The sequence below is a fragment of the Platalea leucorodia genome (genome assembly GCF_965183815.1).
Source record: "Platalea leucorodia genome assembly, chromosome: 5".
NCBI lineage: Eukaryota > Metazoa > Chordata > Aves > Pelecaniformes > Threskiornithidae > Platalea > Platalea leucorodia.
In genome coordinates, this window is record NC_138827.1 from 75,763,122 (window position 1) to 75,995,328 (window position 232,207).

Here is a 232,207-nt window from a genome sequence, read left to right on the forward strand (position 1 = left end):
CAAACCCCTGATCTCTTACCTCACAACTGGTTGGTTTCTTTAATAGCCTCTTGTGCAGGCCTCGTTAAAGGCTTTTTGAAAGTCCAGATGAATGAGATTATTCCAGCTAGGTTCCCTCCTATATCTTTTGGTGGTTCCTATAATTTTAATTACATCTAAGTTAATACTTCTAATTCTTACCAAATATTTATCATATAACTAAAAATGAGGTTAGTCATTCCCCTAAAGACCCTTGATACAATTTATACAACTGACAACTTGAATTAAAGGATTAAATGGTTGAAGAAAAGATGAAAATCTTTCCAAGGGGATAATTCAAGGACTTCAAGTTCAAATACATTTTAAAAAGGTATTTAAAGGGAAAGGTATTTAAATGAGTAAGATAAAGAGACTGGGTGTGAAAAATCCTCTCCCTTGTTGTGGCTCCAGGTGGTTGAGCAGCTTTCTCTGAAACTACTTCAGGAACAGCTAGAGTTTAATTTGTTTCATGCCAAGGACCAAAAAAAGCAGTGAAATAAAATATTTTACTTATTGAAACCCATTTTAATCGCTTGAACTGCTTAGTTCAATCACAAGTAGACATTACAGAGCTGCTGTGTCCCTGACTTGCTACAGCAGGTGACAGAAGCAGGAGGAAGCGTGAACACAGTCCCTCTGGGTTTATTAACCCACCGTCAGGCCATGTGTTACCCCAGACGCAGGGATGCAGCAGCCTGGCACGCAGCACAGGGAGAATGTCACATGCAAAAAGGCTTCAGTGCAAGGCTGAGGACAGCACTGCCACATCTCCTTTGCTTGCCCTCTGCCTTCCTGTGTTGCTAAGTGCTTGACCAGGCCCTTCTCCGTGCCCTCCAGCCAGCTGTACCGATGGCAGGACGAGGGGACTGGCTGGCAGCTGAGTGAAGCAGACTGCTGGGAAGGAGGGCAATGCAACCCAGATACAGCCTGGTGCTGGAGCGCTGCTCCATGGCACTGGGTCCTCCTCAGCTCCTACCTGATGCAGCCCTGAGGAGAGCATGCGGGAACCCCCGGGTTGACTGATACAAGCTCATACAGGAACAGGAGACAATCTCCTGGGCTATAAACTCCCTTATTGTAGACAACATTGCATACAACGTGCTCTATTTAGGTTACCCAAGTGCTCCTCATGCACACGGTCGCTGCCGGAGGAGGCCAGAGCTGGACAGCCAGGGCTGGCTGTGTCTTCCCAGTCTGTTCTGCAGATTCCTCACTCTCTTCTCCATACAGAGTTGTAAGCAAATTCTCTCATCCTGCTTTATACTATTTCTAGGTCCTAATCTTAATGATTTTTCTTAAATAGGGCTGTAGTTTACCACATGAAACAGCAAAATACTGCATATGTAACTTTCAGATGTGATTGGTGTATTTGGGGTAGAAACCAGGAAACATGTTCATCATTGCAAGAGACAGATATCCACCACCACCACCCAAAATACAGCCTGATTTCAAGAGGAGAGGGGAGGAGATCCCCCAGTTGATACCAGTTTTACTTTTAGAAGTAGATAGGGCAGAGAAAAAAGGATTGAAATATTTTTTGTCATAGCAAAATTCGGGGGGGTGTGAGCAGACTTTTTGTTAAAGACCTGTATTATTCAATCAGGAGGGACTACCTGGTGCAAGGTTCACACAGAAACTCCAATTGCTTTAATCAGCTGAGAGCGAGGTACGACTCTGACCTTTGGCCAGAAGGGACGATGCTGCCCTGCCAGCCCACGCAACAAGCGCTGCCAACAGGCAGCGACCAAGCTGCAGCTGCAAAGAGCTCCTGAGAAAATAGGGGTTTTTTCTTGCCCGTCTAGTATTCCTCATTCTACTGCGAAGAAAGAATGAATGCAGGCTCCTAGGGGCAGCCCGTCTCCCTGCTACGTTTGCTGTCGTGAAGATTTTAAGCTCCACAGGGAATCGGTGGAGGTTGTACAGTTTTGTGGGATGATGGCTGGCAGTAGAGACAGTCATGTCATATATCGTTTCCTTTGCTGAGACACAACAGCCTGTCTGTGCCATGCAGTTGCCAGACTGTCACATATTTTCAAAAGAGCCAATCTCCTGTGCCTACTGGGAAAAGAAATATAAAAAGTTATCCCTAATGAGCTAAAAATTGTGAGACACAGGGACTTTGTGTAGGTGTAGATCTGAGCAGAGCATCACTTTGTCTTCGTCTCAGTCTGATCCCAGAATTAATTCATTCATTTTTATGGCTGTTTCCAATAGGGATTTCTTGTTATAAGAAAGTGAGACTATCCAGTGTCTTGCTTGATTCTTTCCTATTTTCCTATGTTGTGCAAATGTAAAAAAAAAATCCTACTGTTTTAATATATCTAGATTGTTTAGTGTAAGGAAGGTTGTTTTTCATTTTTGCTGAACACTGCTGCAGCCACAATTGCTGATGTCCTGATAAACTTACTCATTCATTTCACCTTTACGGTGAAGTAAGAGGGAAGAGGGAAAGAGTGAGTGCACATGAATCATTTGGTGAAATATCCTGTAGGTTAATAGCTCATTTACCTTAAGTTATTCAGATTTCATTCAAGTCATTTCTCAGCATAATTACAGGGTGGACCAACTTTGATAAAACCTCCCTAATATATAAACTGCATTTGTTTGTTTGTAGATAAATGTGTATCTGTGCACTGAAGCATTCTCTTATCCACGTGGAAAGCAGAACATTCATTAGTGTTCCCCTTGGAGCTTCCATCAAATGGACACGGTAGGAGCTCAGGGGGAATTTGTTTCCCCTTTCTGGCACAGGCAGTAAATCTGGTACCAAAATTTGCACATTCTCCAAAACCTATAATAGGCTTTGAAAAGCCCCCAGAGATCCCCGCGCCTTACCATTATCCCTGCGACCGCTGCTGTATTCCCTTACAGCCTGTCACTGGTACTCATAACACCCAGGAGAGAGATTTGTTCTACAGCCAACAGGGGCTTCATGAAATAGAAACATTGTGATATATTTTTCACTAGTTCTGAGGAAGCACAGTGCCTGGCACATGTTACAAACCAGCGCCTCAGGCCTGCCATGCCCTGCAGAGGTCCCGGACCACAAGGGTGCCTCAGCCCCGTGTCTGGCACGGTGATGGGAAGGGTTTCACAGAGACCACCTTCCCTCTGCTCCAGCAACGTCATTGCTCTCTGAGGAGCGGTGTGGTAAGAAATCCACCAGTACAAGATTAGGTGCGGCTTTTTTTTGCAACTGTAGTCTAAGCAATTTGCTTCTGAGATCCGAGAGCTTCCCATTCTGCTTTTTCTTTTGACAGTGCTGAAGCTACGCTTTTTTTGTACATGCTAAGCCTCCTGTTAGAGAGAAGGCAGATCCCACAGCAACGCAGATTTTACCTTGCACATGAGGTTTCATTTGCTTCTCTGTGGTTACATCAGATGTAATTTGGTTTGGTGGATCCTATTTTGGTGACTGTTCTTTTTTTGGAACTGCGTAATCATATGGAGGCAGCTTTTGATCTGTTTAGTATATAATTAAGCTGTATCTATTGCTGTCGTTTTTCTACAGAATGAGCAAGTAAATGAATGAATGAAAATCTGCTGGGGAAAAAAAACAACTATTTTTTCAGCTGAGTTATAAACCCTGAGAAAATCAGATGTAGAATTGAAGTGTTGATATAATTTCTATTCTATCAGAATTATTCTCCTCCTAAAATCTTCATGTACAGGATCCATACAAACAATCTAAGGAAAGATTCATTATTTAAAAATTGTTGTGGGACTTAGTGGCAAATACAGTAATTGTAGGGGTATAATTTTGTAAGGCTGTTGGGTTGTATGTTTAATAAGCAGCTATTCAATTATACAGTGTGTTGGGTTTTTTAAAAATATACAATATAATTACGAGGCTGCGTATTGAAATTAATCTTTAAAATGAGGAACAGATCTTAAGTTTCCCAAAGTTATTGTACTGTATTATCTGCCAACTAAAATTCAGTAATCACAATATTACTCTTTAGCCAATAGTATAATCCAGTCTCGACACTATGCATGAAATCACTGTGCGTTTTAAAAATGGTATGTCCACATAATATATCCATCCCTCCAACTGGTTAAGCAGAAGTAACTTGCTGGAACTCAAGTGAATATATGTACGCAGGCATAAAAAACCTATGAAAGTAGGAAATCAGAATAATCTAAATCTTGTTCTTGGTCACCTTTTGTTTCTCATTCTGTGCTGTTCTTATGGCACAAGCATGCTCTTGCAGGTGTCCAATTACTGTGCCCTGTAGACTGCTTCATATGACTCATTCAGTGTGTCTAAGAGACATCCACCCTATCGATGCAATTTCTCACATTTCTGCTGAAATTAAACAAGCACAGCTGCAGCTTGTCCTTTAAATATCCTTAGACCTGGTTTCCATTCAGATTTTGTATGGATGTAACTAAGTTAGGTTTGGGTTTTGTCCTGCATTTTTCTGAAACAGTTATCTTTTGACAGAAAAAGAAGGCTTAGTACGGAAAAGGAAAATTTTCAATATGACAGAGAAGTCTTGATATGCAGTCTGTTTGCTGGCGGGAGAAGAAACAAACCAACAAACCAGTAGTCAAATACTTATAAATTTTCAGAAATGATAGTATGGCACACAGTGTCCAATAACACAGGTAATGCTGGTACAATCTTCCGGTGTGGATCTTTATATCGGTAGAGCTGATGTATATACATATATCCTGGTACAATAATGTACTTGCATAGCCTTCCTATACTGGAATATGCTGCAATACCAGCATAAAGCACCTAATAGATATGTCTACACCCATACGTAGAATTTTACAGCATGCTACACCAGTTCAGTTAAATAGCAAAATAATATCACCTGTGTTGCCAAATTTGCACTGGTAGTCTTGTTTAAGATACAGACATAACTGCAGTTAGAGCCAAATCCTATTCCTGTTATCACAGAATAATTCTCCCTGGGGATTAATTAGAAGGACTATTATTTATTTTATAATTCTGAATGATGCATCGAGAATTCATACTGAATAGTGTTAATTCAAGTACTTGCAATCAAGGATCGCAATGTATTTTCATAATGGTTTCTTTTATTCTCATTGTTCAGAGAAGGTCCTGAGGCTGTTGTAAAGAGAAGACTCTGTCTTTCACCACCACCCTTCTTATTTTACCTCACACTAATTCTTCCAAGGTAAGCTTTGGCTATGTAAAGAATAAAAGATTACTCTTATCCTTGGTACCTTTTTCAATCCACAGCACATGATAGAAGATGACTAGTTTCCCATGTGATCTAAACCACTAGCACCTACATTGGATTTTGTATTTCATAGTTTTCCATTAGGGGAAACGTGGCAAAGTTATGCTGCATATGCTTGGCTTCTTGCCTGTCCTTGAAGTGGCAGATCTCTTAGAGAAGAGACCGTCCCTCAGCTGAAGAATGATCTTTTCAATTCAGATTTTCTTGGAATCATAGTTTGTTGCACTATTTTTACATTAATGGAGAAATTTCCAATATATAAGCATACACGATACATCATCCTTGATTTTGACTCGGTGACACCAAAGAACAAATGCGTTAGCTCAAATTCCTTACACTGCCTTTCTCACAGTTCCTCATCTCCTATGCTGTGCAGGTAGTAGTTATTATTTTTAAAAACAGATGGGAACTCAGGAGGTGACTCTGATCTTTCACCTGTACTTTACAAGAGAAACTGCCTAGTTCTTATCTGGAAATCCCTGGTGATTTTTAATGGGCGCTGGTTTAGGAACAGTGAGGGGAAAAAAATATTCTAATTGGTTTTGTTTTTCAGCTGAAGAACAGTTTGTTTCTTTGTTAAATGAAGTAGTGAAAACAAATAGCATGCCATCTGGCTAGCCTACCTGGGTACTTTACCAGGAGGTTTTCAGATGTTCCCTGTGCCCGTTTACAACTTCTTAAGTCCTATATTACTAATGTACGTACTTTACCCAATTGTTCATCCCTGTCTAGGAATTATCTTATTGCTTGAACTGAATTAGAATTTAAAAAATCTGACTCTCTTTTGCAAGGATTTTCCCTGTCTGTTGTTGGAATTATTTATCCTCTAAATTACAAAATCTCTAGTGTTTCCAGCATTCATAGTAAATCAGTTATGCAGAGGAATAGGCCTCCATGTTATCTGTGAAGCTGATATTCTCAGGGGACAGGATAACATTGAATAGTCTTAATATGTACCAGTGAGCTCTCATTCTTAGAACAGATTGTGACTGAAAGGAAGGGTTTAGCTGCTTTTCAAGTGCTTGGAAAGATGTCATATGTTTTTCTTTAGCTCACTTTTTTCTGCTTCAGTTTCTCAAAGGAAGAACATCCTGCAAAAAGATAAAAACATTTAACATAGCTGGGAAGGTAATGAAGTACAGATGAAAAATATTTCATTAAAACAAAATATTTATTGCTGATTTGCAACTTTTAATACTGTTTTTACTTAGTATAAAACACAAACATTTGTTCACAAGTTATTTTTGAAAAGAATTGTGAGTATATAAATGAAAGCAGATTTGTGAAGAAGCATTCATATGACTACCTGGTTATTCTGTTTGTTATTTATTATTTATATTGAATGTGCACATACAACTCTAATCATAGCTCATAGGTGTGGTTTTCTGAGCACGACGTAGACAGATAACAAAGAGAATTCCTTGTGCCAAACACCTTACAGTCTAAATCCATGTAATTTTACTCAACATGCAATCAGGAAATAGATATGCTATCATGGGAATTAACTGACCTGTCACACAGTATAAATAGCATAGTTATGTAAGACTGAACGGTTGGCAGATAATTCATAAAGTATATTCGTATAAACAACTTATCAAATAATTTTGAATAATGCAGATAATTTGAAGGCACCCTCCCCAAGCTAAATTCATCAGATACTGAGCATTCTAGCTATAGCTAGCAGACACAGGTTTAAAAAAAGGGTATCTTTGAGCAGTTAAGAAGACAAGTGGGACACTTAAACACACTTTAAAAACACTGGGAAATTGGAAATCTGTGGGGAAAAATGAAAAAAGCAGTAAAGAGTTAATAGCAAATTGCAAAAAGCATCTCAAGTAAAAAGGACTCCATCAAACATAGATGCAAGGTAAAAAAGAACAACAAAATAAATCATTGCCCTACTTAAAAAAATAAAGATAGATTGGTTAGCAAGTAGCAGGGCAGCTAAGTAGTTTCTTTGTCTGTTTTTACAGGGGAGGCAGATGGAGATCTACTAAATCTGGGATTGTTTCCCCAGAGGCAGTAACAGGGAAGCTAGAAAATGTACAGGCATATAAGGTATCTGGTTATAAAATGTCAGAATCCCTTGGAGGAACCGAAACTCAAGACATGCATACAGCTGTGAATCTTAAATTGAGTAAGGAAATCAATGAAGTTTCAAAAGTCTTAAAAAATACTTGATCCAGCAACAACACTAAAGACCTTCTTTACTTAAAAAACAAACAAAGAAACAAACAAACCAGGCAACAAACAAGGAACTGCATGCCAGTGGGAACAACTCTTAGAAAGTCTTTTGAAGCAATATGTTGTGAGAAAATACCAGGAAAATCTCAGTTTGATTAGGGACAGGGACATGGATTCAGGCATGGAAGGTCATACTTCAGTCATCAGAGGGACTTTCTTCACCATACTTTTTCCATGCATGAAAGTAAGTCGTTACATTTGTAGCTGTGTTTTATTAAAACTCTGTTATCAGACATTAATTTTGAAGACCATAGAAATGGATGGAAATCTTCAGAGAAAAAAAAAAGCAAACACCTCTCAAGTTTTTTCTTCACATCTACACGGCAACAAGCCCATTACTGTCTTGGAATGGGTAGAGTGCAAAGCAAACATAGGCGGCTGCCTATATTCAGTTAAAATCAAGAGAATATGAATTTAGAGAGTCTATGCCAATTACCCTGGGAAAGAAGACATGTTGAGGTAATCACTTAGAAACATCTCCCATTATAAGAAGAATCGGTACTTAATGGAGGGGAAATGTTGAACTAACTCTACCTGTAGTCTCCCTATATCTGGTCTCCCAATTTCTGAAGTCTTTTTCTGAAACATTTCTCACCACTAACATCAAATAGGTTACTGGAAAAGGCAGATGAAAAGGATTATTGGAAACACTTGGGTTTATTTCCACAAAGGGAGACTTGCGGAATGTGCATTGGAAGTATTTATTCTTGTTGTTCCTTGTGTTATGTCTTATGGGATCACCAAAGAGGCAAATCCCCATTTGGAGCATTAGGATGCCAATTTCATATTTTGCATAGATGACCAAATGAAAAAAAAAAAAAAAGGTCTATATTCATACCTCAAGTGGTGCTTAGAGGCAGCTTATTTTCAAAATGGACCATAATAAAAAATTCTTGAGCCTTAATTCTCATTAAAAGTACAACAGTCAAGTAAAGTAAGACATCCTCAAAATAAGTAGTAAGCCTTTCATGTATACAAAATTGGGTAGTATGGAGAACTCAGCAGTTGCCTTGTTTTCTGGAGGAAAAAGTTACTTAGATTTCATGCTCTATAGCTCTTACAGGGTGAATCACATCTGTGAGGGCTGCTTGAAGCTTCCCAGGGGTGACCTCTCCTCATAATCTGATACAAAATGTCATCCGCCTTTAATATTACTGCTCAGTTTGGCTGCAAATACTTTTCAGCTCTTGGGACTTCCCTAGCTGATTTGGGGTTGCAGGCATCCCTAATAGGTTTGCTTGCACACACCATTCTGCATAGATCTATTCCTTTCAGTGACAAACTCACGTTACACTATATCTATTCTCTATGACAGCTGTTTTAAAAAAACAAAACCATCTTAAGTTTATTTCGGTAGAGCAAAATTTAAAGTTCTAAAAAAAATGAAATGATAAAATGTGATTCTAATTCATACTCAGCATGTCTTCTTCCTACTCTGCATATTCTTACTTTACTCAGGATAGGATCCCACCTCCGTTTCCTCCACCTGTTTTTATTCTTAAGTTGCTTTATGCAGCTTTCCAGTGGAAATGCAGCAAGTAGCAGCCTCTCCTTTCCGTGAGGTTCCTCTGAGTTTACAAACCAGTTATGTCCTTATAAGCTCTCCTAGGTTAAATGGTCTTCCTGTTGCTCACACTACTTTTACAGCTGTTTTGATATTCTTCAACTACTAGGAAATACTAATTGTACAATAATTCTGTAATTGCATAACTTCTAGTGTGCTTTCAGCATTTGACAGAGATGAAACGTGACACTTTTTGATAACACAGATCACAGGGCATTTAAAATTTTCCATCTTTCCCACCTATACCATCTTCTAGAGCACAGCATTCGATAGGGAGCTGGAGTCCAGAATAGCGGGTTGCCCGGTGGAAGACTTAACTGAAATGCTTTATAAAGACGTTTACAATTATGGGCTAAATGTTGCTGTTTCTGATGAGAACAGTTCTTTCGAAGACAGATCCAAGATACACTTTCACATAAAGTGTTCAAAACCGTATACAATTACCTATCTGCCATTACATCTCTCTGTAGGAGGCTGATGGTTAGCATTCACTGAAATGTCTTTTTTTTTTTTTAAAAAAAAAGTAATTCACAATCCTGCTGAACACAAATGTATTTGTTCTGAAAAATGTTATAGTATTCACAGGGATTCTTAAACATTTTCATCTTAACAGCAAATATAGTGCATGGTCATTGTAGACCACCTTCCACCTTGAGATTGAATAACATCTCTATGGCAACTACAACAGCTGCTTATATAGAAAAATAATATTGCATGAACATAATATTCTTAGTTCTTTCCAATAGGACTTAACAGTTGGATATGAAGAGAAAATTGCTGATTTTTTTTCCAGTCCTGATGATAGATATTTTGAGATTTCTAAATGTATTCTGGAGACTGTTGTTTTAGATTACAGAAAGTTTGTCTTGATAAGGGCTAAAAGATAGACAAAAGATAATCAAATATGAAAATGCTGGATGTTGCAATCATACGTGGATGTTCCTTTTCAAGATAATCAATTTAGTGTCTGATTGACCCCAAATCCTGCCAGCCTGGGTCTTTTTTTTTTTTTTTTCTGAGCTGAGTTACTGAAGTGGTTGTGTACACTCGCAATTCCTCTACCATTGATCCAATGTTCCCAGTTTCAGTAGTGGATTCTTCCTACTGTGTCATCTATTCTGCCACTATAGATTCAGACAAACTCAGAATGTCTGGGAAAACAGAAACGTGTCCTGTTTTCAGCTGCTTTTTCGCTCCGTAGGAGACATCAGCAAATACTTCAAAAACACTTAGTGATGCTTTAGAGTTCAGAATTCTTCTGAGCAAGAAGTTTGTGGCAGGTAAAGCACCAGAAGAAGGGCTATATTCATGTTTTCACAGGATGATTAATTCAAACTCTGAAAATTTCCTGTCCTGAATTATAAAAGAACTTATTGAACACAAAACTGTAAACAAGGTATGATGCAATTCTTAATGGTATTAAGTAGCACTGCTCTTCTCCAAAACTTGAAATTAAAATACACAAAGAAGGTCTTCTCCAATGTTAAATGTTCCTGTTTTCCTTTCTGCAGAGGAACAACAAATTAAGTACTGCAGGATTTCCCCCATTTGCATTATGTTCTACGGGAGGGATATTTGAATTATAAAAGCTGATATTATAAAAATGTTTTGTACTTAAGTTTGTATTGATTTTGATATTTCTGTCATTTATAATATTATTATTTTTCTATTAAGCACACTTCCAAAAATTGGTGTTTTCTAGCATAATGATTATATTCAAGATACGTTTTTGTACAGTTTACAAAACAGAAGTTACTAATAGTGCTTATTGTTGTGCACCGCTGACAGGTGGGCCGACAAAGCCAAAGGCTCGGGAGTCTCACCAGCCGTTTGTTTAAATTTAGGACACAAAGAGAAACCCCTGACGACCAGAAACTGACGAGGAGCAAGAAAAGCAGGAGGCAGTGTTTCAGCTGGGTGTTTTTTTCTTTTTTTTTTTGAAAGCTGTTGCTTCTGGGACGTGGCTGTGGTGCTTCTGGCACGAGAAGTCCCAGAGGAATCGGGAAATACCGAGGTAACAGCGCTCGCCATCTCTGGGTTCGCCCAAGGAAAATATAAACGCGGTGCTTGAGGAGGCTACTCCCAACAGCGGCCGGTTTCGTGAGAGACGGCCGGGGCCCCGCTGCGCGGCGGGACCGGGGTGGCGGCCCTGCCGGCCCCTCGCCCCGGGCTGGCCCCTCAGCGGCGGGACGGGCGCTGCGGCAGCACCCCGGCGACGGAGCGGGCGACCCGAGGGCAGCGCTCACAACTTCGGCCAGTTCGGCCCTCAGCGGAGCCACCCTGACGCTGCGCCCGAACTCCCCGGCGGCGGCGGGGACCGAGCCGGGGCCGCCCGCGGTGAGCTCGGCCCGCGGCGCTGTCACCGCTCGCCCCTCACCGCCGGGGAAGGGACGCGGCCACAGGTGCCAACGGCCTCCCCGCCGAGGCGGGAGCGCGCAGGCTCCGCCTCCGCTGGCGACCCCCGGCCCGCGCGCCCCACCTGAGCCCGCTGAGGCGGGGCGGCGGCGGCGGCGGCGGCGACGGGGACGGGGAGGGCCGCCGGGGCCGGGCGGACGCATGCGCCGGGGCGGCGGCAGCGGGCGAGCCGCCGGGGTCCGGCGGAGTTGGGACGCGCACGCCTCGGTCCGGCCAGAGCGGGGCTGCCGCGCCCGCCCGCCGGCGCCGCGCCGCCTCCCTCCCTCTCGCCGGCAGCTGAGGTAAGGGGCGGGCGGTGTCCCGCGGCTCGGCAGGTGCCGGCGGGGACCTTGCTCAATGTCACGGCGCGGCGGAGGGCGAGGAGGAGTTGGGGCGAGCGCTCTGCTCGCCGGGGATGCCCGGCCCGGCGGCGGGGCGCGGGCAGAGCCGGAGCCCCCGATCGAGCCCGCCCGCTCCGCGCCGCCGGGCAAACTTTGCCGGCGCTGCGGGCGCGGAGCGGGGCGAGCCGCAGGTGGAGGAGCCGCAGGTGGAGGAGCCGCAGGTGGAGCCGCAGGTAGCAGGTTTCCCCGGGGGTTCCGCCTGCCCTGGCGGAGGGGGGTTAGCGGCGTCTCTCGCAGCTCTGCGTTTCTTTCCAGAAAAGATAAGGCGCGCCTCTAAATAGGTCAGGGTCTTCAGCAGTGCACGAGATTTGCGTAACGATTTTTCTTACCTCGGAAACGTACGGGGCTTCTTTCCTGGGCTTCCAGGCTGGACGGAGCTCTGTTTTCCTTGCATACTGACTGACTTTTTTAAAAAAATAGTTGCATGAGCATAGCTTGGCTTTCTTGTTTTATAAATCACGACGGCTTTGGGAAAGGTAAATTTCTTCAGTAAAGGAGGAATTAACCTACATGAAGGAGTCATCCTTGATGAGCTAATTACCCATGTTAAGTGTAAGTGCTTGGCTTCACAAGCTTCTTTATCACGAGCCCGTGGATGGTGGTGGCATGCTTAAAATACTAAACTTTAAGTCCTGGTGACGCCATGTTTCAAAGACTGTAACGGAGAGGTAGGTGCAAGGTTGTGTTTTCTGCAGGTACAGACAGGAAATATCCTTGTTTCGGAGGAATTGTCAGAATACTCATGCATGTGTGAATGCTCATGTTTGTTTTCTGCTGACTTTTGACTCCTAAACAAACTAGGGAACCCTTTTCATTGGTTTTTAATCTTCTGGGCACTAGGTCTTTATTGTTAAGCTCGAAGGGAAAAGTCTGTAAATGGGAAAGTTAGAAAAGTGTGGCACTGTGGCCACTCAAAAGCTTAAATAAATCTTCAAAGTGAACATCTAACTGCAGCTAACTACTACTTAAAGGAGGAGGGAGGTGATAGTTTTATTTCCCATTCTCCTTGCTGCTACTTCAGTGATATCTTTCACAAAGTATAAAAATGAGGTGCAAAACAATTCCTCTATTACTGTCAAGGACCTGTAAGTTTTCTTATCTGAATGACACGTAATATGAAACAGTAGCGTAAAAACTTTAAGTTGATGAGGACACGTCTGTGTGATTGCAATAGATGTAGATAAAGCACTGCTACTGGGGCTCCAGAATGAGAGGTGACGGTAGGACACTGGTGAGACGCCCAGGCTGGCGAATGCAGGGAGGACGTGCTCTTTGCAGCTTCTGCCTCTTACGGCAGCATCCTGCTCACCAGTGGATGCTGCCGCCCCCTGCCCTGTTCCTTCAGTTCTGAAAAGGAGAAAAAGGTGTCCCTTTGCACAGTCCAGAGCTGATGCTAAATGGGTTTAAATGGGTTATGCTGCTGCTTCTTTTCCAAATAAGTAATCTTACTGCTCCTTCCCACTCACCAGGTCAGTAGATTGCTTACAGGGCGGGATGAGGGATGTGGTTTTTCTTCTTTCTTCTTTTTTGTTGCTAAGATGTTCCTCCTTAGCCACAAACTTTTTTCTGGTGTTCAGTCTCCCCAGATGGGTTTTCTATACCTCACACCTTTTCCAGTGAGCAGGGATTGATGCGATTGTGTGAACCCTGAAGGCGGAAGAGAAACTGGGACTTGTGAAATTGGTCACGTTACTAACTTCTTTTTCTGTTGTTTGATTAAATAATCTGTAAGGTAGTAAGAAATTAGAAAGGAAACAATCCTCTTACACGATATCTTCACTAAATTACCAAGTTCCTATGTTTTTCCCTGATGGATAATATAACGGATGCTTGGTTAAGCTTAAAAGCGTTAACAAAAACTAGCTGGTATCAAGAGATTTTGCTGTCCTGGCCTCTTCCCGCACGAGCGGGAGCTGTCCATCGCCCCTGTGCTCTGCCTGCACTGTGCGCTCTCTCACCAGGCGTGAATGTACTCACACCAGCATGAATCTCTCTTAACCAACTGTTCTCAGATGCCTGCATCTTTTTTTTTTTTTTTTTTTTCTTCTTCTTTCTCTTTAGGACTTCTTCAGCTAAGTTTTAATTGAGAGGCTGTCTTCCTACTTGAATACAGTTGCTCAGGGATAAGGCGGTATAAAAGCAGGAAGAAGCCCTGTGGAAGATAATCTTTCCGGGGAGTGTAGGCTTGTTAGTTAATTAGTTCTTCAAGTCCTTGGATTTCAAACAACAATGAGGATTGCTGCATAAAACATAACAGATGCTTAACCGTCGTTGCAGTCTTTGCTCTTCAGGTTATCACAAGGGACTGTGGTTTGAGAATATTTGCTCTAAGAGTTTGAGGAATTTATGAAACGAGGCATTAGTGTTATTTTAAAAATGAACATATGGTACAGCTGTGGTAGTCTCAAATCCTGAAATATTTGTCAGGCTGTTTTGGGATGTAACTGAGTACGGAACTGGAGTGCAAGGTTCTCTCTAGTGTACTGAAATACACTGCAAAGCTTAGGTCATCTGTAATTAATGGGAAGAAAAGAGGACTTTGCAGTCTGAATAGCTTGCTTTCTGAAATTCTGCTATCACTTCGTTATATGCTTTAAAACCATTGAAATTCCTTGAATGTCAACTTGTAGCAGATAAATATTTCAGTCCTGTAACTTTTGCATTTCATTCAGAAAACCATAGTACTTAATACACGTCACCCATCAAGATACAAGCGTGAATATCTTATCAGATGTGATCCTGTATTACCTCTGATGTTGGGAAGGTAGAGGCAGGTGTTAAATGCCATAATATCCCAGGTAACAGAAGGGAAATTTATCCAAATCCATAGACTGCACTTGCATCTTTTATCTTCAAGCTGATGAATGCACAGAGTGTTGAAGGAATTACAGGAACTTCACTCTCCTGTGTGACCGTAATATCCCTCTAGCTGCATAGGTTGGTAGATTTTCACCAGACGCCCTGCTTGGCTAACTTCACAGGTGCAGTTCAAATGTTGGTTGAAGGGCTATTTTCTGTTGGTTTTTTTCCCACGAGTGCAAAATGTATAGGTTCTTTTCAAAGGTATAATTTCTCTTTTTACTGCAGCTTCACAGAGCATGCATAATCATACTGTAGGAAGTTTATGGTTTTTATTATTTAACAAATGGCAATGTTTTTAAAACATCTAAAACATTTTGAAAATTTGTCCCCTAAGGATTTTTAAAAATGTTTTTCATAAAATTAATCTGTTTTCTGATTTTACGTAATCCACAGAGCAAACTGGGGAATTATGACAAAAATCATATGTGCACAATGCAGTCATTTGATGTCATTCGATGTTGTTGGAGAAAGTGCTGCAAAACAGTAGCTAGTATTCTAATACAGTTACATTCAATGGAAGCATATAGTATTAAGTAAGCATTGCTTAATTTATGGCATCAATAGTATGTTGGTAAAAAGAACAAAATACTTGGTAATTAGTTTTGGCGTAATGTGGCTTTTAATGACAGGAGATCAGGGTCTTACTCTGTTTGCCAAAAAGCAAGCTTTTTCTTCTTATGCCCTGCAATACATCACATTTCATGAAGTTGAGCGAATATTTCCGAGCGTGATGAATCATGCCCATTAACTTTCACAGTTTTATTGTGTTTCCTTTCTAGGTAAGTGTTCTCATCAGATTGTCTGCAATAATTCTTTTGAATCTCTCAAATGTAAAGTGTAGAATCTTAACACGTATGATGTACATTCTGCATGCAACTGTGATTTTTCTTATGTATGAGCTAAAGCTGACATTGCTTTCTATAAACATATTAATTGACATGTTAAAAATTCATTAGAGAACCTGAGCTGCCAAGGCTTGTAAAAATAGAAGCCTTGTAAACCGATCTAACTGTATCAGTGCAGTTCCAGTCCTTCTCTTATCAATATTGGTACCTTACCAATTTGCTGCTGTCAAACTGCCAGATGGATCTTGTAATGACAGGTGATGCTAATACACATCTAGGCATGCTAGAACTGTGCTGTTTACATTACTGATGATTATTTGGATATAAGCAAGTTTGGCTGTTACAAAAATATTGCTGATACTTCATTCCTCAGTGAAATTATCCAATAACAGGTTTTTTTATTGACAACTTTTTTGGTGTTAAATATTTAGAATAAGGAATTTAAGGGAGGGCGTTAGCTAAACATGAGTACAAGTAGAAGATTTAGACACTTAAAGTCCTTTTCACCTCATGTTATATACCTAAATTCTTTTCAATTACATAGCGTTCTCTGTTTAAGTGTTTCATAGGTCTTAAAATGTTGAGTCTGCCTTGAACACAGAGACCGCATAAATAGGTTTCAGTTTACAGATAGGTGAAATGCACTTTCTTCTGTGGCAGAATAATTATGCATCTTGGTTCACAATTTTCTAAACCTTTTCCTGGTGATTTTGCTGTGTGACAGGATGATGGGTTGTGGTATTGGTAAAATGCCGTGATTCTGAATATATATATAAAATATACTGAACGGCGTTTCATTACTCTTGACTTGTTATTGGCGAACTGTTTGGTGCAGACATGCCAGTGCTGAAAGTATGGAGGACTTGGGGCACACCTGCAACTAAGTCATTCATTCTGCATGTGAACTAGTGTAATCTTGTCTCCTACAGCTCACTGAATCATACTGAGAGATGTCTCACAAAGTCTCCCCTTGCAAACAAACCACAGAGCTCAAAGCTAGTCCGCTCTGTGATAATATGATGATGTTCACCCCATTACTTTTATCTGTGTGGCAGGGAAGGCAATCCTTATAAGACTAAGGTAAGTCTTGTGTATAAAGGAAGACTGTGTAACTGCTTACTACAGGTACTGAAGAACAATTCTCTACCTGACGGAAATGATATAGAGTTAAGGTCAGGAGAGCAAAGTAAAATTAACTGAGGTGAAGCTTGAATCATATTGTGACATTAAAACATACCTTTTTTTTTTTTTTTTTTTTTTTTTTTTTTTTTTTTTTTTTAATGTGCCATAGTATTTTTATGGTTTGTGAGGCTTTTGGTGCAGCATGGCAGCCAAAATGCTGCCATTCTACAACCAGTGTCTTCTCATGCTGCGTGGTTTATAGATGACTGACTTAATGGTGGCTGGTGTAGCGCTGATTCCCAGCAGAGGATGCCACCTACTGAATCTTTAACGCTACTCAGCACTACTAAACTTGTAAGATCTAATGAGTTTATAGCACAAGTGGCTATGGCTGTAGGCCACGTTGTTCTCTCTGTATATACTTGTGCAGGTACCAGGAAGTTAAACATATGGTAGGAGATTTTGTTTAACAGCTCATGCTGTTGAGTTTTGATTTCTCAGTACACTTCTCAGTACATCCCATTTAAATACAGTAGGCTATCAGGTCTCCTTAGTCCTATTACAATTTGATACAATTTCAAAGATTAATTAGTTTAAGGATGAGTGATGTGACAGGCAGCATTAGTACAGTATGCTTCAAAATGGGAGGAGAGGAAAAAAAAAAGTATAATGCGATTTTTATGTAACTTGGTTTACGCTTTACAGTGTTTATTTGGCTTTATCATAATTTTGAGCTTTAAAAATGAGCTTGTTTTCCTAAGCCAGGGGAAAAAAAAAATTTGAGCATACTCATAATCAAGACATATCCCAGAGAAGATGAGTTTGGGTAAGATATTAAGTAAACACTCTCAAAGTTCTTACTCTGCCCTGTGCAGCAAGCCTTCCAAAGAAGCTCTAGGAACCTCCTAATGGGATTTTATAATGGAAATGCTAATACAAGCTAGCAGAGGAGTACCTAGTCTCTATCTTTGCATGACTGCATATGACAAAAAAAATATTGCATGATCTTTCTTCCTTTGGCCACCTGCTAATAATTGGATGGTGAACCTTTGACTTGGAATTGCAAATCCATGTAAGTGCCTAGATGCACTTCATCTTTCTTTTAAAATGAGATTATTTAATATATGTTACTAATTAAGAAAACCCCTTATAAATCAGTGTCAAAGCTTTATGGAAAAAGATTCTGTCTTTGCCTGTTTCTGCAGTCTGTTATCTGCAATGCAGGTACAGTCTGTGCCAGAAAGCTGCGTATTTGGTAGATTGTGGGGCCTGTGCATGGTCAATACCATGTTTGATGCTTAACTTGGTCCCTTGTTAATCAGAGAAACAAGAATACCCATGTTATAGACATCAAACAGCATTAAGACAGCTTAAAAGTTACAAAGTTAACTATTTGAAAATTAGGAAATGCCAGAAAGTGTTGTCTATACAACCTTAACTGAACCTGTTGGCGTGTATAATCATGAGTCTTTTTTTTTTTCTTTTTTTCTTTTTTTTTTTTTTTTTCCTGTGGGACTCTCACCAACCTTTGTGCACAGGATAGGTAATGCTTGCTTACTGACAAATGACTCTTCCTGGATCTCCTGGTGCATGGCTTGTCACTTGAACATTATTCTGAAAATGTGGGCTTTTCACTGGTGCTCAGCCTATAGTAGCTGTGTGCTTCCCAAACAGTAAAAAAAAAAATAAAATAAAAAAAAAAAATTAAGCTTTGCAATACATAAATGAATGGCCTTCTGACATAGAGGGAAGCTTCAGCACAGAGAGAGGTCTTCAGCAATGACGATGCTCAGTTTGAGAGTCTTGGGGACTGGTACGTCAACACTTGGGATGATGTAGTGCATGTTCACAGCAGAGCTGCTGTTGCCTTGCATTGCAGCGTGAGCATTCAGCGCTTTTATAAACTAAAGCTCGTAGTTATCAAGTTAGGCTCCCAGAAAAGGCATGCACAATTAGTGATTGTGGAAGGATTGATGTAAGCAACTTGCCTACCATTACTAGCAGCTCTGTGGTAGAGCCTAGGCTACAGATAGATTCTGCACTGCAGCATTCAAGTGCCTTAACCTTGAGAAAATCCTTTTCTATTGCAGTCTCCTGCTTTTCTTCCAACTTCTACAGCAAATGAGGTAGTTTTTTTCAGGAAGTAGCTGTTCTTATGACTTATGTTGATTGTCTTGATTCATCTCCAGTCTGTGAGGAGAGGGAAAACATGATCTTGTAATTTAAAGAGCCTATTAGCTTTTTTTTTTAAAAAAAAAAAAAAAACAAAACAAAACCAACCCTATGCAATCCATAAATTCTGTCCTAGGGAATCATGGTAAATCTTGAATTGTTCCTCAGTGCTTTTCAAATGTTTAGATCCAGAGCCTCGCTTCTGGAGCTTATGGAATGATTGAAGAAATGGACTTTGTACTACTATGTGGAGCAGCATTAGAGGCTTGATGCGTGCTGTCCAAGTTTCACTGGTATTTGCTCAGATATTTTCAAATCCCAGTCTGGAGAACTTCAGCACATTCTTTTAGACAGGTGGCATCAGAAGCAGCAGAATCTTATTACAGACAGTTTTGGGCAGCCACAATGGAGTTATGACACTCCTAGTCCCGTAAGTAATATGAAAAATATGAAGTACTCTAACATATGGGTAGGGATGTTTGGTGCTATTGCCTTATTCTATGTAGTATTAAACTGCACAAAATTAATATATGTTGTCTGCAAATGTATAAAATAAATTTTGAAGATGGAAATAACTCTTCTCTTAGAAGTATCTGAGACTGCTGTAGCTTTACTGATCTAGGTTTGAATGAGACTAAATCCACTGTACTTGGGACCCCTTCTCTACTGCAGGTAGGTGATAGATGTTCTGCAGCAAGTGATATTCCTGAAAGGCTAGACTAGAGCTGCCTACACTGGCGTTTTCTTTCTCTTTCAAACAGGTTTGAGAAAACATTTCAAGTCAAATTCTGCTGTCTTTCCTTGGCATGTGGGTTAGTCTCACCAACTCAAGAATGCTACAAAAATACCATAAGAAACTAGACAATGGAGCTTTACAAACTTCAGCAAGCATTGAAGAAAGTTGCACTGATGATCAGTAATAACAAATGTTGAAAGAACTAATGTCAAAATTTGATTATATTGTCAACTTCATAATTTGGTTATATTGTCAACTATGTTGCAATGCCCTATGTTAACTCTGTAAATTTGATGAGTCTCAATTGTCCTGTTCATAATTACAATTTATTATGTAACTCAACTAGGATGGGGAGGAGAAAGTGAGAGGCAGACAAAAGAGGAATGCTGTAATGTTTGTTTTGAATTATTTCAGTGAATTTGCATTAGCCAATATTTCTGCGTATAACTTGGTGGCGGTTTGTTGTTGCAGTTTAAAAGAGCTGGAAAAACCTCTGCCCTTGAAGGAACTCCATGGATCTCTTACGTGTTATTTGTAGCTCTCAGAAGCTCCTCACCTTGCTTCCTTAACTGTAAATTAGAATATCGATCAAGTTTCTGTATAGCAGTTTTGTAAGAAAGGATTTGAATTTTCTTCTCCATCTGTAAAGTGGGCATCTAGATCTTGAGCAAGGGTAGGAAAACTTCCTTCTTGTTCAGAGGAAAAGATTTATACTAATCTGATATGGTGAATGCTTAAAAAAAAAAAAGCACATGCTGATGTTAAACTCCAGATGACATGAGACAGAAAGGCTGCAAGGAGCCTGTGGCTGACAGGAGCGTGTGGGGTTTGTAATCTCTACGTGCAGAACCGTGGCTGCTTCCTGCCTCGTGTGCTGTATGCAGTTGATCAGAGGGTTATTTTGCCATGTGGTTGTGATAACTATGGGAACTGTCATGGGGAGTTAGGAGTCAACAGCATGTTTCATGCTGAGTGTGGGGGTCTTGGCAGATTTGCTTTTGTACACTACTACCATATAAATGTGTTTGTAGTATCGACATGATGTTTTGTATGGAGTTGCTCTTGTTTTTACAGAGCTGGAGATCACATTTTGTGTGACACTGCATGAAAGTTTCGAATGTTTCTGATTATGTATTTTTGACTATATATATACATTTTTTGAATCCATTCCTGTCATTTATTGTTATGTTGCTGCTGTCATGCTGCTTCTTCCATCTTATGAGAACCCTCAAATTCCTTTCATGTCAATGACTTGTTGCAAAAACCAGATATATTTTAAAATTACTTATAAGGTTGAAGTAGCTAGCATTGGGCCACGGAAGTATTTTATGTTGTTTAAAAGGATCATTTCAGCTTGCATTTCTGAATGGGCTAGTTCTCAAAAATGGGCATTAGTGGTTTTTTAAGCATTGTCAGAGTCTCTCTAGAATGCTTGTTACTAGGATTTGTATTTTATGTTTTTTCAAAAAGCCATAGGCAGAACTTAATTCACTTATCAGAGTACTGCCAAATGCTGCTTAGAGTTAGTAGGATAGCATGAAGATGAAAAACTTCCTCAAGATTGCTTGGGATCTTTCAGGTTTGAAGGTCATGGGAGAGTGAGCTGTGGCTTCGTGGGCTGACTGCAGGCAGCCCTGCCTGGCCCCTGCTGCTTGTTGCTACTGCTCCTAGTCATTCTCCACACCTGCCTCTTTGTTGTCCCCTCAGGCAGCTTAATGCCTTGGTCTTTGGCCTTTCCTTCAGTAGTTGTACTTCTTGGCTTTTCTAATTTCTTAACCCCTGCGTTGGCTTGGTGAGCTTAGTATTTGACCTAGTTGTGTATCTGATTCATGTCCCCCTTCCTGATTGCAGCCTAGCTTTACAAATTGCAAGAGTGGCCAGCAACTTGCTGGGATACTTGGGATACCCAAGTAAAATGTGAATGTTCAGATGGATGCTGCCCCATTTTTAATAGAAATATTTTCAAGCCTCTTTTCCAGTCAGTCAAGCCTGAAATAAAAGTATTTTTTGAAAAATTTCACATACTTTTTTTTTTCATCTTCAGCAGAATAGAAGAAGCATGTTCTTTATTTTTAAAGCTTAGTTGTCAAACCTGTGTATACATTTAGAGTGGAAAAACGTTTGTTCTTCCTTGTTTTAAGGTATTTGGTGGGAAACTAAAGTTACGAAAATGGAGTCTAAGACTGCCATGTAAACACTTGACTAGTCCTTGCAGTTACACATTATTGAGACTGATGAATATGTATATTTTAAAATGTATATAGTTAGTAATTACTCTGAGATTCATTTTCTTGCATATGATGAATTGCTTTAGTAGCTACAATTATTAGGTCACTAAAAAGAAGGTGAAGAAGGAATAAAAGTAAAACATATATCCATATCTTTATAAAAATCCTTTAGAGAAAAAGCTCTTGGAGTTAGAGGATCATCCTCATGCTGTATTTTTATATGGCCTTGGTATAACGGGTTTCTCACCCACTAATGGATGCTCTAGGTGTCACAGCAATATTATGCATACTTGAAAGCCCTCTTGAGTTGTGAGATAGATATATATATATATATATATATATATTTTTCAGTTAATATGTCTGCATCAGATTTACCCCTAACCCTTCAAAGAAGATCTTCTACCACATAATTGCATTGACTGAGAAATCTGGTATCAGGAAATAGATTGTTTTTTCTCAAGTGAGCCATACCTTTTTGGCAAAGGGATCCTGTAAATAGCCTGAAGTGCTCACACTTAAATTTAACTGCATTTGATTAATGCGTTGCCTTAGTGCATGTAGCGATTTCTTGGGCTGTGACTTTCTATGTTCAGAAGCACAGGAGTTTGCTCTAATTGGAAAAAAAATTACTAAGTTCAAAGACCATATACAAGATTGCACCGCAGCACATGTGTGCAAGGCAGAGTTAAATCTGCTATTAAAAAAGAAAAAAAGGCTGACTCGTGGTTTCATGGGGCTTCCATGCTAGGAAGTTAAATATCGATGTCTTTCAGATAGCAATGCCCACCTCTTAGAAGAAAATACCTATCTTCTTGAAATGTCTTTTAATATTTGACAATATTTTATACAAAACATGGCCAATTTTAGAGCTCTCTGATATGTAACAATGCAAAATTATATGCTTAGCTGACCCTTTAATTAGCTCTCATTCTGTCTCACATGATTTATAGCTCTATGACTCCTATGTAAAAATGATATATGACTTAATGAAGTGGAAAGCTAGAATATGGGTTCACGCCTCTAGTTGTTTAATGGTTTCCCCTAGCTAGGTGACTGGTGTGCTGGAGGAGAAGAAAGCAACTACGAGCATCTTCTCATTTATTACGGCAAGGATGTAAAAGTCCATGTTGCTGTGACTTATGGTTGTTTGCTTCCTTGTCACATAAACAATTCATTGGAGCGAGGAGAGAATGTGGCTCTTCCATAAAGCATAAAAATAGCGGGTAAGAATAGAAATGCAGATGTAATCTTTCTTGCTCAAACTTAGTTTAATGCAGCTGTTTCACATATTCAGAATCTAGCTCTAACTTTTTCTTGATACTAGAGAAATAGTATTCCAGCGTGATTTAATTCCAATAATGGGGTGGAAAACCTTTGGCAGGCCAACTGTTTTTATTAGCTACGGGGTTTTGGGGAGGGTTTTTTCAAATGGCTACTTTGACTACTTAAGTAACTTTTTTGAAGAAAGAGGTAAATGTTTGATGTGTTACTCTTACACCTGAAGTTCCTCTAGTTATGTTTCTGTTAGTTTCAGAATATTTGTCTTTACAACATCTTTGATATGGTGGTTCTGATACTCTTAACTACAATACTGTAAACTCAAATTAGTTAATTCTGGATTCTTAATCATTTAAGTGGTCTAAGTGTGTCTTCTGGAGTGGGGAGGGGAAAAAAATCAGGGATATCACAGAAAGGAACTGACTTTGGCTTTGTTTTGATCACCAGAAATCATTTGGGGCAGCCGCTTTCAGTAATCGCTGAAATACAGGAGTGGAATGAGAGGTCATTTTTATTTTGCTGTACAGCTGCATAGCTTAAGTTAAAGAATTATCACCTTCTGCCAAGAGTGCAGTAATATTACAGGTACACCTGTTTCTAGCATCTGTGTGGGGGACAAACACACACATACTTAATTCTGAATCTGTTGTGATCTATAGGCATTACCTATATATTCCAGGAAGTGTCCATTCCTTATTTAGTCTGTAGTCCTATCTCTATGGAGCCATGAAGGCTCGAACCTTTGCTGGCTCGCATCTGAGAGTTGTGGTCTGTCCTGAAAGATCTGTAGGTCCATCCTTTTTCTTTTTTTCTTTTTTTTTTTTTTTCCCCTCCTCTTGTGAAGTTTGGGCTTACTGCTATTAATCTTCAAAGAACTGTGTGGTACCTTTGCAGTTTATGTGATACTATACATGAACTACTGAGATTGTAAGTGAAGATGGTTACCTGCTCCCATGATGGGCAGTATAGTTTCTGACATATGTTTTGGGGTTCACAGAGGGTAATGTTTTGCTATTGCCAGGTGTTTATTCATTAATTAAGTATTTAAGGATTTGTAGAATTTGCGAGTTCTTCCTTCAAATTTCTGATCACTTTCTCATATTCATAAATATTTGTTCAGTGTTTGTGGACTTTACAATCTCTTTTGGAACCAGCAGTCTTTGGGACAGCTGGTCCAGGAATTTTTAGGTATCTGGGAAAAAAATAACAACACTCCCCCTCTTCCAAGTGTCCTCCAAGCACTGGCAGTGGGTCTAATTGTGCAAGTGGGCTGTGTGGGTCATTGTTGTATTTGTATCTTTGGCTTCTGGGTACTGGGCTCTTGTCATTCTTTTAAACATCAGTAGAAGAGAAACTGTGACCTTCCATTTTACAATTGCAGTTTGTGCTTACTTCATGATTGCAGTTCAGATAACAGAAATACAGTATTCAAGGAACTATGCAACTTGCTGAGGTTGTGGCAGAGCTTGAGAAATTAGTGAAAAGCAAAGATTACTGCTCTTGGAAAGGTAGATCAATCCTCTTAAACTCTGTATTTGGTGGTGTGTTAGCTTGTAATTCGAGAAGTGAATTATAGAAGCTTTCCCAGCACTTCTGAGATTGTTGCAACTTCTGGGAAATCTCAAACAAGCTGTAATTTCTGCTGGACCTTTCAAGGAGGCTGTTTTGTAATATGTAACAGGGATCTTGCTCAAAGTACAAGGGACATCAAAAGAGCCATTTCCAGAGTACAGTAAGGAGTATACGTGCCATTCACTGAATAATCCTGGAAGTACTCGCTGCCAGAACGGCAAATTTCATAGTGGAATCCCTCTCGTGCCCTATGTGCTGCTGTATAAGACGATCTGCCTCACTCCTTTCAAATCTGGATGGAGGCTTTTTAAAGGTTTGTGTGTCAGGCTTGAGTCTCAGTTGTAAAACAGAATTTTGACAATGGTAGTGGTTCCTGATTTCTCTCTCTCTCTCTCTCTCTCTCTCTCTCTCTCTCTGTGTGTGTGTGTGCGTGCGCGCGCACATGAACAAGGATACCATAAGAAAATGGATTTTCTCTTTGTAGTTCAGGTAATAACTAGGAAAGAGTTCTAGTTAATATGAAATATAAGCAACTGTGCTGAGGTATTGGAAGTAAACTTGTTTAGATTTGTGTAAGGTAATAGCGACAGATGCTATTAAGATCATCCAGCATCTTAATTTTTCTTTGGGAATGTTTCATCCAATTCTGAGTAGGCTCATCCTGGCTTAACTTGGGATATGATCAGTTATATTTTACAAGGTGATACGTTTTGTAGGGAGTTGGAATTTTAGTTACACGTTTTTCTAGGTAAGAAACATATGTTGGTGAATATATGAATATAATAGGGTAACACTGATAATATCTTTATGTATGAAGGTGTTTGCATACTTGCTGTCACCAGCAAGTCACTGTTATTACTGAACTATTCAATTGTTCTTGTTCCTGACTCTGGCATTTTTCGAGGTACAGATACATTGATGCACCTGGCTCCAATCATGCAAATATATCTGCATCTGTGGGTCCTTCCTTTTCTAGGGAGATTGTTGCATGCTGACTGATCCACCTGTGCAGAAGCATTTGTGAGATGAGAGCCTAAGAGTATTACTGTTAAATGTAATTAGATGTTAGAATCGCACTGTAGTGCAATTTCTTCCAAGTGTCACCCAAGATTAACTGAAGAACAGGAATGATTGAGGACACTTTAACTGCTGAATCGTTGGAAAACCATTCTGAGGAGGCAGTTGATAACTGGGGACTGTGGGCCATTACCATGTGTAACTCCTTGCTGAACAAGGAGTTTTAAAATGTTCCTCCTTGCTTAGTCTACTTTTAAAGAATAAATATTGTTTCTTGTGAAATAATTTGATCAAAAAGTAGTATCTAAGTATTAGTATATTATTTCCTGCTGATTTTGTATATCTGAGTGATAATGTTTGCTGATGAATCTTTCTTCTTTGTCTGTATAAGAAATTTGGAATGAGTATCTAAAAGGCAGGGTCAGTATGATCAAATCAAATATTTCCCAACTTGAATGAAATATTCTATTAAAACAGCAAACAGTGGATGCTGTACTGGCACTGTTTAGGCTTGCTATGTTTTAGGAACCTTGGGATTAGTGTTCATCTGTCCCATAAAGGACACAAATCATTTAGATTAGAAGTAATCTGATTGTATTGAAGTACAAATTATAGCACAAAGGCCATTCAAGTGGGTTAAGTGACCAGGGTTGGTAAACACCATATGACTGCTGATTGGTCGATGAAAGAGTATTAACTGAAAGATAATGATGGATTTTAATCCAAATCTCTAAAGCACAACAGCTGTAGTTCCCAAATGAGTTCACTCTCCGGCAGAGTTTTAGGACACCCATTTATTTGTTCCCAACTATTTCTCTTGCACAAGAATTAATTTGAAATATAATTCATTATTGCTATATAGAATATAGCTATTCCATACAGCTTTCTTTGATTAGATTTCTATTCTACTTTCAGTAAATGAGTTCACTATGATTTTTATGCACATTGGAGAAATTGCAGTGTGTTTATTTCGGTGTTCTGCAGTATGCTAGGGTAAATTGTTAGTGTGATTTGGTTTAGGAAAATCAGCTGATGTTCTTCCTTGTTCGTGTCTTTTATCAAGAGAGTATGAAGTCTAATTAAGTATTTAAAAAAAAAAAAAAAAAGGGCAAAATGAATAACTGGTATTCCATATGAACTTGTTTCCAGAATGCCTTGTTTCTATTAATGCCTAAGAATGGTGAGTGAATGCTTATCACTGATAATAAATTAAATGAATTTGTGTAGCGTGCTTTATTTCAGAGCATCTATATGTATTTTAAAAATGGGAATTGCATCACATAACAATGAATTTATGATATCCTGAGTGTGAGAAGTGGCAGCTGTTTAGGAGTACAATATAACACTATTTAGAATGTGAAATGGAAAATTTAGGCAGGCTGTATTTACTAATGACCTCAGTGTTGGGGCCATACTACTTTTTTTTTGATTGTTGTTGCTGCAGTAAGAACTTTGCGAAGTTTCAGGTTCTCTCTTAAATTTTCCCCCCAAAATTTGTGCTTACCCTGAAATATGCATGTTCATTAAAGAAATCAGCTGAATGACTGCAAAAGGAAAGTAATTTAGCTTTGTGGTTCCCTGGACCCTCTGTCTATTTGGTTTGGCAAGGTCAACAGGAGAACAGATGAAGTGGTCCTAAATTGTTGTTAACAGTCCAAGCAGTCAGACCCAGGAAAAAGAGTTAAGTATACTGCAGGTGCTGTCTTGAGAGTTAAAACTATTTGAGTATTGGCTTGTGCACTTGGGTAACAGGATGTCTGTTTCACTACTGCTTCATGGAAAGGGTAAAGCAAGAGAATCTGACAAGGTGCCCATATATGTTTTATATACGTGTGTGTGTGTGTATGCTTGGCCCAGCAGTAGCAATGGAATATAATGGTGTCACATGTCATACTTGCTCAAGGAGCTGTGCAAGAACTTTGGTCTGCCCAAAGTTAGGATAGGAGATACAACAGAGTAACCCGTTAAATTTTGTTTCTTATGTTGACAGACTAAACGTGTCTTATAGCTTTTGACGTTTTGAATGTGGTTAATCCATAGGTGACTAGCTGTGTGAATTTCTCAGTCACTGGAGTTTATGAAGCTGGGCAAACCCAAAGGTGGACATGAGATTGCTCCCCTTCTTTGTACGCTCCAGTTACCTTTGGGAATTTTTGCAGTGTGAGGAATGTAAAGCTGGGCCACAAGTATGCAATGAGAAACTCGATAAAATGAAAATGGTGACTGTCCCATGCCTTTTTCCTGAGAATTTATTGTGATCCAATGTGAACCTTGAATATCTTTAGAGGTCAAGAGCTCCAGGTTGATCAATACCAGGATATTGTTGTACTGTGGCTGAAGGTTCTGCTATAGCATCTGTAGTTGCACTGAGTTACAGAGTTAGCTCTTAAGATGCTTCTTTCTCCCTATTGCCTGGTTTTTGCTTTGTTTTGTTTTTTTTGCTTAATTTCTAGAAGAGATTTTTCATATATCAAAGGGGGAGAGCGGGGATTAGGATACAGCCCCATTTCCTGAAAAATATTTGTTGGATCTTCTCTAGCACAGCTACAGCTGCCACCTGAGCCATGCCCCAGATCAAAACATGAGCAGGATTGAGGAGACTTTCACAGTATCAGCCTAGTTCACAAAGGGTCTCTGAACTGAAGACCTTGTTGGTTAAAAGTGTTTGGAAACCAAAGCTGCTACCTCACTTAACTTCTCAGTGTCAATTTTGATTCCTGCTCTAAATTCGGGGAAAAGTCTTTAGATGTTAAACACAAACAAAAAACCCTTTGAAAGTTGCTTCTGTAAAATTTAGAGTTCTTAAGTTTTCAGTTTTTCCATTTGTGACTCTTGTTTAACAGTGCTGAAACGGGTGCTCGTGATGCTATTTAATGACTATGCAATTTCTGAAAATAAGATTTTGACTAAGTTGATTATTTTCTAGAGAAAACTTTGGCTACAAAACAGGATTTTCCAAGCGGAAGTAGAAAATGTAATTGGAAAACTTGCAGCTGTGTATATTTGGAAATTTCATCTGGAAGCTAAGTCCTTAATATCCATTCCTTTGCAAAGCACATTTTGTGGGATCTCTGAACTCTAGTTGCTTTCACATGTGGTTTCCTCTGGCAGATGACAGTCTGTTTCTGCTGAGAGTTGAACTGGGTTTTCTTTGTTCATGTCTTAGCTAAGGACTGATAAATATTTAAAAACAATAAAGTGGCATTTAATTGACCATTTGGGTTACTGATTGAATTGGCCATTTAGCATAAGCTGAATGGATTACAATAGCTGAGAACTCTCACTGATACTTGCCAATTATTTAATTGCTATACCTAATGAAACATGATTAAACAAATACAAAAATTGATTTGTATATTGCTTGTAAGTATTTTATCAAAGGAACTAGTGATGCCTAACCTTCCTGCTTTTTAGGGATAAGGAAGCGTTAATGTTGCAATTGCAAAACTGATGAGTCTCCATCTGGAGTTCAAGGAACTGGTTTGATTACTGCTTGTGATGAGTTCAGACTTAGACGGGTGCAGAGAAGCGTTCTGGTGGGGGAAAAGGAGATCCTGTTTTTTTATGGGGCTTCCTTAGTCTTGGAAAATAAAGGCTAAGGGAAGGGGGAGGTTGTGGGAACATGGGGGAAGAGGAAACACCTGCCTTCTGATGCATTTATGGACTGCACACACCAGGGAAAGAGAAACTTTAAACGAACAGCCAGCGTTGGCCCAGAACAAGTGGGTGGAAATCACCCTGGGAAACCTTGTATGGCCAAATACAGGTCTGATTGTTGGAGCTTTGTCCTGGCTGAGGTACACATGGACTGAACTTGAAGGTCTCTTTTTTTTTTTTCCTTTTTTTTTTTTTTTTTTTTTTTTTAAAATCTTGTGTTTCTTACAGTGATAAAGCATAGCAGCAGTACAGGGCTTTATCAAGTGCATGGCTGAGAGAACATCAACGTTCCTACCTAGCTGCCAGAAATAATGTCAGGTCTGAACATTCAAAAATCTTGTCAGGTCCTACAAGAAACCTGAAATTGGTTTCTCTTTAATTCCCTTGTAGTTTTTGAGCCCTTTGGGTGCATATTTTCAGTCATCTCTGGAGGGATTAGAGGGATATTTAAAAAGCTACAGTTCCTAGGGATTTTTATGACTGCATGAGCCAGGCTTAAGAAAAATGCCTAATACTGCAAGATAGAATTCTGAGAGCTAGCAGCCCTGAACTGATGAGTGGAGTGTCATAAACAAGAGAGACATCAGATTGATAAATTATTTTTTCTTAAGTGAACCTTTCCAAATATTTGATGTTTCAAAATGTCATGTTTGTGATGTCAGCACAGGAGGCATATTCAATCCACTGGATCTTTTAAGGCAGTAAGTGTGTTTAAAACTGTCTTTTAGCAGAAATTGTGTTCAGTTATCAGCTATTCAGCAAAGTGTAACTTGAGCACAGGTCAACTAGGTAAGCTAGTGTGAGAGAGCACGGTCTTCATTAATCAGGGGATCTATTAGAGGAATTGTTTATCGCAGGATGTTTCACATTATGATGTCAACTGGGACACTGCAAAAAGAATAGTTTTTTATTTCTTAATTAATAAAATGTTTAGGAAGTTGAAAAACCACCGAATGTCTCCAAGGAATGTGACAGCTCGGACAAGGGAGGGAGATCTATTGAAATAAGGTCTAAAAGTCAGCTTTACTGCAATCTTAAAGTTGCAAAAGGCTTTGAAAAGTGAATGACCAGAGAGAAACGTCTCATGAGAGTAAAATGGGCTTCTGAAGGATAACTTCAGCTGCAAATGCTAAAGTGAAAGCTTCTTGTTGTGCACCTCAGCATTTTCAAGTGTAAAAAAATATATATTCTGCTCACACTTCCATCTTACTGGGGGTTATATTTATTCAGACGAGATTAACGGCCAGTGTTCAGTGTGACTGCCTTCATCAGAAGTTTATCCCTTTCAAAATGACGTCTTTACTTTTTATGGGAGCAGTATGCATGAATTTCTGTGAAGACTTCAGATTCATAGTTGTAAAATGAAAGGTGGAAAAATGTTTGTATCCCTAAGGAGATGCCAGAATTGTATTCCCGGCAGGATGGCAGTATAAGACTAACTGTGACTTGTGTAACTTTATTTGTCAGGTCTTTGTGTTAAATAACTTTATTGTGATATTGAGTTTTAATTACATTTATGATGACATGGACATTTAATAAAGCCGTGTGTCCTACAGATAGCTGCAGTAGGATGCATAGATTGGTATTTGCGGTCTCTGCAGTAGAGGAAGCAGTCTGGGATGATTTAAAGCAACTGACGGTTGTACTAACTCTTATTTAAGGGACAGTAAGGAAACTTTTTGTTAGGGAGCATGAAGAAACTCTGCCTTGTGCCCCTCATTGCCTCTGGTTGCTTGGGGGGGGCGGGGAGAGGAATGACAAACCCTTCTCTCTGCAGTGCTTTTGCAGATTTTCTTTCTTTAGATGGCCTCTACTTAAGAGCTAAGCTGTCATTTGGAGGTGACTGTTGTATTCTGTTCTTCTGCCCTGCCTCTGCCCCACATGGTGTGAATGCTGGAGGAGGTAAAGCACTTGTGCTGGCTGGAGGCGTCTTCTTTCAGCATCCGCTGCCGGGCTTCCAGGAGGATCTCTGCTGACGCAGCCGTGTGGCGTGGGCTGTAGCACCAGGGGCTCTTACAGTATTGGGCCCCCGCAGAGACCTTTGCAACCCCTATCTCTCATTACCGTGCAGTACAGACCTTCATGATCTCTCTCCTTTGTGACCTGTTTTTCTGATGTTAATGATTTAAAGGCAATTTGGCCATGTTTTGAAATTCCACTTCATAAGGGGTGAGCTTAAGCAATACTTTTTTTTCATCTGTGCAGACAGTGATGTAACCTTTACACTTGTGCAAGGGTTAATTCCCTGCCTCAGTGAAAGGTTTTCATGTACCTGGTGATTTAGAAATGTTCAGAAAAATGCACCGGTGGATGTGTTTTTCTGTTTTCTCTGCTTGCTTTAGATCTTCATGAATGTACAAAAAGAGATTTAATTAGAAGATTTAAGAAGAATGTGTAGAATTATTTTATGTAGTTTGAGTGCTTAATGGCTCCAGATTGGCGAAATTGCTGTATTCTCTGTTAACCATCTATAAATGGATATGACAGATAAGCGAGTAACAGGAAGTTTACGTGGTTTGTGAGGCAGGCAGAAGACGTCACACTAGTTCTGCTTTTTACTTGACTTTTCTTTCCTCTATTTGTATATAGTATGACAGCAGATGAGCAGGAGGATGAAAAGAATCTACAGAGATATGGGGGTAGGAGAAGAGCTGGGGCTGGGCAAGAAATCATAAGATGGAGAACAGCTGTGAAAATGATAGCAGTAGAGAGATGCAAGGAAAGAAGGCAGAAAAACGTCCTGTCAGCAAGAAAAAAAATTCTAGCATTTCTTCAGGCCAAAGAAATCTGTAAGTTCTGCGGAATTTCGTCTTGCTTCTTGGTCTCAGGTTCCCTGTGGTTCCCTCTGAGCTTGTGGGCTGTATGAGTCTCTTGCCACCAACCACAGTGAGAATCCTTCGCTGCTCTCAGGGTGTTAGAGGTGGGCCCAGCAGCACATTGTAAGGTGTTCTTGATTTACTGCATGTCTGTTATAGTGCAATTTACCCTTCTTTTATTGGGCATTTAGAGATGTATGGCCTCCTGACCTGTCTGATCTAAAATAAACTAACTTAGTAGGTCTCAAAAAATCTTATAAACTTGACAGCAGATGGCACATGCTTTTTGTTTAGCCCTGCATATACTATCTTGGTGGGTGGTAACTGCCTTAGGACAAAATCAGCATCCCACCAGTCACCATCTGGGGTGGCAGATGATATGTGGGACTGTCATGAATAAGCATTCTGATGTTTGTAAATGTCCGAAGGAAGACACCGCTTGTTAGCGCGGCGGTTGGTATGCAGTCAACACTGCGAGAAGCTTACTTTATGCAGTAATCAGCAAAAGCTGAATTGTGTGCCTCAGGTCCATCTCTGTAATATGGGTGGGTGTAAGGTGATTCTTCCATAGTTTGTTCATTTTGATGGTGAACTTGAATGGCCCTTATTTTGGCAGACCTTTAATCTTTGTTGGTGCTTCTGTGATAAAAATAATTCTTCTGTTTCTTAGGTACTGTGTCAGAGGTGATGTTTAGATGCCTCATATCTGATCATACCTGATGCCAATAATGAGCACAAATGCATGCTATAAAATGTGCCTTTGCTTTGACAGTGTAGTCTGAGTTGATGGGTGAAGGGAGGGGGATAATTTGGACACACAGGTGTAAAATGACTTGCAAAAGAGCAGACCATGGCTTTGTTGCAAATGCAGGAGTGGAAATGCACATCTCCTGGCCCTCGTCTACTCCCATTTTCCCTTCTCCCAGGTGGGGGATGCACAGACAAAGGTGTGAACCATGAAGATACCCACAGGCCACTTTCCTCACCTTCTCTGTCCCTGGCTCCATGCACTAAGCCTCTCTTCCAGACATACATGCTTTGTGAAATACTATGTAGACCAGTTTCTGTTGGAAGGGTTGCTTGTCATTCATGTGGCAGGGTCTTTATGTAGAGTATTTTAGATAGTAAAGCTGGTCCCGGAGGAAGCTCTGGGTTGTATCAAGTATAAACATCTCAGAAAGGAAGAAATCTGTGCATCTATCATGCAATTTGCTTTATACTGCTGTTAAGACATCTGTTTTGTTTTAAAGCATGTTCTATTCGCACTTAGCTGGTCTGTGTATCTGCTGAAATGGGTATGAAGCAACAGTTTAATGAAATGGCATCTACTTTAGTGATTCGAATAGCTGACTTGACTATTCTTTTTCTCATACCTTCAGGATACTTGGTGCAGAACATCTACAAGAGTGTGGGGTTTAAAATGTTTATGCAGTTTAGTGCTGTTGGAATTGCCAGTGGTTCTTTGGCATGAAGGTTTTGGGGTAAGGGGAATATACTAAGTCTCTTCAAGTGTTTTTGCTTCTTAAGTATGATATGCAAATAGTATACTGATTTTATACAAAGGAATAATAAAAGGGAAGAAAACCAAACAAAACCTCACATGAATTCTTAATTCAATTTCAGCTTAAAATTAAAATGTAAAGGTTAGAGGTGTGTCCAAAAGTTTATCAAACCCAAATTAGATTAATGTAATAGTATGATTACACTGGCTGGAATGCAAAGAAATGAGGAGGGTTTGTCTGTCAAATTTGTATGAGCAAATGCACTCACTCAAACAGGCTCTTAATTGAGGGGAGAGCAGGGTGGATTATCTGCAGCGTGGAAGCACATGCGTGTGCTATTTCTGGATCAGGGTGTGAAACGTCAGCAAAAACAGTGAAAGGCTGCCTCATTCTTTATGAATGGAAGTGTGTATTTTAATGTGGAATAAGATAGGTATTCAGAATGGATTTTGCAGGCAGCAGTTGCTTAAAGCCTGAGGTGACTGGCAGCTCGAGTTCAGGAGAGGTCTGTGCAAGTTTGTGGATAGGCAGGAGGAATTAGGGAGTGGCCGTACTTTCGACTCTGCCAGAGGCCTCTCTAAGTTCAGTATCAGCACAAAATATGCTTAGCCATGGTTCCTTTAAACAAGGAAAACGGGAAGTGAAGGGTCACATTCAAGGCAATGCCAATTTTAACCTGGTCCGTTCCTGCAGGTGACTTAAACTAGGTGATCCACTTGCCTGTTCTTATGGTCTGTCACTACCAGTTGGATAATTCTCTTATAACATGATCATAAATCTTAAGTAGTTAATAAGACAAACCATATGTCCCTTTACCTTTGTACTATAAGGGAACATTGCTTTCAATAGCTTTTCTGTTCCAAAAGAGAGTCAATAGTTTACATGGATGTTGACAGTCTCTTACAGATGACTAACCTTGGACCATCTTTTTAGGAGCACGTTAGGATTGATGTTCACTGCCCACTGACCATGCTTCCAGGTTTCAGCAGGTTTTTTCTCTTAGAATTCTTAGTGCTGTCAAGCAAGCTGATATGTCTCAATCTCATGCTATTTCTGAATGTAGCTTGTTCTTTGTTCATGCCCAGCTATTCTTTTCACACAATCCTCAAAGTTCTTGCTCTTGTGTCCAAGAGCTCTTTTGCAGCATTAGCAGGCTTTATCCTGAATTAATGGTTTCCAGTACAACTTATATTCAGCTCCTAGCATTGTCAGACTTAGGCTATGTGAACAAGAAGGCTGTCTACTCTGCCTAGCTTTCCGTTGTGGCTTTCTTTTATGCTCAGGTGAATTCTTGATATTTTTAAGAAAGGTAGGAAATGATTTTTGCTTCCTGAGACCAAAGCTTTATGTACTCCTCAAATGTGATTATGCTCAAGCAAGATAAAGCAACAGCCAGGTACAAATACCCTGTGGGAATCTCCCATTATGTTGTGGGTTTTGATGTTTCTTCACACAAGTTCATGCCTAAAGCTTTCTTTTATAATTAAAATAGATGCTTCACTAGAAGTACCTTACATCTTGTACCAGTTCTTCAATTAGTTAAAAGCCATTTGCTTTATAGTGGGTATTAAGTTATCTTATATTATAAGAGATGATTCTAAAACATATAGAAATAATTTGTTCTTAAAAATAATTTTTTGTGGTCCTTTTGTGGTTGAAGGCAGGTTCAAACTATATCCTCTACATAATTTTCCTTTTATAAGTTTGTTTTCAGCTCCTCAGAGTTCTAAAATCTGGTGGAGACGCATCTAATTAGAGCTTTATGTTATTCAATGTAGATGTTTTTTTCTATGGGAATACAAGAGGAGTACGTTGATATAAAAGAATACTTGGATACAATACTTTGAAAGATGCAAGTAAAAAACTCAATCTAGCATCTTTGTAGAAGTCTAGAGATTTAGGAGATAGTCTTAGAAAATGATCCTAGAGATTTTATTAAATTAGCAATTGATAAGACGGTTCCCTAGTATCAAGCAAGCAGATTGTGAAAATGGGCAGAACTGGGAATACACTTCAGGAAACTCACTTTGTTAATTTCTACTTGGAAAAATTAAGCTTTTTTTTTTTTTTTTTTTTCTAAATTGTGATCTACTCTTTGAGGAGTTGCTACTAAAATGGCTTGTACTTTTCACATGTTTAACCTTTTAAAAGCATCCCACCTATTTTTTTAATTATTATTATTATTTGCTGACTGCTTGGCATTTTGGCATGTGAGATGTTTTAATCCTGGCTTTGTCCAACAAAGAGCTCATTTAAGTCTGTCTATATTTTTGTGGGTTTTTTCCTTCTTCCTGGATGTTGCTTTAGAATTCCAGAATATTTGGGGTTGAGATCTTTGATAGAAAACTGGTGTTCCTGGATGAAATAAGATGTAAATACGACCTGATACTGGCAATCAGTGATGTTTGGTATGTTGTGGACTCTTTTTTTTTTTTTTTTTTTTGTTTGTTTTTTTGTTTATGAGAACACTACAACACAAAGACTGGACTATGTGGTACCTGGCTGAATGTGTTGCAGATAACACACCAGGGGTGGCAGTGTGGTTATCGGGAATGTTGTATGGATTTATACAACAGACCTGTTGATGGAGAAAGCTAAGGGAGCTGAGTAGCCATTTTCCTGGCAGGTCTAGTCTCTCCGATAGACTTACGCACGTAGTAGGGGAGGACAGAAGTCTAAGATGACATATGTAACCATCCATTGGACACTTTGGGCATCTACGTGTTCTACAATTAGATAAGAGTACTTAAAGTAGAGTGCAAGTTAACTGAAGGTAAGTAATGGCTTAATGACAGATTCCTGAGTAGAAGGCACCAACTGGTCAAATGGTTCATCAAGCAAAATAGTGTTATGATAATGCTAGAAAGGTATCTGTTCCTCTTGAAGCATAATCCAAGATAGCTGTCTGGACTCCAAAATTGATTAACTTTCTTGGCAGCAATCAGATATGTTATGTCAGGTGAGGATATATCTCTTTGGCAAATAAGTCTATGTGTAAATCTATTCTTGTTAATGTTAAGCATGCCAGAAATCTGTAATTACAGGGCCTAAAGAGGAAAGGATCAACCTTGTAATTAGAGCTAGCTACAAACATGGGCACATGCAACCACAGTCTGTGATAATCTAAGTCAAGAGTGATTTTATTTACTCCAGTTTAGCTAAGCTCACAGTCTAGTACAGTAGGTCTAATTTTAGGTTTCCTTAACATGGACTACTTCAAGGCTGGCAGAACAAAGCAAAATACTAGCTACTTGAATGTTTTCAGTTTTCTGAATTACCTTGTACTGAACAGCTAATGTTTGTGTTGTGAAACAACCATCTGTTTTTGTAGTTTAAAGAGAATCTTTTTCAAATGTTAAATATTCTAAAATGTGTTAGTGAAGAGGCTGTCAGCCATTTGTCATACTACACCATTCAAAACTTTTCACGCACAGGAATAGCAAGCTGACTTCTTATTCCTCTTTGCATTGATAAACCAGCATCAAAATACAGTCTAAAAAAATTACGTAACCTGGTTTGGTCAGTGTGCCATGATTAACTGATTATTCTTTATCTGTCACAAGGAATAAAAATGTATTTACTTTTCTCAACCATCCAGTTTTTACTGTAACTTTGAATGAAAACATTCTATGTGCTTTGTGAGCAGAGATGAAAGAAATAAGGAAGAGTTGATCAGATGTGTATGGATGGGTAATAAATAGTTTGACAGGTGGAAACATTGCAGAATATGATGCCTCCTTGAGGAATTTCCAAACAAGATGAAGATTAAACATGGCAGTTCTCTGTTTTGATTTGTACTGAAAGAAAGAGGAACACATCTTCTGAAAGGAAACTGGTCCCTTAAACATATGGGGGATTTTTCAAGGTTGGCTTCAAAATAGTCTCTAGTGCTTTTTTAGCACTGTAGGATACTGTGCACCAGGCACTATGCATATGCTGTTCACCACAGTATCCCAATAGAACTTGTTGCCCAGATGGTGCAAACCATATGCCTCTCAATAGTTTATCTATGTTTGGGAAATAATGTCTAAAAATATAAGAAAGGTCATAAGACTTCTGAAAAGCAGCTCTAGTGAGTTTCTTTTAAATAATGCTCTGGAAGTGTTCAAGCTGGGTGGGTTTTTTTGTTTTGTTTTTGGCTCCCCCCCCCCTTCCTTTTTTTTTTTTTTGTGTGTTTGTATGAGTGTTTTATGGCAGAGATGAGGAACTATGGAATCATACTTGTTCCAGTGCAAGACCACAGCTCTTAAGACATGCATGCAGACTTCACTGGTCCATCTGCATAGTTAGTTTTTCTCCATAGGAGGTGCTTAAGAGGTGTACAGCACAAGGCTCAGTCTTGGGTCTCTCTCTTTTTCTCTTTTCCTCCCCAGTTGTCTGAATGAGTCTTTTTGGAAATGTAACAATATAGAAAGCCAGTTAATTTTTATATTTGTTCCTGGGTCTTCGTAATTTGTTTGACTATTTCCAAAGGCTAAAGGAGAAAATTCTCTTTGCCCATATGTACGTTGTTTAAGTACGTTCTCTATTTTGCTTACCTGGCAGAGATCCACAGAGGGACGGCAGTCTAATTACATTTCCAGCATAATGGTTCTTTGAAGTATCAGCTAATTAGGAATAGGCATTGCAAAAGTTTTGGACCAGCACTCAGGAAGAGAATGCTTCATGTAACCATCACTAATTCATTAGGATAACCAAAGCTTATTTCCTTTGAGTAAAGATTTGCACATTCTCACCTACAACAGTGTACTATATATAATACTTCTCTGTAGCTCCTCTGAAAGCACAACTCCGTTTAAAAGTAAATTAGCTAAATTGAAAGGCAAATTGCCTTGAGTTTCAAGTACAAAGGATGTCCATGCTTAGATTTCTTTGCCAGCTGCAAGAGGCTGGGAAGATGTGGTTTCAGAAATCCTAACAGGGTATCTCATGACACCTAAGAATTTTAATGTGGTGTCATAAATCACTAATTTATTCTTGCTCCAGTATTGCTTGCAGAATCTATTCAGATAGATCACAGTTCTGTGTACTGGGGAAGAAACGTGACAGGGGACAACTTGTTTAGTCTGGTAACAGCTTATGTCAAATACCTGAAAAGCTCTTTTACTTGCATTGCTTCTTCTCATGATTTTGATCAGAGTAAAAGTGAGTATATCTGGTTCAAAGCAGAACTTACTTTTGCAAGAGAAAGAAGCAGACTTTCAAGTACCTATGAAAGATGAATATGGCATACAATCCTTTTATGGACTTAGATTTTTCTAGATCATTTCAGCTGGATGTTTTCTAACATACTTGAATGCTTTTCTTTGTTTCCTGCTTTTTTTCCTTCTCTTCACGTTCTCACCTTTCAATTTTTAATTTGGTCTAGTCCTCTAAGTCATTGAGTAAATACAACTACAGTGACACAGCACTACCTTTGTCATGTGTGTGTCACTCCAGTGTGATCACAGAATCATGTCCTTCTTGTATGGGACATTTGAATTTGTGGATATTGTTATGTATCAGCCGCTGCTGAGACTTGGCTTATGCTGTGCTGTATCCAGGTTATACAAAAGTGGGAGCTTGCAGGATTAATATATTGTATTTTCCCCATATGATAATTTCCATCCTTTCTCCCTTTTAATGAACTCATACTCTTGTTTTCAGTCTTAAACCTACTTCTAAATACTTCACAATCCCATCTATAACTCTTACTCTTCACAATCCCATCTGTAACTATTACTCTAAATGATTTGTTTGATTTATCAGAATGTAATGATCATGTAACTTCTCTTTATTCTCAGTTCACTGACTGTAGTTTCACGTAGCTGCTTCTGTTACGTGATAATGTTATTGAGCTATGTGTAAGCCTGAGGAACGAAATGGCCCCATTTCATATCTGACTCCTGATGAGTGAGAGTAAGTACCATCCGGAACTCTTCAAAATCTGTCTGCAGTGAAAAGCTCTTTTTGAAGAAAAAAGACACTTGCCAGATGCTTGCTTGCATAAATTTGAGTGACTAGGAAATGCAGAAAATAGGAAGAATGCTCAAGTTTTTTGGTTTGTGGTTTTTTTGTAATTACAATTTAATATGTATGTACAAGTTTCTTTCATAAGCGTAAAGCATTCAGATAGCCTTCTAAAGAAAGGTTACCTCTTACAAAATACATCTGTGTTCATGTTGAGATTCTTGCACTGACGCAATGCAGAATTGTACTTGTTCTGTATATTCTAGAGCCAGGACATTTCAGAAGGTATTTTTAAAGGTGTGTTTTTTCCAACACTAACTTTAAAGAAGAAAGGAAGGAGACAGACTTTTAAAGACAACTGGGACCTTTCATGTAATAACCTTTTTATTTTTTGAACAAATACATACACCACAAAAAGGGATTGTTACGATAAAAGCTGTATTACTGTGTGAAAGATGTGCATCCTGTAAAATCTCGGTGGATGTCTGCCATGAACATTGTCGTCTTAAACACTCTAGAAGGGACTGGACAAAGCTTTTCAAACACAGATGATTTGCCACACCAAATGTTCAGGTCTCTGAAATGTCAGGAAGACAAGGGCTGGGACTTCTGCATGGGAGCAGGCAGATTTCTGAGGGCTAGCATGGTTTGGTTTCTGGCTACAAGCATACAGGTCCTCTCCAGGGTCAGACCAGTAGGAGTATGCTGCTGCATGCCCTCCTAAAGCCAAGGTTTAAGATGCTCGGTGTAGGTGTGTTTTTTGGAAGTGCTTTGCATCTGGTGTTCCCAGTAGTTGTTGTGAGGTCAGTGCTGCTTATAATCAGGTCACCTTTTAATTTAGATGCAGAGCTTCAGGCAATCAGGGTTATTTTAAAATTTCAGCCTGTGGTTTTTAATTCTTAAATTAATAGCAAGAGATTGCTTTAAGGACATTTGGCCTGTGTTAATGCAACTAAGACAGTACTTTGTAGTAAAAGTGAGTTTAAAACCATTCGGTTTGTAAAAACAAAAGTGAAATTTGGACAGTAGTTTCTTTCTGTTTGTCTGAAGGTTAATTTTCTTCTAGGCTGGCAGCTGGGATGCTGCCTTAGGGTGTAGGTGTGGTGTTTGAGTCCTTGCTATGCTCAGTTGTTCTTTCCGGGTGTGTCCATATTAAAAACATTTTTGATCATTTTTGGTCAGGAGTGCACTTCTGAGGCAAGTGTTCTGATTTTTTCCCATTAACCCTGCTTTGGTTTATATTTGAGCTGTCTCAGACTGTACCAACTGAAAGGCTTTGTTCCTTTGGATGAAAGTAAACCAAAAGAAGCAGTCCAGGAGTGTATGTATCTCGTGCCTGTCAGTGATAATGGGCTAATGCAGTACCAGACTGGTATTTTGCAAAATAAACCCACTTTCAAAAGGCTCTGGTGCTGTTACAGGTACTCAGCAGTAGCTGTCTGCTCCATCAGTCTGCCTTCTGGTCCACACAGCTTCCTAATGCAGATGTTCGCCTCTGCCACTTCTAAATGTAACCAAACCAACTGAGTTTCATTAAGATTTTAGATTACTGAAATAATTACTGAATTATATTTATTATAATTAAAATAAATATTTTAATTATATTATTTGTTTTTTGCAAACATATAAGATTCCTGACAAGCCAGGATTTTTAAACTGTTACCTATTTTATTATTAAATAATTATGTTTGTATGTTTATAGTATCTAAAACAATGTAATATAAAAATACTTTTGTTTCAAGACCTTTTACTTCAGGGAACAAAAACTACAACAGTGCTGTTGAAATGAAAATATACAGAAAACAAAGGGAGTAGGACAAGTTAGTTATGGTTTAAAAAAATACTTTGAAAAGTAACAAATACCAAAGCTCTAAGCAGATTAAATTTTCAGATGAAAATGTTATCTAAGCTCAGCTGAGTCGAGGATCTTGGTTGCTTGCCTTGAAACATGATACTTACGCTTAAATGATTTAGTGTGACAGTGTCTAGCCTAGGTTTTCAGGATCACTAGTATTTTGTTTTTAAAAGCAATTAGGTACCTGGACCCTACAATTATTTTTAATAATTATTTTTTGGTTTAATATTTGAGTGATGTATATCTTAATGCATTGTTTATATTTTTTTATTTGATGACAGAACTGTCAGTTATGAAACATATATTACTACAACTGTCAACTCTGTTTAGAGTACTTGATTGGTGAATCATTCTTGAGGAGGAATTTGTACAAATATTAAAATTTTAAGCATGGGCTAGAGTTAGGAATGTGATAAAATACTCTATCCCACCATATAAATGACTCTTTAAATAACCTATTTCTGAAGTTGTTTCCACTTACATACCTGTGCCAAAGAACCAGACTTTCTCCTGGTAATATACTTGTCTGGGTAACAAGAGGAGTATTCTAGTATTGCTTGTGAATGCTACACTGTTTTGGGGAGGATTGCTACGACTGCTTTCATGTTTTGTTTTGTGTGCGTGGAGGTGTGGTCTCTCTCATTCCTCCTGTCTAGCAGAGTGGCAGGTATGCACAAAGATCTGTGCTGCTCTCGTTCCCAGGCTGAAAAAGGGACCTTGCATTTGAAGCCTCTTTGCTTCCGAAAGCTGCATATAGGTGCATTCTTGCCTGGAAAGAGCTCTTCTGCACAGCTCCCTGAGCCAGCCTTCGGCTGATCAAGAATATTTGGGTGGTGGTGGTGAGGAAGGAATAAAGTGTAAACAGCAAGTTGTTTAGCCAAGAAAACAGAAATACTTTCTATTTGAGTTACCCTAGACCCTTATCCCCCTTATAAAGAACCCTCTCTGCTTCTCTACTGGTTTAGCAGCATACCTTAAATAAAACACACACCTACATAGCTCCCTCCGCCCTAATATATAAAACTGTTCTTTGTGCAGCTTGGTTCATTTATCATGATGAGGTTTTTATTCTCTAGGGACAAGTGCATATTTCAGGTTCTTGGATTGTTGTCCAAGGACTGTCATTTACTGTGTATTTGCATAGCTCTCAAAAGACTAATTTCTAGCTAGCGTTTCTCTGTATAATAGTTTTAATTGTGAAGGTATTGACAGACTACTATAGACAACATCTTAATGCTTGTTTGAAGGATGAAGATTTGGGTGTATATAAAAGTGGAAAGTCTTCAGTAGTCTCACTTGAATGTTCTACTGTCTTCTGATGTTTCAGTAATATCTCTCGTTGGCATCTTTTTTGTTGAATAATTGTATTTGGGGTAGTGGGTACTGCTATGGGCATTGGAAAGTCAAAAGCTCTGGAACCAGTGTTTAGTGAGGCGGAGGAAATGTATTTGAAAATAATCTTAACCTCTGCTAGAGATGCAATAATAAACCTGCTTTAAAATAGAGAGCTTGCAGAAGAAAATAATGAGTTGTTAGGAGTTGTTGTGCGCAGACTGTGATATATTGCCAACTTATTATTTCTGAGCTCTGCGGTGTGTCACAAATGCGTGTATTTCTCTATTAAGCGACGCCTCTGCAATTTGGAACCTTATTTGTTGGAACTAGTCTTTGGTTCATGTTGTATAGCATTTTAAAAAAGAAAATGCTGATTTAGTAGTAAGCATTATTGGCTGGCTTCTAGTAACAGTTTTGTCTGTTTGCTTTGTAGGTATGAAGCGTCCATTAAGTCCTGACCACGTCTTTGAAGATGGGATTATGAATCAACCAGCTGTTCTATGGGGCTTTGAAGAAAAAGGACTGAGGAATGACAGACAGGACTATCAATTAAGCAAAGAAAAAAAGAAGATACTGTTTTCCTTCTGTGAAGTGTGCAATATACAGCTGAACTCTGCAGCACAAGCTCAAGTTCATTACAATGGGAAGTCTCACCTGAAACGAGTGAAGCAGCTAAATAATGGAAAACTCCCTACAAGTACAGCTCCTGGCACTTTGTTTGCAAGTACAAGCACAGGTACATGATTAGTATGAGATGTTGAATTTTGGTCAAGAGGTCTGAGGAAGCTTTTAAGCTCTACCCTCCCCACCCAAAATAACGATTAAACTTAATATAGATTAATACTAGTAGTTAATAATATTTTGCCATGTTCAGAATTACTGGTGTATTTCTTTTCCCATGAAGCCAACTTGTATTAAGGCACTATTGCATTAATGCAAATTGACGGCTGTGTTGGGTCTTGTGTAGCTGAGATATGGTCCATTTAAAACTAGCTGTTGTGGGTTCAAATAGTCATGTATTTTGTCATCTGCTTTTGTTCCCAAAACAAAGTTCTGGAAGGATGCTATGGGTACAGGAGAAACTTTTGAAAGAAATGTAGTGGTGGGAAGAGGAGGAGGAGAGCTGGAATTTACAGGCCTGGCCCTTTCATTGTTTCTGCTTTCAGTGGTCTGGGTTTTAATTCCTCTGATTCAAGTGAGAAGTAATTTGAAATAATACTTTTTACTTACTGGGCAAAACAAATTTCCCAAATGCTTGAGGAAAATGCATTTAACATGCACAATGTAAAGGTGCAAAGCACATAATGTGCTTTTTTGTTGGGTTTTTTTATGTCAGTGTTAGACTCTGCTCATAGCTATCCTGAGAAAAACGTGGTACTTCCTTACTTCTCTATGCATATAAGAAAGTGAACACATGGAACAAATGATTTGATCCTGTATGGTTGTAAGAGTAAGGATGTTGTGACTCTTCCTTCCCTTCTTTAAGGGGTCCTGGTATGCCATATGGTCTCTTGCTTTGATGTTCATAGTTTAAGGATTTTGCTGCAGGATTATCCTTTTTCTGTGGTGTTCCAACAGAATTGAAGAAAACGGTAGAGCACTGTAAGGATACTTTTCTTACTTTTTTTACTGATAGTTGAAATAGATACTTTATTTCTTCCTTTCCATTTATTTTGTTAAAGAAGATTAGGGGGTTTTGACATTCTGTAGAATCCAAAAGGGCCAAAGTTGATCTTAAGTATTCTTTACATCTCAAGCAAGTATAGCAAGTCATCCCTTCTGGTTCTGAGATAAATAAAATGCTGCAGGTTTAAGGAATTATTGTCTAGAAGATGCAAAAGTTGCTGCTTATTAACACTTTGTATTGATGAAAGAACAGATTTCAAATCTTCATGAAAAAAGTTTTATTAATTTTATTAGGGAATTTTTTATTAGCCACATGAGGGGATTTGCTTTGGTATTGTTTTTGTATAGAAACAGTTAAACTGCATTAAATTGTTAAGCTTCTTTTTTTTTTTTTTTTTTTTACTGATTTTGATTTTCTTAAAGTCTATGGTATTGTTTTGTTTGGTTTAGAACGAAGTAGTGTAAGGGTATCACTTGGATAAGGCCAGTGGTCCAAAAGATTAAATTCCTATTGAGTAACACCTAAATTACTTAATTGTGTGCATTCTTAAAATAACTTAATATCTGTGAGACATTCTAATTTAATTTAAATTCCTTTGTGTGCTGATAGAAAACATCTGAAATGTTTGCACTGTATGTTTTCTGTTGCTTTTTGTTAGCTGGACCCCTGCACCTGATGTCTTTGCAGTCATTCCTGGGGATCGCAGCTGATGCTCTGGCACTGTTGCTCAAAGAATGCTCTGATGCTGAGAATATTTCATGTCTGCTGGAACACGTGCTTTGGGGTTACTGTATAGCTTAGGAATTAAAATTCATGTTTCTTTGTGCTTTGTTCACTGATCTCTATATCAGGCTATATCCTAGTTATTTACTAGTTATGCTGGTCTATCCAGTGCACGTTGAAATAGGCATTCTGTTTTCATAGCTGAAGGATGTTGGTTTCATAACATTTAAAAGAAAGAAATGCCTTGCATAGGCAGTTTATTATCATTATTGCATAGACAATTTAATATACTGCTTAAGAGCCAGTAGGAGAACAAGATTTACTGGAATGTAGTTCTCAAAGAACACTTTCCAAAAATAAGTACAAATTAATTTTCTTATAAATTGATGTTATCCAGGCTCAATTTTAATCCATGTCCTCTGGAGTGTTACTACCCCTTGTAATGCGAGTCTGCCTTTCCCATTTCTTTGCCTAACATTGTAAACAGAATTAATTGTGAAGATGGTAAGAGAACAATTATATTCATCTCACCTCACTAGTGAACAGACTTTATTCCACCTGTGAAGGAAGCAAATAGCTCCTCTCATACTTCATTGTTATAACTACATCCCCTTCTAATGAACCGGGTAGTGAACAGTTCAGCACACGTCAGGAAGCTTTCTGCAAAGGTTCCTGCTAATCTGTGGTGGAGTTTTCCTCTGTCTTCATGAGATGAATGTGAAATTAATAATACTCCTATTGGAAAATAAGGTGACTGTAAAATATACATGACTGTAAATATTCATTGACAGTACAGAAACCAGGATTACAGGCCTGCCAGAACTGGCTTGATCCTGTGTGACAGAAGTGATCTTCACACCATCACTGCCTGCAGCCTCCTTGGCTCTTGATGGACTTTCTTTCAAATGGGGATGAATACAAAGGAGTCATGAGACATATCTTCATATTCATCCTCTTCTGAGGTCCTCTCTGTGATAGGTGGCTTCAGGTTGTTATAAAGCATCCTTTGTATCATTGACTTCCACTGTGTTTTACAACTATAACCTCAATTTGTGGCTTGTAACTTTCAGTAATAGGTAATGGTCCTTGTTGTACCACTATTGAAAAGTTTACTAACATTTGATAACGTGGAATTACAGGTCTTGTCAATAACACTCTACAATGTATAGATGAGGTGTTTTTATATATTTAAAATCTAAATATCTTTTTAGAGGTAACTTTAAAGTTACTTCTTTATATTTAGAGTAAGGGTATGATTGTCATAGAATTTCAAAAGGTATTTAGCAACATATTTTTCGAAAAAGCCTACTCTGTTTCTATAGACTCTTGTTTATTTCATCTTCTCCACCCCATTACTGAAATCTAGAAGCTATTTTGCTATTGTACCTGTACCTGCAATTTCAGTTACTTCACAGCGAGTAAAATTACATATAAAATAAAGCTTACAGCTGCTTTTCTTTATATTCACCAAATTGAGAAATTAATTGACTAAATTAGAAGGCTTTGGTGATTTGATCCACTCATGGAACTCCTCATTTTCTTTAGATTGGTGTTAAAAATTATGTGTGTGAAGAAAACGGTATTCTACTGGAAAAGTATATTTCACACACTGTTAGAGCCTTTGCTGTTCCTTATGTTAGTGATTGTTCAATACCATTAATACCCACCCTGTCTTATTGCAGCTCAGGCTGAAGTTTGTCAGGGATGCCGTTCCCAAGGGCCATCCCTACCCTTGCCCCAGGCAGATCTGATACACAGCCAGGCTTCTGCCAGAAGGAAGTAAATGAAGTTTCAGGAAAATAAGAAAGTGTGTATTTGCTGCTGCAGCTTGAACTGGAAATTATTTCAGTTGTTTCCTATAAGCAGGAAAAGAAAGGGAAGTTTCTTGCAGCCTTGGGGAAACGTATTTTGCAGTGGGCCTGTTAAAATCTTTTCAGCAGCACGTCTCGCTGGAGTCCGCAGCGGCGACAGCCATGGGTCAGCTCACAGCTTCTCGGGGTACCTGAAATCCCACCTGCCGCCCCGGACACGAGGGCTAAGGTGTTTGCTCTTCAAAGGGGGAGGAACCAGTTTTGAGAGCATGGTACACACTTGGCTAATTTAAGATTGCTTGCCTCCTTGTCCGCTAGCAGATAGCTAATGAGTTCCTTGTTTAGGGAATCAAGGTAGGAGCGGGGCAGCATCTTGCAGGCGGGAAGGGCAGGGGCGGCTGCGGGATCGCGAGGCTTCCACGAGATGGTGCTGCAGCCCGGGCGATCGAGCAGAGGAGCCACGGCTGCGGGTTTCGTTGGCTTGTTCTGTTCTGCTGCTGTTACTTTCTTAAGCCTTTTTTATTAAGCAAGCTATCCGTGGGGATAACGGCAAGTTGTTTGCTAATATATGCTGCGGCTAGTTTTGTGGAAGACTTTGTTATATTCCTCCCAGTTCTCATTTGGAGATGACACCGATTCTGCTCCACGAATTCTCATTACTTGTTCCCTGGGGTGGTATCTCGTGGTGAATCTCCTGATTCTCTCTCCTTTGCCCCCATACTAACATGGGAATGGTTGGTGTAGTTTTAAGAGTGAGTGTACTAGAAATACCTATCATAGTCCAAATTTTAGAGATCCCTGGAAATGGGTAGGGTAATTTCATTTCTGTTACAGAAAGTGCCCAAATTCTAGAAGCAGGCAAAGCAGAATCACTTTTTCCTGGGTCCTAGGCTGTATTAAACAGCAGATGTGCTTTAGGGTCCAGATTGCCACTCATTAATGCCCGTTTGAAGATCTTTCTGTATGTTTGGCTGGAAGTGAGATTGGGACATTAGTCCTCTGGCAGAGTATTCTGGTAGCAGCTTTGCCTTTTTGCTCTTGAAATCTCTGACCTTGCAGGACAGTTTTGAAAATGCTGTGGGCCCCTATGCTGTGATTCTTTGTAGGGAACAGTCCTACAAGTTAATGTGTTACCCTGTGATACCGAGGAAATAATCACAGGATGATTTCTTGCAAGATTATCAACACACAGTTGTGTGATCTGGCTCACAGCAATGACAAGCAGGGATTTGTTAAACTAGCAAAATACATAAATGACTGGACTACTGTTGTGTTCAGGACTTAAATCAGGTCACAAAAAGAGCCTGGTAACACTAGTGCAAGGGAGAAGGTAAGACAGCAATCTTGGACATGGGAGAAGAACAAGAGAATATGGAGAAGGCAAATTTCCTTCACTTTTGGCAATAGAGATTAGAACTGCTCTGCTTCCTTGTGCAATGCTGTATTAAGTTGGAAGTCTAGGCATCCTTTCAAGTTAATGGAGGCAGGGAGGCTTACAATTAAAGTGCTCAGAATTATCCTTCAAAGGATCCATGGACTATATAGCTAACTTGCATATTAGTTTGCCAAATGTCTAGAGTTAGGAAGTGTGAATAGTGTCTTCAGCTATGTCAAATGAAAAGGACCTTCTTAAACATCTAATTTAGATTAATAATTCATTTTCTAAGCATTTGACCTTTTATTTCTTTCAAAAAGTAAAACTGACTATTGGTAGACGTAAAGAAATTTTTCTGAAAATATTTCAGATAGCCTTAAATCCACATGCCCACCTTTGGCCTGGTGCATATACGGAAGACTTTTTTCTGGTGGTTTTTTTTGTTGTTGTTTTTTTTTAAATGAAACTGTAAAGAAATTACCTTGCCAGGTCAGGTGACTAGGTCAGTGCAGGATTAAATTATGGTCTGTTACAACAGAATGAAACTGCAATGCGTTACTCGGATTTCAGTGGAGTTTTTCCGTGGTTTTTAATTGTCAGAAGAATCTGATCCTAAATGGAGGTCTTTGTATGTAGGTTTGAATCCTTAGCTGGGCCAAGACTAGCTTTCTGACAGGTAGCTTAGTTGCCATCTAAGACTGCTTTGTGCCAACTTAATGGAGAACAGAATTTTTGCTTCCTTTAAGCCTCTTGATCTAGGTCCTCAAATTCCTTATCAATGTTTGTCTTTCATTTTTCTAAAAAAAGAACAAGGATAATCTGACTTTTATTACAGAAGATCTTCATGAACTATTCTACCAAGTACTCAGAGGAATGCGAAGCAGCAACCAAAAGTATGTTGAAAAAGTTTGTGAGCTGAGTCCTACTAAAGGCATGCATGCATGCATAGCTATAGAATTGGTGTGTAAGACTAGAGAAGAGGAGGAGGAGGAAGATAGTAGAAAGCACTGTGAGCTTACTCTTTCTTGTGTTATGCCAAAACCTTTTTTAAACTTGTAGAAGGTCAGTGCTTGTTCTGCCTTCCACAACTGCTGCCCACAGCCCAACCTTTTGGAAAGCAGTTTGAAAAAAGCTGCTGCTGTGGGGGCACAAAGCGGAGCAACGCCTCGAGGCTTTCTCCCTCTGCCCCCCGTGTGAAAGCGAGGTTGCTCCCTGTTTTGCTATCCTGTTTTGATAACTCTATTTGGAAAAGATTAGATTTTCTTGCTAAAAAGCAAAACTACTACCTTTCTCCAATATAATTAAAAAAGAAGTTACGTTCCTGTAATGCAACTTAGATTAGTGAGCTGTTGAAAAACTGTTAGTATTTCACTTCTCACTACAGGGTATGTTGACTTTTCTTATTCAGTGGTCTTTGGACAAGATTGCATTTGGTAGATGGTTCTGCATTCTTTCCATAACTTGAGTATCTTCCACAACTTCAGAAATATGTAATGTTACATAAGTTAATATTTTTCTTACAATATGCAATGTATTTATAAGTGATTGCTATTTTTTTTTTCACAGCAGTCATGACTAGGTGCTCTGAAATTAAGGGGATTTATTATATTGGTTTGGTGCACTTGATACTCCCTACAAAACGATGATGAGAGTTAATATCAAGGGACAGAACTGACATTAAAGATGGTTTCTGGTTTGCTAATAACTACAAACTGTGTCTATAATACTTTGTTCTGTGTTTGAGTAGCTGCACTGTGAAAGTACTGGTAAAATTCATAAAAATGATAAGTAAATGATATGCGTACTTACTGGTAGTCTTCAAGAAAAAAAAAAAAGGGAAGATATTGTTTCATTGAGGTTGTTGGTTTTAAGTAATTGTCAAGTTGCATTAGAGAAAAACATTCAAAAATTCCCTAATAGAAAAGCCAACCTTTTTTTAAAGCTGGTAAAGGTTATCAGACCAGTTATTCATTTGTAGCCTCCACTTCATTCTCTGGGAGGTGGGGAGCACAGGAAAGGCATTTGTAAGCAAACAAATGGAATATGTGGCTAATACGGAAAAAAGCGGTTTATAGGGGGTGGTGCTTTGGGTGGAGTGGGGAAGGGTTTCAAAATAAAATTGACTACCACAGTTGGCACTCTTTGCCCCTAGTTTGCATAAATATATTCTTGTATCAAAATTCTCTGCAAAACTCCTTCTTGGAGAGTTTAACCTGTCTTCAGGGGCAGTGATGCTGTAGTAAAGGATGAGCATTTAAGGCATCAGATAATCAGATGTTCTAGAGCCTAGGACCAAAAATACAGCTGCTCACCAGCTGTGATTTCAAGCTGAGAATGGCTGCAGAGGTGGTGATGACACAACTTCTGCTCAGGTTGAGCGGTCTCCCTTGTCATTTAAACAGCCCAGGCAATGGCCTGGAGAGCTACTGAAATCAGTTGAGTTCAAGTTGCTGCAAGGATTTCTTCACTGTCTCTTTGAAGGATGTGATCCACAGTTTACAGGTGTGGACAGCTGAGATGGAAAGGGATCTATAAATGGAGAGTCATTTTTTTTCCATGTGCATTTCCAACAGTGATTTTTGTATTAAAATGACTGAAAAAATAATAGTCAGATTTGTTTATTATTTTTATCTTGCAAAAGTAAATAAGATACTTTCTCTGTACAGTAAGTATCCTCATCTGGGATCAGATTCTGCCAAAATTTCTCTCATAGTTGTCTCATGACACAGTAGTATATTGGGATAACTGTGCAGGTATTATAACTCTGGTGTCTTTATTTCTTTGCAAACTTAACCTAGTTGTGATTACATCTGATTCTTATTATACTGTGTATCTCTGTGGGCGTGAGTATGCACAGCGACACATGCCCTCTTACCTTTTTTGGGAAAGAAAACGTATGAAGTACCTGAAAAGACAAAAAGATTTACATAGTGGGAAGTCTGTGTGGGAGTAGGAAGAGCATGAATTTAATAAGCCATGGAGGTTTTTCATAGTAAGTAGTTAAAAATTATTGTTGTTTTTGAAAGACAAAGGCATTGGTCATGTAATGTCATGCTTTTAGTTGTTGATTTTTTTTTTTTTTTTTTTTTTGGTTCAAATACTTAATCTGCTGGACTGTACAGATCTTTCCTGGGTCAGTATTCTAAAATTTTTCGTCCAAATATTTATGCTTCTCTTTAATAGACATCATATGTGTTTATATATAATAGACTTTGTCTGTTATGTGGTTAAAAAGTACTTATTTGTTCATTTGCATAATTGTAAATTAATCTTATTTAGAAAAGCTGTAAGGAATCATTAATTTTTATTGCTGGATTTTTTTCCAATAATGAAGCTCATCACAGTACAGGCTACTGATTCTCCTCTGTCTCGCATTCATTGTAGAAAAGACAGAGCTATTTTTAACATTTACACAGTCTAGATAGATGATTTTTCGTTCTGTGTGGTTTGGAGCTGAATCTGTAGAGCCTTTCATAACAATATCCTTTTTTTTAATGGTTTGTTTGAATTTGATCACTGTAGCTGATTCCATGCATTGATAATGAAGGCTTGGGTTGCCTGTTTCTCAGCATAAATTCACCTCAGACTTCTACTTTGACAGTGCTCTGTGTTTCGGTACGCATGAAGATACAGAACTGAAATTGCTTTGCTTTCTTTACAAATGACTCAGAGTGTGCTTGTCCTTCCCTAAAATGTTGCCAGCGTGTGAAGGATTTTCAATGAGCAATGCAATAAGCTGGCATCTGGGAAGGTTTGAGGCTGCACTGGTGTAACAGTGTACTGTCACACAGATGATCAGGGCTGGAGCCAAGTCTCGGTAGCACCGTAGATCATATTGGTCACATACTGGAAGTTTTGTTTATGTAACTTGGTTGCTGTTTAAGCTGCTTAAATAATATTGCCATAATGTGGAGTGGACTTCCCAGTAGAGGTGAGCATGATTTTTTTATTATTAAACTTCACTGAATTGCTTTGTGATATGATATTAAGAGTGGATGCTTACACGTTTGGCATTATTTCTATGTGCATGTCATTTGTGTTTTAGTTATTCCAGTGGAAAGGATAAGAAAAATGGCAAGGCATATAATGCATATTTTTCTTCTCTTCTTATTTCAGTATTAAAAGTAACTCTAAAAATGTGGCAAGCTCCCTTTCCTTGCTTGCTGTTTGCAGAGGGCATCTTTCCAGTAGGTGACTTCCTATGCATTTTAAATGTTTTTGGAACATGTCAGTGATGCTGTATTATTGTTATAGAAAGAAGCTAATTAGAAGTGTGACTAAATGCCTCTTACCAGAGCTTGCTTTCTGGCTTGTTAAATCTGAAATTATAGTTATAATGATATGTAAAACACAAGAGCTGTCGGATTCTCCAGATAAACTAAGAAAGTAAGGAATGAAATAAATTGTATACTGGATCTGACATCTTGCATATGTCTGTCATTGTTAATATTAAAAGTTATGACCTGTCATGCCCAATATAGCTTCCAGTAATTCATTTGCACTGACAACTTGCTTTGAGAAGGGTATAAAATTACTGTCGCTTCTCCCTAACCAGTTAAATTTGAGATTTAGTGCAGTAAGTTTTATTTAAGGGAACAGATAGTGTGCTAAAGGTAGCCTGTGAAGTTCTAGTAGTAAATCTTTAAGCTTAAAAGAAGCATTATCGCAAACTAAATAGACTTTGTACCTATGTGTTTAAAAAAAAAAAAAAAAGTTTTTAATTGAAAATTTCACCTATAGCAGAACACAAAAAACTAGTTCCACTGAGTTACTTAGTAAGCATTGCTGTTCTGTTAATATGTTTAGTTTCTGGTGAGACCTGCTATGATTATATTTGCATTTGCTGATAGTAATTTTTTTAATAAAGGAAGGAAAGATGCTGAAAAATACTTATTAACATGTTTTTCGTGTTTGCTATAGAAATGTCTATGCTTACTATGTAAAGACTGCTGTGGCGTTTTTTTTTTTTTTATGAGGAACTAGGACAGCTCATGCGTTTTCCTGCTAAATATATTTATGAGGCAGCTGTTTTATAGCTTTCAGCTCTGAAGTTATAGATAAGTGTGTATTTGTTTGACAGAAGATTCGAGAATTTCCATTTACTGCCAGTACATGTAAAGCTTGGCTAAGCAGACTGCATCAGGAGCACACACCATTTGTATTAGCCAATCTGTCTTTGCAAGTCCCAGGGCCACTATCTTGCTAGAAGCCACTGTGTGCTTTTGAAAGCATGAAATTAGTTTTATACTGAGCACATGGTCTCTCATTTAGCAGTTCTTTTTATGGTAATGGTCAATTTATGGTTCAGTGCCAGAATTTTGGTGTTCTGTCAAAGCTGATAGCTTCTGCTAAGGTGTTCTTTGGAGATAAAAACAAACAAACAAAACCCAAAACAACACCCCCCCACCCCTCACCCCCCAAAAAACCCAACAAAAATGCAGTTTGTGGTGGGGATCTAGGGAGATCCTAATAAAGGAAAATTCTCCCCCATGACGTAAACTACTCATTTTTCTGATAGCATTTTGGAGTTATTTTGTTGTAGTCTTTCAGATAATGTTTGTAAGCATAGGTTTGTCATTCGTGACATAAAATTATTAAATTCATTATCACCTTCTCACATTTCATACAGAGTTTTATAATCACTTTGCAATAAGCTTTTCTTCATGACATGGAAAATTACTATCCCTTGATGCTAATTTGCTCTGTGTGCTTATTTAATGATCAAGGACAAATTACACTTGAAAAATGTATATGAAGCACCCTAAACATTCAGGAGAGACACTTTTTAGAAAGCAACTTTAGAACAAGTTACAGACTTCACTCTTTCTTTGGAAATCTGTAGGAGTCAAAATAAGTTGTTAGTAAATACCTTTGTAAAACCTTCTTTAATACATATAATTCATGAATTGATGAGCCAGCTTTTTTACCTGCGTTTCCTTCTTGGAAGAGGGCATTCTAACTGCCAGATTGCTAACTGTTCCCGCACTAGCAGCTACCCTTCGTGAAAGGTTAAGCTGGTTAACATCATACACTATTAGGCTTCACTTGGATTACTTTGTCCAGCTTACATTAATCACTCTGGTATATTAGGTAATTTTAAATTGAGCTCCATAATTCTGACTTGATCCTGCAATAAGCATTTTTTTATGATACAATATTTACTTCTTTGCTAAGTTCTGTCTGCAAGGGGCAAAATTTAACTTTGCGTTTTCTATGGAAGATGTGGTAGGTTCTAAAACTGGTAATGTTTCTTCTCTAAGTGCTGAGGAGGGATCCTGATCAGATACTGACGTGCCTTCCTGGGAAAGAAGCAGCTGGAGGCCATAGCTTCCAGAAGCTTACTTAAGAAGTAAACTTAAGCTGGTGTACCAATTTTTTATGATTCCATCATCATGGAGGAGGAAGAGAAGTAGAAGCTATGGAGACTACTGCGCTTTGTCAGACGCTTGGAAGGCGCAGCAGAGTATCACCTCAACAAAGCTGCTTTCTCAAAGCTGTGTTGTTTGGATCATTCTGTAGTCATGAAATAGATGCAGACTGACAGCTTGGTTTTTTTATACAGCTTTAAAAAAGAACAATGATTGCTGTTATTTTAGGACCTTTGAATAAATTTGCTTGCTATTCTTCAGCATGTGTTTAAAGGCTACCAGGCAGAAAATATTGTTACGAACGTTTGGAAAACAATGTGTGACATGTCACTACCATGACATATAAAACTTGTTTTATTTCTTTAAGTCCTTGAGATAGAATGCCTTTACTTGTCCTTATATTCTTTTTGGGATTCTTTTTATCCATGCTTTTTATCGCTATAAATACAAGCTTGTCACATGTCAAGCTGGCTAGTTCTTTGTTGCAAGACATTGTTGTTTGTAAGGTGCTTACAGCTTCAGAGATCTTGCATCCTCTTCCAAGTGTCTTTATTGCTGTGTATTTCCCCTCCTGCTGTTTCACATTGGTAGGTAGGTAAAGTGAGAAGCAAGATCTCGTGTGCTAGCTACACTACTTTGCTTCCTGGTTAGGGGCTTTACTGTTTCAAGAGCTGTTTCTGTATCAGATTGCCAATTATCACATGGCACCATAATTTTAATTTCTTCTCCTTTAGAAGACATCAGTGCTAATGTATGGTGATCTTCTGCAGTTTGAGAGCATTCGGGGGATAGCAGCTTCACTACTGCAAGGTTACTTACAAGGAGATTCTGAAGGAGAAGAGGATACTGTAAGCTAAAAGGAAAAAATGATTGGGGAAGTGATACAGGGTTGTGAGCAATTCCATGTTGATCACTTGACTTTGGGACCCAAGTCTAGCCAACCTCTTCATGGAAATCTTGAATTTGCCTTTTTTTAGTGAAGGTCACTGATGATTCCTGCCAGAGGAGCAGAGTAAACTGAGAACTGTAGTTCACTGTGGCAGCCCTGTTGAAGCCCTACTGCTGAAGCTGGAGTTTAAATATGTTTTTCCTCGTCTATAGGCTAAAGAGCCAGAGATGTTCTGGAGGTCTCACCCAGAATGTTCAGCCAAGAAATTGTGTGGTTTTTCATATGCTTTCTGTTCTGTTGGATTCTGAGCCGTGCTCATAACGTGTCTTTGATGGGAAAATGAACTGAGTAACTTCCCTCTTTCATGTATGCTTTTTGTTCCTGTAAGGATATTTTTTTTTTTTTTTTTTTTTTTGGAAGTAAGGAAAGCAGGGTACTTTTTGATCTGTATGGCTGTAAGGAGAGTGCTTTTGTATTGACACCAACAGTTAGGGCAGATGAAAGGCTAAATTCCTTAGTCTTGGGTAGGTCCAAGACCTACCCTGGAAAAGTTTATCTATGATTGCACAGTGCGGATCTCGTGAGGAGATGAGGAAGTCTTTTTAATATTCTGTGAATACAGAAATACAGCTTCTTTAAGGACTGAGATTTTCAAATTCATGTAGTGTGTTATAGGAGCTACCTGAGGGAAAGGATATGACTGTGAAACCTCAGTGGGCAAGACCTTTCCTGGTAGGCAACTTGTGAAAGTGTCAGAATTTTGACTGGACAAGACTTCGTGGCATGATGCGTTTGGTGGTACCACTTGTTAGTGTATGTGGTTGCTCTGGATGGTGTATGAGATCTGTGTTCAGATCACCTGTGTTCAGGTGATTAAGGGACGTTTCCAGGTCTAGGGACTTCTGAGGTTATGGTGGTATGTTCTTTTTTGGATTTTTTTTGTTTATTTTGTTAGCTGTTTGCTTGGGTAATATTTATACTTTTACTGAGCTAGAAGAAGAGATGGAGAGAGCAGGTCTCTAGTGTGCTGGTTTCCCTTTTGCTCTCTTCAAGTGTTCTGTAATGACATAATTAGAAATCAGAACATATTGTCTGAAAGTTTGTGACTTCTGCCCAGAGGCCTCCATTTTCTTTCTTTAGGGTACTTCATAGCAGGGGGAGCAGAGAGAGGAAGGGGAGGGAACAAATCCATGCAGGAAGTTCTTAAAATTGTCTGTCTTTCTGCTCAAACTGGATTCAAAATTTTCACATATGTGCAATCTCCTCTCGCTCAGTCTAGGGTGTTTGCAATGATGACATCCCGAAATGTTTTGTTTTGTAATAGGTAGAATGAAACCATAGTTCTGGGACTGAACATTTAAATGTGAACATAAAAGGAGCCTTTTTTTTTTTTTTATCAGCAGAACACACTTGAATGGAACATGGAGAAAATAAAGAGGTGAGGAAGATCTCTAGGCTTTAGAGTGGCACATCTGGATAAAGAGTCACAGAAATCACTTCATCAAGAAAAAGCAGACTAGTTGGAAAGAACTGAAGTTTATTGTTAGGAATTGCAATTAGTGTATTGTGGCCAGCTTTGTTAGCGGTACCACTGAGGCCTGATGTGTCTCTAGTAAGGTTCTGAATAGCAAAAAATCCATCCTCTATTAAGTAATCTCTTTTTAAGGAAACATAAATAGCACTTGGCACCTGTGTACCCAGGTTACTTTTGAAAATAAGATTTAAGTTATTCAGTCACTTTGGCTGGTGAGCAGGGTACAGGCTTGCAGAAAAGCCAAAGCTGGAACACCAGAAGTTTATTCGCTGGGGATTAAATCATAATGAAAACATCCTCAGGTTTTTTTTGTAGACATGATTCTAAAGAATGCTTATATGAAAGTGGTGTAGTACCAGATTTTTTTGTTAATAACTGTTGACAGAAACAAGGAAAAATCTGGCAGAAACAAGTAAAAATATTGTTGTCTGTACTTCATTTTGTCATTTGCAAACATTTGCTCATTCTAATAATTTATCCTCTCTAACAAGTATTTTTCCTTCGAGGGAAAAATATTTCCCCCACCCCACTCCCCATTCCTCAAAACAAGCAAGTCAAATGACTTTGTTTTAGAGATTACTTCAGAGTACCTTTGCTGGAAAAAATAATTTGAGTTGACATTGTTCTCTTAGTTGTGTACTAGACTTCTACTCTGGAAGTTATTGTTATTGCGTGGTATCTATGCTGTTCGTATCCTTCAGTAGGTAATGTTTCTCAATCAGATAATTAATGAAGTTTAAATCCAAATCAATAAACTAATAGTTTACCAGCAGCTAATGAATTAAGTCTGTAATCTAGTTATGCTTTGTAAGGAAATATTTACCCATGAATATCTGGGTGACAAAGCTATTTACTTAGAATACTTTATAAATTCCCAAATTTTAGAAGATTTTGGTTTCAAATAGTCAGTGTTTGGTACTTAGTGTTTCATATTGTTCGCTAACAGTTATTCAGTTGAGGCAGAAACAGCCTGTTGCTTGGTAAGTATATCAGGATACCCACTAGGAAAGAAGTGGTAAAAATGAGAAAAGTATAACTTATGGAAAAATTAGTTTGAAATATGTATTCAAACTATTAAGTAATTATGAAAAAAAAAATTTGAATTGACATAATTTCATATGTGATTTGCTAAGTACAGCTATATAATTGTAGGTTTTAATTTATAAACAGATGTTGGATTTGTCAACATTTGTCACATAGTTTGACCAGCTTTTACCCAAAACTATTGTGTTGTTCACATGATATTTACTCATTGATCAAGGCCAAGTTTACTAGAGTCTTCTCAGAAATGGGACAAACGGAATGAGCTATTGCAAGAATGGATAAAATCCTGCTGGGGATTTCCATGTTCTGCGGGTGCTCGGCAACCTAAGCACATGGCTTCTGCTGCTGTTCTCTTTTGTGCACATGCTCACTTGTTGGAAAGATGCTAGTGGGCTTGGTGGTGAAGAGGGAGAGATTTGGGTTAGAGCTTAACTATGATGTGCCAATTAACTCAAGAAGTAAATTAAAATAAGAGGAAGGAATTTGTGAGAGCAGAAGGCATTGCTGGATCCTGCTGCATGAAATGAAACAGCAATGTGGCTGGAGTCAGGGTGTTTGAGACTTTTCAAAGGCCAGCTGCTCTCAAATGTGCGTTTTATCTGAGACTTTAGTGGTGATTATTCATGCACCTAAGGTTAAATGTTTGTGTAAGTGTTCATAGGTTGTTGGGTGTGGATCGCGAATAGGAATTTGAATTGGAGCAGAAAAAAATACAGCTTCTGACCATTGAAAATTCCATCTTAAAAAAGATTGTATTAAGAAGTAACACTTTATATTTTTTGACATAGGCCTAAAGAAATACTACTTGAGGAGATGCACACTGGATTTTATTTTATTTTTTTTGTTATGTTTTTCACTTTCTGGCTGCCAGTTTGATCAGTTCCCTTATTTTCCTGCCTGCAGAAAATGAACCTAATGCAAGGTGTGCAGCAGTGCAGTACTCTGCCCCAGAAGCTGGGGGATGCTGGGGCATCCCAGGGTTTTGCCCCCATCAACTGTGCTTGTAAACTGAAGAGGCAAATGACTAGACAGTGTGAATTCTGTGGTGTGTTTTGGGGGGTTTGTTTTGTTTTTTAATTTAAAACATTTTGTAAATCTAGGAAACCTTCTTGTGGAGAAACTTTGTTTTGAGGTAGTGCACAATTCATCAGAAAAATAATTCTGAAAAAATGCACAAACATTTTAGTTTAAGTATTTCATGTTGCTTTATATTTTCTATAGCAAGAGACTAGTATTTGAATAAATAGGGTGTACTTCACCTTTTTATCTGTGTTTAGAAACACAATTTAATATATCAAACTTTTTATCATCAGAAGTCCATTTTATGCATAATAGGCATGTTATTAAAAAAAGCAAAATTCAAAAGGTAAAAAATAGCTGCGTAAATAATATTTTTGTCAGATGATTTAATTTTTATTATCATTGTTTCAAGTAAAACTTCCAGCCACCTTTACTGAAGCCTCTTTTGAGAAGAAGCTTTGTTGAGTTCTTTAATTGTTGATGTAGGTTTCTTTCGGTGGTGTTCTGTATACAAGAAATACATTTGAAGGGCTGTTAATCTAGTGAATACCAAGCATCGATGAAATTTAAAGACCTATTTGAAATTGGAGTTATGTATTTCAATTGCATTTTATGTCAAGACTCCAATGGCAGAAGGAAAAAGCAGGTTTTAGTGGATAATAATCCTGTCTGCACGTTATTGCACTGGACATCTACCCTGGCAAAGACAGGCCATGTTTACAATCATAATGTGCTTATTTTTTGCTTAAATTCTTGGGAGATGGTGGAATGACAGACACATACTTTCTGTCTTAAACTAAATGCAGTTATTTTTCCATCTTTTTACAGTTTTGCTTCAGAAATATTTGTTACGATTATCCAGACTTGAAGTCAGTAGATGAATTGGGCAAATAAAGCTATCTATACTTTTAAAGTATTTCTACTTTGTACTGCTTTCCTCATTTTGAAAACCTGGGGTTGCTTTGATAGGTAGCAAGCGCGCTACCCTAGTTGCTTCAAATCTTCCCTTTGCAAGGTTGATGCGATGCATCAAAGTTACTTTAACTCCTTTAAATAACTAAGAAGAATCCTAATCACAGAAGTTGTTGTGGATTAAGTGAATAACTACGGAGTGGAGAGCAGGAATATATTCTTTCTGCTGGCTACCGATTCGCAGGCTGTTAGATTGCTCGCGAGGGGTTGTCATTCTCAGAACCGGCAGCTGCACACTACGCAGAAGGGAGCTGATCCAGCCCCTCTGAAAGAGGACGTGCCTCGTTGGTTCAACAGCATTCTCTCTGTGGCAAAGGCACACTGCTGGAAAAACATGAGGCATTTAGAAAGACTGGATGAGGAGCCCATGTATGAGATAGGGAGCATGCATGGGATCTGGGTGAAAAAATGGCAATTTTTATTCTGTCCTGAGTGGTCAGAAACATGTAGCTAGAAATGATATATCCTAAAATGTGTCAAAATAGCAGCTTTTAGTAGGTAATTCAGTGGTGATAATCCTCAAGAAACTGATATGCTACTGTAAACATGCTACCTATCCTGAAATTGAAATCCCTTTGCTTACTACATTATTTTCTAGGCCATCTGTTGCATGAGCATGTTGTTTATTGCCTACCTCTAATAGAGTTCCAGGGTTAGTAGAAATGGTATTGCAAACTCAAGGTTTCAGGTGTTACATAGTTGTTAAAGCAACAACCAGTAACAGTGCAGACCTGCAACGGAGGACTCTTTGAGGAACCACCATCTTGTGGGAATGCTATCTTCTTCTTTTTTTTTTTTTTTTTTTTTTTTTGTCTCCCTCCCCCTCCACCCCCTTTTGATCTTGTTGCTGAACATTAGTGGAACATGACCGCACTGTTGCGGAGTGGAGCAATCAGCTGCCAGAGTGAAGTCAAGTCTGAAGGGACATCTACCAATTAACTGAAAATAATGAGAAAAATCTTCTTGTTACACTAATCAAAGCAAACTTGTTACCAAGAAGTTTGGAAGTCAACAAATTTCTAAGCCATGTATGGTCTAGCCTCGCTTTTCTGCTATAAACAAAATCAGAATCAGTGCATCCACTGGGGCTTGTAGACTCTGAAGACCAAAGGAATCACTGAGTACAATACTAGACAAAATAATCTCAAGCATTAATTCCTTCAGTAGAAGAAATTGCTTTCCCTAACATGCCAGTGCTTGCTGTTAAGTCCAATAAATCTGTAATTGAACTAGAACACATTATTTAGAGAGACATCCAAGTTCAATATAAGGACTTCAGGATGTGATGAATTTACTTGTTACACTGTTGAATTGTTTAAATAACCCCATGCCTTTGCAGTTAAGAACTGCATGTTACTGCCAATTTGAATTTTCTAATTATGAGCCAGGTGGTGCCTTTTCTTCTCTACTATTAAAGAACTCCTATTATTAGATACATTCTTTTTTTAAAATGGCAAGGTAGCTTGATTTAAAGTCCAGCACTGTTTGTATTAAGTGTGCAAGTACAAACACAGATCATGTAACATCTAGAAAGAGTATGTATTACTTCTTTCTTTTAATAACATGGTTCACATCAGTGGTCTCAGTGACTCTCAGATGAATCAGAACAACAACTTTGCCTCCACAATAGCGGACTGGTGGGTCCTGGTTTTCAAAGTCTCCACAACATACTCTTCACAGTAACAAATACTCTGTCAGCCAGAACAGTGTTCCTGATGCTCTCTTTCTTAGCATTGAGTTAGGAGCATGATACCAATACTTCTCAAGATTTTTCTGGACTTTTGCTGTCTTTTCCTCTTCTCCAGTTAATTTTCAGCTGGCAGGATCAAGCTTTTTCTCAGTGTGCACTTGTGAAAGGACAGTTGTTTTCCAGGTCAAATCCCTTGCTTGTGGTATACACTGCTTGTTTTGCTCTTCTGTAGAGGTTGGCCTCTGTTTCTAAAGCTGTATATTAAATACTGAAAGGCAGCTATGCAGCAGCTGTATGTCCACTTTTTTATACCATTCAGCATGTGCAGTGACCTTTGTCACCCAAAGTTATTTTACTGATTGTTTGGGTGGGTTTTTTTGTTGTTTGGTTTTTTGTTTGTTTGTTTTCCTTTTTTGCAAATGCATGAAGCTTAATATCAGTGGGGTGGTGGTGGTGTAGTTTTAGTCTGATTTCTTTTCTGTGATGTTTGCTTATCATTTCACCTAATTTTCTTGGTATTAATTTCAAAGACTTTGTTTATCTAAAGCATACCTTCAGTGAAGACACAGAAAACAGGGAATACAGAATCTTCTGCCTATTTCCTAACTAGCTTGTAAAGATACTGCATATATGATTTGCTTGACAGATGTTTTCTTACAGCTTTACCTGAGGTTTTGGAACTAAGAATATCTGTAATCTAACAATGTAAATAATCTTGTTGAGTCTTTATCTTTTTTGGTACACTAGTGCTGGTACCTGACAGGCATGCCCATTAGCTGTTGTCTTTTTCCCACTTCATTGGGACTGTTTAGGGACAATGTCATACAGTGTTATATTCAGACTATTATCCTTGGGATGTCTTTAACTCCTTTGGAGCGTGTCCCCAGCACCCACATCCATCTATCCACAAGGACTTCTTTCTGTAGTTTGTGGTAAGAGTGGAAGGACAGCATAAGCATACTGATTTATTTGGATGACTAATTCCTTCCTGTTTTACTTAAGGTAAAATTCTTACAGTTTAGTTGCACAAAACTGTCTTGACAAGATGTCGCTGTTAACAGTCTTGCTTTTAAGCCTGTGACTGTAATACATAATACAAATCTTTCTAATACCTTGCAAGCTGGTGTTCAGGATTTCTGACTCCAAAGAGTGTGCTGCCAGAATATGTCTTTTTTTTTTTTTTTTTTTTTTCTGATACCAAACTTTCTCCCACAGAAGTGGGAGTGAAAAAGCTCTATGAATGTAAGTATTGCTTGGAATTTATTTCTGCAATTTTTGTATCGCTTGCAAACTTGACCTTTATCTAAGCTCTTCTCACTTCTGTGTCAGGATGACCCCTGATCCATATGTGTACCTGTACTAAGGATTTCAAGTGCTGTCCATGAATAAATCTAAGAATATGTTGCAATTTTGTATTTTAAGAACTGAAGATCACAGCATGGTTTGAATTAAAAAAGGAAGTTGTTTTGTAGCAGTATCTAAAGTGGAAACACTTAAACTAAAACAGAAGTAGAGTTCTGCTCTTCTGCACATCATTGAATGTCTGCAAAGGTTGGTCGCTCCTGAATCGCCTGCTTTTTTTCCTGCTGTGTGAGCCTTCCCTCTACTTCCCCCTACTGAAGTTACGTAGTTACCCCAGGTCAGTTACTTTTTTTCCCCGAAACATCTTACACTCCTGTGGTCTAAATGGAAATGTTATGTAATTACATGGTAGTATTTTCTCCCCTTCTCTTATATTTTTCTTTTAGTGTCAGAGTTTATAACTGTTTTTTCTCTACAGTGAAGTAAAAATGTGGTGTGCTTTCCTGTGACTTACTTCCCTTTAGCTGCAGAATTAACTTAAGTTTAACATGTATAAAGTTTGGGGTTTTTTGTTGTTTGGGTTTTTTTTTTTTTTAATAAACAACTTTTCAGCCCTTCTTTTTTTTTTTTTTTTTTTTTTTTGACAAACCTAATGTTGCCTGTTCTGCTTCATATTTCAGCTCTGAGAGTATCTGAGTATTTTGAAACACAGTTTTGGAAGTTGCTAGTAACAGCTGAACAAAAAGACTTCTCTTTTGGTAAATAAAACATTTGTAGAATCTGAGAAGTTGGAAGAAAAATATTTTCATCTAAGGTAGTGAGCTTGGCTTGGTTCCTCTAAAATGACAACACATAGAAGTGTTTTTCCTCTTTTGTCATCCATCAGCCACATGTACATCTAAGGCTTCTGATCTTTGGCTTAAGCTACTGTTTTCATTATAAATGTGCCACCTACTGGAGCAAAAGGCCCATCAGCAAAGATTTATTAATGTTATCTTCTCCCAGACACATTTGCATAGTAATTTCTTGCTAGATTCCTGTGCTTCTGGTTGTCAAATCTACACTGCTTCTTGTCAGCCTCACCATAGGGTATGAAAATGGTAATAAGAATTGGAGAGGATGTGGAGCATGGAGGCTTAATAAAATGCCTTAAAAAAAAATTGATACAATGAATTATAATGAAAAATACCTGCCTGCCAATGAATGTCCAATAAGGGAATCTTACGTACGTAGGTACTGTATGTCTTGATTTCAAGATGAAAAAAATCATGTAATTGTTCAATATAGCTTTGTAGCATAAAGAAACTTTAAACAAGATTTTAGATTATACTGTGGTGGTTTGTTTGTTGTTGTTGTTTTCAAAACAAATATTCAGCCTTGTCTTAGCATAGGACTAGTCATGATCATCCTTACAAATGAGAGGCATTTTGCTGAGAGCTTGTTGTCTTTTATGTTACAGTAATTAACTGAATGATTATTTGTATTGTGGGCATGTCGTAAGATCCACAGTTTTATTATGCTAGATTTGTACAGAATTATGGGAAAGACTTACCCCCAAAATTGTAAAATCTGCTTTGAAGCATAATGCATGAAGACAGTAGAGCAAATTGGAAGAAGGAACGATCTAGAAACAATCACTCTGCTAAAGTCAAGTGAGATGTTTCTCATGAAAGTGAATGTTTGTTTTGGCAACACTTCATTATATCATAGTAGAAAAATGGCTAATGTATGAACAAGAACAAGCAGAACAGCTTCCTGAAAATTAATCTGTTTTGCTGCATATTAAATTTGTGTGTTCCTGTAGGACAGTCTTTGGCTTGGACAGGGTTGTCTTTTTTTTTTTTTTTTTTTAGTGACCTAAGCACAATGCAGCTGATATGTTAATGATACAGCTATAAAAATTTGGTGTTTTCCATTATACGAGTTGCTAGTTGTTTCTTTCCATGCCTTGCAAGTAAAACTCAGCCATGAATCCATTTGCTTTTGAAAAGGAAGAATAAATCAATGAACCACCCTCAGAAAATGAGTACACAGTCTAATGGGCTATGAAGAATGAGATAGGAAGAGGTCAGAAACCTCCTAACTCCCTATCTCAGGTTGTGATGCATGTTGCACACGCCCAGGTTTTCAGCAGCCCAATTCCAGGTCCTCAGTGTTAAATGCGGAGAGTCCAAATTTTATGCTTGCTGAATCTTAAAACTTCTGTTATATTTCAATAGACATATAAATATGCAATTGCATAGATTGAAGGTTTTTAACAGGTATTTGTACACTGCCTGTTCATGCTTTTCATCTGTCAAATGCTGTTAAACTATTTCTTGATCTGGAGATGTTGGGATGGTGTTAAACATTTGGTCAATATGTCATAGATAAATGGAATGTAAATATCTTTGAGAGACTGACAAGGAAGTTGGAATGACCGCTGATAGAGCTATGTGGTACATCTGGGATGGCACAGTAATTGGAAGGAGCTAGTAGCACGATGTTTTCCTTCAAGTTTGGCACCTATTTCTCCGTGCTCAAGGGGAAGATTGAATTTCTTAGTCATAGGTATTTGTTGCATGAATTCTCTTTTCAGTTGTTTATTTGATAATTGAATGGCCAATTTCATATTGCTGGGTGAAGGAAATTTGCTTTGTTAAGGTGTTTTCTGATTTGTGCAACTGAACCATTTCCAAAACATTAATTTTTTAAAATCTATTTTCTTGGCTTTATGTGCATCAAATTTGTAAGCAAAAGCTTGCACATTCATTTTTCAGTGCTACATGAACACAGAAAAGACATGTTGAAAGGCTCAGTGAATTAATGGCTTTAAATGACTTGGAGATACTTAAACGAAAGGTTTTACAGAAATATACAGATTCTGATTTTTATTTTCCCATTACGGAACTATCTTGGCCTTAAGCCACTTCCTTGGAGAGAATAAGCTTTAGGGTTGTTTTTTTTTCCTTCTCGTGGCTCACCTGGTTTTATGTTGAGTAGTCCTGCTTATGGAAAATATAAATGACTTCTTTTTCTTTGTTAGGCGACTGAGTGTAGTCTTCTACAGTTCTGTGAAACAGGCCAGGGTATATGTCTGGCTTTGCTCCAGGTAGTGAGCACTTGGAGCGGGCTGGGGCAGTGCTTCAGGAAACATGCAGCTTGCAGGAAGAGGGCTCACATTTCCATTGGCTGGAAAAGTAGGAACATCAGCTGGAGTCATTAACATCGTTGTCTTTAGGGGTGCCTGTAGCTGATCTGCCTGCTTTCCCAGAATAGGACACTGAGGCCAGTAAATAAGGCAATAAAATGTTTCACAGTTAATAAATCTCATACACCAAAAGAAAATAAGCTGTTCTTAGAAGAACATGGTTCTTTCAAATGTTAGGAGATTGAGGTCGTATAGAAAGGGCACGGATAAAGAAAAACTCTGCTATTTTTATAGGAGGTGGTAAAGATTGTATCACAGGAAACTTCTGAAATGCTTTTAAACATTTCAATAATGAAAAAAACAGAAAAGGGAAGTAAGTCCTAAGTGATGTCTGAAAGTGAAAACACTTAAAGTACGTGAATGTAACTCAAGGAAATACCTGAGTGCAAGAACATATCCCCGGGAGATATTCAAAATAATCAGAGTACGCTATTAAAGAACTGAAAAATAAAAAAACTCGAGTTTTGCATGCAGTTTTATGGGCATATGGAACTGATTCAAGGCCTATTTCTTCATAACGGGGCTTTCAAGGATAAAGAAATGACCTAATCTATTATTAAAACCATTGTTCAAAGCATGATTTGATTTTTTTTTCAGAATGATTTGGTCGTTAGTCTTTTATCTAGTGGGTTAAATCAGCAGTGTTTCAATTTGTAATCTTTAATAGGGATTTATATGCTTGTATGTAGTATATGCACATGCAGAATTAAAAAATAACTAAAGATAATTACAGAGTACAAAACTGAGGTGGGCATAGAAGTGCTATACTAGTCGTCTAAGCAGTGATAGATGATTTCAGTGCATTGCAATTAATTTAAAGTTGTGTGTATTCGTAATGAGAGCATAAATTATTTGGTTCTCATTTCAGTTTATTTCCTGTTATGTGTAAGCAGAGGAAATATGCTTGGGAATATGCGGAGTTCAGGACCACAGAATCTAGCAAGAGTGGAAAAGACATCCTAGTTGAAGTCACGAGAGATAGGTAATACCTGGATGTCTTTCATAAAATATTGTGGCATCTTAATTACAGCTGTTCAAAAATATGGCAAGCTTTTTGTAACATTAACATAAACTACTAAAAAATAAATATTTCTGGAGGAACATCTGCAAGTGTTCTGAAAGTTAAAAGTTTGGGTCTTTGGCTAACTCAAATTATGGTGCTTTCCTAGGGTAACCTCAAAATAAGCAGGTTTTTTTCCCAATTGTATATTGTAACCATAAATAAAACTACAATTTTATTTGTCTGCTAACCAAGAAGAATTGTTTGCTAGTTATTTTTCAGTTGGTGATATGTAAGCTAAAGAAGTGTGCATAAAATTATAATATATTCCATTAATGATATTGTACACTCCTTATCACTGTCATACCGAATGCCCTTGGAATTACTTTGAGATGTTTTGAGCGTTTTTTGTGTGCGGTTCTTCCTTCTTGTGTGCAGGAGGAAACTGCAAGGAAGGTTTTTATGAAGCATAGGCATGAAGTTATATGATATATTGGGGGGTGGGGGGGGGCGCTTTAGGTATAACAAATTCGAGTGTGTCTGCATCTTGCACTTACGGCATTGTGGTTGAGTTGGTTTGGTGGGTTTTTTTGGTTTTGTTTTTTATTTTTTCTTTCCAGCCTAGTAACCTTTATGGCCCCCATCAGCCACTGAAGTCACGTCCACTTTTGTCAATTGTCAGCCAAGATGACTTGGCTATGGTTGTCAGCATCTTGGAGGAGGTTCAGACTCATATATGCCATTAGGAAAACTCCTTCCAGATAGTATTCCTTGTGAGCAAAGATGGCTTCAACTGAAGGAGTGAATATTGCTGAGTGTTTTCATGGTGCCTTTGTAGTCTGAAGGACTAAGGTGGTCCGTAGCTGCATTTGTAAAGGCAATGACTGCCCTCCTTGTTTAGTATGTTAGAGAAAGGCTTTTCTGCATCTCTTCAGGTGCAAGAGATTGCAGAGCTCCTCTCCTTATGTGAAATGACCTGTGTTTAGGTAACTCTCTTTTCCATGCTGCCAAATAAAACCTCTATCTCCATCCACTGTTGTAAGTCGAACTTTCTCTCTAGATTATTTGTTTTGAATAGGTATTTTAACATTCTGTATAGTTCACAAAAACAAACTGAGTTTTTCTTTTGTCTTTTTCAAATGTAGCAGTTAAGCACCATATTGCTGAAAACAGAAGCTAGGTAGGCTGATTTGCATCCATGACAGGTGTTGCTGTCTATTCCTCAAATGCTTTTTCTGGCCTGTCATTAAGCTTAGCCCACCAATGGCTGGTTAAGGATGTGCACATGATTAGCACGCTGTGGTGGTATTGCTGGTACTTAGTCCGTTTATAGGGAGTACCACCATTCTGAGTTTATTACAGATGATCTGCTCTTGTTTACATAGCTTGTTTGTATTTTGTACGTGTCCTGTATAGTTCCCTCCAGATATTCACTGTCCCTCAGTTATCTTCTCAACTTAGCAACTGATCAAAGGAGAATTACCACTTGCAAAATTAGATCTGTGATAAAATGTTCCAACGTAGTAGCGATCAAGTTGCCGTTTCATGAAACCCAAGCTGAATCACTCCATGTTTATTATACAAAAGTGGTGTGCTCGGCTAAGCTTTTACAGAATAACAAACGTTAGACTATGCTAACTGCCATCATTAATTAGTTTCTAAGTTCCGTCTCTCTAAGATGGAGTTGCAAATCCATGTGTCCCACACCTAGAATTCTGCATTTCAGCCTCTGAGACTTATGAGAGATTTGTAGAATTGCCTGTTGCCAAGCTGCTTTCTACTGAACACACCTCTGGGAAGGCTTCTGTGGCTCACTTGTTTTATCCAGTAGGAGTCTTGAAACAGTTTCCACTCCAGAAATGTGTTCTTGATTTCCCTGTTCAAGATGGTAGTGTACAAAGAATTGAGTTGAAGAGCTTGAAACTTCTGCTTTTAGCCAGATTGGACTGTCTTCAAACACATGTGGAAAACATTAAGCTATCTTAGTGTATGAATATTAAATTGGCAGAAACCTGTATAATGTGAAATTATACATTATGGTTTAATTAGGTCCTGATTTTTGAGTCAATAGGTATATTCCTTTTTTGGTAGACTACAGTAACTACTAATATGATAATCTTATCAGATAAATGTGATACCACAGGGTATGTTGGATTGCAATCTGTGTTTAAAAAACCCTGTGTTTCTTGTGTAATAATACGAGCCTCTCTTTATCTATTAACGTGCAATGCACTTACTTCGTTTTTTTCTGAAAACTGTACTTCAAGTTACTGTTTCGGTAAAAAAAGTATTCACTGAAAACCTTTTGAAGATTCATATCAGCAATATGGATATTAAAATTAGAAAGGCCAGGAAAACTCATGGTAAACTTGTTCATCCTATGCATAACAGCTTAATGGTTACACAAAGCGGCATACATTTGGGTTTCAGCAAGGACTTAATCTGGCAAGGTGTTGAGTTTGCAATCCAACAGAGCACTTGAGAGCTTAATTTTAAGTTTTTAAGTAACTGTCTTGCAGATTTGTGATTAAACATGGATTTCTCTTCAGTGACTCAAAGGCAGTAAAACTAGTGCAATGCCTTGTACTCTGGAGCTTCACCACTGGTACTGGGTACCACTGGGGTTGTCCATCAGAGCAAGGTCAAACACTGAAGCAAGTTCTGTGAGCGAAGTGTGGTACTCCAGCTTTTATTGGCAAATCCTCAGTAAGGTGTGGAAAATTTGGTGTGTTCAATGTGTCATGCTTGGGGACCACTTGGAATTGTTGTAACTTTGTTCAGATTGTAGCACTCACATCAGTCAGCTAATTCTCTTCATTTTTGAGCAGTTTTATGTGTTTATTGCTTTGATAGACTACTTATGTGGTTTTAAGTAAGGCTCTGATATGTGATTTTATTGAAACGTGCTGTCATCAATAACTATATGAAGCGGTATCGATATGATTAAGCTCTATACAGTTGATGGAGAATGACTTTTAATGTGTTTCTAGATTCGGTCTATTTTCATTTACCAAAGCTGCTTAAATAAATAAAGGCTAAAGTAGTAGATTGAATTTCTACAGTAGTGTAGAAGATTTTGGATTTTTAATATTTAATAAACCTTCACTTGTATTAGTGTGTTTAAATGTATTGGCAGTACTACTCAAATTCAGGCAATATTTTCTCTCTTCTTTAGTTACATACAAGTTTTGAAATTAGGTGATAAAACCTACAAGTTTATAAACCTAAAGCTTTATTTATCCTAGCTCTATCCAATCTTATTGCATTGAATAATTTCAAAAAAAAGACTGGAACTGCAGTGCTGAAGTTTGCATTATATGTTGAAATAACAAGTCTTATGTCTGCTCTGAATTGATGTGAATGAAGTATGTAGCATTGCTGCATGCTTCTTTTATCATTGCACCTACGCAAAGATACACCAATATCTACGTACCATGTGAGAAATTCTATTTGCACACTTTCTAGAATATGTCCTAATCATCCTCTTTTCTCAATAAATAGCATTCACATTTATTAAAAGTATACATTTCTTAGACTAACAGCTTCCCTCCCCTCTTCCTTTGAAACCAGAACATTCGTAAAGTTTTGAATCCTTACAATACTAGGTGCATGGTTTTTGGGGGGAATTTAATTTAGTTGGTGAACGTTTTCAGGCTTTATGATTATGGTACTGAAATTTAACTCATTACTTCCATAACATTTATGTAGTCAGTTAATATGTGGCTGATTAGAATTACATATCATTTAGAAACATTCTTTGCCCTTATTCCTAAAAAAATCTACAACACATTAATCCAGATTAACCAAAGGGGAGCTAAAAGGTTCTGTATAGTACTAATCTACTTAATTATCATCTGTGTTTGAGGTGCAAATATTAATAGGATATTTCCATTCATTTACCATATTTATAACTCTAATACTCTGAGAGTTTCAGAAATCATAGGTTTGTCATTTTTCCAGCCAGCATATATAATACATGCACATCTCTCTGAATTAGAACAAACAGCTAAATTACTTCCATAATTATTTAAAAAATAAATTTTGAAAACATGATCTTTTTATACTATTTCAGTTGTGTCCAAATGTGTTTTGGGGGATTGTTCCCCTTGCAGTTGTTGCTGTTGAAAATCAGTTTCTTCCTGGATAAAACACAAATGTTGCTTTTATCACATTATATACATTCCTATATAAATAAAATGTGAATTTATTCATATGCATTATGCTATGTTTTCATTTGAATTTCCAAAGATTATTAGTATGCTTTGTGGAGCACATTTCCTGAATTCTTTTACAAGCACTTAAGTAAATGAGATTAAATTAAGCAGGCACTCTATTATTATAGGTTATGTGCTATTGAAAGGATGGGAGGACTCCTCAAATTAAAGAAAACAACTTTGAGTTAAATAATGCAAAGTTTGTACATCTGACTGTGTCTGTTAAATTTTCCATTTTTTTCCTCAAATTCTTATTTTTGGTATCTTTTGTTCATGGCAGTAACTTCAGTATCCTGGTAAAAATGTTGTGTGTCCTTTTTGCATTTTGGCAGTCAGGGTTGTGTCGTGGTAGGCTCCCCAGTGGTAGAGGGCACAAGACAGTACTGATTTCCTGATTTACAGGGTGCTTTAAAACCGGGCTCAGCAAGTGTGGGATCACAGATAGAGGGAAGGAGCATTATTATAGGCCAAAATAAAGAAGATTATGTAGAAAATACCTGATGTTTATATAGCCCAGATAAGTAGCGCTGTTGCTTTTTTACAAACTGTACAGTATAAATAGGTTAAATACTAGTCCCCTCATGAACCATCTGCCTAGCTACAAGGAGGTGACAGTTTCTTCAAAATAATCCATTAAAAGGTTTGTGATGGCAAACAGGGTGACGTTAGCCAGAAGTTTCTAGTGTCAGGGGTGGCATGAGTGATCTGCTTGCGAGAAATGAATGAGTTGATGCTCGCATTATCGGCGGAAGGATTGGTGAGGGGGGTAGAGACACTGCTTTGCAAAGGGCTTTAAAAGTTACTGTTCAACATCTAAACATAAGCTGTGCTAGTGCTCGTCATCGTCTGATGAGAGCTCTCCCACCACTAGCTCATAGCAAGCTTTCGTGGCGTCTGGAGTCCAGCCCCTCCTTCAAGCTGCACGGTAGGTTTGTTCAGCAGAAGTCACCACTGGCTGCATTTTGAGAGAGTCCAATTTCTGCACTTGTGTTTAATGAATTAACATCAAATGTAATGTAGACTTTCATTCTGGCTTATAATGGTGGTCATAATTATAATATCCAGATGCTGTCTTCCATTATTTGAGCGTTATTTTCCCATTTTCTTCAGCAAGCCGTGCATTACCCAGGCTTGATTGGGATGTTGTGTACACTGAGCAAGGCCATACAGCAGCGCAGTCCCACCAGGATGCAAGAAATGGTGCCATAGTCAAAACCAGAACACTGACACCTTACAAAGCAAACCATAAGTTAAATTACAACCAGGGTAAATATTTGAATAAAAAGGAACCAGTGTGGAGAAGAATATGCTGTACAGACTTACTAGCCATATCTGAAAAGAGCCCAGAAGGACAATCCTATTGATTTTTTTTTTTTTTTGTTTCTTATCTTGATGGCCTTGTAGTTTGAGTTAATGGTTTCTAAACTCGACTGAAGAGTTTGCAGGACAGTCCTGTTTGTCTCCAGTCAAGGAGAAAGGAAAGTTACGTAGAGCTGAAAAACAGACTCTTAAGATTCTGTTCATTCTCCAAATCTTAATATGTATTTTAATTTGTATGGGTGTTGAATCAATGCAAACATTGTATTCATGTGATCTAGACAAGACTGAAATGTAGTTCATCTATGTTAAATTATATATTTCTCCTAATGATCTGGAAGTCATCTGGAACTACAATAGGTGTACTTACTCTTAGCTAATAGAAATTCTTGATGAAGCTGCATTTTGAGGAGGAGGAGAAGGAGGGGAAAAAAGGAGTGGGGTCTTATTGATCTAAAAGCCAGGCTGTTTCTCACTGTGGCATTCATGGTGTGGCTTCTAAGGCAGAATACGTTTATGCATATCGGTGGATACATTTATCTAGCGAGAAAGCCATTCTACTTTTGGGAAAGTAGGGCTGCAGAATCATCTGAGGGAATGATTCTTGTGACAGATCATTAATTGATTTTAAAATTGTCTCAACTTCTGTAAATCCAGACATAAAAGCTAGTATGCAGCATTTCCTGTAGCTAATGTTAAGATACATCCCAATTTTCATTTCCCACATGGCATGGTGTACTTCACCTTCATACATAATGTTGTTAAAACTTGGATGCTGGGTGTTTTATAGATGAAGAGGTTGTTGCTCTCATAAATGTTAACTATCAGAGCAGTTTGCATAAGATCAAGAGGCACCAAGGGATAATGTAATTGCAGTTTTCCAAACAACTGTATCTGTTTCAGAATGAAGATTCACGATAAGAAAAAATAAGACAAAATAGATCTCGTAGTTTCAGCATAATTAAGATTTTTGCCAGTGGCTATTATGGGAGAACTTTCTTAAATATTTTACCCTTACCCCTTTGAAAGATTTGATGTTAGATGAGCATGTTTTTAATTCAGCAGCTACTTTATTAAGCAAAAGTAGCTCTGATTCCCAAACTCGTAGCTGACAAAAAGGACCAGAGCTGTAATTACCATATTAATTACTTTTTTTTTTGTTGTTTTCCTGATGGAAAGCATCTCAAGTCAGTCAAGATGAGGGGAAATTACGTTAAAGCACAAAGTGTTTTGTTCTTACTAAAAAGTAAAAAACCCAGAAACTACATAATATATAATTATATAAAATATAAAAAAAAATAAAATTAGGTTTGAGCATTGTGCCTTATTTGTTATGGATTTAAGCTATGTAAATATGTCTGCTCTTGGGAACTTACACATTAGTATTCTCTTCAGCAAGGTGGTTAAGCATGCTTAAGCATGTCCTCTGTTTTGTACAGGCAAGGAACAAAATTAAAACAAAACAAAACAACAAACTTATAGAAGGTATGAAGGGGAAGAAAAAACCTTGTATTTTTACAGTTATTTTTGTTTTAGTTCAAGTGAGCTTAATAATATGTAGAGGCTATTTAAAAATTCCATCTATTATGAGCAGTATTAAAGCTCCATTTTAACAATATTGACACGTAAACATTTGACCTCTTACATGTTGCTGTAGTAGAGATGTTTGAAAGACAGTCTTAGCCTCTGCTTGGTTCATTTCTTGAAGATATCGAAGCAGCAGGCTATGTCTAGATTGTAAAGGTATATTCTTGTATTAATGGGCTAGTCTCATTTCCTAACTAGTATCATTTAACACAACTTATTTTTATGTGGTTTTTTTTTTGTTTGGTTGTTTGTTTTTTTGTTTTTTTTTTTTTTTTTTTCATTTAAGTGCTAGTGCTAGCTCTCATCTGCATAGAAAAGAGTTAAAACCATTTGTAGAGGTCTTGGAGAATAAGCTGTCATTTTATTATGGTCTATTTTGTCATGATGTAGCTTTATCTTAACATGTTACAAAGAGGAAATGATTTAAGTAAAACCAGTAACTAATATTGCAATAATAAAGTTCACATGTGTAAAGTAGGGAAGAAGAAGGAACTTGTGGCAGAGTAATGTATTATACTGAAAATTGATAATAGCTTTATTCTGGAGGAGTAAATTTTTTTTTCTGGATAGACAACACGAAAATGGGAAGTACAATATGAGTGAAGGATTTGGGATTTGACCTTTCTGTTTGTAAAACTAATGAATACATTTCATAATAAGATACTAGTCTTACACGAAATGGTAATGAGCCCATTTCCAGGTCAGTATTGACTGGCTCTTCTTATCTGCTACAAAAAATGCCTCCTCTGAGGAAGAGGAGCACAGAGCATGCAATGTTAGGTGCTATTACAACTAGTTATAGTCCACAAGCACTTTCTTGTCAATATTGTAATGAGAGAAAATAAAACCTGACGGACTGGGTGGGAGGGTGTGTGTGTGTTTCCCCTCATGTTTCAGAACTGAAGCTGAAGACAGGAAATTGCCATTTCATATTCACCTTTCCAAACCCTGATATTATGTGTAATTTTTTTTATTTGAATATAGAAGTGGATTTCCTATGTTACTTTCACACTGAAGCTTCAGAGAATACATGGAACAATAGAGGTCTTTAAAAAGCCTCTTAACTAGATCATTCTTGGAATTCTTATATCTTGAAAATTTTAGGTCACAGTATTTCAAGTTGTGATTATTTAGTCATAAGAACAATATTTTTTCCATCTCTCACGGTTCTGTACAACGAATGGACTCTTAATCATTTCATGTAGTCTACAGGGATTTTGGCAGGTGGCTGTTAGCAATATAGATGGCCACTTTCCCTTGTAGGTTGATTTCATGAGTATAGATTTAATGAGATTTCTTGATGTTCTTTTTATGCTCTAGAATTGTATGTTTACATACAATTACATACAGTACAATTTACGTCTGTTACTAGATAAAACTATTCATCTTCAATGGACTGTGCTATGTATAGCAGCTATGATGTGGAACTTGCTTAAGCAAGAAACACCGTACAAGCAGAATCATGGAAAACATCAGAGTTTCAATGGCTGTTTTGAAAACGGATGAACAAGAGATAAGCTCTTTGATAATATTGTGTTATGTTAATTTAACGTCCTTGTGACAGATTTTTTTTCACTACATTGATTTTTTTTTTTTTTTTTTTTTTGGGTAAGTCTTTTGCTATCATCAGCATATACATGTATATTTGTAACCTTTATCATGACATATTCTTGCAAAACTGGTTAATCATAGTATCGGAGAACAGCCCAGGTTGGAAGGGACCTCAAAAGACCGTCTGGTCCAACCTCTCCTGGGAAGGGGAGCCTAGGTGAGATTATCTAGCACCTTATCCAGTCACATCTTGAAAACCTCCAGTGATGCAGACTCTACCATGTCCCTGGGGAGGTTGTTCTGGTGAATGAGATTGATCTCACTGTAAATTTTTTTTTTTCCCCTCAGATCAAGATGAAACCTCTCCCAGTGTAACTTGTACTCATTGCCCCTTGTCTTCTTCATGTGGTTCCTTGTGAAGAGAGAGCCTCCATCCTCTTTGTAGCTGCCCTTTAAGTACTGAAACACTGTTATAAGGTCCCCCCTAAGCCTTTTCTTTTCCAGGGAGAAAAGACCCAACTCCTTCTTCTTTCCTCGTAGGGCAGGTTCTCCAGCCCTTTGATCATCTTCAAGGCCCTTCTTTAGACCCCTCCAGTCTGTCCGCATCTGTCTTGATTTGTTGTGACCGGAACTGTGCACAGTACTCCAGGTGCAGCCTGACAAGCACTGAGTAGAGTGGGATGATCACATCTCTCTCTCTGCTGATAAAGACCCTGTGGATCCAGGATTAAAGATTAATCTTAATTAATTAACATTAAACATACTTTTGTTTCATACTGAGACTTCAAAAATGGTTGAAATGACCAGGGCTTTGTTATGCTGTTCTGCAGTGTCTGTTTGGATTCAGAGACAGTAATGTCAGACGTGGTTTCTATTTTATTCTGTTCTTTATATGTGGCTTCTTATTGCCAGAAGATGTCCATTTCTCTGTAAGGAAAAACTAGGATATTGATCTTCCTCAAAAAGTAGATGTGAGGTTGCAAGATGATGTATTTCAGTGCTAGTCTTTATGTAACTGTGTTACTGGTCAACCTTCCTATATAAAAATGAAAGGTTGTATGAAGGATTGAGACAAAGCTGCTCTGGCTCTTCTTTGCATCTCAAGTTTCAGTCTAGATCCGAATCTGGCTCTGGTACAGAAGCAACGCTGGTCTCATTGGTCAGTTTTTCTCTTGTCAGGGGCCAGCAATGCTGACTGATACAAATGAATGTGAACTGTCTGGGAGGGGTAGACAGAAGAGAGCTTGTGTGACTCTGTTCAGAGATGTCCAAGAGTAAAATACTCAATTATCGTTTTGCTGATTTCTTAATGTGGAAATACTCCTATTTCACAGTTCTGTTGCTGCTATTCTTTGATGTTTATTTAAACTGAGGGGACAATTGCTTGGCTGCAGGTCCAATTTATTTCCAAAGGGGACAAAAATTTTCTATAAGGGTTCTTTCCTAGGTTCAGGAAGTACGCACCTTCCGCAAATCCGTCGTGAGAAAATGGCTGCCCTGTGCAGGTTAACCCACTGAAGAGAGAATATACTCTGGACAAGACTGATACTGGCCTGTGTTCTTCCCACTGGTTTTGAAGGACATAAAATTCTTGGCTTGTAGAATTTGAGGACATTGAGTTAATTACACAGGCTTTTCCTTTCTGTGAGTTATTTTTTATACATTTCTTTTTGCTTTGTATATGAACATCTTGAAACCTATACTTCTTTCTAAAGCAGTTATTTTCTCGTATACAATGTATTTTTAAAGATTTGAGATACCAAATGAAACACTCACTTGCCTCTGTGTGTGGTGTTTAGATTTTCTTTAGAAGTCCAGTTTTTAAAATAAGAAACCAAAATCAGTTTTACTCTTTCTTGAGTTTATCTCTAAGGAGTGAATTTTTTAAAGAAAATACTTAAGAAAGATGTTATTTTTATCCAAGGAATGTGAAACTGGGAAGAGGAAATCTAAGGCTAAGTTATCCTAAGATCAACCATTTTTGCTTGTCATCCACTAAGTCTGCTTAACTACTGTGTACCCATTAAATTTTCCTTTGAAATCAGTGAAATGAAAGAAGATACCTGACATGCTCAGTAAAGCAATGAGCATGGAGACCTATATGTGCAAAACACAGAAATAGTAAAATAATATTCTGGTGCTTAAATAATTGCAGATAGGTCGGGAGCAGGCAAGCTTCTTTCTCACACTGCCCCTTCACTAAGACATTTGTTAAGGTACTTATTTTGACTGGCAATACTATAGTGCAGACAGCAAGCCCAAATTACCCAGTTAATCCATTCCCAGACAAGTCAGATATATCTGTATATTGCAGGAGGATGTGAAAATGAGATTAAAAATAGAGTCCACCATTATTCATCTGCCTTTGAAATGAAAGAATGTGACCTAGCCTTGCAAGCTGCTCTGTGCAGCCGTATTTCTGGACGCTCATCATGTCTGCCTAGCACCTGAGGGGAACATCCTAGGTAAGTAGAAACCCACCAAAGTAGTGACTTGGCATTGTCATAAAGTAGTGCAGATCACAGAATAGCAGGGCTGAGTTACAGGTAGTTGCTACACCAGTCAGAAGGTTTGGGGAAACAAGAAGCAGGTGACTTTTCTAGCCCAAATTCATACGCTAAAGCACACTTAACTTCTTCACTAGCCTGACTTGAAGAAAAATGTGAAGACAAGTGAATGCAAGGCTTTAATGTCACTCTGTTAGGTTAGTAGGTAGGTGCTGCCTCCATCTGCTGCCTGGTAGGGCTTTTAACAGGTCCTGTAGTCTCATTTTTGCTAGCATCTTAATCTTGGTGCAGTAATTGATTTGCATTTGGATGGCTGGGGCTGGGCGTAAAAGGGTTTTTCTCTGTTGGGATCCTATCAAATGCTTCATGCTGGCCTGAGGATTTTTGGGGCAGTTCATAAAAACAATATTGCAATTTGTCCATATTTAAAAAATAAAGGAGGGGAAGGAATTATATCATTTTTTGTTTGTTGCTAGAAGAGATATGGGAGTTAGCTTATTGTTATTTTAAATACATTGGTAATCATTATGATGTAAGTTATCTTCTCCAGGTGTTTGATACAGTTTTACAGCTGTCAAAATAAGCAGGCTTCAAAAACTGACTCATTCACAGAAAGTGGTCCTCTGCTCAAAGCAGTTAAATTTTTCTTTCTCTAAACTTTAAGCTTTCTATTTAAAAAACCAACTATTATGATTTTATTAAACTGGAAAATATTGAGTGATCTCCATCACTTTCTTCCTGAGCCCAAGAGGCCAAACATAACCAGGGAAAGTGAGGGATCTAGGAATAACTTGGTACCTTGGGAAAGAAAGAGATGATGACAGACTTCATCTGAATGTTTGATTTATCCAGAGTACTTTTTCAAGGACAGAGTCAAAAAAACCTTTATATGTTTAAAAGAAAATGTAAATTAGCTCTAATTTCCATTAAACTGTACTTAAGTGCAGTTATGCATCTAAATGCTCAGTGGCTAAAGGAGGTACTGGCTATACTGGGGAGTTCATCTCATTCAGCTGTTTTTGATCTGTTCCTGCATGTTTGTGTTTCATTGTGTGGTAACATATAAAGCTTCCCTAGCGAACTGCCTTGCTCAACAAAATCTGTCTTGTAGTATCATTTACAAGTAGGACAGATGTAAGCCTCATCCATGTTAGTAGGTCTTGCCTATATTTTTATTAGGAAACTGGCCTAGCATGGCAGCTTAAATTAGTACTGTATAAGCGCGTGTAATTGTAGTTGTGGTTCAGTACCATTCATTTAAAGAGAGCTTGAGTTGTGATTGCTTTTAAGGGTACCTCAGGCTCTAAGTGAGGTGAAGCTGAAGGACTGCAAGTCCCAGAAAGAGAGCTGGCCCAGTTTTCCAAGCACACGGTATCTGCAGTTTCTTTTGGCTTCTGTGTAGTTTCAGAGGCTCGGTGCTTTTGGAAACTAGGTTCAGTGGCAGATAATAGTGAAATAGCCCTCAGGAATGATCACCAGATTAGGAAAAGATTAGTCAAATGGCTTTACGCTTCTGGTATTTCTATTTAGATAATAATGTTATTGAAATAACCTAATTTGAATGAGATTTTTTTATTGTAAAAAATGCATATGCATGTCTGTTGTATTAAAAAAAAAAAGTTGTGCTGCTTATCTGTTTTCCGTATGACAATTAAAAACTCAATTATGTTTTTATGGGCATAAATCTGCATCCTGTCATGCACTGCAGTATGTTGGTACTATGCCAAAAAGGTAGCAGACTGCAGTGCTGTGAATCTGTTGAAGAACATACAAATTTATTTCAAGAAAATCTGTGAAAATACATGCCATTCTCATTGAGCAAATCCAAATTACTTCAATCTATGATTAATTAAATTAGGTTACTTAAAAATTCGTAACAGGTGTCTGGAATGGCCTTATTTAATGCTATCCATGCTTTAAATGTCTCCAGAGAACTTGGATTAGCTGACTGAGTACCCTTTTAAAGAAAGGATGTCCTGTGTGAGCAAGTTGTCCCAAAGGGATAAAACTGGTACGTCTCAGATGCACTGGAGGAAATACATACCTAAATGCATGTGATAAAAGGCAGCTAAGGTATCAAATAAGAAGCTTAGAGGTTAAAATTGCGAGATTAGTATTTTATCCAGATTGGAAAGAGAGGATGTCATGTACACATTGCAAATAACCTATGAGGAAAGCTTATCAGATGTAACGTGACTCAGAGATAATATTTCAAGATGAAGTAATTGCTCTGAGATGTTGCTGTGATTTTTGGGCTGTAGCAACATACCCTACACAATTCATGTGATTCTTTTAGAAGTGTTAGCTTTGGAAGCTGCAGAGCAAACTGATGGAATTTTCCATCAAAACAGTATAGGTGGAGGTCTGACAGTGAAGCCACTGCTGCAGCGCTGTTCCTGGAGTCGGGGAGGGGAGGGTTGTTTTTCTTCTTCCATCCAAAGCCTGGAAATTTTCAGCCAACCTTCTGTATATCTTGCACTTGTTCATACACAGCTTTGGGAGCATATGCTTGTATTCATAGTAGATATAAATACTTATGGAGTCTCACAAACATTCAGACAACTCTCTGCATCTGTGAACCTGCAAACCTTTTGGGATGGATTTTAAAAGGTGTAAATCTGCTTCTAGTTCTGATGTGCCTGTCCAGATGCCATCTCTGCAAAGCCCATGCACACAATTCAGTGAATTCATAGAAAGAGAAGGCTGCCTGCCAAGAAGAATTAACTCTGTCTTGTGTCAGTTAAGCAGTTTAATTGGCTTTCACACCTAAGGCTGAAATAATAACGAGCTACTACTTGTCACCATGCTCTGAGAGACTGGTCTCTTTGTAGAGTAACACACATGTATCTGCTTCAGAGGGAATTTATTACAACAGAGTGTGTCCTACTACACTGGAATTCAGCTGCCTGACCCCAGAAATGGTCCCCCCCATGCAGTGCAGAGCCCTTGGTCATCTTCTTACACACATCTTCCATGTCCAAAATAACCTCGACATGGATTCTTGTGTGCTGGGTGGCTCTGTTCCTTACAGCTATCTTCCTTCCCATGATCTGCAATGTAGCTATGCTGATGCAAGAGTGTGCTTTCTTTCCAGCTGGCTCTGAAGTGGGTGTCATTGATCTGGTGTATTGCAGAAATACAGGAATACTGGAACAGAGGCTCCAGAATGAGATATTGTGCAAACCCAGGAAAAAAAACAGCTGCTAACTCAAGAATCACCAAAGAGGAAAAAACAAGTGAAGAGAGGCCAGTATCACCATAGTAAAGATGGTAAGTAGAGAAAGGATAGATGGAAAGACCAAGAAAAGACAAACAGAGAAAGTGGCAGAGAAGAAGGACTGAAGAGAAGGGAGTCTGGGGAATGTGTAATTCCTCTCCAACTTGAAGAGGCTGTGTGGGAGAAGACTGGAGCCAACACACAGTCCACAGAAGAACAGACATCTCACTTCACATATACAGAGTATGGGTGGAAATTGCGTTTCTCAGATTGTGCCAATTAAGCAACTCAGCCCCTAAAGGCAGGAGACTTTTCTCAGCATCTGTTTTACAACTCTGGATTAACACAAATGCCAAGAGAGTTGCACTGTGTCATACTTGAGTCCTGTTGAAACACCTGGGTTAGGACTAGACTGTACAGCTTTCCAGCCCTGCATTTTAGCAGAAGTGGTTTTATCTGTAGAAACTTCCTGTTGTGCCCTGCCATTAAATGAGAATGTCCATTGGGGGCAGGGAGGGGGGTAAAATCTCAACAGAAAGAGATATTAATATCTCAGATAAGCCTGCCAATAAGATCCCCTAATAAGTGAGCCTGTGAGTCAGGGATGGTATTTCTTGGCATGGTTTCATTTCTTTTTCTGTTTCTTCTTGCATCAGGATGTTACTCTTTTCATAACTCAGCACTCAAATATCAGAAGGTAATTTGGGGCCATTACTAGCACAAATTTGAGTCAGTGGCTCAATGCTGTCATCAACTCTGAGTATTATTTACAAAGTAGGCCTGTCCTGCCAAAAATATGAACTTTATATTGATCAATGTGTCATTATCTCCTTAAAAATGTAAATGAAACAAATCAATGCATCAGATGTTTTTTTCTTTGCTATGCTGCTGCTTCTAATTTAAAATTTTGTTTTGAAACACACCAGGGAGAAGGAAAAGGACAAATGAATAATTTTTATGAGATGGTTCTTAAAACAGGGAATTAATGCAGTTTGAGTTGTCAGCCTGTATTATAATATACCTCGATGTGTCATTATTTTCTTATGGCTTCATTCTCTCAGTAAAACTGTCTTGATAATTCCTGCCTATGTTCGAACTTTTTGGCATATTAGTTCTTGCAAACAGTACGTATGGTTTTTTGGTTTTGTGTTTTTTGTTTTTTTTTTTTTTTCCCCAATAATTTCTAAGCCCCTTTGAGTCATTGGAAGTATTTGAATGTATTTTCAAACTAAATAATGGCTCAGAAGGCTGTCTTAAACTTAATTTTTCATGTCAGTGCAAGTGTCTTTCTCATTTTTTATCATGAATCTAACATTTCTGTGACTGTGACCTACTCTGCTTCCATTTATGTCATATGAATTGATGATTGGTTTGCTAATGGCTGTTATCCCTTAACAACAGAGAGACGCATGTGGTTTTAAAAACAAAAAAATCTGCATGGAGCTTTTATTGCTCCTGTCCCACAGCCTTTACTGTATTTTCATATTTCTGGTGTCAGAGGGGTGGCTTTCAAGGTAATTAAAGAGTTTCTTTCAACGTATTCGTGATAGTGAAGTCAAATACTTTCCTTAGAGATCGGACAGTAGCTCTTACTAGTATCAACATATGCCACAATATGCTTCCCCTGCCCAAGCCGCAGAAAGTTCTTTCAGCACCCTGAATCCCTGTTCCCTGCTCCCTTTTCCTCTTCCCTTTCTCCCTGAATGTGCTTATGCTTTTGCTCAAGCACAAAAGCTTCTCCAGCCTGGCCGTGCAATTGTTTGCACCACAATTTGGGAATCTCTGGAGCATGAGTGTTGCTTCTTCCTCAGTGACAAAGTCCTTTGCAAATGGCATTGGACTGTTAAGCCTTTGTGGGTTGGTTGGTTTGTTTAATGGTGTGTCATCACTTTCTGAAAAAACTTATTGTATTTCAGGAGTAACGTCACTGGGATTTATCTGTTGTGATGGGATAACTGTTTTCCAGCTCTAGTAAAGGTGTCTGAATTAAAGAAAATTATCAGAACGGCACATGCTTAGTAGAGAAGATTTGTTGTTATAACGCAGGGCATATCGCATGCTTTCTTTTTGACTTCAGGAAAGTCACAGATGCTTTAATTCATTATACATAACACTTGATGTACTTGTCACATGTATCTTTTTTTGGTATTGCTTACTTGAACTGTAATCTCTTAGGTCAGGAATTCTTTCTTAACTTGTATATGTGGAGCTTGATGTTATTTGACACCTATCAGCATTACTGTAATACATATAATTAAAAATCATCAAGGGATGTTTTATAGAATTTTTTAGACTAACTTGCAGCTGCTTAAGTTCTGCGATTCCCCATTTTTCACATTATTTAGGAACTCATTAACATTATAAAGAATGTATATCTATTTGAATTTTGGAAGCAAAAGCTAGGGAAGAAATATATACAACTGTTAAAGTTTTGCCATTTTCAAATATACTGGTTTTTCAGTTCTACATTTTTTGAAGGTTATACAGAAATGCAATGCAAACAGAGTTCGAGAACTGAAAGGTGATGAGTCTTTCAGAATCTGTGTGCTCATGATAAAGAGGAAGGGCTAAAGGGGTCTGATATACTGCATGGGAAACATCCTGTTCTCCAGTGCTTGGGAACACAGGATCCAAAGCAGAATATAAGTTTGTCGTTCTCTTTTTTCCAGCTGCAGTGAAGTAATTACTGGGATGGCTTCTGTCATCTAGACCTTATAATGACAAATTCTTGGGTTAAAATAGCAGGTGGGTTGGGGCAAAAGTGATTAATGGCTTGAACAAAAATAGGTTTTACTGTGCATTTATAACTGAATTGGCATGCTTTCGATACTCTCAGCAGTATCTGTTAGGGCCTTGAGGGCTGCATACCTGTTGGACCTGTTAGGAGAGAAAGATTTAGGAAGATCCCTGTCTTAAGAAGATCCCTGTTCAGGGGTGAGAATTAAATTGACACTAGGTTCTTATGGCTGCCTCATCCCTTGCCGTGACAAAGGTGCATGTCTTAAACAGCATGACACCTGGTTGCTAAGTATGGGGAGACTTCTGTGCTCCATAAAAAGGTAAAATATAGGGGAATATATTTGTCATCTCACCTGTCCTAGGAGGAGTTGTTGAAGGCAAAATGTCATCTTCGAGGGTGCACTGTAGGTCAGATCTCATGATGGAGTGTCATACCAAAGGGCAACATTAGGATCTAAGGAGCTGGAATGTAATGATATAATTATATTTTGTTTTTCTGAATATTGTAAACTGGATCAGGAATACTGTTTTATTATTTCATTTAGCATGCAACAGAGTACAGAGTGCTAACTTCAATGGGATATATTGGCACACATGAATATAGGTGTGTTTGATGCATCTGTGTGAAGTAGATATACAGACAAGTAGCAATAAGCAGAGTTTACTTCATGTGAGCACAAGTAACACGATACACAGCATGAGCTGGTAGATTTTAATAGTCCTTTCATATGCATTTCAAGTATGTGTTTACTATGAGAGAGATGTTTTATCCATAAACTGGGGCAGACTTAAATGTTGCTTTTCTAAATCCTCCTAGAGCAAAACTTCTAGTGAGGACTGGATCCAGTGCTCTCTATGACAGGAAGAGGAAGAGCTGTAATTCCTATATGACTGGATGTGCATATGCCTTGGTGGTGGTTATGATTTGAGAGTTTGAGAGAGGACAGTTGCTTGCCTCTGCATTGAATCTGTGCCTGCATGTACCACAACTCACTGTAATTAACCTGATGTGGAAAAAGACTCAGAGGAGAACTGAACTCCTTTGATTCAATAGTTTTCTGTTCTGAGAAATTTCTGAGAAGCCTTGGGAGTTTGTCATGTTCCATGAAATTTATCTAGTGAGAAAGGGATTTAACTGTTACTCCCTGGACATGTGCTTGGTGATGTCTTCTGCCTGTTCCTGTGTGTCTGTACGCTAGGGTCAGGTTATTCTACCTTACTTCTGACTTCTGTTTTCCTCTTTCAAACTGAGATGATTCTTAGGGATTGTATTAAATGCATTGGATTAAAATACCACTCAAGTGTGACCAGCAGATTCCCCAGCATGTTTGACAGGACTTCAGTATTCTCCTGGCAAAGTTTCCTTGCCTTTGCTTTCATTCCTGCCTTGAATTTTAAAAGCAAAGTATGAGTGATTTGGCATTCCCTATGCTTAGCAAAATTTGGATTACTGGTGTGAATCCTTTATTACAAAAGGTAGGATAATTGTGGTTTTTTTGAGCGAAGGTCTTTTCTTTCACATATTAGCCATTGGTTTAAGTCAATGTCTCTGGAGAGTGCTTGTAATTCATTAGTGCGGTATTCATGGATTTGAAAATATTTGGTGAACAAACTTGAAGATTAAGAATCTCGATGGGTAGTACAATAACAATATGGTCAAACCTTAAACTACTAAATTTTGTCTTTTTCTTAACTTTTATGTTATTACCAGATGTAGTAGCTATAGCTCATTTTTCGTAGACTGCCCTGTTGTGAAAAACTTCTGCAACACTTCTGTATGTGACTAGTATATGGTGCAGTGCACATATAACCTTGAGAACAGGTACAGCAAGCCTAAAGAGTTGTTCGTGCATGAAAAGCAAAGGACCAAACCTAAACGATCCAAGCATGGCTGCGCAGAGAAGCCTCTTATGGGTTTGACAGCAGGATGCTATTATTGCTGTTTGACACTAATCTCTACAGAAGTCCGAAGTGCTGAATTTTGGACTTCTGGAAGGATGATTTGCTCTGTGCTCAAGCTGAAAATACAGCACATCTACATATACTGTCCTTTTTTTTTTTTTTTTTTTTTTTTTTTTTTCCAATCACTTACTGACAGTACAATTCTCCAAGTTTCTGAACATCAGCCAAAATATAAGCATGTTATATTGCAGTCTTCTGGGGAGACTTGCCTGTATCAAAGCAATCTGGGGACAAAGAATGGATGTAGAAAGAATGGAAGTCCAAACACCATGTTTTCTGTAGGCGTTGATGGATTCTATGTGACTTTTGTTTGTTATTAAAACTTGTTAGGCAGAGATAATAAGTAACCTATTACAAATGCTCAAAATGCCACTTCTCTAGCCTTTACATATGAGAGAGATGCTAGGAAAATACAGGGGAAAAAATTTTAAAGCATGAACTTTGGTTTAAAAAAAAAGAAAAAAAGACATCACCTGCGCATCTTACTAGTTGAGCTGTATGTCAGCTCTTCATTCTTTGACTACAGGAGCTGCTCGTGAATAAGACCCGAGTGCACTTGCCCTCAGGTAACGTGCTCAAGAGGCCTTTCCTTTCTTGTTACTCTAGTATGCATGCTCTCATGCTCTCTCTCTCTTCCCCTTAATGAGATTTGTGGTAGTAGGTACCACACTTGCAGTGGATGTTGTACCACCTTGTCTTCTGGAAGGTCAGCACCTGATAGCTAGCTGGAGAAAAAAAAAAAAAGCATTCTATCTTGTCATATTTCATTTACCATTGTTCTTTGCCTCTTTTACTTTCATTTCTCCTTAATGTTTTTGCTTTCTTTTCATCTTTCCTTCTCTGCCTTCTGCTATCTTGTAATAACATTTTGCCCTTTCATTCCATTCTTTTCACACATATTATACTGTGTTTAAGCCCTTTTTTTAACCTTTCTCCTCTGTATTCCACTGTTTCTCCTTTTTCTCTTCTGGCACCTATCCTTACCCTTGTTGCTTCTTTAGCTCTTTAGCACCATCTATAATGCAATAGCTGCATGATCTCTTCAGACTGGTGCTCCAAAAGAAAGTGCTGTCCTCCTGCTTTCCTCCTCACCCACATCGTCTCTGTTGTGCTTGTACCTGTTGTGCTTGCACAAGTGTATTGCATGCTCTTGTAGCCAAAGAGGCCATCATGCTGGCAGTGTGGAGGGGCCATCAGTGCTGTAACAGCACTGATTATGGATCTCTGAAGGGACCTTCTTAGACAAAAGAAAAATCAAGCGATCTCCAAAATCTTTGGACAGTGGGTGTTAGTAGAGTAGATGGGAGTTAACAGTTGTTTTAAAGGGAGGGGAAGAGAGGTCTGTACTTAAAACTGTAACTGTTTGTGTCCTGGAGATCATAGTTTAAACGTGAGCTAGAGGGCAGGCTAAAACATTAAAACTGTGATTAGTGAGTCCTAAGACCTTGTTCTGCAACCAAAGAGTGGTCTTCTGTGAGATAGGCTGGTACATGCTGTTAAGAGGGAGAGGGAAATAGGAGGGAGCTACAGTCCATCGAACCAGCTACATGGTTAAACCTGAGCGTGCTAGTGCATTGTAATGGCTTTAGCAAGGAACTATCAAACATTGCCAAAAAAGAGACATTACAGTCATTGAACAAGTGGAGGGAGTGGGGGAAGAATGCCTGCCAGTTCAGCGGGGGATATAGTCCTTGCCATTTTGTCTTGCTATAATGCATAAACATACTACGTGCTTGTGGAACATGTGAGACACTTCTGCAGTTAGCAGTGAAATTAAAAAAAAAAAAAAAAAAAAAAAATCCTTCAGACATCACAGAAAATACTACTAGTAGTAGTATTGTCAGCATGAGAGAATGTAGTATTTACTTGGGAATACTGGTCATCTTGCTAAGTCATCTGAGTCTATATAAAACCCGCATAAAGTTTCATAGAGGTTTGGTGTTGCCAATCCCAAGTGTGTAATGAGAATGAGTCACATCTTCCAAGATCACAAGATTTGCTTAAAAATCAGAGAGGTTTATTTTTAATTGGGTTTCATTTTTATTTGCCTTTTTATGTCAAAGCTGATTCATTTTTTCCACTGTTTTTCTGTGACCACTACTGCTAGCAATGCCCCCCCTTTTTAAAAAAAAAAAAAAAAAAAAAAGGAAGGGACTTTTAACAAGAATACCAAATATTTCAGGACATGTAACAAAATCATGCAATTGCTGCCAAGTCATGTTGGCAGGTAATTATCGAAGTAATCCCCCTTTTAGTAGAAAGAAAGAAGAGTAGGAGCTTGTAAAACAAAATAAGGTTAAGCTGAAGTTTCATATGTGCTGTTTTGAGTAACCAATAGTCACACCCTAGAGAAGAGTGTCGTCACTGGAACAATATGTTTTATTAAGGACTGGATGCAAACTTAATCTGTTCACAAAAATTTTGTCTAGTATTCTTACGTATGTGGAAGTTTGTTCCAAGTAGTTTGCTTTTCAAAGTCCTCTTATACCCCACCTCCCATCCCTTCACTTTCGTAAAAAAACAAACGAGGATATCAAGTAGATCTTAACTGTATACATTTAAGGCAAAGCACTGAAGTGGAAGGGTTATATACAAGATTTCTTCCATAATCTTCAGTTGCTTCATGAGGAATGATCTGACACTACTGCAACTGCAAATTGCATCAGATAAAAATCTGTCCCTAGTGCTCTTGGATTTCTTTTTTTCTTTTTTCTTTTTAATAAAACTCTTTCTATCAAGTATCCTTACTGGGATGCTCTTGGAAAAATTCTTTTGAAGAGTCAGAAGTTCTGCGCAGACCCCAGCTGTGGTGTACTGACACAGCACATCCCAAAGCAAGGGTCTGCAGGGCATGGGCACCTCTTTCGGTTAGGAATTTACGATTTGAGTCCCGGCTTTCAGATGACGTGCCTTTTGCTTTTATAATAGGAAGAGGGTTTTTTTCTTCTCTTCCTAGCAGAGGTTAATTTTAATTGTGCAAAAACAGTCTGTGGTGGATTTTAGTGGGCAATAGGTACTTACCATGGTAGCAGCAGCATTCTAAATGTTTTTATTCCATGTCCAAGTTAGTCTTGTAGATGACTTTTGAGCTAAACAAAAAATCCCAAAGCAGCTTCTTGCTGGTAGGTCTTTAAAGGAAGTCTTTTGTATCAGAGGAGACAAATTCAGCTGTGATGTAATCAAGCACTAGGGAAGATGGGGCATTTGCTTTTGCAAAACTTTAATTTAGCCTACCAGTTAGATTTTCCTTGATACACTGTAGATCTGTAGGGAGCTTTTCCCTTGGTCAAAGATAGGCAACTAGTTTAAAACCAATTGTAGGACAGATATATTAAAATATGTAACTTTAAAACTTTAGTGGAGTGACGACTTTTTTTTTTTATGGTTTTGTTACTTCAAATTAAGGTGGCACCAGCTACCGCGTGTCTCTGCATCACTTCTACATAGTCTGAAGAGGTATCATTCACCAATGAGAGTGAAGTAAAGTGTCCCAGCAGCTTTATGGGGCAAGGCATATTTCTCAGCAGCTCGAGTTCAAACCCTACTCAAAACTTGCACCAAGTCAAGAAGGAGCTTGTGGGAACGTTCTCTTTGCTAGATCTATTGTGCAGAACTTTCTATTCTGCTGAACTGACTGTAGATGAGAAACATGCTTCTGGGTAAGTAATTCCATGTGGAGGTTGAAATCTGTCTTTCAACTAGCTGCATAATAGAACACTGTATGCTTGCTCCAGCTGTATGGATGGAGAAATACATGCACTGTTTTGCTGATTTATTTTTAATAGCAATCCATTAGTGAAAGCTGTACTTGTTTGCCGTAGTTTAGGAGCTGAGTAGTCGAATTAGGAAATACTAGCACTGTGGGTGCCTGTGATCTATTTTTTAGATACTTTTTATCTTTAGGTAAACTGCGTCAGAAAAATACAAATGCCAAAATCAGCATTTGAACTTTATCTTTTTTTTTTCCTGTTCAGATGGTAATCGTGACATTTTCTGAAGAAAGGCTATAAATGAAAATTCTTGTTAGTAAGCCCATTGGAAGAATGTATTTCTTAAATAGTAAAATAAATTTGTTTTTTATTTGTGAGGATACTGATGGCTCACTGTGCAAATTTACTGCTTGATTAGTATATGTCTTTAATTTCCTTTTAGCATTATGCTGCTAAATCCTGTTGACTGATATTATGTTATATAATAGTTTCAATAACCATAAATAGTAATAGCATTTGAAATAGGGAATGCCTTCATGTGTGTTTTAAAGAACAACTTCAAATTATTGAGCCTATGAAATGTTACTATGTTGCAGATTACACTATACTGCTTAGCTGCAATGTTAAAAATGTGCACGATGCATTCAGAAAGTTCTTAGGATGCCTTGTTAGGTTGAAAACATAAATACTCTCCTTCTATCCTCAAAGTCCTGTTTTTATAGTTAGATGATTAGCTTGTAGAAAACATTTTTTTAATTTTTGTTTTTTCATACAAGGCAACCTTGTCTGGAGGAATGTCATTGGTAGCTTTTTCAGATGTTGAAGTAAATACTAATAAAATGCTCATTTGCTGTGAATGGAATGTTATAAAATACCCTCTGCTCTGTGTAAGTATGATCTGTGGCAAATTCCATTTCACAGGATTCCATTGCTTTTAAAAGTACCTCTTTTATCTCTCTTTTTTTACTAAAAACAATATGTATCCATTGACCATAAATTTTGGTTACTTTCACCTTGTTTTAACTTTCTAAAGGCATGAGAATGGCCTGGGGAGATGTTTTTGTATTAGAATTTAGGATTTAGAATTTAGTATTAGTGCAGTGTTTTAGTCTAGTTAAATTGTTCAGATTTTAGCAAATTAAGTTGCATGTTTGTAGGAGCTTCAGGACTGCAAATATAGCTATTTCGTAAGCATTTATCCCTTGTTCTCTTTTTCTCCATGTATGTGTCTGTGACATTGTGCTTATGTTTTGTTTGATCATAGTTTTACAGCTTGGGTGCTGAATTCTTTGTGGTAGGGATAATGCTCTCTGATTTTTATAGACCTTTGCTTCTCTGTGTCATTTTGTGTATTCAGACGTAGTCGTGATGATAATTTGCTGTGTTGCAAAGAAATACGTGTTGCAAAGAAATACATGTTGCAGAAGGTTTTAACAGAGAAGTCTGAGAGAAATCTGGTGATTTGGTTGTTCCTGTTGCTCACTTATGTGATTTCAGCATTCTGCATTTAGGAATGTATTAATTCTCTCTGAACTTGCAGCAGTCCACACCTTCCATGCCGCCTTCAGGATGCTTAATTAAACATCACTAGTCATAATTTCCCTGTGCTACCATTATCATGGTAATGTCTAGATTCACATTTATCTTTGGTTTTCCAGTGTGATTCATCTGACAGCCCACAGAATGGGCCAGGCTGCCATGCGTTGTCCACAGCAAACAGCTATTGGGCAGTGCAGACAGCCCAAAAATCTTGGGCTGTTCCTGACTCCTGGGAGAGAAGAGACAGGCGATGGGCAGTCCACGCTGGCCAGGCATCGGCTGTCTGCTGCTCTTGGCCAGTGGATGACAAGCCCAAGCTGACACTGTCCTGGCAAAATGGCTTGAAAGCTGAGGGAGAGAAGTGAGTCCAAAAATTGGTGTCAAGGCTTTGGGGACAGGTGCAATGTGGTGAAAACAGTAGAGAAAATTCTGTCTATCCAGAAAGCGTGAAATAAAAAACCAAACAAACCTAACCAACCAACTAACTAAAAAAAAAACCAGTTTTAACTCATCAAAACTGCTTTATGCAGAACATGCAGCTCTGTTAAGCTGAGAGAGATATTCTGTTGAGAGGGGGAACCTAATAAAAGCTGGAAGCTTGTGCACCAAAGATTACATGAATTTTGGCAAAAGCTGAGCAACACAAATGCTGCCAGATGAGGAAAAACGTCTAACCCTTGCTGGTGGTAGTGACTACGGCTGACCCTGCTTTTTGGGAAGCAGGCACAGGGCTCTGAGTCACAGGGGCAAGAGGCAGCATTGGGGGTCAGAAAAGGTCCTGGAAAGGGGGTGTTTGAACAGGACTCTCAACTCGTGGGAGGTGTCTGGGTAAAGAAGGGTAATTCAGAAGTACAGAAGTACTCTACTGTCACTTTCCCAATGATATTTCCTAATAAGAGTAATTTAAAAAGCTTTCTTTGTAGGAAAGATGAAACCGGCTTTATAAGTAAGCAAGAATTTCAGTGATGGGCACTGGTAATGGGCAGTGCACAAATAAAATTTACGTCATAGGTTTGTGTTTAGATAGGTGAATATCCCAGGTGCATGTACAGATTTCTTGGTTTTGCAAACAGATATTTGGGTTTGTTCAGTACTTGAAAATTTGGCCTTTGAGGAAAAGATGCTTTTATGTGCTGTAATACTAAAATGCTTTGAGCAACGTTTAAAATCATTATGTTCTATAGCTGTAGAGAACATTGAGATCTTTTGGAATGACTTATTTAAATATCCTTATAGTTGATGGTGTATTCCTATTTGAATAAATTCAGGAAAGATTCATCCTAAGCTGTTTCTATCCAGTGCTGCTTTAAAGAAACAGGAAAATATAATAATTTCATCACTTAAAGCTGCTTAAACCTTCAGGGGAAAAAGGGTTACTACTTAAATTTCAGATGAAAGGAGTGTTTTGTGAATTCATCTGTGTCATGTATTCATACCTGAATTAAAATGAGCCATGATGTACTGCACTTTCTCAGGGACATTACATAAACTTCCTTGTTCTAAACCACACACAAGTTTGAAATGTGCAAACAGAACTGAAAGAAACTTTGCAGTAGTTTCTCCACAAGCAGGAAGCCTAATATTTACACAACAATCAATAGGGTAATGGACACAGAGACAAGCAGTACTCTCTGCTACAAAACTTGGTTTAACTGGTAAAAGAAGGTAGGATCTATCTGAACAACAACGTTCTTTTTCGTTAGACATGTACGGTTGGGGATGGGTTTGGCTTGAATTCTGCGGAACCTTGTTGGCCAAGATTCTGAGTTGTGTGATTAAAACAAGGGATTGTTTAGAAGTATGTTGTATTTGGAACAGTTTTCTCCTGCTTTAATTTCTGGGATTTTGATCAGGTCTTTCATTCGCGTTTTCGTGAGACTCTAAAGAAGATTAGTCAAGGAAAAATCTGATCCTGATACAGCTTGCTTTGGCATAGATAAGGAGTTTCTTTATGTATGATTTACTTATACCTTCCTGTAATTCTTTGCTGTGATATTTATTTCTGTTTGTCCTGTGTGCCTTTACGGAGAAATTCCGCCTCACTGTGGGTAGACAGGTAAAGGGAAGCAAGAACACAACTCACCTCAGTGCAACCAGAAAGGGACAAGAAGGGACAGGGGACAGTATACTTGTTATTTCTTGTTATTGTCTGATCTACAGAGCTAATAATATTCTCTGACAATAAAAGTTGGCAATTTTCAATTCAAGCAAAACGTTGCTGAATCCAGGAACTTGTAAGAGGAAGCTAAATCTGTTTTGGTTCCTCTTGTTTCCAACATCCTTCTTGCGAGGACTCTGAAAAATGTTGTTGTTCCCGAAGTTCTGTAGGTAGGAACAATTGCTAATTGCATGTGCTACCTGCAAAGAATGGTTGAGAGAAAGGCCTGCCTGTCCTCGTACCCTTGGACGAGACCTGTCCATTGGAAGGAGAGGAGGTAGCTGGAGTATTGAGACACTGTGCTAAATTTCCATTCTGAGAGTGGATGTTTTGCTCCCTTACCCTGGTGGTCTTTTTCACTTCTCTAATGGTTGTAAGGGACAAGTGTGTGAAGGTTGTGGGCATGGCATGAGCCATGAAGTAGCATCGTCCTTTCTGAGGTTGGTCAGAGTTTGTGATAGGTCGTTGAAATCTGTCTGGGGCAAACTGATGATTTTTAACACTTCAGAAGGTACATCAGTAAATCAAATATTAGGTGGACAGGCTTAGGAGATTCTTCCAAATATCAACAGTCAACAGAAATGTGAGAAGTTCCCCAAAAATTTTAAGAATGCTTCACAATGGACAGCATCAGGTAATCCTAACTGGGTGACGTCTACCAGGTTTTCTTTGTTCAAGTGTATATGCCCTCCGGTTATTTATAATAGCCATTCTCAGAAGTGACTTGAAATTTAAAACAATAATAAATATTTTAAACTAGGCAAGGAAAACTTCAGCTAATAGACCAACAAATTATAAGCTACTGAAAAAACATGGTCTTACAATAAAAAGTATTGTGCAAACCTCCTAGTTATTCTAAATGTGTTGCCTATTGTAGTAATATAAGCCAGACAGTGAAGTTCAGCTTATACTATGAAGCCAAATTTAATTTTGTTGTCTTTGTGACTGCAATCTCTGTTTTATTAAGTAATTTCATTAACAGTTATTACCAAAGAGAAATTAATCTCAGACTTGCACGTTTCTAAGGGCAGTGCTCCCCAAAGAACTTTTATATACACTCTGCAGGCATAGATCCAAACCAGCGTCCAGTGTTCCCTGATAAAGCAGATTCCTTTATTTGAGGAGGTGATGATTGATACAACAGTGATAAGTGCAGTTATCCACAGGTGATGAGGCATCTCACCAGCATTTACAAGGTCCTTCCTGTATGTTGTTTTCAAAACCCACCTGTTGGCTGACTCGGATCCTCATGTCTATGCAGAGCTCCATTTGGTATTGCTGTCTTATTTAGCATCCTGCTTGTATGGGTGTGCTCGTGTGGTACGATAATAAAGAGAGTTTGACGTGTAGCTACATTATATTCTGAAGTAATTTTTAATTTTTCCTCTGTTTTCAGCAGATATTTAGACAGTAACTAAAATGTATGTCCTTGGTGATGCTGTACTTTGTACTAAACTGAAGTTGATGACTAAAGAATCAGATTGTTCTTTCTAGATTTTATGAGGGATCTGAAGAAAGAGAGAGCTTTCAGAATGGAGGAAAGAAAATTTCTTTTTGAGCTCTTCCTCTTTGTCATTCTACAGCAATGCAGGCATTGCTAAATGTCAAGACATTTCCTCGACGCAGAAGAATGCTCAAGTTCATCTCACCATATCTTGCTCCTTGTTACTTATATTTCTTGTTCTTGCTCAGGAAAGCAGGCAGTCGTATCTTCTACCATATTACACAAAAACCACCATATTGCTTAACAACTTGGATGGTGTCTCTGCTAAGCCTATAGAATAGCCTGTTTTGATTGATTGAGTAAAGGCTAAGAATAAAAGTAAAACCCCAAACCACAACACTGCCCCCAAAAAACCCTAAACTTGTTATATACCTCTATAGTTGTGTTCAATTTAGAATACTTTGTTTTGTTCATTGCTGTAAATAAACCAAAATATAATATATCCTTGTATATAATATACAATTGTTAAAATAGAATTATAACTATTGCAGACTCTGGAGACTTGAATTACTTTTATGTTGCTTGAGATTACTTAGGTATACAGTTCTACAGTGTTCTTAGGAAAGTAGTTCTTGCTGACATATATCAGGAGGCCTTCAAGAAACCAGACTTAGACAGAATTAAATAGTTACGGCAAGAGGCTAATGAGTCAGCCATAGGCCAGCTTTTCCTTCAGAAAGTGCAATATATTTAAAAAGCAACATCCAATGATTACTTTAAAATAAAGATGTGAAAAGATATAGTATTGTTCTACATTCCTTGATTTTTTTTATTTTTTTATTTTTTTTTTTTTTTGGTAGCTCATGTCTTAAGGGTAGATACCAAATTAGAAGAATTCTGAAAAGGTAGCTGATTCATAGTCCCAGAAAAGTAGCTAAAGCATCTAAAGCGTTGTTTTTCCCCAAATTCCACCTTTAAAGAGTTTGAATATATTTTGGAGGTTCCATGCTACTAAAACCAAATTTTATTCTCTCTTTTTTAAGATTGAATTTAAGAGGATTATGTAGATTAGAGATTGTATTTGGCAATAGCTTCCAGGGCTATTCTTAGGTTGATTCATGTGTTTTGTCTCCTGTGTAAAAATTAATCAGTTTGTTATATTAACAACTGCTCTTCAGTGCCTTGAGATACCATATATTAATGTCTGTCAGCACGTCATGGTGGCACAGCTGAAACTTAGGTAGAAATGACAATAATAGGTCTAAAAATAGTTCTGAAAAGTTCTTTGAAAAGCTACTGCCAACTTCCTGAAATGACAGGTAGTAGCACAGCAGAAGAAGAAAGCAGCCCTGCCTTGTGGGTGGGTGAGGTTCTCTCTGACACAAAGTACTGCATGTATGAGTAAATCATAGAAAAATCATGACTGACTAGAAAGCAGGGTTTTTTTGTCCCTTTTGAGGGCTGAATATGAATCTAACTATAGGACATTCACTTATGAACTTTTAAAACTTATTCACTTATAAAAAGAAGGCTCCAAATCCTAAAGAAATTGCAATAGTTCAAAGAGCTTAATTTGGACATCCCTACACGTATTGCATAGCTATTCAGATTTTTGGTAAGTACAAAAAACATCACAGGAAATCATGAATTATGTCCTGAAAGGTAATGTCCATACCTAAAGCTCTTCCTAAATCCCTGCTCTCTCCCTTCCCATGTTCTTGCAAAACCAAGAAGCTTCATTTAGTTTCATCGAAAAGCCGGTCTGTTTTCTCTCAGGTAGTCCCAAATCTCTAAAACTACAGGTAACTTGGTAAGGTGCTTCTCTGTAAATAGAGGATTTATTAGTTTGGGTGCCTGAGAAGAGAGGCCATATTGGAGATGTACATTTTCAAACCTCAAGTTACAGGTAAGTGTGAGTCAATAGCTGGGGCTGAGAAGGAAAATTGTATGAGCAAAGTATTTGCAACTTTTTTATTTTTAATGTGCTGTCTGAAACTTAAGGGAGGAAGAGACATCAGAACAGGTAGGGAGAGCATTGTGGTTGAGAATTACAGAAGCAGTGGGGTTTCTGGAGGAGGCGGGGGGGAACTGGAGGATACAGTCAAGATCAGAGTAGGGATATCACTAATAGTGGGAAGAGAGACTTTGCTCCAGGCTTGCTTAGAACTATAGGAAACGAAGGGCACTATAGACATGAAAAGAGAGTAATTCAAAGTGTTCAAAGCTTTTGAGGAATAAGGATAGATTCAATCCTATGATTTCACTGAAAAAGTAATTTCTATACTTATGTGATTTCGATGGCACTGAAAGCGTAGCTGTTCAGCCAGCAAAGATACAGGGAATACTTTGAGGTAAAAGGAGTAGGGTGTCCATCTCTCTTCCCCAGTGTTCTTAGAGCTTATGGCATATGCTGAGCTATAAAGCTGAGCGACCAGGTTTTACAAGATTCCCTGTGAATGTTGTTCTTTACCCTTAAATTGTTAGCTTGTAATTCTCATTTTGTTGGAAGTTCTGCTGCTCACTGCAGTGGAATGAGGAGTTGGCCTCTGAAGTGGTATATTGTATTTCTGACACGCTTTAAAACAAAAGGCTGATCAGCATCTCCACTGCCTATCAGTTGCCTAATGCACTGCCGGTCAGTCTGTCATGGGGCGTAAGCTTCAGCTGAAAGTGTCTTGTGGCTGGCTTGCTCAGTCTTTATTTTTTACCCATGTGAATCCTCTGAGGCTAGTGGAATTAATGTAATGGACAAGAGCATATGTGAGAGTAGAAATAGGCTCAGCAATCCACAAAATGTGGTCTTTGTCCAATTTAAATGAAAGGTAAGTAAAACCTTAGAAGGGGGAGCATTTTCATTTCAGGTCTGCATCTTGAGTGCAAAGGAGTCCATGGGGAGTGATGTGTGGTTTCTGCTTAAGTAGAACTCCAGCTATAGAAAAAAATCAATCAGCTTTTCACTGAGCATACTCAATAGTAAAGGATATACTTTAAGATCAGCAATGTTAGAGACTACACGATTACTCTGTGGCTCTGTGCTCTTTAAATTTTAAAATTATGGTAATTATCACATTTAAAAAACATTTTGTAAGTTTTAGTATTAAAAATACAATTGAAACACAAGTGAAACTGATACTGAAACATGTGAAGATAGGCTGCGCTCACTAATTTCGTTACTTTCTGATCTTTCTTTAGAAGTCCTAACCTATTTGGCTTTCCTGCCTTTCCCATGGGACGCTCTCCTTTTGCTTTACTGGATAGGTTGTTTTGGATATTGGTTTTGCCAATATTAAGCCTTAGGAATACCATTCATTTCTTCCATCCCATCATTCCTAATTATGCTCCAGTGTATCAAACTAAGGGACATTCTTTGGTTACAGTATTTACGCCTCAAACATTTGTGGTGCAGTAAGGGGTACAGATAGTAATTTCCTTTTAAATCAGTGCTAATAATAGCAGTAGGAATGGTGTTCTATGGTTGCATTTAAAGGTCTTAATAACCTCTTTAAAATATTTATTTCAAAATTGTATGTATCTAGTCAACTCATAGATACCTTTTGAAGAGTGCTTTCCCTGCAGTGAGTTAGTCTGTGGTTCCTGTCCTGGTCACTGGGTTCATAAAGGTGACATCTGGGATTCTACCGTTTGGTTATTGCTGTTCCTTTGTGTGCAGTAACCTTGGAGTTACTTTTAGTGGCATACTCTGTGCATATGTGGTGCTTTGAAACATTTGTTAGATTACATGAAAGGTCTTTAAGCCAAATGCTTACTTCTAGCGGCTGTAAATGGTATCAGTTTACTGTTTTAGTTGTCTGCTCTTGGGACACTAAGAACAGTATCATTTTATTTTTTGAGTCCCTGCTCAAGTTTGGCCATTGAGAAATAGTATCAGGTAATGAAAGGGATGGGATCCTAATACAGCTTAATAATAGTAAAACAAACAAGCAAACAAACACAACTAAATAACCCTTTGTCTTCAGGAATCCAATTAAATTAAAAGTAAAGACTTACTATACTGTAATGATACTTAAGAAGCTAGTAATAGTCTTAATGTTTCAAAGATACATACTGGGATCTGAGTAGCTCTTTGAGTTAAAAGAAATGAGCAGCTTCTGTGGACTGGGAGGGTGAGCTGATTACAGAAAAACTAACCACAGAATAAACAATAAAACTTTCTGATACTTGGTCTAAATAGGAAAGATTCATCCAGATACATTTAACATGCTGAGTCTGTAAACCTAGGGATTTATTTTGCTTGTAGTTGGAGGGCTAGGTGTAAAATTTGGGAAATCCTTCTTTTACAGCTGTTTGAGAAGTACTTTGAGATGTAGTTATGCAAATATAACAAAAATGAGGATCTCAGCACCATCTTTGCTTTTTAAAATTAAACAAAGGAAAGACTTCTACTTGAAAGAGGAATTGCTTCTTGTAAATAAAAACATCACAGATTTGAAATCCTAGACCCTTAGAGCAAGGAAAGTGTAGGAAATACTAAGAAACATAAAAAAGTTTCTACCAAGTCAGTATTTTATATCCAATTGTGAGTTATTAAGTACTTAAAAATTACATAATACTGTCAATTATGAATACAAATCCAGGGGGAATTTTAAGACCTTTCATCAGAATTTTAAAACCCTGAGACCCTAAGGATTAATTCCCTAAGGAAACATGAACATAAATAATGAAGTACCTGATACTGACCTCTGAGAAAATACGCAAACTCCTACCAAATTGCATCTGGAATGGTTGTTCACACAACAAGAAACAAAAGGATGAAAGATGGACTTACTGCAAGGGCAGCAAGGTTTCTTAATTTGAGCTGTTGCAAGGACATTGCATTGTGGCTGTAACAGCTTTGCCATGCCTCGCTCTGAGCAGCAGTGCAGCTTCTCTCTGCCAAACGTCTCCAGGGAAAGGCTTCCTGCATCTGCGCCTTCACACCAAGGAATCCCTCATCTCACTGACTAAGGTGCAGCGAGGAGGTGCTAAGCTGATATAGCAAGATAACAGTTAAGTCTGTGCTTTTTGTGTTTATTGCTAGAAGTTGCTAGGTGATCTATGGGTGTGTTTGCCAGTTTCTGCATCATTCTTCATTTTCATGATTTGATTGGATCTCTTCTAAAACTTTATATGTTTGACCTCTATTTACTCTTCATCTTAAATGCATTTCTTCCTTTGCACTTTAGTAGTCTGAGTACCCTACTCCTCCGCCCCCCAGTTAATCCAGATATTGTCCTTCTTTATCTAAGACATTTAAAATAGAAATATAGGAGCTGAAATCCTAGGCAAACCTCTACCACTGCAGGTCAACTGTCTATAATTTATCTCAGGGCATTAATTTTCTTTTTTTTTTTAATCTAGTCATCATGTGAAAGAAAGACTTATACTTTGTCTGAGGAAGTTATATGTCTGGGTTTTTCTTAGGTGTCCTTAAATGAATTGAGCTAGACTTCACATAGATGCTAGTACAGTGTCTCTCAGAAGGAATTTGTGTGAATAGCTATTAAGCTTTAAATGCACACCCTTTCATATTCCTCATAATTTCTGAATATATGGTAATCTTCAAATACAACTTGACCTTGAAGTTATCAGTTTCTTGCTTTATTGCTTTTTGAGTTCCATCTGGAATTTTTTTCATTGAACAATCTTTTCTAAAAGTCTTCCCCTATAAAATGGTCTTTCCATATAACCTTTTAAATTGAATCCTTTTATTTCCTGCCGCGTCACCTGCTTCTTTAAATTGTGTTTCAGAGAAGATTTTTCTCTCCCAAGGTGGGAGCAATTCCAAACATATTTGATAAAAATGCCAATGGGGCTGAGTTGAGGCTGCCACTCAGCTGTTTTCCTTTTCCCTTTGAGTTCTACCTAGTGTCATGGTGCGTGGTCTTATTTCCCTTCCATTTAGGCTTGACTGTGGGGGCACATGGATCAGAAACTTCATCGTTTTGTTAGCAGATTTATCTTCTCCCTTCATTCCCCACTTTTAGAGAGATGTGGAATTGGGCTTGGCAACCTGTCAGAAGTGATGTGCCAGGCTGCATTTTTCTGTCCATAGCCAGAGACCACCGTGTTGGCTCAGACTTGTCAGAAACGGGCAGCTGCTGCAGTGTTGGTGGGGAGACGCCCAAGTCCCGGTCCTCCGCTGGCCCTGATGGATGCTGTTCCAAAGAGGGGGCTACATGCTGTTGTCGGGCATCCCTGTCATGGGCTGTTGATGCCTCTGAATAAGATGCCGTAAGAGGAGAGCACTCTTCTTTTTGGAATGAGTTCCTGTCTTACTGGGCATCTGCCCAGGTGGCTTGCTTAAGCTGTGCAATCTGCCTGTGATTGGACAAGTCCAGAGCAGGACCTGCTGAGGCAGAACTGAGGTTGGAATACTGAAACTCCTGAGAGTGGGCAAGGAGCTTACTTAAAATATTGTCTTGCCCTCTTTTCGATGAAGTTGTTCTTATGTTTTCACTCCTCTTTGTTGTTGTGATCATTTGCATCATGTCCCTTAGAATTTAGGATTGCAGATGAGTGCTGTCTGAGATGCTGAATTAAATAACTGTAATAAAAATTCTTTCATCGTTGTCTCTCCTCTTCTACCTCAAGTAATAGAAAAGTATTTGCTCAAAAGAACAAAAAAGTAGTGTTCGTTCAGAATTTTATTTCCACTTTAAGCACCTTTGCTATAGATCAGAGAATTTGTAAAACTAGGATCAATCCGTGTGTTTAATTTCAGCTTACCAATAGAATGTTCTCCCTCAGCCGGAACTTTCCAAGCTCGAGGAACCGACCTCCGCTGTCACAGCCTGCCTGTTCTTTCATATATTAACATTTAATATTTTTGCTTCTGTGAGCTCCAAAGTCAGTTCAAGGCTTCTTAGCAAAAGCAGATTTTGTCCAACGTGAGTAAAAGATCATAATCCTCAGTGTGAAGTGTTCTTTCTGAAGTGTCAACAAAATGTATTTTGGCACAGAGTCTGGGTTGTTGAAAGCTGTGGGTTCACAAGAGGCTTCTGTAGAGGTAAAAGGAGCTAAAAGTGGGATGTTAGGGCTGTGGGGAGCAAAGGCAGGGAGGGCAGAGACAATTCAGTGACTAGGAAAGGGCACGCAGGAGTCTTTCAGCAGGGAGGTCTGGTGAGGAGGAGGAAGAATCATCTTTATCTCAGTCTTCCTCCTCCTCTTGTGCGTTATCCCCTACCACTTGCTGTCTTGCTAGAATATTTCCTCCTGATTGTATTATCCCGCACCTCATGGGAACAGGCACGTCAGGGTCTGCTCACGGGGCAGGAAATTGAGGGGCTAAAGCTGCTCCTAATGCCGGGGAAGGATCAGGCAGCAACCCCTGGGAATAGGTTTTGTGTTCTTGCTCCCGTTGAGGTGTTGGGAGAAGGGCAGGAGTGTCAAGTGGAGGGTGAGGGGAAGGCTCTTGTATAGGAAAATACTCCTTCAGCTGTCCCTGACAGCTGCTTGCTTTGTGTACTGGTGGGCTTTGCAGGACAAGAGTCTGCTTTATTGCATTTTATCTCTGATCCGCTGTACCAAACCAGGGATAATCTGCTCTTTATAATGATCTTTAGAAATTCTCTGACTCACCAACAGGATTTAAGGTAGAAAAGTCTTTAGGTGATCCTCATTTTGATCCCATGCATTCTGTCTGCTCAGGAGCAGGAGCTGCAGGGAGATGGAAGGAATTAAACATCTAGGACTGGAATCTGAAAGGCGCCAAGTATCCCAGGGCCGAGTGCCCTCAATTCCCATCATTTGCAAGTTATACCGTAATGTGAGTTAATGGATTATGAGCAGAGAGCAGCAGGATTCAGCTGTTAGTCTGAGCTTCTACATATACTCTGTGTAGGAAGAGTTGTGCTAGAGAAAAAGCAGAACTGTATGGCTAGAGGAAAAAAATTCAAGGAGAGGATCCTTGATTTTTTTTCTTAGTTTGTGTTGTGTTTCTGTGGATGGAGCAGCATTTTACCTGAGTTGGTGAGGAAGATGAAGCATGGAACTTCCTTATTCTTCCCATTTTGAGGTTATTTGCAACCTAGAGACACATGGAGAAGAAAATAAGGTAAGCATCTTGGTGTGGTGACTGTTGTATCCTTCAGGATATGAGGCTGGAGGCAACTTCTGCTGTGCTGGTCTCTTGTGCCACAACAGGGAGGTGGTCTCCTCCACCTCTGTTCATGACCAGTAGAACTAGGGTGGGTAGGAAGAAACACCAGTCTCTCTTTTTTTTTTTTTTTTTTTTTTTTCTTCTTCTTTTGTCTTTTTTTGAGCGAGGCTTTGATTCAAAAGTTACTATTTATAATAACTTCCATTAAACCCTGAGACTCCATACTGGCAAGTAGCATCCTATTACTAAAGAATAAGCATTTCTCAAGCATTAAAATTGCTATTCAGCTGTTCTTTTGTCTCCATGGCAACTTTAAGCATAACAACAAAGCAGTAGGTGATGTTGTCAGCCAAAAAAATCTGTAATGCTCAAGTGATTGTTGATAGCAACAAAATGAATGCCAGTGCAGGGTCACTTACAGCCAGTAATAGATATTGCACCTATGGCTGAAGTATTGCATGTGACATTTTAAAGCAGAAAACATACCAGAAAAAGTAAGGTTGATGGAATTGGCAGTTTTTATAAATTATACATGAGGTACCGTTTTAAAACTCAACGGGAAACTGTGGTTTACCTTCTCTAATGGAATGAGTTGCATGAAAAGCGAAGAGCTCCTTGTATATACAATACGAGCCACCTTGAGAGAGGAGCTCAAGCTTTTTTCTCAGTTTGTTGATGGATCAGAGAACAAACCTTGCTTTTCTAAAGTGGGGTCAGTTCCTAAAGTGGGTAAAAGTTAAAGGTTAAAGTTCTCATCTAGCTTCAGTGTTGATCTGAAAAAGGAAGCATGTTAAAAAAGGCAATGCTTTTCTTACAAATAAATAAATAAAATAAAAGGGGGTTGGGAGGAATTATCATCATTTTTTGATCTTAACCCCATGGTGCCAGGGGCTTGGATATTTTACTGACATGTAGAATTGAAAAATCGTTCATGGGGAGAAAGCCTTGAGAAAATCAGACTGAACACTGCTGAGACTAGTGCTGGAAACTAGCTATGAGAGGAGAACAATTTCACAAAAAGGTGTTTGATGTTAAAGCTGGGAGAATAGGAATTAAAGTAGTTTTTATGTAGTTGAGACATACTAAATGAGGAAATCCATTCTTAAGCAAAAATAGTGACAGATGAGTTAATGAGAATAGAACTATATTATTTTAAGCAATTTGTGTCCAATATTTGACAAATCTCTTTGAACTGTTGGTGCTGGATGTACTGTGGGAATTCTGCCTCTTAATATTTATGTATGGTGTCAATGCAGCATGTACCAAGACACCTTTTGGAGTCTTAAATTGGTTGAATTGGAGTGCTGCTTTCTCCAGTTAATGTATCACGTTAGTGCTATGTATCTGTAAAGGTGTCACCTCATTTCTTGAATCCAGGGTTCCTGATTGTTTGAGCAGTCTGTTATCAAAGAAGGCTTTTCTCCTCTATGAGAAAGATGGAGGATGGAGATTGCAAGCAGTTGTTATTCAGTGTCTGCCTTGACAGCATCACAGAAACCCTCTTTTAGTGCGGACAAACAGAACAGCTTCATACACTGACAACAGCATGAGATACCATCTGATGTCTGTTTTAGACTTGGGCAGATAACAGTCCTCGGTTACTCATGACTGTAGTTACACCTGTTTCTGTCCCTCCTAAATGAAGATAGCATTAGTATATTTTCTTTAATTTGTTTTATTCAAATAATTTAGCCTGTTTGCACTATGAAACACATCCAACTCTCACTGTTTCCTTGCCTTATGGGGAAAAAAATATTTCTTGCTGTTTTTGTGGGAGGGAAATGCTCATAAAACAAGACTCTCAGGGCTGCTAGTGTCTCCTCTCCCACCCAAAAAGCTTGATTTCCTTATTTGTTTTCATTTGTCTCAGATACAAAAGCTTTCTGAAAACTCAAAGCATACTTCTAATTCAAATAAAAGAGCACATTTTTTTGAAGCTCCCAGTTGTATTAGACTTTCTTAAAATTCTTAATTAAACTGAAACTCTAACCTACATAGTCCTCGACTGTTCATAGGCCAACCTGTTGTGTGAGAACTTTAAAACTTAAGCTGAGATCTTACAGAAATTATTCATTTGTTTACTTACAGCTTCTTCTACCGTACAGTTTGAGACCAGGTCTGCTTAAGGGAGTGATACAGCCACTGCTATGGTTAACATAGGAACTGCAGGTTTCAAAGGAGAGCACTGTTACAAGCTATTTCTTCCTTGGTGTTAACAGCTCCATAACTTTCTCATGTAAAGTTTGGGATTAGTTTGAATGAACTAATGAAATTTTTGTCTTGGATATTTTTTCTGTATGTTTTAAAAGCTTATACAGATGGGTACCCTTCAAAGGGATCTCTTCCAGATCAGTGTTTGAACATACTTTATGTTAAGCAGCAATGATGAAAAGTGGAATGGTCTACAGGAGCAGGCTTTCAGGACAGCAAGCCACCCTGGATGGGGTGGGGATGGGAGCTCAAGGAAGGGGCTCCTGCTTTGTTGTGAGAGCTATCACCAACAGTAGGCACATGGTCCTGAGGAGAGATACCAGTCAGATGGGGAAAAAAAAGTCATCTTGCATATTCTTACCAATTCTGCTGTCAGCTCATCGGTGTGATGTTGGGGAAAGCAACTAGGAAAACTGTTTTGACATGCTTGACTGTCAGCTGAAAGGCATTGCAAAGAAATTCACAAATGTCAAGATCTCTGTCATTTTTTACTTTTCACCTTTGGATGGTGGACATCAGGGTAAAGAGCTGCCACCTACTCACTTGTTTGTCAGATACATTTAACTGTTCATAAAGCAGTAAAAGAGCAGAGACGGAATGGTGGGGATCTAAATGAAAGTGAAATAAATTTGGGCAAATGTGCTTGATGAGATTAGTTGGTACGAGTCAATGGAAGTGTGGGACACTAGTTGCCAGGTTGCTTAATAAAATGAGTTGTATTCTCATGAGAGACAGGACAACAGCAGCACTTGAGACTGACAGGCTCCTTTTCACAGAGTGGTTATAACATTAGTGAAGGCTTTTCTGTACCTGTTTGCTCTCATGAGAAGTACAGTTACACATGTAATAGTGCCAAATGTGACTGTACATCTGTCATAGGAGGAACCAAAGGCTACCAGCTGACTCCAGGCTGGCCTCAAGCCAAGGAGTGCCCGCTTAAGTCAGTATCCCTTCAGGCTCGATTCTGTACCTTCTCTTAAAGTGAAATTTTGTATCCCATTTCAGCCCTCTTCCCTTTGTTTGAATCTTTTGGGGAACATTTCCCTTCTAATATGTTATGTTAAATCTCACTGATTCTCAAGTTGCTCAACCTATAAGCAAAGCTATTAGTACCCCTAAATCCAGACCTATAAACTCTTCTGAAAGCTGAAAGTTGCATATGGTTCTTTTTTGCTGTGATTTACCACCAATGACGACTTTTTTTTTTTTTGCAAGCCAAATATGTATTTATACTTTTGTAACTGTAAGTTTCCCAGTGTAAGCAAAACTTTGAGCAGTGGGATTCCAGACGTTCAAGGAAAGATCACTTAATATCTAGTTGCTATTGAAGGATGAACTTTGAAATGTTATAACTCTGTCAATTAGTCTGCATAATTAACAACTGTAATCAATCTGATTATTTTCCTCTGTATTTTCTTTCAAGTAATTGAAGTTCCAAACTATGAGCAAGATCTCGACACTTGTCGTTATTTGCTATTTACTCTGCAAATATCACATAATCTTGCTGACCCTTCTTTTAAATGTGAGCCGTATTAGGGATTTTTGTAGTTTCTAATTAATACCTCTTTACAGTTCACTAAGATCTGTTTCAAAGATCTGATTTTTTGAGCTACACACGTGTGCACAAAATGCACCAAATTCCATGGAGCCAGTAGCAGTTGTCTTTTTTTCCTTCTCCTGCAAGCTTTTCACTTACCTTTACTTCTTTTCCCTCTGTTCTGAATGCTTTTTATAGTAAAGCGATTTTCAAGTAATGTGGAGTTTGACTGACACTGTAGATTTAAGGTGGAATTCTTGCCAGATTATCAGAAGGTTTAATTTCATGTAGATGGATTGGATGACTTGAGACTGTCTAGCCCTACTTTCCATGATTCAGTGACCAGCTTTTAATCAAAATGCTTTGATGTAGCTAGTAATAATGGCTGAAAGTTGCCCTCACCCTAGAAAAAGTGTAAATTCTTTGATAGATATCTTGCTTTGTTGCAACTTGCACAAATCCTAATGTCCCTAAATGAAAGCTGTCTCTGCTTTTCGCTGATTCAGCTCACAGTGCTTTGCATGCAAGCAAATTGTTATGGTAGGTATAAGGGATGTGGCAACTAGCAGCTGTGCTTGGGGTGTTTTGTTATGAACTTTGCTAGAATTGCATTATGGAAAATTAACACTTAAAATCACATACAACTTATATTTGGGAATAAAATTTTGAATCTTTTATTCACTGCACAGATAAGCAAGCCTGCTCTTGACTATGACGCATGTTTGTCCTTAATATGAAAATAAGTGTTCCATGAACAAAAGTTCCCAGTTTTATTACAGCTGTGGAACTTTCCATTTCATGTACGGTGGTAGCACGACTCTGTACAAGTTGCTTTGACAAAAATAGTATTTATATAAAGTGGAAAATTCCACTTGCAGAGTGAGAGGGAATCTTAGCAACCTTCTTTTCCCAGAATTTGCAACTGCTACTGTATTGAGCAGTATTAAAATGTTCAGTTGTCAACAACCAGATTTGACAGAAGTGTAAATATGAAAAGTTATTCTGTTTTTATTATCTGCAGGAACAGGTACATAATTCCTATCAGAGTGATTCTGTTAGTGTTTATACTGTTCTCTGCATTTCGAATGCAAAAAATTCAAGTATCATAGTAAAATAAAAAATGCAAATTTCAAACAGAAATAAGTGCTCTTGTCTCTTATTAAGCTAAAGCTTTTTATTTCTCTATACAAATAAATATGTTTCTATATATTTCCGTGTTATGATTTTAAGATTTGGACAACCAGGTTTGTGCAGGAAGGACCCACTTTTGTGCTGTAGAATGGACGTGATAAAATACGCTGCACTGGGGACATCATTGATGTTAGCTCATAGCATATGTTTGGGCTTCTGTTTGCTTCTGTTAAATTTTGTTTTATTGATCTCATGACTAAAAGTTGTGATAAAACTGTTTCTGAAAGACATAGCCTCCTTGAAATCAAGCAAAGCCATGTTTGTACTTTGTAAAAGAAAAGTTTGACACTGGCTATAAATACTTTATTGCAATTTGTCTTTAATGACTGCAATCATAGTACCTATTGCTGGTCACCCAGTCCTCTCCTTGTCAATGTGGAATTGCTTCTCTTGTACATATAACACTGTTTTATTCAGTCTTGATACAAATGTGTGTGCGCTTGAGATTCCCAAATGCTCTGGGAGATTATTTCCACGGTCTGGTTCAGCTCAAAAAGGCTGCCACCATGAACATTAAATATCACTCAGAATAATCTTGGTGTCAAGAAGCTTTCCCTGATGTTCAGACCTGTTTCTCTCAGTTATGTCCTTTTATTTCAGTTCTCTCTATTCTCCAAACCTTTCAGAATTCTTTACTTCAAAAGTCTTTCAAATACCCTGTCCCCTCTCTTGCCTCTGTGTCTGTCGTGTATTGTTCCTAGGGTTTCCGTATTTAACTTTTTGTATTTGCTAGACTTCCCAGAGCCTGCTTCATATATTGATTTGCCTCAGTCTCTTTTCAATTTGTAAATCCTTTTCAAGGTAAAAGGTACCTGCTGCTCAACACAACAAGAATTATCAGACAGGGCCTGATAAGTCCTTGCTTCATGTAAGGGATACATTGATACTCTGAGCTTTGTCCCTCGTGCTGTGGCCAGGTTATTAGGCTTCATGCATGGTGGTTTTATGCAGAAGAAGGAACTGGGCTTTTTCCTTCTTCACCTTAATTGCTACTCTGGCAGGTTAGTCCCTCACTCTTGCAACTTAAACGTTATTTGGAAACACATCAAATGTTTTTACTATTTATGCCTTTTTTCGTATTTCTTGCTGCATGACCAAGATCATCTTTAAAAGCTTTTCAGACAGAATGTCCAGATATTTTTATTTTCTGTGGTTTTTGCCTAAGTCTTATTTTAACTCTGCACCGCTGCCTGATGGATTGATAAATCAATCCTTATTCTATACCTAGCCTAACATATGAAGACCAGGTGGTCTTAGATTGATTTAGAGATTTTCTCCACTGTTTTGTTTGAATGTGCACATACAGAAATAGAAATACTGGGCAAGGCTCATCTTGTCCAAACCTCTGTTCTTATAGGCGCAGAGGTTTACAATGTCAAACTAGTTGAAGTTTTCTAATTCTTACCATATTGGAATCCAGCTGCTCTTATGAGTTCTTCTTATTCACATCTTAAGTCCATTTTTCCTATGCTTCATCATGGATACCAAGAATTAAATACTGTGCGACAGGTGAGATCTCATGCCATTGGATGACTACTCAGTTTGTGTTGGAGACGCATTTTCTCGATTTTTTTTTTCATGTAGAATGATGGCTCTTCTGGAGTTCATTGTTGTGCTGTTAAATCTGGGAAAAAGAAAATGTTTATGGCTGTTTTCTATTCTGGCTCCAGTGTTGTCTGAGCACTTTTTTTTTTTTTAATTTAATTGAGGTATCAGTCATGGTACTCTATTCAAATGTGCATTCCATAAAGCATTTAAAATATATGACATACATTTCTGTTCTTCTATAATAGAAAAGACATCTGAGGATTAAATTTCACTTTGCATGACTCATTTTTTTGTGTAAGTTTCAGAAGTGTTTAATAGAAGATGTTTGAAGTTCATGTCCTGGGAAAAAGGTGTTGTAGAAGCCGGAATTACTGTGTTGGCAGAAAGTTGTAAGATAAAAACTGTCTTTGCAAAACTTGTGGTGAAATGGACTTTAAATTAAAAACAAAACAAAACAAAACTTAATACATGTCACATCTTTAAGGGATGGATTTAGAATACTTTACATATATTTTTCTCTTTAATGTAAACATTCTACTACTAGCAAATGGACTTATTCTTCTCTTTCCTGTTGTATTCTCCACTCTGACTACACTTTTTTAAATTCCTAAGGAATTTTTTTCCTTTGGAAGCAGCTAAGGCTATCATGTATCTTCCTAATCAAGCACATAAAAGCAAGTTAATGGTAAGTTCAGTTGCCTGATCTTCTCCTCTGCTGGCAGGCATATAATATAGTTATGGACAAGTTTTACCCTGACTCTAGCATCAAATACTTTCAGAGAAAGGTTTTGAAAATTCTGAAAAACAACACAGAAATTCCAAGGGTGTAGGTACAGCCAGTAGAGGTGGAGGGAGATCACTTATGCTGTCTGTTGTAGGCGACCATGTTAAAAGTGTGTAGGCTCCTTCTGTAGATGATTGGCCTCCAGACAGTACTTCTGAAAATGCAAGTTCAGAGCCTACTTCTTAATTATCAGTGCTTAAGGAACCTTAGCTACTGAATTAGGGACTTTGGTTAGATTCCTTAGGCTATACAGCAGTGAGTATATTCTGGAGTATGGTTTCACTCTGAAAGGCTGTATCTATTGCAGAAATATGTGGCATATTTTAAACCCATTCTGGAATGCATACTTAACTGTGACACCATGGCTGGTGTATCCACAGGAACGTATATGCCTTGACCTTAACTAAGGAGCCAGTCTTTCATCCCAATCCTTGCCAACTTCTCTTGCCGAATTTAGCATGCTACTGTAGCAAGTATACGTGCAAGGAGATGTTAAGATTCAGGACATTGTACAGAAACGGAGGGAGAGCTGCAGTGTGTAGTCCAGCATGCGTGGTAATAGACAGAGGAGTGAGTAAGCTGTGGTCCTCTTCCTGAACTGCAAGTCATTCTGTATGACTTGCTTGCTGTGGTCCTCCTGCTACAAATGCTGCTATCCGTGTAATGTCATAATTTTTTGACCTTTCCATTCGGTGTTCATATATTTTGTCTTCACTGGGTTTCTCTGTGCAGCAGTTTAAGAACTATTAGTCGAAGAAGAGCATGTACTAGTTTCTGTACATGTAGTATCAAAGTGAAAACATGAAACCATGCTAACAAATGCCATGGTACCTCCTCTTGCTATTCCTTTGCATTGAGAAACGCTAGCTATAGCATTGACCTGGCAGCTGTTGTTTCTACACAGAGCTCCTCCTGCTGAAGTTAATCAGCCAAATTTCACACTTAGACCGCTGCTAATCCTAGTGACTCTGTGGACTTAAAAGGAATGATGACAAATTTGCACCAGGGTAATAGATCCAAGTTTGGACTGTTTGCTGGAATTCTGTACAACACACATCATACCTCCAGGCCTTAAGTTTATGAAAGCAGTCTTGCTTCCCCCTGGTTTTCTCAATAGCAAGTATGTGCAATTAAAAGGGAAAAGCAGAGCTGTTATAATGTGGTGGGTTGACCCTGACTGGATGCCAGGTGCCCACCAAAGCTGCTCTATCACTCCGCCTCCTCAGCTGGACAGGGGAGAGAAAATGTAATGAAAGTCCTGGCTCGGGATAAGGACAGGGAGATCACTCAGCAATTACCATCACAGGCAAAACAGGCTCGACTTGGGGAAATTAGTATAATTTATTACCAATCAAAATCAGAGTAGGATAATGAGAAAATAAAAACTAAATCTTAAAATACTTTCCCCCACTCCTCCCTTCTTCCCAGGCTCAACTTCACTCCCAATTTCTCTACCTCCTCCTCCCCAGCGGCACAGGGGGATGGGGAATGAGGGTTGTGGTCAGTTCGCCACATGTTGTTTCTGACGCAACTTCCTCGTCAGGGGGAGGACTCCTCACGCTCTTCCCCTACTCCAGCGTGGCGTCCCCCCCGCAGGAGACAGTCCTCCATGAACTTATCCAACGTGAGTCCTTCCCACGGGCTGCAGTTCTTCATGAACTGCTCCAGCGTGGGTCCCTTCCATGGGGTGCAGTCCTTCAGGAACAGGCTGCTCCAGTGTGGGTCACTCACGGGGTCACAAGTCCTGCCAGCAAACCTGCTCCAGCGTGGGCTTCCCACTGGGTCACAGCCTCTTTTGGTCATCCGTCTGCTCTGGCGTGGGGTCCTCCACAGGCTGCAAGTGGATATCTGCTCCACTGTGAACCTCCATGGGCTGCAGGGGCACAGCCTGCCTCACCATGGTCTTCACCAGGGGCTGCAGGGGAATCTCTGTTCCAGTGCTTGGAGCACCCGTCGCCCTCCTTCTTCACTGACCTTGGCATCTGCAGGGTTGTTCATCTCAAATATTCTCACTCCTCTCTCTTCTGACTGCTGCTGATGTTGCACAGGTGGTTTCCCCCCACCCCTTCTTAAACATGTTATCACAGAGGTGCTGCCACCGTCACTGATTGGCTTGGCCTTGGCCAGCAGTGGGTCCATCTTGGAGCCAGCCAGCATTCGCTCTATTGGACATAGGGAAGCTTCTAGCAGCTTCTCACAGAAGCCACCTCTGTAGCCCCCCCGCTACCAAAACCTTGCCATGCAAACCTCATACATATAGATATAGTCTTTGTAAGATTTCTTAGCGTCTAAAAGCATACTCTTATATAATGCCTTCAACTGTGACTTCAAAATCTTACACGAATAATTCTCTCTCCAATAATCTGGGTTACATTTCAGGGTTTTTACTCTCTCTCTTGCAGTGAGTGGCATTATAGCTACCAGAAATATCACAGGGTGGGGGGAAGCCATGCCTTTGTAATAGCAGTGTTTTCCCTCCTTGGTGCCTTTTGCCAGTTCTTCCCACCTCACAAAAACAAAACGTGTTTTCTTTGAATTACATAGTTTCATCTCTTGTTGTTAAGTTTTGAGAAGTTCAGAGACATAGAGCCACATTTCAAACAATATGTTTTCTGTAAAATGTGTATTGCCTTTCAGTCAGAAAAGCCTCTCTTCCGTCTTACCAACAGCTAAGTATGGAGTGAGGTTAAATATATGTAGAACTCTTGAGAGAATTAGGGCAAATGTTTAAACACAAATTTGAAGTCCAATGTTTAGGAATTTAAGGTCTTTCTTGAAACAGGAGTCAGGACAGAGTTAAAAAAATGTAGTGTTCGATGCTTCGTTCTTACTTCTTAGAATGACAGGCTCCATTATTTGCTGTAGTACATAACCAGGGATTTAGAAAGTGAAAGGGTGAGGGAAATACATTTGCCTGTTCTAGGAGGCAGGCTGAAGCCTGTATGCTGCTTAGATCAGTCTTTAAACTAACATTTAGAATACTCAATATTAAGTATGGATTTTTCCTTTTAAAACTGGAGTGAAATACTACACTTATTTTTAAGATAATGCAAAGGATATTTATTAGATGTGAGTGGGAGTTGTTTCTTAATAGAAATAATAACAGAATAGGCATCTAACCTGATTTTTAAGTTATGCAGCAAAATGCTACTACATCTACTTATTGATAGACACCATGTAGTATACCAAATGACCAGTAGCGAAAGTAATTTTGAAGAGAGGATTGACTGGATTTTTTTCTTCAAGATACACTTATCAGGATATTTCTTTTATCAAGCGTACTGTAAGGGTTTGGAAATTCTTTAAAAGAGACCCTAATAAGAGCACAACTGCAAACTCTCCCATGGCAGAGGGAAGATAGGAAGTGTGTCAAGGATAATTTGACTAAACTATAAGCTCTTTATGGAGTCTAGCACACAAGGACTATACGTATAGGTAGGAAATGAAAAGTGGTTTAAATTACTAAGGATGATGAAGAAAGAGTAACACAAATGTATAGGACAAAATTAGAAGAGAAATGAGACTGAAATAAGCATCAAACTTTAGGAAATCTTTCTGTGAGTGCACTTACAATACTTACAGAATACCAAGAAAAAAGGTGGATTGTTACTCTGTGAATGTCAGAGGAAGCCAAGAAGTTTGGGTTGCATGGTGCCGTTTTTGCATTATTTTTTGTTAGAAAGATCAATTGTGTTAACCTGACAGTCATAGATATAAATAACAAAAACCTGTAAGAACAGGTTAGAGTGTCTGAATGAACTAGAATCTTCAAAAGGCTGGTTCTGACAAACGTGTCACAAGGATACTTGCATGGATGGAAACCTTAGAGCTGTTACCACTTGTGAAGAGAAGATGAAGTACCAGAGCACTAGAAGAGAGCTGATGGGGTCACAGTATTTTTAAAAGACAAGAAAGAACAAACTGAGTTTGAGAACTATTAGATTATCTTCCCTCTGAAGAAAGGGACAAATGAATTATGCTGAAGTGTACGAAGTAATAACCAACGCAGCACATAAGCAGGAGTCGCCACTCTGAATGCGGGAAAGGATTGCTGTATATTGCAAGCTGCATGCCAGTTAACACTGCCATGTTATCAGCTAAGACGGATACCATCCTGAGAGATATAACCAGAAACATGATGTGGCAGGCATGAAATTTGTTTGCTATGCTATAAGAAAGATGAGGGCCAGTTCAGGTGAGTCTGGATGAGAATGAGAAGCATCAGCGCTCACAAAATTTTTCTTTTCAGCCACCCCCATCTCTGTACTCTCCGTTTCACAACCATGAGTTCAGCTTGACCAGCTCTCTGGTCTGGTTGAAAGCAAATTTCTCTTTGTTGGCTTGTTGCCAGTTTGTTTCCAACTGGTCTGACTCCCTGTGCTGGCTCAAGGGAGGTGTTGGGAATGGAGGGGCAGTGGGGCTGCCCAGTCTGCTCCCAGTGTGGTCATGGAAAGTAGATGCAGGCTGCATGGCACGTTTCATAAAAATGCTTTCATCCTTTTTTTACATCAACACTCACCTTCTGTTTATTTCTCTTTCAGTATAGTGTTTGATTAATTAGATTTAATTTATGAAATAAATCATATTAAAGTGATATTCATTAATCTCTGGGAAATTAAAGGTGACTTTTCTTGAAAGACTTATTCTAGCTGAAGTCCTGTTAAAAGTCAATTTGAATGTTTTGTCAAAAAAAATTATTCTTTGGTCCAATCTCAATTTAATTTAACAGAAACATTCTGTTATATACTGCCTTTTGGTTTTTGCTTTTTTTTTTTTTTGGTCTCTCTTTCTGAATGTAACTGAGCTAGGGTTGCCCAACCAAGTGTCATGCAGTCTTTGAAAAACGTAACAGCATCAAAAGTCTTTATGGTCCAGCCCTGGCAGGGCTGGTGCACTGCTGCACCCAAAAGCAGAATTAAGTTTCTAGTCAGATACCAGTGGTTAATTAATGTTCAATAAGACCACCAGTGTGGTGATCTGTGCTAACAGATCTTTTAATTTGAAATCTATTGCCTTCGTTCTTCCCTGTGTAAGAGAGGGTAGATAGCATGTATTATAGTTTTATAAATTTTCAAGTTCTTACTTATTCATCAATACTGACTTTGAGAATAAGTAAAGCAGTGCACCTTAATTCAGGAGAGTCAGGATCTGTGGACTTTGATCTTCTGAATGTCATGACCCTGCACTGTCTGTAACCCTGTGCTCCAAGGTCTCCTTTTATGAACTTTTAAAAACATTCAATCAGCCATAATTTCCTTTCTTTTTTTTTCCCCCAGAAGATATTTAAAATTCAGCTCTGTAGCAGCCAGATAACCATCTACAACCGTAACCCCTAAGTTTAGTTCTAAGAATAATAACAGAAATGCCACTGAAATACAGTTCATCAGTCTTTTAGGTTATATTTGATCTGGTGATGTCAATAGCAGGCTGCCCTCCCTCTGGAGTCAAGTTACAAACACTCTTCTCAGGGGTAATTAAAGCTAAGCATACAATTACAACAGCCCAGATTTGTTCAGGCTTGCTGGTTGCCCACTGTCTCATAGCACCTAACATCACAAAAGCACCATGTTGAAATGAAAGGAGTATTTATCTCCGAGTCTTATGCTGTGTGTATGTTCAAATGCCGCAGAAGAGGTGGGCTGTAACCTTAGGGACTAAGGTAAGCATCATGGCACTGGTTAACAGTGGGAAGCCTTTATGGGACTACATGGTCTGTGTTTTCTTATGCTTTTGCTTTGCTAAAATGATTTTTGGTTGTGTGGTCATAGCAAAAACCTCTGCAGCTTCTGAATATTGTAAGGCACTGGTGAACTTGTAGTATCTGTCTTCCATTTGTAAATGGCCTAAAGAACTTTGGTCAGAAATGCAACTCCTGTGCTCTTTTCACAACCAGATTAAAGTACCTTTATTTGTATTTTTAGGTGAGAGAAGTGCTGAGTCTGGCTCCTACTTTCTTGGGTGGGGTAAGGTCTCTGCGCTTTTTGTGTTTCTAGGTACAGTGCAACAGGGCACACTGGTAACTTGTAAAGCTCAAGAAATGGACCTCTGACTTGTCCCTTGCTGTGACTTTTATGAGTGTGGGCTCTGAAAAGGAGATGTAGTATGCTATCTGATAAGGAGAAAGTTGAAATCCTCCAGGAAATTCTATGAGGACGTTCCTTTAGTTAGGGGCAGCAGATAGAGCACCAGGAAGAACTAGAGAAGTTTGGGAAGGAGGAGCTTTTCCCTTCTGTAATATTAACTAGCCAGTTATGAAATAGTTCTTTTTTTCTTTAAACTACTTCTAAGTCTAGGAATTTCTTCAGTAAACCAGTCTTAGAGAGTATATTACTGGGACTTAACTTGAACTGCGTGTGTGATAAATCTGCCCACTAACTTTACATGTTTGACCTCCTTTGGACAAGTGCTTGTATGCCTCAGCAGTGCCCTATGCCATGGCAGAACAGTTAAATTCAGTATGGAACGCAGGCTACATGGACAATGTTATGAAGGTTTTTAAATCTGCCTCTCTTCTCTTGGTTTTTTTTTTTTTTTATTTCTAAACAGAAAGATAGTGGTTCTTCTAAAAGCGTTTCTATGGAAATGATAGCAACTCAGGGGAAGATTGTGACTGAAATTGTGACCTTTTGAATAGAAAGGGGGTGGACCGAATGTTCAAACTTCTTTTGAAATTTCTGAAAAATTGAAAATTTTCCTTGGAAGGAAAACTAGATTTCATTTAGTAGAGATCCTGGTTTCCATTGCAGGTAGTTTCAATAGACCACTTCAAACAACCTAAATTAGCTGTTGTTGCAATCTTTTATCTGAAGGTTATTTAGGGAGCAATACCAATAGAAGAACTTACAAAAGAAAACGAGAATAAACTTAGGTAACTGTATTTTCTAGAGGTGATTGTGTAATATGTGGGAAAAGCAAATGAGGCATGAAATTCTCTGAGCTATGATGACTTTTAAGAAAGCTGGAAATTGTCTAATGTGGTTAAGTGATTAGATGCATCTGTGAGGATGCATATGGGTCTAGACCCCTATTACCTTTGTGCACAGCGTTGCTGAGCTGGTGTGTTGGAGTATTGAAGTGGCATAAGGAGCAAGAAGCCAACTGCAGACCTAAATCCCCCAAATGTAAAAGTTAAGGCATAATGGTTTTGACCGACTAATAACAAAGCAGTGACCCAGCATCATTCCTGGTGATAGACTTGTTTGGTTTTAGTGGGCAGCAACTCAGTACCTCCTGCAAGGAAGTCTGCGTTGAGACTCTCTGAGGGTTAGATGAGCTCAGTGGTGACAGGATTCAGGATAAGAGTTAGATTTTGAGAAACATCAGGTTATATGAGAAGTGAAGTGATAACAGACTCTTTAAAAAGCTAACTGCAACGAAGTGCCATCTCTCAAATTATGACACTTTTCAGGTAATGTAAATTGGGCTTTTTTACTCCTGTTCATTAGTGGGGAAGCTTCCATTTGTAATGAAACATTGTGTTAACTCAGAGTCCTGAATCAAGAGGGAATGGAGTGCAGTGCTTCATCCTGGGACGCTCCCAGGCTTGATGCCCAGCACCTAAGAATATGCATTGAGGAAAACAACGGGGACTGGCATGGAAGTTGCACATCCTCTGCACAAGACTGTGACTTCAGTAGGCACGTGGTGATGTCGTGTTTGTAGTTGAGGGTGACAGCAGAAAAGTGAAGAAATACCCTCTCTCTCTGTGCCTTTGTTTTAGGAGAGTTGAAAAGGCAAGGGCGGGGGGGGGGGGGGGGCTGGTTTGAATAAATCAAGAGGAAGGATCCGAAGGATTTCAGAAACATCTCCATTAGTGCAGATGGCAAGAGAATAGAGAGCTGAAAAAGATGCAGCTGTTTTTTCTGTCATACTTGGAAAACTTCAAAGCAAAAACAACTCCAAAGCAGCATTTCCTAGAAGCAGATAAGAACAGAGGAGGGGGCAGAGCTGTTTGCTCAAGCTGTGGATACTAGAGGGAGAGGCTTGAGTAAGGCAGGAGGTTCTGAGAAAAAGAAACTGGGATAGATTGCAAAGCTCCAGCTGACTTTAATGCAGGCAGGAGCGTTGTATTTATTAATAGTTGTCAACTGTTTGACTAGAATAAAATCCAACTTATGGAGCTTGATGGTGTTAAGCTATGACATGCCACTCTGCTTTCCAGTCAGACAAATTGTCTCGGTTGCTTTAGAAGTCTAGAGAATTAGCTCTTTTAAGAAAATAGTGTCAAAAATTTCCATACTACCTATAGATAATAGCAAATTGCAGTTCTACTGCAGTCAGCATGTTTCTTCTAAATATAGTGAAGGATGTTCCTTGATTTATTTAATTGCTTAGACTTGACAAGGAGCCAGTGTTAACAAATATGCTTTGATGCTAGTATAGCACTTCTGGAGTTCACTTGACTTGGGAATATAAATACTGAAAAAAAAAAAAAAAAAGTGTGGAGCAGCGTAGCACAATTGCTGTAAAATTTAGGCTGTGTGTTGTGCAGGTGTGCAAGTCTTTTCTCAGCCACAAGAACACAAGAGTGGTGGCTAAAGGAGAAAGAGGACAGGGGTGTGAGTCACACGTTCTGCAAATCCAGGGGGGACAGGGCTCTTCCAAATGTTATGATCAGACAATTGTAACACAGTTATTTAAGGAAAATGCATGATAATCTGTTCCACTTCTAATTATTGGACTTCTCTTCCCACTCCATCTGTTCTGGTATCTTCTATACAAAACCTATGGGGATTGCTGTTGTTATTGCAAACTACTAGAAATGCAGTACAACTGCAAGAAGAATGTGATTTTTCTTGATTAATGATTTGATGTATTTGTTCCTAAAATACTGAAATTCCGTTTTCTTATTGTTATGCCTCTACCCCATCTCCCCCCATCAGGTAAATGTCGTTATTTGTTCTCCATGATTTTGATGTAATAAATGTAGAGATTAAGGAAATAAATATTGACACAGTTCTTTTGAATATTAATATTCTTATAATAGAGGTTTTCAATATCAGCTTTTCCATGATTGTCTTTATATCAAGTTATATGCATGGTATTTATGATCTATAGTCTACATTTTTATTTTTTGAAATGAACATACTTTTGTCAGAAGACATTGGGGATGGAAAACAATTAGATAGGCAGAGGAATATTAACAATTCATGGAAGTTAAACTAATTCCAAGTCAGCCTCTAGTATTTCAATGAGAAAGGGTCTGATCTAATGAATATTTGCTTACTTGTAAGTACAAGTAGGTTTATGTTTTTATTTTTAGAATTCTTAGATGAAATACATGCAATATATAGCTATACTTCCTTTCTGATTGTAAATGGGCTATATATAATTATCAGTATTAGGTAAGTGATGGTTGACTTTTTGGATTGATTAAATGCCAGAGCTTCCATTCATTTCAGCAGCACCAGGATTCAATTTATTTTTGGTATTGACCTAGCTGGTGGAATCCTACATGTATTTGAAATGTAGAAATACCTCATTTCACAGTATCTGATTTTATACAAAAGGATAATATGGAATTCTGTTAGCACAACTTCATAGAATATTTATTTCTAGATGGATAATAATGGAAATACTAACTTCATGCTCAAGCATACTGGAAATCATGTTTTAATTTGTAGGGAGAGAATTATTTACATAATCTGACATGGGTTTTAGATAAGTCATTCTTGAGCACAAAGTTTAAACTGTATATAGATAATTTGTTAGTTGCTGTGAAGTTGCGTCAAATGCTTCTGGGTTGCTGAAACATGTACTGAAAAAATAAACTCAGAATGGAGTGCAAAATATTTGGCATGTCATTTTATATCCATATGCTGCTATGGAAGGCTAGACCTGAATCAATGCTTTCTTATCACTTGTCTTATGAGTGTTACACAGAGTGGTTCTTGCTTAATACTGTTGGGTAACCATGAGCTCTGTACCAGTTCTTGCTGCCTTTCCTTGTGGCTACTGAAAAAAACCCACATCTTTGAGGATTTACCCATTTTCAGTTGCCAAACATGGATGGGGTGTATAGTTTGTGCTGTTTAAATCAGTTAAAAAAATCACTGTAAGGTCTGACAGCTTTTAAACTAATGTTTAAACTGATGTTTAAGAGGTATGAATTCAGTGCTGTCTCCAAGTTGTAAAAGATGAGTGTGTAACAGTAGCTCTGGTGATAATCATATCAACTCCCAAAGGAGCTGCATCCTCATTCGTTAGTTAATTTGTATGCTGCCCTGGGGGCACAGAAGTTCTCTAGCATTTTTCCTGTTGTTAGCTGGGGGCTGTGCCATGTCTCATGTATGCTGAGCTTCTGCTTTAAGTTATATTTAAAAATAAGTTGCATTGCCTGGATAGTGATTTATCTCTTAGGATCATGTTAATTTGCCATTTGGGAGAATCTGTTGAAGGAATGGTCTTATCTCTCCTTGACTACTTTACTTTTGACAGACTGGAATCTCTATAGGTATCGTAAGTCTCATTTATCATAATACCATATTATAAGGAAGCAATGTTTGTTCTGCTGAGTGAATTCTGTAAAAAAAAAAAACAAACTAAAATGCTATATTTATTCACATTGCTTTTTATTTAAGACGGGAGAGTGTCTTAAGGTTCACCTCCATGAGTATTATTAATGGAATAATTTCAGAATAGCTTTTTCCTTAAGCATTTTGATGTCAACACCTGCTGTTCAGAAACTCAGAATTACTCTACTTGCACTTAAGTTGTTTTTAGCAGTTTATCTTAGGCATAAACAGAAACACATGACATTCTCTAATACTCATGTGTAGCCGTAACTAAACAAACAAAATCAGAAAATTTCTGATCATACAGAGAAGGAAAAAAGACTAATATTTACATTAAAGTTTTGGGAAAGATCTCAGGGGCTATTAGGCAATATCAATACCTAAATTACAAAACGTAGTGACTTGCAAGGGATTTATTTTGCCTTTCATTTATGGGGAAAAAGATTCATAGTGAGAGCAGGTAGGTCTGATGCAATGGTGGCATCAGATATAAGGGAAGAAAGCTATTAATTATCAGATATAAGGGAAGAAGAAAGCTATTAATTTTTTTATGGGGTGCATTTCTGTAGTCTAGGTGTGGGGGGGTTATAAACATAATTTCATTGTGCCAGTCCTCCCGAAAAGCTGCATGTAAGCAACTGTAGGAAAGTCTTGGGTAAGTTTGTTGGGGTGCGGTGGGGAGTTGGTGGTGGTTGGTTGATTGGTTGGTTGGGGTTTTGTTTTGTGTTTTCATTTTTTCCAAGCTATAGTCAATAGAGCTGAAGAGAGTTTTATTCAGTGTGAAAGCCTAGGTTAGCCTCTGGCTCTAACCTGTTTAAAAAACTGTTTTTGAGCTACATGCTGAAGTAAATATTTCTGACAATGTTCAAAACTTCTGCTGACAAATTAATAAACTGTACTGAAAGCTGTAGAGTCCCAGAAAAAGCTTATAGATGAATGGATGCAGAATTATCTCAGAATCTTTCCAGGGAGCCCTTTCAAACATGTCCTGCCTGATCTTCCATCTTCTGGAGCTCTGAAGGAAAACACTGAAAATGGAGATGACGGTGTGAGGTCTAAAGGCAGGGTGGCTGTGCATAGTTTAGTGCAGTCCATAATGAATTCAGCCAACATGGACAAAATGAAAGGGAGAACTTGTTATCCGCCATTGAAGGGATACTGTTGGCTCAAGCAGTGTCCAAAAAACACTGCGCTAAAAAGGTCAAGGGAGGAGAAAGTCCAGATCTCACTCATCCCCACATTGCTACTGTTCCCTGGCCAGATGAAACTACACAACATTGGTGTAGAAAGCAAAGACTCCTCATAGCTGAAAATGGTCAGACAATTCAGGGATGAAAAAGCCAGCACAGCCTGTCCCTACGCTGAAAATTCTTCAGTGTAACTTGCATAAGCAGTGGTGGGTGTTAGTAACTGAAATGATGTCCCTTTGAAGTTTTCCCAAATATTGTCCATGGCCCAAGTTAAAACAAAGGCAACCATGTGCAATCTGAGGTGCATGTAGATTGTCCAATTCACAGAAATGTGTCAACCGGATACTTTTATTCAGTCCTGGTAGCACTTCAGTTACTCTTCCGCTGCTGTTGTTTTGAGTGTGGACTGCTTCCTTGGATCTGAGGATTAAAACATTGTAGTAGCATCTTTAGGAAATAGAAAAGGGGGAGAGACTTGAGTATGGCTTTAGATTTCTCTGTAGTTGCCTTTAATGAAGACTTTGGAAGATCATGCTTTCAAGTCTGGAAAGTAATTAATTTCTTTAAGTATGCTGAAATTGTTCACAAAATGTGTTTTAGATGAGTGAGTTTTGTGATGGAATTGAGTTTTTTTGTGTAGTGGTCTAATATTGACCCAAATCAGAGGAATTAATGTGCAGGCATTCCACCGGGGTTTTTTGTGTTTGTCAGTGATAAAGAAAAGCACTTCAGGAGAAAATCATAGAAGTAATATTTTCACAACTAGTTTTCAGGAAGGTACAAAGGGAGAAACTGTGTTCTTAGATTTGACTGAACTTGACACCTCTCTTGCTTGAAAAAGATGAGCAGTGACTGTTAACCATGGCCAAAGTTAACTATGATTGCCTCTGCCAAAACTGTTATCTTGCTGGTCTTGGCTTCTGCAGTTTTTCTGTGAAGCTGCAAAAGAGCTGGGAATGTGTGTGTTTGGGGGGGTGTTGGTAGAGACTCCTTGAGTCCCCGTGTCGTCTGCCCCTTTCTGGCTCCTGGGTAAAGCATGTCTCGCTGGCCCCTGGGACCCATCTTGCCATGGGAGTGACGGATATGAGACTTTCTAATTGCTCCCCCAAGAGATCACTTTCACTGCTTAATCTATTAATTGCATGTCTTTCTTGTTAGAGACAGATCAAATTTGGGTAAAGATGACAACTTTTCATAACTTTCGCAAAAACATCACTGGCCCATTGTGTTGCAGTATGTGTTGAAGCGTACGTGGCTAAAGAGGAACAGCGCCTGTTACACAGGGGCTTGTTTTTCAGATAAATATGTGTGGAGGAAGAAAAACTTTCAATAAAATGAGGCGTTTTGGGTCATCTGCTCAGACAAAAAACTGTTATTCTCCTCTTAGACAAGAGTAAAAGGGACCAGTGAGGATCAGTGCATTTTGGCAAGGTCTGTCTGCTGCTTGCATCTCCAGTATGTAGGTAACTCCTGCCTTGGGAGTCAAAATTGAAGTTACAGAAGGTAAAATACTGTTTAAAAATTGTGAAGCTGAAATAAACAAATGAATTTACAAGAAAGATCCGTTATATTTATGCCAAAGGTTTACAAGTAGTTTAAAACAATCTGTGTTTGACATGGTAAGTTGTCTTTGTCGTTAAAATGCTAATGAAATCGTAAACATATGAAGATAATGAAGCCTGTCAGCTACATCTTTCTTGTGCCAGTATTCCTGCTTAGCTCAGGTCTGCATACAGATTTGGTGGAGTGGTGGTGAGAATCTATTTGACCAATGCCAGTGTAAAACTGTGCCCTGTTCTGTTTGGTTTGATGATTTTGTCCTGAAGTGCTTCTACCTGTAGTTTAGGTCATCTTTATCTGATCATTCTTCCAGAGGCTTTCAAAGGTGGGTCTGAAAATCAAACTTCAGTCAAACAGGGTCACTGGTATTTGATTGGCAATAGTTGAAGTAGTAAACTGTCAAACAGAAGGGAACGAATCTCTTGTAATTAATGCCTCCACTAATCTGTCTGGTAGGTGTGTATATTTTCTATTCTGTACGGACTCCGAATGTATCCTAGTCTACTGGTCATATATTACTCTGGCAGCAGAAGCACCATGGACTGCAAAACTGCAGGCAGATTTCAAATGTCTCTGTCGCATGAAATGATCTGTACTCAGCCAAGGAGTACAAAGAAGATTGCATTGTTTGCAGGATGATGCTAGTTGCTTTTTAATTTTTAAAACTTTTATGCCATATCCTTTCTATACCTTGGTTAAGGACAGCATCGGAAACCTAGCTTAACTCTGGTTTTAAATGTCAGTGACAACTTAATTGTATTCTGTTGTATTTTTTTCTGTAAAATTTAGTTAAAATATGTAACCATAGCTACATTGAAGTATGTATATGTAAAGAGAGGACAGGTCTCTCTTAAATTCATGGACCTTTCATTGCTTATGAACTTCAAAGAGAAACTTGTGGAAGTTAGATTGATGATGGCACTTTATGGACTTTAGGTAATTGAATACAACATAGCTGCTGTTTGAATACAACTCTGAAATCCAAATTATGTAAATCTACTGTTTCAGAACCAGCCAGTAGAAATAATCATCATTTTTGCAGTTGAAGATACTTCCTTTGGATAAATCCTCTGACACACTGCTTTCCTGTTGATGCATTTTTTTCATTATGGATATGAAGAAGAAACTATAGGCATGTTAGACAGCCTTTAGCTTTTTGATGTTTCTAACTCCACGTGAATAAGCTTTGACTTACAGTTAATTAAGCACAACTGTCAATGAGTTTCATAGGCTTACGCAGAAACAAACCTTATATTTATAAAAGTATTGAGGTAGGAGAAAGGAGTAAGTATTCTGGGAAAGCGTCTCAAGCATATTTTTCCTTTCAAGTTGTGCAGCTCAGTTGGGATGGTGTTCAACAGTTCGCTTTCCATAGTTGTAAATGACCCATCTTTCTGCAATCATCACACTTCTCCTATAGAAGAAACAGAAAATAGATTATAGCCTTCTATTCATCTGCTAGACCATAACACAATGTTTACTGTGCTGCAGCTGTGATCAAAATGACTGTCTCTCCAGCATCTACAAAATTTGAGCTCAGGGCTAGTTATAAGGGTTTGGTCGTCCAAAAAATCCATGCAGCCCCATCTGGCTTCTGAACTCGGCTTTCCTCTTGAATACCGCAAGATGGGTTTGAAATTATGTCTGTGGAGGCAGGATGATGAGATGAAAAGGAGGAAAGCTTCTATGCTGCCTGAAATTTTGCATGTCTTTAGCAGGGAGAAAGGGAGATCCCTTAATGGAAGACTGGTACTCAGGCAGCCCATATGGATTACCTGGCACCTTGCAAGTAGATGCAAATGATTTGATTTCATGGGAGAAGAGGGGGAAAATTGCTTGTTTACTTTTCTCCTTTTTTTTTTTTTCCCCCCCCCCCCTCCTTCCTAACTGGGTTTGAAAAGCTCAGACAACTTCTGTGAGCAAAAGCTTAGGTATTGTGTCAGCTCTGCTTGAGACCACAGAAACTCCTAAGAGGACTGTTATGCTCCCGGCTGATGTGCTGGCCACCGGTGAGTGGGAGAAGGAGGTAATTATGGAGAAATTCTGGCAGAGGAAGGAGAAGCAGAGAGTGACTCACCCCCCTTTAGAGGTGTGGGACACTTGTGTTCCAGTGCCTGCTCCAGTAGGTGTTGAATTATTTATTCAACCCGGGAAGAAGAAACTGAGATTTTTTTTTTTTTTTTTCCATTTTCTTATTTCAATGAGGGAATTTTTATTTGAAATCTATTTTGTATGATTGCAGGAAAAAAAATACTCCCACAGGCATAACTGGAAGCTGCGTCCTAGGCACACTATTGTGTGAATAGGGCAGATAGCTAGTTAAAAATGAATATTTGGACATCTGTGCCTTCCCATTCCTTCGGGGTCTTGCTGTGGAATGATTCTCAAGTGTATACAGAAAGAACTTCAGCATGTAGATTTCTGGAAAGCTCTTGCTTGGAGAGAAAGATCTGGGTTCCAATTAAGAAAATGCTAGTTTGCATTGCATGTAAAGAGTTGTGTTCATTTATGTGCTAGCTGATTATTTAATTGTTGACTGTTTTCTAATATTTGCCTTGCACTGTAAAACAGAAGGCATTTTTTTAAATGTTAGGTGCAATGATGTTTGTGCACCAGCTGATAGTTACAGATGCTGTCAGAAGACGAAAAAATAAACATGCAGCTCGCTATTTGGAAACAAACCTCTGGATTTCAGCTTGCATCTATTGTCTGTGCTAGCTGATCTAATAGGCAACCATGAATTGCAAAAGCATCTGACTTTCATGGGCACCCATCCTGGCCTTTTTGGCACCGAAGAATTTTTCAGCTTTAGAAGGGATTTATTCTACCTGCCAGTGTGATTTATATACCATATGTCTCCTCTTCAGCGTCTGAGTATCCATGGCCATAGGGAAGTGCTCTGCCTCATCTGTAGTGTGTGGAAATAGGTTTCTTTTAATTATATTAACTCCTACAGAGCCACTTTATTACCTCCCTGTATTATTTTTTCTTGGCGGTTGTGTCAGCAAGAGATAGCTATACTCTGTGTGACGTGGAAAGGAGAATGCTATGAATTCCTGGTTTTGTTTGCTCTTGGCAGGCACTACTACACTTCCCACCCTTGTGCGCGCACCTACCTTGATGATGCAGCCTTCCCTGGATATCAAACCCTTTATGTCCTTCCCTGTGGACAGCAGCTCTGCTGTTGGATTCTTCCCAAATTTTAACACAGTAAGTAAAGGTGTTTCCACATTTAGTTACACTGTATGCTTTCCGAGCCAGTTCTATTATCCAGTATTGAAACTGCCTTAAAACAGTGCATCACTGACACAATTTTAGAGAACCCTTTTTATCTGTGCTCCGGTGGTTGCTGTTCCTTTGTGCGAAAGACTGAGTGGTACCCATTCACTGTGAATGGAGCCGATCCTTTTTTTAACTTGGTCTGTTGGGGTGGTGTTTGCACACTGTAAAACCCCCTGCCCCCCGCCCCCCCCCCCGGTAGAGATTTGATGGGCGATAGAATAATTTTGAGCATTTGCCTGGGCATGTGCATTTCCATGTGCTGTAAAAAAGGAAAAAGCAAAAGCTAATGGAAAAACAGGAATGACAGGTAAGGTCTAGATCCTCCACTGACTTGAATCAAGCTAAGTCTATTACAGCCAGTGAAGCATCTGGTGGATCTTATTAATCCTGTATAATAACAATAAAGTCTAAAATTGCGCAGCCAGCCAATGTGAAAAATGTGAACCTGCTGCTTTTAGTTTATGGTAAAGCATCTTGGGTTTTTGGAAAAAAAAAAAAAAAAAAAAAACCAAACCCAAAACCAAACAAACTGTTGCCAAAATAATGCTCAATGTTTCTGTAGTTCTCCATGTTTATCAGAGCAGCAATAACAAAAATGCTCTCTTCTGTAGTTCTCACTTCTTTAACAGCTCATAAAATGGTTCTGAATGTTATGAAAATGCTTTTTTGCTATCACACTTTATCATTTGTTTCATTAATTATTATCTTAAATGGATGGATTACACCAAACCCAATATTTTGCATGTTGCCACTCAGGTTTCCATGTGTGGAGGTAATTCAGCATGGAACTCGTTGGCAAATAGTAAGCTAATAGCAACAGGAAGGAAACTGCTCTGGGTCATTTCTGCCAAGTCAGCAAGTACGATCTGTTCGTATGTGACCGTTGCCTGAACTGTACAGCATCACACTTGTCACTGTAATTGCGGGAGGGGATGGAAAGGGAAGCAGTGTCACCACCGCCAGACAGTGATCGGCTGACCCACTGCCAAGTGTTTTCTTTCACAAACTCACCTTCTGTCTGAAGTTAAAACAGCAAGAGGATTTTTTTTTATTTTTTTCTTCATGACATGCAAATACATCTTGCTGATAGGCCTTGTGCTACAGCATGCGGTGCTGTGGGATGGTTATGAGGTAACGTATCAGCCAGCTTCTTTCGAATGTCAGCAGCTCAACACATATTATAAACAGTAGCAAATGTTACTAATTCATTGCAAAACGTATATGTGAAAATTGTGCATTTATGAGGAAGCTGTGGGAATGTGCATGTGTATAGACTGGAGGGGGTACGTGCATGGGCATGTGTACAAAGAGATAAAAGATTAAAAAAAGTCCAGGTATGTTTAACGTGCAGGACCAAAACTCAATGCAGTTTTAAGAAAGCAGCGTGTCATTCTCATCTTCTAGGCATAATGCAATTCATATTCATTTTCCATCCTCTTTCTAATACATTCAAGAATTGTATTTGTTACTGATTTGTCTGCTTTCCAGTTGCACTGGTTTTGTAGGTGAGCTTTTTCACAGAACTGTACATAACGACTCAGAGAACCTTTTCTTTAGGGATGCTGTAGTTGTAGAGTCAACCAATGTTATTTGCTTACTGGTGGTGTTATTGAATTTCTGAGCTGCAGTAGCCTCTAGAGACAGATTAATTTGGATATTTAGACTGTTTTTGCCTATGTACACTAGCTTACATTTATCTGGGTTACATTCCGTTTGTCTAATTCCCAGAGTGTTTATCCTTCACACCTGTCATTCCTCTCCAAACTTTTATGGGTTTTATTAAAAAAGAGAAGCCTGGGGTAATCGGCAAATATTATTGACTCAGTGTCTATTTCCTCCCTTGGTATTCTTGATAATTATATAAAATCATGCTGCTATGCATCACAGACACCACATGTTTAAACTCTCTTTTTTGAGGAACAGTGGTTCAGTACTACTCTATTTCTAATTCACAGACTTTGCCATTTATCTTGTAGGTATTGATTTTCCCTAACAGTCTTTTACAATGGACTTTAAATCTCATTGGAAAACTAAATCATTCATGGTTATCTAGTGACAGGCACAGCAAACGCCAGTGGCCATGCACTTCCTTTCTTTCTAACTTAGCACAACCTTTGCAAATGTACATTTCTGTGCTTGTGTATAGATAATCTTTTTTTTCTTTTTCACTGTAAAGTGGTGAGGGGAGTACGTAAAATTTTGTAAAAAGCCTTTTTCCAGAAGATCAAGTTTGAGTGAGTAGAAACTAAATCCAGTTCTATAATGTATGTGTCGTTCAAAGTGCCATAATTTTTCATTTTGTGCAGGAACAGAATATTAGAAGAGCTTTTTGTCCCTTCCCCCCCAAAAAAAGCCTTATGGATCAATCAGGAAGTCTGTGCACTTCACTCGCAAGAGGACTTAACAAGGACTGGAGACAGTGAAACCTCCAGTGTGCAGCACTCAGTCTCTTTGCCTTCAGTAGGACTGAGAGGACCCTGCAGCATGTGCCAGGGCTGCTGTTCATGCTTGCATGTGTTCACTGAAGGTGGCAAAAAGAAATGTGGTCTCAAGAGAAAATTTCTTTGGATCCACCTGTTCATTTTCAATGGCAGTCAGATATAGAAACACTTTTCTAAACCTTGCCAGGAGGTAGTTTCTAACTTAATTTCAGTGACCTGAAAAAAGAAAAGTTTCTGCTTAGGAGCTTGATACAGTAACTATCAGGGCAGGAAAAACAAGGTAAAATATATTAACTACAAACATGTTTAAAGGAACACCCCCTACAGTGTTTCCAAAAGAACTTCTCTTATTTATGGAAATATATTTAAAATCTGGGGTTAAACCCTTTCTTATATAGTTAACTTTGACAGTTTTAAATTCTGAAAACATCTGTGATGCTCCAGATGAAACATCAGTGTTCCCATTTCGTTTGTGAAAGTTTTCTGATCACTTGCTTCTCTCCACGTGGGGTACTTTCAAATGAAGCACTGAGCAGACCCTGATTTTTTTTTAAAAGAAATGCCTACCCCAAGTATATCTTATTTTTTTGATGGAATTGTGTGATTTAGTTTAAAATGCCTCCCTTCTGTTTCGCCTAAAAACATCAATAGTTCTAAAAATGCTGTGGATGTACATATAGTACTTATTAATTCACACCCCAATTAAATTTGTCTTTGTTCCTTAGGACTTGCTTATTATATAGGAAAAATTAACTGGGGAATGGTTGCACTAACTCCTTGGATACATGCCTTTGTTCCTCAGCAAGGGTGCCTTTTTGTTTCAACAGATCAGCCAGAAAGGGATCTTCTAAGGGCAGAATGAAGGATTCCAAGCAGAGAGGTATTGCAGAATGGGTGCTCTCTTCTTTCCTGGCCTTTTCACAGCACCAGCAAATAGTTTTGTCAGAACAGGACAGGCATGATCAGGTTGTCACAGCCTGAACCTGAGTTGCTGCACAGAAGGACAAACCCTCTCTCAGAATTGCTGCAGCAGCAGATCCAAAGGTGTCATCATGGCATCAAGTTCTAAAAGCTCTTGTTCAGTTACTCATACCCCTCTGTCTGAAACGCATAGCTTGAATCAAATTCTCTGCTGGTATTACTATATGTTCTTGTTTATAGTAGAATGGGAGACAGCATTATGGGAACTTCCCAAATTGGTAGCTCCAGTTTGGAATGGATGTGTACAAAAAAGTATTGTTTAAGCAGAGCTCTATTTTAGCACGCTAAAATAACTTTAATGATTCCTTAGCATGTAACATCTTGCATATTGATTACATTTAAAGATCTATAAGACTTCAAAGTCAAGTACATAAAGTCAGTGGAAATCAAAGTTAAAATTACTGTGGTCCACATTATGTGTTTATTATAATGTAATCTTGAATTTTACACTCACTGGCTTCCACCACACAGCTTCACCTTCTGTGCCATTCTTTCTCTACACCTCCCTGATTCTTCGTCTCATGTCATCCATCTTGTGGACTGAATGAAGAAAGGATGCTTTGTGATCACATCATGGAAGGTTAGATGCATGAGCTGAAGTGGCTGAAAGCCAGGATTTGTCTTGCAAGGCAAACTTAATGATCGCTGTCTGCATCTCCCTATAAAGGATGTATGCTCCCCAGAAAAAAAATCTCAAAACTCCAGTGCGTTCTACCTTGTCCTGAAATGAGAGCAGCACTACATGATTCAAATTTGGTTGAAGTGATACAGCCAGGGACCTGTCAGTCTGCACAAAGGCAGAATCAGCAACTTCTCAGATTCTATCATCATAGAAAATAATCAGCAATTCATATGCTTCCTTCTGAGTTTGTTGTGGCCTCAGGGGTAATCAAAGATTATAGCATCTCTTGTAGCTTTCACATTAGTGAAATATTTTCCAACTAACTAGCCCATGATTGGTTTCTAAATGCTGGTTCATACCTTCATATTTTAGCGGACACACGGGTTAATGTGGCCTAGTTACTGCTTCAGTGTCTATTTCTCTTCAAGTAGGTTTATGCTGATTCTTTATATTAGAGTTCTCTCAGTCCCCTTGCAAAGTGGACCAGAAGTATTTTACATCTGCTAGTGAAGGTGAGCCAGCTGGAATGGGCTACAGGAAGGGAAAGAGGAGCTGACTAGTAACTTAGTCAGAGACCTCTGTCTCTTCTCCAGCATTAGCCTTGCTGGAGTATCGCTGGCCTACCCCCAAGACAACTACTGGGAGGAACTAATTTGCTCTTTCCTCTTCTGCATTTTCAATTATGTCCCTCATTTTTATTTGCTACCTACCTAGTTCTCATTTGAAGGGCCTAGTAATCATCCAAGGCAGAAGCGGAGGTCTGCAGATAAGAGCGCAGGGCACTTGTATTGCCGGCTTCCCTCGCCCCTCTGTGCCAAGTGCCTCTTCTGCATCTGGCACGGCGCCGCGGCTCGGGAGCTTGCCGTTTCCTTAGCAGGGTCTGAATTCAGCCACTTAATGCCCTGCTGCAGTGCCAAAGTACGCTCTGGAGCTCAGGATTGTATACAGGAGAAGCAAATTACAGATGCAGCCAACTGGATGTTGCCAGCCAGTTATCTACAGTCCTCTTTTCTGAAGTAGCCTGTCCACGTGCTCTGATTTCCCCTTTTCCCTTTTGTGAAGTGCTGGAGGGGAGTGACCTGCTCTGCTCCTCTCCCTCTGAAACACTCTGCTCCAGAGAGCAGGTGAAGTTTTGTAAGAGCTTTATTTTACACTCCTTAACTAACAGCACAGAAATTTAAGCAATTAACTTAGAAGGAGAGGTTTTTTTGTGGGGTAGATGGGTGTTTTGTTTGGGGTTTTTTGGTTGTTTTTTAATCAAGATTTTTTTTCTTACAGGCATTTTATACCCTTTTTTATAGTTATGCAGGCACAAAAGGCGCTTCAGGTTTGCCTTCTCTTCCTGTGCTGAGCACTTAAAAACATTCTTACTTCACTTTTAGTTATTATGGATGTAATCGCTCGTGTTTTCCAAGTTGTAGCCAGAATCACCCAAACTACAACATGAGGAATCAGTTTGTTGCCTTTTATAAAGGGAATAGAAGAGAATAACAGGTGTTGTCCCACATATTTACAGGTGAGGAAAGCAGAGGCTCAGGAATCACATAATAAAGCCCAAATTCTGGAAGCACAGACCTCTGCTGCGTGGCTAGTCTTTGCTTTCTCCTCTGACTCTCTTCTCCTCTCACAGTACCTGGCGGCAGAGTCCCTTTACCCTCCACGTCTTCCTCTTTTCAGTTTCCTGTAGTCCCTTTTCTTCGTGTCCTTAGCTTTTTGTACCAAGCCAGGAATTCTTCCTTGTCTTTCTATGGCTTTGATGCAAACCAACAGAGACCTTTTTCAACTGTAGTAGCAGTTTTAGGAAAAATTCTTCTCAGCCTTTGGAGGCCCTGAAAAATACTTCTTATAATATATTATAATTATTATAATATACCACCTTAAGGTGGTATATTTTTCCCACAAAATACTTGAGCCACTTCTGCTGAAACTTTCCAAAAAGATTGAGCTTGAAGCAAACACCTGGTAAGATATACAGCGATAGATATGGAAACATAAAAAAATTACTGCCAAAAGCAGGGAGTTGTCAATCAATCTTTGACAGCTTTTACAGTTTGTGGTATTTTAACATAAAGAGGCAGGTTCCCTAGTTCCTGTCAGGAATCTCTTCAAAGAGCAACTCTTTATTAAATAGGTGAGCCTAAATAGGTACTTTTCTGTCTTGTTTCTAGTCTTTAATACATATTATTCTCACGAAAAAAATCTTACTTAAAATAATACAGACTGGCTTTAAGGGAGAATCTCTTCAAACATTAATTATTTTTTAAAGTTTCCTGTCACTTTGTATTTTCTCTAACAGGAATGGGATGGATAAGCTTCCTCCTCTCAGTTCCCAGATCAGCAACCAGATAGGAGAAAGTGCACTGACATGCACTGCTGAGAAACAGAAATCACCGGGTGCGGTAGCCTTTCCCTAACGCTTTACAGGAGCTCAGCGTCCATGGTGTGGTTTTTGAGAAACGATTCCTAAATTGCCGCACTACTTCCATTGTTGTGCATACAAGTAATTAGGTCATCAGCCTAATTCCGTAAAGAAATACAGTTTCTGCATACAAATCCTACCATTTGCTGAGTCCTCCAGATAATCTGTTCTGTGGCTACGTGTTTCATCTCTGACTTCACAGAAAGCTTGGAGCTAGTCTCTTTGACACTTCAACAGTGTTTATTTCTTTTACTGGTCAGCATAGGGAAAAGCTAAGAAGCCTTTATCTTCATTGAATTGCTTTCTTCTCAAGTTATTATTATGTTCATGACACAAGGAAGCTGGTTAAAGGGAGAGGGTTGTTAGCCATAAATATTTTAGGCATTAGAACACCGAAGGATGTTTTGCAAACAGACTGTGAGGAAAACATCTTCCCTCAAAGCAAGCAGTTGCAAAATTGTAGTTTAAGACAAACAGGGCGCATGTGTTGCACCACTGTGCTTATAAAGGTTTTGCTAGTTTCTAATTGTAAGTCTTGTCCTAAGCAAAATGCTAGAGCACCTTCAGAGAAATCTAAATTCGCCATGTGTCTGATGAATACAGAAGCGGCTGCTTTTGCAGCATGCTGGCTGTACATGGCTGGCTTTCCTGCTCTCCCTTAGACCTTCATCACATTGTTCCATGAGAAACTAAGAATTACTGCAATAATTGTTAATTAATAAATGATAAGAATGTAGCTAAGAATTAATTCTTGTTGTACTCTTTCTTTCTGAATGTGGATATAGCTAGTGGTCTTTTAATCTAGATACAGTCAGTTTTACGACAATTTAAAAGTACTGTATGGCAATTTAAAGTCATAGTGTGAAACCTCTCTTTCTTTAGCATACCTGAAAACCAATGATACGCAGGTTTGAAGCACTGACCAGCTCATTTCAACTACCAGAGCAAGGCTGATTTGAAGATCTGTACCTTTCGAACTGGTCTTCTCTGTATTCAATCTGGTCTCACAGTAGAGATACCACGAACTTCAGCTGCTTCCCCAGGTTAACAATAGGGAAAGAGGATTGCATTTCTTGCTCATGTATTTGTTAGAAGAGGCAGGTTTCTACCTTGCTTTGTGTCTCATTTACTTAGATTTAAAGAAAAAATCACCCCACCAAACCAAAAAATAACCAACAGATGTTGATACTACATTAAGTTTCAGGACAGGTTTAATTAGAAATTGAATCTTCCTTTAAAGATTCATATCTACATACAGTGCTTTTTAATCAAAAGCGTTTTAAAGGCTGTTTGTGTAGTGTGTGGTACTGATAAAAAAAAAAAAATTAGAAGCATCATTATTGATTTTTTTTTAATGAAGAAAGCCTATTATTCCTTACTTACTGTGAAGAATAGATGACAGCTGTCAGCTAGCATACTTCAGCAATTCCCAGTTCTGATTTGCTTCTCATTTATATTCAGCCATTTTATACATTTATATTCAAATGTATATATGCACATATAATTTATCCTCTTTTTAGATCTTTTTTTTTTTTTCAGTATGTGAAAGGTAATGTTATTAATTCATTTCAGAACACTAGGCTTTGTCTTTACTCTCTCCTGTTCACAGAATTAATCAAGGCCATGAATTTGTCCCTAACCTCTCTTTGCACAGTTCAGAACTGTAGAGGAAATTCAGATCTACCTAATGGAATACCATTCATCTTTGTGTTGTTGGAGCAGGCTGGGAGCAAGAAAACTGTCAGCAAAACTTAGAGCAGACCCTTAAGAAGAAAAGGGTCATATCTAAGGACCATCTCAAAGATGAAAGCAAAAATCAGGAATCTTGTTTACCCCACGTGTTATCTAAGCTGCTTTTCTGACTACAAACTCCTAGGCTTGAGTCTTTTGGCAGGATTCTACTGAAAGGTAATTTTTCATATTATTTTACCTATTCATATTATTTTACTGTCAGATGGTAATAGGCAGTGTAACAAGAATAGCTTTACTCTCAGAGTATGTTATTGGTTTGATTTTCATCAAGTCTCCAACTGTAGTATGTTTTTATTTTTTGCTGGATCTGGAGGCAAGATGTTTTTGGTAGTGTTTTTTTGTTATCTGAATGCAGCCGAGTGTTTTGAATAACAGCAACCTTAATAATAGATAGCAGTTATATAGCATCTTCTATCAGACAATTTTGAAGAGTTGTAAACATGTTATTTAGACCTTTCAGCCTTCTTGTGAGGTTGCAAATATTTTTATCGCCATTTTACAAATGAATAATATAAAGCTCAGGTGAAGTGACTCATGTACAGTTAAACTTGTGAGCCAGCAGAGCCCCAAAGGGAAGGGCAATTGTCATATTCCTTGAGTATTAGTTTAACCATTGGGTTTGTACTTGACTTTGTTCTTTTTCTCAGGTTTGGTCTGCCATGGTCCTAAAAGTTCATCTTACAGATAAAAATTCTTGTATTATCAGGTTCGGTTTAGTATAAGAAAAAGCATTAAACCTCAGATACTTGCTTTTTTTCTTCATTCTCCATGTGCTTGGGGGGAATTCCCTTTTATCCCCAAACATTTTTGGCAGCTTTCTGTTTCTTTATTTCACCTACAAAAATCTCCAATCTTGTCTGGAGCAGAAAATTTGACATTTTTCTACCAGAAGGGTTAAATCTATTGTTGGTGTTCACATTACAAACACAATCGTTTTATGTATTTATATCCTCACTTGAGAACAAGCCTAATAAGAAACTGAGATGAGATTCAGAATTTTTTTTTGCTGTGGTGTCTCACCCATTCTTTCTTTCTTTGGGTTAAGTCTTTCTACAGGAATCAAATATTAAATTTTAATAATCTTTTACATGACAGTTTCTAAAACAGCAGTGGTATTTTAATTTTTAGAACGCTTTTTCTAAGGCTCTCCTAATTACGATTTTCTAAACCATAAATTATTTTTAACATGCAATAAATATATCCATGGATGAAGGGAAGGAAGGGCAGAGGAAATATTCCCAGCACTGAAAAAATAATAGTAAAAAAAGAATTAAAAGGTTGTTTTCTCAACTCTCTTTTGATCTCTGTGCTTAATCATATCATGTTATACAGGGAGAGAGAGGGGTAGGGAGAGATGAGAGTTATATAACTGTTTTTTGATTTAAGCCAGAGAAGTGCAAAAACGGAAGACAGAAAAGCAAAAGATTAGAAAATCCCTGATTTTATTTCCGTCGGACCGTGTAGAATGTTTTTCCTTTTGCTTATGTTGGTCTAAATCACTGTCTTGGACTGGTTTAGGAGAAACAAAATTCCACTGAGAAGGCTAGGATTTATCCTTGGCCTCCTGAGCTTGGTCCGACAAAGTCTTGCAAATTCAACTAACTGAAAACCCTACTGAAAGCAGTTTCTACTTCAATGGAAGATTCCCAGTTTGGTCATATTTCAGCTAGCTCCGTCTCCCAGGCTGGGTCAGAACACATCCTAAGACAGAGGAGGATGCGTGATGGTGAAATTATTTGTGCTAGCACACAAGATGGATAAATGGGCATGTCAGTAAAGATTTAGGGCTGTGCTTCCCAATTCAATGCTGATGCAAGGCGATTAATGCATTTCTTGTTAAAACAAAGAAGATGTAATCAAATAGGTAAAGGGAAAGTACATTTGAGCATATTGTTCTAACTTTTAGTATCTATGTTTCAATGGCATATTGAAAATCTGAAAGAGTCAGAGAAAACCTAACAAATGAATCAAGGCTTTTATAGTGAGAGGCTTAAGGAGCTTATTTGGTTTATCAAAGAGAAGGTTAAGAGCTGATCTGATTGCAGTGTACAAGTGCCTACACATTCAGAAGGTATCCGAGATTAGTGTGACCTTTAATAGTGAAGCACAACTAGATCATGGGGTTTATAATAGACATGGTAAGATGTGGATTTTTAACTGTGGGAATAATTGATTATTAGCATTGATTCCCCAGTGATGTTATAAATTTATCTTAGTTGGAAACTTAAATCAAGGTGTTGGAGTTTTTTTTTCCCCCAAACTTTAGGCTCTGGTTGACCACAAATTAGCAAACTTCATAATAGGAAGGGCTGAAAGTCTCCAGTGTGTGAAATTGTGTCATGCATTTTTCAGGAAATCAGACGTAATAGTTCCCTCTGGCCTAAACAAACCTTCACATTGCTGTAGATATCGCTTTCACTATTCTGTGTGATTGTGGACACAGACACAGAGAGAGAATTATCCCCTTTTTCATTTTTCCATGCAAGCTGGACTTCAAAAGGGAAACATGCAATAGGGTGGCACACCAAGCGGCTCTGCATTATGCCACAGGACTGTACATAAACAAGTAGGGAGGGAAGCCTATCTGCTGGTGGTCGGAGACAGAAAATCCCTCTCCCAAGTCCAGGATTCCAGCCCTGCAACTCTGTTAACAGAAATAGTGTGGAATTTACAAAAATAAAATTAGCTAAACCTTAATCTCTAAAAAGAAAATGAAGAAGCTGAATTTATTAATATTTCACCTCTTTTAAGACATAAAAGGTTGTTCCCAGCTCTGGGTGCCCTTTTTATTGTCATGTACTAAAAATAAAGTAGAAGCGTACACTCCAAAGGTTTCTCTTTCCTTTTTTATTTTTTAGGTACTCGCTCTCATTTCAGCAGCTCTTCATGGATAACTGTAGTATCTGACATGTTAGCAAGTGAATTACAGCAAGACTTTTGTTTTGTTTTAAAATGCCTTCAAGCTGATTTCGTGAGTAGTAGTAGTGCGTGGGGGGTCACAGCTGTCATGGCTACTGTTTTCCTTAGGGAAGCTGGAGCTTGCTACCAAATTGATCAAGAGGGGGAGAGACAAACACAGTGAGGAGCTGCAATCAGAGAGGTTTTCCTTCACAGTACAATGCTGTTATTGTATTTTGGTAACCATGTGGGAGGGGAGGGAGATATTAGTCTTCTTGGGGACTTGGGGAAAGACCCCAAGACTTCTTGGGGAAAGACATCTACTCAGAATTTAAAAAAAACAAAAAAAAACAAAAAAAAAAACAAAAAAAAAAAAACCAAAACAAACAACAACAAAATCATGGACTCTTTGCAACCTGTCTGTGGTTGGGTTTGATTTCAATGAGATCCAGATTTCATGCTCTATGTGTATGTGCTATGTGTAAGTACATTAAGAGAGCCTGTTAAACAACAAAATGTGATTAAAGCAACCCTCAGACCACAGGATTATGGTAAAAAAACCCTATAATGTTGTAAATTAATTATTCGTTCCGTTCTAATTAAACATTTGCACAACTCTCTGAATCAGCTGCTGGGAATCTGACAGAAGCCCTCCCCAGCTTGGCTATTGGACATTTACATCTGCCAGGTTTTTGAAACCCCAAAATATTGTGAAGAGCATAGAGATAGAGGTGTGGGGAGCTGGTGTTTAGAGAACTGAAAGTTCAGAAATACAGAAATACATCTCTGTTGGGACATGCTCTGTGCTAGTCAAGGAGGGCCGATACGTTGGGAGCACTGACGGTATTCTCACAAGAAAAGGAAGTTGTGCGCATCATAGAATCATAGAATCATTTAAGTTGGAAAAGACCCTTAAAATCATTGAGTCCAACCATAAACCTAACACTACCAAGTCCACTACTAAACCATGTCCCTAAGCGCCACGTCTACATGTCTCTTGAATACCTCCAGGGATAATGAGTCAACCACTTCCCTGGGCAGCCTGTTCCAATGCTTGATAACCCTACCAGTGAAGAATTTTTTCCTAATCTCCAATCTAAACCTCCCTTGGCACAACCTGAGTCCATTCCCTCTTGTCCTGTCACTTGCTACTTGGGAGAAGAGACTGACACCCACCTTGCTACAACCTCCTTTCAGGTAGAGCTCCATTGGTAGAGCTGACTCAAGTGTTCTGGTGATGCAAAATAAGCAAGGAAATGTATAACAATATAGCATTCTATTTGAACAGTAAATTGCACTAAGCATTAGCCAAATGAGAAATATGTTCCCTGTTGGGACAAAAGCAGCATGAACATGGAGAGAACAGATTCTTGCTAGTTTGCGTTGGCCAAGTGTGCCAAGTATTGCATCACAATGTTCATGTTTCTGATTTTATGCTGGGCATTTTAAATATGTGCTCTGTTGAGTATGTGTATTCACTTCTGTCACTACTTTAGTCATCATAATATGTACAGTTATGGTAGGAGGCTCTGTATATATGGCAGAATTTACAATAAGCTTCAGCATACAGTCATTCTCCACAGTGGCAGTGTGCTCAGCGTTCCTAACAACTGGAGCTGAAACACAGGACGAGTTCACGTAGGCCTTGTGATCTAGAAGGATGTTGAAAAGATCTGATCTACAGGATGTTTATTGCTGTTTGCCTACTTACATCATCATCATCATAGTGGCACACAAATAAGGAGTGTTGTCCAATGGTTTAAAAAAATCCCAGAACTTAATTTAGATGCTGCCCCTGCATTGGTCATTTATATATGCTACTGTTTTCTCCCTTTGATTGCCAAGGGGAAACACTGGATTATATTATCAGTTTGTTCCACATACGGTTTAAAATTTTGCTTTATCAGAGTAAAACAACACAGTATGCTCTAGGGCCACTCTCAGTGTTTTTTCAGAAGCTTCTTAATGCCCAGTGGTTAAGTGATACTCAGTTAAATCTCTTATACCCACTTACCAATATTCTGTTTACAAGTGCTTCTCTAACAGGCAACTCTAGATTTGACCCAAGAGTTACATCATGATGAGAGGTAACTGAACTCAGGGCATAAATTCCCAGTCACAATTTTAAACCTTACTCAGATTTAAGGTTATGCTGCTGTTACGAGAGGACAGAGCTTTTGCATGTAGATTTTTGTTGGAGTGGTAGCAATAGCACGTATGGCACTTGCTTAGTGTACTTCAATAGCTGAGCAGATCAGGAAGAGAATGAAAGCTTAGAAATTAGGTCATTAGGTAGAAATGGTAAATGTAAATCAGTGCACTATCACTAGCTCAGATGTGTAACCAGCAATTTAGCCCTGGATACTACGCAAGCACCAAAAGCTTCAATGCGGATAAGCATCTGGGTTTATCCAGACTTTTAAACTGGAGATTCTACCTGAGCAAAAACTAATACAAATATTCTGGATTTCCAACATCACAATTGCAATGTAGTGTCACCTCATTTAAACAAAAAGCTTAGAAATGATACCTACCCTTTCTGTTTGCAGCAACTTACCCCTTGACAGGATCAGTGCAATTTATTTCTGAGGCTCACAAATTGGTGTTTGTACTGTCTGCTCTGTGTAAAGAGATCTTTTAAAATAACCAGAACTTCAGTTTCACTGAAGGAGTTCTCCTGATGCACTTGCTCAGGTTTTTTTTCTCCTTCCTGTGCCTACTTTGATGTCTCTTAGTAGTCTGGTTCAGTTCCCAGAAGGCACCAGAAGAATCTGTGGTATGATGACAGAGCAGGACAGGGAGAGTTTCTGGTACGAGGGAGTTATAAGAGAATTCGAGGATGAAATTTTTGAATTACCGACGATAATGTGTAACAGCTCATATAAAACTGCTCTTGTACCTGAGGACTGAAAGGTGGCAAATGTGATGCAAGTTTTTAAAACCCATTCCATGGAGAATGTAAGCTTTTGGGTGGCATATTTTTGCCAGGCAAATTAATAGAAACCTCAATAAGAATAGTGTAAGAGGACACCTCATATTGTAAACCGCCTGTAAAGTGTCAACGTAATTCCTTTTTAAAGATAAATCATTCTTTACAAACCTGTTTATAGGGGTCAACAAACATGTGAATAAGGACGTTTTAATTGGCATATTTTGTATTACCAAAAGGGTTTTTACAAAACCCCTTGGCAAAGATTTTTAAGAAAACTAAATTGGCATAAGAGGATTCTTAAACGCCAAAAAGATACTTGCGAGGTGAGCTGAGGAAGCTTGCTAATGGTGAAGTTCTCCAAGGTAGTGAGGACAAAGAAAGACCAAAACATTGTGGAAGACCTTAATGAGACTGAGAAGTCAGAGAATAAATGGTTGGTGAAATTCCATCTAGATAAATGTAAAGTGATGCACATGTAACAAAAACTTCACAAAACTTCACGTAGAAAGTAATGTGCTGTGAATTGGCCATGAACACTTGGGAGTGAGATCTCAGATTTGTAATAGTGATTCCATGAAAACATCAGCTCAAAGTTCAGTACTGATACACCCTGTGTATTGTATATGGTTTCTGTCCGTGTCTTCAAAATATTTGATTGAATTTGTCAAATTGTGGTAGAATTGAGACTGCCAACAAGGATGCTCAAAGGAATGGAATAGTTTCCATGCGCAGAATGACTGAGCAACACAGGGATAACCTGGGATGTGGTACACGTTATAAAATTGAGTTGCATGGAGCTACATTTAAACAAAAAAGATTGTTTCTTGACACAGCAGGTTGTAGGCATTGGAACTCACTGCAAAGAGTGGAGATAACATTTTACATCAGTTCAAGGGGTGACTGTGCAAGAGAACATCACTGGGATTTGCCAAATATGCAGAAAACACCTGGCTTTGAAAAATTTCTGGTGGGAAAAATATGCGGACCTTGTGAAAATAGGGGAAATACCATATATGTTTGTGCTGCTCCTGTTCTTCTCTTGCTAACTACACGATTGTTTTGGGGGATAAAGCAATAGGCTAGGTGGAGCTTCAGTAGACTTCAGCAGTTCTGTGCTTTTGGGTTGTCTGTTGCTACATTTGCATTTTCTAAGTGCTTTGAAAGTCATTGTCACCAGTCTCAGTAGTTGTAGAGTATTTCTCATGTTTGCATATTCTGAAATTGGGAAATAGAAGAATTAGTAGTAGATTACTGCTGAAACCTATCCAGATTCTGTTCATCCTTGCTCACTTCGATAGCTCAAGTGGTTTTAAGGAGACTTGTTGCAAGAAGATAGTATCTTCAACTTTATTGGAAAGATATTTTTAAATTTAACTTTTTATTAAACCACTTGAGATAGGAGAACAAGACTAAAAGGTTTTTAAACTTAGTTATGGCTACCAGAGCACTGTGAATCACTTTATTAATTCTTCCTGTTAGCATAAACAGTGTAATGCAGATTTTCATTTGCATTTGTGGTAGCTGTTAGCTTCTGTTATTATTTTGTTTTATAGAACTGGTTTTTAAATGCCTGTGTTCCCCGCTGAGCAAAGTATGCTGCGTCATTTCCTAGTATATACCTCAACAAATTACTATCTCCCTCTTTCCTACTCCCTCCCTCCCTGCAATGAAGAGGATAATTTTGTGTGGTGATCTGAGATCGGTTTACCCTGCAGCATTAATCTTCTAACAGAGAGATACTATTTTATTTTTCCACCATGATGTAATCCACCCCGGTTTCTCATATGTTTAAAACCTATTAATTGTTAATGTTGCGCTTCTTGAATTCTAATCATGACCAGACTACATGCGGGGCTCTGGTTTGGGAAGGATCATTAACCGTTCCCCTGGGGATCCCGAGTGGTACTTTCTGGAGGCAGCGTGAGCTGTATTATTTGTGAGAGTTTGTCCTTGTGCTGCTACATGTGTTTGAAACTGGGACTTTGTGCATAGTCTGCATTGTATGGTTTTGAACTGAATTGCCTAACGCTAACGCTGTGGATTGTTATCTGGAATGCACAGAGGAATCATTGATCACTGCTTCTTTTTGCCTTTTTATTTTTTAAACGGGACTGCAGACGCTAGTGGGTATTTTTGCTATTTCTTTTCATTGATCTCTGACACTTCAAATGGTTGAGGTATTTTTCAGCATTACTTTCTTGTTCTAGATTACCTGATCTAACAATCAGCAGTTAGTTGAAAAGCAAAACATATCTTCTGTTTAAGAAAAACAAGCTATTCCCTAATGATACAACAATCTTTTCATATGTATTATAAATGTAATATATATTGACTGGCATATCTATTAGAAAATGGATGCTCAAAAAACTTTTAATCTGCATGTATAATTGTTATATATTATACAGGGTAATGCAATAAATGGTACAAGTCAGAAACAGAATTTTTTTATTATATTTTAAGCTTTTAAACTTTAGACTGTCACTGTATTCTAGATAGAGAGGAAACAGGAAATAAGGATATTTATTTTATTTTTTTTTTACTTTATGACATCCATTGTAACAACGCTAGTGTCATTTAATAATTCAGTAGTTCATTCTAGACAAGGTGTTTTTACTTTTGTAATTGTCATAATATGGTACCCCTATGGCAATGAAATACAGTATTTAATGGCAAAAGCTGACAAAAATTAAATCATCTTTCCAGAAAATTTGTTAGCAATGACATTTGCAAAACCATGCATTTGGTTTAAAAGGAATGTAGCAAGAAACCTATGTAGCCGTAGTCCAAAAAAAATGTTGAGTAAGTGTTTAATAGATTATCGGAGAATGTCTTCTTAGGCAGATATGATGCAATATGTGTTTCTTGAATTTGTGTATTTGTGCATGTGCATATATGTGGAGAAAATCCTCATTAGTGCAGGCTTCTCTGGGAGCTTAAATGTATACTAATGGAAAATTGCAATCTTTATCAGGTTTAGAAAGTCTGGAAGCAGCTAATTTACTGTTGTAATTCTTTAACTAATGAATCAGTAACTTCAAGGTTTTTCTCTTCCTTTTGTAAGTCAGCTTAGTATCAAATATGTGATGTGTACCATCTGAGATTAAACAGCCAGGTTTGGTTTCTTCAAATAGTACTGTAAAGGAGAGAAAAAAAAAAAAACCAACCAAACAAAAAAACCCACAACACTGGGACTGCCAAGCAAGCTTCAGAAAAATATAACTTTATAAAAAATTAAACTATTTTCTCCTGTGCTAATTTAAAAACAGAGTTGGGAAATGGGCACTTATCTTTTCTTGTAGACCGCCATTTTTTGCCTTCTCCTCTTCAGAATCCATTTCTCATCTTAAATAAGGATGGAGGACCACACGTACACAGATGCTCATAGGATAATGCGGATTGAAAGGGACCTCAGCGGTCATCTGGTCCAACCTCCTGCTCAGAGCAGGGTCAGCTGTGAGATCAGAGCAGACATTCTGTTTTATATGAATTAGAAAAATATGTTTGAATCTTTTTGAGTCAGGAAATTAATTTTAATGTGTATCCATGCCACATCAGGAAAAAATGACATATTGTGCTTAATTGAGGCCTCGATGCAGTAGCAGCTATGAACTCTTTTTCCATAACATCCATTGTCATTCCCCAGCTCCTGCAGTGTTAACAACAGAGCGCTCTGCAATCTTGAGGATGTTCTAAACTGGTGACCAACAGGAGTCCTAGTATTTATCAAAGATGTAATCAGTTCCTAGTTCCTGAAAATGTTCATTCAAATTTAGGATTAATATATTCAGTGCTTCATTTATCTCGCATTTTTCACAGTGTTAAAATGTTTTCTGAAGCGTGGTAACTTCGGTTCTGTTTGCTGGTACAAAGACTCCTTGCCTGCTCCTCCAAACTTCAGTCTTCCCATGGGCTCTGTCACTCATCAGTTCTGCATGGAAATGTTTGGGGATTGCGACCTTTTTTCCCCTGCAAGTGATGTTTCTAATGGAGCCTGCAAAGGACCTCCTCTCACAAAGAGATCTCCAGGAGAGACTATTTTCCAAATAAGTGCTAATATCTATCACTGAACAGAAAAACAAGTAGAGATAAATGACAGTGATCTGTTAGGAGGCAAAAGTGGTTTCTTGTAGTGTGGCTGTTGGATCAGCAGGTGATAGGGGGAGGCTTTCAGGGGGCTCTTTGCAATTCAGATGTGGTAGTGGGGCCATGCAGCATGGAGGATGTGCAGGGCTGGGGGAGGAACTACTGAGTAGCCTGGGGAAGGCAGCAACAATGGAGCTACCTTTTCTTCATAAGCTCTAGCATGCTACCAATTCCCTAACCTGTGTTAAATCTAATTATTATAAGGGCTGAAATTCTATTTCCTCCTGTTTATCTCAAAAAAGCAAAGCAAAGCAAAGAAAAAGCTTCCAGCAGAAACTGTTCTTATTGATTTTTCTTCTGTACTATATATTGCCCTGAAAAGTTGTAAATTGATTATTGTTTGTTCTCCAGATGGATCCTGTGCAAAAAGCCGTCATAAACCATACATTTGGAGTGTCCATTCCCCCAAAGAAGAAACAAGTAATTTCCTGTAATGTCTGCCAGCTTCGCTTTAACTCTGATGTGAGTATTGGCTATTTTCATTCCTTTTTTTTTGTTTTTTTTTTTTTTTTGGTACAATTAATATAATTAATCTAAACCTCTATTTCCCAAACAAATAATTCCCTTTCTCCCTACATTCTGCTCCGTCCGCTGGGCTGATATTTTTTTCCACTCGGAGGTGGAAGTCCACAGAGGTACATCACTCTTCAGTTTTCTTGAATGGGTCTGGCACAATACCCAATGCCACGTCCATTAACGATAGCCCATTTGACAGTCAAGTAACCTTCAAGATATACTGCAAAAAGAAATCTTTTTTTTTTTTTTTTTTTTTTTTAAAGGGGTGGGGGGCAGACAGAAAATCTTCCCTGTGAGTTCTCCGTGTCATACCTGCTCTTCTTCCGGAAGAAATATCTTTTTCCTGTTGTTCGTACATCCTTGCTGATAATATGTCTTCCAATTTCTTAATAAAGTCACTCTTCCAGTAATTTTCATTTGTAATAAAAATGAACATTTACTTCTAGCTGTCTTTTTGAGTATGATAAAGTTCACGGAAACTGTTTTCTGAGGTGCAATTAATAAAAATGCATTACAAAAGAGTACATTGACTGATAGGTTTAAAATATATATCCAATTAATGTTTTACCTGAGTAGCTTGAAAATTAAAGAAGTTCAAGAAAACTATGTCTAAGAAAATGATGACCTTCAACACTTTAAAAATGTGTATTTCTTCTTGGAGATTACTTACTAATGTCATTAAGCTAATAAAAAAAAACCCCAAAATTCTCAGACTGTTTGTTGATCTCAAGTGTAAGAACAAATTGTTGTTATGTGTTAATATTATATATTTTGCTGTTATAATTTCAGTCTAAGAAATAGTTTGCAGACACCTCCTCAAAGCCTTTGAGTACTTGGTGCTCCTAGAGATTCGCAGTAAAGCACCCATACCTATTACTCTGATTTTCTCTGCCTCTACCATTCCACTTTGAAAAGTGTCTTGTAAAGCGGTTTCCCCAGTTTGGCTTTCTTGTCTAAGCTGGTAAGGATTTTGAAGCAGTGCTATCTTACCTTCAAATTGATTTCTAAACCTGTCGTCTTTTGACAAGCTTATTAAACTTTCTTTGAAGTGGCAATATCTACTTAGTTAACCGATTTCAAAAGTTGTTATTTAAAATTTAGTTCACTTATCTTTCTTCTTTATGGTTAAGATTTAAGGTCAAAAAAATCTTTCTGCTCTGATACTTGATCCAGATACCTACTTCTATTGATTAAAACAAGGAACCAATAAAGTTTATAAAAAAGTTTCCCTAGGCTCCATGGATCTGAATCTTGCTTCTGAGTTGGTCCTTATTCTGTCACCTGGGAGGCATCTCAGCCTGCTCCTGCTCTTCCCTCTCCTCCTGAGGTCAGGGTCCCTCTGATGATGGGTCCTGTCCCTAGAGGAGTCGCTCACTTTGTCTGCACTGACATTCACGTGGACAAACAGCACTTCAGGCAGACAGATCGAATCACAATTTAGTGGCTCACACCAAAAAAAGCTGAAATATTATATCGCTCTGTACATCTGCCAACCAAGCAATTTTTCCTGTCTAGACTTACTGACAAAGTAGAACAAAAAGTGCATATCGTATTCTGCTTTCAATGGTGGCATCACAAAAGCATGACAGATTATAACCTTGTTTCCTCTTCTGGGGCGGGTGTATTCATACAGTATCGTGCTCCTTTCTTTCTTAACGGTTGGACTTGATGATCTTAAAGGTCTCTTCGAACCTAAAAGATTCTGCGATTCTAAATGTGATCAATATGCTCAGTTCTAGTTACTAGAAAATATCATAATCCTTTTGTAATGGATGGTTGTAAGAAAGGATGAATTATCGTGACTGTGCTGCTGTTAGTGATAAAATGCAGTTCATTATTTTCTACAGCGGTTTGCTTTACAGGACATTCAAAAACAACCTAGAAATTTGATTTTAGAATGTGCTGAGATTCTAGTAGTGTTATTAATACTAGAAAGTACTTAAATATAAACTCAAGTTTCACAAATATTTCATAACCACAGCATACAGGAATATTTGAAGAACAAGTTTTCATAGTATAGCCCTTCTATTTTAAAAGCTGTCTAGCCTTTCATCGGATTATTCAGCTTCTCCTGGAAAGCTTACATAAGATTTTAAATCTTTCCTCCAGGTTCAGTCTTTTGACCTTGAGAGTTATTTATCTAAGTGTTTGTTGCCTTTTATTTTCTGAGAGAGCAAGACCTTATTTTATTCGGATATTATTCTCACCACCACCCTTCCATAATCTGCATTGTCATAATTTCACTGAGGTAATGCTAATGGCCTTTCAACTAAGCTCTGCAGAAGCTTTTGTAATCCCTTGATGGAATTTTCTTACACACACTCGCATGAAGGCAGATATTTTCTTGTGGCAGTTATTCCTTGAAAAGATGATGCATAGTTCTTTCTTAGCTTGTTAAAAGCTCCTTCACAGAAATAAAAATCTGGACTCTTTGCTTGTATTTTTCTTTTTGGTCCCTTTATAATATGAAATCATGCTTAGGGGGTGGAATGGTCTTTACAGTCCGTTGTGTGTTTGCGGACTGGGAAAAGGGAGTCAGATATTTGTGAACCTTGTAATTGTTGAATCTTTCAGTGAATCAGTTCTACCACGTAACATCCTAAGAATGTATTGAGAGCCTTTCGGGTGGCATCAAACTGTGATAACCTGCATTAAAACCTTGAGCATAGCACATTGCAGAATGAGATTTGTAGTACAGCCACTTCACACTTGCAGCTTCTTTTAGCTCTACAAGGCTGACATGCTCCTTGTTGTTGATGGGTATTTTGTTCTTTTGAACTTCCTTTGGCCTAAATTATGCAAGCAAATGAAATAGAAATGACAGAAGTAAGCTATTAAGTAGTTTTCTTTCTTTTGTTCTCCTAAGTGAATTTCAGTTGCATGGTGTTTCAGGATTCTGACCTGATTCTAGTAGTGCTTTATCTGTTGCATGAGTAACATACAGACCGGTGGATATTCAGCTGTAAGAAGAAGAAACTTGGTTTCCTTGCCTGTAATCTTCCTCACACTATGAACACTCACTGGTCTGGATCAATGGACCAAAAAAATTCGGACTAGTCAATTTATAGTTGCCAAACCTCCCACTAAATTAATACAGTAAATTGCAAAGGTTTCAGTTTTCTTCTGCAAGTGTGTCTGCAGGCTTAGCTTTGGTGAGAGTGTTCTGGCATCAGATTCAGAGGCAGAGATCTGCAGCTATCTGCAGGAAGAAAAAGTCTGATATCAGGGATGGAAGAAAATTTTAAAATAGGTTGTCTCCAACGTGGGAGTAAACATATCTAATGTTGAAGTGATGCCTTCTGTATTTTGAAAAATAGAAGTTGCTAGGATGATGCTATTTTTCTTCTACCATATTATAATTTGAAAACAGTGTTTCCTAATTGAATTCTTCAGGATCTCCCAGTCTCTTGTACTTTTAAAGCAATTTTTAAAAGTACAACATGAAGAAAATAATTGCATACAAACTGAAAATTTGGCCTAGTTTTAGTCTGATCTGTTTTTCCTCTTCCAAAAAAGAAATGATGGGTTTTGACTCGTACTTATAGACATTCGCCATCATACTCTTATCTGTCCTTTTCTACAATTCGTTAGCTGCAGTTTGGTCAATTTGGAAGTTGCGTTTTTCTGCTAATAAATTCTGACATAAACATTTTGAGCACCTCTTCCAAGCTCTGTCAACTCTCGGAGAAACTGTAGTACAGAAGAGATAATGCAAAGTCTTGAGAAACAGAAAAATAAAATGCCATCTCTGTGAAGTAACACAAAACTAAAGTTTTTGTGATAGCCTGAACTTTGAGGTCCTTGAATTGGAATATTATCTGTAATAGTAGTATTGACCTGACAACAGTGATAACTGAGGTTACTTCAACAATATTTTTTGCATGATCTAGTTAAGATGGTCTAGCTGGTACTTAGAGTGGGATTAGATGCCTAAACCCAAGCGTCTTGTCATTTGAGTATCTGAGGTATCTGGGACATCCACACCAGGCTAGTAGACCTGACAGAGGACCTGAAGTTGGAGGTCAGGCAGGACACCTGAGGACCTGTTTCTAGAACTGAATCGTCACTCATTAGGTTTGCTTCTATTTTCTTTTTCCTTTATTTTCTTCTTCTTTTTTGGGGGGGTTGGGGTTTTTTTGTTTTTTTTTTTTTTTTTTTTTGAAGGGGGGGGAAGCAGGATTTAGTGAGGAGAAAAAGCATTAAAATAAATAGGAGAAAGTTAATTGACCTCAAGATTATGATATCAGAAAACTGGAAAGTTAGTAGAGCTCACCACAATTCAAGGGAGGTGAAGTGGGAAGGGAATAGAGAAAAGGGCTTTTTCCTAAACTAATTTTTAATTATGGTAGATACCAGGAGTCAACTGCTGTTGAATTAAATTGGAAATCTCAATTTAGGAAGGATAGCATTATGAGGATTGGTAGTTGATGAGATTGATTAGTCAGAATAGTCAATGAGATACTTATTCCAGCCTGCATAAACTTTATTCTGTTATGCAGAGGAATATACTTTCATGGAAAACTTTTTTTTTTTTAAAAAAAGGCAACACCGTCCATTAATAGTTACAGTTGGATTTGCTCCAGTATATTAGAGTAAACATAGGTGTTTCCATCTTTGCGTGAAAATATCTCTTAACACCATTTTATCTTTTAATTTCTACATGATGATGAAACAGTATGTTCCCGTGCAGCAATGACTAGTGTGTCAGTAAAGTTCAAGCTATGGTCTCGTTATAATCCAGCTCAGAAAAAAATGAGATATATCTTAGTTATATTTACTACCACCAGAGACCATGCAACAGAAGAGGAAGAATCCACTTCATGGAACAGATTGTGATAGTGAGTCAGATTTTACGCTTGCTTAAAGGCCACCCGAGTAAGGGACGTAACTGTATTCCACCAAGAGGAAGCAAGACGTGCTGAGAAAGATCTAGCTTAGCCTTTGAAAAAAAAATTTAATTTTTTTTTTTTTTTCATTTTAAGAATTCTGGGATTCCTTCCAAACCCATGGTGTATCTATGTGGATTATAGATAAGTTTTGCTAAATAAGTTTTCATATTAATTACATAGGTCTGGTTTGTTGATATTAATTATTTATATTGCAGACGTTGTAGCAGAAACAAAACACAGCTTGAGTGAGCTTGCTGAATCCTTGTGATACCCATAAGAGGGTCCAGTAGCAACAAGGCAAGGGGAAAAATGTCTGTTTTCTATCCCACATGGATTCCTTCTCTGCCTACTCTTGGCTCGTTCTTTCTCATTCCTTCTGGCCACCAGATGAATCTGCAGCATCTCCTGCAGCTGCTGTGTGGCACTAAGTTCCTCCAGCAGCTGTGAAGCTTTGGCCAGACTGTCCTGAGATATCTTATAATCTGTTGTAGCATCTGACACTGTAGCTTGCAGCCGTAAGAGAAAAGAAGTGAGTTGCAGTTGCAAGGATACCTGTTTGACTTCTGCAGAATTGCTTTTTTCTCCATATATATGAATATCACCTTATGTTCAAGTAACCTCTCTCTGCACTTCTCCCTCATTGTTGGTAACAATAGTCCACAGAGTTTTCGGAGCTTGGGCACTCTACAATAATGTCAGTGCTAACCCAGTCCCTTTCCTCAGCAGCCAGACCTCTCTGTGCTCCAGACTCACAAATATATTATGCTAGCAGTCCACATGTTTTTTTGTTTGCTTTTCTGTTTCATGATGTTTTTTTGGAAAATAGTTTGTCATCTGTTGATCACATCTAAAAGAAGTATCTGCTTCCATCTACACGCTTTCTGTTTCTTGTGGAAGGGTCTTTGGCTGTGATACAGCCTGGTAGGTACCATCTTGTTGATAGGATATCATTTGATTGAAATAAACTTGTGTTTGTGCAGTGTGTTGCTCTGTGAGTGATGACTGTTAAGTCAGTTCTGCTTTTTGGTGTCACCTGCAAAGACTAGGAAATCAAGAAAAAACACCTTGTAGGCAGATCAGAAAATGCAGATGTAACAGTTGGGCATTAAGAGATGCTGAAGGTCATCTTATTGTTGAATGCATTTATAGCTAATAAAAATTATGTGGTGATAGTGATCATCTTTTTAAAAAGCCAGAAGGCAAATTTTTGCAGTTTAGGCAAGTATTACCAAATGTTAACTTTGTAAATTTGAATTAATCACTCATGCTGTCAAAAAGATAACACACAAAATAATCAATAGCATCAAATAAAAATCTACAGAACTGTCATCATCTTTTGTCAAACGTTTTACATTTTCCCTATAAATAAGACTATTTATATTGATTCTTTGGGTATGGAGGGTAGTGAGGTGGATAGGAGGTAATTAAAAGCATAAATCTCAGGAACTTGTGAAGGTAATTTTCTGTTTTGTAGACAGAACTGACAAAATGATGAAATTTGTTAGCTCCAACATGACAGAAATATTGCATGATTGTAGGGTACAGGGTTATAATGTGCTGAAAGTTCTGTTCAAGTAACAGCTATATAACAGAGCTTTTAACTAAGTTTGGTTAGATATTTAAAATATGAGTTGACTTTTTATGACATGTCTGAGCTTCACAGCTTTTTGATTTTTCTGTGTCCTTTTCAATAGTAATCTGCCTTACCATTTGGAGAAATTAGGTTTTAGAAATCCATTGAGAACAGAATTGAAAAAATAATGCATAGCTTTAGGATAACAAATGTATGAAAACTTCAGTTTTGCAGATTTCTTCAATTACATCTATTATTAATATCAAATGAGATAAAACTAAATTTTTCAACACCACTTCCTAATTTATCGCTTCATGTAATTTTTTATTAAGTTATGATTCTAGTCTACATTCTTAATTTATATACTTCTCACATTAATGTGCATACTCTTACAATATGGTTCTAGCAGGTAAACCGTGTGATCAAACATTTGGTAGACCTCTTAGTATTTTAAGAAAGGGAGCTTTATAGTTTAGGACCTGCTGTGAATTCAAATGACAATGTTATGCATATAAATACCTCTGTGCTCCTCCAATCTTGCAGAGTTAGATGCCTTCTCTAACAGGACCACTGCCATTGCAGCCATGTTAGGAGAGCTCTCATAGGGATGCTGCACACACTTCATTAAACCACTTATCCTTACTGCCTAATGTAATGCAATTATGCCTAGCTACTTCCACACTAAGAGCTTTACCTGCAAAAGCAGTGAATTTTTTCGTAGTTGAGACTATGTTGTTATGATGGAATTCTGTAGTTATCAGGAATTCTGGAAGTCACAGCCTTGCTTAGATCCATGCTTTTACAAGAATACTATTACTTATCGCCCAGCACTACTTAGGCTTTATTTATATCTTTCAGACACAAATTCTATTGATTTCAAAATAAACTTGGGTAATTCAAGCTATTGATAATTTAGGATAAAGGCCTGAGTATTATGAGGATGTTGTAAGTATTCTGAAATAATTATAAAATAAGGAAATTCTGTATTAATGGTATGGCCCCTGGAACTGGAATCAACTTAATGTATAAAAATGGGCAGATACACCGGTGTTGAGAGGTGGTCTTTCTACAGTGTATGTTATGACTATATTTAGGACATGTTAGATTTTTTTTCTTTTTAAGCTCAAAATTATGTAAAACTTCTTATGCTATGCAGGAAGAATTTATCTTTGTAGATACTCCAGAGCAGAATAGAAGTTTTCAGGATTATTACACATCTGTTAAGTCTTCCAGTTGTAAATTATCAATGTGGTTGAACTGTTATTGGCAGAAGCTTTTGTCGTATTTTCAACAAAATATTTTTCATTGGAGATTACCATTGTATTGACACCAAATGAATACAGCATTTGAGATAAAATTGCTGTTGGGAAGACTTCCCATCCAGGGTGGAACTCCTGCTTTAAAAAGATGCAGTAGCAAGGGGGAAGAAATAGGAGCTATGAGCCACCATGTTCAGTTCCATTTAGTTGTGGCACTCACGTGGTATTGCAGAGCTTAAGGCATGAACCCAGACTTCCCATGGGGATACTTCAGAGTCTCCCTTTATTTCTGTATTTCTCCTTCCTAATGTCATGCTGCTCTACATATATTTAATTTTATCTTTTAATTGTCAGACCGGATAATGTGGTAGCAGATTCAAGCATTCCACTTAAGTGCTGGCAGCCCAATCAATGGTCTTATTTCCATCAAGACCTATTGAAGGGCTACTTCAGGTGATCCCGAAGAAACCTGAAAAAATCTTGATCTCACACACATACACACTGAAGCATTAGACTTAGTCAAACCTTGCATCAGGTTGTCATTGAAGGCATCTGGTAGGTTAATATTTCATCTCTTTATGTAGTAATAAATTCAGTTAATTAGTCATTCACACACCAAATAGATTCTGAAACTCAGTCACTTGTGAACTGTCAAAATGAATACTGCTGATTTCAAATATACTGTCAGTCATTGCTCCTGACAGGGGTAATTTTCTGTAATCTTTTGTACTGCAGTCTTACCTAAATTTCAAAGTTTTCTTAAAGGTAATACCACTATCACTGAATCTGTATGATCTGTATGTTTCCTGGTTATCTATACCTTTCTATATATACATACCTATACATACACACATATTTAAGTTTATGCAAAGTAAAGCTACTGAGGTTATATTAAGCACTATAATATGCTAATGATATTCACATTTATTTTAGAAAGCATGTTTACATGTAGAAGATGAAGATTTGCATTGTTGATGTTTTAATAGATGCAATCTAGTATATAAGGCTAACGCATTGTATGTAGCCTCACAGTTTAACTTCCTGATGCTTAGATTTCAAGCTTAATAATTTGGAGTTGAAAGTAGCAATTAATTTTAGATTTTAAATAAAATGTAATATTTGGCTCATTTGCGTGTCTCAATGAAATATATTTTTAAGAGAGGGAAAAACTTGTCCTCTATTATAACCAAGTCATTAATCCTTATAGCATAGAAGGCTTTCTTAAAAACAAAAAAATCATAAGGTTTAATTGGTTGGGGTTTTTTAATTGCTACTTAAAGACTCTAAATGGAACTGAAAATCTAGATTGCTTAAAGAGAGAATGGGCATCCTCCCACCATTTTAAGGTTTAGAAATTTGAAAAACCATGGGAGAAAATTGCATATTTATTTGTCTGTCAATTATATTCTTAATTATTTGCAGCTGAATTCAAAATACAGCTTTTCACTAAGCCATGATCTTCTAAAGATTTAGACATCTGTTTAGTGCCTTAAAATATGCATCCTGTTGATCAAAAAGTAATGCTAGGCAAATGCATAAACACTTTCGTGGAATTTGGCCTGTCAGTACAAAGGTATTTTTTGCATCTGGTATTTAATGTCACATTTATTGCAGCTTAAAGCTTTTCCTCTTCATTAAATCTTACTAGCCAGTGCTTGACAACTTTCTATACTTTCTAATAAGTAGAGGGATTCCATTTTAAAATGTCGCAGTGTACATATATCAAGCTAGTAGACCACAGTCAGTTTTAGAACCAAGTGGAAATTAGATTTTCCTTTTAGGTAGGGAGTTCTTTCACATGAAATATTTTCTTATTCCACTTTTTCAGAAAGTGTCCTCCTTAAGCTAGTAAGCATTTCATTTAAAAATTATAATAATAATAATAATAGTTCAATGGTGACATTTAATTTTGATTATATAAGCAATAAATTTAACTTAATCTTTTTGAAATAAAAAAAATTAGTCCAATAATATTGAATTGTGGCACAGATAAATTATTTTACTGTAGAATTGATTCAGCCCTGCAGTAAATGCAGCCCTCTACACTGGAATAAACTATTATGCAATTAAAAAGCATCACAGTGCATGAGTTCAGAGAGATTAATTAAGGTTACTTATCTTTATTTTGATTTTTCCTAACTTTTTTATTTTCTCAAATATTGTTTTGGTGATATGGAATTTACATGAATTAGTTGTACTTAGTTTAGCTAATGTTAGTGATGATCAAAAAGTACATTCAGTATCCATTTAAAATATTGCATCCCTAAGATACTTACTCTTAGTTTCATTTTATATTTTATTGGGGTTTTATATTAAAACTGGTGAATTATCTTTCTTTTATACTTGTGGCTTTTAAACCTTGTGTGTACAGAACTTCCTTTGAATTATCAGAGAAAATGAAAATAAATGTTCGGCTTCTTGTCTTAACTAAAAATGAAAATTTTATGTCATGTCTTATTTCAAAGATATGTTTAGTATTTCAGTGATGTATGTTACAAAGCTCATAACCTGTGCTGTATTGCTGTATTTGTGTCAGAAACAAGTTTTAAATGGGACTTGGAGCAAATATGTTTGCCTTCAATGTCGTACTTGCGCAAATATTTTATAAAACTAGGGTTAGTAATGATCAGGATATTACTAATCAGAATAATTGGTACCAGTAATAATCTGAACTTGTGTTCCAGTTTCAGATTCCCACAGGCATTCTTTTTTTCTTTTGCTTACTATAACTCCAGAAAACTCCAATGGTTTTTGTAACACGGTTACACAGAATGCAGTTCCGTGATGATATTGCATTTCAGTTACCAAAAGGCAACTGAATCAAATGATTTATCCCACAGTGGATAATAAGCAAACTCTGAACTTCAGGTGTATCTGAAAGGGTTAGAAAATAGTGCTTATGTGGCTAGGAAACATTGCTTCAGTACCTCAAGGAATGCTCCTCTAACTTCATGTTTGAAAAGAGTATCTGTGTTTCTACTCACAGAAGAGAGATGAGTTGAAGGAGCCTAAAAAACAAAGGTTTAACAAAATCCAGTCACTGGAAGTTGAAACTAGACAAATTTGGTGTAGAAATAAATGGTAAGTACTTAACTGACAAAGTGAAGCACTGAAACAGTTTACCAAAGTAGATCTTCCATCCCTAGCTAATAATTTAAAATCAAGGCTGGACAATTTTTTTCCCCCAAGGAATATGGACTAGTTCAAATAGTTTTGGAAGAGGCTGGTGTTTTCAGAAGCCATACTTAGATGGTCATAGGAATACCTTTTGGCCTTATAATGTATGAATTTGATAATAAAAAGATCATAATCATTACAAAACTTAAATCAAAAGTGAGTCCATTCACCACGTTTCCATAAGGCTTTGCTTGTGTTTCTGGAAATCTTAATTTTAATTCTGTCTGGGCTTGTTTGTTCTCAACAGGTCTCATGTACACTATATGAGGATTGAATGAAGGGAATCAAAGACTGTAGTAGGTTATTACTGATATTGCAGGCATTATTATTGCAAATATCAGCAGAAAGGCTTATTATCAAGGAATTGACTTACTAAGTCTTTCTCTTGAGTGCACTTATGTCTCTTATGTTATAGCTTTGGCCTCAGGCAGCATATGATCTTATCAACAGCACACATATGCGCAGAGCATAGAGTTCAAATATTTAAAGGGACATCATCAACTTGAGAATGCTTGAGTGGAAAATCCTATACTTGCTATTATTTGAAGTTAAAAGTATTGGAACGGAAAGGGTATATATACACCTCAATTTTTAACTTCACTTTTTGTACACTGTAACATGTGAATAGTTTATTTAATTTTGTTGATGGTGAACACTCCTTTTAGTGCATCATGTAGCAACAGGAAAGCTTCAGAGAAATGGACAAAACCCAGCCAGGGTGGAGAGAGACAGGGTGAGACTCCTGTGCCTGCGTAAGGCCCATCCACATAGCAGGGTACAAACAGATCTGTGCTCCTCTGCCCACATTCAGAACTGAAGAGGTCCAGCCCAGAAGTTGACAAGTGTCCCTTTAAGTAGTGCACGTAGTAGTAGTGGTATAGCTGTTTAGTTTTTTTCTTTATAATCCTTAAATTGTGTTTGTACACGTGTTAGTATTTCAAAGGTTTTAAAATCAAGAAATAGTTTAATAGCAATTGATGAGTAGACTCTTTACTGTTTTTATAATAAAGTTTTTTTAAAAAAAATATTAATTTCAAAGGAATTAAAAGTAAAACTTATCTAGCAGCCTTTCTTACTGAATGCTTGCTTACTGTAATCTCCTATAAAAGAAAAATGCAGCCACAGCATGTCACATACACTATCCTTTTGAGGTGGAAAGCACTGTGTTTCACAGGATGTATAATCACTTAAGATGCTTCGGTGTATATGAACTTCACTCCTTTATTTTAGCGGCAGCTCTCCATCAGTTTTAATGGTGCATATAATTTTTGTGAGGACTCCAACACACTGTCTATTCTCTTGTCTGGTCAGCTGTTTCTACTCTTCACGTACACTCTACCATATGATAAAACTGTTATTACATGATGTCCCAAGGTGACTGTATTGTAATGCCTATTTCTGCTGATCTTAAAATGATTTTCCTTGTTATGGCAGCACTTTTTATGGAATTGAAATGTCTTAGATGTTATAGCTGCTTTTTATAAAAAGCATGTGACTTGTTTCATGGCTCGCTTCGTTTAACACAGTGAATGAAATAAAATAGTCCTAATCAATTGAAGTGAGAGAATGTGTTTTTGCATGAACATAGTAAAAGTTACTTGCACTGATGTTCTTATATGCCAGGTGCCAAGGTGTGGTCATCTGGTTACATGAAGCATGCTTTCTCTGAGTGTTTTACTTTGAAATAAACTACAATATTAACTTCTTTAGTTAATATGTAACCTTCAATAGAGGCGCCTAGTAGTATGTCTGAAATAATTTTTAAAAATTATGTTTGGAAATACTTATAATGCAAAGCTATTGCTGAATAGTATAATGTTATGAAAATAGACTGTGTTTTGTATAAAATTATGTTTCTTACCCATTTTTGGTAAATTAATTTCTTACAAAGTCAAGAAAGATGTTTAAAATCCTTAGCTGAAATTTCCAAGCTTTGGAGTTTGTATTAAGCATGTAGTTCCTTAGTTTTGCACCTAACAAAGTGGCCTGATTTGTCAAGGCAGCCGGTTATGTAGAGTCAGGAACAATAATGGGGACTCAAAATTACTGAAAAAACGGGCATTTATTTATGTGTCTAGCTTTAGCTGTGCAACTTCAAAAACACTGGCCTAGTTTCTGAAGATAGTTTTAAGACAAAGTTGAAGTAAACATTACATCCCAGTACATATTTTTACTGTTCCGTTTGGGCAAACCAAGAAGAGTACATTATATATAAAGCAATTTAGCAAAAAAAAAAAAAAAAAAAAAGGGCAAGCTAATAAATATAAGCTCCTCTCCTTCCTGTCCTTCAGGTTCCAATTTTCTTAGTCTTTGGAAAAAATTATTCAAGGCAATTTATAAAACAAACAAGACTGATAAGTATTTAGTTTTCTGTGTTTTACTTGGGTCTGCTGGAGTTTATAGGCATGGTGTTTCTTCATTTTAACCCTTCTTGCTTGATCTCATAGTGAAGTCATAATGTCATTAATGCCTGTTTCAATTGCTGTTAGTGCAATGATGAAAATACTCTATGACTTTTGTACTAGATCAAACAGAAGGAAAAAGGGATTATTTCCTCATGTTACAGCACGGTACGTCTTTCTAACTACAAGCAGTAGACTAGGGAACAGTACATGAAAATTGAGTAGCATCTTTCTCAATTGGATGTGTTTACATTTGTATAGTGCTTTAAATCTTTAAGCACCATGGAAGCAAAGAATTACATTAGGAGTGACAGAGCTTTATGTAATCTCAAAGCCCCTTTTTCCAAGTTACTGAAAACATGTACCATTCATTAAAGTCCTGTCGTTGGAATATATAAGAACTTACATCTAGGAAAACTGTTAGTATAAAGCTATTAAAATTTTCTAGGTGGAATAATACGGCGCCTACTATTGAAAGTGTCACTTTTCTGCCTTGTCATCCATTGTGTTATATAGAAATACAGAAAAAGTGAGCCTGATTTGTTCTCCTTTGTAGAGCCAGGCCGAGGCCCACTACAAAGGAAGTAAACATGCCAAGAAGGTCAAAGCACTAGAGGCAACGAAAAATAAACCCAAAGTTGGTTCTTCCAAGGACAGCGCAAAGGCTAATACAAGCTGCTCCACCACGCCAGTCACAGCCAACATCTCTGACAAATCAGGTCAATGAAAACTTTTTGTTCTATACATTCTTTATTTTCTCCTTTTTTGGTGTTTGTACAAGAGAATCTGGTTGCATGACAGTGATCCATGACTTGTGTTTTCTAAATACTTACTATGCTTTCTGGTACAGAATTGATTAGTTTTGATATTATCAAAGTGCTTTTTCACATCTGTGAAACAGCTGGTGTGCCTGAATGCTAAAGTCTACTTTTTTTTAAACTTGTGAAATTTACTCTTATAAAGTGTGGATGTTGTTCGTACAACAATGATAATGGATGGATGTGGGTGGAGGGGCAAGTCTGAGATGTATGTATTTAGCTGAAGCACAAGAAACCTTTGCAAGAAATTTTTCCTTTTTGAATAGGATAATATTGCTCAAACAAGAAAATACACCTACAGAAATGTAGTGAAGCCTCATGGCATGGATATTTCCTGATTTCCACAGCTCAATAATGCTTCAACATCACTTTTTTTTTTTCCCCCATATTAGTAATCTGAGGAAGATCAGTAACACTAATTGCAGTGGAGTTGCTTGAGTCTCTCTCTGCTCTGTCAGTGTTGTGTTACTGAATGAAACAGGAGAATTTCCTGAACTCGCTGACAGTCTGAAATACTGTACTTGTTATCCAGCAGAAAGCACCTACTGTGGGTTATCCAACTGTTGGTCTAATGGACTGCTTCAGATAAATTTGCTTCTGCCTTGGTAGCCATTTATTATCCTCTTCACTGGAGCTGAGCTTGACTCAGATGTCATGAGGTGAATGACACAGACAGTTTTCTGACACACACACCAAAAAAAAAAAAAAAATTTCCATATCAGTGGCTATTTGTCATCTTGCTCTCTTCACAGCAGCACCAGAACTGTTTGTGTCTGAGTCTTTAGCAATGACAATGGGTCCCAAACTTTGGGTTGATTCACCTAGCAAATCACATTTTAGGTTTGAGAGAGATAATGTGAATCCAAGTAGCATCTTCAGGTAAACAACCCATGTTACTATAAAACATTAGCAAACTACCATTGATCTAAACAAAATGTGGACTATTGAATGGAAAGAGATTTAAAATATTTGATAAATATTTTACTCTCTGAAATATCAAAAATAGCTTTGGTTAAAATAGCTTACTGCTTCAGGTGTACACTAAGACAACTGCTTAAGAAAGATATCAGTTAAAACTTTAGAGGATTTAACATGTTAAGAATGCATTCTGTGATAATGTAATTGTATAATGCCCTCCCCAACCTGTGCCAAAGGCTGAGGGCCAAATAACAAAAGTTTCAGCATCTCTTACAAACTCCATCATCTCTTCCATAAGTCTGGATCTGTCTCGTGTTTCCTTTGCCAGACTATGAGATCTGTCTCTGACTTAATTTTCTTCTTCTCTGTGCAAGGTACCTAAAATCATTCACACCTCTGCATTCAATTTTTGATAAAATAATCTCACCAATGACATGGGAAACCTGCTCTTGATATTTTTATATTGCCCTGTTTTGACAGTGTGTTGTTTTATGCTATTAATTACTCTGCACAAATTAGACAGATTACCATCTGTGTCTGTTGGATTATACTACTGCAAGTGTTCCTACATTAAAAATAAATCACAGTGGCAATTTAGTTAAATGCTTTCTTCCCGTTAGGAGAACAGTGGGATTCTCTGTGAAGGGGAGGCTCCTCAGAGCCTGTTACTGCTCTATAGGAGATTGTGGGTGGGATATTTGGGAGGACAAAAGCCTGAACCTGGAGTGGCAAATTCTGCATATATGGAGGGAATGCTGGTCGCAGAGGTGGGGAACAGCTTGGAGATTGGGGTTTTTACCAGGCTATGGACTTGAAACCAAACCATAATTTTTTTCAGCTGCGCTTTCCCCTACAGAGGCTATTGTTCATCTGTTCTTTAACATATGTTTAGCTCTTTAACATAATGCTTATTGCAGCTAGAGCAATCACTGCATTGCTTCTGGGAATCAGTGGTGGGGGTTTTTTGCCTTGGAGCAAATTAACTCATACCATTTTTTCTGACTATTTTAACACAGCTTTCATTCTCTGAGAAATGGATTATTACTATATATTAACTGTATAGGTATATTTTAGTTTTCTTTAAAAGATTTCTAGTACTATGTATTTCAGTTCATGTGTGTATTTGTGGTCTTGGTATTTTTTATCCTGATTTCCTGAGGAAATGAGACTTATGATCACATCATCTATCCTTCTTTCTGTTACTCCCCGGCCCTGTCTTCACAACTTTGACTTGTATTGCTTAGTGTCAAAAAAATTCATGAGATGAAGAGGTTTTAATGAAGCTCCTATAAGTTTGATGAAAATTGGCACCTGGGTAGAAGAGAAGCCTTAACTTATGGTCCACCCTGAGAGATGCTGCCATGTGAGCTCTGTTTCGCTTGGCCTGCTGACTGGCCAGGCACTATGTTTGCCTTCAGGATGGGGGATTTGAGAGTGTGTATGTGTTGTGTAGGTCTGAAAAAACTGCATTGGAAGGACATAAGATAGGGGCTAAATGGAATCAAGGAAGGGAATTAAATTCCACCACTTGTGGAGCTGTTGTTTAACCATCGTAATTTGGAGGATTGCTAAGTTCCTGAGAAATGTTCATCAAGAAATAGGTCATTTCTGCTGTCCCTTTCTTGAGTATTGAAGAAGAGAATGCGAAGCTAATCAGAGAAGCCAGTTTTAAGTTCTTGGGTTCCTTTATTATCTGCTGTACTTCCACTGGTATTAGTGCAGAATGGGTAGGGAGTATTATAGTAAACTGATAAACTGAATTTACTGTTCTCTTATAGAGGTCTGCTAATAAAAGGACACAACAGGAACGACTAGCAGCCTTTCTGATGTGCTGTCATTTTGAGTGACATAATGATGAATGATCTGGAGCTCTCCAGACTGAACAGTTGCTATATATTGAACTAAAGTGTCAAGTTAAGTTTGCTACAGATCCATGTCTTCCGTGGGTCAGACATAACATGAGATCCAAAACACTTATTTGTCAGAAGTCATTTTTGTAGTAGTAACAGGAAAAATAATTTCACTGTTAGCTCAGCTTGTGTGATGAATCTATCAAAGACAACCCCCAAATTCATCCAGTCCGTACTTTTCAAAACTTATGATGCAGTGGTCTCTCTACAGCTGTTCCTTTCAACTTGAGAAATGTGGTAGAACTACAAAAGTTAAAATTAATCTTTAAGGTCTTTTGGGAAGTTTCCAGAAGAACGTGGGCTTCTGAAGACAAAAGCGGCCTCAGCTGAATGGAAAGGGGTGACTCTGGAACTCGGTCTGAGCATGATGATGCCCAGGCTGTGACAGAGTGGTCTTCTCTGCTGACGCTAATAATACATTATGCCTCAGAAATTACTTTTGTAAATTGATCATCAACAAACATGTAATAATAAAGCCATAGCACTGTAATGCTGAGTTGGCTGCAATCTCAGGTAAGTGGATATTGATGGGTTGGATTGCACAAGTTTTGTATCCTAACATGATTAGACTACTATGTGATCTTATTTTCTAAGCCCACAACTCTTCACCATTTAGAAAATACTTGTTTATTTGTACTTGTAAGTACCACCATCCTATCCAGTTCACTATTTCTGCAGACAGGAAGAAAATGCCGCAGATGATGCGTGACAAGGTGGCTGTTCCCATACCTCTTGTTGGGTCATGTCTGCTTGTCCAGATGGGTATTTGCAGATTGGAGGTGTCCGTAGGGGACCCTTTCATAACCCCTCTCCCACACAATTTCTCTCACCACCCAGAAGTGTCTAGTAATGGCTATAGAACAGTTTCATATGCTAGAAAATCACTGTTGTGACACTGCAAGCTTTTTTGTAGCTGCTTTGAGACATGGTTACAGAACAGCGGTGTTAACAGCACTGGGAGCTGCTGTTTCATGTGGGGCAAAGACTCCCTTCCCTCCCTGTGGAAGCCCAGGATTTTCAGGATGGCTTCACACAGAAGTATACATATATGTATGGCATATATGTATGGCATTGCTTTAGAAAAGGGCAGGGGTAGCAACCAGTACATAACACAGTTTAGAATATTTAGAGTATGTTTTAAATATAGCTCTGAGAATGCAATAGAAGATGGTGTCTGTGATCCTAGGTTAGCATAGTCTAGATGCTTACAGTGATGAGTCCTTTAGGAATGCATATGATAATAACTGTATTGAAATGTCACTGTTTACTTATCAAGCTAAGAGGAATTCTTTGATCATACTTCCAAATCAAAATAAATAGTTCAAAATGAAGCAGACATATGATGTGGTATGGCCTTCTTTGCATTTTGCTTTGATACAAAAATCAGGAAGTAAATGCAAGTGTTTTAAACTACTCAAAAGAGTCAAAACCAGGTTTCAGATTATAAAAGTAAGGTCATGTTTTTCTGTCTTTGATCCGTTCAGTATGTGCTCTATTTCCTTTGTGCCATTGAGAGCTGTTTGTGAAATGATAGGTATGGGCGTTTCAAGTTCAGTCCTCATTCAAATAAGATCAGAAGGCTCTGCTACTTGGGACTTAGTAGTACAGGTAAATCCTTTGGATGCTCTGTGAAAACTCCTTTTTGTTCAGCTAGTACAGGGATAGGCGACATTACGCACCTAACTAGGCCAAATTTTAGACCCTGTTTCAAATCCTGACCCCTCTTACTACTGCTTTGTTCTGTAGCCGTTTTTCAGGGCAGCTCAATGAGCAGTTCACAGGGTCATGGTGATCATATTCCAGCATATGAGCAGTCCTATGCTGATCTGCTGTGTATGGCAAGGACGGCAGGAAAGGGATGTGACTGGAAAGTTGTTTGCCAGCTTCTCGTTCCTAAGCGGGCCCTGTAAGAGTTATTCCAGTCGTTACAGCTGTATAACTAAAACCAGCTGGAAGTTGTTCTGAGGAACATTGTCATGCTAGAGTGCAGTACAGTGTCTGACACCAAACGGGCTAGCTCACATTTTGAAAACAGCCTAGACATGTTGATGGACCTAATAAATGCCATTTGATGTCATGTAGACATATGATAATTAGTTGGCCCATTAGACAGGACTGGCAAATCCAAGCTTTATCAGACTTAGAAAAGTTGACCTTGAGGTCTTGTCTGTGGGTTTTAGTTCATTAAGGGCTTTCTGTGGGTGCTTTGACAACAAAACTGAGTGTTTTTTCCTTTTATTCCTGAAATAGAGTGCAATGTGTTGAATCACATTTGCTCAGGAAGATTACATAGGGTTGGATTTCTCTAGTGTCCCAAGTACCAGTGCTGTTTATTCATCAACTACCAATGGGGTGTAATGTCACAAGGGAGGGCTCAGTTCATATTTCGCAAGTCCACCATCAGGACACTCCCTTCGTCACGTTGCTTTCATTGCTTATTTTAAAAATCTTTCTGCCAATGCTTAAATTCTAAACTTTTCCATATGTATCTCCGTACTTGGAGTAACCCTAAAAATGATACCAGTTCTCTTAACAAAATCCCTTTTCACCTTAACATTTATTTCCATTTATCACCTTGTTTTCCACTCATTTTAAAGGAATGGCTTGTTTACATACCTCTAATAAACTTTTTTTTTTTTAGATAATCCTTCAGAAATAGCTAGGAGATAGAGACACACAGCCTCCACAGCTGAACTGTGCTATATCTGTTCTGGGGAATTCTAGGTTATTTGTCATACAGATATCATTGTAAGAACCTCAAAGTTTAGGGTGTTTCTAGGGCATTTATTCTTCAATCTTTAATTCTTTGTAATGTACCCAAGTCCTCTAGACCTCAAAATATGTTGTGACAAAGTTGAATTTTGAGAGTGGGGCAGGGAGAGAGAGGAGCTGTAGGAGAGGAACATGACAAGCATGTGTTTGGCTTGCTGTCCCCCAATGTTAATGAGCCGTATTTAGAGGTTCTGTCTGACGCCCCTCAAAGATGCTTGTCGTTATGTCTAGCCTCCATCGAAAGCTACTGATGACCCTCATCGGTTCTTCATGTTTATGCTTACATAAAGAATTCTGCTGAAGTTGCATGATTATTTTATAGCATATATCTGTGTTTATGTGTATTCACATAGTGCCTGCTAAGCACAGGCATATTTCTGTTAGATAAAGGCATTAGTTTATGGTCAACTAAGTAGTAAATTCAATCAGGTGCAGCCACTAAGGAGTCGTTTCAAGGGCATTTTTTTCATTAAACTTTCTGAGGATGGCAAGTTTTGTTCTTTTTTCATTCAATGTTTCACAACCACCTGAAGATCGCTTTATATTGCTGCCTTTTGAAACTCTGTCCCCAAAACAGAGGTAAAGGCACAGTACAGAATTTTCTGCTTGACCACAGTGCTTTTATAGTTGATAATATGAAATAGAATTAATAAATGCTCATAAATTCATCACAGATACACTGTTGCAAGTACCGTGCCTGTATTTACATGAACATTATATTATCAGTATTGATAGGTAAAATATACTGTCAGTGGCACATTTAACGCCTGTATTGAATTTAGTAGTAAATAGCTTCCAGGCATTTTCTGGTGGGTTATTTCAGCAGCTGTTTCAGGAAGTTGCTATTTGGTTTATGCTCTTAAGATGAAAGGTTAGCCAAAAAGATAATTAGCAATTCAAAGTCTATTAACAGGAAATCATTATAATAGGTTGGATCTTTAAACACTTTCTTCCCTGTCACTGTTACTGTTCTTACTTTTCAAAAGTGGATATTCAAGCCTCATCTTTCCATGTGTGCCTTACAACCTGAATGGAAGAGCAGTTATTCTGCACGTTTTGGTGTTGATAAACTCCTCTAAGTTCCTGGAAGTCTTCAGGTATTTCATCAGTCTGTCTATAATAATGCTAACTAGCATATATCAAATTCTGCATCTCTACTGAAAACTGATTATAGGTGCCATTAACTGAAAAATAAGCTCTGCAGCTGACACACTTACATTGATGAGCTGTTGCAATTCCTGTTCAAATTGAAAAAGGTCAATCTTTTCTTTCTCCAGTTATTACATCAATCAGAAATAGATGCAAGCAGGATTTTGTTTTGAAGAAATGGTAAGCTTTTTCTCCTGCAGTAATTTAAGCAGAAGCTCTACATCAACAATATATTGTAAGACGAAATAAGACTGTTTTTGGGTGCTCTGCTCTGTGCCTGAGCATTCATGTGTCCTATATTATTAAAACTGTATGCAACTATTACTTTTACTTGCTCCAGTTCTAAAAACTGGAATTTCATTGCATGCTTCTTCATTAGCATCCTTAAAATTGTACAGAGGTTTTTTTTTTTTACTTTGGGGAGAGGTAAAGATAGGCATTGGGCCAAGCAAGAATGACTCTACTAATGTTGCTGGACACTGGGAGCAGAGCCAGGCATGCTCTCAGCTACTGGGTTTTTTTTAGCTAGATATATGTGGTCATTTAAAGAATCCATTTACATACATTGAATCTTTCAGCAACCCTTTTATATTGTGAAATCAGGCATCTATTTTTCTTGTTTGTTCTGCTAATGATGTGCCTATTGAATATCCAAAGATTTTTTTGGCTAGGATGATGAAGATAATGGCATGATAATGAGATGAATATGAAATAACAAAAATTACTAGCAAATGTATGTATGTATATTTCCATAGAGGACATAATGCCAGACAGGTGGCACTACCAGAGCTATTATGCATCACGTCATTCTTTACTCATTATTGTCTTTACAACATACTATTGCAAGAGTTCTTGAGTCTTCAGGTAAGGAAATGGAAAAGGGGAGGAAGTCGGACAAAAGAAGTAGCTGGCAAAAAAAGAGTTGAGACTGAGACACCAGTGTCACTCATCTGCTTTGCAGTTTTCTGTTATGAAGAAAGATAATCCAGAAGTATCCTAAAAAGTGAGAGTTAGTAATGAGATTTTGTAAAATTTGGAAATGAGAGAAATAAAATATCCCTTTCTATCACCTTGAGATGGTTATTATTTTGATGACGAATGACAGCATTATTTGCCTAAGTAAAAATTAATTTGTGAACCAAGCCCTAGGTTTATTTTTAGGTGACTAAATCAGTGGAAGTTCTATTTATGTAGGACTGAAATTAGCCCTTTAAATCCATTAGAATGGAACACTCCCAAAAAAGACAGCTGCTGGTTTTGTTGTGTTTTTAACAAGCCTGGGAGGAGTAGCTTTATCTGTACCTAATACTTTCACAAAGCTTATTAAAGAAATATATCGCTGAAGAAGTAAGGCCATTCTTTTGATGCCAGACATTTCATTTTCTCACATAATGAGAGAATAAATAATAGAATGCTGGCGATTACTCATACAATTGGTAGTTGAATGGAGTTTTGTCTGTGTCCAGTTGTGCCAAAGTTAAAGGTTGTGTCAAGTCTGTAAAATTTGAGTTAAATTTCCTCCTTTTCTCTCAGCCTTTGAGTGAATTTAGTCTCCAAATGTAAAAGAATGGGTCAGGCCCAATGCTGTTACTTCAGGATGCTTTGGTTTTGCCCCTAAATGAGATAAAAGTTCTATTTCTTAACCTTTTTTTCTGGAAAACGTGTACTTACGATTGGGGAAAACAGTCTTGCTGGTGGTTTTTTTCTGTATTTCTCAGCAACTATTTAAGTAAAGGAAAAGACCTCGGAGAGTACAAGCTAGTCTAGCAGCAACTTCCACACAATCAATAATGTGGCTTGATTTGGGTTTTTTTGGTAAATGTTATTTTTACTCATACTTAACTTTGTTTTTGTAACATAAATGTAAGCAGCATTTAGAATACAAGGAAAAATGCACGTTGCTAGGGGATGGCAGGCAATTGTGAGACCAAGAAGTTGGTGAGTTGGTTTTGATACAGAATCATTCAGAGATCCTGAATCAAAAACAAAAGCAAAAATATCCACGGCTGGCACATCAGATGTACTTAAATAGATCTTTTGAAAAAATCTTCCTTTGTCGTCCTTCTGCCTTAATTCTACAGCTGCTGTGTTATTGACTTGGTATGAGAGATATGCTACATTTGCTATAGCATAAAATTACACATACAAACAATAGGTTACATATTATTTCCTTATTACTTGTTTTCAAGGAGAGTGAAAATATTTTGATGTCTGTTAGACAAGTTATATTTGAAATGCAATTTATTGGTCAAATCTTGCGGGCATGACTAAATACTCTCAGTCCTCAGGCAAACCTGCCACAGAAATCAGTGAGAATGCACAATTATAGATGTCATTTAACTGAAATGAAGATGAGTGTTTCTTAGTTGACTTCAATGGCAGTTCTGCCTGGGCAAGTACTGAGTAAGTAGTTCAGACACAGGCCCGTGAGAATGTACTTGCATGCAGATTGTCAGTTCTTGATTCATTTATTTAGACACTCATAAATTTTGTATTGAGTTCCAAAGCACTTTAGCAGCTGTGGGTAGAATTTTATGATTATTTTTTTTCTTCACAAACGGCAACTGAAATGTGTTTCTAGTAATATATTTCAGATTCATAGATGGAGGAGGCAATGTTATTTTTATAGTTGAGGGGATGAACCAAGATATTTTTAAGCAGAAGTGAAGGATGTCTGGGCAGAATACAGTATGTTTGTTGTAATCTTTGAATGTTATTTTTCTAAGCATTCCTACATTATTAAAATATTAAAAAGACAATGCAGTACTACAGAAAGTTTGCATTCCAGGACCTCTAAAATAAATGTGGCAGGGTCTGTAATGGGAATATAAAATATTTACAAAATAATAGATGTCTGTTGTCAGAAAAAGATAAGCTTAACTAGCAAAAACATATACTTTCACCCAGATGAGAGTCACATTTTGTAATAACAGAACTTACGCTATATTTCAAACTTTGCCCAAACTGTATTATAATTGTCCAACTCTTAAATTTTTCTGTTCCAGCCAATACAGACTGGCATAGCTCAGAAAAGATAAAAGGTTAAGGTAGATGTAAAGTAAATTTGCCTAGACATACAGCAACAGGACCCAGGAAGACTAAGCTGTTGGATAGTCTCACTTTATGGATACTTGTTAAATTGACGTCCGCCCTTGCTAGCTGTGTGCTGTTACGTGTCCCCTGGTTAGATCCACCTTGTTTTCAACTGCTGGCAGCATAGTGCTACTGATCTTGCTGAATTTTATGAACAAAATTCTAATGAAAGTTTTCCCAACCTACTATACCAGGGGTGCGATGTGTCACTGAGAAATTAGGTATTGGCAATGTACACTAGGAAATTGTATTTGTGTTTGTAGACGAGCTGGTTTTCTCCAGAACTATCGCACTGCATTTACCATAGTTACCTGTTCACCCTATTCAGTCTAAAAATTGTAAAAGGGGGGAAAAAATGTATTACTCTTTTCAAATGAGGAAGAGAAGTCCAATATAACCTGCATTCTGTAAAAAAGCAGAATTGAAGACAAGCATGTGAAATGGAGACACAACATAAGTTGCTTCAAGTGACTGTTAGAAGTTAGTTTGTGTGCTCCAGACATAGTACGTACACTCCTTCATTTTGTCTAACAGTGCAGAATCAACCCTTCTTCTTGTACCTCTTGCTTTTGCACAGAGAAATTGCATTGTGTTAATATAAAATAATTGATTTTTGAAATGTGAATGCCCTCCCCCCTCCTCCCCGGTGAATGCACCCGGATTTTTCTTGATCTTGGTCAGTAAAACAGACCTAAAACACCAGCCAACCAACCAAAAACAATTCCCCAAGAATCCCCAACTATGCAAGGAATTGACTAAAAATTGTAGGTGATATAGTTGGATCATCTCAGACACCCCAGTAATTGGAGCAGCAGGCACTCTCTGTTCAAGAAGGTGTACAAATAGGTGTAGAAAAGGATGTTGCAGGGCAAGATTTTACAGTTGCAGAACTGTGTGTACTTCTGAATATTTTCTGATTTTCATCAGTTTGCTTTCAGAAAGATTAAACCCATCCAGAATTTCAAAACCAAACCTCTGTACCATTACATCTTTAATCTGATCAGTTGCAAACAATTTTGCAGTCTGAAAAAAACGACAAGTTCCCTTGTAAGAAAATTCCCTGGAGTCTTTGGTATGCCAAATCAGAAATAAAATATCTAAGAAATTAAGTATCAACATCACTGTTGTACCATAGCCAAACAAGCAGTACTTCTGAAATGAAAAAGATGCTTCAGCTCAGCCCATTGGAAAGTAGTGGTGCAGTTAATCGAATAATCAGTCTAGCTAGAGAGTTCACTCAATATTGCAGAGCCATCCAGACATTTCCTGATCTAGTTTCAGTATCTCAAGAAAATATGTTGTAGCTTATTTCAGTGCACATTTGTGTTTGAGATGAAAAGCTTTGTATTTATAGCTTCCATTTGTTTCTCATCTTTGTATAGAAACAAAATTGGTTTTCTTTAGAATGTGTCAGACAGGTTTATTTCATGTAACAACCTTTCATTGTATAAAACCTAGCCATTTACCAGACAGGCCTGAAGTACAAGAAAAAACATTTTACGAAAACCAAAGGTAATCAAGGGGTTAATAGATACACTGCGCTGCCTGATTTGCATGTAGGTTTGCAGTGGAATTTTTCTAGAACAGAGCCCTACGGGTTTTTCAGCCTCATTTCTCAGTAGACTGCACAACTGGTGAGAAAGTAGGTATTTTGTCTGACAGCCATTAGAGTCTCATTATTCAGCAAATGTGGAGATAACACAAAAAAGATTTTGAAATCCCTTATCAAAGTTAGCTAACTCTGTGTTAATGAGTGTCAAGAAATAATCTAATGCTCTTCGTTGTTTTTTTTGAGTGATGCTGAGATGCAGGACAGAGCGCTTGCAAATGCTGTAAAGGTTGTGACCACTAGTGACTTAATTGCTTTCCTGCTATTGCCTTTATGACATAGATTACTCATAGTGTTCATCTTTTTCTTCATAAAAAGGATAATTAATTGTGTAAGTGTGTGCTTTATTCCTTTATAGCAGCGTGAGCCAGCAGAAGATAAGACTTTCTGTGAAGAACAGTGTTTTGAAACTTGCTTTTCTTACTGGAGCTATTGTCTGCCTTTCTGTTCAGTAGCTCTTCTGCTAATATATTGGAGGCGGCCCTTCTTGTCCTTCTATTAATTTGGTCATTGGTCATCTTCTCCCTCTGTGTCTTATTTCAGGGCAAAGAGATGTACAGCAACTATTGTTTCCAATATGATGAACTTGTGGGTCCTCTCTCTCTGCGCCAAGCCTGTGTCCCAGGGTAGATCCTAGGGTTTGTTTAGTCAGTCCTTCAAGTACAGTGTGGCTAAATAAGTTTTCCCCACCTTGATTTTATTTTGTCATGGCTTCTTAATATCTCCCTTGATTACTTTCAGCCAGGCTTGTAACTTCTTTGACTGTGATCTCTCTACTTTCATGTGTTTGTTTTAAATGCTGCAAATTTTGTTACAATATTTCTGTGGTACAGCTAAAGCTACTGATTTTTCTCTCTCCAAATTCTTCATGTCCTTCACTTTCAAAGCTCTCCATACCTTTGTATGTCTTTTGTAATGTACTTTCAAGATGCTGACTTGCACCTACCACCCATCAGCCATTGAAACCAGCTTCCCAAACAGCTTCCCGGTTTTCCTGGTACTATTTGTGAAGAGCTCTGCAAACAGGTGCCAAACTTAATTTTGTTAGTCTCACCTTTGAAAATTTCTCTTTCTCTGTGATGGATTGAAAAACAGAAAAGAGCTTGTGAGACATTTGGCTGCCTGTGTTGGTGACCGGTTGTTCTATCTCTTTTGTGATTTCATACCTCGCTTGGTCTGGGGACCACCTAATTGTTCTGTCTGCAGAAAGCTTAGAACAGCAAGGTCAAATGACCGATTTTAGTAATACCGACTAACTTGCCTCTCTTTAGCATTGTCAATGGGCATATTTTATAAAGAAGAGTAGGAGGAAAAAGTGTAGTGAGAAATAAGGCTCACTTTTTAGTTTTATGTCGGATGTGCCAAGCATCTATAATGTCAAATTTTAACTGAGAATTTTATTTTTCAATAAACACATTTTTACTTGGTCTTTATTGATGCCAGTTTAGCTACAGCGATAAGCTTTTCAGCAAAATTTCTTGGATTGTATACAGCTGTAATTAATGTAATTGATTTTACCTTTGCTACACAGTTGATCAGGGAAAGAGCCCTACATACAGTAGTCTGACAACCTGATTGATTTCCTCTGCCCATTCTGTAATCACTGTATGCTTCAGAGGTTGTTTAATGCAGCCCAATATTCACAGGCATATTTGGAGCTGTTGAAATTATAGGGAGAACCTGAAAATTGGTTTCACTCAGTACAGATTTGCTGGTTTGGGAGATATGCTTGCTTTACCTCAAAGTCTCAGTTACTCTCAAAAATCAACACTTCAGACTAATACCAGTTCCCTGTAACACAACTTACGTGAACTCAAGGCAATAAGACAATCTTTGCACCACATTTCTCGTAACCCATAAATAAAACATAAACCCTTCCTTTCAGAAATCACTTTTGGTTTTAGTTACCATAGGCAGTGGCATGGTCAGAAATTAATTGAAGGTGTTCGGGGTCATCAAGCTGTCCATGTTTTTAAAAGTCATTCTTTCAGTAGTGATGTGGTACTGTAATATAACACTGTAGACAAGGCTGATTGCACCAAAGGATTTGCACCTTTCCATGCATCAGTTCTGCTCATCGGTTGCATAGCGTCGATAACCATGCAGTAATTCAGTTATACATTAAATTATTTTGTTGCTGTGTTTCTCCTAATGTAGCTGTTTTAGGCTGAAAATTGCATTAGAAATTGCATGGCTCTTTCCTTCAGGTTTTTCAAGAAGAAAAGGAGCCCAAGTATTTACTATTTTCTTACCTTTACAAAGGAGAACCATAAATATCTAGACTGACGAAAGCAGTTTTTTCAATTATGCTCTTTTCTAAGCTGGCACTATGTTCTGTTGTGCGAGCAGGTGGAAGAATTATAAAAACAAATCTCCATTTCTAGGATGGGAAATTAGCAAATCTCTTAAAGGAGCTTCGGTGTAGGGTTGTCTCGAGCAGCAGTGGCCACTTTGCAATGTCTGCGTTGCCCTTCTATTGTAAGTACTTTCTGTATGGCTGCTGTTCAGTGCCTGCAGCTGGGGGATGCAGTGAAGGACCTGGCACAAGGAAAGGTGCAAAACTGAATGCTGAATCTCTAGATTTATACATGACTTTTAGAATTCTGTTTGCTTTTATTTGTATTAAGAATCTCAATTCTGAATTAAGAATCTGAATTTTAAGTTACTTTTCCACTGAAAGTAGTACATATATGTTCGTGATGAAGTCCAAATTAGATCTTCTACCTAACATGCACCAAAATCGTCACTCACACTGAAAAGGAAAAAAAAAAAAAGTTATTTCCTAGCAATAGAAAGCAATACCTATAGGCACATTTTAGTATGGTAAGAGATCATTTTAAAACATAAATTTATAATGTGCAAATACATATATGTTATAAAATAGTAAACTTCACACAAATCACAAAGTAAACCAAGCGATCTCTCTTAAAGGTACCTTATAAACCAAACTGCTTAATGGAGTGGTTGGGGCGGGGGGGGAATATTCTTTTTGCTTTCTGCGTGGACTGCATTCATTGCTGGACTATGACCAGAGGCAGAGCATTCATGTTCAGTTGTTCACCAGGAAAGAAAATAACTGAAAAGAAGAGATGCATGTTGTGTGTCAGAGGGAAAAAGTTTTATGATAACATTTTTGCCCCTTTTTGAGCTAGGGCAAACCCCATTCACTTAGCTGGACTAGGATGTCAGCAGTAACAGGTAGGTCCTGTAGATTATGCCATAGCAACTGTAGTGGGAGTGGCATGTCCTGCAAAGATTGGTAAATCTCTTAAGCTGGTCTTGCTCTGGGAGCTAGAACCTGTTAGATTTGAACCTGTCAGATGTTATCCTGCGCTGTGTCCTGACTTTGGTACATACAGCTGAAGTGAGGCAGTACTAATTAGATAAATAAGTCTTGAATTCTAACATGGTGCTGACACAAACATAAGGCAAACAACCAGAAATATGTGAAAACAACTTCAAAGCAGAATTGAAACAATGTAAGTAGGCGACAAGAGCATTGATATTACCGAGCCCAAAGCAATACTTAATTAGCTAGCTTTATTTTTTCCTTGGGCTCTATTTCAGAATAAATTCAGGCTTCAGTAAGAACTTGAAATGAACCATTGATTTAATTCTCTGGAGTCTGGAGGAAAAAGGAGACTTAATTTAAAGACAGGAATTTAACACAGATGAAATATGGCCTTTCTGTGTAGAAAAAGAACATAGTCGGGTACAGTGCAACAGTATGGGTCAGATTTTAAATGAACCCCTTGCATGTGAGTTAGGATGTAAACATTTCAACCTGACCCTGACTCAGGTAGAATCACAGCTGCAGTTTTCTGGGAGGAGGTTGGTACTGCTGTGACCTCCTGTTTCCAGCTGCGCTCTGCAGAGCGGTACAGCAGAAGCCAGTGGTACGGCCCTGGTCCTGGGCAGGGTGGGCTCACTCATGCACTTCTTTGGCCTCTGCCTGGCTCTGCTGGGCTCCATGGGCTTGGCCCAGGTGGAAATCAGAGCAAATTTGAGCCTATTCTCAATAATACTTGCCTTCAGAAATAGCAAGAGGACTATAATCCTACCACTGCATCTAACCATCTACATGTCTTTTATACGGTGATTACAGTTTGGAAGTATGTATATGCACGCAGGCATTAACAGTTACATTTCTGATTTCTGCATGGAGATATTATTTGTTAGCCCTGTGCTATAAGTACAAATAAGAGAGTAATCTTCTTTGTGCTTTGTATATACATACGATTTGCATTTCCTGTGCTTTGAGCAGTTGAATACTTGGAATTTCTGTCTCAAACATAAAACTGTAAGTAATGGTGTTTTGAATTCTGTGGATTGAAAACAATAAGCTGTTATCAAAAGCCCATTTGGAGAAGTGCAATTTTCTGATTTTAGAAGCCAGGAAAACCCAATCCTGGCCCCACTGCAGTGACAAATATGCACTTAGCTCAGTGTACTTTCTGTGGGAGTTAAACTGTATAATAACCTTACAATTATGATCTTTGAAGATGTTCTGCATTAAGCGTTTAGAATGGTGGAAGGAAACATTAATTCATAGAGGGGCGTGTGTCTCTCTTTATACACATACATCTCCATGGATGAAGAGCTTATTTGTGTCAGGAAGCTTTCCAAATGATGGTAGTATTATGTGAACTGAGGTTCTTTCCAAAAGCTGAGATACTGGCAGAATTGAGCCCAGCTGGATGCTGGTAACTTCTCTCTAGTTTTCTAGAAGTTCTCTTGTTAGCTTGTTATTCATTATATACTCTAGAATTGCTTTGTATTATGAATAGTGAAAACACTGTAAATCTAGGGAATATTTTAAAAATTGATGTATTACATCAGCTGGTGGCCAGCTTATGTGTTGGTCGACAGCAGGCTGAATATGAGCCAGCAGTGTGCCCAGGTGGCCAAGAAGGCCAACAGCATCCTGGTTTTATCAGGAACAGTGTGGCCAGCAGGACTAGGGAAGTGATTGTCCCCCTGTACTCTGCACTGGTGAGGCTGCACCTCGAATACTGGGTTCAGTTTTGGGCCCCTCACTACAAGGACACTGAGGTGCTGGAGTGTGTCCAAAGAAGGGCAACGAAGGTGGTGAAGGGTCTAGAGCACAACTCTTATGAAGAGCGGCTGGGGGAGCTGGGGTTGTTTAGCCTGGAGGAAAGGAGGCTGAGGGGAGACCTTATCACTCTCTACAACTACCTGAAAGGAGGTTGTAGTGAGGTGGGGGTCGGTATCTTTTCCCAAGTAACAAGCGATAGTACAAGAGGAAATGCCTCAAGCTGCACCAGGGGAGGTTTAGATTAGATATTAGGAAAAATTTCTTCACAGAAAGGGTAGTCAAGCATTGGAAGGCTGCCCAGGGAAGTGGTTGAGTCCCTGTCTCTGGAGGTGTTTAAAAGATGGGTAGATGTGGCGCTTAGGGACATGGTTTAGTGGTGGACTTGGCACCCTGGTGCGCATCAGCTGGCATTCCTGCTGGCCCCCTCGTGTTCTCTCTCTCACAGGAGAAGATGATTTCTGCCTCTAGGAAGTGTTTCAAAAGCACCAAATCTTTATGCTTACATTAAAAAAAGTACATGGGAGACAACATAAAAAAACCTCCAAACCAGAAGTGTAGTCTCTATATATTAATATACAGCTTGTAGTTCTGCAGGTGTATTATTCTTTTAAGGAGGAACCTTCCTTTTATTGCACTCAGGTTCACATATATCCTGGTGTTATGTCTTTTGCAGTCTGGCATAATATTGCATAGGACAACAACAACAAGTCTATTTCCCTGTAATGTGAATTCACAAATGGCAGAGGTTCAGTGTGTTTCCTTTGTAGATGTTAGCACCTTTGAGAACTTTTCATATTGAAAACTTTAATTTCAAATGCTAGCAAATGCTATTTATTAAACGTGTGTATTTTATGAAGACTCACAAGTCATATAATGTGTTCTAGATTTTTGCAGATGTGACTTATTACTATAGAGACATTAAAATTGAATAGTCTATGAACTATGATTTAACATCACTTTCTTTTGTCATACTTTATCAATCAAAATACCTTCAGAATCTGGTTTTATCATTAATTTGCTCCTAATAGTAGTCTTTGTACTTGATCATTTTCAATGTTTAATACAGTTCATATCATGTAATTTAAAAGTAGTTTTATCACTATTTTAAAAAATAATAATTCTTTTATTAGAATTTTCTTTCTCCTGGTTTTTAACAATCTGAAATTGATGTACTGCAATGCACTTCTGGGAAATACGCCAACAACTGTGGGTTGTAGTTTCAGGATGCCTGTTCATAGTTCATATGCACTCTCAAGTGTTTGTTGTAGGGGGTACAGTCCTGTTTTCAGAATTCTTGGTAGCACAGCATTGGCCTGATACACAGAGTGATGTTGAGGCAAAGTCTGGTAGCTGTAAACATAAAGTGCAACAGCCCATATTCAAAAATAACCAAGCGCTCAAAATAGAACCTAGTTTTTCAAATCAATTCAATACTATTTAAAACTGTGCCATAGGTTTCAAATGGGATATGAGTAGTTTTTAAGGGGTTGCTGTTATGTAGATATTGTACTTGCTTAGATGATAAAATTTGATTCTTGTTCAGAGTGACAACAGGTCACTCACACAATCATTTCTTATGTCCATATTGTCAGGGTTGCTCATACCAGAACCACTATACTGTCCCCCTCCCATCCCATGTTCTTCATAGGTGAGCTTGTTTTACTGCCAGCAGCTAGTATGGCTTGTGGTCACAAGGACTGCAGTTGAACAGCTTAAAATGCAGTGAGCCGTTGTAGACAGCACGTAGGCAAGGAGCATTTGAATACTGGCTCTGGCACAAAGTTCCTCTTTAGGCACAGTTGGGACATTTAATCTCTTGCCTTGCAATTGCCATCTGTTAAATGAAGTAATACCTGCCTACCTGTCTCATGGGAGGACAGATGATTGACTCGTGCTTGTGAAGTGATACAGGAATGCACTGAATGCATGTCAGAGCCATCTGACCTCCAGATATATGCGGAATTGTTCTTCGAAAAACCTAAAAATACTGACAGCTGTGTTCATGTGTGTAGTGTAGTACCATAATCAACTCCTGTAACTGAAATGAGGGATATCATATGTCAAGATGGTGCTGGAGCCTTTCAGTGTCCTCCCAGTGACTTTGAGAAACTTGAGCCATTCCAAAGACAAATATATTGCTTTTCAGAAATATTTTTGTAATCCCCAGTGCAAAGGCTCACGTGTTTCTGAGCACTCTCCAGTCCTTAACCCTGGCTGCCTTTGGGCTTGCTTGGGCTCCTTTCAACTGGCCAAACGCAGCATGACAGCAACAACAGCTGGCACGAGCTTGTTGAAGTCATTGCTATTCACTGGTAACCTTAAAAACAGGAAAATCACCCCTTTTGTCAAATTACACACATTTCATGGTAGGATTTTAACAAGATTTCAAGGATGCTGCTGTCCTGTGTAAAATGAGATGAATTAGGCCCCTGTTGTGTTAGGTTCACTAAAACCACAGGACAATTACTGTATGATTTTTTTTGTGTGCAGCATATTATGACATATGTATTTTGCTTCTTTTAGAAGATAAAGGGAAAGCAAAACCCAATAGTGCAAGTCAGCAGTCCAGTACAGAAGTGGGTCCTTTTCTTCCCAAACCTGGAGTGGCAGCAGTGGCACCTGTAACACCTGCCTCATCCTCCAAGAGCACAAATGGAGCCCCTAACACAGTTTCTGAGTCAGAAGAGGAAAAAGCCAAAAAACTACTTTACTGTTCGTTATGCAAAGTGGCTGTGAATTCCTTGTCACAACTAGAAGCCCATAATACAGGTGAGTACTCATACAGTGCAAGTCAGGTGTGTGTTATTTTTAAAATTATCATTTTTAAAAGTCTGTGTAACAAGCTGGTTTTCTGTCGCTGTGGTGGCCATGCTTCACTGAAGACTCTTTTAGTTAAAACTTAAAATGGCAAGTTACAAAAACATTTCTGTTAATGACAGTTTCATGTGTGGTGTTTGATATTTTATTAAAGCGCTCTCTAAATTTTTTTGAACTGTCCTTCATGTAATCTATAAACTTTTAGTTGACAAAGTCCCTACAGTTCATGTTACCTAATCAGAATCCATCAGACCTCCAAAGTGGGGATCATAGTATGATCGTAGTGATTTCTGTAACACGAAGGTTTCTAAAATGTCGGTTCTCTCTCTCTTTCATATTTCATCTCACAATCTCTAGTGTCTGGATTTTTTGCTGGTACAACTTATAGTATTTTTTTTTTATTTGATATTTTTGATAATTTTAGGGTGGGCTCCTTATATTTCCTAGATGTCCTAGAATCTTTTGATTATTGCGAATTAGATATGCTTCCTTTAAAAGGCCACAAGCAGCAATCCCGAATGTGCTCTGGCTGCTCTGTGGTGTGCTGGTGATGTAAAGCTTGTTAACAAACCATTGAAGCTGGTTTTACAGCTGTAATCCATTCTTGAAATGGCCAAAGCAGCCATTTCTTCCAAATCAGAGGATACTTACTGAAGTATTCCTGTTCCTAGGCAGGTTTTGAGTGATCGCTGTGGTTCATCTCCCACTCTTGGCTTGGCCCTTTTTCGTGATTCACCAGCTATGTGGATTTTGGCAGAAGAGTAAGAACAAACACCTTGGCCATACAGCCACACGTTGCCCCCAAACAGAGAAGCTGTGGTCCAGCGTGCCTGTTGTTCCCTTTTTGTACAAACCCTTCTTCCATTGTCTGGCTTCCCTTTAGATCAAGGAAGTGGGAGCTACACTGACCAAAAACAGAGTCATCATTAATCCTGATCTGTGGTGACTTTAACCATTACGTCTTGCAGATAAATGTGTTACAGAAAGTCCCAAGACTAATGGACATGGTTATATGTTGCTGATCATTAACTCACCTGCGTCTCCTTGCCCATTAGGCTCCAAGCACAAGACCATGGTCGAGGCTCGGAACGGTGCTGGTCCCATCAAGTCTTACCCTAGACCTGGATCCCGGCTGAAGGTCCAGAATGGCAGTAAAGGCTCAGGACTGCAGAACAAGACGTTTCATTGTGAAATCTGTGATGTCCATGTTAATTCAGAAATTCAACTTAAACAGGTAGCTTGGGGGCTTGTATCTGGGGCTCCTTTGTTGGTTTTAGTTGGATTGCAATATTATAGGTGGGATGTAGGTCTGTGGGAAGATGTTTTGGCAAAAGGTGAACTTAGTATTTCTTTTCTGTCATCCCACAACTATTTCTAAAGAGTTCACCATAGGTCAAGTTCACATCTGGGAAAAAATGGGCTTGAGAGTGTAAAGCAGAGGTGGACAAGGTGTCAGTATCAATGAATAACATAGCAGATCTAGTTTAAAAGTTTGCTGTGGCTCAAGAGAGAGATTCGAACTTTGGTCTCCCAAATGGAAGAAATTCTGGGTTGAGATTCCCTGAATTCCTTTTTTGGTGCTGGGATACCTTTTAATATTATGTGAGAAGGAGAATGTGACTTGAATCTATTGGTTTAGAACAATCAGCAGGAGGGTAATACTGTAGATATGTCTGAATTTTGTAGAGCAACATTATCATTAACAGTGTTGCTGTATGAACATGCAGCTCTGCTCTGTCCGAGCCAGTTAGGCCTGGGTTCAGAGCTCTGCCAATACAAATACGTTGTTTCTGATACCCAAACGGAATCTCTAACTGGACGGTGCTGTGCTGTGCGGATGTGTCTTCTCATTCCCTGTTATTTCAGTGATCTCTAAGATAGTATTAAATTGCGTGGTGTAGATGTATCGCCGAGTACTGGTTCTTCCTTCAGCTGATATTGAATTATTTATACAACTGAACGGCACCAGCGAGACTGAAATTTACCTCCTACTTCTGAATATCCCTATGACCTAGTGATTACAGCTCTGCCTGGTTCAAAGCTTCTCAAGTGGAAAAAGGAAATTCTAACCAAAATATCAGTAATTTGCAGAGCCTGTCTCGGATCACAGAATTCGCTGTATTTGACTAGTTTCTGATTCTCTATTTGATGTGCTCCAAATTGTTATGTTTAATTTAGCAAAACTCATCTTTGCTCTCTCTAAAGAACCTGCTTTATCTTACAAACAGGGGCTTAGGCATATCCTGCTGATAAATCAATTTCAAACTCAAAACTGAGAAATGTTTAAACAGCTAATTAAATGTGAGGATATTTATTTCAGCACATTTCCAGCCGAAGGCATAAGGACAGAGTTGCAGGAAAGCCTATGAAACCTAAATATAGTCCTTACAACAAACTGCAGCGCAGCCCAAGTATTTTAGCAGTAAGTATTTTTATTTCTCATCACTGTCTATGTGAATTTGTGACCCTGGGAACTCCCACCGCACAGAGACGGGAACATGCCAGACCTGACACTTCGGCAGCGTTTCTCCCCCTGCAGGCTGAATCTGCACGGGGATCAGATTCAAAGATAGTTATGTATTCTGTCTGCCCAAAGGCACGCAGACAGCACCGTGAGTGTTATTTACTGCTAGGAAGAAGGGAGTAATCAGTGGAATGGGGAATGAACCGTGTGCCCTGTGGAAAGGTATCGGCTCTGCTGGGCTAGTGCACTTCTCCTTGAAGGCTGCAATGTATATACTCTGTCTTTCTGGGCACCTGAGATAACTCTCAGTTACGATGGATGCAGTCAGGGAAAAGGACATAAGATGTTAAGATATAAAAATATTAATGCTCATTCTCCGCATACAGCAAAACAGAGTGCTGTGTGGATTTATCATGTTGGTCCAAAAGAGTTATCAGGTGTTTAGGAGAATTGATTGCCTACCTGCATGCTCGGGCTGTGTCTGTCACTGGCTATCAAAACAGCTCTCCTGCCTTTGTGCCCCCAGCTGTTCCCCTTTCACATCCACCTGCATTTCCAGGAATTCCCCAAGCTGGTTCTGCCAGTCAGCTGCAGCTGGAGTTCAGGCTGGCTCTCGCACAGCACAGATTGTATGTTTAATGCTCATGACTCAGCCTGTATTTTATTCATTAGGGAAAAGTGCATGCCACCTATGGCACAAAAACACTTTATAGGTTGGAAAGAGAGAGATGCAAATGTGTGTGCACAAAAGTAAGCATATGAAAAGCCTTTAAAAGCTGAAATATTAATATGTCTTTGTAATTGTATAGAGGCAAATGAAAATGCTGCAGGCTTTCTCTAAGTCTCCCCATTTGATAGATTCTGCACACACTAATCTTCGTCACTTGTGTAATACATCATTTTATCATCTATTGCATAAGGAGAGACCTCCACAAATAAAGGGAGGACATGCGTATCTTTGCCCCCACAAATTGGGGGTGATTGTGTACAAACTATTTTCAGTGAGACTGTAGTGTATATATTTCTGGTTAGCTTTTTCACCACAAGCGCCAGCAACCATTCTAGATCATAAACCAAGTAATAATTCCTTCAGAAAAAATTCTTTCTGGTATTGATCTTTAAAAAATATTTCTATTTTGAAAAGAGCAGCTCTGCATTGGCAGGTAAAAAGCTGACTGGACTAATACTAGTTTCCCATCTTGACCACTCTACTTTTCTACAATTCATTTTTGCAAGTGAAAAATTTGACTTTTGGCATTGAAGTCTTAAATCACATTTTTTAATATTTCTTGCCCAGTTATATAATTTAGTGTTGTTCACTTGCAAATTATGCTTCCTTCTAAACATCAGTGTGACTGCCCCTACACTCAAGAGATTTATGTATCTTTAAATATACAATTTGGTTGCTTTAATTGCCTTGGGAGTAAGAAGACAATGTGGGTAAAATTTCTAAGCAGCTGACATGAGGCTTCTGTGAGAAACCACGGCATGCCGTTTGTCAGGGTTCATTTTTTCCCTCATGTAAAAGTGGGCATGGGGAGAACTGTATTTACATTGCTTTTTTGTGTGTTTTATTCCAGGCAAAACTTGCATTCCAGAAGGACATGATTAAGCCGCTGGCACCTGCTTTCCTTTCATCTCCTCTCGCTGCGGCTGCAGCTGTATCGTCGGCTCTGTCCCTTCCTCCCCGTCCCTCTGCCTCCTTGTTCCAGGCACCTGCAATACCACCAGCTCTCCTCAGGCCAGGCCATGGTCCCATCCGTGCAACGCCTGCCTCCATACTTTTTGCACCATACTAATTTATTGATGTGAAAAAGAGATAACTATGGCCAGTAGAAAGGGTAAAAGAAAAGCAGGAAGGGGGTCGAGATTTTAAAATGTCTTTCTCTTTTGAAATGCCATCCAGTGTGGCATCTCAACCACCCACACCATAAAATTCATCATTGAGGGTACTGCATTTTGGAGTCTAGACAACTCTCTCAGTCTCTCTGTCTTTCCTTTTTTAATCCAAATAGAGAGTGATTTACTAAAAACTTAATTGCTCATAAAATTTATGTCATTAAAGATTCATGCATCTATTTAATTTTTTTTTTTTTTTTTTTTGCAATGTATATGATGCACCTTGGAATCAAGGAACATAAAATGTTTTCCTGACAGACTTGAAAACTAGGGTCTTCCTTGCTCACACTTCTGTAAATACTTCTCTGAAAACCAATGGGGTAAAATCTAATGTGGAAAAAAAGGTAGATGAACCAAATGCTTGATTGTGGATAACATCTCAAAAATAAATTGCGACCTTTTTTTATTTTTCAGTGTGCTCTTGTTGACAGGGATTGTGTACTGTCCTAGGCCCCAGTACTCGTGTATCTTGTGCAGTACTAAAGATGTATCACATGTCTGATTTTAATATTTTTAGTTTCTGTGCAAATGTTTGAAAGCAATGCAGCGCTGAAGCTTTTAATTATTTCTTTTGTGTCACACTTTATTATTTAGAGAAATTAAAAATAGAAAGCCATATAACATATAGTTAAGATTACTACTTGTTTGCTACTTCCATTTAACTTATTTTTGTTGTTTCCTTACTGGTGTTGCTAAGCAATGTTTAAAGAGAAAAAGAAGCTTTTCAATTGCACATTACCACAGCTCACGTGCATTGTTCAAGATGACAATGCATCCATGTATTTGTACGTAAATATCCTTTTTCTTCATTTCTAACTAGGTTCCTTTGTAACGATGCTGCATAACGTTGTGGCTCCTTAATGCAATAATGTACAGAACATAAAATATTTATAATTGACCGTATTCTCTGTTTACTGAATATATTGCAGTAATGCCCCACCTATCTTCTTACCTCCCCAACCCTTTTATAAAGGTGATATCAATATGCAGTACTCAGACTGAAGTCATTATGTGATAATGGGGACAACAGGTGGAAGAAAGGAAAAAAAAAATAGAATTAACTTTTAGAGCATCTTTATCTGCAATCCATAATAGTAAAATGTCTGTGTATTTTTTTAAATGTACCTTTTCAATAAAATAATAAGAAAAATAGACATGCTTCTTGTGTTTATCAATTGGTACAGAAAAAAAAAGCCTGGAACAAACAAATTTAGTTAAAGGAGTCTTCAGGAGCAGGCAAAGCATTAGAGTTGCAATAAAGTATAATTACAGAACCTGTGTTTACTTCCCTTGTGTTTTAACATCTTCCTTGCTACATCCTGTTACAGCCTTTACTGGGGCTTTTTTGCAGTAAGACTGTAAACATTCAGTACATGAGAGATTCAGAGGAAGACGCAGTAGAGCCAGGTGGGTGATTATGGGTTTATTATTGCACCGCCAAAATGCTACAACACGGTTATGCCATCTCTGATGGAGATTAAGGATTAACTTTAAAACCAGCCTGGGCATACCTGAGACTGGAAGCAGGTTACTTTGGAGCCAGGACTTGCTCTGAAGCATGGGCAAAACAGGCAGCTGCTTGATGCAGCAGGCTTTTGAAGCCAGGTGTATGGGGAAGCTTTGAAATGATCTTTTTCCCTGCTGAAAAGCTTGATCTGTTCTGTAAAAATCTTTTCTTTGTTAATACAAAGTGAAAAGTAAAGAGTGCAAGAGTAAAAAGACTCAACTGTAAGGCTGTTAGGGGTAATACAAAGCCAACAGGGCTATTACAAATCCACAAAGGCCAAGGAATAAAAATTTCAGGAACTTTATTATAAAGAATTTACAGACCAACATATACCTCATAGTTGCAACATATTAGAGACCATTTTCTGCAAGTGTAATTCGGCCCAATTTCCACTATTCAGTGGAGCAGTCAGCTGTGTTGTGAGAGGATAGTTTGCTGGAGAATCACCTACAAAGGGGTAGGTAAGGGGGCTTGCAGCATCCTCTGGGGAAGCCGGTACAGTTGTATGAATCCTGCAGACTGTGAGCCTTACAAGGTGGTGCGGGTGGGCACTCTTCCATGTGCATCTGTTTGTGTCTGATTGTGTAACTCATGCTTGTAGGGAGTCAGGTTTAACCGCTTACCTACTTTCAGAGGAGTTACTTGCATGGGAAGCCTGTTCTGTCCAACATGAGATAGGTTTAAAGAACTGTGTATTTTAATTGGTTCTTCAGTAAACAAGAGTTGCCTATGTATTAAAACACTGTTTTACCTGCTTTTTATAACCTACTGTTGGTGATGAGAAATTTAAAGCAATTACAAGTTTCTGCAATTGAAAATGTTCCCATATAAAATACAGAAAACCTGTACCAAGGAAGGGACCGGCCAGGGGTGTGTAGATTTCTTGGACAGCTGGTTATTTCAAAGAGCAGCTTACGCTGGAGAAATATTTAGGTCGATAAGAGAGAAAGAATGTGTCATGTCATTCAGCAACGAGAGGAATTACTTAACCTGTGAAACACAAGGAGCTAAAAGATTATGATTGTAAGCCAAGGAAGACTCACGTTCAGATTCATATTCAACACCCTTTGTACTCTTTGCTGTGTTAACTTATATTTTGTGTACTGTAGCTCCGCTTGCCACCAAAGTTTTGTCCATGACATGCAGGACTGAGCATTTAAGATAATAATTACATGATAAATGGCAAACACTCTCATTATGCATGCTGGGATCTCACATTCTAGAAACGAGCTCTGCATGGGAAGGAAAATTTGTATCATACTTGTACAAAGGCTATCGGCTGCTTTTTTAATATGTTAGGTTGTTTTCTCCTGAGGTCTAATATCATTACAGACAGCTGGTTATGAAATTCATGGATTTGTTATAACAAAGAACTAGCACTGAAATATAATATTTGCAATGCAGTTAACATTTTGAATAAATATATTGAATGTGCAAACCACTAAGGTAGTAAGGTTAAAGTAGTAGGATCACATCCTCTCATGTGTCTGTTATTCTAGGTCTGTTCACTGCACTCTGAGCTGCAAGTCAGTCCTGGACAAGAAGTCAAAAGTTATAAGGGGCACTGTGTTGGTCAGGGATTGTCACCTGGCACTGCCATCTTTCTGTAGCAGAAGAGGAAGGATCCAGACTGGACAGAGACACACCAGCAGGAACTTTCTGCTGGTGCGTGTGGCTGGATCGTGGTCCCTGTACTGCAAAAGAATTCCATAAAGGGTATCAAACAGAGGACGTGGTCCAGTAGTCTATACAGATGTACACTTTTAAGAAAAATAATCGAAATAGAATTTTCTATGGCCACTGCAGGATACTGGTATGTGTGCCTCTCATTTCTGCAGGTCAAAACGATAATAAAATCTTTCCCTCTGATTTTGGTCAGCAGAAGGAAGAAGACAGAAGCCAGCACACACATTGCCCTGTGCGTATCACCACCTGAACTCCTCTGATAACGTTACGCTGAGTCCATCTACTGATAAACTAATAAACATTTCCTGTAAGAAAGAGATTATTTCATTAAAAATAAATTACTTTATTTTACTCCCTTTCTCTGTCATCTTGGACTATAAATTTTATGCTCAGAAAAGTTTTGCAAAAGAATTTGTCACATTTGTCTGAAAAACAGACAGCATGCTTGTTTTAAGCTCTGCAGGAAGTATTTCACTATCTTTATGCATCTGGCAATAAGCCAGTGAGCCTCACTGTATATCTTTGGAACATGTCACCTTGAATAAGTGAGGTACTGTACTATTTATTCGTGCTTGCTTGGACAGTAAATCTTCACAGCTGTCACCTTCTGGTCACGGTGGTCATGATGATTTTCTTACTACACCTAGTATATTTTTTTTAACCATTTTTTTCTTAACATTCTTGTTTCAAGTGACATCCTGAGTATCCTCAAGTATTTATTGGAATGACCAGCATTTCAGGTAAAACTATATATATATGTTTTTGAGTATCTAGAATTCTTAGATATTATAATGGTTTTGGATTAAAGTAACGTTGATTTAGAAATGTTTCTATTTGGTTTAGTTTCCTATTCATATTTATTTGTATTGATAGAGTACTGCGCTAGACGCTGAATGCCAGGAGCCAGCTCCTGCCAAGCGCCAGAAGTGGAAGAGGCCGAATCGAGCCTGTCGCCTCCGAAAGGCTGCAATTGAGGGAGGTCCCCAGTAGCTGGAAAAAGGACAATTTTATGCCTGTCTTCAAAAATGGCAAGAAAGAGGATCCGGGCACATGAAAACAAGTAGGTGATTGGGATTGGCCAGCATGGGTTTACCAAAGGCGAAATCATGCCTGAGCAGTCTGAGTGCTTTCTGTGATGAGGTGCCTGTCTGTGCAGACAAGGGGGAGCAGCGGGTGCCCTTACGCTGACTTCAGTCAGGCTCGTGAGAAACCCTGCAGGCGAACAGGGGCAGCATGGACTGGGTGGGTGGCTACAAGGTGGCTGTAAGAGTGGCCGGGGCCACTGAGCTCCAGGTGTTGGGCAGCCGTTTGCCGTCTGTGACAGCCCGTTGAGTGCTGTTCCTCAGGGGTCAGTAACACCGAACATACTCACCAGTGACCTGTACAGTGGGATGGAGAGCGCTCAGCAAGCGTGCGGCTTTTAATAGCAAATGGGGAGGCCTGCTTTTCCAGGCGGCGTGCTGGAGGGTAAGGCTGCTGGCCGGGGGGACCTCAGCAAGCTGGAGACATGGTTTGATGGGAACTTCTTGGGGTTCAGACAAAGGCCAAGTCCTGCCTCTGGGAAGGAGCCACCCCGTGCACTAGCGCAGACCGGGCCCGCTCACCAGAAAGCAGCTTTGCGGGAAAGGACCCGGGCGGGGCGGGGGGACACCCAAATTTTGCGGTGGACAAATTGAACACAAGTCTGCAGTGCGCCCTTGTGGCAGCAGAGCTTAACTGAACGCTGCGCGGCTTCAGCAACACCATGGCCAGCAGGTGAAGGGACGGGGTAAAACTCCTCTGTTCGGCACTTTTGAAGCTGCACCTGGAGTAACGTGTCCAGTTTGGGGCCTTTGGTACGAGATTTTGACAAACTGGAGCAAGCCTGGGAGAAGGCCACAAAGGTGGTTAGGAAATGAGCATGTTGTATTCAGGAAAGCGAGGTGGGTTTGTTGAGCCTGCAGAAGGCTGTGGCAGTTCTGGCCGCTGTCCTCACGTGTCTCATCGGTGGTCACAGGGAAGAGAGACGGACCTTTCTCAGAGAAGCCCCATGAAAGGATGAGAGGCAACAGTCAGGAGCTGCGGGAAAGAACATTCTGGCTGCACATAAGGAAAAAAGTTTTCCTAGTAAAAGTGGGTAAGTCCTGGAGCAGGTTGCTCAGGAAGGTTATTGCAATACCCACCCTTGGGGAAGCTCTTGTATGCAGCCAGGTGAGCAACTCCAAATGCTTTGAGCGGGAGGCTGGACTAGGTGACCTCCAGAAGACGCTCCCGTCTTAAATGAGTCAATAATTCTAAAAGATAAAAAGGTCTCCTGCTGAAAAATCAAAACTAATCACTGTGTTACAGGGCAATTAGAAGCTGAAGGAAACTTTGCAGTGCTAAATACTGACTGATCATTCATAACATGGTGGGCACCTGCTATGAAAGCCTGAAAAAATGAAGACAAGCATCTTACCTGTAATAGGCTAAAGAAGGGGAACTGAAAGGAGGATGTGCCTGACAGGGAGGGGAAAATATTTGTACTGCAATATTGTGACTGGATTTTGGAGGGGCTGAGGTGGTATTTTTCAGGCCAAAAAAAGGACTTTGCAGTAATTGCAATGTGATGTGTTTCAGGCCTTGGTGAGTTTTGTTAAAAAAAATACATTTTCACAGAGTTATTTGTTTAGATTATCTGAAACCGTTTAACCAATTTAATGGCTAAAAAACTTCTCACCAATCTTGCTCACGTCCTGTGTTCACAGCCAAGCATCTTCTATTGCTGCATCAAGCACCACAGCTGACACCTCTTCTGCATTTGTTTCTGGGTACATGTGTTTTGGAGCAATGGACTGTTTGGGTTTTGAATTGCATATTTCTTCTGCACCCTATCAGATTTAAAAAGGAAAAATCAATGCAAAAATTGGTCATATTTTTTAGAAAAGTATTATGGACTGTTTAAGGGTAATGTTGGCAATATAGTAAAGTAGCAGTAAGAGGCTGGATTATAATAGGAAAAAAAATACTTTGTGCAACAGACAGTAAGGCTACTGCTGGCTGATTCTGATGAGTATCCACTGGTTTATGCAGGTAAGATTCTGACTGAAAAAAGGCTGCCTGCTATCTCAGAAGCAGAGTTAGGTAAGGTGGAGACAGATTTCTGTGTCTGGAGAACTGGCCAGCCAAACCCACAGAATATAGATGTTCTGTCAGACATAAATCCACTACACAATTTTTTTCTCTCTGAAAACAAATTCAGATCTATACAAACGTACAAACCAAAATGACTCCTTTCTCTCCCCTGAAATAAAGGTAGGGAAAATATTGTGATTTTATTGCGCAAGCCAAATGAAAATGGAACAAAACTGAAAGGTGGAGTTCATACCCTAGCAACAGTTTTTCACTGACTGTTAAAAAGTATTTGAGGACCTCAACTATTTGTCTAAATTCCATGAGATGTAAAGGGAAAGGCATGTTAAGGACTTAGGTGGAACTGGAGAAAAAAGTAGTAAAACATATTCCATCAGCATAAAACATTTTAATGTGTTGTGTGAAGGGACAGAATCAGGTCAGTCCCTTTACACGAGATGGGGTAGGTGTAGGCGTCTGCAGTGGGTTTTTTAGTTCAGGAACCGCTTAGAAACAACAGACGGCTTCCTCTTGCACAGAAGACCTAAGGTGCCCTGGAGGAAAGGGATGCCTTCTCCATCAGACGGACTGAGGAGAGGAACAGGCATAGCCAGACTCACAACCACTAAATGCAGGCAGCACAAGTGCCAGGATGGCCACATCTAGCCCTGTGAAGCAGGCTGCATCAGGAGAGGGACCAGCATTTTTAGGCCAGTCTTACATGGAAGCATTTGACTGAAGTGGTGCATTCATTAGGAGGTGTTAGCTGCTGTGAGCTATTTTCCTAGGCTAGAAGCAGCCATGGCACACAGGCTTCTTTTTCAAAGACTACGGTTTACACTTTAGATATACGATGTAATTTAAGCAGATTTAAATGCCCAACACACACAGCAGCCAGTTGGTGCTGTCAGAGTAGTAAATCTGAGCCATGGCTTTCAAAATACTTCAGGCAATAAGCACCCTCTCTGGTGGTCCAGAGCCAAACACGGCTCTTGTCCAGCAAGGGAAATTTCCATTTCATTTCCCCAGGATTTTGTGTTTCCTTCAGGAGGTCTCTCACTCATAAAAAGATGTCATTTTTGGTGAAACCTTCTCCTCAGAGCCATCCACCCAAGTTACTTTTCCACTTAGATACTTCCTCTCCTCCAGCTGTAAGGGGGGGAGGTTTTTCCCACTGTTCAAGGACCAATTTCTGCTGGCCAGGCTCTTGCCATTCCATGTCTGAACCTATTGCAGCATCATCCTGCCTTGCCTTCTGATTATATCAGCTGACTCTTTGATTGTCTCTGTAGCTCCTTCCTTGACCACATCAACCATGCCACTTGTTTCTCCAGCCCTCTATCAGCCTCTTAAGTGTCAGTTCTCATAGCCTGTCAACATGTCAGCTCCCTCCTCCATCTCCTGAGCAAAGTCTGTTTTCATTTTCCAGCAAGTGCTGGTGAGATTTTTCCATTCTGCCCTTGAACTTGAAAGCAGCTCCCTAAACTATAAAGTCACCAAAGAGTCCACCTTCAATATCTTCCCTACAGCTCACTTACAGCAGCAAAAACCCACCTCCCCCCCCCTCCAAAAAAGAAGAACCACCACCACCACACCTGAGGCGAGAGTAAAAGTGGCAGGAGATTTTGTGATGTCAGATTTTAGCACATAAGAAAGCCTAAGAACAGAAGACAACATAACCATGACCCTTCTCATTTTATCTGTCTAAGCTCTGTCAGCCTTGACTGTGCTAAGCACATTTTTTGGCAGATCTGATGCTTGCCTTAAAGGGTCAGTGATGCCTGCAAACACTTCCTTTTCGGGATATATTATCTCCTCAGGAAGGCAGGTGGTAGCTCCATTGAAAGATAATTTTCATGTTCAACTGTGCCAAATCAGGTTTTCACATGCAATTCAAATTTTAAAATGTTCTCTAACATTTTCTGCAAAGGCTGAATGAAAAAATGGATCTTTACTGCCTGACTTGACCGGAGCTGCTCTGAGGCTCTCAGGGTCGAATAGTGTGAGCCTACCCAGTGCCAAACAGGGCAAAGGAAATAGTGGGGGTTTGATTTATATAAGAGCAAGTACGCTGGCTCAACCTTTGCTTTTTCTTGTCTGTATAACTCCTGATGGGATCGCATGGAGGTGCGCTCCTCTTCTGACCACAGTCCGCCCACCCCGCAGAACAGCACTGTTTGCAGTGTAGCCACAGTATGGGAGGGCACAGGCATGCCTTACCATGTGTGCTGGCTTTTAACTTCCTTTCCTGCTGAATATCTGACATGCATCCGAGTGACAAGAGGTCTGTCTCCTGTTGTCTATCTGCCCCTGAGTCCAGGGCTACAGTAATCCCTTTCCCTATCTTGAAAAGTTAATCCTCCGGAGTGCCTTGAGTCTATGCCTCGCTCCTCTGGGGCAGAGATGCGTTTCCTGCGTCTTGGCTTCCTGCCCCCCTCCCGCAGTGGAGAAGCAATCAGAGTTCATGTAGAAAAACTCTCCAGTATGAGATTTACCTGTGACTTTCACAGGTGAGTGTTTGCTAGTGAATTATTCAGCCCCCAACAAAAGGGAGATGGGAACAGGAACACAATGTCTGTCTGACACCGGTTTGGACTTCATTAGTGAATGTTTTCCAGCTGTGACAGCTACCAAACCATAAATCCCAGACTCCAGTTCTTTGCTGATGCTAAACAGACTCCAGTTATGTTCTCCCCCTTCCCTGCTACCCATCTTTGGAATACATAAGGGGTGGAGGGACCATGCAAGAACAGATACTTTTTATCACCTGAGCCCTTTGTGGTGCCAGACCTGGCACCAGGCTCGTAAATCAGATTTAGTGGTTGCTCTCTGTAAATGATTTAGTGCAGGAGATACTGATTAGTGGTAGCAAAGGCACCAGAACTGTTCAAATGTAGAGGGCAATAAGAATTACATCCACATCTTCAAATGCAAAAGTTAATTTTAAAAGTTATGACTTGCTGTTCCCTCTCTGGGACTGAATGCTGGGAATGCTGTGGTGCCTTCTAAATCATCGGACCTGGCCTGCTCTGCAGTCCCCTGTCATGGGAAAAAAAGCATTAAAGAGTTTTAGCCTCTTCCTGAAAATACTCCTTACATATGTTGACTGCCGTTATTTACATCTATTTTTAAAGGGAAGTAATGGAAATTTGAGATATTTTATATTTAAATTTGCGTCCTGTAGTGGTTGCTTGCTGTGTGCCAGGATGCTGCTGCACTGGTACAGGAGGAGGCAGCAAGCTGAGAATGGGCAAGGTGGGCTGCAAGAGGAGAAGGAGCTCTCACTCCACCGGGATGGTGTGGGGGCTACTAAGAGGTACAATGCACTCACAGGCATTTAAGGAGGAAAACATGTTTACAAAGGTGTGTTTTCAGACTGTCGGTTTTTGTTTTACATTGTGAGTGAGCAAGAATTCAGTTGTGATTTGAAATGCACTTCTGTGTTGTCACTTGAAGAATATATAACTAAAGATTTAAACTAAAAAGCTGTTTGATAGATGCTTGATAGATCTTATGAAGTGGGCCATTGAGAAGAGGACTCTACTCAGTGCCAGGAACTTCACCTGGCCACTCTAACCCATGCTACTGGCATCTCTCTTTCTGTGCACCATGGCTTGATCACCTATAGAATATATTTGCACACTAAAACCCTTAATTTTTTTTTCAATTCTTTTTCCTCGGGCTACAATTTTAACTGCCAAATTTGATTCTGTGACTTGAAAAATCTCCAATGTGCAATAAGTTCAGAAGTTCTATTCATTTTCCACAAGGCACATCTATGCTTACTGTCAACAGAGCTGGCAAATGTTCCAAGTCAAGGAGTTACCAGAAAGCAATGAAGAAACTTGGATGGTGATGGTTATTTCTTTCTATTCATATGATCATTGCATGTGTTTACTGTAAAGCAGACATTCAACTCCATACTTTGGTAATAACATAGAACATCATTGATAATAAAGTTAGAACTTTAATAGAACTTGTCAGATATTACCAATATTTCAGTAAAAATGTTGGTGAGCACCAAAAGAAATTTTCTTCTTGGCATGAGAGAGAAAGGAAGTCTCTCATCCTGATTCATTGGTGGTGTTTGACCTTGGCATAAGGAAGAAACACAAAATGCTATTGCATGTTGTTCCTCAGGAGGCAGCGATAGAGAACTTGAGATTACTGACAAAATGTTGGCTTCTCAACATACTAGTATGGGTATAAAGAAGAAATACCTTTGCTTTTTTGCCTCATGTTCTTAGTCTGATTTGAAACCTGTTAATGAGGCTTAAATTACATGATGTTGTTTGGATGCTGTTGTCCACTGCTAAGACAAATATCAGGTGGACTGATGACAATGTTTGAATGGGGTAACTGCTCATATTCTTCAATGTATCAAATAGGAATAACATTGAAGTGGTTACAATATAGAATTTAAATACAGCATATCTGCTTTACAAACAGCAATTCTCTCAAGACTCTGTTGACATGACCAGACATCCTTTAAAACATCCCATGTGGAAAATTTATTCCTGCCTTGATTGCATGTTAAAGTATTTGATTCTTCCAAAATACACATAAAGGGTTTCAGGGAATAAGGTCAATAGAAATGGACCCCAGATAGCAAATAAGATTTCTTTTAAGAAGATATGAATCAAAAAATTACGATCATCCTTTTTCATTTTAGAAATATATTTCACCATGTTGTCAAAGTGTTGTAGAAGTCACTTTCTAGCTCAAACAGAATCCAATACATAGCATTAGTAACAAGGCTTGCTAAAGCCTTAGGCCACAAGCTGTGAATTTTCACCTAGATTCGCTGACCGTATACTGAACTTTTACTTAGCTACATGAAGGAAGGCCCTGAAACTGGTGCCTTCCGGTTACGAAGGTAAGGTAGCCACAACCCTTAGCAGAAGCCACATCCATTAAGATAAAAAAAGGAATGTCCTGCCTGGAGACAGGGAAAGGATCCAATAAGGAACAAGAAGACCCCAGACCCAAATATTGCTATTGGACCAAACAGTCGCATGAGGGGAGGGGAACTTAAACTGTAAGCGTAAAATTGCCCAGGGATTTCTTTGTTTGAGGTCCCTCTCCGGAGGCACCCAGCTCAAGCTGTTTTTTACTGCTGTACCACTCAATAAATTCATCCAGCGTATGTCGTGTTGGACGCTCTGCTTCAGGGAAACCTAGGGTCAAGCCTGAGGGGAAAGAAAGTGCCCAAGAGGGAGTGTGTGTGTGAGCGAGGAGTCGAAAAGGGGCGCCCGTCAGCTCAGTGGAGCTGCCCGCTGCGAAGGGACTCGAGTCCTAGCACTTAAAGTCTCGGGTGGTGTGTGCGCAACTCCCTGAATGGTGTGCGAATGCTTGGGCAGCGGCTTCTCCTTTAACAAAAGGAATTGTCTTTTCTCATCATGACAGATAGAGAGGATGAAAATCATCAAACTTTTTTTGCTTGGTATTTGGAAGGCTGATAGCAGTGATTGTTCCCACCTTTTCTCAAAGCTTGGCTGCCTGCTTTCAACAAGCGGTTCATACAACAATGCATTTCAACACATCACCCGCTTGCTTTCTAGTTTCATTTAAAATAAGAACATTTTCAATTCTGTGAGTGTCTCTCTCACATGCAGTTGAGACAAAGGGAGTTTTTATATTGCCTGCTGATGAAAAGAAACACCAGGATCTTAAAACCAGCTAGTGATTCTTTGAAAAGGGGAAAACAAGGGCAGTTCTACCAGGACTGAATTACGGCAGTCTGTGAAACAGGCTGCCAGGCCCCTATGCTGATGGGAAATTAGCCTCCCACCCATTATCTATTATTAAAAAGAAGAGCTAAGAAAGTAAAATGGAGATCACACTGCAGTTCTTTTCTTTGCCTTAAAACAGCAAGGAGTAAGGGGTGACGCCTTTCTCTTCAACCAGCTGAGTGCCCTGGCCGTAACTTTTGGAAATCTTGAATGCTTCTCGTCTCTGATCTTTGGCACTTATTCTGCAGCTTGTGACTCTGCAGCCAGCCCACAGACAGGGCTGCCTTGTCATGACAGAGGACCTGGAGCCATTTATAAGCTGATCTTCAGGAAGTATGCACAGGTATTGTAAAGAGAAAAATCTAATTTTCAAAGTTATTTGTATCTGACACATCTCAACAGCAGACCAGTCTGACTCATTTTCTTATTTCTGTGTACTGTTAAGAAAGCATGATATTTGGTCTGCATATACTACTGGTGGCGGAATTTTTTTTTCCCCCCTCTTTGCTGGGAAGGATCTTCTTATTTCTAGCAGCATTAAAACAAGTAAACAAACAAAATGCTTCTGCTGTATTGGAACTCTGGATTTTCAGAGTTAAATCTTTGAATAAGCATACTCTGACCAGAGTTTCTTTAGAGGATAAAGAAGTCAAAAAATTAACACCACCACTCCCCAGCAGAAATGCATTTCTTCTTGGCACTGATTGAAAATACAGAGGTTAAATATGTACCTCCAAAGAAATCTCTCTGTAGGCATTGTAAAGGAATTGAGAGCTGATGCCAAGTATTTCTGAAGTTCCCACAGAGTCTTCATACCAGCAGGACAACGGACCCCAAGGAAATCTCAGTAGAGCTTGTCACACCTGGAAGAGCCAAATGTAGGTTTATAATAGAAATAGTTCAGTCTGCTAAGAAGCTTTCAGGTTGATTTTTAAAAAAAAAAGAAGAAAGAAAAGGGTAAAAAAAAAGATTATTTACTGTTGCCTGAGAACTTCACATTGATCATGCTTGTTGGTTTTCCTTTTTTTTTTTTTTTAATGTATTTTAATGTACTGAAAAGAATCTTTAATATTCTCAAGATACAGTTAGGTTAGAACTACTCTTCAATCTTTTTAATTAGCTAGAACTTGAATTTGTAATTAATTGTATTTTCAAAGATTCCTCCCATGCTTTTATTGATCTGCACAATGCAGATCAATTGGAGATAGAGCCTTGGCTGCGACAGCCTAGTGGCTGAGGTACACAGCTCACTTCCATGCTCTGACATGGCCTCTGTCCTTCTTCGCTTGGTCTCCTGTTGAAGGAAATATACAGTGGACAAAAGTGTCACAGAACTTCTGCATAAAGGAGTTTCATCTAAGGAATTTCCTTTTCTTCACTAACCCAGGAACGAAGGAAACAGGAAAGAACTGCACCCCTAAAATCAGGAAGTCTCTGTTGAGCAGAATCCTTGCAGGAACCTCCATGAAGTCAGCCCCACTGCAGCTGTCTCACCAGCTGTGCTCCTCCCATAGGCATGCCTGTTGGAAAGAAAAACAAGAATCTTTATATTAGAAATTCTGCCTTGATATGCAGATAAAGACTAACAATCTGTGATTCTTTCTGATGCTCCATGCTACCTTGAAATGCAAAACTTTAGGAATAAAAGTGTAACTCTCTTGGCCAACAGTTGAGTCGGCACTAGGGATATTTGATTTATGCTGCATCTCAAAGGAAGTAATGCAGATAGATGGATTTTCTTATGGCCAGCTGCTGTTATTCTAAGATGAGCGCAGTCAAACTTGCAAATGGCTTTCTTTTTTCTTTTTAGAACTACAGCTTTAAGTTGCAGAAGTTCTGCATGTCTGTAAAACTGAGTCTACCAAGGCCCTGTTTAAAGTATGTCGCATATGCTTCACCCTCAAAGAATGATTTTATTAGGAGAGCCAGCTGTACCAACATTGCTTCCCTAAAAACACGGACTAATCAGAAATACATCATTAAAAGAAAAAGATACTTTTCTAAAGTACTTTCCAAATTACTTTCTTAAAGTAATTGGATTACTTCAGAGTTTACTGTTACAAGTCAATAAAATTGTTTGCCAGAGAACCTAACAAGATATTTAAAAAATATAAATAAAATTTTACTTCTCGTAAAGACACATTAAAAACTTAACATTAACCAACATTTATCATGCTATAATAAAAATACTAGTGACCCTTTTTTTTAGGCAAATACTTTTATACTTTATTAGTCAGAACTCATAAACTAAAAAGAAAAAAAAAACAAAACCCAAAGATGCAAATCCTTAAATCTGGAATTATATACCTTAATCTAGAACAAAACTACACTGGGCTAAGATCTCTGAACAATGGAGATGCATATATCATGATGCAGTTAGAAAATCTTTATACTTCATAGTACTATGAAATTCTGTTGAAAATGTTCTCCTGAATGAAATTATTGCAGTCTGAAAAAAAAGATGGAAGCCCAAAGCACCTCCAGCTGGAGAACCAGTTAGATGTAAGACCAAAGAACCTCTCTAACTGGATTATTATAGATTCTCTACAGAAATTCAAAACATAACTCAGAATTCATGATTGAAAGGACTAAAATTTGAACACGTTGGCTTTCACCCTGGATTAGGCTCTTCCCTAGAGCCAGCATACTAGAAAGGTGCAGAACGGTTGAAATGGTACCACATGGATTGCAAAGGTCAGTCACCCACAGCAGATCACATCTCGCACAGCAACTCCTGCATAGCCGCAGAAATATCCTTGGGAAGCAACCTATGATCCCTCTGCCAAGTCCTGGCCTTGAGTCCCTGCCTGTGCAAGAAGGAAGCAGGCACTTGTCCACTTCAGCTATGACCTTTAGAACCATCCAGAACCCCTGGTGGCAATTCCTGCCCCTTGTCTTCTTGGGTCCAACTAATAGGTGAGTCAAAGACGGTGTAAATGGGTACATACCTCTCAACATGTATGCTGTATGCCAATTTAGACTCATTGGTCAGTATGCAATTACTCCTAATTTTGCATCACTTCTGAACTGTGTCCATTAAGAAAACTTAAACTAGAATAACTTATGTTCTCTGAGACAGCAACAATCTGACCTTAAGTGAACTGAATGTGAAATTGCCCAGCGATTGATTTTTCAATTTAATTATTTTTTCTTTAGAAGTTAAATTTAAACGTGCCACTTTGCAGTCTACTGAATCTAGGTCATATAGATGGGATATTAATAATAACCCATCCTGTGTGAAATCCAGGGGTTATATTTAACAGTAAATTCAGTTTGTGGAATCCTGTGAAGCCTGAGTTTCATGTAAGTAGCCATCTCACACAAGACAAAGGCATAGGCCAGAGTTTCCCAGGCTTCTGTCCATACTTGACACTGACCCGGGGCGCTTCCTCCCTGGCGTGCTTCCCTCCTCTGTACCAATTCTGGGCATCATGGGCGCAGAAAGAAGTAGAGGGTTTCTAGATTGAGATTCTCCTTATCCTTGTTTAATCAGTTTTCTTTCTACCCCCAAATAAATTAAAAGTGAGTTAATGAAGGCTCTGCTATTTGCCTCACGTAGGAATAACTGCAAATGAAGACATAGGGCTGTTTCCCTCGGATCCCGGAAGGAAGCAGGATCCCACGCTGACCCAGCCAGAAGCCAGCTGAGCTAAAAGGCATTGGGTAACATGCAGTCCAGCAAAACCACCTCAAAAGGTAAAAATCCAAAAACTAGGCCTTGCAGGAATGATAAATCAATGAAAATGTTTTGACTTGTGTGAACTGAAAGAAAATAACAAAGTTGGAAATATGTAATTTCTTTGTGTATTGGACCTGATTTGCTTTTCCGATACTAGAAGCTTTGGTGACGCTGGTCTTTTTTACTGCAACATGCTCTCTGTAATTTGCTAATAGATGATATTTAAGAAAATGAAGGGGTGAATCTCTCCCTGTGTTTGGCTCTTGTGAATCACCTGGCTGGTGCCAGACAAACTGAAACCAGCTTGGCAGAGCTGGCAGCAACCGGCTGCAGGACGCTGCCAGCACGGTGCAGCCCACGGGGCCACCGCGGCGGCTGACTCGCAGCCGCTGCCCGGCTGTGTCTGGCGTCCAGTGGTTGTACTGCCTTGGCACGCCTTTGGCTGGGTTTACTTTTCCCCTGTGCACACAGCAAATCCTACAGTGCCTGGACATCTATGTGAATTCAGGGCAGGTTTTTTTCTGCACTTGACAGATAATGTTTTTGTATCAGGGATCTGATTAACAGCCCTGGTGAACGCCTGTCATTTATTCAAGCTTCTGGTCCAGATGATTTAAAGGAAAGAAATCCCCTATGCAGTAAATGAATGTAGAAATGTAGGCTGGACAAGTAACAGCATACAGAAATGGGCAGTTAGACTGTGATAGGTAGAAACAGCATTAAACATTTTTGTTGAAAAAGTAAAAATTTGGGGAGGGAGAGATGGAGGACAAAGATGAAGAGTTACATTTGCTTTGAAAAATAAATTGCTTCACTGTCTACTGGGGTGGGGGGGTGGGGGTGTGTGTAAATGCTTTTTAAGTGAAACCCTGGAATAAATGAGTATGCCCTATCTGATGCCTCTTCAATTCGTGCTTTTTTTTTCATCTTGTAGATGTCATGTAATTGGGAGCTCCAATGGCTTGTTGAAAAGTCATAAAGGCCTGACGCAAGGAGAGAGACGTGCTGATGAGCACTGTAAATCCAGGCAGACTTTAGAATAACTCTTCATGAAACCACAGGTGAGCTGATGTCAACCACCCGCAGTGCAAACATTTGGAGCATGCGGTTTGCATCTTGTTGCTGTAATGCAAAAGTCTAGCTAAACAGAGAAAGGCATGGGGAAATCAGAAGTGTGGCCCCCTTACTACTGTGTCAATTTATTGGCACCTAATGAGAATTTCTCCTTTTTTTCCCCCAGAATTCCCAAATCTTTCAGTAAGTGGAGAGCCGCGGTGCTGGTGTGCGTTTTGATGACACCTAGTGGCAAAATTGGAGTAATGCGCCAGAAATAGAAGGCACATATGGGTGATATCAATGTTATTGAAACTAAAGGAAAATGAGATCCAGGGGGAGCATAATGTGAACTAGACGCTGACAGCAAGAAGTAGAAAATACTATCTTATGAATGAAATGGAGAAGCTTAACAACATTATTTTAAGAAGCAAAACCAGCTCTGATAAAGGTATTACGTATCTTTATAAAGTGTTCCGTACAGAGGAGCTATAATGGGCTCTACGGGATCAGTTACTGCCTATTTAAAAACAACTATAAAAAGCAATATGATAAGATTAATTAGTTTAGTTCAGTAAAATTGTCTCCTTGGATACCATTCAAGTGACTTCCACCATTGTTCATGTGAAATAACCGGGAATACAAGCTTCAGGGTAATAAATAACAGTGTTCCAGATAAACATTCATCAAGTGAATTTGATGTGGAGAAATCTCTTTTCAGAGCAGAAGTTTGGGGGTTTGCCTTTAAACACCTTGCAGCAGGTGAGGGGAAGGGGGCAGAGGAGGGAGCAGCACCGCTGGGACCTGCCGCAGCGGCAGGGGAAGAAGCCACAAGCCTCCACAGGTAGCTTCAGGGAGCTGCGCGTAGGCTGTTTGAGAATGTTACTTATTTCTTTTATTGCCGAGCTGGATCTGTGAGGCTATTAAAGTGAAACGCCAGCATCTCTGTTCTCAGGTACGAGCCCTGAGAAAGCCCTTTCCAGAAGAAAGGGTTTAATGCTTTTTGTTTTGTTTCATTCTTCAAACATACCCCTCCTGTACCTTGCAGATGAGTGCCTGGGACAAGTCTGCTACCACTGTTACAGACCTGCATAATACTCCTGATCTCTGCCCTACCTCACACAACAGCTTCTTTCACTCTAAATGTTTTCGGCACCTTGCTTTTCCGCTGTTCTGTGTTGCATGTCTTTGTGCTATCTTCTGTTTGCTTTATGGAAACAGCCCTGAAATCACCTAAGGAGTTCCAGTTTAGCTTCTAGTTCCCATGTGACGTCTGCTAATAGACGGTATAGACAGGGAGATGTGTACACAGAAAAGGAGGCTGTTGTAACCCCACTGTTTGTATTATCCCCCTCATCTCCCACTGTGTGCCACGTAATGGAAGCACTGGGGCTGCATTCAGCCTGCTACAGTTATTGCTGAGGGCACCACTCAATTACCAGTTTGAGATTTCTCAGTCAATTAACATTCATTTTTAAAATGTTATCACTTATACTTCACAGAGAAGCAGTGAAATTAAATAGTTGGTTTTCTCTTTGTTTTAAATCTTTGAAAATTTCATGACTGGCTCCTCTTTCCCCATTCTATATTTTCTGTTACCTTAACTTGTGTGTTGGACTGTTTTGTTTTGGGTTTTTTTTAGAACGTAAAGACTCTTCCTCTAAATTATGGGTCTCTGAGTTGAAATATTCAATTATCTGAGGGCACCAATATTAATGATTTGCACACAGTGACACACACAGCTCCATTTTCCTATCAGAATGTCCTCATTTTCACTTTGTAATATCACAGTTAGAGGTCAGCAACTACTTCAGTTTCAGGACTCTAAGCTAGAATAGAAAGCAAGCAGGACATTTCCAAAAATTTCCTTCCTCCAACAGCCTCTCAGTAATTTTTCTTCTGTTGGGACAATATCCCAAACTTTAAAAGTCCAGTTTGGGGCTTTTTTGTATCATTTATTTTTTTTCCCAAGGTTGAATAACATATATCAGTCCTGCTTATGTGTTTTTTTCAAATTATATGATTTAAATAGGTCAAACAAAAAAAAGTTGGTGAAGAAATAAAATATCAATATTCTCACAATATACAAGTGAAGTCTGTGTCCAAGCTCTAGCTAAAGCAAGAGTTAGTGATTTGTGCTTACAAGTAAGGAGAGAATTAAGTATGTATTTCCAACTTAAAGAAGTTCTATGTAAGGCCAATACCTCATCAAGATTCAATGGCAGCAATCCTGGATTTTAGCTCCCTCTTCTATGGCATAAATGAGAACCTCTGTCTTGGCTTAGACAGCAGAGATAGGATATGCAAAGATATGTTGGCCCTCAGGGTTGAACTAGCTATTTACACACCTGGACATGGTGCAGCCCCCCATTCAGACCTGCTGCCGCTCGCTACAAGAGCTGTTAAGAGCAGTGGTTCGCGCAGTACGGCGTAAGGGAAGGGTGCAGCTCTCAGCAGACCCTATGCAACGTCTGCTTGTATGTCAAGTCTGTGAAAGGCTGCAGCAGAAAAGAATGAAACAACCTGTTCTTCATGTTGACTGAGGCTAGCAGAAGAGGCAATGAGCTTAAATTTGAGGAAGGAAGATTTAAATTAGGTGTTAGGGAAAAGTTCTCATGGTTTGGGTGAGTAAGCATTGGCATAGATTGCCTAGGCTTTGTTCTTAAAACTTACAACAGAGGAGATTTCACAACCTCTCAACACACTTTTGCCAAAAATGACTCACTGCAGAGTAATGTGTTGACTGATACCTTAAGATCCCTTACCACTCTAGATTTTAATAGTCTGTATATGCACAGTTCATTGATTTGCTGGTTTGTTCAATTATTTGACATCTTAGCCCCAGTAATTACATCAAAAGTCCTATATCAGCTGCTAGTATGGTTGCATTACAGAGCGCTTTGATGCATTTTTACTAATTGGCTGCTTCTGTATTACTATTTAGTGCGCGGTAACTTTTAGCCTGACTCATAGAGCACACTTCAAGTACAAGTGCCAAACAATAATTAAAGCTGTTAAAAATATGCTGCAGCAAAAAGTAGAAACTGAGAGCGATGAGTGAAATATTTGCTTTCTCCCCAGAAGGCTCCAGCATGAAAGATATTACAATATTAACTGCTCACGTAACAACAAGGGCTTGTGGCCTTCCTGTTAGATCAATGCATTTCCATCAAGGATTCACTTTTTCCCGGAAAATCCTAGTGATTCAAGACTTCAGAGTACCCGAGTTAATATTAATAGCTGTGAAGTGCTTTCCCTAGCCAAACAGTCTAGCAGTCTGCCAGGGCCATCAACCTCTTGCAGCCTTTCTGTTCCTTTTCCTGCCACATATCTGGTAGCGCAGAATTGACGTGGGGTTACAGACAGTGACCACCCAGGGCAGCTCTTGACTTAGAGGGACAGCTTGCTAACGGAAAAGAAGTTACACTGATATCAAAAGTCATCTTTATTTTGTCTCCAGAGAAGATGAGAACAGCTGTCGAGCTTATGTTGTGAAATGTGTCAGGAAAGCCACTGGGGCACAGTTTTAAGAAACTCAGTCCCACTTTCTTGCTGCCTCTAAATTAATAAAGACCCCAAGATGTCCCCATTGCTCATTTTGCAGTTGCTAGAAGGGTTTGTCACAAATACATTTTTCAGCCTCAGTCCCAGGTCTTTCTGATGGATAGGGAAACATAAATTGGGAAATAAATATTTATGATGTATAGTTTCTCAAATTCTTTTATTTATAGATTGTTCAGTGCAGATGCCTATCACAACAGTAAAACTAAAACTGAGCTAGGTTTCAGCATTTATGATTCATCCGCTATGGAAGGCTTAAATCATAAGTCAACTAAATGGAATGGTTCAGAACTAAAACGAGAAGTCTTTATAAGTGTCAGTATTGCAAAGAAAAGAAATTTATGTTAGACAGTTTTTCCATTGACCAAAAAGGCTATCTTGAACGCAGGGGACTTACTAACCATCCCTTGAATACCAACAGCAAAGTTTAGAATAACTGACACTAGAAGAGTAGTTACTGGAGTTGACATATTTCTAAGATGACCATGGGGTTCAGCAGCGATCCCCATCTGGCTGTATACTAAAGGGTTTCCAAAAGTCACTTGTGCTTTCCAAAACGCAGTGTCTGTCACAGATACAGTGGAAGTTGTTGTGCCAGGCAAGAGGAACTGACAGCCGATTAAAAACATCCTCTGCCATCTTCACTTTTTTGAGACCCCAGGTGCATATTTTTCATGCAATTTAACTTTGAAGAGACGTATTCATATCTGGCCATCAGAACCTAACCTTAGGAGTCTCTAGCTCTGCAACTCTCCTCTTCATGGGCAATGACTGCAGGTAAAATACCTTCCGGTAAGAAGATGGCTCTGTGTGCCTGTGACAAAGCATTTCAGCATCTCCTCCAAGGTCAAAAGAGTGCTGCTTTGGATCTACTGATGTGAACCAATCTTAAACAGACAAGAAACGTAGTGTCTTAAGTTGAACACAAACAACATAAGAAAATGGTTGAAAATAGTTTAGAAGCCAATATAGCAAGCTTTCTTGCTTTTAATGTACAGTGTTGGGAAAGCAAAACTTCTGTGTGAGGCTCAAGCATCCATTATCAGCTGTTATACGCTAGGCTAGATCACTCCTCAATCTTTCCCCTCCCCCAGTATTTCTTACTAGTATTTGTATTTCAAGTTATCTTAGTCAGCAATCAGGCCTCCACTGTGCTTCTTACTGCTTGCCCAGAGAAAAGATGATCTTGCCCCAGAAAGCCAACAGCTTAGGCATTATGACAAATAAATTGATGTAAGAAACTACTTTTGGGCCTCTGGAGGGAAAGGAATTGGACAAAAGAATAGAGGATAATAGATAATAATAGAAATGGCACTCCATGTAACTACTGTACCATGACCACATCTTTCTTCCATAGAAAGACCTGCCTGCTTTTGCCCATCCAGCTTTTGGGGACAAGTGTCCTTCCTATGGCTTCTGGAGTAATTAAATCTTATCATCGTTTTCCCTTAGTTGAAATTGGTGCCTCTTGCTCTTAGTTGTCATTAACTCTTGGTCTTTATCCATAATTGTTCAGGTTACTTTAACACACAGCATTCTTGCTGGTCCCCAGCCTTGGTAGATTTTTTTGTCTGACTCAGCACCTTACATTCACTTGCTTACAAAGCCCTCTCACCAAGCTTTCTAGCATTGTGCTTTATACGATACAAAATAGTAAAGAATTGTACCTCCAACATCATGCCCTCCTTGTGAATCCTCACTCACTTGTCCTAAGATGTGTCTTCCTCACTCTGAAACTGTGAACCATTTTTAGCATTTAACATTTTCTTTATTTTTCCGTTCTGAAGAGGCTCTTTCACCTTTCAAGACTGAGATTAGGCTTCAAAATCAGATTGATCTCAATAACTGATTTTATGAAGACCAGATCCTCTGCTGTTCCCTTGCCACCTCTCCAAATGGCCCTTCATTTACAGGTAGGGGCCTTCATTTACAGGTACCAGAGTGGAATAGTTTTCCATCAAGAACATTATTATCTCTAAAGCTGGATCTTTACTAAGCAAGGGAGAGCTTCCCCATTTGTATAATGCGTATTTGATGAGTAATTGAATGAGTTGTGCTTCTTTGCATTGAACTGACATGAGATCTCTAACATTTCACCCAGGCACAGTGCCTGTGGCGGAATAACGGTTTGATCAGTGTAGTGTCTTTCATAGACAGTAGTGGGATGTTGTCAGTTTGCTTTTTGTGTTTTTTATCTTGTAGCACTGCCATAGGAAAGCTATCACTCAGGCCTGAGCAGAAAATATAACCCTGCCTAATCAACCCTCCAGTTTCTGGTTTTCATTTCATCTTTGAGAGTACTATTCACTCTGACCATGATCAGACTGAAAATGCGCAGAAGTAGCAACAATGTTTACTACAAAGATCATTAGAACAGAGGGTTGAAAAGCAGGACTTTATTGACTTGTTTTTTTTTTTTTTATCAGTATTGACTTGTCTGGTTTGGTGTCAGCTCAATATAAAGAGGAAGAAGTGATTCTTGTCCCAAAGAATTTTTGCAAACTATACTTAAAATGGGCATTTCTGTGGATAGACTCCTGCCTGATCCTCTGTGCCATAGGAAAAGTCCGTTCCTGTAGACTCTTCTGACTTGAATTGTAGTCCGGGATGGTTAGAAATAAAACAAGACATCTGATAATACTGCTTATGTGTCCTTATGCCAGTCCTTTGGGAAGCAGTCTCACTTCAGTTATTGTCTGGGTTTTGGTCCAAGTCAAGCTGTTCGGACACATCTCTCATTGTGATAATTCACATGCAATTTCCCTTTTCTTGATTTAATGAAGCTGAAATCACATCATTGTTTTCGAATGTACTTCCTGGGTAGCAAAGGTCTACTGAATATTTATACGTTTAGTTGGTAACTAACACGTACTTACCAGGCTGTAATAGCATTTGTGTATCTTGCCTTTTTTGGCTTCAGAAGCGAATAGCAGAGAAATAGATTGGCTTGACTGAGGGAGACTGTCTTGGTGCCAGTCTAGAAATTAGCTTTGGCTGCTACTTGCCTACAGATGTTTGTCTAGGTGATAGGCTTGAAGGTCTGTCTTACTCCTGAGGGCCCCATAGGGCCTTTTTCCAGAGGGGCCCAAGTAAGTCAGTAGAGGTTTCACCGTTGAGTCTGCTTTCTTGCCATCCTGCAATTCTGAGCACCATCAGAGGTTGCCAGCTTCATAGGCAACAAGTTTCCTACCAAGCAGGAGTTAGTACAGATGGTCCCTCTACCTGCCCTGTTCAGCAAAGGAGGACCCACACTTTGTCCTATATTCCCTGCAGCGTGGCATAGCCACCTCAGCATGGCCATAAGTAACTATGAATCTGGCCTGCTATTTTAAAGGTCATTTTCATCCCTTCCTGATAACAGAGGTCAGTCTGCTTAGCTCATTGCACAGAAAAAGCTGCTCTCTGAGTTACGTGCTCTATAAGCAAGTCTCACTAACACGATGAATTGCTGAAGGGGAAGATGCAAGTCTAAAGTAAGGAAGTTTAACAATCATCTATCATATCCTTCCCTTAATTAAAGGTTTGGAGTGAGGCATATAGACGCGAAGAAGAGATAATGAACTTCTCTCTTTAAAGGAGGGGGAGGAAAGCCAGCTGCGGGTAGTCTTGGCTTTAAACGTGACTGGCAGAATACCAGCCTGGAACTCAAACCATCTTCCGTGCTTCAGCAGTCCAGGGAGAGCACCTGGTTCCCACTAGGATGCTGGTACTTTACTTACCTGTTTGTATGGAGGTCTATTTCTATTTTCTTGGAGTTATATACAATTGAATTTCAGGCCTTCCAGGATTTATGTAAAATGTTAAGCCAGCTGCAAGTAACAAAAGGGAAAATAGAAATTCTGTAAAAAACCTTCATATGATTATGTAGGAAGGATAGAAAATGTGTGCTATGAATAAAGACGCAATCATAAGAAAGATCTATCTCTCAAGTGGCTAGAGGTTTACGGGACTAAGAACATCACTGAAAGTCAATCTGTCAGCTGCTGTGCTTACTGTGAAGGACTTGACCTGCCCTGTTCAGTCCGACAGTAATACTTTCATGTTTCCCATTACTATAGAGAAAATGCAGGCAGCCTTTCAGACCTACACTGCCACAGTGACAATTCTTGCAGTGTTCAAAAGACTGAATAAAGAGATGGGTATGCATTGATACTCCTCATTTGAACCTCTTAAAATGCTCATATCTTCATCTAAGCTTTTGCAGTCCCATTCCACTCATCTGCTTACCCTAAATCAGAACTTTCCACCTCACTGAAACTTTGTATGGCATTCCCTGCTCTCTGGGACAAACTGTGGAGGAATCTGTCATTTTTAAAGTCCAAAGGCAATGAGAGCCTCTTTGGGCACTGACAGACTGCGCTAAGAGCAGCAAGCAGACATTGATGCTGGGTATTTCTTAGTGGAGAGGGTTCCTTCTGCCAAGTGCAAACAAACACGCAGATCAGACTGGTTGCACAGAGCTGAGATGAAGCCAGCTCTTATACAGTGCAGCATCAACCAAAATAAAATATTTCCTTACTTTGGAACACTTTGAAACAAGAGAGGGAGAAATCATACCCTGTAAAATAAGTGTCCTTCAGATCAGTTGCCTTAGTGGTCAGGGCAAAGACACGTCTCCAATACTTCATCCTCTCCTAATGATGCCCCCATGCCCTTCACAAAGCCTATGGTCTTTACGGGTCTCCTGAAACGAGCATTACTCACACTAACAATAACTGCATCTCTATTGTGTTTTAAAGGGAAATTGGTCCCCTTGAGAAATTTCAACCACCACACAAAAAAATTTTAAAAAATTGTACAATAAAACATTTGCTGTACAAGCAAAGGGATATCAAATACAAGAAATTAGGGGAAAACAGGCTTCAGTAATGAGGCACAGCAATCCTGTTCCTGATGCCACCACCCACCGTGGCTTTTTTGTGGGGACACGCTTCCCTTTAAAATGGTTGATGCTTAACTGAAATTTCAGATCAACAAAACCCCAGCTCACAACCACTTTTCGACTTTACTTTTCTCTCTCTTTGATACTTGAGAAAGACCCTTTTATTTCTCTCTTGCATTTGACATGAAAAACTTGTTTTATAGAAATGCAGAACAGGATGGTGGCAGACCTGCACCACATCAAACACTGTGGGAGAGCCCTTTGGATTTTTGTTCCGAGGTTTTGGAAAAAAATTATATTAATAGAGAGTTTTTGAGGGATGTTTTGTCCTGAAATGTTTTTACCTGCAAACAAATATAAAAACAAAGCCCAGTAAGTTTGTGGGTTTTATTGGCAAAAGAGTATTTCAGTGGAAAACATGAAATAAAATACTATTTTTTTTCATTTTCATCCATTTGATTCCACAGAAAATGCTCAATAAATTGTAACTGCCAGTACCTTTGCTGTAATGCAACATAAAAATAACGTAATAATTAAGTACAGAAGTGAATGTTGGTCTCTAGCACTTTATACTTAAGAATTATATTGCCTTGGAAAGTAATATATATTATGACATCCTGATGAAACACTGCTGTCTTATAAAGAAAACCTCAGTGCCAAATTTTCCAAACTACCATAAATGTAATTACCTCCTGCTGAGATTCTAAGTGTTCATTCATAGCACCATTACTTCTAGTAATTAAATCTGTAATTTCCTTCAGAATATGATTCGTTCCTTCCTAAATCATAAAAGTCGGGACAAAAAGTTACATTTGATTGGTCAATGTATAGAAATGTATAGAAATTTCATTACATTTCATTACATTTGTTCCATGCCATAATGCACATTAAATCTTCACCTTTTAAAGTGAATCAAAGAAACTTTTAAATCCTGCCTGAGCCGGTAGGGAGCAGTGAGGAAGGAGAGCAATGCAGTCAAGAGAGAAGGGAGAGATGTGTTCGTCCATCCGTCTGAGCAGATTTTAACAGTGTGCATGAAACCAACTGGCCAGCTAGGATGGCAGCACAGACGTGTCTCTGTGTTTTCTTCTGCAGCAGCCAAATTTCCGATTCTTCAGAAGGCCCATGAACATTTGTGGTTATTCTTACTGAATACAGGGAGCAGAATTTTTCTCCCTGTAAATTCTTCCAGCTGAGGTTGCTTTCCCTTCTCAGCACAAGGGATGGTACTCACCTACAGAAACTTTAAGTCAACACAGCATTTTTCCTTTTGTTGCCTCTTTCTACCTGTAACATGAAACAGAGAAGAGGATATAGTCATAAGATGGTAGATAACACATCTTAATGGTAGGAAAATTTAAGTTAGGTTGATCTTTGATTTTAATAGCAGAAGCTGACTTACTTAATACTGTGCAACAGTTGCTGGTGCATACAGCAAAGACAACCTCATGTTATTATGCACGTTGAACATTAATACGATATTTGCTTTTTTTTATTCAACTTAATTTGCTTCCAATTTTTCTCTTCCTTTACATATTTTTTTTTTTAATTCTGTCAGGAAAGAAAAATCTTACTGGTTGCTAAGTAACTGTAGCAGTATTGCTACAGATGTGCGACAGGCATATCTGCTTACTATCACGGTCTTTATTTTTTAAGTAAAAAATATCTTTAAGTAAAATAAACATGATTTTGAAAGTAACGATGGCCTGATAAAAGATGCTTTTCATTATCCCAAATGTTTGCAACCATGTATACAGTACATCACCTGATAGTAGAAATAGGTTTTGGGAGGAGTGGATTATTCTCGACTGGGTTATTTTAGTAGCATCAGCCACCGTAGGACCACCTCTCCCCGGACATTTATACACATATCAGCTATGACATACAAGCAGTCTTGTCACACCTGGCTGCATTTGAGGTGGGAGAGACTTTCTTCACAGCATACTCACACTAAAACAGAGTAGGCCAGAAGTTGCAAGATTGTGGACTCTGATTTTTATCAGTTTTTGCAAATGTTTCTAGGTAGATCATGAGTCTTATCACTAGCCAAGATCTAATATTTCTGCCCAAGGAGGCTGACAAGTCCCCCTTTGCTTTTGTCAGTACAGTACTACAGAGCTTTAGCCACAGTTTTACGGGAATGTAATGCAGGTGGCTATCATGGCAAAAATGAAATCTCTCAACTCATTTGCATGGCTCCTCGCAGGTAGTGCATGCGTTATTTGAATGTCACAGTTGTCCTTTCTGAATTAATTTCCCTGAGCACTGCAGGCCCCCTTGGGCTCTTGGAAGCCAGGAGTCCCCACACCAAGCAAGATCCCCGTCCCGTTTCACATCATCCCTTGGCACGTGGGGTGGCATGCAGTTTTCAGTGACTGCTCCATGTGAGGGCTAACAGCTGTCTCCGTTATCAGTTGCTCCTCTGTGTAAGAGAACTGTGCTGATGGGCGTGAAGTATAAGAGTTAAAATCCTACCGATCATTAATCTGGCAGGAAAATACCAGAATGCATATGTAACAGTGAATGATTGCTCTATTGATAGATTTCATTTTAGCATTTACTAATTTGGGTGTGTTTGACTTTGTACCCGCAGCAGGATTTTAATGTAGATTTTTAGCAGTATTTATATATAGATAGACTCTCCTCTTAGTGTGGGAAGAAGAGTTGTAATTGTTGACATTATTCAAAACTAATACATGGCATTTTAAAGATGGGGATATTGTGTTAATATTTAGTTTATTGTAGCTAGGTTAGGAGGGTTCCATTTATTTTGTTTTCTGTATTCAGTTTAATCAAATATGTCCATTAAGTGTAGGATGTGGCATTTGAATTCTTTTAGGGTATGCTTGCAGGAGATTGATTTTTGCCTGTGTTTGCAAAGAGTGAAGGAGTTTGACCATATAATCTCCAAAAAGGTCAAATCTTGACTTAATAAATGTATGATTCAGGAACATAAAGCTCATTCTTTAGGACATCACATTAATATTTATTGGGGTCTGGATAGTACAAAGACCTGCTAATTAGCTACAGTCTTTTGTGTATTGGTTAAACTGGCTTAAATCCAGTTTTGCTCAAGAGGGATTAAAATTGTTCCCATTATGATAAATCTGCTAAGCAGGGGACTCATTAATTCCTATGGCTCAGATTAGTGTGTAGGTACATCTTTCTGCCACGACTAATAGCTATTGGTAGTCCACATTTTTAATAAATTCAGTGAAGAATATTTCCAAGGAAAATCATCCCCTATTGCTGACAGTAGAGTTAGAACCAGGTGGCAGTCAAGGACCCCAGCAGGAGCTGCGCAACTGCATCTGGAAGAGGCACCAACTGTCCCACCCCATGCAGCACTTGCCCTGTGCAGGAAGGGAGCAAAGACCAGAAACCTGGGCTAGGAGTTGCCTGAAGGAAATGCTCACAGATATAGAGCTAGCAGTCAGTCCAAATTTTAAAAATACAGAAACATGGAGATGGCAACCGTACTGAGACAATGACAGAAAAGCAATTCTGAAACTGGAGCATGGAAAAGAGTCTACTGTCCAAGTAAAGGGCTACTATGCACAGCTGTAGTTGCAGTACTGCCTAGGTGAGGGAGGATATGTTTATATATTGTGCAAGACAACATGGTACAAACATCACCAGGCTGAACTGAGCCTGTAAATCCACAAGACTCAGTCTGGATCTGGTCCAGAATGAGTGCAGCTATATTTGCATAGTGCCAGCCCTAATCAAATGTACCCTGCTTCTGGACTCCGTTCAGTTGTTTCTCAAATACCTTTGATTAGAAAGTTACTGGGTTGGAAAAGATAAGATTAGTAATCTCAATTTTTTTGCAAAGAGGGAAAGAGAATGTACGCAGTGTAACAGCTGAAAAAAGATTTCGTGGCCTGGTAGAAAATTCCTAGAACGAGTGGGCTTAAGACATACTTGCAATTTAAAGCTCATTCCTTATGTTGCAGGAAGAAGCCATAGAGTCAAAACTGGATTGAAAAAATAAGGGTGGAAAGGACCTAAAAGAGAATCACATGGCACAGAAGAACACTAAGCAGAATCACCATATTTTTTTTCTAAAGAAATGTGGAGAATACTGTTCACAGGCATGCCACTAAAAGGTGCAAAGCTATGGGGGATGAGAGCATGTTTTGGCAGCCCAGGATGCCCCAGCTGATCCTGCTTCTTGACATTGTAGGTGGTGATAGAGACCAAGGTGGGGAGGATGCTGAGGAGGCAGGCTCATGCCTTGTGGGGATGCTGAAGCGAGGGAAGGAAAGTAAGCACTTATATTTGTTTGAGGAAATTGAAGGGAATGCACTCAAAGGTAACTCCAGTAGACCAGCTTAAATCTTAGAGGCACTTTCTGGACCAGTCAGTAAGAGATAAGTATTAATGGAACTTGCCTGACCTTGAATCAACAGAAACTGATTTGTTTTCATAGAGTGTGTAGCATCTGATAACAGAGTGATTCAGCTGAAGAACTTTGCACCTCAACGCAGTATCGTCAACACTGTGGTAAGTCTGGAGGGATAATGAGGTTTTAAAAAAATACTTGGATGCAGCTGTGGGAATCTTAACTCCTGTAATTTTTTTGTTTGTTTTTCCTTCTGACAGGTATTATTCTAAAATAGAAAAATATTATTTCATAAAACCTCATTTAAGCCCCATGCCCCGAATTTTCAGGATTCCCAGCTCTCGGTGAAAGGCAGACTAATGGGCTAACCCATCTGCATAAACTATTTACCCAGAACTCCTGATGGGGTAAAACCACAGAGAATAAAGTGCTCTCTGCTCTTAGTTATTGGCACACAGGGAAAAGTCAGCCATCAGAAAGCTTCATTTGCATCAGCTTTCAACTCAGCACTTCCCCACTGATGCTTTTGAGCCATCGTAACAGGAAGCAAATTAAAAACTGGTTTGGATAGTGAAGCTGAACTTAATGTAGAGTTCAGTTTGGAGTCCTTCTTCAGAAGGGGTCTCCAAACAAAGTGAAGGTTCTTCCAGAAGCTGAAGAGAGTGATAGCAAATTTGGATTAGCTCCATGAGGGCCTCCTTTTTCCCAGAGCTAAACAGAGCTGAAATGGCCACTGTTAGCTGAACTGAAGGGCAGTGTTGGGCACTGTTCCCAAGGGGCTGAAGCCTCTCTGCAAGCCCTCTTGGATGGTACTACACAATGAAACCGATACACCAGCCAGAGAAATGGTGGCTAACAGCATACATGCCTGCTGCATGCGCTTTCCAGTGAGTGGGGAATCAAAATAATGAACTACTTCTAAAACTAGCTTAAGGGAATATATTATCTATCATCATAAACACATTGCTGGGGGCAGTGTTCAGGTTGAAGCTGTGTTCGTCTAATAATGATAATCTCTCTCTCCCTACCCCCAAGAATCCAGTGCTTGGAAGGGGAATATAAATGTAGTTGTTCTAGAAATTGTGGCTGAGGGCTTGAACTAAAGGTATATGCTAAGAACCCTGAAATACATTGAACTGGTCTTTTTCTGATTATTCCAATCAGCTAGGAGAGAGCTTATACGATTTGAAGCTTTTATTTCTTGCGAACACATGTTCACACACACAATGACATTCTGTTGAATTGTATCCAGAAAATTAATTATTCTTCTGAAGGATTTTGGCTTTCTCTGAGGACAGTCTCTACTTTCTTGCATTAGAGAAATCTTTTGTCTTTGTTTAACAAATAGGTGCAGTGGGGAAATACTTGCCTGGGAAATTCCTGGAGGGAATAAGATGCATAAAGATCTTGATGCTGCAGTCCAAGATAAATAGGACATTGTAATACTCTTAGCAAATGAAAATGTAAATCACAGAAAAGTAGAGGAGGAAAAAATACATTCCCTGGCCTGAACATTCAGAGAAAGGGAGTGGGACTGGGAGGTGTCTGACAAGCACATTATTTGCAGTCTCCTGCTAATTAAATGTTATCTGAATTGCTTGCGGCTGTCATTCCATGACCAAATGTATTTGTAGAAATGCCAGTAGTTTCAGAGAGATGATGCACTTACCAGAAAAAATTGTGAGCACTGTAGGGAGACTACAAGCAAATGGTAACTGACAGAAGAGATGTCCAGGAAGACTCCTTGTGCTTATTAGTAGTCCGTCCTTAAAACCTAATCAGTGTGGTGTTAATTTATCAGTTACAGCTAAAGAATCTAATTGGAGTTTTCTTTGTATATGTGAGTTCAACTTATCAGTGTGCTTGGCCTCTCTACAACCTAACAATGAATTAACATCTAAGCAATGAGATTTAGGTGTGAGGCCAATGCAGAAAGATAGCTGGCAAAGGAAATACTTTTAAAAGGACTCAAGAAGTAGGCATACAACTCTATAAGACTTAGGAAGCAGAAAAAAAACAAAACAAAGGAGAAAAAACATAGGGTGAGGGAAGAAGAGATGTGGAAACAATAAAGGAAGAAATTTGAGAAAAGATGTAGAAAGAAAGAGAAATAGGAGAGAAGGAAAGAACAATTGTGCAACAGAGGAAAAGTTCGGATCATAGAGGGACAAATACAGTTAGGCAGAGGACAAGTAGAGAACGGTATGAGAAAAGAGACTAAAATAAGAGAAAAATGTGAAAATGAGAAAATAAGAACAAGCAATCAACAAACTAGAATTATGGAATGAATAAAAGCCATACCTAACACTGTGCTCAGTGAACGTTTCATACTATTTGTCTTAGGCTTTCTGATGAAGCTATGTTATCATAAACCATGAAGCCTTGATGTGCCATTGATGCACAGCAATGTGGATCTTTGTAAGATGAGGCTGCATGTAACCAAACTGAAAAATGCTTTGCCTACAAGCTGGTATGCTGCCCTATTGTAATCCCCAAATGCAGCTGGAGGGTGCAAAGCTACCTTTTAGATGCCCCCAAAAGCATTTCCCTCTCTCTTCCATCTGTCTTTGGCTCCTACTAAATCACAGATTTGTGACAAATGTATAAGTCTGAAGGACCCTTACAAAATAACTACATGTCTGTAATTCATACTTTTATGTAGCAGATACAGTTTAACAAGTCTTCTGGCATGTATGATTTTACTCCTTATAGGTTGTAGGAAAACCTTATGTACCTTTTTAATGCTTTTAATGACATTGAAATATATGTTTATTTTCGACTAGAGATCATTTCATTTCCACAGTTTCTCCTTTTGGGAAAAACACAGTTTTATGGAGATGGAGCGATACAAATGACTGCATTCAGCAAATTCTCTTTCTAATTTCTGTTGTGTGGATACTGAATAGGTGCTTTGAAAAACAAAACTCCAAATATTCCAAATTCTCCAAAATCGTATTTGCATTGAGGCATCCTGCTGCTAGCAATGCCACTTGTCAACTGTCAACCCCTCTGATATATTGTATAGCTTGCGATGTTTTTGCCCTGGATTATTGATTGGGCACTGCGGTCAGCAGAGCACTGGTGATTCTGCTCCTGCCTTTGGTTACAGCTGTCTGCAGACACGTGGGTACGCGCGTGCCTGCTCCAGCTATAGCAGTGCAACTCTGTTTTCAAAAGCATTAATCATTGCAGAAGAGCAAGGAGGATAATTGAAGTCCTGTGAGCATTTGAAACAGTTCAGCCCCGCTCTATACTGTGAAGACCGCCAAGCATTATGTGTTATGAGACAAGTAGAAAATGTTGTTTCAATAGAGTGTGGGGAGAGAGAGAAATAGATTAAAAGCCACTCAGCACACAGCACCTTTTTCAAAGTGCTGACCAGCAGTTTGTGTTGAGACAGTAATTTGGGGCTGAGAGGATACTTTCAGATCGGCTCCTACCTAGCTGAGAAGAGTATGAGGGTGTGGGGAGTGACTTGACTCAACAGGGTTAATTTTCCCTGAATTATGGGCTCATTCATTTCTGTGCTCTTCCAAGCAGGGTTCATTTTAGGTATGTTATCTCATCCTTGAAGCCTCTCAGCAGGTACTGCTGGTTTGTTGTTTGGAAGATGACTTTTACCACAGGTTTACACAGATAAATTCTATCATGTAAAAACCTCAGTAGAAATGGCTGCATGCAGCTGTATGTGGTTTAGATGATCCCAGAAGAGCAGTGCTACTTACAAGCCACTATGAATGTATAACGTCTCCCAGATAAAGGGAAATTGCTCCCATTCTAGAGCTATCATAACTCAAAAAAACCCAAACAAACCATGCCATGAAAAATCAAAAAAACCCAACGAGTGGGAATGATTTCTAAAGCGAAAATGGGTGGCAATTTTTTGAGTGTCAGTAAGAATGAGGGATGTCTTCACAGTTGATGAACACCATGAGAAGCAGCAGAGAAGAACTTAAAAAAATATCTGTCAGAGCTTTGAGGAACTTTGGGGTGTCTAACATACTTGTCCTCTTGAAATAAGAAGACACGGTATGATCGCCTTGGAACCAGTAAGAGATCACAGTTTGGTCACTGTAGCAATTTAAAAAAAAAAAAACAGAAAAGGAATGGTATGGTGCAGTTCAGATATATATTCCCTGAAGCCCTGGATGTTTTAAGTCACAGAGGAATACACATACAATTCAGCTTAAAAGGAATGGCCCTGTTCATGTAAATGTAGCAGAAAGTGTCTATTCAAACAAATTAAATGTAATGATAAACTCTGCCTACTGTTATGACCAAACTGACTTCTTAATCTACACCACAGTTTATGTTCATATAAGGTTTCAGTCAAGCCATTTATTTTGTCTTCTCTTTTGCTCTTTCAAGAAAGAACCAGGAAGACTGGCTAAAATTTTCTCTCATTTTAGGCAAATGCAATTGTGATGGCTGTGGCCTGAAGGGAAGAGCTTCCCTCCTGCCAGAAGAGGATGAGGACTCTGTTGACATCTGGTGGCAGGAGAGGAACAAAGGATTGGCTCTGAGACACACAGTTTGCTGCCAGTGTTGTAGGTGAGGTATTTATCTTTGCAATAAGCAGACATATCATAATGCAAGTGAAATTGTGTAGTTGCAATACTGAGTGTGAGTCTGGGCAAATCAGCTCACGTAAATGCAATCTGGGGCACAAAAGTTGTAGACTGACATGGCAAGATAGGAAGTCTATTTAAGAAGTCTCCTTTGAGCAGCAAAGACCTGTGTGTTACACATGCTCTTGCTGCAGAGAAGAGGGAACTGAGGAGCAGGCGCCATTAGCAGAGCTGCAGTGATTACTCACACGAGCTTGGAGCTGCAAAGCGGGGCAGCCGAGGCAAGTGGCTGGAGGCACCAGCAGAGACAGCAAAGGATGACCAGCTTGGACCCATGGAGCTTCAGGAGCTGGAGGCCTCGCTCTTCAGCAGCGTGGCCAAAACATCCCCCAACCAACAGACATAACCTGCAAGACTGAGGTGTTACTACAGGATGAGAAAAACAGCCACAGGACCCAGCACAAGAGATGAAAGAGAAGGACTATACATTATATACTTGCACTTCTGGAAAGGAGTGGTTACATATGATATACTACTCTATCTCCCTGTCACCGCTTCCTCCTCCCCCCTTCAATGAAATACTGTTCTAATATTTGAGTTCATCTGTCATTTACAAGTGGAAATAATTAGCTCAGTTTTATATTTCCAAGTTTCAGGGTATATATTTAATCTGGTGTTTATTAGAAACTCTTGAAGCTTGAACCCAGCCCTTTTTGCTGTCAGTAAAAGCCTGACAGAAGGGTTGTAGTCCCCCATCTTCATAAATATGGTATTTCCTGAAATATTTTGCAGTTAACGTTTGGATATTAAGCCCGAATAAATACTCGGAAAAGTGTGAGAAGTTCCATATGCTGCCATGTACTTCCATATACTGCAGGGCATCGTTGAATCTTCAAATTTCTTCTTATTTAAATTATATGTGTCTCTCATTACAGCTTGAATAAGTGCTCTAGCTATTTCTAACAAATATAAGGTCATCAATTGCCTCGCAGTTGTTTAGAGCACCCAGCATTATGTTAAATGCCTCTGCCATACTCAAAAGAGTGGCTCGTCTTTCAGTGAAGAGTTTATAATGTCTAGAATGAGGCACCAGAAAGACACCAAGTGACTGGCAACCTGAGATCAATTTGTGTGAGCAGGCTGCATTCCTCCCACCTCCCACCCTGTGAGGTCAGGGATGCAATTGGTAGAGGTGCTCATAATACGGCTTCCTCAATCTAAGTGTGGGTGCTTGGCAGGATATTCTTCACAGGAACCCCTGACGGCTTTGAGATGCTTTCTTGCTCTTGCCCTGAAATACTCTAGAGTTATGCCTCATTTTGAGGCATAAGGCTCAGCTCATTTATTCCAACTTTCCTTTAAAGAGGGGAACAAAGCATGAAATACAGGCTCCTGTGTCTACCCCGGATACCAGCTATTGCTTGTGGGAGAAATTAAATAGATTGCATTTTCATTTTTGCAGTCTGAAATGGCTGATGGGACATTCAGATGTGGCAGTTAAGTTCTTTAAACTATGCTAAATTTCAAAAAATGGGAGAAAAAAGTTTGCAACAGAAGTTACTGGTAGTTCAGGTATGATTTTAAAAAGATGCTGCACCCACTGTTGGTTTAACTTACTTTTTATTTTTCATTTAAATATGCATGACTTACTTACTGTTTCTCTTAACACTCCTATCTGTAGTCTCTGCCTACTTTACATTTGGACCCTGACATATAAACCACACTTTGAGGTTTTCAGCAGTCACCCAGATATTAATTTGTAAAGCTGTATTTCTGTAAAGGCCTCTACCATGCACTAATCTCACAGCAGAGAATGCTTGACTGTTATTTAGATCACCACACTTTTCTAGCCCATTTTCCAGTGTCGAAGTTTCTAAGTAATCATCTGTTACTTCAAATAATGTAAAAATAGCATGTCATTACCATTAAGCACCAACTGCAAGGATTTAATTTTAAACCATTTCTCCTTCCTCTGACTGAAGAAATGCCTCTGCGATCATTTTTAACCTTTCATCAGCATAATTGCTAAATAATTAACAATGGGTAAATGATAAGAACCTAAGAGATTTGAAAATTATTACTGAAGTACGTATTTCACTGGAGCAATGACCTATATGAATCTGTTTCAAAATAAGAGCAATGTATATTCACCAGCAGCAGGAGCACAAATTCTTTATATGTGCTTATGCCTTAGTCACTTACAGCCCCTGGTCCTACATCAAGGCATAAAAACCCTTCTCACTGCAAAGAACTACTTGTATGCTGAGGCTCAGCTCTACTTCTCCAAGGTTACTTCATAATGCTTTGCAATGTCTTCATTTCCACTAATACAAATTACTTATTCCACAGAATAAGCCATGGAAGACAATGTAAAGGCTCTATAATCCCTTTCTGTTTTTGTAGCAGACATGGAGTATTTCCTTGCTTCTGTTAGCTGAGCTGATTAGCATGCTGACATTTTCCTGCAGTTTCTCCACTCTTCTCAATGATCTCCATGTGCTGATTTTGGATATACCTTTTATACACTCTTTGGGAGCTGACAGTCATCAGCTTCTCCATCCTGTCCCGTCCCTGTCAGTAATGGGGATTTACTCACTCTCCTTTGCCTCCTAACTTGGGTATGCTTAGAAGCTGCACACAGGTCTGCTGGGATCCTGATGACCTGCTAATCTAGGTGCCATCAACACGTGGACCCTTATATCCTCTCCTGCCCTTTGTTCCAGGCACTCCCATCCATTCTCCACTCACCCCAATCTTAACAGTTCTATTCCATCTCTCTGCATAACAAGGGTAGGAACAGGGGGAGGAGAAACCATGGGAGCATGACATGTACAGCATAAATCTGTCAGAAGCCTGGCTGCTCCCTAAACGAATTATTTTTCCCTTTTTCTTTTCCTTTTTTTTTTTTTTTTTTTTTTTTTAAATTTCTGGTGGTTAATTAGTGTGCACAGTGTTATGGTGACACTACTAGGACTCCCAAATCACGTCTCTGTCTACAGATCTTCTTCAGGTCCTTCTTAAGTTCATCCTTTTTGTAGATAAGTTTGTCTTCCCAATATTTTTTGGTAAAATCATGGAAAGTTCTCTGTGGCTTTCACTTTCCATTTTGAGGGTGTGGATTTATCTTATATCTAATCACATACCTGCATCTCCCCTTTCCGCAATATTCTTCTTTTCTGTTGCATCATGTACCTTTAGTGGTGGATGTGATCTGCAGCCAGTGCTGATGCAACTACCCTTTGAATTGCAATTCCCTCCGGTTTCACCCAAACCTCTCAACAGCCACTTCTTTCTTTCTGCATGCTTTCATCTATTGCTGTGCCATTCACATTCAGTCAAAGTTTATTTAATTTTTTTGGCTGAGGTTTTGGGGGAAGTAGTGGCAGAGAGCTTGTTTTGTTTTGTTTTACTGTTAGAGGTTCCAAGGTACGTGGTTTGCTGAATTACCAGTAGCGTCTATACAATCCTAATGACCCTTCACTCCTGTCACTTTATTTATGCCTTTGAGCTGTTTAAATCAGGGGCACCTGGCTGGAAACAAAAGGAAGTGGCTGTCTGAGTGTTTTCACAAATAAAAGTAATGTGTCTATTGCTTCAGCTATATCCCACCACTTCCTCATGGAGTATTTAGCACAAGGGTGTGCAGCAGGCTTTGTTAAACACCTGCTCGGAAAATCTGCTGAATACCGGAGGCCATGGGAGTACAGCAGCCCATTAATGCTTGCTTTTGAAACCGCTGGTCTAACACTAACATAGCAGTTGTGATCCTCTGTGAGAAAGTGCTCTAAATGCAAATTTTAATCAATGCCATTTCCTCATAAATCAGTCCCTCTAGCTCCCTAATTATCAGCGCCAGGCTCTGAATTGTCATTATACTTCTCATATTGAGGTTCAGATTGAAAGTGATATCTTCCTGTGCTGCACGGGAAAGGATTATCACTTTGCTGCTCTATCAGGGATCTGAGTGTACAACATGAAGCTGATTAGCATGCCTTCCTCTCTCCTGTGCACAAGGTTCCACCACTGCAGCTTTCCTGCTGTAAAGCTACATATTTTTTATTCTTCTTAAAAAACAAAAACAAAAACAAAACCCTACAGGATGCTTCTGCAGTAGTCATTTATAGCTATGTTTAAGAAGTGCCAAATTGAAAGTTGAGCCAACATCAGGCTTATTTTATTATGCAGTTCATAAATAATGTGACCATAACTGCTCTTTCCCTTTCCTTCTGCGCTAACATTTTTGCAGCCTCCTGCTTTTTCTGAACAACTGAAAACCTCTAGATCAATAAAAAGAAAGTGAATTTTCACTGGAATGGCTTACAGACATCTAAGCTTTCAAAACCACTGTGAAATAATTTCCATCCCCAGTAAAAAGATGTGAAATTCATTGGCAAGCAAGTGCATGTTCTGTTTTGTTATGTGTAAATAGAATAAAAAAAGGAAGTATGATTCCTATATTATAATTGTTAGGAAAATAATTGCATGCAACCTGTTTCCATTACCAATAAGCAGAGCTTATTTATTGATTTAATAATGTAAAAATAATCATATGCTTTTATTAGGTTGTTTAGTTTCCTTATGATTGGATGTAACCTTGTTACACCTAGCTACCTTAGATATAAAATTAATTATTGCTGCTGTTTATTGTTAATAAAATAATAAAAGAAAATGAGAATATGATCATATTAAAAAAGTACAATCCTTTTACTGCAACAAACAGTAAACATTTTGCACATTTTAGAAAATTTATATCTGATTCTTTAAATGGAGAGTCTTAAAGCGATTTTTGCAAAGCAAAGAGAAAACTCTTTCCTTTTGCATTTAAACCTGAAATTAGAAACGCAGATTATATTTTTAAAAGATTGTATAGTGGCTCAGCACTCAGGATATTGTAGTTTATTAATGACTTTTGAAGGCATGCTCTGCCAGGGAAGCCTAAAAATGTAATTGAAAAAAATGCATGGCAGCCACTGATAAAAATAAGGATATTAATGAATATGTGGAATAGAAAAGCTTGAAATCTCTTCTGGGGTGAAAATGTTGAGGCATAATCTGGATTAAACCCAAATACAATGTTTTATTTACCAACTACAACAACAGAAAGACTTTAGGGTTTTGTTTGCTTTCTGTTTTGCTTTGCTGCTGATTAGCTGCTGTGAATGTTTCAAACTGTGTATCTGTGTCCCGCTCCCTGTGAGAAGCAAAGCAATGCTGTGCATTTTCCGTTATGATCTGAGGTGCAACCCCTACACTCTGGCTCTGGGAGGTAAACTGCCTTTGTTAAGAGCAACTTGGGTCTGTCCTCTAATGTCTGCTTTACAGGGCAGAGATATCCAAAGACAGGTTTGTCAGTTTGACGCATTTTTCATGCAGCTAAAAGCTCACTGTGCTATTCCAAAAGACTTCTGGTAATTATAAATCTGATATTAAATCTTTTGTATCGCTCATATACTTACATGGTTTATAGGTGATCTAAAGTCCAGACCACAGTCCTGCCAGTGGAGCTACAAAATATTTGAAATGAATAGGGCTTCTTGTTGGTAGTGGCTGCCTATACAGATCCGATTACAAGATTTGCACTCCAGTGCAAAAGATATGTCTAATTCTGCAGATATTTTACTGAAACAAGCAACTTCATATACATGAATAGTCACCTTGAATTATAAATACAAGAGCACTAATTATACTGATGAGGCTTAGCAGGACTGGAACAAGAATTATGAAAAGGTTTTTCTTCCCATTCTATCAAAAATGGTTTAATTTCTTACATTGGGTTGAAAATTAAAAAGAATGAAGAAAGAAGTCATACATAACTTCCTGGGGAATCTCTGCGCAGCTTACAAATTCTGATTGATCTTAAAACATTTCTGTATTACTAAATATCACAGCATATGTGTAACCTGCTGCATGCTGCCAGAGGCTGACAAACATTCAAGAACTGGAATATTGCAGGGCTCCTGAACTTTGCTGGTTGCACCCAAGTGGAAGCCACTTGAAGAACAGCACAGCAGCAACTCAGAAAACCCCGGCTAGTCAACTTTGATGGACAACAGCAAAATGTTTGAAGCGAGGACTAGTGAAGTCAGGGATTGATACCAGGGAAGGCACAAAGGACTGACCAAGTACTTGGAGGGAAGAGCATGTGTGACTTAACAGGAGGGATTTACTTTTTAACTTGAGGTAGAGTTTGATGAATACTTCCTTTGGTGGAAGTGCTGGCTGAATCTACTTTGCAGGGAGGGAAAGAAGCTGGTTTTCATCTTAGTCACTTCTCCAGCCTGGCTCACTGTGTAGCTGCACAAATTAAAATGCACAATGAAAGGGCAGTGGCGAGAGGGGCAGGTGCAAATGAAGTTAGGGCTTATCCAACTCTGGCCTGAGATGACCAGCCACAGAGGAGAGCCTGCCTGTAGGCGGGAGGATGGAGAGACATGTGCCATCTTCCAGGTGACAGAGGCACGGGTAGGCAGGCAGTGTGGGCGCAGTGAGAGAATTTTGAGCTAAACCCAAAACATGTTTAGAGCAGGGAGGAAACCAAAACAGAGAAATGCATAACGAAGTTTCTACCGTTAGCTGAAGGCAAAGCTGAGAAGGCTGATACTTCCCTTATGGCACGACACCGAAGTGATAAACTCTGGGCACTAAACAGGCCAGCAAGTCTGGAGTTCAGAGAAGGACTTCACTTGAGCTAGTGAGGATATCGAGGAAGCTATAGGGGAAGAGCTGGCACTAGCACTGGTGGCAACAACCGACAGGCAAAAGGACGTGTTCCTGTGAAGGGGTAATTGATGGCCTAGATGGTACAGAAGCCAATGAAAACAGATGGGGCCTGTTTATCCTGAGGAAGGTTTAAAAGCATGCTGCTTCTGACTGCACGCGCTTAGTATGCTCATGAATTTTAAGCAGGAAGGTTCATTAGGACAATTTGCTGCAATGTCAAGATATGGAAAACTCAGATGTTTCTTGCCAGTCCTGAGAATTCTAACTTTCTACAGGTTTTTTTTTTTCCCTGATTTATTCCAGATTCTTATCATACAGGCATTCATAAATACAGGGCAGCAAATTATAAGCAACATGTTTGCTTTTAGGATAAAACAGCAAACAGTAGTCTGGTTCCAGTTGCTGATTATAACTAGAGGACACACATGTTTTACTTAGGGATAAAGTATGAGAGATAGCCACAGTCAGTTATGAAAAAGGGTGCAGGAGAAGAACGAATGAAAACCAGTTATTTCACAAAATCATGTGAAACTAGCAGGGTCCTTGCAAAATGCTTAAGTGAAACAATCACACAGCTCTGCATTTATTGCATTGTTTCAAATATGTTGACATTCCAAATATACTTCTGATTCAGTTAAACCAAACGTTTCAAAAATCCTGAAATGCAAGCCCTGTGTAGAAATAACAGTCAGTAATAGTATTAAACTCTTAGCAAGGAATACATCCACTAAAGAAGCACAGAACTTGAAAAGCCCTAGCTCCAGATGTCCATTTCATTAGGTACAAATTCTGCTTCCTCCTCCAGCTCAAAACACAATTTTGCAAGTCTGGAAAAGGAATAGAACCGCCACAGTTTTGCTGAAAGATGAAAGCATATGATGTTGCAAATAGCTGTTCCTTTTCTGTAGAGTCTGAGAACAAACATAGCAGCTTGAATAGCTCACCGTAAAAGGATCTACAAACCACACAGATCGACTGGCCAAATTTGATGGGTAGATATAGACGGGCTGTCATGATAGTTGTGAGTCAGCTGCTGCATACCCTACACCGGACTGCGGGAAAGACTCCACCCAAGTCCTGCCTCTCTGAAGCTAAACCAGTTGAATATTAAGAAATAACTAAACTTTAGCTCTTAATGCTGAAAAATGAAGTAGATTTAAACACATTTATTACCATTACAAGAAAGATACTATTGAAGCAATAAGGTACTCATTGATATTTGTTATGATATAAGAAATCAGCTTGCATAAAACCAAAATTAGTAATTTTAAATTTCTTACCTAATGCAAGTACAGAAATGTTTTCTCCTCTTGCCATGCCCTAAAAGTGGAGTTGCACACATGCACCTGAGCTGCCTCTGACTGTGCTCCCTGAGATTCCTTTCATCTGTGTGCATGGGATAAGCTTCCTTATAGTTTGTAGTACTGAAAGTTTAATTCATAGTACATTGGGTTTTCAACCTGCTCACTGGCTCATGGGAAGAATATGAGAAGTTTTAATGATCTTTTCTTTAGAAAGGATCATTTCCTGAAGTAAAATTTGCTATGAGTCTGTAAGGGAAGGTTTGTGTTTTTTTTTTTTTTCTTTTTGCATATAGAAATGTAAATTTTCATGTTTTGTAAAATTGTTACATACAGTAACTCAGTGCATGATAACATGCTTCAACAATATTTGGTTTTATGTAAGTTTTTCAGTATTACCTTATTAAGTAAAAACTGATGTGTGATTTCGTTCATCTCTGCCCTATTTTTCTTGTCTCTCAGTATGAGCTGTTCTGAAATTATGTTCACGTACTAGAAGACAAAGTGCCAAGTACCTAATTTAGTACTCAACAGTTACATCCAAATTTCAGTTGTTGTATAACACCCAATACTGTAAAGACGAAGAGCTCAAGAAATCCTTGCCTCAGACTAGACAATTATCTGCTCTTTGGATTAGATAGTATTATTCATATTACATTTAAATAGTATCTTATTTTCAAGGTGGCCTGAATGACTTTAACAACCTATTTGTAATGTATGTGATCTCCACGAAAAAGATCAGTATGGCAGCCTGATTGCCCATGACTTCTGACGTATGGGTGCAGGAAAGTGATACAGGAGGAGGTTTACAAACTGCTTGTGAACTATGCAAAGCAACACAAAACAAGGACCAATGACTGGGATTTTAAAACACCTCTGTGGATTAGAAACATGCCCCATGATTAGGCTCCTAGGGCTTGTGGATGTGTTTGAAGATCCTGGCCATTCTGACTAAGATTTCAGAAATATTTTAAGTTAAGGTTAAACACAATTAATTACATTTGAGACTATTCTTTCAAAATGCATTAAAGTAAAATTTGTACATAGCAGTTCTGAAAAAGCAATGCGAAATTACCTCCACACATTCCAAAATATTTTACTTTTTAATTATAATTACAGATGTAATTCCTTTCTTTGGTAAAATAGTTGGGTTTTCAGCCATGACGTTCTCTCTTTCTTGAAGAGGATTTCTGACATGCAGCGTGAACACTGAATACTGAGTATTGTACACCGAGTGACACTGAATCTCTAAAAAATAAGCACTCTTCTACATCAAAGGTTACAATTTAAAGCCCCTAAATGCTTAATAAACATAATGAACTATGAAGTCAGGAAGCTTTAAGGACATCCATAGACTAGCAAACACAGTGATGAATTTTAGCCAGCTCAGCCACTTACTCCTAAAAATGGCTTTTCTCTGAGAGTGAAGAGCTCTGGCTTATGGCCTCTAAAAATAGCTCATATTTCTTATCCTCTTTCAATTCACTGTTGCTAACAATGATTGTGATTAGTGTTAGTATATACCCTGGAAGCCAGCTGCTGTTTGTAAAGTTAGAAATCCAAGCCATACAAAGTGGAACCTATACAGAGAATGTATCTAAAATCCATAACTGACCAGTTCTTGTTAACATAGAAAGATTTGCTATTTAGACATACAGAAAAAAATGTTTTTGGGAAACTCCTTTCAATTTATTCTCTTTCCAAATGATTCCCCTTCTGACCCTCAGAAGAAAACTACAGAAGGTTTTTCTCAAGAACATGCTCCTTAACACCTCCTGCTCAGAACCGCACTAGAATCACCCAATAAGGGGAATGCACACAAAAAGTATAAAGCTGTCTTTGTCTTCCCCTTTTCCAAGAGTGCATGAAGTAACAGCTACAGTACAGGACACCCATTTCTTGATTTCTGATGTACATTACCATCTAACCTCCTTTATGCTGTAAACATTTTGCTAATAGTTCATTCTGAAGCTGGAAATGAAATGTAAATCGAATGTAAGCAAAAATGGTGGTGGTACCAAACGTAGCTGCTTCTACTGGCTAATGCTAATAAACCCCATGGCCAAAGAGCAAGCAAGTTGCAGGGAGGCAGTAAGTAATCAAGTCTCATTAGAAAAATCCCTGTTCTTTCTTTTTTTGGTTCAAGCAGAAGAAAGCAGCATGGAGCTGCAAATATGGTTCCAGCAGGACACTAGGTGCTTTGTACAGGAGTCATTCAAAATGTCACTATCAGGATTCTCTCTGTTACTTGTATAGTTAGCATTTCAGAGTCATGTTTTTTCAGAGCTGTTATGCCTCATGTGATAACTAGTATGGTAAGTACAGTTGTTCCTTTTCTTCAGCAAGAACCACAGCAGTAATCCCTGATTAGACTGAGCCATCAGGAGACAGAATATGCTGTAGGCACCCCACCTAACCTGCTCAGTGGTATGGCACAAGCACCTAACATGACAGGTAAGTTGGTTCTCATTTCCTCCCTCTGCAGCCACAAACGTGGCCTGAGACATGCCCGTCTCCATTCGGCTGTTGCATACCTTCTGACTGAAGCTACGGAGACAGGACCAAGATCTATACCCTTGTTATTGCACACGAGACCCAGGCCAGACCCTGTGGACTGATTTCCTGTGTAGACAGGAAGACATTGCCCCTGTATTATGGAGGCTTGGGGTCTACTGCCAGCCAGAAACCCTTTCTCCTTCACAAGATGAAATAAATTTCTGAGGAAACCATGTTCATGGCTAAGAAACCTGGGCAGTAAGATACTGACCACAGATAGCTTTGCTTCCCATTAAACATTTCTCAGGTAGCTACTCAGGCAATGCAGCTTTAGGCTTCTATTTTACTTTATTTTTTACAAGAAAACCCTTATTTCCTCAGTAGGAAGGAAAGGACAAGTTATGAAGATTGTTTTTTTTATAGAAAATAAAAAGTAATTAAACAAAGTAATAAAAGTCACTACAGAGTTTACTGCAGGACATACAATCCAACAGCCTCTAGTACTTGGAAGGATATGATGACATCAGGGTATGCTTTATTGTTTCTACCTGAGCACGAAGAAGCATATGAAAAAAGACACGACCCCCGTCGTTTCTTCAGAATCTTGCAAAGATTCATACTGCTGTCTCTCATTACAGACATGTCACTCATGCAAAGACCTTTATAAAACAAAGACTTTCTCTTTTTTTTTTATAATTTAACTGAAGAACTTCAAAATTATTGCCAACATGAGATAGCTATTTAAAAGATTGTTTTATACACCCTTTGATAAGTATGAATATAATAAAACATAGATCCTTCAAAACCTGCTAGGCACTGCCTACGCAGAGTGCCAGGCTTTCAGCTTGTGCTAATCAGTAAATGCAGTCTCACGGGTTTGGGCTATCAGGGACTCGAGTTTCAGATTCTATTAAGAGCACAATTTAAGGCTTTGTTGCTAATTGTTTCAGAAGAAACAATCACACCTCAGTTCAGGATTAAAAACTAGTATTTGTGTTGAAAAGGACACTTCAAATTTTTATGCTAATAGCAGGTGAATGTGGCGACCTTCAGAAGCCAGTGAATGGCAGTTCACTTACTGAGTACTGTAGCAGATCTTTTGTTTGTTTCTGTGATGTTTTGAATGTGCACTGAATGCTTATATTTTTCTGTCACTTCCACTTCCCAAACCTCCTGATACTGTTTATCAACATAGAAGGGACTTTTCCCACTGTTTTGCCAACATGAATCTGGCTGTATGACAAATACATAAGACTTTAAAGTAGTAGATGCCTCTGCTGCTTACCCATGAATACAATGATACCATCTTGTTATGATCATAAAGCTCCACATACAAAACATTCTCCAGTTTTTATTTACAGTTCATCACTGTCAGCCTACGCTAATCCCACTGCAATATAGTTATTTGCTTATTTACTGTATATACCATTTATGAATTGCAGTGGTCTGCAAGTTATGTGTCTAGCCACTTATGCTGGATAGTGCTAGCTTACACTAATTTAACTACTCACATTCATTTTTGTGCTACAGGTAAAACAATTGCCTATCTGTTGCACGGAGATGTAGAAGAAAGCAACAAGCAAGGCAGCAGATTAAATCACTCCAGGTGGAGGGTTTCCAGCCTGCCTGGTGCAAGGCTGTGCCCGGCAGCATCTCCCTGCGCCCAGTGGCAAGCGGAGCAAGAGCGAAGGTGCGTAGCGGGCCCATGGGGTGCTGCACAGGATGGCCACTGTCACACCTGGTGGCACCTGGGACCAGTGTCATGGAGGTGAGCTGGTGTCCACTAGAAATGTGTGGGGGTTTGGTTTGTTTTCCTTTGAAGGCTGATTTTTCTGGAAGTGCAGCAACTGAAGCTGGAAGCAGTAACTCTATTGTGAGAGCACTGCTCTGCCTGTAACAAAGGCTCTGTTGTGTTGACAGGCAGCACAGTGCCCAAAGCTCAGGATGTTTTCAGCCTATTTACTTTTATTTGGATTTGAGTAAATCTGGCATGGCTGCTGGAGAATAATAGCGTGTATTAAGGCCCGTTTTAATCAAATGGATCCTTGATACAAAAATGTACTGTGATTTCTTTCTACTGGCAGTTTGCATGGCAAAGGCAATCAACTACAACTCTGAACTGCCGGTATGACCTTAAACAAAATTAGTCATCTCAGATTCTGTCCTGGCAAATCGCTCAGCAGAGTATACATGGAAAAGGAAAGTCAGAAAACCTGTTACAACATCTTGATGCTCAAACTAGCACAGCTCCAGCCAGAGTACAAATGAGAGGGACTTTTGGGTTGCTCTGTGTTAGGGCATTGAAAGCCACTGCAAGAGTTTTACCCCTCCTCTCTGCAGGAGGAGAAGCCTCGTTCAGTCACTGAGAAGAGATTCCAGTTGTGACCAGGAAAACGGAGAAGTTGGGTCTATGTCTTTTTTGGCCTAAATTTCTCTTCTCTTCTCTCAAAAGTAACTACGAGAAATTCTATTAGGATTAATTAGTTCATACGTACTGAAAAGTTTGAGCTCCACAAGCCAAACCAAAAGTACCAAAAGTGCACAATCTTGTCATAAATAGATATACTTTCATTTATTGTATAGGCTATATGTGATAGGAATGGTACACAGAATGTAATGTCTGCACTATGGAGGCTTTTAGAAGTGTGAAATAAGAAAGAAAAACTCAGTATGGCAGTCATTTGTAGTTTTCCCTTTGTTGATTTTACTTTTGCTCCTTTTAAAGATTAAAGATATATGTGTCAGTGACTTCCACTGAGTTTTCACTTGTGCTGGACATGGGTGCTGCGCATCAGATCACTTATCTGGTGTTCTGAAATACTATTTGTCCTACAGTCAGAGATTACAAAGATACAGCCTGTGTAAACAGTGATGAATAGTGAAAGCTTCTTTCTATTGTCTTACCTTCTGACGACAAGTATGCAATAAATAAGCATAAATGTAGAAGAGTGACCTAAAAGTTGTATCTGGCGCATTCTTAAACCATTAGTGCACACACTTAAAATATTGTTAAAATTCTCCTCTTTTAATAAAGTACGAAATAATTTATATGGTTCTCTACAGCAATTACTTTTGGTGGGGAGCTGATGAAGATCACTTATCTCTGTTTATCTCTACAGGTTGTTAGGGAAGTTATTTTGCACCTCCTCTTCTTTCGTTGCTGCTGTTTTAAGTATTCTTCTAGGAAAGAAAGACCCGACAGAGAAGGTATGTATGTTCTCGAGGCTGACAGGCCTTGGCTAATAGGCCTCCTCTGAAAATTTTAATGACAATTCTTTAGCTCTTTCATGTCCAGTGGGTTGTGTTGCTGAGAGAGGGACAGCTTTCTGAGTCAGCAGAGGCCAGGGATGAGGTGACGGGCGTGCTCCGATGGTGACGCTGAGGGCAATTCCTACAGCAGATGCTGACTGGCAGGCACCAGGAAAGGCGGCAAACAGTGGCAGTCTTGCAAACTGTGTTTTGAGGGGAGAAACCAAGCAGTTGCAGCCTATGTGAGACAGTTTTCATATTTGAAATGAGATATAGTAAATGATATTCAGTCGCTTTGCAAATAACAAGAGCAAAATTACTGTTAAGATCAAGTTTGCGGAAGCCAATTTTTTTTTTAAGAGCCATTATGTAGCCTAAAAATGATGTGTTCAGCAGGAGATCTAAGACTGACAGCAACTTGACCTAGGGCAGTTAGACTGAAAGCAAGACAAGTGTCCTGGCTGGCTTCCTTCACAGCATTTCTTTCCACGTTTTTGCTTGTATTATTTTAGTCTTGGCATGACAGAGTTTCAGGATGCTTCTCCAGGAGCCTGGACAGACAATAGGTTGTTAGCTGCAGTCTGGGGGAAACAAAATACGCGTTGCTGTTGTGACTACTGATGGCAGAGGGCCGCAGGTGGAAG

General features: G+C 38.7%; 1 protein-coding gene across 2 annotated transcripts; it reads left to right on the plus strand.

Annotated features, from left to right (window-relative positions):
* Positions 1-32,046: 32,046 nt before the first annotated feature.
* Positions 32,047-183,594, plus strand: ZNF385B (zinc finger protein 385B; the record flags this gene model as incomplete). 2 transcript variants are annotated; one of them, XM_082312261.1, is made up of 10 exons in its annotated part: positions 32,047-32,112; positions 43,214-43,516; positions 101,356-101,373; positions 126,983-127,113; positions 145,725-145,835; positions 159,746-159,908; positions 179,038-179,283; positions 180,387-180,565; positions 181,652-181,753; positions 183,376-183,594. In XM_082312261.1, exons 2-10 carry the CDS (start codon positions 43,216-43,218, stop codon positions 183,592-183,594), a joined length of 1,470 nt encoding a protein of 489 aa, XP_082168387.1. In that variant the 5' UTR covers positions 32,047-32,112; positions 43,214-43,215. The 2 variants fall into 2 exon arrangements, with proteins under 2 accessions (XP_082168387.1, XP_082168386.1); XM_082312260.1 differs by lacking the exons at positions 32,047-32,112; positions 101,356-101,373.
* Positions 183,595-232,207: the final 48,613 nt, after the last annotated feature.